The sequence below is a fragment of the Mobula hypostoma genome, chromosome 10 (assembly GCF_963921235.1).
Source record: "Mobula hypostoma chromosome 10, sMobHyp1.1, whole genome shotgun sequence".
Classification (NCBI taxonomy): Eukaryota; Metazoa; Chordata; class Chondrichthyes; order Myliobatiformes; family Myliobatidae; genus Mobula; species Mobula hypostoma.
Window position 1 is genome coordinate 4,372,559 of NC_086106.1, and position 263,011 is coordinate 4,635,569.

General features: G+C 48.0%; 1 protein-coding gene across 1 annotated transcript; it reads right to left on the reverse strand.

The window, feature by feature from the left end:
• Positions 1-54,174: 54,174 nt before the first annotated feature.
• Positions 54,175-212,728, reverse strand: prkd2 (protein kinase D2). Its single transcript, XM_063059919.1, has 18 exons — positions 212,227-212,728; positions 129,145-129,283; positions 103,667-103,798; positions 100,052-100,212; positions 95,668-95,875; positions 93,579-93,656; positions 91,780-91,945; positions 91,379-91,502; positions 88,732-88,809; positions 84,408-84,684; positions 79,582-79,634; positions 78,610-78,682; positions 72,211-72,317; positions 71,394-71,555; positions 66,733-66,831; positions 63,705-63,972; positions 62,803-62,888; positions 54,175-59,367 (listed from the first exon to the last, which is right to left on the reverse strand). The coding sequence occupies exons 1-18, from the start codon at positions 212,428-212,430 to the stop codon at positions 59,158-59,160; spliced, it is 2,625 nt and encodes an 874-aa protein (XP_062915989.1). The 5' UTR covers positions 212,431-212,728; the 3' UTR covers positions 54,175-59,157.
• Positions 212,729-263,011: the final 50,283 nt, after the last annotated feature.

A 263,011-nucleotide genomic window follows, 5' to 3' on the forward strand; every position in this document is an offset into this window, starting at 1 on the left:
CTTAATATTGCTCTACTGAGTTGGATATTGGGGTGGAGACACATGTAAGGTGCTCCTTCCCTCCGCTAGCCTGCAGGTCACCCTTGGGCAAGGTGTAGCACTTGCTTAGCCCCAGTCAGGGTCATGTGAAGTTATAGGAGCAGGTGTGGATGGTTGTATGAGCTGCTGGTGCATATCACAAGTCCTGGTTATGCGAACACTGACACCAGGCAGACAATCTCTGAAGAGTATTGATAATGGCTGGGGTCACCCGTCTTGTAAAGACACTGCCCAGGAGAAGGCGATGGCAAACCACTTCTGTAGAAAAATTTGCCAAGAACAGTCAAGGTCATGGAAAGCCCATGATCGCCCACTTCATACAACACAGCGCATAATGATGATGTCATACAACACAGCACATAATGATGATGTCATACAACACAGCACATAATGATGATGTCACATCACACAGAACACAATGATGATGACAGTGAGGGAAGACTCGAAGCTGCAGAAATGTGTTTTTTTGAGAGGAATGGTGAAAATATCGTGGAAGGACAGAGTGACAAATGAGGAAGTGTTGTGAAAAGCCGGAATGAGCGGAGAGCTGATATCACCAATCAGGAAATGGCAGCTGGAATTTCTAGAACATGTACTGAGGAAAGAGAAGCTCGAACCTCTTGCAGAGACGGGAAAAACTGATGGGAAAAAAAGTAGCGGTCAACAGCGCATTCAAGGGATAGGCAGGCAAAAGTTTTGAAGAGATTAAAACTTGTTGGATTAAAGACAGGGAAGACCATGATTGCTCACGTCATATGACTTAGCACATAATGATGATGTCATACGACATGGCACATAATGATGATGTTGGTGAAGTGAGTGGTGTGGGCCCTAATTAAGGAGTTCTATTTCAAAAATAATCTTTACTCATAAAAATACACAATCAGTGCGTATCAAAACCAATACATTCTATTGCAAAGCACAAATGCCTCTTGTGATGACGACATTCAGTATTACACTCACAGAATCAGATTTGCAGTACGGTGCAAAAGTCTTAGGCCTCAGGCTTTTACACAGTTCTGTATTTGTTAACGTAGAGCAGAGAGCGAGTTTGTAAATCTGGCGGGAGCCAAGGGTATTGGGAATGGTGAGGGTGGAGCGCCATGGGAGGGGGGGTGGGACAGGTGGCAGAGAAGGAGTGCCAGGAACAGGAGGTGGTGTGGGTGCAGACACACCCAGACCTGAGACACCAGGCAAGGCCATTAGATTCCAAACAATTGGTTTATTGATCATTACAGAACGTCTCTCTGGTGCTTCCCTCTCCCTTCCCCTTTTCCCAACCATGATTCCCCTCTCCCTGTCCCCTTCCCACTCTCAGTCCACAATAGAGACCCAGATCAGAATCAGATTTACCATCACTCACATCTGTCATGAAATTTGTTTTCTTTTGCAGCAGCTACACAATGCAATACATAAACGTACTACAGTACTGAGCAGAAGTCTCAGGCACCCTGGCGATGTACAGTGTATGTGCCTCAGACTTCTGCCCAGCACTGCATCATCACTGACTTATCCGAGTGAAATCTGTTGTTCTGCAGTGGCAGTATGATACAAAGAAGTAAAATTACTGTAAATTATAAAAAGTATGTAATTAGCACAAAATGAAAGGAAATCTCTGTCATATCCAGGACATCTTCAAGGAGCGATGCCTCGAAAAGGCAGCATCCATCATTAAGGACCCCCACCACCCAGGACATGGCCTCTTCTCATTGCTACCATCAGGGAGGAGGTACAGAAGCCTGAAGGCACTCACTCAACGATTCAGGAACAGCTTCTTCCCCTCCGCCATCCGATTTCTGAACGGACACTGAACCCATGAACACTACCTCACCACATTTTAATTTCTATTTTTGCACTACTTATTTAATTTAACTACTTAATATAAATATACTGACTGTAATTCGCAGCATTTTCCCTCTATTATTCTGTGCTGCATTGCACTGCTGCCGCAAAGACAACGAGCTTCACGACACACGCCGGGGATATTAAACCCGATTCTGAAGAAGGAGGTGGCGTTCGTGGGTTCATGGACAGTTCAGTAACCTGACAGCAGAAGGGAAGAAACTGTTTTGGAATCATTGTGTGCGTGGTGTCTTCAGAGAGCATGCCCCCTCCCTGGTGGTAGCATTGAGAAGAGAACAATGTCAACGTCAAGTTTACTGTCATATCTACAAGTAGATATATGAACAGGTGTAATGGAAAACTTGCAGCAGGTGTCACAGGCATTTTTATTTACTTTGAGGCGCGGCACAGTTACAGGGCCCTTCTGGTTCACCGAGCTGCACAATGGCTCCATGTGACCAATGAACCTACTTTGGAAGGTGGGAGGAAACTGGAGCACTAGATGTCACGAACCCTGGGGCCCTGTGCACTTGTATTTGTTAATTGTTGACTTATCTAGAGTCATTAAGCCCTTGTGTTTTCTTGTCAAGTTTATTGTGACTGGCATGGGTTTTCACCCTACTGTGATTATTTGAAGTGGACTCCCAATCAGCACTTATGGCGGGGTCCGCGTGAGTGTATTTTGACTCACGGTATCGCTTGGTGAAGCCACCAAGGTTCAGCTGGAGTTCCGATGAATAAACTCTTGTTTCTGCCTCAACGTGGCAGCCTGTCGTTCCTCTGCACCTGGGTTTCAGTCGTCTGTCAGCACACACCGTGACAACTGGACAAGACCCACGTGGTCGTGGGGAGAACGTCCAACCTCCTTACAGACAGTGGTGGGCATTGAACCGGGGTGGCTGGCACTGTGCCAGCCAAGAGCGTAGCATCATATAAGCAACATTCACTGTAAAAACATAAACTACACAAAAATAACACATGATTATACGAAAAATAACACAATTACAACCAAATATGTTCATTGTAGTGCAAAATGGTCAAAGTTATATGAGTTGAGAATGATATGGTAAGGACCAGTTTATTCCACGATAATGACAGTCTGTGCTGTGTATATGGTAAGGGCCAGTTTATTCTATGATAACGACAGTCTGTGCCGTGTCTGAGGAACTCAGGAGTGGGGGACGTACAGCACTGTCCAGAAGTCTCAGGCATACGTAAACTGAAATTCTATAAAGCAAAGGTGCTTTCAAAAATAATGAAATGAAAAGTTTCTAAATATCAAAATTTTACTATAAAGAGCAGTAAACGGTAAAAAATATAAAATCAGGTCAATATTTGGTGTGACCAGCCTTGGCCTTTAAAACTGCATCAGTTCTCTTAGGTACACTGTCGTGTAGTTTTATAAGATAATTGGCTGGTAGGTTGTTCCAAGCATCTTGGAGAACTTGCCACAGCCCTTCTGCAGACTTTGGCTGTCTGGTTTGTTTCCGTCTCTCCAGACAGTCTCAATGATGTTGAGATCAGGTCTCTCTGGGGGTCATACCATCCGAAACCGTATAAATCCAGGGTTCTGTGACTTTTGCACAGGACTGTCTCATTATCCAACCGTGGGCGGAACATAACTGTTCACTTCATTCTCTGGGCCTGAAGCCTGACTGGATTCCTACAGTCCTGATCAAGAAGCTTCAAAACCTGGGCCTCTGTACCCCCCTCTGCAACACACCGAAAGACCACAATCTGTGGTCAAGGCATAACTCACCGAAAGACCACAATCTGCGCAGATCGGAAATAACATCTCCTCCCCGCTGACAATCAACGTTGGCGCACCTCAGGGATTTGTGCTTAGCCGACTGCTAGAGACTCACTCTCTCAGACATCCCACCTCTCCCGGAAGTTCCGGGAGTCTCCCGCATATTAATAGTGGCTCCCTGATGCCTGCAAATTATATACAATATCCCGGAAACCAATTTTTTTGAGAGCGAGCGAGCGAGAGGAAGCAAGAGAGAGCGCGAGATTGACCACCAGAGAGAGCGAGAGCGCGCTTGCGAGAGAGCAAGAGAGCAAGCAAACGAGAGCATGAGAGAGCGTGCAAGCGACCATGAGAGAGAGAGAGGGAGAGAGAGTGCGCCATAGGAGAGTGTTCCAAAAAAAGAAAATATAAAACGTACATCACCCCAGACTACACTAAAGTGTACCCCTGCCTAATAGGGGTCAAAAATAATGACAGTGTTGCTCGCTGCACTGTTTGCAACAGTGACTTTTCTATTGCCCATGGTGGGTTAAGACTGTAAAAGACATGTTGAGGTGAGTTTAACAGGTGTTATTCGTTCATTAGCATAGCTAACGTTATTTAAACTAGCTGGCCAGCTGCTAAGGAGCTACTCTATTGCAGACATCCCACCTCTCCCGGAAGTACGACTACAGAGCTGATTGTGGACTTCGGAAAAGGTAAGACAAGGGAACACACAACAGTCCTCATAGAGGGATCAGAAGTGGAGAGAGTGAGCAGATTCAAGTTCCTGGGTGTCAAGATCTCTGAGGATCTAACCTGGGCCAACATATCGATGTAGTTATAAAGAAGGCAAGACAGTGGCTACGTTTCTTCAGGAGTTTGAGGAGATTTGGTACGTCACCAAAGAGACTCACAAATTTCTCCAAATGTACGGTGGAGAGCATTCTGGCTGGCTGCATCATATGGGGGGGGCGGGGGCGCGGTGATGATGAGGTTGGCTACAGCACAGGAATGGGGTAAGCGATAGAGCACTGTAAACTCAGTCAGTCTATCGCGGGCTCTAACCTCCCCAGTATCCAGGACATCCTCAAGGAACGATGCTTCAAAAAAGTTGTATCCATCATTAAGGACCCCCACCACCCAGGACATGCCCTCTTCTCATTGCTACCATCAGGAAGGAGATACAGGAGCCTGAAGACACACACTCAATGATTCAGGAACAACTTCTTCCCCTCCGCCATCTGATTTCTGAATGGACATTGAGCCCATGAACACCAGCTCATTACTTTTTTTTCTCTTTTTGCACGATTTATTTAACTTAACTTTTAAAATCAAGTCAAGTCAAGTCACTTTTTATTGTCATTTCGACCATAACTGCTGGTACAGTACACAGTAAAAACGAGACAATGTTTTTCAGGACCATGGTGCTACATGAAACAATACAAAAACTACACTGAACTACGTAAAACAACACAAAAACTACACTAGACTACAGACCTACCTGGGACTGCATAAAGTGCACAAAACAGAGCAGGCATTACACAAATAATAAACAAGACAATAGACAGCGGAGGGCAGCAGGTTGGTAGTCCGATGGCTAATATACTTCTTACTGTAATTACCGTTTTTATTATTATGCATTTAACTCCACTGCTGCCACAAAAAAACACAGATTTCATGACAGATGTGAGTGATGATAAACCTGATTCTGATCTGGGTCTCTATTGTGGACCGAGAGTGGGAAGGGGACAGGGAGAGGGGAATCATGGTTGGGAAAAGGGGAAGGGAGAGGGGAGGGAGCGGGAAGCACCAGAAAGACATTCTGTAATGATCAATAAACCAATTGTTTGGAATCAAATGACTTTGCCTGGTGTCTCAGGGCTGGGTGTGTCTGCACCCACGACACCCCCCACCCCTGGCACTTCTTCTCTGCCGCCCATCCCTCACCCCTCACCATTCCCAACATCCTTTACTCCTGCCAGATTTTATAACTCACTCTCCACTCCACGTTGACAAACACAGTTCTGCGCAAAAGTCTCAGGCATCCGAGCTACAGTGCCTATAGAAAGTATTCACACCGCCCCCCCCCCCCGGAAGTTTTCATGTTTTATTGTTTTACAACATTGAATCAGGGTGGATTTAATTTGGCTTTTTTGACACTGATCAACAGAAAAAGAGTAGTTCGCGTCAAAGTGAAAACAGATCTCTACAAAGTGATCTAAATTAATTACACATATAAAACACAAAATAATTGATTGCTAAATAAATAAATAATTCAGCCCCTTTAATATGACACACCAAATCATCACTGGTGCAGCCAATTGGTTTTAGAAGTCACATTATTAGTTAAATGGAGATCACCTGTGTACAGTCAAGGTGTTTCAATTCATTGTTTTAAAAATACACCTGTAGCAGGAAGGCCCAACTGCTGGTGATTTGGTATCCTGGCAAAAGCTACACCAGGAAGACAAAAGAACACTCCAAGCAACTCCGCAAAGAGGTTATTGAAAAGCACAAGTCAGGAGATGGATACAAGAAAATTTCCATGTCACTGAATATCCCTTGGAGTCCAGTTCAGTCAATCATCAAGAAATGGGAAGACTATGGCACAACTGTAAATCTGCCGAGAGCTGGCTGTCCTCAAAAACTGAGTGACCGTGCAAGATGGGGACTAGTGAGGGAGGCCACCAAGAGACCTGTGACAACTCTGGCAGAATTACCAGCCTCAGTGGCTGAGATGGGAGAGACTGTGCACACAACAACTGTTGCCCAGGTGCTTCACCAGCCCCAGCTTTATGGGAGAGTGGCAAAGAGAAAGCCACTGTTGGAAAAAACTCCATGAAATCTCAGCTAGAGTTTGCCAGAAGGCATGTGAGACACTCTGAAGTCAGCTGGAAGAAGGTTCTATGGTCTGATGAAACCAAAATTGAGCTTTTTGGCCATCAGACTAAACGTACGCATAACACCGCACGTCATCAAAAACACACTCTCTACCATGAAGCATGGTGGGGGCTGCATCGTGCTGTGGGGATGCTTCACTGTAGCAGGCCCTGGAAGGTGTGTGAAGGTAGAGGGTAAAATGAATGCAGCAAAATACAGGGAAATCCTGGAGGAAAACCTGATGCAGTCTGCAAGAGAACTGCGACTTGGGAGAAGATTTGTTTTCCAGCAAGACAATGACCCCGAGCAGAAAATCAAAGCTACAAAGAAATATCCTAAAAACAACAAAGTTAATGTCCTGGAGTGGCCAAGTCAGAGTCCAGACCTCAATCCTAATGAGAATTTGTGTCTGGACTTGAAAAGGGCTGTTCACTCATGATCCCCATGCAATCTGACAGAGCTTGAGCAGTTTTGTAAAGAAGAATGAGGAAAAATTACAGTGCCCAGATGTGCAAAGCTGATTCAGACCTATCCACACAGACTCGAGGCTGTAATTGCTACCAAAGGGGCATCTACTAAATACCGACTTGAAGGAGGTGAGTAATTATGCAATCAAATATTTTGTGTTTTATGTTTGTAATTAATTTAGATCACTTTGTAGAGATCTGTTTACACTTTGACATGAAAGTGTCTTTATCTGTTGATCAGTGCCGCAATAGCCCAAGTAAATTCTTGGTGATCCTCTGTTGTAAAACAGTATCAATAAACTTCTGGGTGGGGGGGTGGGGGTGTGTGACTACTTTTTACAGGCAAAGTATCTATGTGTGCGTAAGATTTTGCACAGGATTGGGGCTCTAGAATGTTTGAGGATCTATCTGGCTGGATACTCAGATTTGCGTCACCAAAGGGTTACGACATTTAACCAGCTTTTAAACACGGATCAGTCATCAGCCATTGTAATGACCAGAGGGTGTATGATAGCCATCAATGGGTATTAAATAGACCTTGGAGGCAGACCGTCCCTGGAGAGAGGGAGCTGAGCTTTACAAAGTGGACTCACTTAGTGAAACCGATCTGGGGTAACTCGACCCCACCCTAATGCGATGCTCCTTCGCAGTGCAGAGTTACCGACGGGCGAGAGGAGTGAGAACGTTAGGGAACCAGCTGGTCGAGCAGTGTGCCTGAGTCTGCAAGCAGAGCTCATTCCAGAGAGTGGGTCGGGACGGTCCGGAAATAGCACAGGAAGGCACAAGGGGTACAGAAATGTTATAGTGATGGTCATATAACATAGATCCAATGTAGGGAGGAGAGAGGTGTACGTCAGTGTCACAGTGAGGGGTGTGAGGTGTGTCGGTGTCACAGTGAGGGTGTGGGGTGTGTCAGTGTCACAGTGTGGGGTGTGGGCTGTGTCAGTGTCACAGTGAGGGGTGTGGAATGTGTCAGTGTCACAGTGAGGGGTGTGGGGTGTGTCAGTGTCACAGTGAGGGGTGTGGGGTGTGTCGGTGTTACAGTGAGGGGTGTGGGATGTGTCAGTGTCACAGTGAGGGGTGTGGGGTGTGTCAGTGTCACGGTGAGGGGTGTGTCAGTGTCACAGTGAGGGGTGTGGGGTGTGTCAGTGTCACAGTGAGGGGTGTGGGGTGTGTCGGTGTTACAGTGAAGGGTGTGGGGTGTGTCAGTGTCACAGTGAGGGGTGTGGAATGTGTCAGTGTTACAGTGAGGGGGGTGTGGAGTGTGTCAGTGTTACAGTGAGGGGTGTGTGGAGTGTGTCAGTGTTACAGTGAGGGGTGTGTCAGTGTCACAGTGTGGGGTGTGTCAGTGTTACAGTGAGGGGTGTGGGGTGTGTCAGTGTTACAGTGAGGGGTGAGGGGTGTGTCAGTGTCACAGTGTGGGGTGTGGGATGTGTCAGTGTCACAGTGAGGGGTGTGGGGTGTGTCGGTGTCACAGTGAGGGGTGAGGGGTGTGTCAGTGTCACAGTGTGGGGTGTGGGATGTGTCAGTGTCACAGTGAGGGGTGTGGGGTGTGTCAGTGTCACAGTGAGGGGTGTGGAGTGTGTCAGTGTTACAGTGAGGGGTGTGTGGAGTGTGTCAGTGTTACAGTGAGGGGTGTGTCAGTGTCACAGTGTGGGGTGTGTCAGTGTCACAGTGAGGGGTGTAGGGTGTGTCGGTGTCACAGTGAGGGGTGTGGGGTGTGTCAGTGTCACAGTGTGGGGTGTGAGGTGTGTCGGTGTCACAGTGAGGGGTGTGGGGTGTGTCAGTGTCACAGTGAGGGGTGTGGGGTGTGTCAGTGTCACAGTGAGGGGTGTAGGGTGTGTCGGTGTCACAGTGAGGGGTGTGAGGTGTGTCAGTGTCACAGTGAGGGGTGTGGGGTGTGTCAGTGTCACAGTGAGGGGTGTGAGGTGTGTCGGTGTCACAGTGTGGGGTGTGAGGTGTATCAGTGTCACAGTGTGGGGTGTGAGGTGTGTTGGTGTCACAGTGAGGGGTGTGGGGTGTGACAGTGTCACAGTGAGGGGTGTGGGGTGTATCAGTGTCACAGTGTGGGGTGTGAGGTGTGTTGGTGTCACAGTGAGGGGTGTGGGATGTGTCAGTGTTACAGTGAGGGGTGTGGAGTGTGACAGTGTCACAGTGAGGGGTGTGGGGTGTGTCGATGTCAGAGTGAGGGGTGAGGGGTGTGTCAGTGACACAGTGAGGGGTGAGGGGTGTGTCAGTGTCACAGTGTGGGGTGTGGGGTGTGACAGTGTCACAGTGTGGGGTGTGAGGTGTGTTGGTGTTACAGTGAGGGGTGTGGTGTGTGTCAGTGTCACAGTGAGGGGTGTGGGGTGTGTCAGTGTCACAGTGAGGGGTGTAGGGTGTGTCGGTGTCACAGTGAGGGGTGTGGGGTGTGTTGGTGTTACAGTGTGGGGTGTGAGGTGTGTCGGTGTCACAGTGAGGGGTGTAGGGTGTGTCGGTGTCACAGTGAGGGGTGTGAGGTGTGTCGGTGTCACAGTGAGGGGTGAGGGGTGTGACAGTGTCACAGTGAGGGGTGTGGGGTGTGTCAGTGTCACAGTGGCTATCGGTTATGTTGATTTCAGTTAGCAGTGAGACCTGTGGCATATTCGAGTATTCTCTGACCCCGACTGCAGGCTGTGGGAGCTGTATGGCCAGGAGAGTGACTCGGTCCCTCTTTGCTGTCTTTACACACTGTCGTGGGGGTTGTGGGGCACTGAAACTTTGAGGGGAATTGATGTTCTCCGCGGGTAGGCATTCCGTTTCTGAAGCCCACACTGTCCCTGGGGAGGGAGACCACTTGGTTCAGGAGGTAATCTATGAATCAAGGTCAGCAGGATGAAAACTGACACTGCATCTTTAATCTGCGTGCAGATCAGAGCAGCCCCTGGGTGATCGGACGGAGAGCTTGCCTTTCAGCAGGAAACGCTGTCGCCCCCAAATATTGGGTTTCATTGTCAGCTGCTGTGGGGACTGTCCAGGCATAAATCTCCCATCCAACTCTCAGGCAGGACATTAAACAACAATCTCCCCCACCCCCCGCTCTCCCTAGTAGATATAAAAGAAACCTTGGCTGACATTTAAAGCAATATAGAGAATCTTGTGCCATCACTGTTTGTGGGATTTTACAAAGTGAAAATTAGAGTCATTGACTTGCAGAGCTGGGAATCAGGACCCAACCAGGACATGCTTTCATCTCACTGCTGCTATCAGGAAGGAGATTCAGGAGCCTCAGGACCCACACCACCAGGTTCAGGGACAGTTATTACCCCTCAGCCATCAAGGAGAATGTACAGGAGCCTCAGGACCCACACCACCAGGTTCAGGGACAGTTATTACCCCTCAGCCATCAGGGAGAAGGTACAGGAGCCTCAGGACCCACACCACCAGGTTCAGGAACGGTTATTACCCATCAACCATCAGGCTCCTGAACCAGCAGGGATAATTTCACTCAACTATACTCGCCCCATCACTGAACTGTTCCCACAACCTACAGACTCACTTTCAAGGACTCTACAGAATCAGAATCAGGTTTAACATCATCGGTGTATGTTGTGAAATTTGTCAACTTTGCGGCAGCTGTACATTGCAATGCGTAATAAATGTAGAAAAAAAACTGAATTACAGTAAATATGTATACATAGCATTATATTACAGTATATGCATTTCAAATCGTTAAATTAAATAAGTAGCACAAAAACTGAAATTTAAAAAATAGTAAGATAGTGTTCATGGATTTAATGTCTATTCAGAGATTGGATGGCAGAGGGGAAGAAGCTGTTCAAATCATTTTCTCAATATTTCTCTCTTTCCCTCTCACAATAACTCCCTGCCTGTTCTCCATCTTCCTCTGGTGCTCCCCTCCCTCTTTCTTTCTTCCAAGGCCTCCCGTCCCGTCTCCCTTCTCCAGCCTTGTATTGCTTTTGCCAATCAACTTCCCAGCTCTTAGCTCCATCCCTCCCACTTTCAAATCTCTTACTATCTTTGTTCCGTTATTCCTGACGAAGGGTCTCGACCCGAAACGTTGACTGTACTTCTACCTGTAGATGCTGCCTGGCCTGCTGCGTTCCACCAGCATTTTGCGTGTGTTGCTTGAATTTCCAGCATCTGCAGATTTTCTCTTGTTTCTGTTCTCAATATTTGTTGTTTATTTATTATAATTATTATTTATTTTTCCTCTTTCTGATTTATTATTTGTATTTGCAGGGTTTGTTGTTTTTTTTTGTATGTTGGTTATTTTTCCGTCCCGTCGGATGCAGTCTTTAGTTGATTCTATTGTGTTTCTTGTACTTACTGCGAATGCCTTCAAGAAAATGAATCCCAGGGTTGTATACGGTGATGCATATGTTCTTTGATAATAAATTTAGCTTGAACTTTGAAATCTGCAACCCAGCTGGTCCATGTCCGCCAGGGGTCACAACCCAAGTCTCTCCCAATGGTAGAGGTGTCTGACACTGGAGGGGTCAGCATCAAAATGAGAAACAAGTGCTTTGCAGGGCTTTTGAGGAAAATATTTTTCATCCAGAGGTTAAAGAAAGAAAGTTTAGCTTTATTTGTGGGCAATATCTATGTAAATCTCCAAAAAGCCACAATACTAAATAGTCTGAAAGGTCTGAGCAATTTAGAAATGAGTGTGCTTGGCTATACCCGTAGTTTAACCAGCTTGAGCTGAGAGAAAAATAAGCATACAACATTAATAATAACTTTATTTATATTGCACCTTTCATTCATCAAGATGCAGCCTCAAAGTGCTTTACAAAGATTGTAAAGATAAATCAATGTAGTCATAAAAATACAAGACAAAATTAGAAATCATGAGAGAAGAGAAACATTATATAGAATAAAATGTAATTGAATATACCAAATTGCAGAGATATAATCAATATTGACAGGCATCAAGTAATCCTATAAGTAGGCTAAATTAGGGGAAAAAAAGGGTTTTGGGAAGTGTTTTGAAATTTTCCGCAATACTAGCCTGGCGTAGCTCAGTTGGTAGAGTATTCCAGATTTTTGGTGCGTAGGAGGAAGAGGCCGTATTACCAATTCTTATCAGCTTGTCTCTAAGCTAAGCAAACCAATATTCACGATCTAAGATCATGACTATAGTCGGGTGGGGGGAGTCTATGACCAGAGTGCACAGCCTCGGAATAGAGGGGCATCCCTTTCGAATTGAGAGAGGAGGAATTTCCTTAGCCGGTGGGTGGTGAATCTGTGGAATTCATTGCCACAGAGGGCTGTGGAGGCCAGGTCATCGGATATATTGAAAGCAGAGGTTGACGGGTTCTTGGTCAGTAAAGGTGTCAAAGGTTACAGAGAGAAGGCAGGAGGATGGAGTTGAGAGGGAACATAAATCAGCCATGATGGAATGGTCTTCCGAGAGGACCGCAGCCTTGCCGTTGGGTTTGGAGGCTTGTGTGACTCAATGACCCGGAGAGCTGTGTTGGCTGGAGTCAGGGCTTCATGCTTCGGCTCTTGGTCGGGTCACCCATGCCAAACAGGTCAAAGGGTAGAGGTCAGACTGAGAGTGGTCCACCGGTCCTCCAGGTTTGGGGGGTTCAGCTCAGGGCCAACAACCCTGACTAGTCAAACAAAACTGTTATGGAGACAGAAATGAAGAATCCTTCTACATCTGAGTGTGATGGTATTCCTGAGTCTCCACTCGGGACTTGCATGACTGACTGGAGTGAAAACCGAGAGGAAGCTACTGACATGAAGCCCTGAACTCAGCCAGAGATGGAGGATCTTCATTGCTGCCCGAAACGCCAGCAGCGTGACACCAATGTAACACTCTCCAAGGAGTAATTTAAAATAACGCTAAGACTTCAGAGGAGATTAATATCTGCCGCAGGTGGCTGGAGGCAGATGATTATCAATTTTTCCGGTAGCAACAGGGAGGAAATTATTCCATGTTTATGTGGTTTTAATAATAAAATTTTTTTCAGAGGCTAATTTGAATAGAGTTATGAAACCACAGAGCATGACAGCACAGAAACAGGCCCTTTGGCCCATCTAGTCCATGCTGTACTATTATTATGCCTAATCCCATCCACACATACCTGGATCTCCACACCCTTCTACATGTACTCCTACATCCTTCTGCATCTGAGTGTGACGGTATTCCTGAGGCTCCACCCGGGACTTGCGTGACTGACAGCGGTGGAAACCGAGAGGAAGCTACTGACATGATGAAGGAAGCCCTGAACACCAGCAGCGTAACGGGCAAGAGAGCGAGAGATAGATGCAATGGTGGAAGAGCTAAATGGCCTAATTCTGCCCCTATGTCCAATGGTCTTTACGACCTGCTCGTATGCAAAGACTGCGATGCACATAGGCGTCTCTCGACAAACGGTGTCCAGTTTCAAACACCTTTTCCTCCCCAACCCCCTCCTCCCCGGCCCTCAAGGTCCTGATTGTTAATGTCGAAGAGTGCAAGGGCCAATCAATACGAGCCTCCGTCTCACAGCCTGGCGAGCTGCTCATTCAATAACCCAGGAGGACGGTCATACAATCACTCTTTTGTGGTGAAACATGTTATCATTTATGCACTTAACCTGATCAATAAGGGTTTAAATGCTTGCATTCAGAATAAAGCGCGTAAGGACAATTTTATTTCGGAAACATGAGAGAGCCTTTTGTCAGTCCGAGGCCTGTGTTACTCATGTTAAACAGCGGCGGTGAGGGCTCACGGAGAATTGGATAGGCCGCAGACAACGATTCGATCCAGGTCCCAAATTAAGGGCTTTATTGAAAACTCTCCAAAGGGACGAGATTAATAGAGCCCCTGGGATTGGATATTACATGAATCCGGCTATGCATTATCAACGGAGAGTTGCAATTATATAGCCCCCATGCCAATGTCAGCTCCAGGAGGGCTCCGACCTCAAAGTTCAAAGTATATTTATTATCAAAGAATGTATACATTATACAACTTTGATATTCATCTCCTAACAGGCAGCCAGGAAACAAGAAAACCCAAAAGAACCCATGGAAAAAAGGAGACCCCCCAAAAAAACCCCAAATCATGTAAACAATAAACGTGAGCAAATAGCGTTCTGAACTGAAGTCCACAAAGAGTCCGTCTACAGACCCTCAATTCAACACAGAAAGGAGCACTGAGCTGAACCGGCCCGCCCCTCACCTCGGGCCCGGACACCCCGACCTTTTCAACTTGGCCCGCTGCCTAAGCCGTCGTCCAAATGTCGGGTTCAGTTGCTTCGATACACCCCGGGGCCCGGACCACGCCACCTCGATTCGACCGGTACGCGACCTTTTCCGATTCGGCCCTGCGTTTCGATCGATCGAACCTCGGGCCTTCCTCGCCACGGGCCTGCCCGCCCTGCCCCATCGAACTGCTTCGAAGGGAAGTTACAAGCTATTCATTGTTTACCAGAGAAAGAGTGATGAACAAAGCATTTCATTGTTTCCCTTCTTTTGTCAGCCACCAGCCAGAAGGCGCTGTAATTCACCAGCGCCACCTGGTGGTTTGGTGGTTGGAGGTTTGCGTGCCGCGATGATTTGGAGAGCGATGTTGGCTGGGGTCAAGGCTTTATGGATTGGCTCTTGGTCGGGTCACCCATGCCAAACAGGTCAAAGGGTAGAGGCCAGACTAAGAGTGGCCCACTGGTCCTCCAGGTTCGGGGGTTCAGCTCAGGGCCAACAACACTGACTGGTCAAGCAAAACTGTTACGGAGACAGCAATGAAGAATCCTTCTGCATCAGAGTATTCCTGAGTCTCCACCCGGGACTTGCACAACTGGCAGTAGCGAAAACCGAGAGGAAGCTTCTGACATGATGAAGGAAGCCCTGAACTCAGCCAGAGATGGAGGACCTTCATTGCTGCCCTGAAGGCCAGCAGCGTGACATCAATGTAAAACTCTCCAAGGAGTAATTTAAAATAACGCTAAGACTTCAGAGGAGATTAATATCTGCCGCGGGTGGCCAGAGACAGATGATTATCAATTTTTCCGGTAGCAACAGGTTGGAAATTATTCCATGTTTATGTGGTTTTAATAATTAAATTTTTTTTTCAGAGGCTAATTTGAATAGAGTTATGGAACCATAGAGCATGACAGCACAGAAACAGGCCCTTTGACCCATCTAGTCCATGATGTACTATGCCTAATCCCCACCCAAATTTCTCTTAAATGTTGAAATCAAACTCACATTCTCCACTTGTGCTAGCAGCTCGTTCCACAATTCCACCACTCTGAGTGAAAAAGTTCCCCCTCATGTTCTCCTTAAACATTTCACCTTTCACCCTTAACCCATGACCTCAAGTCTCATCTCACCCAACCTCAGTGGAAAAAGTCTGTTTGCATTCAGCCAATCTATACTTTGCATCAAATCTCCCCTCATTCATTTTCGCTCCAGGGAGTAAAAGTCCTAACCTATTCAAGCTTTCCCTATAAACTCAGGTCCTCAAGTCCCAGTAACATCCTTGTAAAATTTCACTGTACTCTTCCAATCTTCGTTAAATCGTGCAGTGATACAAATGTCGTACAGAGACGCAGTGGAAAAGAATTTCCATGGACCCCTTTCTTGATGGTCCATGGCATCAAAATGATTGGGAACCATTGGCCAAGATCAGAATCTCAATCAGAATCAGGTTTACTATCACCGGCATGTAACGTGAAATTTGTTAACTTAGCAGCAGCAGTTCAACACAATACATAATATAGAAAAAGAGGGGAAAAAATAAAATAATAATAAATCAATCAATTACAGTATACATGTATTGAATAGATTAAAAATCGTGCAAAAGACAGAAATAATAGATGGTGAGGTAGTGTTCAAGGATTCAAGCCCATTCAGGAATTGGATGGCAGAGGGGAAGAAGCTGTTCCTGAATCGCTGAGTGTGTGCCTTCAGGCTTCTGTATCTCCTGCCTGATGGTAGCAGTGAGAAAAGGGCATGCCCTGGGTGCTGGAGGTCCTTAATAATGGACGCTGCTTTTCTGAGACACCGCTCCCTGAAGATGTCCTGGGTACTTTGTAGGCTAGTACCTAGGATGGAGCTGACTAGATTTACAGCCCTTTGCAGCTACTTTTGGTCCTGTGCAGTAGCCCCTCCATACCCGACAGTGATGCAGCCTGTCAGAATGCTCTCCACGGGACAACTATAGAAGTTTTTAAGTATATTTGTTGACATACCAAATCTCTTCACACTCCTAATAAAGTATAGTCACTGTCTTGCCTTCTTTATGACTACATCGATATATAGAGATCAGGTTAGATCCTCAGAGATCTTGACACCCAGGAACTTGAAACTGCTCACTCTCCACGTCTGATCCCTTTATGATGATTGGTATGTGTTCCTTTGTCTTGCCCTTCCTGAAGTCCACAATCAGCTGTTTCGTCTTATTGATGTTGAGTGCCAGGTTGTTGCTGTGGCACCACTCCAGTAGTTGGCATATCTCACTCCTGTACACCCTCTCATCACCACCTCAGATTCTGCCAACAGTGCAGTAGATGGGGCCGACTCAGATAGTGGGTGTGGGAAAGATGTTTCCGTTAGTGGGAGAGTCTGGGACCAGAGGGCACAGCCTCAGAATCGAAGGACGTCCCTTTACAACAGAGATGACGAGGAATTGCTTTAGCCAGAGGGTGGTGAGTCTGTGGAATTTGTTGCTTCAGACAGCTGTTTAAGTCAAGTCATTGAGTAGAGTTAAAGCAGAGCTTGATAGGTTTTTGATTAGTCAGGGCGCCAAAGGTTACGGGGTGAATGGAGTTGAGAGGGAAAATAAATCAGCCTTGACTGATGCAGAGTCAGAGCTGGCAGAGCAATGGCAGAGCAGAGTCAATGGGCTGAATGGCCTAGTTTTGCTTCAGTGGTTCCATTTAATACTAGAGAGTGTATACAACCTGTAATTCTTACTCTTCACAGACATCCACGAAGCAGGAGAAAAACACCCAACAGAAGAACGTTAGAACCCCAAAGCCCCCCACCCCCTGTCATGCACAAGCAGCAGTAAAGCATCAACCCTCCCCTCACTTGGTCCAGCAAAAGCATCAACCCCCCCCCCCCACCAACCATGCCCCACAGACTGTGATCTAGAGTCCATCAAAAAACCTACTGTCCATCCCAACACTTGGACATCTCAGACAGGCTCTCCCTCTCATTAATGAGGGAGAGAAAGAGATATTGCTCCTGCAGCAGCCAGAGGGGAGGCCAGTGGCTTGCTGTTTCGATGCTTCAATGTCTCAGGGCCGCTGGCTCTCAGAAATGGGGAGACGGGTACGAACCTGACCCAGGTCTGTGTGGAGGCCTGTATGTTCTCCCAGTGACCAGGAAGGCTTCCTCTGGGTGGTTTGCCTCCTCCCATGTCCGCAGACGTGCAGATCGGAGGGTTAACTAGTTACTGTAAATTGCCCCTAGTGTGGAGATGATGAGATTGAGGAGAGAGTAAGGAAAGAGTAGGGGGTTAGTAGAGTTCCATCGTCCCCTGAACATCCTGGTGTAATTCTACACGGCCATCTTAGAGAGCGTCCTCGCATCACCCCTCACTGTATGGTTTATGAGGAAAAACTTCTTCACACAGAGAGTGGTGAATCTGTGGAATTCTCTGCCACAGGAAACAGTTGAGGCCAGTTCATTGGCTATATTTAAGAGGGAGTTAGATATGGCCCTTGTGGCTAAAGGGGTCAGGGGGTATGGAGGGAAGGCTGGTATAGGGTTCTGAGTTGGATGATCAGCCATGATCATACTGAACGGCGTTGCAGGCTCGAAGGGCCGAATGGCCTACTCCTGCACCTATTTTCTATGTTTCTATGTTCTGGTACAGCGTCCTATCACAAGAAAACCGAAACTACAAGAAGCTGTCAGGGTAGCGGAAAAGGTCGCCGGCTGCGTTCCGCCATCCGAGGAACGTCGTCTTCTCGTGGTGGAGAGGCTTCAGATCCCGAGAGCTGGAGTTCTTAGCCCCTGCTGGGGTCAACCATGGCGGCACGATCATGGGGGAGGTTCCAGAGGAACAGCGATCCAACCAAGACATCGTCAGCGGAGCTGGCGGAGGATGGAGGGAGGCTGCAGCAGTGAAGGGTCCCCAGTCGTCTTGCGCTCCATGCCACTGGACCGACCCTGATCTGTCAGCGACCGTGTGGTGGCAGTCCCTGCACCAGCCTCTCCCCCCGTTAAACAAAGTCCATTGGGTGATGGGGTGAAGATGTGCCCCTACTAAAGGAGGTGTAAAGTGGTCCTTCCCTCCCTTAACCCTGGGCGAGGTGTAGCACCTGCTTAGCCCCCGATCAGGGTCACGTGAAGCCATGGGGGCAGGTGGTGGATGGTCGTACGAGCAGCCGGTGCAGATCACAAGTCCTGGTTATGTGACCACTGACACCAGGCAGACAACACACATCAAAGTCGCTGGTGAACGCAGCAGGCCAGGCAGCATCTCTAGGAAGAGGTACAGTCGACGTTTCAGGCCGAGACCCTTCGTCAGGACCAACTGAAGGAAGAGTGAGTAAGGGATTTGAAAGTGGGAGGGGGAGGGGGAGATCCGAAATGATAGGAGAAGACAGGAGGGGGAGGGATGGAGCCAAGAGCTGGACAGGTGATTGGCAAAAGGGATATGAGAAGATCATGGGACAGGAGGCCCAGGGAGAAGGAAAAGGGGGAGGGGGGGAAAAACCCAGAGGATGGGCAAGGGGAATAGTGAGAGGGACAGAGGGAGAAAAAGGAGAGAGAGAGAAAGAATGTGTGTATATAAATAAGTAACAGATGGTGTACAAGGGGGAGGTGGGGCATTAGCGGAAGTTAGAGAAGTCAATGCTCATGCCATCAGATTGGAGGCTACCCAGACGGAATATAAGGTGTTGTTCCTCCAACCTGAGTGTGGCTTCATCTTGACAGTAGAGGAGGCCGTGGATAGACATATCAGAATGGGACAATCTCTGAAGAGTATTGATAATGGCTGAGGGTCACCCGTCTTGTAAAGACACTGCCCAGAAGAAGGCAAAGGCAAACCCCTTCCATAGAAAAATTTGCCAAGAATGAACATGGTAATGAGATCATTATCGCCCCCAGCGCAGAACGAATGAACACACGAACTCTAACATCCTGGTTATGTGGGACCCAGATCGGTCTCCACAGGCACCTGAGGATCCAGCGCTTAGGAGAACATCACACTCGACTCGCCTGATGGTAGTACTGCTACCATCACTGCAGGATAGAGAACCGGACACTGCCCACTCTGAAAACTGCCTTTTCCAACTCCCTTCTGGAAAGCACCATGGGTCTATTAAAACAAAAACTTCACACCATCTTAGAAGTTCCTTCCCAAGGCAGATAATCTGATCAACCATTCCAGCTAGCACCCCACCCTCCTCTATCTATGACTTCAGTCACTGCTCTGTAAACACTTTAAACCACTGTTTATAAAGCTGTTTACGTTTATAAGTACAAGCTGGTATTTATGTATTTATGCACATTTTATTCCATATCTGTACTTCTAACTTTATTTTACATAATTCTTTTTTTTATCATCGTTGAATATTGCTTTGTGTTACATGTCACGCTAACACACCGCAGTAAATTCCCAAAACATGTAAATGTTATGGTGTATGAAGCTGATCCTTGATCTTTGCTGGTTGGTGGTTGGTGTGGATTCAAAGGGCTGAAGGGCCTGTTTGTGTGCTGTGTGACTTCAGGGCTCTCCTTCTCTCATTGTCTCGAAAATGAGGACATGAGAACATGAAAAACAGGGGCAGGAGTCCGCCATCTGACGCATTGAACTTGCTGCGCCATTCAATAAGATCGTGGCTGATCCGGACCTCATCTTCACCTACCTTGTCTTTTCTCCAGAACCCTTAATGTACACCTACTTGTAACACTGGACAACACATTTTTTCTAAAATGTTACTTCCTCAGAATTTTTTGTAATGATGCCACCAATATGACTGAACAACAAGGGAGAATGTTGACTCAGACCAGGAGAGGCCTGCGTCGGGCATTTTCATGCCTTACAAGGCGCAGATTGGAAGTCTGTGTGGGACGCCACTCCTCACACAGACACTAGAGCAATGAGTGGTTAAGTGCCTTACTCAAGGACACAAACACACTGCCACAGCTGAAGCTCGAACTAACAACCTTCAGATCACTAGACAAACACCTTAACCACTTGGCCATGTGCCCAACACAACAAAGTTGCCAAGAAAATTCTTCTTTGAATGCCTTGATAACTTTTTTGATTTGTGGACCAAAAAAATCTTCCTTAATCTTGGTATCAGTTACTCTGACTTGAATTATGAATTGAAATAACAAATATAGGCGATTTTAAAAAAATGGTGCATAATAGAGAAATTTCATGGCGATTTTCCTGATCAGCAGCCCAAAATCTATTAAGATACACCCCAATGTATTCAGGAAGCAAAATCTTTGTTTAATGTAATTTTAAAATTGACTTGGAGTTAAAAAGTCTTCTCCAACCCGAGCTTGAACCTGTTCTCCGTGAATCACAGGGTCCTTCCTAACTTCCTGTGGCATTGTTTCACAGCGATCAGAAACGAGAGGGCTTGGCGAAATAATTTGTCAGGATCAAAGCCTGAGCTCGTCCTCTGGGTGTAACCAGTCACTTAGAGCCTAATCCTCAACAGGGGAAGATAATGAGCAGGGTTAAGCAGACGGGTTAAAGAGGATCATTCTTCAGTTCCGTAAGCTGACAGCTCCATCCAGCAACCCTCCCCACCATCACTAAGGACCTTCACCAGCTGGGACTACCATCAGGGTGGGGCCTGATGATGAACATTCAGCAATTCAGGAACATCATCGTCTCTCACGCCATCAGATTTTTGAGTCCATAAGCAGCCATTCTCGATTCCCCTTTTCCGCTCCAGGCTTTGTGTCTAAGGACTCACTTTCATTCTAAATGCTATTTTCCTACTTTTCTTGTCTGCATGATTTGGCTTTTTCCCTCTCTCTCTGCACACTGGGTGTTTGTCGATTTTTTTTAAAAAAAAGGGCTCCTTCGGGTGTCTTGTTCTGTGGCTCCCTGTGAGCAAACAACTCTCAAGGTTGTAAAATTTATACAAACTTTTGATAATGAATGTACTTCTTTATTATTGTAACTTATGGTTTACAGTCAATGATTCACCTCAATGCTGAACTGATCCACAAACTATAGACCCACTTTCAAGGACTCTACAACTCAGCATTACTTGTCAATGTCTTGCATAATTTCTATCCTTTTATACATTAGTTGCTGGTCTGTCTTTGTTATTTATAGTTTTTTTTTTCAATCAATTCTATTGTATCTCCTTATTTTCCTGTCAATGCCTGCAGGAAAGTGAAGCTCAGGGTAGTAATATGTTGACATCTACTTTGGTAGTGAATTTTGAACTTTATAAGGCAATAAGACCGTAAGACACAAGTTAAAAAAAAAAAAAAGGCCATTCGGCCCATCGAGTCTGCTCTGCCATCCTATCACGGCTGATTTATTATCCCTTTCAATCCCATTCTCCTGCCTTCTCCCCATAACCTTTGACCACCTTACTAATCAAGAACCTATCAACCTCTGCCTTAAATAAACCCAATGTATCGCCTCCACAGCCGCCTGTGGCAAAGAATTCCACAGATTCACCACCCTCTGGCTAAAGAAATTCCTCCTCATCTCTGTTTTAAAGGGGTATTCTATTCTGAGGCTGTGCCCTTTGATCCTAGACTTCCCCGTTACAGGAAACATCCTCTCCACGCCCGCTCCTTCCAGGCCTTTCAATATTTGGCAGGTTTCAGTGAGATCCCTCCACATTCTTTTAAACTCCAGTGAGCACAGCACTAGAACAATCAAATGCTCCTCGTGCATTAACCCTTTCATCACTGGGATCATTTTCACTTTCCTGGCTGCGTAGGGTCAGAGGTAGCTACAGCTCTGTAAAAAGTCTTAGGCAAACATATATAGCTAGGGTGCCTTAAGGCTTCACTGTATTTGTCAGTGTGGAGCGGAGAGTGAGTTTGTGAATCTGGTGCAAGCAAAAGATGTTGGGAATGGCGAGGGTAGAGTGCTGTGGGACGGGTGGCAGAGAAGGAGTGCCGGGGTGGGGGGAGTTGGCACAGGTGCAGACACACCCAGCCCTGAGACACCAGGCAAAGTCATCTGATTCCAAACAATTTGTTTATTAACCATTACAGAATGTCTCTCTGGTGCTTCCCGCTCCCTCCCCTCTCCCTTCCCCTTTTCCCAACCACGATTCCCCTCTCCCTGCCCCCTTCCCACTCCCAGTCCACAATAGAGACCCAGATCAGAATCACTCACATATGTCATGAAATTTGTTTTCTTTTTGTGACAGCAGTACAGTGCAGTACATAAAATTACTACAGTACAGTGCAAAAGTCTTAGGCTAAGGCTTTTGCTCAGTACTGTAGACCAGTGCGAGGAGACGACTAGTTTAAACCAGTGTCATAAGCAGCAGGGACATTGAAGGCCCTGTTCCTCTGCAGCACTGTTCTAAGCTCCAGAATCTCGAATCCTATCAGGAAATGACAGAAAAAGATGTATTTTTTTAAAAAAGTATTCCTCCCATAATCTGCTTGCTTGGGGGGATCTCACTGAAACTTGTTTAATACTGAAAGGCCTTGGAGCCACTGGTTGAGGTGCTGTGGTTTGATGAGAGAACAAAGGACTGTGGATGAGAGCTGGGTTTAAATAGGTTGCAGGTGATATGTTGGAAACGAGTGGCAGGTGACTCATAGAACCATAGAAAAACTACAGCACAATACAGGCCCTTCAGCCCACAATGCTGTGCCGAGCATGTACTTACTTTAGAACTTAACTAGGGTTGCCCATAGCCCTCTATTATTCTAAGCTCCATGTACCTATCCAGGAGCCTCTTAGAAGACCCTATTGTACATGGAGCTTAGAAAAAATAGAGGGCTATAGGTAAGTCTAGGTAGTTCTAAGGTAAGTACATGTTCAGCACAGCTTTGTGGGCCAAAGGGCCTGTATTGTGCTGTAGGTTTTCTATATGTTTCCATGTATCCTCCTCCACCAGCAGCCCATTCCACACACTCACCACCCTCTGCGTTTTTAAAAAAAAAAATTACCCCTGACATCCTCTCTGTACCTACTTCCAAGCACCTTAAAACTATGCCTTCTCATGTTAACCATTTCAGCCCTGGGGAAAAAGCCTCTGACCATCCACACAATCAATGCCTCTTATCATCTTATTTATGACTCCTGTTGGCTGGGTGGATGTGGAGGGAATGCTTCCTATTGTTACGTACCCCGTAACTGGGTTGCCAAACCAGCAGAAATGGATCACTCAGTTGGAGTCTGGAGTACTAGAACTAAGAAAGTTTTATTAAAGAAACAAGCAACACAGTAATCGAAAGGATAATAAATGCAACAATTCAACAATGATAACCACACATGTGCACAGAATTAAGATAACAGCATCAATCAAGCTCTATCGTTGTCTAGGGGTAAATGACCAATTTCAAAATGACTCAAAGTTCAGTCCAGTTTAGTAGTTCAGTTCGCAGTAATCGTTGCCATGGCGGTGGACAACGTAGGGGAAGAGAGAGATAGAATAGGAACAACTCATCATTCAGCACAGCTTCACTCACAGACCAGCGAGATGGCTCACAAACAGCTTTTGGGCGGGTCCTTGGTGATGTCACCTGAGGTCACCGACTGTGACCCCTCCTCCAGATGCGGTCGATCCTCTGCAGTGAACCCGGCACCCAGGCAAGGGCGGACACACACCGGGTTCCCGCTGATCGTACCTTTCCACCCTTGTCGTTGTCCGGTACTTCTCACCCACTCGTGAGAAGCGCACCGCTTCCAGGGTCTCGTTACCTCGGGTGGCGTGTGTGTCTGTCTTAGCGAACCTGTCCCTTTTTATCCCCCTGCTGGGGTATCGCCTGTCCATCACTTCAAACAGTTCAGGGTTCAAAGGGGGGAGCCGCTCCAGACAGCTCTTCCTCCCACATCCCTTCATTACACATCTCCAGACGCTGCTCCATTGTTCCTTATCTCTCCTTCCCCTGAGGGCAGGTGGCAGACCAACTGCTGATGCCACTGATGCTAGCCCAGGCCAGCAAACATCTTAATTTTATGTGTATTCTCGTAACACTTCCCCCCTTTAAGGATTTTTACCGGGAGGTAAAAATTACAAACATGACTACATTATCTGATACATACACAATATACATCTTTAACAGTTATTTAGCTAATACAGAGAATTTGAAGCTGTCAACACCTTGACAGACAGTCATCACATTTTCTGTTCCTTTTACACGTGTTATTAATAATCCCTTAGACCAGGCTCCAACTCAGCAAACTTCATAGTGGCCAAAAACACTGATGAATTGCGACCAATGTAACCTCTCATTTGGTTTTGTCCCGGACCACAATAACAAGGGTCGTCCCATTCCGACTCAATTTTCTCTCGCAAGGGCTTAGTAGGAGGGGGACGGGTATTGACCGCAGAGTTATTGCAAAACTTCCTGCAGTACCCCACCATCTCCAAAAGCCTTCTGAGGGCCCTCTTGTCTGTCGGGGTTGGGAGGTCAGCGATAGCCTGCACTGTAGCTTGCATCACTGCCAGCTGCCCCTGTGTCACCACAATTCCCAGGTAAGTGACGCTCGTGTGGCCGAATTCATTTTTTTCAAGGTTCACTATCAAACTGGCTTCAGACAGCCGTGTTAAATTGCCAATACACACCTCTGTGTTCATCAGCCCTTTAGTCACTGAATTACTCGAAAAATATGGGTGTTGTTTACTTGGCCGCCCTATTGTAACAGACATAACCCAACGTCCCAGTTCTTTGCATTTCCTCGGGACAATCAAACACATGGGTGCGAGTCGTTTAATTACTCCTTCGGGGATTAAGGGAGAGACCTTATCAGTAGACCTGGCCAAAACAATAGCCTTCTCCCATCTGACCGATCCCATCCTAATCTTTTCAAAATGGTTTTTTCCTCTTATCAAGGGGCCCCTAGCATCATTGATTTCCACGCTAACACCGACTAGGTTTGTTAGCATATCAAAAGCCGGTGACCGTCTCAGTTCGCGTCGGTCATGATCAATAACATTCTTCCCCCTGGGCAGCCGGTAAATCTCTTTCATGATTCCACCAACTGTTTCCTCCAGCACCGCAAAATGTCCACCGGGGGGTACCTCGTGGGCCATGTTAAAAACCTCATCCCCATAACTCTTTTGCACCACCCCCCATTCCTCATCTGCGGATGCTGTACTTGATTTCCCTTTCTTCCTTAGCACTTCCTCCTCCGCACAATAGCTTGTCAAGGCTGTGTCAGAGAGAGCGGTCTCGGCAAAAACCATCAGCCCCTCGTCTCGCTCCTGCGTCTGCACAAATTCTTTCCTGGCTACTGCTACGTCCGTCCCAGCTCCCTCACTACCTCTTATCTCACTACACCCTGTCTCATACAAGGTTGGCAGAAATGTGTCAGCCAAATTCACCATCGCGGGCGGGGCCTCCATGCTGGCAGGCTGACCCGTCAATCCCACGACTGGGAACACGATTCCTCCGGCGATGTCATTACCGAGCAAGACTTCCACGTCTTTCATCGGTAATTCGGACCTCACCCCGATCGTGACTAGTCCAGAGACCAGGTTGCTCTGTAAATGTATCTGGTGCAAAGGGACTGACTCTGTCCCTTCCCCAACACCTTTGACCTCTACCTCCCCAGTCTGGGTCTCTGAGCTAAACTCTAATACACTCTTCAGTATTAGTGACTGACACGCTCCCGTGTCTCTCCAGATCCGCACTGGAACTGGTTTTAACCTCTCCTTCACTGACACCAGTCCGGCCGAGATAAACCTCTCGCGCCCTTCCTGGACTTTTTCAGACCTGTCCTTCCCTAGCGGTTCGCTTAACAGCTCAATACAGCCATTCAAAATTTCCGCTTTTCCTTTCCCCGTCTCCTTCCTTGGGGCAAAGCACCTGGACGCAAAGTGTCCGACTTTCCCACAATTATAACAGACGACTCCAGGAGACTTCCTACCAGACTGCTCCCGGTCTACCTTATCCTTTTCACTAGTACCCGGCTTACTTTCTGACTTTTCCGGTGGACTCTCCCCGCCGTCCTGACTACCCTTCTGGTAGCCTTTACTCGGGGCAACCTTCATTTTATGCGTCAACGCATACTCATCCGCTAACTTAGCAGTTGCGGCTAACGTGGCTGCCTCTTTCTCATCGAGGTAGGGTCTCATACCCTCAGGGACACAACCTTTAAACTGCTCAATCAGGATCAGCTGTAGCAGTCTGTCATAATCCCCCCTACCCCTTTCGAGGCGCACCAACGCTCACAATATGTTTGCATCTCACGAGCAAACTCCAAATACGTGCGGTCCCACCGCTTCCTCGCATTCCGGAACCTCTGCCGGTATGCCTCCGGGACCAACTCATAAATCCTGAGGATGGCCTCTTTCACCACCTCATACCTCTGGGCATCTTCCGCGGATAAAGCGGAGTAAGCTTGTTGGGCTTTCCCTTTCAGTACACTCTGAAGTAAAACAACCCACTTATCCCTCGGCCAGTCCTGACTTATAGCTACTTTTTCGAAGTGGAGAAAGTACCGATCCACATCGGTATCGTCAAATGGGGGAACCAGCCTAACCTCCTGGGTCGCCCGGAACCCTCCACATTGGTTCGGCACGAGCCCCTGCTCGGCCCTTATCTTTAACTTCTCCAGCTCAAATTCCCTTTCCCTCTGTTTCTCCTCTCTCTCCAACTGTCTGTCCCTCTCTCTCTCTTCTCTCTCCAACTGTCTTTCTCTCTCTTGCTTCTCTTCGTGTTCTAACTGCCGTACCCGGAACTCGTGCTCGAGTCTCAGTTTTTCAAGCTGTACCTGTACCGCGTCTCCAGCAGGTTTTTCAATAGACACCTCCCCCAGCTCACCTTGGGGAAACACACCTTTAGATACATAGTGCTCTACAATAGCTCTGTGTATCTCCTCTCTCCTCATTGTCGACTTCACCTTAGCAAGATTCACCCGTTTTGCCACAGCTATCAATTCCGATTTCCTGGCATCCTCTAATGCCTCCAAGGTCGGCGCCTTTATAAATTCCTCAACCTCCATTTCTGCTGTTTGTCTTTTCTTTCTTTCGGGAATTTTAACCCAATCAATTTACTCCGTCCCAAATTTAGCGTTCAAAATCGCGGACGATAACCCCACTTATGTTACGTACCCCGTAACTGGGTTGCCAAACCAGCAGAAATGGATCACTCAGTTGGAGTCTGGAGTACTAGAACTAAGAAAGTTTTATTAAAGAAACAAGCAACACAGTAATCGAAAGGATAATAAATGCAACAATTCAACAATGATAACCACACATGTGCACAGAATTAAGATAACAGCATCAATCAAGCTCTATCGTTGTCTAGGGGTAAATGACCAATTTCAAAATGACTCAAAGTTCAGTCCAGTTTAGTAGTTCAGTTCGCAGTAATCGTTGCCATGGCGGTGGACAATGTGGGGGAAGAGAGAGATAGAATAGGAACAACTCATCATTCAGCACAGCTTCACTCACAGACCAGCGAGATGGCTCACAAACAGCTTTTGGGCGGGTCCTTGGTGATGTCACCTGAGGTCACCGACTGTGACCCCTCCTCCAGATGCGGTCGATCCTCTGCAGTGAACCCGGCACCCAGGCAAGGGCGGACACACACCGGGTTCCCGCTGATCGTACCTTTCCACCCACTCGTGAGAAGCGTACCGCTTCCAGGGTCTCGTTACCTCGGGTGGCGTGTGTGTCTGTCTTAGCGAACCTGTCCCTTTTTATCCCCCTGCTGGGGTATCGCCTGTCCATCACTTCAAACAGTTCAGGGTTCAAAGGGGGGAGCCGCTCCAGACAGCTCTCCCTCCCACATCCCTTCATTACACATCTCCAGACGCTGCTCCATTGTTCCTTATCTCTCCTTCCCCTGAGGGCAGGTGGCAGACCAACTGCTGATGCCACTGATGCTAGCCCAGGCCAGCAAAGATCTTAATTTTATGTGTATTCTCGTAACACTATAGTGGGGAAGTTCAGGATCAGTGTGCATCTCAGAATAAATAGAAATTCATTCAGAACAGAGACGAGGAGGAACTTCTTAGCCCGAGGGTGGTGAATACCTGGAATTCACTGCCCGTGGATCTCTGTGGAGGCTAGTCAATGGGTACATCTAATTTGGAGGTTGATAGGTTCTTGAGTAGTAAGGACATCAAAAATTATGGGGGGAAGGCGGGAGAATGGAATGGAAAGGGAAAATAAATCAGCCATGATTTGCAGTGTAGACTTGATGGACTGAATGGCCTAATTCTGCTCCTATGTCTTATGGTCTTGTGGTGCCCCCTTGACTCTTAGGACTGTAAACAGAGTTACAGTGGGTGGGAGAAGTTCCAGGAGTGGAAGCATGGAGCCTGCGTCATTTCACTCAGACCGTCACTGATTAGCAAAGCTGCCAGCACTTTGGAAAGTCTGTATAATTTATGACATTGACAGCTCTGGCTGTGTGGGATCAGTTAACGCAGTGGATTCTTTCCGCATTGTTCCGCGGGACACTCGATGAGGCACCAGATTTGTGCAATGTGCAAGATAGATTTCACATGCAGGCGGGCTGATGACAGTGCAGGTTTTATCAGTGATACTGTCAGTAGTAAGATGCTGAAGTGTCTCACAACAGGTTGCACTGAGACGACAGTGATTGACAGCGCTGCAGGGCGAGTGGCGAGTTCCAAGTATTTGCAGAGGAGATTTTTTTTATATAGATTAAACCCTCAGGTCAAGCCTGCCATTTCAACACATTAACAAAAAAGAAATTGTATCTTATCTTAAACTGATTCCTGTTGAAGTGGCTCTTGGTAAAGGGAGGGGTTGCATTTATATGTCCCAAAGTTTAGTTAATGTAAATCTCATTCAAAGTAGATTTATTATCAAAGTTTGTATGCAGTATACCACCCTGAAATTCATCTTCCCCACTGACAGCCGCGAAACAAAGAATCACCGTGGAGCCTGTTCAAAGAAAAATATCAAACACCCAACGAGCGAAAAAAATTCTCGCAAACGGCAAAAAGCGAGCGAATAACAGACAGAATAGTAAAGCTCGAACCGCAGAGTCCTTGAAACTATCCAGGACTGCTCAGTTCAGTTCAGTTCGAGTTAGCTGCAGGCTGCAGAGCCAGTTTGCCCTGATCAAAGTCGCATAAAATAGCGATTTTAAAAAAAGGAGTAACCAGAAACCAGAAACACATCACAACATGAACTGCAGAGTTGTCGAAAAGCGACTCCAATCCACAAACCGTGCTGATCAAACCTTCCCTAAGACCCAAGATCTTGGTAGATTTCGCCGGCAGCAGCGAGCCAGAGGGAGCGGGAGACCGGGCAGAGGCACGTGGATGGCGCCAAACACTCACTCGCCTTCCACTCTTGTCCTCGTTGCTTTTAATCTTGCTCGATGCTTTAATCAGCCAGTTGGTCGAGAATTGGAGCTGCGAATTGGGTTCATGCTCTACCACTAGGCCACACTCTATTTTCAACCATTCCGAATCCCCTTAAAGACAGCAAAAGCACTAGATCGCTCAGCTGTCCCCAAAACACATTATCAAAATGTAAATTACAGGTTCCAATCACATATATTTCATTTTGTCCTGAGCTAGATCCCAGAAATGGGAATACAGGAGGAGACCTTGATGGCTCTGAGCCTGTATTCACTGGAGTTCAGAAGAATGAGGGGGGATTTTATTGAAACCCTACTGAAGATTGAAAGGCCTAGATAGATTGGACAAAGAGAGGATATTTCCTTTAATGGGGAGTCTATGACCAGATGGCACAGCCTCAGAATAGAAGGATGTCTCTTTAGAATAGAAATGAGGAGAATTTATTTAGCCAGAGGGTGGTGAATCTGTGGAATTCATTGCCACAGGTGGCTGAGGATGTCAGGTCATTGGGTATATCTGAAACAGAGGTTGTTAGGTTCTTGATTAGTAAGTGGGTCAAAGGTTATGGGAGGAAAGCAGGAAAATGGGGTTGAGAGGGTTAATAAGTCCCCATTATCAGTGCATTAGGGATGCAGAATCAAAAAGTGTAGCAAATACGGTACTCCAAGTGTTGTATCTCAATGTGTGGAATATCTGAAATAAGGTGGATGATCTTGTTGCACTATTATAGTTTGTTAGGCATGATGGTGTGACCGTCACTGAACCGTGGCTGAAGGATGGTTGTAGTTGGGAGTTGAATGTCCAAGGTTACAAAGTGTATCTGAGAGTTGGGAAGGTGGATAGAGGGGTTGGTGAGGCTCTGCTGGTAAAGAATGGCGTCAAATCGGTAGAAAGATGTGACATAGGATCGGAAGATGTTGAACTCTCGTGGGTTGAGTTAAGAAACTGCAAAGGTAAAAGGACCCTGATGGCAGTTATATACAAGGCTCCCAGCAGTAGCTGGGAGGTGGACCACAGATTACAATGGGAAATAGAAAAGGCAAGCCAAAAGGGCGATGTTATGATAGTCATGGGAGATTTTAACGTGCAGGTCAATTGGGAAAATCAGGTTGGAAGTGGATTTCAAGAGAGTGAGTTTGTTGAAAGCCTACAAGATGGCTTCTTAGAGCAGTTTGTCATTGAGCCTGTCAGGGGATCAGCTATACTGGATTGATTAAAGATTAAAATCTGTCACGAGGCTTGTGGCCCATCAGGCCGGTGCTTATGCCGGTTTCCGTGGCGTGAAGCGACTGAGAGTACGAGACTCCCCCCCCCGGATAGGACGCCAGTCTACCGCGAGGTTAACCCCCAGCATTTTTTTGCCAGTACCCATTCTCAGCTGGGTAGACTGGAGCATTGTGTGGTTAAGTGCCTTGCTCAAGGACACACACGCTACCCCAGCTGAGGCTCGAACCCACGACCTTCAGATCACTAGTCCAACGCCCTAACCACTTGGCCATGTGCCACTACACTGGATTGGGTGTTACGTAATTAAGTGGGGGTGATTCAGGAGCTTAAGGTAAAAGAACCCTAAGGAGGCAGTGATCACAATACGACTGAGTTCAACTTGAAATTTGATAGGGAGAAAGTAAAGTCTGACGTAGTAGTATTTCAGTGGAGTGAAGGAAATTACAGTGGTATGAGAAAGGAGTTGGCCAAAATAAACTGGAAGGAGATGCTGGCAGGGATGTCAGCAGAGCAGCAATGGCGTGAGTTTCAGGGAAAAATGAGGAAGGTGCAGGACAGATACATTCCAAAAATGAAGAAATACTCAAATAGCAAAATAGAACAATTGTGGCTGACAAGGGAAGTCGGAGCTCTAATGTAAAAGCAAAAATGAGCAGGAAGATAGAGGATTGGGAAACTTTTAAAAACCCACAGAGAGCAACTAAAAGAATGGTTAGGAGGGAAAGATGAAATATGAAAGCAAACTAGCAAACAATATCAAAGTGGATAGAAAAAGCATTTTCAAGTATGTTAAAAAAAATAAAAGAGAGATGAGAGTAAACCATTAGAAAGTGAGGCCAGAAAAATAATAACGGGGGCAAAGGGATGGCAGATGAACTAAATAAGTATTTTGCATCAGTCTTCACTATGGGAGACACCAGCAGTGTGTCAGATGTTGAAGGGTGTGAGGGAAGAGAAGAGGGTGCAGTTACTATTACAAAGGAGAAGATGCTCAAAAAGATGAAAGACCCAAAGATACATAAGTCACCCGGACCAGATGAACTGCAGTCTAGGGTTCTGAAAAAGGTAGCTTTAGAGATTGTGCTGGCATTAGAAATGATCTTTCAAAAATCATTGGGCTCGAGCATGGTGCCAGAGGACTGGAAAATTGCAACTGTCACTCCACTCTCTAAGAAAGGAGAAAGGCAGCAGAAAGGAAATTATAGACCAGACCTCAGTGGTTGGGAAGATGTTGGAGTCAATTGTTAAGGATGAGGTTATGGAGTAGTAGGTGACACAGGACAAGATAAGACAAAGTCAGTGTAGTTTTCTTAAGGGAAAATCTTGCCTGACGGACCTGTTGGAATTCTTTGAGAAGATTACAAGTAAGATAGAGAAAGGGGATGCAGTGGATGTTGTATATTTAGACTTTCAGAAGGCCGTTGACAATGTGCTACATGTGAGGCTGCTTACCAAATTAGGAGCCTATGGTATTACGGGAAAGTTACTAACATGTTTAGAGCATTGGCTGACTGATAGGAGACAGTGAGTGGGAATAAAAGGATCCTTTTCTGGTTGGCTGCCAGTGACTGGTGGAGTTCCGCAGGGGTGTTTTTATGTTGTATATCAATGATTTAGATGATGGAATAAATGGCTTTGTTGCCAGGTTTGCAGATGATATGAAGATTGGTGGAGGCGCAGTGGTGTTGAGGAAACAGGAAGGCTGCAGAAGGACTGAGACAGATTAGGAGAATGGCCAAGAAAGTGGCAAATGAGATACAACGTTGGAAAATGCAGTTTGGTAGTAGAAATAAACGTGCGGACTATTTACTAAACGGGGAGAAAATCCAGGAATCTGAGATGCAGAGGGACTTGGGAGTCCTTGTGCAGAACACCCTAAATGTTAACTTGCAGGTTGAGTCAGTGGTGAGGAAGGCAAATGCAATGTTAGCATTCATTTCAAGAGGTTTAGAATATAAGAGCAGGGATGTGATGCTGAGGCTTTATAAGGCACTGGTGAGGCCTCACCTTGAGTATTGTCAACAGTTTCGGGCTCCTCATCCTAGAAAAGATGTGCTGGCATTGGAGAGGGTTTCAGAGGTTCACAAGGATGATTCCAGGAATGAAAGGGTTATCATACGAGGAATGTTTGATGGCTCTGGGTCTGTACTCACTGGAACTTGGAAGGATGAGGGGGGGATCTCATTGAAACCTTTTGAATGTTGAAAGGCCTAGACAGAGTAGATGTGGATATGACGTTTCTCATGATAGGTGAGTCTAGGACAAGAGGGCACAGCCTCAGAATAAAAGAGTGTCCATTCAAAACAGAGATGTGGAGAAACTTCTTTAGCCAGAGGGTGGTGAATTTGTGGAAATTATTACCACAGGCAGCTGTGGAGGCCAGGTCGTTGGGTGTATTTAAGGCAAAGTTTAATAGATTCTTGACTGGACACAGCATCAAACATTATGGGGCGAAGGCCGGGAGTGGGGCTGAGGAGGGGAAGGAAAGGATCAGCCATGATGAAATGGCGGAGCAGACTCGATGGGCCAAATGGCCTAATTCTGCTCCTACGTCTAATGTTCTAGCATTGTTATATAAGTGACAAATTGTCTTTTTTGAAAAAACATGCACTAGTCCCCTTAGGAAGAGTAAATATTTTTTATAACTGAGCTGATAGCTCTACTGTAACATCTCTCCTGGAAGACTGCTCCTTGGACAGGGCAGCACTCCTGCCGTATCCCGGCAACGGCGCCAGCCTTAGTGATCCCCAGCGGGACTCGAACACAGGACCTTCAGACGCTGAGGGGATGGGAGATCACCACGATCCAGGGCGCAGAGTACCCGGAACCAGTCTCCCGACAGACTGCGGCGGGGGCGGGGGGAAAGAGAGGAGAGGAGGGCGAGAAAGGAGAGAGAGAGAGAGAGAGGAGAGCTAGGGCTTTACTCTTTGGAGAGAAGGAGGGTGAGAGGAGACATGATAGAGGTGTACAAGATATTAAGAGGAATAGATAGAGTGGATAGCCAGCGCCTCTTCCCCAGGGCACCACTGCTCAATACAAGAGGACATGGCTTTAAGGTAAGGGGTGGGAAGTCAAGGGGGATATTAGAGGAAGGTTTTTTACTCAGAGAGTGGTTGGTGCGTGGAATGCACTGCCTGAGTCAGTGGTGGAGGCAGATACACTAGTGAAGTTTAAGAGACTACTAGACAGGTAAATGGAGGAATTTAAGGTGGGGGTTATATGGGAGGCAGGGTTTGAGGGTGGGCACAACATTGTGGGCCAAAGGGCCTGTACTGTGCTGTACTCTTCTATGTTCTATGAGAGAGGGAGAGGAGGAGAGAGGAGAGAGAGAGGAAAGAGAGGAGACAGATGGGAGAGACGGGGGAGAGGAGAAAGGGAGAGAGGATACAGAAGAGGGAGAGGGGAGAGAGCCACACCATGATCAATTACTACCACTCATCTACCAGGCTCTTGAGCCAAAGGGGATAACTTCACTCAACTTCATTCGTCCCGTCACTGAACTGTCCCCACAACCTGTACACTCAGTCCCAAGGATTCTTCATCTCATGTTGTCAATATTTGTTGCCTATTTATTGTTATTATTTTGCTTTTGCATTTGCAGCGTTTGTTGCTTTTCACACACTGGTTGTATGTCGGTCTTGTGTCAGATCCTTCATTGATTCTATTGTGCTTCTTCGTACTTACTGTGAATGCCTGCAAGAAAAAGAACCTCAGGGTTGCATATGGGTGACATATCCGCACTTTGATAATCAACTGACTTTGAGCTTTGAACTTTGAACATGATAAATTAGTTCCTGCTTCGAGAGCCCACTGGATATAAATTTATCAAAAGTTCCTGCTGCTGCCAAGGGCTGGCCAGGTGTGAAGATTTAATTCCTCATTATAAAGGTGTCTCTCTTTATCTCTTGTTCTGCCAGTGTTTGATTACCTGCTGCAGGTAGATCTTGTGTCTTTACCGTGTCTAGGTGCTTGAAAGGAAGAGCTGTAACCTTATTACGCACACTGAATGTCAGTGCTGAGTTACTCTGAGCGGTTTGTCACTCCACATCTGCCCTTAACCCCGCCCGTGAATTCCACCCCCTCCCTTCACATGTTGTTTCCTGTGCTTCTATTGGGAAGGCTCGGTTGACATTTTTAACGAAAATCTGAGCAGAAAAATGGAAGTGTTTTATGGATCTTAAATTTCTGCAGACCTACGGAGGGGAGCATTCTAACAGGCTGCATCACCGTCTGGTACGGGGAGGGGGGGCACTGCTCAGGATCGAAGCAAGCTGCAGAGAGTTGTAAACTCTGTCAGCTCCATCACGGGCACCAGCCTCCGTAGTACCCAGGACATCTTCAAGGAGCGATGCCTCAAATCCATCATTAAGGAGCCCCATCACCCAGGACATGTCCTCTTCTCATTGCTACCGTCAGGGAGGAGGTACAGGAGCCTGAAGACACACACTCAATGATTCAGGAACAGCTTCTTCCCCTCTGCCATCCGATTTCTGAATGGACATTGAACCCATGAAGACTACCTCACAAAATGCTGGGGGAACTCAACAGGTCAGGCAGCATCTATGGGAACGAATAGATAGTCGATGGTTCGGGGTGAGATTCTTCTTCGGGACAGAGGAAGGAGGAAGCTGCCGGAATAAAAAGGTGGGGAGAGGGGAAGGAGGAGAGCTGGAAGGCGATGGGTGAAGCTGGGTGGGTGGGAAACGGCTGGAGAGGAAGGAATCGGAGAGGAGAGTGGACCAGAGGAGATGGGGAGGGAGGTGAGGGGGGCAATAGGCAGGTGAGGAGAGAAGAGGCCAGAGAGGACTAGAAGAAAAGGGGAGATTTGTTCACCAGAAGGAGAAATCGATGTCATGCCATCAGGTTGGAGGCTACCCAGATGGAATACGAGGTGTTGTTCCTCCAGCCTGAGAGAGGCCTCATCTTGGCACAAGAGGCCATGGGCCGACACGTCAGAATAGAAATGGGAATCAGAATGACAACGCTTGGCCACGGGGGATTCCCGCTTGTGACAGGTGGAGTGGGTGTGCTGGACAAAGCAGTCCCCCGATCTACAACAAGTCTCGCTGATGTGGAGGAGGCTGCATCGGGAGCACCGGACCCCGGCGGGTTTGCAGGTGAGGTGTTGCCTCACCCGGAAGGGCTGGGTGGGGCCCTGAATGGAGGGCCTTTGGTTGATCGTCTGTCTGCACGTCACGCTCCCCCTCTCACACCATACCCCTGATGCCTTTTGTCCTAAAGTTCACAGTAAATTTATTATCAAAGTACGCGTACGTCTCCATGTACAAACCTGAGATTCATTTCCTTGTGGGCATTCACAGTGGAACAAAGAGGTACAAGAGAATCAATGAAAAACTACTCACGAAGACTGACGAACAATCGACATGCAAAATGAAACAAACCCTGCAAATAAAAACATAAATAAATAACTAAATAATACTGAGAACATGAGTTGTGGAGGGCTTGAAAGTGAGTCTGTAGGTTGTGGAATCAGTTCAGAGTTGGGGTGAGTGAAGTTATCCACACTGGTTCAGGAGTCTGATGTGTTGAATCAGTTCAGAGTTGGGGTGAGTGAAGTTATCCACTCTGGTTCAGGAGCCTGATGATTGAGGGGTAATAACTGTTCCTGAACCTGGCGGTGTGGGTCCTGGGGCTCCTGTCCCTCGTCCTCGATGGCAGCAGTGAGAAGAGAGCACGTCCTGGGTGGTGGGGTTGTTGGATGACGGATGCTGTTTTCTTGTAGGAGTGCTCCTTGCAGATATGTTCAATGCTGGGGAAGGCTTTGCCTCTGATGAACTGGGCCTGTGTCCATTATTTCTTGTAGGCTTCTCCATTCCTGGCATTGTGATCAGAAACCTATCTAATCAGTAAATAAGCACCTCCCTCTGTACTATTCCTACCTTCCTGCTCTAATTCCATATTTTGCCTGAAGTTCCATATTCCTCATTTACCCAGTCATTCAGGAAACCACTCAGATGCCTCTTAAGTGATGATACTGTTCCTCTTTCCTCTCTCTGGCTCAATCCAGATGTTAATTACCTTTGAAAAATTTACCTCTCGTATCTCCATTCCATCTCATCTCTGCCTGATGTCAGGGAGGAGTCTGACCTGATTTGAGGGGCAAGTCCTTTCACACAGAGAGTGGAGGGTGCCTGGGGTGGTGGAGGAGGCAGGGAGATTGTGAACTTTTAAGAGACGCTCGGATGGGCAGATGAACGTGAGGAAAATGGAAGTACTGTATATGGACGTTGTGTAGACAGAGGAGATTAATTTACTTGGCCGTTTGATTACTAATTAGCCCACAGGAGCAGGCTCTTTGACCCACAATGTTGTGCCTGACCAGTTAAAATGGTAATTAAGTGGCTAATTGGAAGATTGTAAATGTCACTCCACTCATCAAGAAGGGAGCGAGGCAGAAGAAAGGAAACTATACTTGGTTTACTTGTCCATTTGATTACTAATTAGCCCACACTAGTGTGGGCACGTGGCCAGGTGGTTAAGGCATTGGACTAGCTATCTGGAGGTCGTGAGTTCGAGCCCCAGCCGAGGCAGCGTGTTGTGTCCTTGAGCAAGGCACTTAACCACACATTGCTCTGCGACGACACTGGTGCCAAGCTGTATGGGTCCTAATGCCCTTCCCTTGGACAACATCGGTGTCGTGGAGAGGGGAGACTTGCAGCATGGGCAACTGCTGGTCTTCCATACAACTTTGCCCAGGCCTGCGCCCTGGAGAGTGAAGACTTTGCAGGCGCAGATCCATGGTCTCGCAAGACTAACAGATGCCTTTACGTGATTACTAATTTAAGACCATAGAACTTGGAGCAGGATTAGGTCATTTGACCCAAGTATTCTACACAACGCTGATTCATTTCTCTCTCCTGCCTTCTCCTTGTATCCCTTCATGCCCTGACTAATCAAGAATCTATCAACCTCTGCATCCACAGACCCCTGAGGAACACCACTAGTCACTGGCTGCCAACTAGAAAAGGCTCCTTTTATTCCCACTCACTGCCTCCTGCCAGTCAGCCACCGATGTATCCAATGCTAGAATCTTTCCTGTGATACCGTGGGCTTGAATTTTGTTAAGCAGCCTCCTGTGTGGCACCTTGTCAAAGGCCGTCTGAAAATCCAAAGTACACAACATTCACCGATTCTCCTTCGTCTATGCTGCTTGTTATTTCTTCAAGAATTTCAGCAGATTTATCACAGAAACTGCCGGAGGAACTCAGCGGGCCAGGCAGCACCTGTGGAAAAGAATGCAGCTGGTGTTTCGGGCCGAGACCCTTTGGCAGGCCTCGGCCCAAATTGTCAACTGTCCACAGATGTTCCCCGGCCTGCTGAGTTCCTCCAACATTTTCTGTGCGTTGCTCGGATTCCCAGCATCTGTAGATTTTCTCTTGTTTGCCAGCAGATTTGACAGGCAAGATTTTCCCTTGAGGAAACCATGCTGCCTAAGGCCTATTTTATCCTGTGCCTCCAGGTACCCTGAGAACTCATCCTTAACAATTGACTCCCAACATCTTCCCAACCACTGAGTTCAGGCTGACTGGCCTATAGTTTCCTTTCTTCTGCCTCTCTCCCTTCCTGAAGAGTGGAGTGACATTTACAATCTTCCAATCAGCCACTTAATTACCATTCTAACTGGTCAGGCACAACATTGTGGGTCAAAGAGCCTGTTCTTGTGGTGGGTCCTCACCCTATTGCCTCCAGTTTTAGATACCTCAGCCATGGCTACTTTTTACCCAAGTATACTGGCTTGGCTTCCACAGTGTTCTGTGGTAGAGGATTCCACAAGCCAGCCTCTCCTTAGGCCGCAGGTGTTCCCAGCCCGGGGTCTACCGACCATCTGGTTCACGGTAAGGCTCCCTGGCATTGAAAGCGCTTGGGAACCCCTGCTCTAGGGTGAAGGAATTCCTCTCCATCTCGGTCCCCGATGTCCTGCACCCGATCCCAAAAACGGTGACCATTTATTCTGGATTCCGCAGCCCAGATCTTCCCTTCATCCTGCCCGTCATTATTTTGTACATTTCAAAAAATCTCCCCTCCTTTTTCCAAACTGCAGTCACGTCGGTGAGCCCATACCCGGAATACCGTGCAGAGTTAAAGTGTGCCTGTCACAGAGAAAAACATTATTAAGACGGAAGGAGTGTAGTGGAGATTTATGAGAGATCGCCAGGGCTTGAGGGCCTGGGTTATTGCGAGATGCTTTTGACAGGGTAGTACTCTGTTCAGCAGAGCGCTGGAGACTGAGGGGAGATGGCAAAAAACAGAGAAATGGTGACTGCACCGGCATTTTTCCAGGGAAAGGGGATTAAAATGTGTTACCTGTCCCGTGAGTATCTTGTGAATATGATGTAATGGTCTCAGGTTATTGGAATGATGTAATGGTCTTGTGATAGTGGGGCGATGATGGCATGATCTAACTGGTATAGAAGGGGAGACTGCAGTTGTTGTGTAGTTCGTATTGGTGGGAACTCATCGTTACGCCATCGGAGAAGAAGAGTGAGTGAGAGTGAAGAATCCGAACGCACCCCAGAGGGATTGGGGGTTAACCGGCGGCTTTCGGCGCATTACGGGTGTGACTGACATTTGGAACCGTCCGTACGTGGCACGCACGTTTTGTTAACCCTTACACGGTTTGGGTTGTGCGAGGACCACTTCTGTCAGAAAGGTCCGTTACTTTGAGAACTCGTATTCTGCGTCATAACTTCGGAAAGGTATTTCTCAGCTGGAACCGGCGTCCGCAGTTTCGACTTTTCTTCATCGTGAGGTTCAGGAAGTCGCTCCTCTCAATTATTTCATAAATCATATGGACTTATTAACTACTACTACTACGTCGACTCAGTCCTGGGGGGCCGGCGTCGGGCACGATGACGGACTCTCCACTTCTCCCTCTCCCTCATCAGTGTGTTCAGTTCATCTACATTAGCGGCGTCGCTGTCTTCTAGGAGCGTGTTGACCATAGTCTTGGGAGGGCGCCCAGGGTTCATCCTCCCGTGCTTGGGCTCCCATATGACGACTGGGCTGGCAGGTAGCTCGGGGTGGCGTAGACAGTGCCCCGCTAGTTGCGGTCTTCTCACCTCGATTTTAGTGGTGAGCATCGGTAGGTCGTTATAGAGGTCGACGTTAAAACTACCACCTTAAGACTGTGCTTAAATGGGATCTGTTGAGAATTGTCTTTAAGTTCAATCGTTTGATAACTGTGGAAGCATAACGCTGTTAACATCCGTTTCAGTTAAACGACCCGTTTACTGTTCCATGTTAATTTGAGTAGAAGTTAATAAATATCATTGTTTGTTTATATAACCTGACTCATTTTCATATCCATTGTTGCTGGACACGTAACAAATGATAGGGCACAGGTTTTAGGTGAGAGGGGAAAGATTTCATAGGAATCTGAGGGGCAAAATTTTCACCCAGAGTGGTCAGTGTATGGAGTGAAATGGCAGACGAAGCAGCTTACCTCTTCCCTTGGAAACCTATCGAATATTGAAAAACCTAGGGAAGGAGTGGACATGGAGAGGATGTCTCCAATACTGGGGGAGGCTCGGACCAGAGGGCACAGCCTCAGGATACAAGGATGTCTTTAGAGCAGAGATTAGGAGGAATTTCTCTAGCTAGAGGGTAGTGAATCTGTGGCATTCATTGCCACAGATAGCTGTGGAGGCCAAGTCATTGGGTATACTTAAAGCAGAGATTGATAGGTTCTTGTCGCAAAAACCGAGGAGCTAGTTGTCGACTACAGGAGGAATGGAGACAGGCCAACCCGGATTGAAAGGCTTTTCATATGAGGAGTGTTTGATGGCTCTGGGCCTGTACTCACCGGAGTTCGGGAGAATGAGGGGTGACCTCATTGAAACCTATCGAACGGTGAAAGGCCTCGATAGAGTGGATGTGGAGAAGATGTTGCCTATGGTGGGGGAATCTAAGACCAGAGAACACAGCCTCAGAATAGAGGGGCGTCCTTTTAGAATGGAGGTGAGGAGGAATTTCTTTAGCCAGAGAGTGGTGAATCTGTGGAATTCTTTGCCACAGACAGCTGTGGAGGCCAAGTCTTTATGTATGTTTAAGGCAGAGGTTGATTGATTCTTGATTGATCAGGGCATGAGGGGATAGGGGGACAAGGCAGGAGACTGGGGCTGAGAGGGAAAATGGATCAGCGATGGTGAAATGGCGGAGCAGACTTGATGGGCCAAATGGCCTAATTCTGCTCCTATATCTTATGGTCTTACAGACAGTTGCCCTGCTTCTGTCTGAGAACAGACAGTCTGACTCAAAACTCATCCCTCATGAGTTAGAATCAGATTTGTTATCACTGATATACACTCCGAGGTACCCGGTCTGGTCTTCTGCTGCTGTGGCCCGTCCATTGCAAGGTTTGACATGTTGTGCTCTTCTGCACACCGCTGTTGTCGTAACGTGTAGTTATTTCAGTTACTGTCGCCTTCCTGTCAGCTTGAACCAGTCTGGCCATTCTCCTCTCACCTCTCTCAGTAACAAGGCATTTTTGCTCACATAACTGCTGCTCACTTTTTGTTTCTCACACCATCCTCTGTAAACTCTAGGGACTGTTGTGCGTGAACAACAGGAGATCAGCAGTTTCTGAGATACTCAAACCACCCCATCTGGCGCCAACAATCATTCCACTGTCAAAGTCACTTGGATCACATTTCTTCCCCCATTCTGATGTTCATTCTGAACAACAACTGAACCTCTTGACCGTGTCTGCATGCCTTTATGCATTGAGTTGCTGCCACATGATTGGCAGATTAGATATTTGCATTAACAAGGTGTTCCTAATAAAGTGGCCACTGAGTGTAAGCTGTGAAATTTGTTGTTTTGCGGCAGCAGTGCAGGTAGTATCTAATAATAATTAAAAAAAACTGTAAATCACAATAAGAATATGTGAAATAGATAGTGCAAAAAGAAGGCAAAAGCATTCATGAGTTCAGAAATCGGATGGCAGAGGGGAAGAAGCTGTTCCGAAATCACTGAGCGTGTGCCTTCAGGCTCCTGCACCTCCTCCCTGATGGTAGCGATGAGCAAGTGTGTCTGACTGTGTGTGAGTGTACAAAAATGAGGGTGTGAGCGAATGTGAGTGTGTGTGCACAAGCTGGAGACAACACAAGCCTGATGGGTCCTGAAATGTCAACTGTTGACAAACTTTGACAAACTTCTACAGATGTGTGGTGGAGAGTGTATTTACTGGCTGCATCACAGCCTGGTATGGGAACACCAATGCCCTTGAATGGAAAATTCTACAAAAGTTTCTGGATGTGGCCCAGTCCATCATGGGTAAAGACCTTCCAACCATTGAGTGCATCTACATGAAACATTGCCATAGGAAAGCAGCGTCCACCATCAGAGATCCTCACCACCCAGGCCGCGCTCTCTTCTCGTTGCTGCCATCAGGTAGAAGGTACAAGGGCCTCAGGACTCGCACCACCAGCTTCGAGAGCAGTCAGTACACCTCAACCGTCAGGCTCTAGAACAAAAGAGGGTAAGTACACTCATCACAAACAAGAGAAAAACTGCAGATGCTGGAAATCCAAGCGACACACACAAAACATTGGAGGAACTCAGCAGGCCAGGTAGCATCCGTGGAAAAGAGTTCTCTGGTCCTGCTGAAGGGTCTTGGCCTGAAGTGTTGACTGTTTACTCTTTTCCATTGATGCTGCCTGGCCTGCTGAGTTCCTGCAGCATTTTCTAACTACACTCATCTATTGAGATGTTCCCACAATTAGTGAAAGCATTCTCTATCTCTTTATCTCATGTTCTCGTTATATATTGCTATTTATTTATATTTGCATTTGCACAGTTTGTTGTCTTCTGCACTCTGGTTGATCTTTCACTGATCCTGTTACAGTTACTATTCTATAGATTTGCTGAGTGTGCCCGCAGGGAAATGAATCCCAGGGTTGTGTATGCTGACATGTACATACTCTGATAATAGAATTTACTTTGAACTTTGACTACTCGTTTCTATAGATGCTGCCTGACCTGCTGAGTTCCTCTTGCATTTGTGTGTTGCGTAGCTTGTGATTTCCAGCGTCCGCAGGATCCCTTGTGCCCCGGCAGCGCCCACCCGTGGGGCTCCTTGCAGAGGCACTGGGTAAGCTCCCTCGGCCGGGCCCCCTCTGGCAGGGCAAAGCCTCTCCCTGTGCCACGGTGCCCTTGGATCACCTCTGGCTGGAGACCGACTGCGGGCTACGTTCCAGCGGCAGCGTGGCCGCGCACCAAGAGATCATCTCCGGCCCTGTCATTCACACCTAGAAAAAGGCAGAGGCGTAAACAAACTGAAAGAGGATCCGTGCGGGGAAGTGTGACCCGATCGATATGTTGCCGAGGTCCTCTCTGGTTTGGGTAGGAGAGGACGAGATAGCACAAACTATTGACATGCAGCTGCCAATTACTGACTTGTCCCTGTGTCCCCTGCAGTCCTTTATCTGCCTCTTATCTATTAGTCATATCAGTGGCTTCCTGTAAATCTTGACAAGTGAGAACATTGTGGGCAAGGAAATACAACACCCACATCCTTGAAATTCTAACACCTTGCTTTCCACGTTTACTGATTAACCAATTTCTGATTAACCCATTATCTGCCAGATCACCCGAGGCTTGACAGATTTACCCGCCGGGCCGAATTGGAACAGTTGGGTACGGCCAAATCGATTCGGCAGGGGATCTGGGCCAAGAGCAAGGAACAGCTTGCTCTTGGACAATTGAACTGCCAGGCAGGTTGAAAAGGACTGGAGGAGAGGAACACTCAATTCAATTCAAGTTTAAATGTCATTCAACCATACATGAATACCCATGAATACAGCTAAACAAGATAGTGTTACTCCGGGGTCAAGGTACAAAACGCAGAACCAACAGTCACACACAGCACAGAGCACACATAGCACATACAAGATAGAAAGATACAGCTACTCAATAAAAGAGACCAAACTCAAGCCATTCAACGCTGCCGAAATCTGCAGACGGTCACAACAGAGCTTGTCTTCTACCAAGCGAACACTAGGGGGCAGCACCGACTCCAGCCTGGGCGCTGTGCCACACTGCCCCCTGGTGGAGCACACCAGTTCCAACGCCTGTCTCGCATCAGCTGTAAACAGGCGACACCGCGGCTTGAGGCCCATGTCCTCGCATGTACAAGGTGGCAAGACGTTCAGGGTTCAGCCCGCTGCTCCACGGTTCTTACTCAGCTCTGCACTGAACTGAGACTGCGGCCTGCTCCTGAAGCGGCTGCAGTGATGACTGGCTTCGTGGCCGTGGGCTCACTTCTGTGAAATTCAGCTCTGAATACCAATTGCTTACTTTTGCTGTTTACAGGATTTGTTTCTTTTTCTGCACACTGGGTGCTTGATGATCTTTTTTTAATGGGCTCTACTGGGTTTCGTTGCTTTACGGCTGCCTGCGAGGAAACGAATCTCGAGGTTATATACAGTATACATACATCGATAATAAACGTACTTTGAACGTTGGACTTCTTCACTCCCTTCCCTACCCCAGTCCCTCACCTAAGGTCAGAGTCAAACAGAAGGGAAGCAGGCCGTTCAGCCCATCAAGTCCATACTGACCACCATCCACAAACCCTGTTTTATTCTCCCGATGCTTGGATTCTATTTGAAACGTATTTATCGCACGTAGATCAAAATGTATTTTGCAATGTGCGAATAGCCAGCATACTTAAAGGCGTGCTGGGGGCAGCCTGCAAGTGTGGACACGCATCCTGGCGCCAACACGTCACATCCACGATATTCAGCAAAGCAACACCGAGCAACAAACCAGCAGCAAAACAACCTCCTTTCCCACCCTCTCACAGGTCTCCAACCCCGGGACAGACCGCCTCCGGGTCTTCAGTTCCTGGGCCAGTCTCACCAACTCGCAGTCACTGGGCCCCCGATCTTCAGTGCCTGGCCTGGACACGCAGACTCTCAGTCACTGGGCCTCAGATCTCCAGTCGCTGGCCTGGACTCGCAGACTTGCAGTCATCGGGCCCCTGATCTTCACTTCCTGGCCCAGACACCTGCACTCACAGTCATCGGGCCCCTGACCTCCAGTCCCTGGCCTGCACTCCCCAACCCACAGTCACTGGGCCCCCAGTCTCCAGTCATCTGGCCCGGACTCACAGACTCACAATTACTGGGTCTCAGACCTCCAGTCCCTGGCCCAGACTCACAATTATTGGGCTCCCGATCGTCAGTGCCTGGCCTGGACTCACAGACTTTCGGTCATCAGGCCTCCAATCTCCATTCTCTGCCCTGGATTCACAGACCTACAATTACCAGGCCTCAAACCTCCAGTCCCTGGCCTGGACTTGCAGACTTTCAGTCCTTGGGCCCCAGATCTTCAGTCTCTGGCCCAGACTCACAGTCACTGGGCCTCATTTGAGTCCCTGGCCTGGACTCACAGACCCACAGTCATCGGGCCTCACTCCAATCCCTGGCCTGACTCATAGACTTGACCGTTATTAATCCTCCACCTCCTGCCTCGCTGAATTTGGTCCTCATTCTAGCTCTGGACTCGCCTGCTCTGGAACTCGACCTCCCACTTTGCCCTCCAGACTTCACCGATCTCTGGGTATCGAACGCAGGGGACTCTCGGATCACAACTACCCCCAAATTCTGCTCTACTCCAGCACACGAGGGGGGAGTTTACAGCATCGCACCAGCCTGTGCATTTGAGTGATGTGGGAGGTGTCAGGGGAACGCTGTGCACTGTAGAATAACACGCACAGGGCCAGGCTCTTCAGCTCACGGTGTCTGAGCCAAACACAAGATCAGGATACAGATCAGCCATGATGAAATGGCAGAGCAAAATCAGGCCATTTGGCCCATCGAGTCTGCTCCGCCATTTCATCATGGCGGATCCATTTTTTTCTTTCTCCATATGCGTGCCTAAGACAGTACTGTCAATAAAAAACTAAAAACCAACAAAGTTCATGACTTATATAAAGCAGGTTCTGATTCTTATCACCCCCTGCCAGAACAGATTCAGCTGGGTCTGCTCTGGTATGTATATGTAAGGGGGGGTTCGTCTCTTATGTTACTGTGTCGGCTCATTAAAATGGCTTCTTTGTTATGTTATACTTGGGAATACTTCTTTGTTATGTTAAACGCTGAGAAAGTTCTTCTGCGAGTAGCTTGTTTTTGTTTAGAGTGTGATAAGAATATGTTATAAACCAATTGGGATAGTTGTTATGTTTTTGGTGTATTTGAAGATACTGTATGCGTGGGGTTTTGGGGGGAGAGGACGGGAGAGAGAGACAGAGGATGGACCAGGTGCTGTGATGTCCGCTAACAGGGTCAGACCCCGAGGAGGGCGTTCAGCGAGGAGAGGAGACGGAGATAGACTCGTGTGGAGCGTCTGGTCGACCACTGTTGTTGGTCCCAGGCGGCTGGTCGAGGTGGTCCGAGGGGTCGCAGGGTGAAGGAGGGTCCTGAGCTCCAACCGTTTGTGCATGAAGAGATTGAACCTTGATAAGTGTGGCGCCTTTTATTTTCCTTTTATATTTTATTCTCTATTAATTATATACTTCTAGTAATATCTATAAACTGTAAATCATTTAATCGTATCTGGTGTATTGTCTGTTATTTGGGTGGGGTGGGGTACATCACACAGCATCCACACAAACTAATTACCTAGTTTGGCAGGGCCGAGGCTGTTTCCCTAGACAACAGCGAGCCGAGCGACCCTGAGGTTGGCCGGGGGGGGGGGGGGGCTACATATATAACTACACAATTTAGGCAGGGTTAAAATATGTTAAGGATGTCTGTAAATAGGGTTTGTCTGGCTGTTAACACTTCAGTGGTTTAAGAAGAAAGCAGGCCAGCAACACTGCCTCCTCAGTAGTTTGTGAACATTTGGCTTGGGTCTAAAACTCTGACAAACTTCTATAGTTGTGTGGTGGAGAGTGCATTGACTGGCTTCATCACAGCCTGGTGTGGAAACACCAATAAGCTTGAATACAAGATCCTACAATAACTAGTGGATTCAGCCCCCAGTCCATCACAGGCAAAGCCCTCCCCACCATTGAGCACATCTTCATGAAACACTGTCGCAGGAAAGCAGCGTCCATCATCAGAGATCCCCACCACCCAGGACACGGTTTCTTCTCTCTGCTGACATCAGGTAGAAGGTACAAGAGCCTCTGGACTCGCACCACCAGGTTCAAGAACAGTTGCCACCCCTCAACCATCAGGCTCTTGAACAAAAAGGGGTAACTTCACTCACGTGCCCATCCGTTGAGATGTTCCCACAACTAATGATCTCACCCTAGGGACTCTTTATCTCGTTATGTCATGTTCTCTTATTTATTGGTATACATGTTCTCATATATATGAGATATAATATCTCATATTTATTGCTATTTATTTAAAGGTTCAAAAGGTTCATTTATTATCAAAGCATGTATCCATATACAACTCTGAAACTGGTCTTCTCTAGATAGCCATGAAACAAAGAACATGATAGTTGTTCAGAGAGAAACATCAAACCCACCCCCGCACAAAAAGAACAGCATTCCGATCATCAGTTCCTCCCGACAAACCCTCTACCCACACAAAACAGAAGAATATCAACCCCCAAACCCCCCTCTCCCCACACAAAATGGAACAAGAACATTGATGCTCAAAACCCCCTCTCCCCACACAGAATGGAACGAGAACATCGACCCGCAAATAAAAAAAACTAACAGAACATCAACCCCCAAACTCCCTCCCCTCACACATCAAAGCCAAAAAAGGAACAGGCAATAAAAAATGCAGAATATGGAAACTGTAAGTCTGAAAAAGTCCACAGCCCACTAACACAATCGTCCAATCCGTGAACGCAGAACCATGGGAACAATCTCCGACATCATCGAAGGAGAGGGACACCACACAAGGCAGAGGCCTAACCTGCGAGCTACACGGCGACAGGCCGCTCACAGACTCCTTCCCGTCAGTGATCAACAGGAGGGGCAATCGGTGCTGAAGTCTCCCTCGCCTTCCACATTCACAATCTTCTCAATCTTCCTCGACGCCTTAACCAGTGAAATGGAGTTGAACATCAACTCACACCCCATCTCAAAACCTCTTTGCATCGCGGCCGTCTGGGTACGCGCTCGTTTCCCGGAGGCAGCAAATGCTCTAGATCACCCAATCGATCTCCAAACTGTAAATCGCAGTCTCTAACCGTCCCAGAGACACAGTTAGGGTGAAAAACAGACGTAAAAGAAGTAAAACAGATATTTTCGTGGGCTACCTGGAAGATGTCGACCAAGGGAACGTTGCACGCTGGCGCCATCTTACCCGCCATTTTTTGACCGACTTATATTTGCACTTGCAGAGTTTGTTATTTTCTGCACTCTGGTTGATCTTTCATTGATCCTGTTATAGTTACTGTTCTATAGATTTGCTGTGTCTGCCCGCAGGCTTGTATTCGGTGACATAGAAACCATAGAAAACATAGAAAAACTACAGCACAGAAACAGGTCTTTTGGCCCTTCTTGGCTGTGCTGAACCATCTTCTGCCAAGTCCCACTGACCTGCATAGAAACCATAGAAAAAGAGACATGCATGCACTCTGATAATAAAATTTACTTTGAACTTTGAATTAGTTTTCTTCTTATAGCGGAAAAGCAAACCATGGTCCTGATGAAGGGTCTTGGTCCAAATCGTCGACTGTTTATACTCCTCTCTGTAGATTTTCTCTGACCTGCAGATTTCCTCCTGCAGTTGGTGTGTGTGTTTCCAGAATCCGACCACCAATTCTGTAGAATCTCCTGTGCTAATGGAGTAAACTGTGTCCCTCAGGTAATGAATGAAACAAGCTCCTTGCTGCCCTCTGGTGTTCAAGCTCAGTAAATTCACCGCTGATCCTTCCAAGATGTTAACATCAGCTTTGTATGAGACAATGCAGGTCGAAACATCAAAACATTCAGTGAAATGTGCCATTCAGTGTCAATTACCAGCACAGTCCAGAGATGTGCTGGGGGCAGCCCCCAAGTGTCGCCATGCTTCCAGTGCCAACGTAACAATCCCACAGGTTAATAACCCTAACCCGCACTCCTGAGGGCACACGCTCACCATTTTAGGGGTGGCTACTTCCCAACCGTCATCAGAGCTCTGAATGGATAATAAACCCATGAACACTGTTTTCTCTAAGCTGCACGGGCGTGCACATAGCCTTTGTTACTGTGCACCTGGAATAAAGACAGACGTGAAAAAGTTTTTGAAACGTGTGTACCTCTCAGGTCCGACTGGCGGTGTTAGTCTGGGGAAGACCATCTCCAGCCCTGCCAAACGTGTGAAATCTGAGGTGCAAAACCTCCTGTTTGTGAGCTGCTGCGTGATGTGATTCCCTGTTACAAATCAGTACCACGAAATAACAGATAGTACACCCTATGCAATTAAACGGTTTAGCTTTATAATTCTTAATTTGACTAAAGGGTTAGTAAAGTAAAACAAGAAGAAAAGGGCCCATTTTAATGAAACAGTCTAATGTGCACAAGTTGGAGCTCACAGTTTCCCTTCCGCTGGTCCTCCATCGATTCCCCCGGGCTTCGTCAACTCATGGCCCCACTCCAAGTCCAGTCCTTCCTGGTGTATGCGACCTCTCCTTTCTGGCATCTTCTCTCTTCATCCCACTCCCATTCTGAGATGTCTATCCACATCCCATTCCCATTCTGAAATGTCTATCCACGGCCTCCTCTACTGTCAAGATGTAGCCACATTCAGGTTGGAGGAACACCACCTTATATTCCATCTGGGTAGCCTCCAACCTGATGGCATGAATATTGACTTCTCAAACTTCCGTTAATGCCCCACCTCCCCTTCGTACTCCATCCGTTCTCTATTTATTTATTATTTTTTCTTTCTCCTTTTTCTCCCTCTGTCCCTCTCACTATACTCCTTGCCCATCCTCTGGGCTTCCCCCCTCCCCCTTTTCCTTCTCCCTGGCCTCCTGTCCCATGATCCTCTCATATCCCTTTTGCCAATCACCTGTCCAGCTCTTGGCTCCATCCCTCCCCCTTCTGTCTTCTCCTATCATTTTGGATCTCCCCCTCCCCCTCCCACTTTCAAATCTCTTACTCGCTCTTCTTTCAGTTAGTCCTGACGAAGAGTCTCGGCCTGAAACGTCGACTGTACCTCTTCCTAGAGATGCTGCCTGGCCTGCTGCGTTCACCAGCAACTTTGATGTGTGTTGCTTCTCTCTTCATCTTCTGCTGAACAAAAGACACAGATCACCTCGTTCTCAGGCACCCAACAAGAATAAACACTCCCCTCATTGGACGACGCACATTCCGAAGCCCCCGTTATCGCTAGCCATAACCCAAGCACTGCTGCTACAGAAAAACCACTACATTAGCAGTGAAACTTTTCCCAGGGCGTTACATGTGAAAGATTTTCTTTGGTGCATGGCAGTTCATTATCCCCTTCAATTAATACATGAAATCAAAAGTATGATTTGATACTTTTCATTTTACATTCTAAATATTCATTGTATGCATATTAACAAAAAACATTTAAAATGCTGCACAGTTTTCAGGCCGTGTACAAATTTCCTATCAGAGCAGTGGTTGGTCCGCACGGCTGTAAAACAGATGAGAGGGAACATTGCACATCTCTTCACTGTGTTTGCATGACTTAATTTTTAAATATATATATTTCGTATTGTAATTTGTGGTATATTTTTTGTATTGCACTGTTCTGCAGCATCAAAATGACAAATTTCATGTAGGTGAATGATAATAAGCCTGATTTTGATTCTGACTTTTGAAATGTGGGAGGAAACTAGATTAGACCATAAGATATAGAAGCAGAATTAGGCCATTTGGCCCATCGAGTCTGCTCTGCTATTTCATCATGGCTAATCCATTTTCCCTCTCAGCCCCAATCCCCTGCCTTCTCCCCGTATCCCTTCATAGCCTGATTGACCAAGAATCTATCAACCTCTGCCTTAATTATAGATTGATACTTTATTGATCCCAAAGGAGATGACGGTGTCACAGTAGCATTACAAGTGCACATATTAGAAGTAAGAAAGAATAAAAAATAAGTTACCTCAAACAACCTAAAAGGAGGGGGACAGATTCTGGAAAGGTGTAATAATAACAGGGTTGTCGTGGTGGGATATTTTTATTTCCCAAAAATAGATTGGCACATCCCTACAGCGAAGGGTTTAGATGGGGTGGAGTTTGTTAGGTGTGTTCAGGAAGGTTTCTTGACACAATATGTAGATAAGCCTACAAGAGGAGAGGCTGTACTTGATCTGGTATTTGGAAATGAACCTGGTCAGGTGTCAGATCTCTCAGTGGTAGAGCATTTTGGAGATAGTGATCACAATTCTATCTCCTTTACCATAGCATTGGAGAGGGATAGGAACAGACAAGTTAGGAAAGCATTTAATTGGAGTAAGGGGAAATATGAGGCTATCAGGCAGGAACTTGGAAGCATAAATTGGAAACAGATGTTCTCAGGGAAATGTATGGAAGAAATGTGGCAAATGTTCAGGGGTTATTTGCGTGGGGTTCTGTATAGGTACATTCCATTGAGACAAGGAAAGGATGGTAAGGTACAGGAACCGTGGTGTACAAAAGCTGTTGTAAATCTAGTCAAGAAGAAAAGAAAAGCTTACGAAAGGTTCAAAAAACTAGGTAATGATAGAGATCTAGAAGATTATAAGGCTAACAGGAAGGAGTTTAAGAATGAAATTAGGAGAGCCAGAAGGGGCCATGAGAAGGCCTTGGCAGAGAGGATTAAGGAAAACCCCAAGGCATTCTACAAGTATGTGAAGAGCAAGAAGATAAGACGTGAGAGAATAGGACCAATCAAGTGTGACAGTGGGAAAGTGTGTATGGAACCGGAGGAAATAGCAGAGGTACTTGATGAATAGCAACACACATCAAAGTTGCTGGTGGAATGCAGCAGGCCAGGCAGCATCTCTAGGAAGAGGTACAGTCGACGTTTCAGGCCGAGACCCTTCGTCAGGACTAACTGAAGGAAGAGCTAGTAAGAGATTTGAAAGTCTTAATGAATACTTTACTTCAGTATTCACTATGGAAAAGGACCTGGGCGATTGTAGGGATGACTTTCAGCAGACTGAAAAGCTTGAGCATGTAGATATTAAGAAAGAGGATGTGCTGGAGCTTTTGGAAAGCATCAAGTTGGATAGATCACCGGGACCAGATGAGATGTACCACAGGCTACTGTGGGAGGCGAGGGAGGAGATTGCTGAGCCTCTGGCGATGATCTTTGCATCATCAATGAGGACGGGAGAGGTTCCGGAGGATTGGAGGGTTACAGATGTTGTTCCTTTATTCAAGAAAGGGAGTAGAGATAGCCCAGGAAATTATAGACCAGTGAGTCTTACTTCAGTGGTTGGTAAGTTGATGGAGAAGATCCTGAGAGGCAGGATTGATGAACATTTGGAGAGGCATAACATGATTAGGAATAGACAGCATGGCTTTGTCAAAGGCAAGTCGTGCCTTACGAGCCTGATTGAGGTTTTTGAGGATGTGACTAAACACATTGATGAAGCTAGAGCCGTAGGTGCATCAGACCACGCGTGAAGGACATTCAGGAAGAGAGGCGTCGCTGTCGTCGAGGCGCGGGGTGGACTTGTAGTCCGTTATGGGTTGAATGTCTGGCGTCTCCGCTGTCGCAGAAGTTACTGTGAGTTTTCTGTGAATAATCCTGTTTTTGCCTGCCTGGGGGGGGGGGGGTGGGAAATCGCAGCCCCTGCTGGCCCAAGAGTAGTCTCGCTCGCTGAGCTGAAGACAGCGTTCCGATCTCTGAGCTCGGAGATCTGCTGTTAACCACGGCCCCTGAGATGCGTTTAAGAACAGTAGCCCCTGCAGCAAAAAGGTTAACGTCTGAGGAGCATCTTAATGGGTCCGGATCTGTATTTGCTGGAGTTTGGAATAATGGGGGGCGGGGAGGATCTATCTCATTGAAACCTGTCAAGTATTGAAATATATGGATATAGAGTGGACCTGGAGAGGTTGTATCCTTTAGTGGGGGAGTCTAGAACCAGAGGGCACAAACTCAGAATAAAAGGACGTCCCTTTAGAACAGAGATGGGAGATATTTCTTCAGCTAGAGGGTGGTGAACCTTTGGAATTCACTGCCACAGACAGCTGTGGAGGCCAGGTCATTGGGTAGATTTAAGGTAGAAGTTGATAGGTTCTTGATTAATAAGGGTGAAAGAGGTCATGAGGAGAAGGCGGGAGAAGGAAAATAAATCGGCCATGATGGAATGGTGGAGCAGACTTGATGGGCCAAATGGCCTATCGTGTCAAGACTACAGCCATCTGAACCGCTGCAGTAACACACACACACACACACACAATGCCGGAGGAACTCAGTGGGTCAGGCGGCATCTATGGACAGGAATAATACAGTTGTCAGTTTGGGTTGAGATCCTTCCTCAGAACCCACCTTCTGCGGCGCAGTCAGAGATCTTTAAGACCATCTGAAAACCATAACTCTGGTTCGGAGTGATATCCATCTGTGTCTCTCGGAACTTTGTCCCTTTAACCCGCGCCCCCCCCCCCAACATGACATCTCATAGGGCCCCGTGGTCCATCAACCACGGCAGCACAGTCTCTGGAGCTGTGCACAGCAAGACTCCACAAACAACCATTGGCTGGAGGGACAGCCAATGAGCACATCAGGAGTGAGCTTTGGTTGCATTAACAAGAATACAAGCGATGTCAATGACGAACAGGGAGTGAACTGCAGATCTCCCTGCAGCAAAAACCTTGCACTCAGCATCAGTAAGACCCAAGAGCTGACTGTGGACTTCAGAAAGGGAAAGACGAGAGCTCGCCCACCCAGTCCTCATCAAGGGATGGAATGTGGAGAGAGAGAGCAATTTCAAGCTCCCGGGTGTCAATATCTCTGAGGACCTAACCTGGCCCCAACATATCGATGCAGCTATAATGAAAGTAAGACCATCATTATATGACATTGGCGATTCGATATGTCACCGAAAACAATCACAAATTTCTACAGATGTACCAGGGAAAGCATTCTAACCGGCTGCATCACGGTCTCGTCTGGTGGTGGTGGGGCGGCTACTGCCATTATTAACTGGAAGAGAGTTGTAACCGTAGTCAGTTCCATCATGGAAACTAGCCTCCATAGTATCCAGGACATCTTCAGGAAGCAGTGCCTCAGAAAGATGGCGTCAGTCACCCAGGTCCTGCCCTCTTCTCATTGTTAGTGTCCGGGAGGAGGTACAGGAGCCTGAAGACACACACTCAACGATTCAGGATCAGCTTCTTCCCCTCTGCCATCCGATTTCTGAATGGACATTGAACCCATGGACACTACCCCTCAATACTTTTTAGCTCCCACTTTTGCACTACTTTTTAAATTTAACTATTTAATATATTTACTTACTGTGACTCACAGTTTTTAATAGGCATTGTGATCTTATATATTGCATTGATCTGCTGCTGCGAAGTTAACAAATTTCACGACACCCGCCGGTGACCTTAAACCTGGTTCTGAGGAGCTACAGCCAGAATCCTTCAGCTGATGGAAACACGGGACAGCCGCCACCGGAGCACGACAGAAAATCTGACAATCGAGCATGGATGTGTTGAAAATCATCTTTATTGAACAGGTCAAAGTACGTTTTCTACAAATAAAACAAAGCTGAACGATATCCGGAGACTCAGCAGACAGAAACTGAGATACAGAGGCTGGAATGGGCAAATCTTCACACACACACACACACTCACACACACACACACACTCATTTACACAGTCACACCCACACACACTCACACATTCGCCCATAGAAATATTCACTCCCAAACACACACACTTGCTCACAGATACACACATCGACGCATTTGTTCACAGACACAGACAGACAGAGACACGCACACACACGCCAGTAACGAGTCTACGACTGAAGGAGCCGCCAGCAGGTTTTTGCCAACCTTACCCTGACAACCTTTTGGAGTGGATTGTGGAAAATCACCCGGGATCCCCCCCCCCCCCCGTCCCCGCTCTCCAATGATCCTTTTCCCAAACCAATCTCGGCCGAGATGAACTGCGACGCCTTCCGCAGTCAAGTGGCCCACTGAGGCTGGCTCCCCGGACACAGCCCCTTGGGAGCCATCCGGCTTGGCAGCTCACGCCGCTGTGCCTGGGGAGGAAGGGGAGCGTGGGGTGTACGCGTGTCCTTGTGCTCTCACACTCTCTGGTAACCTGGTGCCTGACAATCTTACAGACGCCCCTGTCAAACCACTCGATATGGTAGTACTGAAATGGATGTCATCAAAAGCACATGACGCTGGTAGGAATGGTGGAGGGAGCGAAAGAAAGCTTGCTCCATCCTCTGATAGTATGTTCATTCAGCGGCCACTTTATTAGGTACCCCTGCTCGTTAGTGCAAATATCCAATCAGCCAATCACGTGGCAGCAACTCAAAGCATAAAAGCATGCGGACACGGTCAAGAGGTTCAGTTGTTGTTCAGGCCAAACGTCAGAATGTGATCAAAGTGGCTTTGGCCGTGGAATGATTGTTGGTGCCAGATGGGGTGGTTTGAGTATCTCAGAAACTGCTCATCTCCTGGGATTTTCACGCACAACAGTCTCTGGAACAGGGGTTCCCAACCTATTTTTATGCGGCGGACCCCTACCATTAAATGAGGGGTCCGTGGACCCCGGCTGGGAACTCCTGCTTTAGAGTTTGCAGAGAACAATGGTGTGGAAAAATAAGAAACATCCAGTGAGCAGCAGTTCTGTGGGTGAAAACACCCAGAGAGGTCAGAGGAGAATGGCCAGACTGGTTCAAGCTGACAGGAACGTGACAGTAACTCAGATAACCACACGTTACAACAGTGGTGTGCAGAAGAGCGTCTCTGAATGCACGATTCATTTTCCTTGAAGTCGACGGGCCAGAGCAGCAGAAGACCATGAACATACACTCAGTGGCCACTTTATTAGGTACAGGAGGTCCTCATAAAGGGGCTACTGAGTGTCTGCGGACCACTAACTTTAATAATATTGTGGGAGATTGTTTGGAAGTACAGGTGAGCATCAGAAGCTGGGGAGAGCCTGCACTGGGAAACTCTGTTGACCCATCAGGGGTGCCACGGTAGCATAGTGGTTAGCACAACCACTTTATGGCACCAGCGATGACAGATCCAGGGTTCGATTCCCGCTGCTTGTGCATTCTCGCTGCGGCCAAGTAGGTTTCCTCCGGGTGCTCTGGTTTCCTCCCACATTCCAAAGACCTGCTGGTCAGTAGGCTGATTGGTCATTGTAAATTGTCCTGTGATTCGGCTAGGGTAAAATTAGACCATAAGATATAGGAGCTGAAGTAGGCCATTCGGCCCATCGAGTCTGCTCCGTAAAATTGGTGGGTTGCTGGGTGGTGCGGTGTGTTGGGTATCTCCCGATTAAAACAAAAAGACCCATGTTTGATAGCAGTTAGCAAAATTTGCGTTTGCTCACCTGGCTTGCTGCCCATCACCGACACAAAAGCAAACGTTACAGAGTAGTCACTTGCGTTGGGAACGCAGCAGCCAATCTCCCGCGAGCAACTAATGAAATGACGAGCTGCTGGTTGAGGTTTCAGAGTGGTGGGGATGATCCTATTGCCCTTTCTTCACAGTGTTTACGCTGGGACCTTATCTGCCCACCTCAGAGAATGCAGGTCCTTTACACAGAGAGTGGCCGGCGTGTAGAACGCCCTGCCAGGGGCGGCGGCCGACGCAGATACAGATACACTGGGGGCGGGGGCATTTAAATTGGCAGCAATGTGGGAGGGGAGGGTTGGATTGATTTCAGAGTAGATTGAAATGTGGGCATCACATTGTGGGCCGAAGGGCCTGTACTCTGCTGGACTGTTCTGGGTTCTGGGATTCAGAGTAAACTTAAGCTAGGTGGGCCAGGCCGCAGCTGAGGGGAGGTCAGGGCCCCACCTCAGGACAGAAAGAGGCTTGGTTTAATGTCCAATGTAAAAGATGGGTTCTCTGACCAAGTAGGTCTTCCCTAATATTCTTGTGGGTTTTTAATTAATTGATTAATTTATTGGTGGAATTGACCCTTCACGCTCTTTGAGCTGCGCCGCCCAGCTTTTCCTGATTTAACCCTAGCCTAATCATGGGACAACTTACAACCTACCAACCGGTACGTCTTTGGACTGTGGGAGGAAACCAGAGCACCCGGAGGAAACCCATGCGGTCATGGGGAGAATGTCCAAACTCCTTACAGGCAGCGGCGGGAATTGAACCCGGGTCGCTGGACTGTAAGGAGAGATACAACAACGAAACAGGCTCTTCGGCCCAACAAGTATCACCTGCCCATTCGTAGTAATCTCCTCCTATACTTCCCACCTTCTCATCTACCCCCACCCCCAGAGTTTTCAACGCCCACTCCAGGAGTGACTTACAGTGCCCAGCTGACCCACCCACCCCCAGGCCTCTGGGACGCGGGAGGACCGCAGGGCTTACGTGCAAACTCCGCACAGACATCGCCGGAGGTCAGAATCGGACCCGGGTCTCTGGTGCGAAGAGGCAGCGTCTCTACCCGCTGCGCCGCCGTGCTGGGGAACCATTAGAGTCCCCATCGGTTGGCCTGGAGAGCAAAAGATGAGGCTCACTGCAGCCTCTCTTCACGTGTTCCTGGCGACGTGTGGGGACCGACTGGCGGTCACGACGTGCCCCCCCGAGCCGGTGGTAGGCATTGGGGAATCGTTCTGGGTCAGCTCCTGAAGGACAGTGACTTGCCAGAGCATGGTTTCAAGCCCTTGTACCTTCTGCCTGATGGGAGGGCGGAGAAGAGAGGACACCTCAGTTATAATACCACTTGCCCGCATTCATCCCATTGCTCGAGAATCTTGGACCTTGGATGTCAGAGGTGGTTTTTCACTGAACAGAAAGAGCTGGGTGAGTGCAACGCACTGGCAGCGGTGATGGTACAGGCAGATACATTAGGGGCATTTGGGGACCTTTGCTATGGCTTGCATGGTGGGAGGGGGTTTGAAAGTGCTTCTGCTGGTGAGTGGTGGGAGGGGGAAGAGGAGGGTCCTGTTTCTGTTCCTGCTTGTGCCTGGGGGGGGGGTGGTTACTGACGTTACTGTCATTCATTCTCTAGGGTGTCTTGTTGCTTGGTTGTCTGTGAAGAGTAACAATTTCAGGTTGTATACATTCTCCGATAGTAAATCGAACCACTTGAAAAGAGACTCTTAGATTGGCACATGGATAATGTCAAAATGGAGGGCTATGCCGGAGGGAAGGGTTAGATTGACCTCAGAGATTACAGCACATCACTGTGGGCCGAAGGGCCTGTACTGCACTGTAATCTCTCTCCAGGCCTCCTCTGTCCACGTACATCCAAAACGCCATTGTACCTGCCTCTAACCGTCTCCTCTAGCGCATACACAGTGTCTGCACAACGGTCGTGCAGCCCAGGTACCAGCCATCCCCGTCACAAATAAATTAAAAAAAAAACATGAAGAAATTTCCCCCAGGGTGGGGTCCCACTTCCCATCACAGGCCATTAACCACCAAATCCTACTGGCAGCAACGAAAATCTCAGTTTGCTTTCATGTCTCAGGTTTGTACAATGTGATATAAATATAGAAATCTATCAGGAAACATGGCAGATATACAGTGCGAAAGCACTTCCTTTGTGGTTGTGGAGTTCCTAAGGCAGCTGGGGTCTACATGTGTCTTGTACTGTAGGATCTACCGTTTACTAAGAACTTCCCTCCCTCACGACCTCTCAATCCCATTCCAATCAGTTCTTGGGAGGTTGTACGTGACCAGGGAACTCTGCCTTTCCTCTACACGCCGCCCAGAAAAGTACCCTTCCTTCCCTCGAGCACGGTAAGGCTCCACGCCACATCAAAGGCCGGCGCGAGTTTGGGTCAAGATGGGGGCTGCATCCCAACTTCACCGTCAACCGAGCTTTCCGATAGAACGGGAAAGGAGGGGAGAAGAACGCGGGGTACAAGAGAGGAAGTAACATCGTACAAGTTCTCCCTCCCGCCCCTCACAACCGCTGCGGCCCTCCGAACCCCGCTGAGGGAGTGAGCTATGAGCAGGCATTGGGCTGAAACTCGGTGGCGGTGCAGAGTATCCCCCCGAGGAGCACTGTTTGGATCGAGGCTCGTGTTGGCGAGGAGTTACGGTGCGGGGAACAAGGAAGGAGGGGTTCTTGCTTGTACTAACCATAATTTACGTAAAAATACAACAAAAACCAAATAGCTTATGGCCACTCTCTGAGAAGGCATCGTTCTGTAACAGATCTCCCGGGAGAGGTCTTGTCCGCATAAGATGGGAGGCAAGAGAAGGTCAGATTTCCACAGGCCTGCTTCAGGAATCTTGTGTTTGTGTCCATACATCCACCATGATACAATCTCGCCTACTTGGGAACAGACAGATTCGCTCAAAGTTACGGCAAGGACTTTGTCTAGGTCCAAGAGCTGCCTCGTCAGGAGGGAGGTATTTTGATCGTCGAGCCTCGATGCCGTCTCCGATCTGCGGCCGATTTCTCAGGTGCGGAGCGGAGGGTGGAGGGGGCGGGATGAGGGGACATTTCGCAGGTGGCCAAGCGGTCATTACAGTCCTACAGGATGCTGACTCTCTCACTGAGCCCCTGTCCGTCCTCTTCCCTCCAGCTGGCGGCGGGCGGCAGGCGGCTGGCCTTGTGGGGCTGGTACTGCAGCGAGCGGCTGAGGGCGAACGTCTCCCAGCGCAAGTCGTCGCTCTCGTGGGTCAGGTACCTCTCCCCCATTTTGCACTCCAGCTCTCGCAGATCCAGCCAGGTTTGGTGGTCCTGGGTTGGGAGAGAGAGAGAGAGAGAGAGAGAGAGGAGGGGGTTGTCAGAGATCAGAAAAGGTGGCCAGTTACCGGGGAGATTCTGTAAGTGGTTTACTATCGTTACGTGTACCAAGATACATGGAAACCGAGAGTCGGGCAGCATGGCAGCGTAGCGTCGTGTGTGTAGTGACGAGTTATAACTCGTTTCAATGTCACCACAGTATTTGAGCAGAAAACAACCTCTCCCTCAATGTCGCAAAAACAAAGGAGCTGGTTGTGGATTACAGGAGGAATGGAAACGGGCTAACCCCTATTGACATCAATAGATCTGGGGTTGAGAGGGTGAACAGCTTTAAGTTCCTCGGCATCCACATCACCGAGGATCTCACATGGTCTGTACACACCAGTTGTGTGGTGAAAAAGGCACAACAGCGCCTCTTTCACCTCAGATGGTTGAGGAAGTTTGGTATGGGCCCCCAAATCCTAAGAACTTTCTATGGGGGCACAATTGAGAGCATCCTGACTGGCTGCATCACTGCCTGGTATGCGAACTGTACTTCCCCCAATCGCAGGACTCTGCAGAGAATGGTGCGGACAGCCCAGCGCATCTGTAGATGTGAACTTCCCACTATTCTGGACATCTACAAAGACAGGTGCGTAAAAAGGGCCCGAAGGATCATTGGGGACCCGAGTCATCCCAACCACAAACTGTTCCAGCAGCTACTGTCTGGGAAATGGTACCACAGCATAAAAGCCAGGACCAACAGGCTCCGGGACAGCTTCTTCCACCAGGCCATCAGACTGATTAACTCACACTGATACAATTGTATTTCTATGTTATACTGACTGTCCTGTTGTACATACTATTCATTACTAATTACTATAAATTGCACATTTAGATGGAGACGAAAGGTAAAGATTTTTACTCCTTGTGTATGTGAAGGATGTAAGTAATAAAGTCAATTCAATTCAATCCCAACTGGTCCATCAGCACAGTAACCATACTGGAGTCACCATTATACAAAAACCTACCCCTGACATCTCCTCTGTTCCTACTTTCAGGGGTAAATTTTTTACGGAAAGTGGTGAGTGCGTGGAATGGGCTTTCCGCAGCGGTGGTGGAAGTGGATACGATAGGGTCTTTTAAGAGACTCCTGGATAGGTACATGGAGCTTAGAAAAATAGAGGGCTGTGGGTAAGCCTAGGTAGTTCTAAAGTAAGTACATGTTCGGCACAGCTTTGTGGGCCAAAGGGCCTGTATTGTGCTGTAGGGTTTCAATGTTTCTATGTGTCAAAAGGTCTCAGGGGACACACAGGGAGCAAGGACAGAAAGGGGTTGCTAATACACAGATTCATACAACTGGAAACACACAAACACACACCATGCCCAACTGTTGTCGCGAAAAGACTAGTGAGGACCAATAACTAGCAACCAGGGATGTGGATTGTGCTAATGTGGTAACAGGGAATTGCAAAGAGTCACAGAGTGCAGAAGTGACACACCAAAGCTACAGGAACTTCACTAATGATGTTGTAGTTAGTCAGCACCCACAGTTGTAACCGAAAATTGGATTGATTGATTTATTTACAGAGCAGAATAGGCTTCTGGCCCTTGGAGCCACATCGCCCAGCCAACCCCCAATTTAATCTGACCCTTTCATGGGACATTAACCAACTAACCTACTAGTCAGTGTCGGTGGTGAAGAGGGCAAATGCAATGTTGGCATTCATTTCTAGAGGAATAGAGTATATGAGCAGGAATGTGATGTTGAGGCTCTATAAGGCGCTGGTAAGGCCTCACTTGGAGTACTGTGGACAGTTTTGGTCTCCTTATTTAGGAAAGGATGTGCTGACATTGGAGAGGGTACAGAGAAGATTCACTAGAGTGATTCCGGGAATGAGAAGGTTAACCTATGAGGAATGTTTGTCCGCTCTTGGACTGTATTCCTTGGAATTTAGAAGAATGAGGGGAGACCTCATAGAAACATTTCGAATGTTAAAAGGCATGGACAGAGTGGATGTGGCAAAGTTGTTTCCCATGATGGGGGAGTCTAGTACGAGAGGGCATGACTTAAGGATTGAAGGGTGCCCATTCAGAACAGAAATGCGAAGAAATTCTTTTAGCCAGAGGGTGGTGAATCTATGGAATTTGTTGCCACAGGCGGCAGTGGAGGCCAAGTCATTGGGTGTATTTGATGGAGAATGGATGTGAAATCACAGAGGAACATCTGGAGAAATTTCTGAAACGCCTGTCCGCTGCTGTCGTTACTTCGTGGTCGGGAATCTTTCGGAGGGTAGGCCTCAAAATTCCCAGCCTTGCCTGCTTTTGGCGACCGAGAAGGAGGTCGAATGGTTCGGACAGAGATGGCGCTCAGTACTCGGCGTCGGAGAGCTGATCAGAGCTCGAAGTTTTCGGATGACTCAGAGTCGGATTGTGGTCGGGCATGGCAGGGAGAGTTTTTCTTCCTTCTCCCCTCTGCGTGAGATGTGGGACATTTGAGAGACTTTGAACTTTACTGTGCTCATGGACTTTATCATCAAGTTATGGTATTGTTGCACTGTTGTAACTATATGTTATAATTATGTGGTTTTGTCAGTTTTTTCAGTCTTGGTCTGTCCTGTGTTTTTGTGATATCACACCGGAGGAATATTGTATCATTTCTTAATGCATGCATTACTAACTGACAATAAAAGAACATTATGTGTCTTCATAATCATATTTAAGGCAGAGATTGATAGGTATCTGAGTAGCCAGGGCATCAAAGGTTATGGTGAGAAGGCAGGGGAGTGGAACTAAATGGGAGAATGGATCAGCTCATGATAAAATGGCGGAGCAGACTCGATGGGCCAAATGGCCGACTTCTGCTCCTTTGTCTTATGGTCTTATGGTCAGTACGCCTTTGGACTGTGGGAGGAAACCAGAGCACCCGGAGGAAACCCACGCGGTCATGGGGAGAAGGCAGAAACTCCATACAGACAGGTAACTCCTTACTTTTGATAGCCTTAGAACAGTGGGGTAGAAGCTGTCCTTTGAGTCCAGTAGCACGTCCTTTCAGGTTTCTACATCTCCTACCTGACAGAAAGCCCCATCTGAGATCGTCCCATTTTGGCCACGTCTCTCCAAGCCTTTCTGATCCATGCACCTGTCCAAAGCTCTCTCTACCACCTCTGCTAAGAATGTAGTGTCGACAGGCTCTGTCAGCCAAGAGCTGTAATGTCAGTTCAGGACCGGTGACAGGATCGCCCCCACCCAGGTTACACCAGCATTGACCAGAAGGTGGATGGGAGGTGGGAGGGGGAGGTTCCAGGTGTGCTTGACCGCAAAGTCACACACCCGGGGCAGCGGAGGCGATGGGCCCAGGCCTGGCAGGGTGGCGTTGAACCCAGAACGTCTGGGCTCGGCGTTACCACTGGCCTGACGGCTTCTCAACCAACACGTCCAGGACGTTACCTGCAGGAAAGGGTGGCTTAAGGACTTGTCCACACTGTATCGCTTCCTCATCTTCACTTGCAGCATATTGTTGATCAGGTCGATGCCTGAAGGACAGAACAGATCACGACAGGTCAGAAAACTGCAGAAAGTCTGAAGAGGTGCCGGGAATGTCCCAGGACAGGAACGGTTGTGTTTGGTACAGTACTGAGCAAAACTCTTAGGCATAAACTGTATATAGAATCCTAAGACTTTTGCACAGTACTGTAGTAATTTTATGTATTGCATTGTACTGCTGCCACAAATAAACAAATTTCATGACATTGTGAGTGATGATAAACCTAATTCTGATCTGGGTCTCTATTGTGGACTGAGAGTGGGAAGGGGGCAGGGAGAGGGGAATCATGGTTGGGAAAAGGGGAAGGGAGAGGGGAGGAAGCAGGAAGCACCAGAGAGACATTCTGTAATGATCAATAAACCAATTGTTTGGAATCGAGTGGGCTTGCCTGGTGTCTCAGGGCTGGGTGAGTCTGCACCTGTACCACCCCCCTCCCCCTGGCACTCCTTCTCTGCCACCTGTCCCACACCCCTCCCGCGGTGCTCCACCCTCACCATTCCCAACATCTTTTGCTCCTGCCAGATTTACAAACTCACTCTCCACTCCACGTTGACAAATACAGTACTGTGCAAAAGTCTTAGGCACCCGAGCTGTATATATGTGCCTAAGGGCTTTGCACAGTGCTGTACGAGGGTAAATTCTCCTTCGTACTGTCTCATCACCCCTCCTAAAGCACAGACAGCATGGGTTAGATACTCCTTTCCACCGCTGCTGCCTGACCTGCTGAGCTCCTGCAGCACTGACCGTGTGTTGCTCAGGGAAACAGCGGGGGTGGTTCGGGTCCGATACGGAGACGGTAACGTACCTTCATGTGAGATCTCCCTCCAGGGGTTGGGGGGATACATGAAGGCAGCGTTCTGGATCTGGTCATTGATGTCTTCGTCCTCGTTGAAGGGGAACGTGCCGCTGAGGCTGACGTACATGATCACCCCGACTGACCACATGTCCAGCGAGCGGTTGTAGCCTTTGTTCAGCAGCACCTCGGGCGCGAGGTAGGCCGGCGTCCCCACCACCGACCGACGGAACGACTTCTCCCCGATGATGCGCGCAAAGCCAAAGTCGCAGAGCTTCACCTGAGAGCCGGGAGTCATGCCAAGGTGGTGTGGGTGGGGGGGGGTATTGTGGGGAGGGGGAGGGGGGGAGAGAGAGAGAGAGAGGGGGGGAGAGGGGGGAGAGAGAGGGGGAGAGGGGGAGAGAGAGGGGGAGAGAGGAGAGGGGGAGGGGGGACAGAGAGGGGGGAGAGGGGGAGAGTGAGAGGGGAGAGAGAGGGGGAGAGAGAGGGGGAGAGAGAGGGGGAGAGAGAGGGGGAGAGAGAGGGGGAGAGAGGGGGAGAGAGGGGGAGAGAGGGGAGAGAAGGGGAGAGGGGGGAGAGGGGGAGAGGGGGGAGAGGGGGGAGAGAGGGGGAGAGAGGGGGAGAGAGGGGGAGAGAGGGGGGAGAGGGGGGAGGGGGGAGAGGGGGGGAGAGGGGGAGAGGGGGGAGAGGGGGAGAGGGGGAGAGGGGGGAGAGGGGGAGAGGGGGGAGAGAGGGGGAGAGAGGGGAGGGGGGAGAGGGGGAGAGAGGGGAGGGGGAGAGGGGGGAGAAGGGGGAGGGGGGAGAGAGGGGAGGGGGAGGGGGAAGGGGGGAGAGAGAGCATAGACAGAAGGGAGAGGGAAGAAAGGAGAGAGCAGGAGGAGGTGAGAGGGAAGGAGAGAGAGCAGGGGTGAGGAGACATTAGAAAGGAGTGAGGGTGGGTGGCAAAGAGAGAGAGCAAGTCAGTATGTGTGAGTGTGTGTTTGTGCGAGGGAGAGAACGAGTGTGAAATACACGGAGATTAACAGACACCCTAGTTTGTAATCACCTGAGATTACAGTGACAGCTACAAACATAGAACAGCTGATAAGATTCGATCACTGAAAATACCCTGTCCCAGTTTTAAACGGGGCCATTATCTCCTGCAAGGTTTTAATTCCAGGATTCTATTTGTAGTTGCGTTTTCTCTAATCAGGCTTCAACACCCAAGTGAACCAGGCAGAGAGAATCTGCACACCTTTCGAGTTCCTGACCCACTTCTGAAACTGGGGGCCACAGATTCTAGTCATTTCCAATAAAGAGGGTCCCAACAGGAATCTTCTCCCAGCCCTGCTCTGGGGTACAACTGGGGAGTGAGGTGAGCTTGGCTAAGATCCAATTGCTTCACTCTCCTCTTGTGTCTGGGACACTCAGTGGCCAGGATCCCTACGCCATTGGAGAACCTTTCTGACCCTGGGGCTGCAGAGGATCGCCACTGTCCGCGGTAGTTTCTCCCAGGGGCAGGACCCATCTAAGAGACAGTTAGGTTTCTGTAAAGAAAAGGAGTGACAGGTATGTGGAGTTGAGATTACAATCAGGTCCATCACCTTAGCAGGGGTGGAGAACCTGTGGCACTGGTGCCCAGAATGGCACGCACAAGAATTCTGTTGGCGTGCTGCGTGCAGTGCCGCCCCTCAACTCTTTAAACCCCGCCCACGATAAAATGATACACTACGATTATTTTTACGCCCAAATGAAGCAGCGAGTGGCTTTTTACAACCCAAAAAGCAGTGAGACGTTTCCATTGGAAACACCTCACTCCGTCTTGAGCCAGTGAGATGATTCTGAGAACTTGTGACGTTGGCTGATACTTTTTGAAGAGGTGGCAGACCTGGTGTACACATCAGTATTTGGGTAGTAAATGGTTATAGTAACAACACAGTTTATAAATGCAATTGTATTTTAAAAGATTAGTAATTTTTGAAGAGATTTTTCAGGATATTCCATTTACGTCAGTGTCTCTGTTACACTTTTATTCGTACCCAGACAATGAATACACATTTGATGTTGTGGTGTTCACCGAGCTCGGCAATTCACTTGCAGATGCTTCATCACCAGTCGATGAGACTTCCTCAGTGCACAGTTGTTGGTGTTCCTCTCTGGGGAGTGCTCGTGCTCTTTATAGCTCTACAACACCCCCACCCCCCCGCGTTTGCTTGCCTTGGTCCTGATTGGCTACCCCATCAGCTGACCTTTGAATTCCATTGGACATTTCTTTGGCTCTTTGGGACTCGTAGATGGCATCTATTTTGATATGTTTGCTTTCTCTCCTGATAACTCTGTAAAGAGATCGAAATAGGTGCCATCTATGAACCCCTAAAAGCCAAAGAAACACCAGCCAATAGAATTCAAAGGTCAATTGAAGGGGTAGCCAATCAGGACAGAGGTAAGCAAACAGGGGCCTGTATAAACGTGAGCACTCCTAGAGAGAAACTCCAACAACTACCTGGGCGACCAATATTCACCATCATCCTCATAAATACACAAAAATAAGAAACAGGGCAACCATTTTCCATAAAAATGTCCATAACTATTGTTACTCATTCATTAAGCAGTAATAACCTCTGCTCAAAATTACAGGAGAAAGATTAGTTCTTTTAGAAGATTATTATTGCGTACATTCTCAATGAGTTTCGCCACACCCGCCTTATGGAATGGTGCAGGTTGCTGGTTCACTCCAGTTATAAACTGGTATCACGAGTTTCAACAGCCCTACCGTTTAGCCTGGGCGTTACCCTGGCTACCTCACCCAACCGGGCTTCAGACTCCATTTCTCCCCTGGGCCTCCCGACGGTTATTCAACTCACAGAGGGAGTTCATCTAGCACCCACTGATTCTTCTACAGCCAAACACCCGGCCGACAAATACTCCGAGGGCCATTCGACTCCGGTATTGAGTGGATAGAGTGCCCGGTTTTTGGGTGGGAGGATTGGAACCAAACCAGTCTGAGGAACCCAAGATGGAGCAGTGATAAGCCGCCATCTTGGTCACCGCGGCTACCCACCTGGGGAAAGGGATCGGCTGATGCCAGAAGCACATTCTCCGGCTTGAGGTCGCAGTGAACGATGTTCTTGAAGTGCAGGTGGCGGAGAGCAACCAAGATCTGTGGGAGTGAGAGGTACCGCCTTGTTAAGGAGCTGCCTCAAGGAGGAGTCGAGGTATAACGGGGAGAGGGGGAGAGAGGGAGAGAGAGAGAGAGAGGGGGGAGAGAGAGAGAGAGAGAGAGAGAGAGAGAGAGAGAGAGAGAGAGAGAGAGAGAGGGGGAAAGAGAGAGAGAGATAGATAGAGATATAGAGATAGAGATAGAGAGGGGGAAAGAGAGAGAGAGATAGAGAGACCGAGAGAGAGAGAGAGAGAGAGAATGGGATTTAATGTGGAAATACAAAACCCTGGGAGCGACCAGATCAAACATCCTGCTTCCCAGCTCACAGGCAAAAAGATGCTGGAGGAACTCAGCAAGTAGCACTGGTGACCTTAAGATGTAGGAGTAGAATTAGGCCATTCAGCTCATCGAGTCTGCTGCACCATTCCATCATGGCTGATTTATTTTCCCTCTCAGCCCCAATCTCCTGCCTTCTCCCTGATAAAAATCTGGCACCCTGACTAATCAAGAACCTATCAATCTCTAAATATACCCAATGATTTGGCCGCCATCGCCATCTGTGGCAATAAGTTCCACAGATTCACTACCCTCTGGCCAAGCAAATTCCTCATCTCTTTTCTTTTGTTTTCTGAGGCCGTGCACTGCCACTATTGGGAGGAGGGAGGGAAGGAATTGTGTCACCATTGGATGAAAGAAACTGTCAGTGTTTTGGGTTGAAAAGCTGCATCAAGGTTGAGAGAGGAGAGGCAAGATGGCCAGCAGAGAGGAGGAGGAGGAGGGGAATGGTGAGAAAGGATTCTGAGGTGACTGGGATCTGAGATGACAGGAGGGCAGTGCCAGGTTTGGGAAATGGGTGGAGCAGGAGATTAAGATGGTGGCATCTTTGGTCAAAGGTTACTAAACCTCTACATAGGCATCTCTTCGGGGCTTGCTTCCGCCCCAGAGTTTCGGGTTTGGGGGTGGTGGGGGGGGGGAGCGAGATTCCACAGAGGCCGCTTCCGTCGCAGGTGAGGCAGGGTGAGGAGGCGCGTAGAGCAAGAGTCGGCGCTCTCTGATAATCGAGTGCTTCTTCGTCCACTTTCAATATCTTGGCCAGGAGGCTGCGGAGTTAACGCACTCTCTCAGAGAGACTTAGGGAACATCCTCTGATCTTTCCATTGCCCACCAGCTCAGGATGGAGTCTGCTTCCAGTGTCTGATATAGAGCATACGAACAACAGAATTGGCCCAATGTAACCAAGAATAAGCAGAGGAGAGGTGGGGCGGAATCTACTGAATATTGAAAGGCCTAGATAGAGGACACAGTCCAGCAGAGGCACAAACCCATGATCCCCTGGGATTGATGGCTGCCCTCTACTAGATAGAGTGGGTATGGAAAGAATGTTTCCTATAGTGTGAAAGTCTGGGATCAGAGGCCACAGCCTTAGAATAGAAGTGTGCAGAACAGAGGTGAGGAGGAATTTCTTTAGCCAGAGGATAAAGGTCAAGAGGCCAAGTATACTTAAAGGGGAAGGTTGATAGGTTCTTGATTAGTCAGGGTGTCAAAGGTTACCGGGAGAATGGGGTTGAGAGAGATAATAAATCAGCCATGATGGAACGGTGGAGCAGACTTGATGGGCTGAATGGCCTTGTCTAATGCTCTTGTACAATGTGTTGATGTTGGCTTGTGAGAGGGCAATAACGTTGCTTTGCTTCCCTGCCGGATCTTTGAAGGATTGCGTGAAATCTGAATTGGTGACATCTCATAATCCGCTTTTTGCAGCAGTTCAGCACAGGACATAAAAATGATTGTAAATTAAACAAATATCTACACAAATATAGCAAAAGAGGACCAAGGACGAAGTGTCCGTGGCTTCATGGACCTTCTGAAGTATGATGGAGGAGGAGAAGAAACCTGCTCCTAAAGCTTTCAAAGTGCATTTATTATCAACGCAAACACGAGGGAATCTGAAGATGCTGGAATTTCGAGCAACGCACATCAAAGTTGCTGGTGAACGCAGCAGGCCAGGCAGCATCTCCAGGAAGAGGTACAGTCGACGTTTCAGGCCGAGACCCTTCGTCAGTCCGGAAACGTCGACTGTACCTCTTCCTAGAGATGCTGCCTGGCCTGCTGCGTTCACCAGCAACTTTTGTGTGTGTTGCTTTTATTATCAAAGTATGTCGACTGTATGCAGCCTTCAGATTTGTCTCCTCGCTGGCAGACACAAAACAAAGAAACCCAAAAGAACCCCGTTATAAAAAAGACCAACAAGCACCCAATGCCCAGAGAAAGAGAGAGGAGGGAGAAATGCGCCTCGATTTGGTGCTTGTTGTGTTTGGTTTGCTAGCATTTGGTGTTGTCTTCCGAACAATGTAGGCATGCTATGTGGACAGTAGAAAGTGTAGCTACCCCCCCAGCACATCCCCGAGTGTGTCGGCTGGTTGTTAACACAAACGATACAGTTCACTGTACGTTTCGACGTGCAAGTGCGAGGCATTGCAGTTCAGTAGGACCAACCACGGTGAGTCTTACACAGAGAATAATAGGGTAGAACAAAGGGATACAGGTACATAATTCACTGAAAGTGGTGTCACAGGTAGATAGGGTCATAAAAAAAGCTTTCAGCACATTGGCCTTCATAAATCAAGGAACTGAGTACGGGAGTTGCGATGTTATATTGAAGTTGTGCAAGACACTGGTGAGGCATAATTTGGAGTACTGTGTGCAGTTTTGGTCACCTACCGACAGGAAAGATGTCAGTAAGGTTGAAAGAGTTCAGAGAAAATTTGCAAGGATGTTGCCAGGTCTGGAGGAAAAATTCAATAGGTTAGGACTTTATTCCTTGGAACGTAGAAGACTGAGAGGAGATTTTACGGAGGTATGCAAAATTATGTGGGGCATAGACAGGGTAAATGCAAGTAGGTTTTTTCTACTGAGGTTGGTTGGGACTACAACTGGAGTTCATGGGTTGAGGGTGAAAGGTGAAAAGTTTAAGAGGAACATGGGGGAAACTTCTTCACTCAGAAGGTGATGAGAGTGTGGAACCAGCTGCCAGCACAAGTGGTGCATGCAAGCTCGATTTCAATGTTTAAGAGGAGTTTGGAAGGGAGGAGTAGAGGGCTATGGTCCTGGTGCAGGTCGATGGGAGTAGACACGCTATAAGCGGTTCGGCATGGACTTGATGGGCTGAAGGGCCTGTTTCTGCACTTTTCTATGACTCTAGGAGACAAGACTGAATCAGGCTCCTGCACCTCCTCCTTGATGGCTCTAATGAGAAGAGGGAATGTCCTGGATGGTTAGGATCCTTCATTGTAGATGCCAAGAGTTTTGAAGTTCCTGCTTTGATTAACAAGTTTTGGGAGTACTTAACAGAGACGGGGCAGTGTAGAGTAGACCTCAGACTGTGCAGGCAGAACGAAGATGATGCTAACAGTGAGTAGGCAAATTCATGGCAGATGCAATTTAATGTGGATAAATGTGAGGTTATCCACTTTGGTGGCGAGAACAGGAAAACAGATTATTATCTGAATGGTGGCTGATTAGGAAAAGGGGAGGTGCAACGAGACCTGGGTGTCATTGTACACCAGTCATTGAAAGTGGGCATGCAGGTACAGCAAGTGAAAAAGGCGAATGGTATGCTGGCATTCATAGCAAGAGGATTCGAGTACAGGAGCAGGGAGGTACTACTGCAGTTGTACAAGGCCTTGGTGAGACCACACCTGGAGTATTGTGTGCAGTTTTGGTCCCCTAATCTGAGCAAAGACATCCTTGCCATAGAGGGAGTACAAAGAAGGTTCACCAGATTGATTCCTGGGATGGCAGGACTTTCATATGATGAAAGACTGGATCGGCTAGGCTTATACTCACTGGAATTTAGAAGATTGAGGGGGGATCTTATTGAACTGTATAAAATCCTAAAGGGATTGGACAGGCTAGATGCAGGAAGATTGTTCCCGATGTTGGGGAAGTCCAGAACAACGGGTCACACTTTGAGGATAAAGGGGAAGCCTTTTAGGACCGAGATGAGGAAAAACTTCTTCACACAGAGAGTGGTGAATCTGTGTAATTCTCTGCCACAGGAAACAGTTGAGGCCAGTTCATTGGCTATATTTAAGAGGGAGTTAGATATGGCCCTTGTGGCTAGAGGAATCGGGGGTATAGGGGGAAGGCAGGTACAGGGTTCTGAGTTGGATGATCAGCCATGATCATACTGAATGGCGGTGCAGGCTCGAAGGGCCAAATGGCCTACTCCTGCACCTATTTTCTATGTTTCTATGTTTATCACCGTTGTCTGTATTTTGCCCCTGAGATAGTGAGGCAGAATCATGGCAGTGGTGAGTGTAACATATTATGGAACCAGTGGCTGGGGTTCATTTCCTGCCACTGTCTGCGAGGAGTTTGTACGCTCTCCCCGTGACCGCACTGGTTTCCCCGGGTGCTCCAGTTTCCTCCCACAGTCCAAAGACGTACCAGTTGGCAGGCGAATTGGTCAGGTGACGTAATTGGGCGACATGGGCTCGTTGGGGCGGAAGGGCCTTAAACCGTGCTGACTCCCTCGACAACTGAGAGGAAGGGCCAATTACCTGTGTGATCATGAACTTGGTGATCCTCTCTGGCAGTCGCCCCTTCTCACTGGACAGGATCATCTCCAGCATGTCTCCGTGCAGCTTCTCCATGACGACAAAGACCTTCTCGGGCGTCTCGAACATGCATTCCAGGTTGACCACTCCAGAGTGACACAGGCCCTGCAGGAGGAGGAGGAGAAAGGCATTGGTCAGACCACACTTGGGAGTACTATGAGCAGTTTTGGGCCCCTTACCTAATGAGCTTCACGAGAAGGTCTCGGCAACAAAAGGGTTACTGTATGAGGAGTGTTTGATGGCTCTGGGCCTGTACTCACAGGAGTTTAGAAGAACAAGGTGGGGGATCTCATTGCAACCCATCGAATATTGCAAGACTTAGATAGGATGGATGTGGAGAGGATGTTTCCTATGGTGGGGGAGTCTAGCACCACAGAGCATGATCTCAGAATACTAGACCCTTTAGAAAAGCGATGAGGAGGAATTTCTTCAGCCAGAGAGTGGTGAATCTGTGGAAATCTTTGCCACAAATGGCTGTGAAGGCCATTGGGTATGTTTAAAGCAGAGGTTTATTTCTTGATTAGCAAGGGCATCAAAGGTAACGGGGATAAGGCTGGAGAATGGAGTTGGGAAGGTTAATAAATCAGCCATGATAGAACAGTGCAGAAGACTCGATGGGCCGAATTCCCTAATTCTGCTCTGATACCTTGTGGCCTCACGTATAGTGCAGACACCCTACCCCCCCGTCAACACGCCACCGCCCATCTCGATGAGGGAGGGTTTACGGCGGGACCGGGCAACCTGCTCGCGCTCAGCTGACCTGGAGGATGGCCACCTCGTTGCGGAGCTGGCTCTCCTGTTTCGTCGGGAATCGCAGCTTGTCGATCACCTTGATGGCCACATCCCGGCTGGACTCTCGGTGCTTGCCTGGAAATGAAGAGCAAAGGCATCGACCTGAGAAGGGAGGCCACTCAGCCCATCGGGCCCTGTGCTAGCTGTTTGCAAGACTCATCCAATGTACTGGAGTCCCATCACCATAACAGACCGTGTCCTGTTGACAATTTATGTTCTGTCCATATATTAATACCACCTCCTTGCTCATTCTCCTAAGCGGGTGCTCGATTCAAAATTCAAGTTCATTTATCAAACATATATCAAAACATACGGTACTGTGCAAACTTCTAAGGCGCATGTCTGTAGCAAGGGTGGCTAAAACTTTTGCACGGTACTGTAGCAATTTTATGAATTGCACTGTACTGCTACCACAAAAAAAAACAAATTTCATGATGTGTGAGTGATGATAAACCTGATTCTGATCTGGGTCTCTATTGTGGACTGAGAGTGGGAAGGGGACAGGGAGAGGGGAATCATGGTTGGGAAAAGGGGAAGGGAGAGGGGAGGGAGCGGGAAGCACCAGAGAGACATTCTGTAATGATCAATAAACTAGTTGTTTGGAATCAAATTGCCTTGCCTGCTGTCTCAGGGCTGGGTGTGTCTGCAAACGCACCTGCCCCTGCCCCTGGCACTCCTCCTCTGCCACCTGTCCCACACCCCTCCCGTGGCGCTCCACCCTCACCATTCCCAACATCCTCTGCTCCCGCTAGATTTACAAACTTGCTTTCCACTCCACATTGACAAATACAGCACTGTGCAAAAGTCTTAACACATCTATATAATCAGGGTGCCTAAGACTTTTGGGCGGGACTGCAGTGAAATGCATCATTAGCGTTAACGAGCAAGACACCCAAGGCAGTGCTGGGAGCAGCCCACAAGTGTCACCAACATCGTGTACCCACAATGCTCAGCAGGACAACTCAGAACATAACGGCAGCAGAACAAGCCCCATTCCTCCCTCCCACTCACGCGCACACACCCTCCTTTAATCCCAGCCAACTCAGATTCATGTCTTCAGGCACTGGGCTTCAACTCGCACAGACTCGATTCCAGACAACGGACCTCGACCTCTGGACTTCTGTTTCGACCTTTGGGCCTCGATCCCAGGACGGTCTGCATAGACTCAATGGGCCAAATGGCCAGTTTCCATGAATCTATGACTTTTCCCTTCAATTACTTATCCAATTCCCTCTCGAAAAGAAACCACAAATCGTATCCCCTCCCTCCTTCAACTCAAGAGATCTCTGAGCTATCTTTGACAGAGGACATCTGAAAAGATGTCCAGACACTATATTGGAAACACACAGGAACTCTCAGGTACGAAAACACGAGGAAATCTGCAGATGCTGGAATTTCAAGCAACACACATCAAAGTTGCTGGTGAACGCAGCAGGCCAGGCAGCATCTCTAGGAAGAGGTACAGTCGACGTTTCGGGCCGAGACCCTTCGTCAGGACTAACTGAAGGAAGAGCTAGTAAGAGATTTGGAAGTGGGAGGGGGAGGGGGAGATCCAAAATGATAGGAGAAGACAGGAGGGGGAGGGATGGAGCCAAGAGCTGGACAGGTGATAGACAAAGGGGATATGAGAGGATCATGGGACAGGAGGCCCAGGGAGAAAGAAAAGGGGGAGGGGGAAAGCCCAGAGGATGGGCAAGGAGTATAGTGAGAGGGACAGAGGGAGAAAAAGGAGAGAGAGAGAGAAAGAATGTGTGTATATAAATAAATAAATAATGGATGGGATACGAGGGGTAGGTGGGGCATTAGCGGAAGTTTGAGAAGTCAATGTTCATGCCATCAGGTTGGAGGCTCAGGTCTTTTGGCCTCAGTACCAGTGGTGCTGGAGTGGGATCACCAATACCTTTGAACAGAAAATCCTACAAAAGGTAGTGGATTCAGCCCAGCACATCATGGATAAATCCCTCCCAACCATCGAACACATCTACAAGAAATACTGTTGCAGGAGAACAGCATCTGTCATCAGAGATTCCCACCACCCAGGCCATGCTCTTTTCTCGCTGCTGCCATCAGGTAGAAGGTACTGGAGCCTCAGGACCCACACCATCAGATTCAAGAACAGTTACTACCCCCTCAGTGATCAGGCTCTTGAACAAAAGGGGATAACTACACTCACTTGCCCATCCACTGAGATGTTCCCACAGTGAATGATCTCACTTTAAGGACTCTTTATCTCATGTTCTCGTTATTTATTGCTATTTATTTATATTTGCACTTGCACAGTTTGTTGTCTTCTGCACTCTTGTTGGTCTTTCATAGATCCTGTTTACAGTTACTATTCTATAGGTTTGTTGAGTATGCCCAGAGGAAATGTATGTCAGGGTTGTATGTGGTGATATGTATACACTTCTGATGATAAAATTTCCTTTGAGCTTTGGTGCTGCACCAACTCCTGGACCCACGCCAGCTTTCATCTCGATGGGGCAACAGTAGGAGGTGGTGGAAGAGCTGGGTGAGGTTCTGGTCACATTTCAGCAGAGTCCTGCAAGAAGAATGCTCAGGCCACGTCGGACTCCCATAGGGATGAGCTTAATTGGTCGCACAAACGTTGAAACATACCCGGAAAGGTGCTGGTTTGTGTCAGTGACCAACACTGTCTGAGGATACGTTGGGGTCAGCCCAGAGGTGCCACCATGCTTCCAGTGCCAACGTACATAGAGTCATAGAGAAGTTCAGCACAGAAACAGGCCTTTTGGCCCATCTAGTCCATGCTGAACCATTTAAACTGCCTACACCCATCGACCTGCACCAGCCCTCCATACCCCTACCATCCATGTAATATCCAAACTTCTCTTAAACATTGAAATCGAGCTCACGTGCACCACTTGTGCTGGCAGCTCATTCCACACTCTCGCCACCCTCTGAGTGAAGTTTCCCCTCATGTTCCCCTTAAACTTTTCACCTTTCACCCTTAACCCAAGCTTCCAGGGAGCATACAGAGGAATCACTGAGGGCTGTTCCTCCTCCTGCTCGTGGATTGGGCAGCATCCGGGTGGGCAATTGTCTTTGTGGAGCCATTAACTCTGGGCTTTTATTGGATTCTTCCCTCCCTGCCTTGGAATAATCCTCCGTATTCCCTTTCTGGATATCAGGGTATAGGAGCCTTCCCTTCCTCGGCAGGGGATGGTGCTCGGAGAGGCTGTGTCGGAGGGGCTGGTCGGAGGCTCGAAGTTTTCGGACGGACTCAGAGTCCGCTGCGGCCAGGTGCTTCCAATACATCGGCAAGTTGGCGGCGCTTGGAGGTTCATGGCGGGGAGAGTTTCTCCCTTCTGCCGCCTGCGTGAGATGATGAGTCAATCGGGACTTTGAGACTTTTTTTTACCGTGCTCATGGTCTGCTCTTTATCAAATTACGCTATTGCTTTGCACTGTTGTAACTATATGTTATAATTATGTGGTTTTGTCAGTTTTAGTCTTGGTTTGTCCTGTGTTTTCTTGTGTTATCATTCTGGAGGAACGTTATATCATGTTTTAATGCATGCATTTCTAAATGACAATAAACGAGGACTGAGTGTCCTCTTAATCTAATCTAAACTAAATCTAACCCATAGTTAGTCAGTGGAAAAAGCCTGTCTATACTCCTCATAATTTTGTATACCTTTATCAAATCTCTTCTCAGTCTTCTACATTTCTGAGGAATAAAGTCCTAACCTTTTCAATCTTTCCCTATAACTCAGATGCCGAGGATGTTCTGCGAGTCTGTGGTGGCCAGTGCGATCATGTTTGCTGTTGTGTGCTGGGGCAGCAGGCTGAGGGTGGCAGACACCAACAGAATCAACAAACTCATTCGTAAGGCCAGTGATGTTGTGGGGATGGAACTGGACTCTCTGAGGGTGGTGTCTGAAAAGAGGATGCTGTCCAAGTTGCATGCCATCTTGGACAATGTCTCCCATCCACTACATAATGTACTGGTTGGACACAGGAGTACATTCAGCCAGAGACTCATTCCACCGAGATGCAGCACAGAGCGTCATAGGAAGTCATTCCTGCCTGTGACCATCAAACTTTACAACTCCTCCCTTGGAGGGTCAGACACCCTGAGCCAATAGGCTGGTCCTGGATTTATTTCATAATTTACTGGCATAATTTACATATTACTATTTAACTATTTATGGTTCTATTGCTATTTAATTATTTATGGAGCAACTGTAATGAAAACCAATTTCCCCCGGGATCAATAAAGTATGACTGACTATGACTGGATCCTCCAGACCTGGCGACATCCTTGTAAATTTTTTCTGTACAATACAGTGCCCACTGAAGGTTAGTAAATCTTTAGCATGTGGGGGGAAACCCAAGCACCCAAACACAATCCAGTCGGTCACTCAGGGGAGGATGTGTAAACTCCTATAGACAGAGACAAGAATCAAACCCATCTGGTGATCACAGGCACAGTAAAGTGGTCGTGCTAACTGCTATGCTAATATTCAGCCTTACTCATTGATCACAGCCCTGCTTCCAAGGAAACCATTTCAAACAAGTTCACCTCCAAACTGCTGTGGAATTGAACGCGGGTTGGTGGCACTGTAATGGTGTTCTACGAACGCCAAGTCCCATGCTCCCATACTGTTCGTACAGATCAAACCGTCGCACAGTAGAACACTAACAATTTCATTCGGAGCTCAAGGAGATTTGGTATGTCACCAAATCTCTCCTCGGAAATTTCTGCAGATGCAACGTGGAGAGCGTTCTAACTGGCTGCATCACCCTCTGGTATGGGAGGGTGAGCAGGAAGGCCACTGCACAGCATCAAAATAAGCTGCAGAGAGTTGTAAACTCAGTCAGCTTCATCGTGCGTACTCGCCTCCGTAGTATCCAGGATATCTGCAAGGAGTGATACCTCTAAAAGGCAGCATCCATCATTACGGACCCCCATCACCCAAGATCACTGCTACCATCAGGGAGGAGGTACAGGAGCCTGAAGGGTCAGAGCCGTCTCTATTTCCTGAGGAGACTGAGGTCCTTTAACATCTGCCGGACGATGCTGAGGATGTTCTACGAGTCTGTGGTGGCCAGTGCGATCATGTTTGCTGTTGTGTGCTGGGGCAGCAGGCTGAGGGTAGCAGACACCAACAGAATCAACAAACTCATTCGTAAGGCCAGTGATGTTGTGGGGATGGAACTGGACTCTCTGACGGTGGTGTCTGAAAAGAGGATGCTGTCTAAGTTGCATGCCATCTTGGACAATGTCTCCCATCCACTACATAATGTACTGGGTGGGCACAGGAGTACATTCAGCCAGAGACTCATTCCACCGAGATGCAGCACAGAGCGTCATAGGAAGTCATTCCTGCCTGTGGCCATCAAACTTTACAACTCTTCCCTTGGAGGGTCAGACACCCTGAGCCAATCGGCTGGTCCTGGACTTACTTCCTGGCTTAATTTACATATTACTATTTAACTATTTATGGTTTTATTACTATTTAATTATTTATGGTGCAACTGTAACAAAAACCAATTTCCTCCAGGATCAATAAATTATGACTATGACTATGACTATGATTCAGGAACAGTTTCTTCCCCTCTGCCATCCAATTTCTGAGTGGACATTGAATCCATGAACACTACCTCACTACTTTTTTATTCCTATTTTTGCACTGCTTACTTAATTTTACTTTAAAAAATATATATACACTTCTTACTGTAATTTTTATTACTATGTTTTGCAAAGTATTGCTGCCACATAACAACAAGTTTCACAAGATACGTCAGAGATATTAAACCTGATTTTGATTCTGAATAAAGTGCAGAAGTCAGAGCAAAATAGCAGTGCAGGTAAGCAATTAATAACTTTATTTATATTGTACCTTTCCTACTTTAAGGTGCAGGCTCATAGATGGCAAGGACACGTAAATCAGGTTGGGTTGAGTTGTTCTCCGATCTTGGCAATTTGCTTGCAGACGTTTCATTACCATACGGGGAGACGTCGTCAGTGCACAATTAACAGCGCACTGACAATGTCTCCTGCAGGGTGACAAAATGTTTGCAAGCAAATTGGGAAGATCAGAGAACAACTCAACCCAACCATCGACCACCTGAGCTAAAATAACCTTCCAAATTATTTCCAAGGTGTATCAATAAAGTCATAAAAATATAACACAAATTCAAACAATTTTACATAATTAAACGTAAACAAAGACAACATTATATAAAATGAAATGTAATGCAATAAAGCAAATTATATAATCAGCATCAACAGGCATTAAATTAAGTGCAAGACCATAAGCTGAGCAGATAACACCAGGCTGATGGGCCCCAGCTGAGCCTCTGTACTTCTGCCCTGTTATACTGTAAGCTGAAAGTTTACCCACCTCCATAAACTATACCAAACTGTCCAGATCCAAGAACATCATCTGCAAAGATCTGGTAGACGGTGGCAATGTCCTAGTGAGAGAGAAACAGAGAGAGTGACCTGAGATACATGACAGATCAGATTGAGACGAGGCTGAGAGGTACCTGTGTACAGATATTGCCCCAGTCTGGAGGGCACTGAAGAGGCCAAAGGTCTGGGTATGGGTGGCACCCGGTCAATGGAACAGGGACAGCACGGGTTAGACACAGAGTGAAGCTCCCTCTACACCATCCCATCACACACTCCCAGGGCAGGGAAAGGAGGGGTTAGGTACAGAGTGAAGCTTCCTCTGCACTATCCCATCACACACTCCCAGGACAGGGACAGCATGGGTTAGATACAGAGTGAAGCTCCCTCTACACCGTCCCATCACACACTCCCAGGACAGGGACAGCACGGGTTAGATACAGAGTGAAGCTCCCTCTACACTGTCCCATCACACACTCCCAGGGCAGGGAAAGGAGGGGTTAGATACAGAGTGAAGCTTCCTCTGCACTGTCCCATCACACTCCCAGGGCAGGGACAGTACGGGTTAGATACAGCACGGGTTAGATACAGAGTGAAGCTTCCTCTGCACTATCCCATCACACACTCTCAGGGCAGGGACAGTACGGGTTAGATACAGCACGGGTTAGATACAGAGTGAAGCTCCCTCTACACTGTCCCATCACACACTCCCAGGACAGGGAAAGGAGGGGTTAGATACAGAGTGAAGCTTCCTCTGCACTATCCCATCACACTCTGCATTGGTTAACTATAGGGTGATGCTCCTCCTAAACATCCCCCTCCTGTACCTTCAGTGAAATTGACAGGCCTCTGCAGAACGAGCGAGGCACTGCTTCTCCCCCTCTCCCTCCTACCGACGTTGGACTATTAGTTGAGGATGAAGGGTGTGACCTGGAGCTGAATTTGTATCGCTGACTTCACTCACCACGTTCTCCTGGATCTGGCTGTTGGCCATGGAGAATGTGACAGAAGCTTGTCCTGCAGACCAAAAAAATAGGAGTCAGAAAAAACACACACACACACAACTTCGTGGATATAGGAGCAGAAATGGATTATTCGCTTCATCAAGTCTGCTCCACCATTCAATCATGGCTGAAGTTTACAATCCCATCTCCCTGTAGCCTGAATCCCTTTAACCAAACATGTACCAACCGTCTCCACCCATCCCCCTCTAAACCAGGGATTCCACTCCCTTCTTTTATGCCATGGACCCCTACCATTACCCGAGGGGACAGTGGACCCCAATTTAGGATCCCCTGCTCTAAGCTCTTTGCATCCATATACTTGTTCACGTACTCCCAGCAGTTACTTTACCGTGCATCTCCTGTCCCTAATGAAGTGGTCACTGAGTGTATGTTCCTGGTCTTCTGCTGCTGTAGCCCGTTACATCAAGGTTCAATATGTTGTGCGTTCAGAGACACTGTTCTGCACACCACTGTTGTAACATGTGGTTATTTGAGTTACTGTTGCCTTCAACCAGACTGACCATTCTCCTCTGATCTCTCCCATTAACAAAGCTTTTTCACCCATGGAACTGTCACTCAGCGGGTTTTTTTTTGTTTTTCACACTAACTCTAGAAACCTTTGTGTGTGAAAATCCCAGGAGGTCAGCAGTTTCCGAGATACTCAAACCACCCCATCTGGCACCAACGATCATTCCATGGTCAAAGTCACTTAGATCACATTTCTTTCCCATTCTGATGTTTGGTGTGAACAGCAACTGAACCTCTTGACCGTGCCTGCGTGCTTTTATGCTTTGAGCTGCTGCCACATGATTGGCTGATTAGATATTTGCATTAATGAGCAGGTGTACAGGTGTATCTAACAGTGTGGCCGTTGAGTGTACTTCATAAATGTATCTAACACATCTGCCTCAACTAACTCCATCGCTCTCATGTGGCAAAATAATCAAAGGGTTAATAATTAATAATTGGAGTGGGTGGGTAATGCATGAGGAGCTGTGGGATTGATAGGTAACTGTGCTAGTAGCTAGTAACGAGCTGACAGGCTGAGTGTGTCACAAATGTTCTGGCACTGAGGGAGCAATTCCCTTGTGCTTCCAGTAGGTGGTGCCACCACGCTACTCTTCCAAAGCAGAAAATGAAGGTACTTAACGTACGTGGGTCCCGTACCTCATCCTCGTTTTGCTAACAGGAATTTGCCCGGGTAGAGTTAACAGATCACCACCCTTGCCTCCCATCCCGAGACGTCGGCTGTTTATTCCTCTCCACAGATGCTGCCTGACCCAAAATGTGTTGCTCGGATTTCCAGCATCTGCAGACTTTCTCTTGTTTGCTGCCTGACCTGCTGAGTTCCTCCAGCATTTTGTGTGTGTTGCTCTGGATTTCCAGCCTCTGCAGAATCTCTTGTGTTTTCAGTAGAGGGGATCTGTCCCTGTTGGTCGATGGTGCAGTAATAAGGGGAGGAAGTTTTTCTCTACAGTTACCGCGACGCTTTGACAGCTCGGGGAATTCCAGTGTTTGGAGTTCAACTCTGGCACCGTTTTGTAAGGAGTCTCTGTCTGTGCTCCCCATGGAGTCTCCTCCCACAATCTAAAGATGTCCTGGGTAGGTTAACTGGTCATTGTAAATTGTGCCACGGTCAGGTTAGGGTTAATTGAGGTTGTGGGGTCGCTGGGGTGACGTGGCTCGAAGGGGCCTACTCTGCACTGTATCGCTAAATAATTAACGAAACGGAGCAGGAGGGAAGATTTCTCATCCAAAAGTCATTGGTGTCTGGAACACTCTGCCAAGAGGTATGGCGGGAGCCGGTTTCAATAATAACACAAGAGAGCAGACGCTGGAATCCGGAGCAACACACAAAAAGGCCGAGGAAATCAGGCGGCACGGTAGTGTAGTGGTTAGCACAACGGTTTACAGTACAGGCAACCCGGGTTCAAGTCCCGCCACTGCCTGTAAGGAGTCTGTATGTTTTCCCCGTGACCATGTGGGTTTCCTCCCACTGTCCAAAGTTGGTAGGTTGATTGTAAATTGTCCCAGATTAGGCTGGGATTAAGTCGGGGTATTGCTGGGTGCCATGGCTCACAGGGTGGGAAGGGCCTATTCTGCACTGTATCCCAGCAGAAAAGAAACACTCACAGGTCAGGCAGCACATGTGGTGGGATGGTTGGGGGTGGGGGAGGAATGAACAGTCAACGTTTGGAGCTGAGACCCCTCAGCTGGACTCAAACTGAGCTGTTGCTGCCCATTTCTACACTTTGCCAAAAGGAACTAGACTAAGGTTTTGGCAACAGAGATCTGCTTGAGTATAACATCAAAACCTGCCCTACCCCAACAATAGCCGATGCATGTTTCTCTCATACCTGCTCCTGACCTTTGGATGCATTGGAGGACCCCACTCATTAACCTGTCTTTATTTATGCAGCACTGGGCTTTGGCGCTTTATCTCCGTGCCACACAGGGTCCATTCTGACCCAGCTTGGAGGACATTTTAGTTATGATTCCCAGCAAGGAGTCAAACTCCAATGGATCCCTGGAAAGTGAAACTAGGATAGAACTGGGATGTCAAAATGGCAACGTGCTAAGTTGCTGTAGCCTTTCCGGGTCCAACATATGTTGTAAGTATTTGTCTTAAGTGTTTTTCTTATGATTGCAAGCCTCTGTTGGACATCAACAGAAAATACTGTAAATCCAGTTCTTACATAAAAATGCACCTCGCTCTTTATGTCAACCTGTCAAGCTTCAGGCCATCAGCAGGTCAGCAATCTATGGAAAAGAGCACACAGTCGAAGTTGTGGGCCGAGACCCTCCCTCGTTATAGAGAGGGGTCCTCGAACCATGTCCAATCCTGATGAAGGGTCTTGGCCCGAAACGGCAACTGTTTACACTTTTCCACAGGCGCTGCCTGGCCTGCTGAGTTCCTCCAGCATTTTGTGTGTGTGTGTGTGTGTGTGTGTGTGTGTGTGTGTGTGTGTCTGTGTGTCTCTGTGTGTGTGTGTGAGAGTGCATGTGTGTATGTGTGTGTCTGTGTGAGTGTATGTGTGTGTGTGTGTGTGTGTGTGTCTGTCTGTATGTGCGTGCGTGTGTGTGTGTGTGTGTGTGAGTGTATGTGTGTGTGAATGTGTCTGTGTATGAGTCTGAGTGTGAGTGTTGCTCTGGACTTGCAGCGTCTGCCGATTTTCTCTTGCTTCTGACCTTCGGGCCGTGACACTCAGGGACTTGTGACTAATCGTATTTTGTGACCGTACGTGCTGGACCGTAATGATATGCGCTGTGTGTGATATATGCATTGTGCTCCACCCCTCGGCCCCAGAGGGACAATGTTTCATTTAGCCGTATTCTTGTATGGTTGAATGACAACAACCTTGAACTTGAATTTTCACAGTGGCACCTTAGGGAGCATTGTAGGACAGGGGGACATACAGTACTACGCAAAAGTCCTAGGCACGTAGATATCTGGGGTGCCTAAGACCTTTGCACAGTATTGTAGTAATTTTATGTATTGCACTCTACTGTTCCATGATGCACGTGAGCGATGATAAACCTGATTCTGATCTGGGTCTCTATTGTGGACTGAGAGTGGGAAGGGAGCAGGGAGAGGGGAATCATGGTTGGGGAAAAGGGGAAGGGAGAGGGGAGGGAGTGGGAAGCACCAGAGAGACATTCTGTAATGATCAATAAACCAATTGCTTGGAATCAATTGACCTTGCCTGGTGTCTCAGGGCTGGGTGTGTCCGTCCTTCCTGATTGGTTAGTCATCAACCAATCAAGTTTTTGCTGTTCCACCTAGTTTACAATCGAATTCCTGTTCTTACTTAGAGCGAGACCTTCATCTTTGTTAACATTCTTTTCCTCTAGTTTTATTTCAATGGCTTCCTTCACCAGGAGATCCCAAAAGCCATTGGCGCAGCACAGTAGCTTTGTGCTGTCAAAGCCAATCCTATGGCCATTGCGAATGCGTGTTCTCTTCCTGCCAATTTCTCCGGGTAACCAAATGGCACACCTCCTGTGCTCCCTGATTCGGGTTTCCACCCTGCGTTATACGGAGAAATTCGCAGTAGCAGAACATCCATTCACAATGGCCATAGGATTGACTCTGACAGCACAAAGCTACTGTGCCGCGCCAATGACTTTTGGGATCTCCTGGTGAAGGAAGCCATTGAAATAAAACTAGGGGAAAAGAATTTTAACAAAGATGAAGGTCTCGCTCTAAGTAAGAACTGCAATTTGAATGTACACGAGGTGGGACAGTGGAAACTTGATTGGGTGAGGACTAACCAATCAGGAGGGATGGACGACGGGGGTATAAACACCACCGGACTAGGCACGCCCAGATCATCATCCCTGATGAAGGTGGCAGAGTTTGTCATTGAAACGTCGGTTAAATTCCATACCTGTACCCGGCTGGAAGTCCGAGAAGAGGTTGTTGTGTTACTGTGCTTTACACCCTGGCTCGGAGAAACATTGTCTAGTTTGATGGTGTACATCTATATAGTTAAATGACTATAAACTTGACTTAGGAAAGGTTTAGAGGGATTTGGGCTAAATGCAGGTAACTGGGACCAGATGAGATGGGCATCTTGGTTGGCATGAATGAGGTAGGTCTGTTTCTGTGTGGTATGATTCTGCGGGTCTAAGAATAGGGTTGGGAACTTGGCTGCACCTTCAGTAACCTGGTTCTGTAGGATTGAACATCTTGATGTTTGGTGAAACTTGGTGCAGGGGGGTGGGGTTGAGACTCAGTGAGAGGGTAGCGCTTGAGACAGAAGAGTAGGCCAGGAGGGGTACATACTGCGTGGTGCGTGTCCCGGGGCATTGGCCGTATCCTGGAAGATGACCGGCTTCAAGGCCTGCCGAATGGCATTCTCCCAGGCCTTGGCCTCCTCGAGAGCTGCTGCCGGGCCGCTCTGGCTCCCGGAGTTTGGCTGTGGGAAGGGAGAGGCTCTCTCGCCGACGAAGTAGATGACACTGCTGGTCCGGATCTCGAAGCAGGGTGGGTTCCCTCCGTGGGCAACGGAGCCGACGCTGTCTGTGGATTCCACGGAGAGCACCTCGGAGAGTGGGATCTCCTGAGTGGACAGGGGCGATGGATGGAAAGCCATTAGGTATAAAGTGCCTGGGTTTCCCTCACCCCTCAGTTAACTAAAGCCAGCACCTGCCCTACCAAACGCCCAGGGGGTGCAGAGTGAAGTTCCCTCACGCACTTGGCACGATCTTCCTAACCCTCGGCAACTTTTACTGAAGGCATTTTCTACCTGCACGGCTTGGTACGGCCATTGCTCCGCCCATGAACACAGCAAACTGCAGAGAGTTATGGACAGAGCTCAGCTTATCACAGAAACCAACCTCCCCTCCATGGACTCTGCCCGCACTCGCTTCTGCCAGCCAGCATCGCCAAAGACCCCTCCCGCACCTCACTTCCTCTTTTCTTTCTCCTCCTATTGGGCAGAAGGTACAAAAACCTGAAAATATCTACCACCAGGGCTCAGGCTCAGCTTCCACCCTGCCGTTATAGGGTCTGGTGAGACGCTCTTTTAACCTCATAACCTACCTCACTATATTCTTGCACCTGTCGTCCACCTGCATTGCACTTTCCCTGTACCTGTTACCCTTTATTCTGCGTTCTGCTATTGTTTCAGCTTGTTCTACCTCAATGCTCTGTGCAATGGTCTGATCAGTAGGAACAGAATGGAAGACAAGCTTTTCACTGTATCTTGGAACATCTGACAATAATAATCCAGTCCTTTCTATCGTCTCTTCCTCCCGCCTGAAATTCTGCCGTTATCCACTCGCTACGCCTCCATCTCGTTCCATGGACTCGGCCTACACTTCCTGCTGCCTCGGGAACGCAGCCGGCATAATCAAAGATCTCACCCCCCCCGCCAACAGACTTTCTCTCTTCTCCCTGCCACCCCACCCCCCCAGCTCCCATCAGTTGGAAGAGACAAAAGTCTGTACGCAGGTACCAGCAGGCTTCCACCTCGCAGCTGAAAGACCATGACATCACTCCCTCGTGCGCCAATTTCTTTTTTCAAAGCAAGGGTTATTGTCAGAGAACAATTTATGTCAGCTGTAGCGATTACTTTAAAGCAAACCAAAACCCCCCCAGAGACAAAGAATAGGGGCCAGGAAGGGGGGGGGGGGGTTGACAATGTACGACATGCTCCAAAGAAACAAAATTCATCCAAGAAACTTTGTTCAATCCTTTACTAAGAAACCAGCAAAGACGAACAATTTTGTAACGTTAAAAACTAATGAAACTAAAACTAATGAAATAAGCGATCTAAGGATATTCAAACATACTTAAGTGTTAGCAATCTTAGCTTATTTGAACGTATTAAGTCCAACGTAACTAAACGTCCTTAAACGGTCAATATCAGAGTATCATTCCCCCGGCCTAACCCCTGCTCTAACCTGACTAAAACAGAACTAACGACCGAGCACGAAAGGTTACCGTAACCGTACTCTGCACAAGTTACCCATAATAAACATGCAACGTTAAATGCAATAGATACACTTTATACTTTATTGTCACCAAACTGTTGATACTAGAGCGTACAATCATCACAGCAATATTTGATTCTGCGCTTCCTGCTCCCTGGAGTACAAATCGATAGTAAATATTAAAAATTTAAATTATAAATCATAAATAGAAAGTAGAAAAGGGCAAGTAAGGTAGTGCAAAAAGAAACCGAGAGGCAGGTCCGGATATTTGGAGGGTACGGCCCAGGTTTCATTCGTAAGGCCGGTGACGTTGTGGGGATGGAACTGGACTCTCTGATGGTGGTGTCTGAAAAGAGGATGCTGTCCAAGTTGCATGCCATCTTGGACAATGTCTCCCATCCACTACATAATGTACTGGTTGGACACAGGAGTACATTCAGCCAGAGACTCATTCCACTGAGATGCAGCACAGAGCGTCATAGGAAGTCATTCCTGCCTGTGGCCATCAAACTTTACAACTCCTCCCTTGGAGGGTCAGACACCCTGAGCCAATAGGCTGGTCCTGGACTTATTTCCTGGCACAATTTACATATTACTATTTAACTATTTATGGTTTTAGTACTATTTAATTATTTATGGTGCAACTGTAACGAAAACCAATTTCCCCCGGGATCAATAAAGTATGACTATGACTAGATCCAGGTCCTGCATCACAATATTCTACCTTGAGATTCATTTATGTTACTAGTCCTCACAATTTACCTGGTTATGATCCTGCACCCTTATCATTTACCTGCACTGCACCTTATCTGTAGCTGTTACACTTTATTCTGCGTTTGTTACTGTATTTTGTGTGCGAGAGAGGCGTTTTGTGGGTTTGAAGCTATTGTGGCTGTTTCTTTGCGAGGGAGGGGGGTTAGAGGTTTATGGTACTCCAGCTGTCGCTTTCCACGTGAAGATCTGGCAGTTATACGTACGAGGGAAGGGGTTCGGGGGTTTGGGGTTTGATGTTTTAGCTTCCAATTTCCGGATGAGCAATCGGTTAGCTTTTGTGTGAGAGAGGGGGTCAGGGGTTAGGGGTTTGGTGGTCCAGCTGTTGTTTTCCAGGTGGGCGGCCTGTTTGTTTTTAGTGTAAGGGAGGGGTTTGTGGGTTTGGGGGTCTGGTGTTCCAGCTGTCGTCTTCTGGGTGGAGCGATCTGCTAATTTTTTTTTGTGCGAAGGAGGGGAATGGGGGTTTGGGGTTTAGTGTTCCAGTTGCTGGTTTCTGGGTGAGCGGTCTGTTAATTTTATATGTGAGGGAGGGGGTGGGGCTTGGGGTACGCGAGTTTCATTTCTTTTTCTTTTTCATGTGTGGGGGGGGGTGGTTGATGTCTTTTCTTTCAACAGCCCTCATGTTTTTTTTCTGCATTTCATGGCTATCTGGAGAAGACGAATATCAGAGTTGTATTGCACATACACACGTTGACAATAAAATGAATCTTTGAACCTTGTTCTACCCCATTGCACTCAGTAGCGAACTGAACTTTTCACTGTAATTTGGTACATGTGACCATAAGATATAGGAGCAGAATTAGGCTATTCCATCATGACAGATTTATAATCCCTCTCAATCCTATTCTCCCACCTTCTCCCCATTGCCTTTGATGCCCTTTCTAATCAAGAACTTATCAACCTCTGCTTTAAATATACCCAATGACTTGGATTCCACAGCCGCCTGTTGTGATGAATTCCACAGATTCATCACCCTCTGGCTAAAGAAATTCCTCCTCATCTCCGTTCAAAAGGCTCGCCCTTCTATTCCAAGACTGTGCCTTCTAGCCCTAGACTCTCCCGCTATAGAAAACATCCTCTCCATGCCCACTTCATCGAGGCCTTTCGACATTCGATAGGTTTCAATCACAATTCTTCTAAGCTTCAGTGGGTGCAGGCCCAGGGCCATCAAACGCTCCTCACACAGTAAGGACCCTGGAGTTTTTATATTGGTTCCAGAGGGTACGGCCTACACAGAGCCCTGATCTCAACCTCATCAAGGCGGTCTGGGATTACCTGGAGAGACAGGAGCAAGCAAGACAGCCAAAGTCTGCTGAAGAACTGTGGCAAGTTCTCCAAGATGGTTGGAACAAACTACCAGCCGATTTTCCTTATAGAACTGCACGACAGTCAATTGGTGCAGTTTTAAACGCAAAGGGTGGTCAAACCAAATATTGATTTGATTTACTTTTTTACTGTTTACTGCTCTTTATAGATGCAACACTGAGCGTCATAGGAAGTCATTCCTGCCTGTGGCCATCAAACTTTACAACTCCTCCCTTGGAGGGTCAGACACCCTGAGCCAATAGGCTGGTCCTGGACTCATTTCCTGGCATAATTTACATATTATTATGTAATTATTTATGGTTTTATATTGCTATACTTATACTCTATTCTTGGTTGGTGCAACTGTAACGAAACTAAATTTCCCTCGGGATCAATAAAGTATATCTATCTATCTATCTATCTAACTATAGTAACTTTCTGATACTTCGAAACTTTTCATTTCATTATTTTGAAAGCACCTTCACTTTACAGAATTTTTTTTTACGTGTCGAAGACTTTACATAGTACTGAACCTCCTCTGACCCCTCTCACCTTGACAATAATAAACCAATTCAATTCCAGTGAGGACGCGGTACCTTATAATACTTGTTGCCCGTGTCGTTGTGGAAGAGCGTGATGCATTTCCAGTCCAGCCTCCAAAAGTGCCTCTTCCTCTGGAAGGGAAGATTTTGAGGATCAGCGGCAGAACGGGGGAGAAAGAGTCATTCTGAGATTCAAAGCAAGGTACGGTCAAAGATCAAGCCACGATTCAGATTCAGAGCAAGTCTCCATAGTATCCAGGTCACATTCAAGGAGCGATGCCTCAAAAAGGCGGCGTCCATCATTAAGGACCCCCACCACCCATGCCCTCTCCTCACTGCTACCGTCAGGGAGGACGTACAGGAGTTTGAAGACACACAGTCAACAATTCAGGAACAGCTTCTTCCCCTCTGCCATCCGATTTCTGAGTGGACACGGAACCCATGAACCTCACTACTTTTTAATTTCTATTTTTTGCACTAGTTATTTAACTATTTAATATACATACTTACTGTAATTCACAGTTTTTTCTATAATTATGTATTGCATTGCACTGCTGCCACAAAGACAATGATTTTCACAACATATGTCGGAGATATTAAACCTGATTCTGATTCAAGACCATAAGATATAGGAGTAGAATTAGGCTATTTGGCCCATCGAGTCTACTCCACCAATTCATATGCAAATCTATGGAATTCCAACTACCAGCAGGGTAAAGGGAGCCAATAGTAGAAACTCATCTGATGGGAGTAACTCACAATGCATGGATCCTAGGGAATTGCAACATGGTATGAATGCGAAAGGGTGGGTCAGTAGGAATTCCCCCGATGGGTAAGAGAGCTTTGGAAGCACTGGGGAACTGTCCAACCGGCCAGGGTGAGACGGGAGATTCTCTGCAACTCCATTACGCTGGTTTGAATGAAAAGAGAGAACTGCTTCCAACGTGAAGAAATGGAGGGGAGGTAGATGCACTGAGTTTCCTCCATGAAGGGGCACCGGCCAGCGTAACCCTGCCTTTGGAATGCGGGCAGGAAACGGGAGCTCCCAAAGCAAACACACGAGGTCACGAGAAGATCCAAACCCCTTACGGACAACGGCAGCGACCTCAGTGGAATTCCCACAGATTGTAAGTTCTCCCCGCGATCGCAGGGGCCCCGGTTTCCTCCCACATTCCAAATATGTTCGGGTTAGTCGGTTAATTGGCCACATGGTGAAAACCGGGGGCGGGGGGGTCTTGTTGTGCCAGAAGGGCTAAAGTAACTAAAAAATAAACGGGGCACATTTACAAAGACAGGTGTGTGAAAAGGGCCTGAAGGATCATTGGGGACCCGAGTCATTCGAACCACAATCTATTCCAGCTGCCACCATCCAGGAAACGGTACAGCAGTATAAAAGCCAGGACCAACAGGCTCCGGGACAGCTTCTTCCACCAGGCCATCAGACTGATTAATTCATGCTGACACAACTGTATTTCTATGTTATACTGACTGTCCTGTTGTACATACTATTCATTACTAATTACTATAAATTGCACATTTAGACGGAGACATAACGTAAAGATTTTTACTCCTCATGTATAGGAAGGACGTAAGTAATAAAGTCAATTCAATTCAGTGCGTTAAGACTTGGCCCAGTTAGAGATACGTTGACGTGTTAAATGGGACCGAGTGAACCAGCGTACGGTTGCAACCTATGAAATGGACCGAGAAGCAGCGGGTGACGCGTTGGCGCAGTGGCCAGCCCCACTGCCTCACAACTCCAAGGTCGTGGGTTCAATTCCGACGTCGGGTGCTGTCCGCGTGGAATTTGGGAGTTCCGTCTGAGACCGTGTGGGCTTCACCCCGGGAACTCTAGTCTTCTCCCACATGGTAGGCCTACTGTGAACTGCCTCTCAATGTCGGTGAGTGGAGCGAGATGTGAGAGGGAATGAGTTAGATGACCCTACGGTGAAAGGAGGCCTTGCTCTATCACAGCTGGGTTATCTTCTGAAACAACAGAGGTTAGAGGTCACCACACACTGACAAACCCACTGACAGTAAAGATGGTCTCATGCAGGGATCACATTCTCCACAAACAGTCCAGGATTATCAGTTGCAAGAAAGAACATTTTTAAAACGTAAAAGACAAGATCTAGAGGGTGATGGGAGGCGGGGTGGTGTGCGGCTGACAGAGAGGCAAACTGCGTAACATACAGTACTGTGCAAAAGTCTTGGGTACAGGACTGTATTTGTCAACGTGGAGCGGAGAGTGAGTTTGTAAATCTGGCGGGAATAAAGGAAGCTGGGAATGGTGAGGGTGGGGTGCCTGGAGAGGGGTGTGGGACAGGTGGCAGAGAAGGAGTGTCAGGGACGGGTGCAGCCACACTCAGTCCTGAGACACCAGGCAAGGTCATTTGATTCCAAACAATTGGTTTATTGATCATTACAGAATGCCCTCTCCCTCCCCTTTTCCCAACCATGATTCCCCTCTCCCTGTCCCCTTCCCACTCTCAGTCCACAATAGAGATCCAGATCAGAATCAGGTTTATCGTCACTCACACACATCATGAAATTTGCTTTTTCTCCTGTGGCAGCAGTACAGTGCAATACGTAAGATTACTGCAGTACTGTGCACAAGTCTTAGGTGTCCTGGCTATATATATGTGCCGAAGACTTTTGCACAGTACTGAAAGATCCAAGAGCTGAGCCTCGTCTTCTTTACCAGAGCATCCCTGTTACTGTAGTGAACCAGCCAGCCCTCCTTCACCGTCATGCTAGACTTCCGCTTGGTCTGTTTCACGGACTGCACCACCCTCATCAGAGGAATGTTGGAGGCCATGGGGTCACTGACAAGAGAGAGAGAGAAGGAGAGGAGTGAGTCATGATGCTATACGGAAAGACTGAACAGGTTAGGGCTTTTCTGCAACTCCAAATAAACCTACAGCCACCACCCTCTGAGTGAAGTAGATCCCGCCTCAGGTTCCTCTTGAATATTTCACCTGTCACCCTTAACCCATGACCTCTAGTTCAGGTCTGATCCAAACTCAAAGCGAGCTCATGTGAAGTGCAGAGCGAGCGTAACCTCCCCTCATCCTTTCCACCCCCCCGCCCCTCGCCGCGCACCTCAGCATCCTACTGGGGCCGTCCTCTCCCTGGAAACCGTTTTCTGTGCTGCCGGAGCTGGTGGTCGCCTCGTCAGAGTCGTCGGCCGTGACGGACTTGTCTCCGTCTGGGTACTCGCTCACGTCCTCCATATTGACGTCCATGTCGGCCCCTGGGCTGAGGAGGTCTGCAAGGCGAGAGGGGTTCAGGCGTCACACATTCCCGAAGCAAGGCGGAGACGGAAAGAACCGTACGTGGGGGGGGGGGACATGAAGGGAGAGCCACAACCGTGTGTGCAGTTCTGGTCACCTACGTTCCTACAGGACAGATAGAGTGCAGAGAAAAACTACATGGATGTGGCCTGGGCTTGAGCACCTGAGTTGTAAGGAAAGTTTAAATAGGTTAAGACTTTATACCCTGAGGCGTAGGAGAACGAGAGGAGATTTGATAGAGGGATACCAATTTATGAGGGATATAGATAAGGTAAATGCAAGCACATCTCATCCTTCCGAGCTCCAGTGAGTATCGGCCTACAGACATCATCGACATCCTCATCACGTGCCACTCCGTACGACAAGGGCATTCAGGGTCTTTGTTCTCGGAAAATTTTTCTACAGAACTGGTTTGCCATTGAATTACTCTGAGCAGTGTCTTTACAAGACGGGTGACACGGCACATAATGATGATGTCATATGACATGGCACATAATGATGATGTGTCATGTTAAATGACGCAGGTGACTGATTGTTTCTAGCAAACTTTTCTACAGAAGTGCTTTGCCATCGTCTTCTTCTGGTCAGTGTCTTTACAAGACGGGTGACCCCAGCTGTTATCAATACTCTTCAGAGATTGTCTGCCTGGCGTCAGTGGTCGCATAACCAGGACTTGTGATGTGCACCAGCTGCTCATACGACCATCCACCACCTGCCCCCATGGCTTCACGTGACCCTGATCAGGGGCTAAGCAGGTGCTACACCTTGACCAAGGGTGACCTGCAGGGTAGCAGAGGGAAGGAGCGCCTTACACCTCCTTTCCACTCTGGGTTATAGGTAGGGTAAATGCAAGTAGGTTTCATCCCTCAACGTCATTGAGTAGAGGCCCAGAGACGTCATCATTATCTGCCATGTTTTATGACGTCATCATTATGTGCCGTGTTGTATGACGTGGGCGATCATGGTCAATGACAGTGATTGTTCTTGGCAAAGTTTTCCACAGAAGTGGTTTGCCATTGCCTTCTTCTGGGCAGTGTCTTCACAAGACAAGTGACCCCTCCCTGCCCCCAGCCATTATCAATACTCTTCAGGGATTGTCTGCCTGGTGTCAGTGGTCGCATAACCAGGACTCGTGATCTGCACCGGCTGCTCATACGACCATCCCCTTTGGTGGAGACATATCTCCACCCCGCCACCCACCAGAGACATCAAATGCTCTTGAGAAAATCACTTGGACCCCAATACGCAGTTCAGATAGCCAATATATACGTTAGGAGGACTGCGGGTCCCCAGAGTTTCTTATGGTGTCAACCTCCCTGGGTATATTCACCATCTTCAGTGGTTGAAGAAGGAAGCTCAGCACCCACCACCACCTCCTCAAGGGCAACTATGTGTTGGCTCAGCCTGGTGAACCCGCCACTGCAGCTCCGAGTCGGAAAATGTATCACCAGTCCTTCGTTATGACCGTGTCTAAACCCTCTGCGGGAGCACCTTCCCCACGTGGAATGCAGTGGGTCGAGCAGGAGGCTCAGTCCCGCCTTCAAAGGATGGACAATAAATGCAGGTGCCCCAGGAGTAAAAAGAAACGAGTGCTTAGTCACGCCTCACCTCCATTAATGCTGGATTCTCCCAAGCAATCATTGGGTACTCTCTCCACACATCTCCTGTGGCAGTTGAACTTGCAGTCTGGTAAAACCAAAAGACCATGAGATACAAGAGCAGGATTAGGCCATTTGTCCCATTAAGTCTGCTCCACCATTTCGTCACCCCTCTCAGACTGGATCTTCTAGCTTCACCCCACATCCCTTCGTGGCCTGACTAATCAAGAATCTATCAACCTCTGCCTTAAATACACTGAATGACTTGACCTCCACAGCTGCCTGTGGCAACGAATTCCACAGATTCACCACTCTCTGGCTAAAGAAATTCCTTCTCATCTCCATTCTAACATTGTGAGGCTGCGTTCTCTGCTATTAGACTCCCCCACCATAGGAAACATCCTCACCAAATGCACTCTATCAAGGCCTTTCAATATTCGATAGGTTTCAATGAGGTCACCCCTCATTCTTCTGAATTCCAGTGAGCACAGTCCCAGAGCCATCAAACGCTCCTCATATGATCAGCTTTTCAGTGTCTGAAACATTTTCTAAGATTAGGGGCCCAAAACTGCTCACAATACTCCAAGTGAGACCTCACCAGCACTTTATAAAGCCTGAACATCACATCCTTCTTTTTCATAATCTGGTCATCTCGAAATGAATGCCAAATCATATTTGTCTTCCTCGCCACCGACTCAAACTGCAAATGAACCTTTACGGAATCCTGCGTGAGGACTCCCAAATCCCTTTGCAACCCAGATTTCTGAATATTATCTCCACTTAGAAATAGCCAACCCTTTCATTTCTCCCACCAAAGAGCATGACACTTCCCAACACTGTATTCCATCTGCCACTTCTCTGCCCATCCTCCTAATCTGTCTAAATTCTTCTTCAGCCTCTCTACTTCCTCAAAACTACCTGTCCCTCCACCTACCTTCATATGGCCATTTTGTGAGTGAGGTAGTGTTCTTGGGTTTAATGTCCAATTGGGAATCGGACGGCAGAGGGGAAGAAACGGTTTCTGAACCATTCAGTGTGCGCCTTTGGGCTTCTGCACCTCCTGGGCTAGGATTACAGCGGCGTGTCTCGAAGAGCTGGACAGGCCCGCTCCACGTTACATCTCCGTAAGTAAGTAAATAAATAACTAACCGGATTCTATGTGCCTGTGATGTTCCTGCAAGTAAGTTTTTCAGTGCAGCCGTGTACAGTACTGTGCAAAAATCTTTAGCACATACATACAGCTAGAGTGCCTAAGACGTTTGCACAGTACTGTAGCAATTTTATGTATTGCACTGTACTGCGGCAACAAAAACAAATTTCATGACACATGTGAGTGATGATAAACCTGATTCTGATCTGGGTCTCAATTGTGGACTGAGAGTGGGAAGGGGACAGGAAGAGGGGAATTGTGGTTGCGAAAAGGGGAAGGGAGAGGGGAGGGAGCGGGAAGCATCAGAGAGACATTCTGTAATGATCAATAAACCAATTGTTTGGAATCAAATGACCTTCCCTGGTGTCTCAGGGCTGGGTGTGTCAACACCCACAACCCCCACCCCTGACACTCCTTCTCTGCCACTTGTCCCGCACCTCTCCCGTGGCATCCATCCTCTCCATTCCCAACACCTTTTGCTCCCACCAGATTTACAAACTCGCTCTCCGCTCCACGTTGACAAGTACAGTCCTGTGCTAACGTCTCAGGCACCCGAGCTGTATATTTGTGTCTAAGAGTTTTGCACAGGACTGTATCAAGCTGCTCCGCCTCGTTTCTCACACCCACCTCGCGCCTTACGCCACCCTCCCCCACCTCAATCTTCCTCCTTCTTCATCACACACACACACGGAGAGGATTCCCCCAATGTGTCTGCCTCTACCACCAGTAGTGACAGGGCGTGTCACACACCCACCACTCTGTGTAAGTAACCTACCTCTGACATCCCCCCCAGACTTTCCTCCAATCACCGTAAAATTATGCCCCCTCGTATTAGCCACTTCAGTCCAAATGAAGTAGGGCACGGAAGGTCAAACCCTTGTGTAGGTAGACTCTAGACTAGCTCAAGACCAAAGATCAAAGTTCAAAGTTCCAGGGGTCTCACACTGACCTTTGCACTGTAGTCCCTGCCGGAAGAGGCCTTTGAGTAGCTTCTTGCAGTACTGGCAGACCGTGGGTCTGGTGTACGAGTGCACAGCAAACGTGTGAGGCACCTTGACCTTGGTCAGGAAGATCTTGTCCAGCTCAATCGGTCGCCCCACGTGGGTGCACAGGTTCTGACGTTTCTCCTTCAGCGACAGCATTTCCGCCAGGTTCTTCTGCACTTGGAACAGCCGGGGGAGACGGACAGGAGGGGTGGAGGGAGAGGTGGTAAGAGACAAAAGGCAAATGCTTTATTACATAGGACATAGACTCATTGGCCACTTTATTAGGTACACCTGCTCGTTAATGCAAATATCTAATCAGCCAATCATGTGGCAGCAACTCAATGCATAAAAGCACGCAGACATGGTCAAGAGGTTCAGTTGTTCAGACCCAACATCAGCATGGGGGAGGAAATGTGATCTCAGTGACTTTGACCGTGGAATGATTGTTGGTGCCAGATGGGGTGGTTTGAGTATCTCAGAAGCTGCTGATCTCCTGGGATTTTCATGCACAACAGTCTCTAGAGTTTACAGAGAATGGAGGGAAGGACAAAAAACACCCAGCGAGCAGCAGTTCTGTGGGCGAAAACACCTTGTTAATGAGGGAGGGCAGAGGAGAATGGGCAGACTGGTTCAAGCTGACAGGAAGGTGACAGTAACTCAAATAACCACCCGTTACAACAGTGGTGTGCAGAGGAGCATCTCTGAATGCACAACACATTGAACCTTGAAGTGGACGGGCTACAGCAGCAGAGGACAACGAACACACACTCAGTGTCCTCTTCATTTGGTACAGGAGGTATCTAATAAAGTGGCCACAGTACAGAACAGTGTAGTAAAGTACTGGCCCTTCGGCCCATTATGTTGTGCTGACCTTTTAACCAATTCTAAGATCAATCTAATTCTTTGCTTCTCTTAACCCTCCGTTCGCTGACCCAAACCCGTGTGTCTTTGGACTGTGGGAGGACATCGGAGCCCCCGAAAGAAACTCATGCAGTCTCCTTACAGCCTGCATCTGGTGCTGTAAACAGCTGCTGTGGTATGCTTTCACATTGGCCTTACCGATCCACCTGCTGAAGAACGATGCTTGCCTCAGCTGGAGCCTTGGGCAACAGGAGCTCACTTGGAAAGGCTGCATGGTGCCAGAGCGGACTCACGGCTCCAAAGATGAGGGTTCAGTCCTGACTCTGTGTGGAGTTACAACATTCACTGTTCGGGGTCATGAGTCTGAGAGCCCGGGGCCAAGGACTGGAGGCCCTGAGGTAGCCTGTCCAGGGGGTAGAGGCCTTTACGTGTGTGTGTGTGTGTGTGTGTGTGTGTGTGTGTGTGTGTGTGTGTGTGTGTGTGTATGTATGTGTGTGTGTTGGACTGTGCGAAAGGGGTTATTTTGTTGTTGTGTCTTGTTTTGCTGTTGTTTGTGTTGTTCTGAGTTGGGTGTTGTGCTCTTGCTGTGTTGAACACGATGGGCACACTACGTGGTCAGGCTGGTCCCATTTGTCAGCGTTTGACCAATACCTCCCCAAACCGGGGGTCCACGGACCCCCTCAGTTAATGGTATTGGTCCACGGCATAAGAAAGGTTGGGAACCCGTGGACTCTTAGCCTTTCCTGTCAAATGTTGCTCATGTACTTTTTTGGACTGTGGGAGGAAGCCAGAGCACCCGGAGGAAACCCACACAGTCACAGGGAGAATGTACAAACTCCTTACAGACAGCGGCGGGAATTGAACCCCCATTTTACAACCACCGCCGTAAAATATTCCTCCAAGAGGACCCCAACCTCGCTGTGGTTAGGGGGTTTGCGTGCTTCAATGACCTGGAGGGCTATGCTGGCTGGAGATGGAGCTTTATGCTTTGGCTCTTGGTCGGGTCACCCATGCCAAATGGGTCAAAGGGCAGAGGTCAAACTAAGAGTGGTCCACCAGTCCTCCAGGTTCGGGGGTTCAGCTCAGGGCTAACAACCCTGACTGGTCAAACAAAACTGTTATGGAAACAGCAATGAAGAATCTTTCTATATCTGAGTGTGACGGTATTCCTGAGTCTTTCATGACTGACAGTAATGAAAACTGAACTAGTAACACAAAGCCCTGAACGCCACCAGAGATGGAGGACCTTCATTGCTGCCCTAAACACCAGCAGTGAAACGGGTAGTAGAGAGCGAGCTGTAAAATATTACGCTAACCGTTATGCTACTGTGCCATTCCTGTTATAAACACAGCAATCTTGAGAAAAACATCATTAACATGTTGATCACTCCAGCGCCCCAAAGGAGAGTTACTGCTCAGAGTGGGTCCTTCACCCTCCCGCCTGTATTCAGAAATTGCTCCCTCTCTCCGATCGCAGTCCCCACAACACCAGAAGATCTTCTGTTTCACATAGGTAGGGTTCCATCACAGTCAGCTGCAGAAAGTTGTAAACTCAGCCAGCTCCACCATGGGCAATGGTCTTCCCAGCGTCCAGGGCACCTTCAAGGAGCAATGCCCCAAAAAGGACCTATCATTAAGGACCCCCATCACCCAGGACATACCCTCTTCTCATTGCTACCATCAGGGAGGAGGTACAGCAGCCTGAAGACACACACTCAACCATTCAGGAACAGCTTCTTCCCCTCTGCCGCCCAATTTCTGAATGGGCACTGAACTCATGAACACTACCTCACTACTTTTTAAAAAAAATGCTGGTGAACGCAGCAGGCCAGGCAGCATCTATGGGAAGAGGTACAGTCGACGTTTCAGGCCGGGACCCTTCGTCGGGACTCTCCCACCCTCACCGAGTCCTGACGAAGACGCTGCCTGGCCTGCTGCGTTCACCAGCACTTTTGATGTGTGTTGCTTGAATTTCCAGCATCTGCAGATTTCCTCGTGCTCACTACTTTTTCTTCTCTTTATCATTATTTATTTATTTATCGAGTTACCATGCGATGTGTGGGCACGTGGCCAAGTGGTTAAGGCATTGGACTAGCGACCTGAAGGTCGTGAGTTCGAGCCCCAGCCGAGGGAATGTGTTGTGTCCTTGAGCAAGGCACTTAATCACACATTGCTCTGTGACGACACCGGTGCCAAGCTGTATGGGTCCTAATGCCCTTCCCTTGGACAACATTGGTGTCGTGGAGAGGGGAGACTTGCAGCATGGGCAACTGCCGGTCTTCCATACAACCTTGCCCAGGCCTGCGCCCTGGAGAGTGAAGACTTTCCAGGCGCAGATCCATGGTCTCGCAAGACTAACGGATGCCTTAAAAATACCATGCGAAATAGACCCTTCAAGCCCTGTCACCCAGTAATCCCCCTGTTTAATCCCAGACTAATCATTTGACAATTTACAATGACCAATTAACCTACTAACCAATGTGTCTTTGGACTGTGGGAAGAAACCAGAGGAAACCCACACGGTGACAGGGAGAATGTACGAACTCTTTACGGGCAGTCACACACAAAATGCTGGCCAGGCAGCACCTACAGTTGCCATTTTGGGCCAGGCCCCTACAGGCAGAGATGGGAATTGAACCCGGGTCTCCTGTACTGTAAACCGTTGTGCTAACCACTAGACCACCATACTATATATTTATGCCCTGTACTATATACTTATTACCAAAATTTAAAGTTTTTCATTATTATGTACTGCAGTGTACTACTTGTGAAAAACAACAAATTTCACAGCACGTGCCGGTGATATTTGACCAGATTCTAATCCTCTCTCTCGTTTTCACACTCTGTCTGACCCAACATTCACACTCTACATGAACCAAACACTTTCCGCTTCCTGACCTGCAAGAAGAGTCAGCACAAAAAGATTCTTTTAAGATCATAAGAGTATAAGACACAGGAATAGAATGAGGCCAATCAGCCCATCGGTAAGCTCCACCATTTCATCATGGCTGATCCAGAATCCCATTCAACCCCACACACCTGGCCTCTCACCATATACAAGACCATGAGACATAGGAGCAGAACTAGGCCATTCAGCCCATCGAGTCCGCTCTGCTATTTTCATTAATAGCATGGGTAAAGAACTCCAGGGATACTGGAACTCCGAAAACAGTAGGGTAGCGGTTAGCGCGATGCCATGACAGCTTGCGGAATTGGAGTTCAATTCCAGCGCCCGCTGGAAGGAGTTTGTACGTTCTCCCCACGTCTGCGTGGAATTTCCTCTGGGGGCTCTGGTTTCCTCCCACACAGTCCAAAGACGTACCGGGTTAGTAGCCGAATCGGTCACTGTAAGTTGCCCCATGATCAGGCTAATATTAAACAGGTCGGTATCTCTAAATCGATAGGAAATCCTCCATCTTCTGGTCATCGCCAGAGAGCAGGACGTGTGGTTTAAGGAGAACAGGATCAATACAGTAGGTCCTTTACCGAGTGTCCGTCAATGGGGGACATCAGCAGAGTCTCTGTAGTGGACAGCCGGGATGTTATGGACCCGGAGAGCGAGGTGTTGGATAGTCTTCTCTTCCGGGCTCCACTGCAGTTGTTAGGAATACTGAAGGCACACCTCTTGTGATAGTTCAATCCACACCCTGTTTTCAAGATCGGTGAAAAGAAAAGTGTATTAATAATGGATTCAAGATGAACAACGCGCACGCACACGCAAAATGCTGGAGGAACTCAGCAGGCCAGACAGCATCTATGGAAAATATGAAGTAGTCAACGTTTAGGTCCGAGACCCTTCATCAGGACTCTTGACATCAGTCCAGTAGAAGGGTCTTGGCCCAAAACGTCAACAGTTTATTCCTCTCCCTAGACGCTGCCCGACCTGCAGAGTTCTTCCAGCATTTTGTGTGTGTGTGTGTGTGTGTGTGTGTGTGTGTGTGTGTGTGTGTGTGTTGCTCAGGGTTCCCAGCATCTGCAGAATGTCTTGCGTCTATGTTAACATTGGCTTCGTAGCAATATCCGAGCTGTGCGAGACGGTACAGAAGATGGGGCAGGAAGCTCGTGATGGAAGTTTAAGTTTAAGAATTAGGGGTAGGCCATTTAGAACGGAGTTGAGGAAAAACTTTTTCACCCAGAGAGTGGTGGATGTATGGAATGCTCTGCCCCAGAAGGCTGTGGAGGCCAAGTCTCTGGATGCTTTCAAGAAAGAGATGGATAGAGCTCTTAAAGATAGCGGAATCAAAGGTTATGGGGATAAGGCAGGAACTGGATACTGATAGTGGATGATCAGCCATGATCACAGTGAATGGCGGTGCTGGCTCGAAGGGCCGAATGGCCTACTCCTGCACCTATTGTCTATTGAAAGTAATCATAGAGTTTATCTCAAACACGAGAAAGTCTGCAGAAGGTGGAAACCCAGAGCAGTACACACAAAATTCTGGAGGAACTCGGCAGGCCAGGCAGCATCCAGGGAAATGGATGAACAGTCGACGCTTTGGGCCGAGACCCTTCTTCAGGACTGGGAGGGAGATGCCTGACTATGAAGGTGGGGAGGAGGGGAAGGGGGCTAGCTGGAATGTGATAGGTGAAGCCAGGTGGGCGGGAGAGGTCAAGGGCTGGAGAAGAAGGAATCTGATGGGAGAGGAGAGTGGACAATCAAAGGGAAGGAGGAGGGGACCCGGGGGAAGTGATAGGCAGGTGAGAAGTGAGAGGTCGGAGTGGGAAATAGGGGAGGGAGGGGGGCAATTTTTGTTCACCGGGAGAAATCAATATCCACGCCTTCAGGCTGGAGGCTACCCTGACAGAATATAATCCTCCAATCTGGCCCCATCATGGCACAAGAGGAGCTGTGGACTGGCGTGTGGGAATGGGAATTAAAATGTTTGGCCTCTGAGAAGCTCCGGTTTTGTTAGCAGTTCAGAGCTGCTCGATGAAGCAGCCCCCCCCCAATTTCTGATGGGTCAAGTTTATTTACTAGTTCTAATGTTGTTCAGGTGCAGTGACCTCACTATTTTTACATTATTGTTGAATTTTAAAAATATTTCTTATTGAAGCTTATAATTTTTTAAATGTATAACACTGTACTGGTCCCACAAAACAGCAGAAACCATGACGTACAGCGGCTTGTGAAAGTATTCAGCCCCAACCCTTTGTTCACATAAATGAGTATTACAGCCAGGGATTTTCATCAGGTTAACTGAGAATTTTTATTTGTGAATCATGTGCTCTTTTTTCCACAGTAGAGGCCCCCCCCCAAAAAAAAACAGGGAAAATTGTAAACTGAAAATTGTGAAGCATGAAAATCTAAAAGTTCGAAAACAGAAATGTTTGTACCTTCTTCAATATTATTCGCTAGTTTACTTTCACATTTCATTGTTTTTCTGCTTATGGTTATCTAGTTGTCTTCTGTTGGTTTTGAAAGGCTTCCCAATCCTCTAATTTTTGCTATATTATATGCCCCCTCTTTTGCTTTTATGCTGCCTTTGACTTCTCTTGTCAGCCACGGATGTCTCATTCGCCCTTTATAATACTTCTTCATCTTTGTCACTTCCGAACCGCCCCCAGAAACTCCAGCCATTGCTGTTCTGGTGTCATCCATGCTAGTGTTCCCTTCCAATTTGGCCAGATCCTCTCTCGTGCCTCTGTAACTCCCTTTATCCCTCTGTAATACTTTATCTGACGTTATCTGCTCCCTTTTAAACTGCAGGGTAAAATCTATCATATTATGATCACTACCTCCGAAGAGTTCCCTTACCTTAAGCTCCTAATGAAATCTGGTTCATTACACAACACACACTCTAGAATTGCCTTTTCCCTGGTGGGATCAACCACAAGCTGCTTGAAAAAGCTCTCTTGTAGGCATTCTACAAATTCTCTTTCTTGGGATCCAGCACCAACCTGATTTTCCCAAACTACCTGCATATTGAAATTCCCTGTGACTACAATAACATTGCCTTTGTTGCATCCTTCTTCTATATCCTGTTGTAATTTATATTCCACATTCTATCTACTGTTCAGAGCTTGAAGGTACTCCCATTGGGGTCTTTTTACCATTGTAGTTTCTAAACTCTACCCACAAAGATTCTACTTATTCTGATCCTATGTCACCTCTTTCTAAGGATTTGATTTAATTTTTATCTAATACTATCTTCCTGCGATTCTGCTGCAAGTAAATTTTTCATTCCACTTGTGCACAGAAGTACTCTCGCATATCACAATAAACTTGATTCGAATTTTGGAAAAGATGGTTCTGTTCTGCAGTATCGCAGTTGGCCAGCAGATGGTGCCAGTGCCCACACCACCCAACACAGTATTCAGTGACTTTCTGCCTTCACAGTGACTGGGAGACAGGAAGATGAGGGAAAGGGGCACAGTGCGCAAACCAGAGCAACAGACAGATCAAAACGTGGACACGGTGTTTGCTGCGTAAGAAAAGGACAGCACAGCTAACCTACAGAGTGAAGCTCCCTGTACACTGTCCCATCACACACTCCCAGGGCAGGGACAGCACGGGTTAGATACAGAGTGAAGCTCCCTCTACACCGTCCCGTCACACACTCCCAGGACAGGGACAGGACAGGTTAGATACAGAATGAAGCTCCCTCTACACTGTCCCATCACACACTCCCAGGACAGGGACAGCACGGGTTAGATACAGAGTGAAGCTCCCTCTACACTGTCCCATCACACACTCCCAGGACAGGGACAGCACGGGTTAGATACAGAGTGAAGCTCCCTCTACACTGTCCCATCACACACTCCCAGGGCAGAGACAGCACGGGTTAGATACAGAGTGAAGCTCCCTCTACACTGTCCCATCACACACTCCTAGGATAATGTAGAGGGAGATTTCCCCTTTGCCCAACCGATACTATTCCTTGCTCTGGGTTGGGAAAAATCTTGCAGGGCCCCCTATCACTGTTCACAGTCCTATTGACGATTGAATTCTTCGGCCTTCGCAGGGGATGGAGCCCCACATTCTGCCAGCCCATTCCCTCCTCACTGGCTGAGGTCCAGCCAGCAGCCCCATGCAAGGAAGCAAGCCGTCTGAGGGACCGAGAGGAGACGGCGGCCGGGAGAAAATCAGAAGCATATCCTTACCATCGCACTTTAGGCCCTGTCTCACCAGGCCGAAGAGCATCTCGCCGCAGTGGTCGCAGAACGCTGGGGCACGGTAGGAGTGTACGTTCAAGGCGTGCGGCCGAATCTGAAAATCCTCAAAGGTGGCGGCACCTACGGGTAGAGAGATGAAGACGGTTAACGTGGTTACGCACTGAGAGCATGTTGAGAGAGAGAGCAGACACAACTGTCTGGGGTTTATAGGTCACTGAGCTCGCCCAAGGGTGTCCAGCAGGCTAGCAGAGGGGAGGAACACCTTATACCTATACGCTCCTTCAGGGAGCGGTGTCTCAGAAAGGCAGCGTTCCATTATTAAGGACCTCCAGCACCCAGGACATGCCCTTTTCTCACTGCTACCATCAGGCAGGAGGTACAGAAGCCTGAAGGCACACACTCAGTGATTCAGGAATAGCCTCTGCCGTCCGATTCCTAAATGGACATTGAACCCGTGAACACTACCTCTCTTTTTAAAAATATATTATTTCTGGTTTTTTTGCACGATTTTTTATCCAATATACGCATACTGTAATCGATTATTTATTTATTTTCTCTCTACTGTATTATGTACTGCATTGAACTGCTGCTGCTAAGTTAACAAATAAATAAAATCACGACACCTGCCAGTGATAATAAACCTGATTCTGATTCTGGTAGAGACGTTATCTCCACCCCGTCACCCCACACACTGCACCGCGAACGCAAAACAGCAAGTCCCACTCACCTCAACTCTGAGCTGGTTCCACAGCTTGTGGACTCACTTCTGAGGACTCTATAACTCGTGTTCTCAGTTTTATTTATATATTTATTTATTTATTATTGACATTGCACAGTTTCTTTTCTTTTGCCCATTGTTTGTCAGAATCAGAATCGGGTTTATTGTGACGGCGTTCGTTGTGAGTTTTGTTACAATGCCACAGCAGTACAATGCAATACATAATATAGCCAAAAATCACAGTTAAGTATATAATAGTTAAATCATATACTAGTTATATGAATAAATGGTGTCCTAGTTTTTAAAAATATAGATAGTTATATTAAATAGTTAAAGTAAAAGAAGCTATAAAAAGTTTGTAAAATTAGCTAGCTCCATCATGGGCACTAGTCTCTATCGTATCCAGGACATCTTCAAGGAGCAGTGACTCAAAAAGGCAGCGTCCATCATTAAAAACCCCCCAGGACATGCCCTGTTCTCATTACTACCATCAGGGAGGAGGTACAGGAGCCTGAAGACACACACTCAACGATTCAGGAACAGCTTCTTCCCCTCTGTCATCCGATTCCCAAATGGACATTGAACCCGTGAACACTACCTCACTGTTATTATTTTTGTTTTTGCAATATTTTAAATTTTACTCATTTACTGTATTTGATTTACTTATTTTTTTCTATATTTATTACGCATTGCGATGTACTGCTGCCACAAATCTAACAGATTTCACAACATATGCCGATGATATTAAACCTGATTCTGACAGTGGTGCAAACAGAAATAATAAAAAGAATTGAGGCAGAGTCCGTGGGTGAAATGTCCCATCAAGTGAACATCTTTTGCTACCAGTGCACAAGGTATTTGTGTACGATACTGAAGCTGGTGTCACCTGCGTGTATCGCCTCGGTGCAGAAGTTGCCGGAGGATTTGTAAGTGGGAGGAAGTGGAGTGATATTTGGAAACTTGACTTCTTACAGCTTCATTCAGGAAGCGAATCACATGCGGACAGTGGGCAAAACTCTGGCGAGCACATCCTCCATCGCCCGCTACAGGCCAGCTACGTGTGTTCTGTGAGAGTGCAGATGAACGGGAATGAAAATGGAGAGGGGGGGAGAGGGAGGAGAGGAGGAAGAGGGAGAGGGAAAGGGGAGGGGAAGGGGGAGGGGGAGGGGGGAGAGGGGGAGAGGGGGAGAGGGGGAGAAGGGGAGAAGGGGAGAGGGAGAGGGGGAGAAGGGGAGAAGGGGAGAGGGGGAGGGGGGAGAAGGGGAGAGGGAGAGGGGGAGAAGGGGAGAGGGAGAGGGGAGAGGGGAGAGGGGAGAGGGGAGGGGAGGGGGAGGGGAGAGGGGGAGGGGGAGGGGGAGAGGGGGAGGGGAGAGGAGAGGGGGAGAGGAGAGGGGGAGAGGGGAGAGGGGGGAGGGGAGGGGGAGGGAGAGAGAGAGAGGGGGAGGAGGAGGGGTGGGGCAGGGAGAGGAAAAAAAATACATCCTGTACCTCTTCTCTGATGGTAACAATGACCTGGGTGATGAGGCCCTTAATAATGGACACGGCCTTTTCGAGGCATCATTTAAGAAACACGTGAAAACTAGGAGCGACATAGATACGGTGGATGGCAAGAGACTTTTCCCCAGAGTAAGGGAGTCCAAATCTAGGCGGCACAGGTTTATGGTCAGTGGGGAGGGATTTGAAAGACTTTCACACAGAGGGTGATGAACGAGCTGCCAGAGGAAGTGGTTCCGGTAGAAAATATATCAGAAGCAGTTGACCAGAGGTATATGGATGGGCAAGGCTTGGAGGCACTTGGGCCAAACACAGGAAGTTGGGACTAGCTGGGTGGTCAGAATGACCTGGTTGGGCCGAATGGCCTGTATCTGTGCTGTATTGCTCAATGACTCTGTATGTCAGTGATAAAAACTGGATTCTGACTCTACTGTGAATAAAAGGAAACAGAAAAACTCTTACCGATCTACTTGCAGCCCAGGTACATTGATATATTTTCTCCAAACATTAAAGCTCAAAGGTCAAAGTAAATTTTATTATCAGAGTACATATATGTCACCGTACACAACCCTGAGATTCATTTTCCTGTGGGCATACTCAGTAAATCTATAGGAAGTAACTGTAACAGATTTATATAACCTGATCAATAAGTTACAGAACCTGGGCCCCTGTAACTCCCTCTGCAATTGGATCCTCGACTTCCTAACCGGAAGACCACAGTCTGTGTGGATTGGTGATAACATATCCTCCTCGCTGACGATCAACACTGGCGCACCTCAGGGGTGTGTGATTAGTCTATACCCATGACTGTGTGGCTAGGCATAGCTCAAATACCATCTATAAATTTGCTGACTACACAGCCATTGTTGGTAGAATCTCAGGTGGTGATGAGAGGGTGTACAGGAGTGAGATATGCCAACTAGTGGAGCGGTGCCACAGCAACAACCTGGCACTCAACGTCAGTAAGATGAAAGAGCTGATTGTGGACTTCAGGAAGGGTAAGACGAAGGAACACATACCAATCCTCATAAAGGGATCAAAAGTAGAGAGAGTGAGCAGCTTCAAGTTCCTGGGTGTCAAGATCTCTGAGGATCTGAACCTGGTCCCAACATACTGATGTAGTTATAAAGAAGGCAAGACAGCCGCTATATTTCATTAGGAGTTTGAGGAGATTTGGTTTGTCAACTAAAACACCCGAAAACGTCCATAGTTGTACTGTGGAGAGCATTCTGACTGGCTGCATCACTGTCTGGTATGGGGTGGGGGCGGGGGAGCGGGGTACATCACAGGATTGAAAGAAGCTACAGGAAGTTGTAAAATTAGTCAGCTCCATCTTGGGTACCAGCCTCCGTAGTATCAAAGACTTCTTCAAGGAACCACGCCTCAGAAAGGCAGCGACCATCATTAACGACCTCCATCACCCAGGACATGCTCTCTTCTCACTGTTACCATCAGGCAGGAGGTACAGGAGCCTGAAGACACACACTCAACAATTCAGGAACAGTTTCTTCCCCTCTGCCAGTGAACCCTACCTCATTTTTTCTATATTATTCCTGTTTTCGCACTGGTTTTTAATTTAACTATTTAACATAAATATACATATTGACTGTAATTGATTGGTTGATCAACTTATTTATTCAGTTGCTATGTTATCATTTGTTTCATTGAACTGCTGCTGCTAAGTTAACAAATTTCACGACACATGCCGGTGATAATAAACCTGATTCTGATTCTGATCAATGAAAGATCAACCAGAGTGCAGAAGACAACAAACTGTGAAAGTGCAAATGTAAATAAATAGCAATAAATAACGAGAACGTAGATAAAGAGTCCTTGCGTGGTGGGCCTAGGACAGGCCTTGAAATAGTCACACCTAGGAACTTAAAGTTACTAACCCTCTCCATCTCTGATCCAGTGATGAGGACTGCCTCACAGACCTCTGGTTTTCCTCTCCTGAAGTCTATAATCAGCTTTAGCTTTACTTGTCACAGGTTGCATGTAAGGTGCTCCTTCCCTCTGCTAGCCTGCAGGTCACCCTTGGACAAGGTGTAGCACCTGTTTACACCCCGACCAGGGTCACGTGAAGCCACGGGGGCAGGTGGTGGATGGTCGTACGAGCAGCCGGTGCAGATCACAAGTCCTGGTTATGTGACCACCGACGCCAGGCAGACAATCTCTGAAGAGTATTGATAATGGCTGGGGTCACCCGTCTTGTAAAGACACTGCCCAGAAGGTGGCAATGGCAAACCACTTCTGTAGAAAAATTTGCCAAGAACAATCACGGTCATGGAAAGACCCTGATTGCCCATGTCATACAACATGATTCATAATGATGATGTCATACGATGCGGCACATTATGATGATGTCACATGACACGACTCATAATGATGACGGTGATGGCCATACATCGAAACAAATTGAGCCGTTTGTGTCCGAGGATGCGCTGGGGGCAGCCTGCAAGAATCACCATGCTTCCGCCAACATAACGTGCTCACAACTCACCCATAGATCCTCAGACTGTGTGGGGAGAGAAAACCAGGGGCGCCTGAAGGAAACCACCACGGTCACGTGGAGAAAAGTAGAAACTGCTTACAACAGCGGCAGGAATTGAACCCGGGACGCTGGTGCTGTAATAACGCTGCCCTAACCACTACGTCACCGTGAGATTCAGACTCAAATTCACCTATCGCATGTACGTGGCCACACGCAGTAAAATGCGTCGTTGGCGTTAACAACCAGCGCAGCCGAGGATGCGCTGGGGGGCAGCCGGCAAGCGTCACCACACCATCCAACAAGGTGCATCCCTGGCACCCTCGACCCAAAACGCAACCGCCATTACGGTCAGCCACAGCACAGAGCAGGAGGAACTGCGACACTCCAGGCATTCAAGCCTGCGAGTAAAGAGGCCCCCAGTCGATGCAACCACTCTGAGCACGGGAGATTTACGGACGGAAAGAGAGAGGTTTTTAAACCATCTGGCACTAGTCCAAGTCAGAACCCTTCTCAGACAGACCACATACAACCACGTGGCAGCTGCCTCCTGTCACAGCTGGATGGAGTTTAGAAGAATGAGGAAGGATCCCATTGAAACCAGGAGTATTGTAAGTCCTGGACATGGAGAAGGTGTGTCCTATCGTGGGGGAGTCTAGGAACAGAGGGCACAGCCTCAGAATACAAGGGCATCCATCTGGAATGGAGATGAGGAGGAATTTCTTTAGCCAGAGGGTGGTGAATCTGTGGAATTCATTGCCACAGAAGGCTGTGGAGGTCAGGTTGTTGGGTATACTTAATGGGAGGTTGACAGATTCTTGATTAGTCAGGGCATCAAACATTACTGGGAGAAGGCAGGAGGATGGGATTGAGGGGGATAGTAAATCAGCCATGATGGAATGGTGGAGCAGACTTGGGCTGAATGGCCTAATTCTGCTCCTTTGCCTTCCAGCCTTATGGAAAGATTTGTTCTCAAGACAAGCAACCTTTGTCCAGGGGAGCTGATTAACGAGCAGAGACGCCAGTGAGGAATACATAGACTTGATACAGAGTAAAGCTACCTCGACTTTGTCAGATTAAAGGGGTTTGCCCAGCAGGTCTGGCCAGAGCAAGGGTGTTCTTAACAGGGTATGAGTTACCCTGCCTGACCCACCCGCTGCCTGCAAGGAGTTTGTACGTTCTCCCCGTGACTGCGTGGGTTTCCTCCGGGTGCTCCAGTTTCCTCCCACAGTCCAAAGGCGTACCGGCTGGCAGGTTAATTGGTCATTGTAAGTTGTCTGTCACTGTCTGAGCAGCACGGTTCGAACAGCCTGTTCCATGCTGTATCTCAATAGAGTAAACGAAAATTTTAAAAGTTTGATAGGCGGAACAGGCTGCAATATACTCGACCCGCTTGAGAGTATGAAACCAGTCAACCAGCTACTAGACTGGGTGTTATTCTTAAAACAGCACATCCCAACCCGGCCGTGCTCCACCGGTCAAACTCACTGTCCCTTCAAACGTTCTTACTCACCTGAACTGCCAGCCTATCAAAATTCACAAAGTACATACATGTCATTTCCTTGTGGGCATTCACAGTCGAACAAAGAAACACAACAGAGTCAACGAAAAACTAGACACGAAGACGGACAAACAGCCAATATGCAAGAGAAGACAAACTATGCAAATACAAACATTAGCAAATAATTGTAAATAGACAGACAATACTGAGTACATTCACGCATACGGAGGGACCAGGGCCAACCATTTTCAATCTCCAGCCCCGCTCCGACCCACCTGGCTGCGGCCATCTCTACTGTCACAACAAGGTTGAATACAAGATTAAGGACCACCACCTCATCTTCCACCGGGGCATCCTGCAGACTTCTCAACTCTATTCCAATTCGTTAACTTTAGACCATAAGACACTGGAGCAGAATGAGGCCATTCAGCCCATTGCGTCTGCTCCGCCATTCCGTCATGGCCAATTTATTTTCCTCCTCAACCCCATTCTCCCCCTTGATGCCCTTCCTAATCCAGAAACTATCAACCTCTGCTCTAAATATAAACCCAACAACTTGGCCTCCACAGCCGTCCCTGGCGATGAATTCCATAGATTAACAATGCTCATGTTAAAGAAATTCTTCCTCATCTCTGCTCTAAAGGGACATCCTTGTATTTTGAGGTTGTGTCCCCCACTGTAGGAAACATCCCCTCCATGTCCACTCTGTTTAGGCCTTTCAACATTTAATTGGTTTCAATGAGATTCCCCTCATTCTTCTAAACTCCAGAGAGTACAGACCCAGAACCTTCAAACACTCCTCATACATTGACCCAGAATAATTCTGGTGAACCTCCTCTGGACCCTCTCCAATGCCAGCACATCCTTTCTTAGATTAAGGCCCAAAACTGCTGACAATACTCCAAGCGCAGTCTGGCCACTGCCTTATAAAGCCTCAGCATCACTTTCTTGATTTTATATTCTAGTTCTCTCAGAATGAATGCTACCATTGCAATTGCCTTTCTCACCACTGACTCAACCTGCAAGTTAACCTTTCGGGAGCCTTGCACGAGCAGTCCCGAGTCTCCTTGCACCTTTGAGTCTTGAATTTTCTACCCGGTTAGAAAACTAGTTCACGTCCTCATTCCTTCACACAAAAAATACCGAACACTTCCCGACACCGTATTCCATTTGCCACTTCTTTGACCTGTCTCCTAATCAGTCCTTCAGTACTTCCTCAACACTCTCTACCTCTCCCCCTATCTCTGCATCGGCCACAAAGCTATCAATTCTGTCATCCAAATTTTTTGCCATATATTGTGAAAGAAAGCTTTAACCAATTCCTTTTCTGTGTCTGTATCAGATCCAGTCATTTCTAATGGGAGTTCTGTGCTGTTACCCAGTTTTCCTTGGTCCATATAACACCAGCAAAGAAACATGATCACCCTCCAACTGCCCAGTTAGCTCGTCTGATCTGGTCTCACCCTGTCACGGACGTTTCACTTGGTCTCACCCGATAACTCCTCGTGCACGCTTCCCAAAAGGTTAATTTGCGGGCTGAGTTGGTGGTGAGGAAGGCATATGCGATGTTAGCGTTTATTTGAAGAGGACTAGAATATAACAGCAAGGATGTAATGTTGAGACCATCTAAAGCACTGGTGAGGCCTCACCTTGAATAGTGCGAGCAGTTTTGGGCTCCTGATCCAAGAAAGGATGTGTTGACATTGGAGAGGGTTCAAAGGAAGTTCACGAAAATGATTCTGGTGTTGAAAGGTTTGTCATATAAAGAGCGTTTGATGGCTCTGGGCCTGTACTCACTGGAATTCAATAGGATGAGGGGTAACCTTAAAGAAACCTATCAGATGTTGAAAGTAGATGTGGAGAGGATATTTCCTGTGGTGGGAAAGTCTAAGACTAGAGGGCACGGCATCAGAATAGAGGGGCGTCCTTTTACAACAGAGATGGGGAGGAATTTCTTCAGCCAGAGGGTGGAGAATCTGTGGAATTCGTTGCCACAGGCGGCTGTGGAGGCTGTCACCAGGCATATTTAAGGCAGATGTTGACAGATTCTTGATTAGTCAGGGCATGAAGGGATACGGGGAGAAGGCAGGAGATTGGGGCTGAGGGGGAAAATGGATCAGCCATGATGAAGGGGTGGAGCAGACTCGATGGGCCAAATGGCCTAATTCTGCTCCCATATATAGTCTGGCCTTATCGCAGATGGTTCACCTGGTCTCACCCTATCACAGGTACTTCACCTGGTCTCACCTGTCACAGATACTTCACCTGGTCTCACCTGTCACAGGGAGTTCACCTGGTCTCACCTGTGACAGGGAGTTCACCTGGTCTCACCTGTCACAGGGAGTTCACCTGCCTCTCCGTCCCTCCCGCCACTTCCGCTGCAATTTCAAGTTACTTCCTCTACTTTTTCCAGTTGATGCTTCTATCGATCAGGGTCGACCGTGGCTGTTATACCGGGAGTGGTAACGGAGACAAGCTCCCACTTCCTATTAAATGCTCCCAATGCGCCTCAAATAGCCTCTGACAACCAAGTCCAGCTCCCGGCCTTCCTGTGGAGCTTTGCTACTAAGCCTGGTGGAACCGTTCCTACTGACAGGAGAAGGGTCAAAGGCAGATTACTGGCACCTGAAAACTACTCACTTTGGGGAGATGGGCCTCGTCAGCCGTGGCTGGCAGCTCATCTTGGAAAGAAGGAAAACTCTGATCGCAAGTCACCGCTGCCTTGCAGCTATACTCACCCATGGGGAAGGCTTCGGAGTAAACTCCGAGGGAAAAGTCCAAAGCTGGAGTCCCTAAGGCCGTCCAAGTTGAGTTCAGCGCTGACTGGCAACTCCTGTGACATCTCTGGTGTCAAACTGTATCGGTCTCGGCCGTTCCTATGGGTTCATCAGATGCGTTTGGAGGGGGAGCTTGCTACAAGGGCAACAGCTTCCTCTCCGTATCGTACTGCCCAGGCTCGTGTATCTAGAAAACTAGGATGCAGCATCGGGGGTCGACCCTGACCAGTGGAGGCCTCTACAACTTTGCCCAGGTCCGATGAAAGGTCTCAGACCAGAACTTGAGTTTTTGCTCCTCTCTCTGCAGACGCTGCCCGGCCTGACAAGACTTTCAATATTTTCAAATTTTCAGCATCCGTGTTTTATCTCTGATTTCCATTTTGAGCCTTGCGCCAAAAGAACATCGATTTCCATTGGTGTTTGTGGGATCTTGCTAAGCACAAATTACAGCTGAGTGTCATTTCTACATTGTAAGGCAAGTTCCCTAGGAGGCCCAAGGTATAAACAGGCACTATATAAATGTAAAATTACATTGTTTTGGGTCTTAGCATTCCAATAATTGTGTCTCCACTAATATTTCCCATACTTCAAAAGCCTCTGGCTCACATCCCACCCCAGAGTCCGGAACCATAATCCAATTAATCAGCTACTCGGTACCAAAGGAGACACCTCCCAGACGTGACATTGAACCAAGACCCTGTCTGCTCTTTCTATGGTGTTTGTGGGATCTTGTGGAACGCAAGATGGCTGCCGTGTTTCCGACATCCTCTTCGCTTAGATTCACACAGCACCAGAACAGGCCCTTTGGCCCATCCAGTCCATGCTGACCTGGTCTTCAGCCTTGTTCCATCCACTGCCCCTGGACCATCGCCCACCAAACCTCTCCCGTCCACGTATCTGTCCAATCGACTGCCAAACCCTTTGAGGTACCTCAAGATGGTGGACGGTGCTCCATCCCTTGCACGACTTGCATCTGTGCACCGCGTACCCAGTCAACCCGGAAGCAGCCGTGGGGGGGTGCAGTGCTCATTCCCGAAACCCAGCCCCAGCCCCAGCCCCGAAGAGACTGAAGCTTGCAGAGAGCACCGAGCAGACTGCAAGGCAGAGGAAGCAGAGACTTCCTGCTGCAGGCGAGAGATTCGCCCCCACCCACAGTCAGAACGGCTTAGAAAACCCAGCAGCAAGATGAGAAAGACCGCGCACGGCGGAACAATCACTCCTACGTTACTCCGCTGTAGGATGAAGGGATGTGGGAGAGAGATAAGCCTGAGAGAGGGTGGAGGGAGAGGGAGAGGTGATGGGGAGAAAGAGAGAGGTGAGCGAGAAAAAGGAAGGGGGGTGAGGGAGAGAGAGGGGATGAGGGGGAGTGAGGGAGAAAGAGAGGAGATGAGGGAGAGAGAGGGATGAGGGAGAGAGAGGGGATGAGGGAGAGAGAAGGATTAGGGAGAGAGAGGGATTAGGGAGAGAGAGGGATTAGGGAGAGAGATGGGATGAGGGAGAGAGAGAGAGGGGATGAGGGAGAGAGAGGGGATGAGGGGGAGTGAGGGAGAAAGAGAGGGGATGAGGGAGAGAGAGGGACGAGGGAGAGAAAGGGGATGAGGGAGAGAGAGGGATGAGGGAGAGAGAAGGATTAGGGAGAGAGAGGGATTAGGGAGAGAGATGGGATGAGGGAGAGAGAGAGGGGATGAGGGAGAGAGAGGGATGAGGGAGAGAGAGGGATGAGGGAGAGAGAAGGATTAGGGAGAGAGAGGGATTAGGGACAGAGATGGGATGAGGGAGAGAGAGAGAGGGGATGAGGGAGAGAGGGGATGAGGGGAAGTGAGGGATAAAGAGAGGGGATGAGGGAGAGAGAGGGGGATGAGGGGGAGTGTGGGGATGAGGGAGAAAGAGAGGGGATGAGGGAGAAAGAGAGGGGATGAGGGAGAAAGAGAGGGGATGAGGGGGAGAGAGAGGGGGATGAGAGGGAGTGTGGGGATGAGGGAGAGAGAGAGGGGATGGGGAGAGAGAGAGGGGATGAGGGAGAGAGAGGGATGAGGGAGAGAGAGCGGATGAGGGGGAGTGAGGGAGAGAGAGAGGGGATGAGGGAGAGAGAGGGATGAGGGAGAGAGAGGGGATGAGGGGGAGAGAGGGGATGAGGGGGAGAGAGCGGATGAGGGGGAGAGAGAGGGGATGAGGGGGAGAGAGAGGGGATGAGGGGGAGAGAGAGAGGGGATGAGGGAGAAAGAGGGGATGGGGAGAGAGAGGGGATGATGGTGAGTGAGGGAGAAAGAGAGGGGATGAGGTAGAGAGAGGGGATGAGGGAGAGAGAGGGGAGGAGGGAGAGAGAGGGGAGGAGGGAGAGAGAGGGGAGGAGGGAGAGAGAGAGGGGATGATGGAGAAAGAGAGGGGATGAGGGAGAAAGAGAGGGAATGAGGGAGAGAGAGAGGGGATGAGGTAGAGAGAGGATGAGGGAGAGAGAGGGGATGAGGGAGAGAGAGAGGGGATGAGGGAGAGAGAGGGGATGACGGAGAGAGAGAGGGGATGAGGGAGAGAGAGGGGGATGAGGGAGAGAGAGGGGAATGAGGGAGAGAGAGGGGAATGAGGGAGAAAGAGAGGGGATGAGGGAGAGAGGGGGGATGAGTGAGGGAGAGGGGATGAGGGAGAGATAGGGATGAGGGAGAGAGAGGGGATGAGGGAGAGAGAGGGGATGAGGTAGAGAGAGGGGATGAGGTAGAGAGAGGGGATGAGGAAGAGAGAGGGGATGAGGGAGAGAAATTGGGGATGAGGGTGAGTGAGGGAGAAAGAGGGGATGAGGGAGAGAGAGGGGATGAGGGAGAGAGAGGGGATGAGGGGGAGAGAGGGGGGATGAGTGAGAGAGAGGGATGAGGGAGAGATAGGGATGAGGGAGAGATAGGGATGAGGGAGAGATAGGGATGAGGGAGAGAGAGGGGATGAGGGAGATAGAGGGGATGAGGGAGAGAGAGGGGATGAGGGAGAGAGAGGGGATGAGGGAGAGAGAGGGGATGAGGGAGAGAGGGGGGATGAGGGTGAGTGAGGGAGAAAGAGAGGGGATGAGGGAGAGAGAGAGAGGATGAGGTAGAGAGAGAGGGATGAGGGAGAGAGAGAGGGATGAGGGAGAGAGGGGATGAGGGAGAGAGAGGGGATGAGGGAGAGAGAGGGGATGAGGTAGAGAGAGAGGGATGAGGGAGAGAGAGTGGGATGAGGGAGAGAGAGGGGATGAGGGAGAGAGAGGGGATGAGGGAGAGAGAGAGGGAATGAGGGAGAAAGGGGATGAGGGAGAGAGAGGGGATGAGGGAGAGATAGGGATGAGGGAGAGAGAGGGGATGAGGGAGAGAGAGGGATGAGGGTGAGAGAGGGATGAGGGAGAGAGAGGGGATGAGGGTGAGTGAGGGAGAAAGAGAGGGGATGAGGGAGAGAGAGGGGATGAGGTGCAGAGAGAGAGGGGGTGAGGGAGAGAGAGGGGATGAGGTGGAGAGAGAGAGAGGGGGTGAGGGAGAGAGAGGGGATGAGGGAGAGGGGGGGTGAGGTAGAGAGAGGGGATGAGGGAGAGAGAGGGGATGAGGGAGAGAGAGGGGATGAGGTAGAGAGAGGGGATGAGGTAGAGAGAGAGGGATGAGGTAGAGAGAGGGGATGAGGTAGAGAGAGAGGGATGAGGTAGAGAGAGGGGATGAGGTAGAGAGGGAGGGGATGAGGTAGAGAGAGAGGGATGAGGGAAAGAGAGGGGATGAGGGAAAGAGAGGGGATGAGGGAGAGAGAGGGGATGAGGTGGAGAGAGAGGGGATGAGGGAGAGAGAGGGGATGAGGGAGATAGAGGGGATGAGGGAGATAGAGGGGATGAGGGAGAGAGAGGGGATGAGGGAGAGAGGGGGATGAGGGAGAGAGGGGGATGAGGGAGAGAGGGGGGAGGGAGAGGATGGGGATGAGAGAGAGAGAGGGAGAAAGAGAGGGGATGAGGGAGAGAGAGGGGATGAGGGAGAGAGAGGGAGAGAGAGAGGATGAGGGAGAGAGAGGGAGAAAGAGAGGGGATGAGGTAGAGAGAGGGGATGAGGGAGAGAGAGGGGATGAGGTAGTGAGAGAGGGATGAGATAGAGAGAGGGGATGAGGTAGAGAGAGGGGATGAGGGAGAGAGAGGGGATGAGGGAGAGAGAGGGGATGAGGGAGAGAGAGGGGATGTGGGAGAGAGAGGAATGAGGGGGAGAGAGAGGAATGAGGGAGAAAGAGAGGGAATGAGGGAGAGAGAGAGGGGATGAGGGAGAGAGAGAGGGGATGAGGGAGTGAGAGGAATGAGGGAGAAAGAGGGGATGAGGGAGAAAGAGGGGATGAGGGAGAAAGAGGGGATGAGGGAGAAAGAGGGGATGAGAGAGAGAGGAGATGAGGGAGAGAGAGGGGATGAGGGAGAAAAAGAGGGGGAGGGAAAGAGAGGGGATGAGGGAGAGAGAGAGGGGATGAGGGAGAGAGAGGGGATGAGGGAGAGAGAGAGGGGATGAGGTAGAGAGAGGGGATGAGGGAGAGAGAGGGGATGAGGGAGAAAGAGAGGGCATGAGGGAAAGAGAGGGGATGAGGTAGAGAGAGGGGATGAGGTAGAGAGAGGGGGAGGGAGAGAGACAGGATGAGGGAGAGAGAGGGGATGAGGGAGAGAGGGGATGAGGGAGAGAGAGGGGATGAGGTAGAGAGAGGGGGAGGGAGAGAGACGGGATGAGGGAGAGAGAGAGGGGATGAGGGAGAGAGAGAGGGGATGAGGGAGAGAGAGAGGGGATGAGGGAGAGAGAGGGGATGAGGGAGAGACATGGATGAGGGAGAGAGACAGAGGATGAGGGAAAGAGAGGGGATGAGGGAGAGAGAGGGGATGAGGGAGAGAGAGGGGATGAGGGAGAGAGAGGGATGAGGGAGAGAGAGGGATGAGGGAGAGAGATGGGATGAGGGTGAGAGATGGGATGAGGGTGAGAGATGGGATGAGGGTGAGTGAGGGAGAGAGAGAGGGGATGAGGTGGAGAGAGAGAGGGGGTGAGGGAGAGTGATGGGATGAGGGAGAGAGAGAGGGTGTGAGGGAGAGAGAGGGGATGAGGGAGAGGGGATGAGGTAGAGAGAGGGGATGAGGGTGAGTGAGGGAGAGAGAGAGGGGATGAGGTGGAGAGAGAGAGGGGATGAGGTAGAGAGAGGGGATGAGGTAGAGAGTGGGGATGAGGGAGAGAGAGGGATGAGGTAGAGAGTGGGGATGAGGGAGAGAGAGGGGATGAGGTAGAGAGAGAGAGGGGATGAGGTAGAGAGAGAGGATGAGGGAGAGAGAGGGATGAGGGAGAGAGAGGGATGAGGTAGAGAGTGGGGATGAGGGAGAGAGAGGGGATGAGGTAGAGAGAGGGATGAGGGAGAGAGAGAAATGAGGGAGAGAGATGGGATGAGGGTGAGAGATGGGATGAGGGTGAGTGAGGGAGAGAGAGAGGGGATGAGGTGGAGAGAGAGAGGGGGTGAGGGAGTGAGAGGGGATGAGGGTGAGCGAGGGAGAAAGAGAGGGGATGAGGGAGAGAGAGGGGATGAGGTAGAGAGAGGGGATGAGGGAGAGAGAGGGGATGAGGGAGAGAGAGGGGGAGGGAGAGAGAGGGGATGAGGGAGAGAGAGAGGGGATGAGGGAGAGAGAGAGGGGATGAGGGAGAGAGAGGGGATGAGGGAGAGAGAGGGGATGAGGGAGAGAGAGGGGATGAGGGAGAGAGAGGGATGAGGGTGAGAGAGGGATGAGGGAGAGAGAGGGATGAGGGAGAGAGATGGGATGAGGGTGAGAGATGGGATGAGGGTGAGTGAGGGAGAGAGAGAGGGGATGAGGTGGAGAGAGAGAGGGGGTGAGGGAGAGAGAGGGGATGAGGGAGAGAGAGGGGATGAGGTAGAGAGAGGGGATGAGGGAGAGAGAGGGGATGAGGGAGAGAGAGGGGATGAGGTAGAGAGAGGGGATGAGGTAGAGAGAGGGGATGAGGGAGAGAGAGGGGATGAGGGAGAGAGAGAGGGGATGAGGGAGAGAGAGAGAGGATGAGGGAGAGAGAGAGAGGATGAGGGAAAGAGAGGGGATGAGGGAGAGAGAGGGGATGAGGGAAAGAGAGGGGATGAGGGAGAGAGAGGGATGAGGGAGAGAGATGGGATGAGGGTGAGAGATGGGATGAGGGTGAGTGAGGGAGAGAGAGAGGGGATGAGGTGGAGAGAGAGAGGGGGTGAGGGAGAGAGAGGACGAGGTGGAGAGAGAGAGGGGGTGAGGGAGAGAGAGAGGGTGTGAGGGAGAGAGAGGGGATGAGAGAGAGAGAAGGGATGAGGTAGAGAGAAGGGATGAGGTAGAGAGAGAGGGGATGAGGTAGAGAGAGGGGATGAGGGAGAGAGAGGGATGAGGGAGAGAGAGGGATGAGGGGGAGAGAGAGGAATGAGGGAGAAAGAGGGAATGAGGGAGAAAGAGGGGATGAGGGAGAAAGAGGGGATGAGGGAGAAAGAGGGGATGAGGGAGAAAGAGGGGATGAGAGAAGGAGGAGATGAGGGAGAGGGGATGAGGGAGAAAAAGAGGGGGAGGGAAAGAGAGGGGATGAGGGAGAGAGAGGGATGAGGGAGAGAGAGGGATGAGGGAGAGAGATGGGATGAGGGAGAGAGAGGGGATGAGGGAGAGAGAGGGGATGAGGGAGAGAGAGGGATGAGGGAGAGAGATGGGATGAGGGTGAGAGATGGGATGAGGGTGAGTGAGGGAGAGAGAGAGGGGATGAGGTGGAGAGAGAGAGGGGGTGAGGGAGAGAGATGGGATGAGGGAGAGAGAGGAGATGAGGGAGAAGAGAGAGGGGGTGAGGGAGAGAGAGGGGATGAGGGAGAAAGAGGGGATGAGGTACAGAGGGGATGAGGTAGAGAGAGGGGATGAGGTAGAGAGAGGGGATGAGGTAGAGAGAGGGGATGAGGTAGAGAGGGGATGAGGGAGAGAGAGGGGATGAGGGAGAGAGAGGGATGAGGGAGAGAGAGGGGATGAGGGAGAGAGAGGAATGAGGGAGAAAGAGAGGGAATGAGGGAGAAAGAGGGGATGAGGGAGAAAGAGGGGATGAGAGAAGGAGGAGATGAGGGAGAGAGTGGGAAGAGGGAGAAAAAGAGGGGGAGGGAAAGAGGGGGGATGAGGGAGAGAGAGGGGATGAGGGAGAGAGAGAGGGGATGAGGTAGAGAGAGGGGATGAGGTAGAGAGAGGGGATGAGGGAGAGAGAGGGGATGAGGGAGAGAGAGGGATGAGGGAGAGAGAGGGATGAGGGAGAGAGAGGGATGAGGGAGAGAGAGGGATGAGGGAGAGAGGGGGATGAGGGAGAGAGGGGATGAGGGAGAGAGAGGTGATGAGGGAGAGAGAGGGGATGAGGGAGAAAGAGAGGGGATGAGGGAGAGAGAGAGGGGATGAGGTAGAGAGAGGGGATGAGGTAGAGAGAGGGGATGAGGGAGAGAGAGGGGATAAGGGAGAGAGAGGGGATGAGTGAGAGAGGGGATGAGGGAGAGAGAGGTGATGAGGGAGAGAGAGGGGATGAGGGAGAGAGAGGGGATGAGTGAGAGAGGGGATGAGGGAGAGAGAGGTGATGAGGGAGAGAGAGGGGATGAGGGAGAAAGAGAGGGGATGAGGGAGAGAGAGAGGGGATGAGGTAGAGAGAGGGGATGAGGTAGAGAGTGGGGATGAGGGAGAGAGAGGGATGAGGGAGAGAGAGAAATGAGGGAGAGAGATGGGATGAGGGTGAGAGATGGGATGAGGGTGAGTGAGGGAGAGAGAGAGAGGGGATGAGGTGGAGAGAGAGAGGGGGTGAGGGAGTGAGAGGGGATGAGGGAGAGAAAGGGGATGAGGGTGAGCGAGGGAGAAAGAGAGGGGATGAGGTAGAGAGAGGGGGTGAGGGAGAGAGAGGAGATGAGGTGGAGAGAGAGAGGGGGTGAGGGAGAGAGATGGGATGAGGGAGAGAGAGGAGATGAGGGAGAAGAGAGAGGGGGTGAGGGAGAGAGAGGGGATGAGGGAGAAAGAGGGGATGAGGTACAGAGGGGATGAGGTAGAGAGAGGGGATGAGGTAGAGAGAGGGGATGAGGTAGAGAGAGGGGATGAGGTAGAGAGAGGGGATGAGGGAGAGAGAGGGGATGAGGGAGAGAGAGAGGGGATGAGGGAGAGAGAGAGGGGATGAGGGAGTGAGAGGAATGAGGGAGAAAGAGGGGATGAGGGAGAAAGAGGGGATGAGGGAGAAAGAGGGGATGAGGGAGAAAGAGGGGATGAGAGAGAGAGGAGATGAGGGAGAGAGAGGGGATGAGGGAGAAAAAGAGGGGGAGGGAAAGAGAGGGGTTGAGGGAGAGAGAGAGGGGATGAGGGAGAGAGAGGGGATGAGGGAGAGAGAGAGGGGATGAGGTAGAGAGAGGGGATGAGGGAGAGAGAGGGGATGAGGGAGAAAGAGAGGGCATGAGGGAAAGAGAGGGGATGAGGTAGAGAGAGGGGATGAGGTAGAGAGAGGGGGAGGGAGAGAGACAGGATGAGGGAGAGAGAGGGGATGAGGGAGAGAGGGGATGAGGGAGAGAGAGGGGATGAGGTAGAGAGAGGGGGAGGGAGAGAGACGGGATGAGGGAGAGAGAGAGGGGATGAGGGAGAGAGAGAGGGGATGAGGGAGAGAGAGAGGGGATGAGGGAGAGAGAGGGGATGAGGGAGAGACAATGGATGAGGGAGAGAGAGAGAGGATGAGGGAAAGAGAGGGGATGAGGGAGAGAGAGGGGATGAGGGAGAGAGAGGGGATGAGGGAGAGAGAGGGATGAGGGAGAGAGAGGGATGAGGGAGAGAGAGGGATGAGGGAGAGAGATGGGATGAGGGTGAGAGATGGGATGAGGGTGAGAGATGGGATGAGGGTGAGTGAGGGAGAGAGAGAGGGGATGAGGTGGAGAGAGAGAGGGGGTGAGGGAGAGTGATGGGATGAGGGAGAGAGAGAGGGTGTGAGGGAGAGAGAGGGGATGAGGGAGAGGGGATGAGGTAGAGAGAGGGGATGAGGGTGAGTGAGGGAGAGAGAGAGGGGATGAGGTGGAGAGAGAGAGGGGATGAGGTAGAGAGAGGGGATGAGGTAGAGAGAGGGGATGAGGTAGAGAGTGGGGATGAGGGAGAGAGAGGGATGAGGGAGAGAGAGAGGGGATGAGGTAGAGAGAGAGGGATGAGGGAGAGAGAGGGATGAGGGAGAGAGAGAAATGAGGGAGAGAGATGGGATGAGGGTGAGAGATGGGATGAGGGTGAGTGAGGGAGAGAGAGAGGGGATGAGGTGGAGAGAGAGAGGGGGTGAGGGAGTGAGAGGGGATGAGGATGAGCGAGGGAGAAAGAGAGGGGATGAGGTAGAGAGAGGGGATGAGGGAGAGAGAGGGATGAGGGAGAGAGAGGGGGAGGGAGAGAGAGGGGATGAGGGAGAGAGAGAGGGGATGAGGGAGAGAGAGAGGGGATGAGGGAGAGAGAGAGGGGATGAGGGAGAGAGAGGGGATGAGGGAGAGAGAGAGAGGATGAGGGAGAGAGAGAGAGGATGAGGGAAAGAGAGGGGATGAGGGAGAGAGAGGGGATGAGGGAAAGAGAGGGGATGAGGGAGAGAGAGGGGATGAGGGAGAGAGAGGGATGAGGGAGAGAGAGGGATGAGGGAGAGAGATGGGATGAGGGTGAGAGATGGGATGAGGGTGAGTGAGGGAGAGAGAGAGGGGATGAGGGAGAGAGAGGGGATGAGAGAGAGAGAAGGGATGAGGTAGAGAGAAGGGATGAGGTAGAGAGAGAGGGGATGAGGTAGAGAGAGGGGATGAGGTAGAGAGGGGATGAGGGAGAGAGAGGGGATGAGGGAGAGAGAGGGATGAGGGAGAGAGAGGGGATGAGGGAGAGAGAGGAATGAGGGGGAGAGAGAGGAATGAGGGAGAAAGAGAGGGAATGAGGGAGAAAGAGGGAATGAGGGAGAAAGAGGGGATGAGGGAGAAAGAGGGGATGAGGGAGAAAGAGGGGATGAGGGAGAAAGAGGGGATGAGGGAGAAAGAGGGGATGAGGGAGAAAGAGGGGATGAGGGAGAGGGGATGAGGGAGAAAAAGAGGGGGAGGGAAAGAGAGGGGATGAGGGAGAGAGAGGGATGAGGGAGAGAGAGGGATGAGGGAGAGAGATGGGATGAGGGTGAGAGATGGGATGAGGGTGAGTGAGGGAGAGAGAGAGGGGATGAGGTGGAGAGAGAGAGGGGGTGAGGGAGAGAGAGAGGACGAGGTGGAGAGAGAGAGGGGGATGAGGGAGAGAGAGGGGTTGAGGGAGAGAGAGGGGATGAGGGAGAAAGAGGGGATGAGGTACAGAGGGGATGAGGTAGAGAGAGGGGATGAGGTAGAGAGAGGGGATGAGGTAGAGAGAGGGGATGAGGTAGAGAGAGGGGATGAGGGAGAGAGAGGGGAGGATGAGGGAGAGAGAGGGATGAGGGAGAGAGAGGGATGAGGGAGAGAGAGGGATGAGGGAGAGAGAGGGGATGAGGGAGAGAGAGGAATGAGGGAGAAAGAGAGGGAATGAGGGAGAAAGAGGGGATGAGGGAGAAAGAGGGGATGAGGGAGAAAGAGGGGATGAGAGAAGGAGGAGATGAGGGAGAGGGGATGAGGGAGAAAAAGAGGGGGAGGGAAAGAGAGGGGATGAGGGAGAGAGAGGGATGAGGGAGAGAGAGGGATGAGGGAGAGAGATGGGATGAGGGTGAGAGAGGGATGAGGGAGAGAGAGGGATGAGGGAGAGAGATGGGATGAGGGTGAGAGATGGGATGAGGGTGAGTGAGGGAGAGAGAGAGGGGATGAGGTGGAGAGAGAGAGGGGGTGAGGGAGAGAGATGGGATGAGGGAGAGAGAGGAGATGAGGGAGAAGAGAGAGGGGGTGAGGGAGAGAGAGGGGATGAGGGAGAAAGAGGGGATGAGGTACAGAGGGGATGAGGTAGAGAGAGGGGATGAGGTAGAGAGAGGGGATGAGGTAGAGAGAGGGGATGAGGTAGAGAGGGGATGAGGGAGAGAGAGGGGATGAGGGAGAGAGAGGGATGAGGGAGAGAGAGGGGATGAGGGAGAGAGAGGAATGAGGGAGAAAGAGAGGGAATGAGGGAGAAAGAGGGGATGAGGGAGAAAGAGGGGATGAGGGAGAAAGAGGGGATGAGAGAAGGAGGAGATGAGGGAGAGAGTGGGAAGAGGGAGAAAAAGAGGGGGAGGGAAAGAGGGGGAGGGAAAGAGGGGGGATGAGGGAGAGAGAGGGGATGAGGGAGAGAGAGAGGGGATGAGGTAGAGAGAGGGGATGAGGTAGAGAGAGGGGATGAGGGAGAGAGAGGGGATGAGGGAGAGAGAGGGATGAGGGAGAGAGAGGGATGAGGGAGAGAGAGGGATGAGGGAGAGAGGGGGATGAGGGAGAAAGAGAGGGCATGAGGGAAAGAGAGGGGATGAGGGAGAGAGAGGGGATAAGGGAGAGAGAGGGGATGAGTGAGAGAGGGGATGAGGGAGAGAGAGGTGATGAGGGAGAGAGAGGGGATGAGGGAGAAAGAGAGGGGATGAGGGAGAGAGAGGGGATGAGGTAGAGAGAGGGGATGAGGTAGAGAGAGGGGATGAGGGAGAGAGAGGGATGAGGGAGAGAGAGAAATGAGGGAGAGAGATGGGATGAGGGTGAGAGATGGGATGAGGGTGAGTGAGGGAGAGAGAGAGAGGGGATGAGGTAGAGAGAGGGGATGAGGTAGAGAGAGGGGATGAGGTAGAGAGAGGGGATGAGGTAGAGAGGGGATGAGGGAGAGAGAGGGGATGAGGGAGAGAGAGGGATGAGGGAGAGAGAGGGGATGAGGGAGAGAGAGGAATGAGGGAGAAAGAGAGGGAATGAGGGAGAAAGAGGGGATGAGGGAGAAAGAGGGGATGAGAGAAGGAGGAGATGAGGGAGAGAGTGGGAAGAGGGAGAAAAAGAGGGGGAGGGAAAGAGGGGGGATGAGGGAGAGAGAGGGGATGAGGGAGAGAGAGAGGGGATGAGGTAGAGAGAGGGGATGAGGGAGAGAGAGGGGATGAGGGAGAGAGAGGGATGAGGGAGAGAGAGGGATGAGGGAGAGAGAGGGATGAGGGAGAGAGGGGGATGAGGGAGAAAGAGAGGGCATGAGGGAAAGAGAGGGGATGAGGGAGAGAGAGGGGATAAGGGAGAGAGAGGGGATGAGTGAGAGAGGGGATGAGGGAGAGAGAGGTGATGAGGGAGAGAGAGGGGATGAGGGAGAAAGAGTGGGGATGAGGGAGAGAGAGAGGGGATGAGGTAGAGAGAGGGGATGAGGTAGAGAGAGGGGATGAGGGAGAGAGAGGGATGAGGTAGAGAGTGGGGATGAGGGAGAGAGAGGGATGAGGGAGAGAGAGAAATGAGGGAGAGAGATGGGATGAGGGTGAGAGATGGGATGAGGGTGAGTGAGGGAGAGAGAGAGGGGATGAGGGAGTGAGAGGGGATGAGGGAGAGAAAGGGGATGAGGGTGAGCGAGGGAGAAAGAGAGGGGATGAGGTAGAGAGAGGGGATGAGGGAGAGAGAGGGATGAGGGAGAGAGAGGGGATGAGGGAGAGAGAGGGATGAGGGAGAGAGAGGGATGAGGGAGAGAGGGGGAGGGAGAGAGACGGGATGAGGGAGAGAGAGGGGATGAGGGAGAGAGACGGGATGAGGGAGAGAGAGAGGGATGAGGGAGAGAGAGGGGATGAGGGAGAGAGAGGGGGAGGGAGAGAGACGGGATGAGGGAGAAAGAGGGGATGAGGGAGAGAGAGAGAGGATGAGGGAGAGAGAGGGGATGAGGGAGAGAGAGGGGATGAGGGAAAGAGAGGGGATGAGGGAGAGAGAGGGGATGAGGGAGAGAGAGGGATGAGGGAGAGAGATGGGATGAGGGAGAGAGAGAGGGGATGAGGGAGAGAGAGGGATGAGGGAGAGAGAGGGATGAGGGAGAGAGATGGGATGAGGGAGAGAGAGAGGGGATGAGGGAGAGAGATGGGATGAGGGTGAGTGAGGGAGAGAGAGAGGGGATGAGGTGGAGAGAGAGAGGGGGTGAGGGAGAGAGAGGGATGAGGGAGAGAGATGGGATGAGGGAGAGAGAGAGGGGATGAGGGAGAGAGAGGGATGAGGGAGAGAGATGGGATGAGGGAGAGAGAGGGGATGAGGGAGAGAGAGGGGATGAGGGTGAGAGATGGGATGAGGGAGAGAGATGGGATGAGGGTGAGTGAGGGAGAGAGAGAGGGGATGAGGTGGAGAGAGAGAGGGGGTGAGGGAGAGAGAGGGGATGAGGGTGAGAGATGGGATGAGGGTGAGTGAGGGAGAGAGAGAGGGGATGAGGTGGAGAGAGAGAGGGGGTGAGGGAGAGAGAGGGGATGAGGGAGAGAGAGGAGATGAGGGAGAGAGAGAGGGGGTGAGGGAGAGAGAGGGGATGAGGGAGAAAGAGGGGATGAGGGAGAGAGAGGGGATGAGGGAGAGAGAGGGATGAGGGAGAGAGATGGGATGAGGGAGAGAGAGAGGGGATGAGGGAGAGAGAGGGATGAGGGAGAGAGATGGGATGAGGGAGAGAGAGAGGGGATGAGGGAGAGAGATGGGATGAGGGTGAGTGAGGGAGAGAGAGAGGGGATGAGGTGGAGAGAGAGAGGGGGTGAGGGAGAGAGAGGGGATGAGGGAGAGAGATGGGATGAGGGTGAGTGAGGGAGAGAGAGAGGGGATGAGGTGGAGAGAGAGAGGGGGTGAGGGAGAGAGAGGGGATGAGGGTGAGAGATGGGATGAGGGTGAGTGAGGGAGAGAGAGAGGGGATGAGGTGGAGAGAGAGAGGGGGTGAGGGAGAGAGAGGGGATGAGGGTGAGAGATGGGATGAGGGTGAGTGAGGGAGAGAGAGAGGGGATGAGGTGGAGAGAGAGAGGGGGTGAGGGAGAGAGAGGGGATGAGGGAGAGAGAGGAGATGAGGGAGAGAGAGAGGGGGTGAGGGAGAGAGAGGGGATGAGGGAGAAAGAGGGGATGAGGGAGAGAGAGGGGATGAGGGAGAAAGAGGGGATGAGAGAAGGAGGAGATGAGGGAAAGAGAGGGGATGAGGGAGAAAGAGGGGATGAGGGAGAAAGAGGGGATGAGAGAAGGAGGAGATGAGGGAAAGAGAGGGGATGAGGGAGAGAGAGGGGATGAGGGAAAGAGAGGGGATGAGGGAGAGAGAGGGATGAGGGAGAGAGAGGGATGAGGGAGAGAGATGGGATGAGGGTGAGAGATGGGATGAGGGTGAGAGAGAGGGGATGAGGTAGAGAGAGGGGATGAGGTAGAGAGAGGGGATGAGGGAGAGAGAGGGGATGAGGGAGAGAGAGGGATGAGGGAGAGAGAGGGATGAGGGAGAGAGGGGGATGAGGGAGAAAGAGAGGGCATGAGGGAAAGAGAGGGGATGAGGGAGAGAGAGGGGATAAGGGAGAGAGAGGGGATGAGTGAGAGAAGGGATGAGGGAGAGAGAGGTGATGAGGGAGAGAGAGGGGATGAGGGAGAAAGAGAGGGGATGAGGGAAAGAGAGGGGATGAGGGAGAGAGAGAGGGGATGAGGTAGAGAGAGGGGATGAGGTAGAGAGTGGGGATGAGGGAGAGAGAGGGATGAGGGAGAGAGAGGGATGAGGGAGAGAGAGGGATGAGGGAGAGAGAGAAATGAGGGAGAGAGATGGGATGAGGGTGAGAGATGGGATGAGGGTGAGTGAGGGAGAGAGAGAGGAGATGAGGGAGAGAGAGGAGATGAGGGAGAGAGAGGAGATGAGGGAGAGAGAGGGGATGAGGGAGAAATAGAGGGGATGAGGGAGAAATAGAGGGGATGAGGGAGAAATAGAGGCGATGAGGGAGAAATAGAGGGGATGAGTGAGAGAGAGGGAGAAAGAGAGGGGATGAGGGAGAGAGAGGGAGAAAGAGAGGGGATGAGGGAGAAAGAGAGGGGATGAGGGAGAGAGAGGGATGAGGTAGAGAGAGAGGGGATGAGGTAGAGTGAGAGGATGAGGGAGAGAGAGGGGATGAGGGAGAGAGAGGAGATGAGGGAGAGAGAGGGGATGAGGTAGAGAGAGAGGGGATGAGGTAGAGAGAGGGGATGAGGGAGAGAGAGAGGGGATGAGGGAGAGAGAGAGGGGATGAGGGAGAGAGAGAGGGGATGAGGGAGAGAGAGAGGGGACGAGGGAGAGAGAGGAGATGAGGTAGAGAGAGGGGATGAGGGAGAGAGAGGGATGAGGTAGAGAGAGGGGATGAGGGAGAGAGAGGGATGAGGTAGAGAGAGGGGATGAGGGAGAGAGAGGGATGAGGTAGAGAGAGGGGATGAGGGAGAGAGAGGGATCAGGTAGAGAGAGGGGATGGGGGATGAGGGAGAGAGAGGGGATGAGGGAGAGAGAGGGGATGAGGGAGAGTGAGAGGGGATGAGGTAGAGAGAGAGGGGATGAGGTAGAGAGAGGGGATGAGGGAGAGAGAGAGGGGATGAGGGAGAGAGAGAGGGGATGAGGGAGAGAGAGAGGGGATGAGGGAGAGAGAGAGGGGACGAGGGAGAGAGAGGAGATGAGGTAGAGAGAGGGGATGAGGGAGAGAGAGGGATGAGGTAGAGAGAGGGGATGAGGGAGAGAGAGGGATGAGGTAGAGAGAGGGGATGAGGGAGAGAGAGGGATGAGGTAGAGAGAGGGGATGAGGGAGAGAGAGGGATCAGGTAGAGAGAGGGGATGGGGGATGAGGGAGAGAGAGGGGATGAGGGAGAGAGAGGGGATGAGGGAGAGTGAGAGGGGATGAGGGAGAGTGAGAGGATGAGGGAGAGAGAGAGGGGATGAGGGAGAGAGAGAGGGGATGAGGGAGAGAGAGAGGGGACAAGGGAGAGAGAGGGGACAAGGGAGAGAGAGGAGATGAGGTAGAGAGAGGGGATGAGGTAGAGAGAGGGGATGAGGTAGAGAGAGAGGATGAGGGAGAGAGAGAGGGGATGAGGTAGAGAGAGAGGATGAGGGAGAGAGAGAGGATGAGGGAGAGAGAGAGGATGAGGGAGAGAGAGGGAGAAAGAGAGGGGATGAGGGAGAGAGAGAGGATGAGGGAGAGAGAGAGGATGAGGGAGAGAGAGAGGATGAGGGAGAGAGAGGGAGGGAGAGAGAGGGAGAAAGAGAGGGGATGAGGGAGAGATAGAGGATGAGGGAGAGAGAGAGGATGAGGGAGAGAGGATGAGGGAGAGAGCGCGGGGAGAGAGCGCGGGGAGAGAGCGCGGGGAGAGAGCGCGGGGAGAGAGAAAGGTTGAGATGAGAGAAAACAAGAGAAAGGAATGAGAGTGAAAGAGGGGTGAGAGAGAGGGTGAGAGTGAAAGAGTGAGTAAGAGAGCAGCGGAAAGTGGTGGAAAGTGAGAGCAAGAAAGAAGAAATGAGAAGTAAGTTTGCAGAGGAGTCCCCAGCAGCGGTAGGCCGACAGCCGGTGAGACGCTCAGGGAGACGCTGGGGCCGGATGTGAGACACGAAGATGATGGCAGCAGAAAGAGAGAATCGAAGACGAAGCAGCGATCAGCACTGACCTGACAAGACGACCTCGATGAGGTCACCTTCCTGGATATCGCTCTCCGATTTCATCAGCTCGAGGATGTTGTCGCAGTTCACGTTGTGTCTGAACAGGAGGATGTTGTCGTAGAGCCCGTAGAAGCCACATTCTGGGAACTGAGGGGAGACCGAGGCACAAAGCATTAGGACGGCTGCACAGAGCCTGGAGTCTTTACACAGAACAGTCCCATCGCGTGCCACAGTCCAGGGGACTGACACCCACCTGTGCCGTACCCCGGTGTTATTATAGAGCGACAGACCCGTCCCCACCGGTACCGTACCCCGGTGTTACACAGTGACAGACCCGTCCCCACCGGTACTGTACCCCAGTGTTATACAGTGACAGACCCGTCCCCACCGGTACCGTACCCCGGTGTTACACACTGACAGACCCGTCCCCACTGGTACCGTATCCCGGTGTTATTATAGAGTGACAGACCCGTCCCCACCGGTACCGTACCCCGGTGTTACACACTGACAGACCCGTCCCCACTGGTACCGTATCCCGGTGTTATTATAGAGTGACAGACCCGTCTGCACAGTGACAGACCCGTCCCCACTGGTACCGTACCCCGGTGTTATACAGTGACAGACCCGTCCCCACCGGTACTGTACCACAGTGACAGACCTGTCCGCACCGGTACCGTACCCCGGTGTTACACAGTGACAGACCCATCCCCACCGGTACCGTACCCCGGTGTGACACACTGACGGACCCGTCCCCACCAGTACTGTACCCCGGTGTTACACAGTGACAGACCCGTCCCCACCGGTACCGTACCCCGGTGTTACACAGTGACAGACCCGTCCCCACCGGTACCGTACCACGGTGTTATACACTGACAGACCCGTCCCCACCGGTACCGTACCCCGGTGTTACACACTGACAGACCCGTCCCCACCGGTACCGTACCCCGGTGTGACACACTGACAGACCCGTCCCCACCAGTACCATACCCCGGTGTTACACAGTGACAGACCCATCCCCACCGGAACCGTACCCCGGTGTGACACACTGACAGACCCGTCCCCACCGGTACCGTACCCCGGTGTTACACAGTGACAGGCCCGTCCCCACCGGTACCGTACCCCGGTGTTATACAGTGACAGACCCGTCCCCACCGGTACTGTACCCCGGTGTGACACACTGACAGACCCATCCCCACCAGTACTGTACCCCGGTGTGACACACTGACAGACCCGTCCCCACCAGTACCATACCCCGGTGTTAGACACTGACAGACCCGTCCCCACCAGTACCATACCCCGGTGTTACACAGTGACAGACCCGTCCCCACCGGTACCGTACCCCGGTGTTACACACTGACAGACCCGTCCCCACCAGTACCGTACCCCGGTGTTATACAGTGACAGACCCGTCCCCACCGGTACCAAACCCCGGTGTTACACAGTGACAGACCCGTCCCCACCGGTACTGTACCCTATCTCTCTCTCACACACAGTAAATTAGACCAGTGAGTTTACTATGACAGAAACACAAAGGCAAATGTTTTGAGCCCAGCCAATATTCTACAGTGTTTACGAGAGATGGAAGCAGTGGGCAGATTTGGTTTCTTGGTGTTATCAGTGGAGGAATTGTATGGAATTTTAAAAAGAAGACCTTCTTGATCCACAGGGAGCTTGCATCCCCGAGAAGAAAATCACGGCCCATTTCCCAGACGACAAGTCACATCTTAGAAAAACTTGCCGCATTGCACATTGAGTCTGAAGCTGAACAGGACCATTGCCATGGCTGAAAAATCTTCCTGCCTTCAACGCCTCTCTCTTCAAATACTAAAAACTGTGAAGCTGCATCTCTGACGAACTCCAGGCACGAAGAAGGGTCTCGGTCCAAAATGCTGACTCTTTATTCCTCTCCATAGATGCTGCCTGGCCTGTTGAGTTCTCTGTGTTGCTCTGGATTTGCAGCGTCTGCAGAATCTCTTGTGTTTAGGAAGCTGCATTTCTTGGTTTAATGACTCACCTGTAATCGCAGACAGCCTCGATGACGTTGAGATCAGGGCTCTGTGGAGGCTGTACCATCTGTGGCAGAAATCTTTGTTCTTCTTTTCGCTGAAGATAGTTCTTTATGACCTTGGCCGTGTGTCTAGGGTCATTCTTCTGCTGCAGAATGAAGCTGGGACCAATTAGACGCCTCCTTGATGGTATAGTGTGATGGATGAGAACCTGCTTGTATTTCTCAGCATTGAGGATTCCATTAATTCTGACCAGATCACTGAATCCACTTGCGGAAATGCAGCTGCAAATCTGCAGGGAACCTCTGCTGAGCTTCACTGTTTGAGACAAAAATGTCTAATTTGACTCATCGGTCCAGAGCACCTTTTTGCCATCCTTCAGAACCCCAGTCCTTGTGGTTTTGTGCGCAGGCAAGGTTCCTGGCTTTGTTTCCAGTTTGGACAAACGGCTTTTTAGCAGCAACGCTTGCATGAAGACCACTTCCGACATGGACATTTTTGGCTTAAGCAGAAGACAGTTAGTCCGCTGAAGAGCTGGAGAGTTCTACATGGTTAAGTGTCTGCAGCCAATAGTGAAGCTCGGCGGAGGTTCCTGGAAGGTTTGGGGCCGCATTTCTGCAAATCGAGTTGGTGATCCGGTCAGAATTAATGGAATCCTCAAGGACAAGAAGATTATCATCCATCACCGAATACCATCAGGGAGGTGTCTGATTGATCTTAACTTGCAGAAGAACTGTGGCAAGTTCTCCAAGATACTTACAACAACCTACCAGCTGATTTTCTCATAAAACTGCAGAACAGTGCACCGAAGAGAATTGATGCAGATTTAAAGGCAAAAGGGGTAGTCACACCAAATATTGATTTGATTTACAAACTCAAAATGCTGGAGGAACTCAGCAGGTCAGGCAGCATCTATGGAAAGAGTATAGTCGACGTTTCGGGCCGAAACCCTTCGGCAGGACCGGAGAAAAAAAGCTGAGGAGTAGATTCGAAAGGTATGGGGGAGGGGATTTCTCAAACTTCCAGTAATGCCTCCACCCCCCCTTCACCATTTCTCACTCTCTTGCCCCTCTCTCATGTCATCGCCCCCCCCTCTGGTGCTCCTCCCCTTTCTTCCATGGTCTTCTGTCGCTTTCACCAATCAAATTCCTAGCTTTTTGCTTCATCCCTCCCCACCCCCCCCAAATTTCACCTATCGCCTGACATTTCTCTCTCCCCTTCCCCTCACCTTTCAAATCTACTCCTCAGCTTTTTCTCTCCAGTCCTGCCAAAGGGTTTTGGCCGAAAACGTCGACTGTTCACTCTTTTCCATAGATGCTGCTTGTACGGCACGTGGCCAAGTGGTTAAGGCGTTGGACTAGCGATCTGAAGGTTGTGAGTTCGAACTCCAGCCAAGGCAGCGTGTTGTGTCTTTAATCACACACTGCTGCAGTCCACCCAACTGAAAACAGGTACCGACAAAATGCTAGGGGCTAACCTCATGATAGACTGGCGTCCCTATCCGGGGGAGGGGGGAGTCTCGTTGCTTCACGCCACGGAAACTGGCATAAGCACCGGCCTGATGAGCCTATAAGGCTCAGGACAGACTTTAACTTTAACTTTAAAGACGCTGCCTGGCCTGCTGAGTTCCTCCAGCATTTTGTGTGTGGTTGTTCGGATTACCAGATCTGCAGATTTTTGCTTGTTTGTTGATTTGATTTAGTTTTTTACTGTTTACTGCTCTTTGTAGTGATTCCTTTTGATACTTAGAAACTTTTCATTTCATTATTTTTGAAAGCATCTTTGCTTTACAGAATTTGTTTTTTCATGTGTGCCTAAGACTTTTGCCCAGAACTGTATGAAGGTGCACAGGGGCGTGGAGTTTGAACCCACAAACTTATGATTTAGACTTTTACCCACTGAGTCACAACTCGCATCGATTTATGCAGAGAAATGGTGAGTGGGTAGAGAGAAGTCAGCTAAAGGTGAGGCAAATACCTCGACTGAAATAAAATATAAAAAAAACACAAAGCATTAACCCAGCGTCGAGACAAGTCATTCCTTTCACGTTCCTCTCTTGGCAGCGTTCTCAAAGGTTGGAGAATCCGTCACTAAGCTCGTCAACAGATACGGGGTGCTATTCAACACTGCTGCACTGCTGACTGTAACACACAAGAGTTGTGCAACACCATTTAAGACCACAGATGCACTTTGATAATATTGCAAAGATGTAACATTGCAGAAGGTTCTCATGACATTGCCAGGACTGGAGACTGGTTACGCTGAGATTACTTTCTTCGAAATTGAAGGCAGAATTTTGATTAATCATTCTGTGGAAATGGTGGAAGCAAAACCTCTCACACTTAAAAGTTCAAAGTACATTTATTATCGAAGTGTGTGTACTTTATACAACCTTCAGATTCGTCTCTTAACAGGCAGCCACGAAACAAAGAAACCCGAAGAAACCCATATAAAAGAAGGGTGTCAAACACCCAAGGATAACAGAAATCATGCAAACAATGAACAATAAACGCAAGCGAAAAGCATTTTGAACTGAAGTCCACGAAGAGGCTGTCCACGGTCCCTTAGTTCAGTGCAGAGTGGAGCAGCGAGCTGAACCGGGCCATCCCTCACCTCGCACCCCGACGCCCTGACCTTTCCGGTCTGGTCCAGTGCCTAAATCATCCTCCAAACTTCGGGTTCAGTCGTTTGATATGCTCTGTGGCCTGGACCTTACCACCTCAAATCAGCCTAGTGCTTAAATCATTTTCCAAACTTCGGGTTCAGTAGTTTCATATGCTTTGGGCCCTGGACCCTGCCACCTTGATTCGGCCTAGCACTTAAAATCGTCGTCCAAAGATCGGGTTCTGTTGCTTTGATACGCTTTGGGGCCTGGACCCTGCCACCTTGATTCGGCCTAGCGCTTAAAATCGTCGTCCAAAGATCGGGTTCTGTTGTTTCGATACACTTTGGCCTGTACCTGACTTTTCCAATTCGGCCCGGCGCTTAAATCGATCGAACCTCGGGTCTTTCTTGCTCTTGGCAATGGGCCCGCTGTCTCGCCTCGCCTCAGTTCTGCCAGAATTGCCTCCAAGTCCAAAGGGAAGTTGCAGAGTATTGTTTGCGTAGACGAGCACTTGAGTTATCAAGGTATTGAAGCCGATAGGGCGAGCGCTGGAAAGTGGGATGAGGGTTGACAGGTTGCTAGCTAACCCAGATGGGTTGCTAGGTAACCCAGATGGGTTGACTTGTTGTCTTTTCATTTTCGAGATTGAGGGGAGATTGACTGTCGGTGAGTAAATCTATAAAGGAGGTCTGGACATAACAAATCTTCCTGACACTTATTGTTTGTTTATTTATTATTATTATTTCACTTTTTTCTTTCTTTTTGCTTTTGTAGATTTTGTTGTCTTTTGAACTGTTGGAACAGGCAGGGGAGATGGAATCTTAATTGCAATACATTTATTGCAAATGGTCAAGAATTTAAGAAATATTTCAGAACTTAAGGAAAATCCTCAGCTGTTATGGTTGTAGCCCAGGGTAAATGTGCAGAACTCCAACAACAAATAGAAGTACCCAACAAGAACAACGGTGAGTTGGAAAGAGATTGGAAAATGGAGGAAATTATTACAAGGATACAAAAGGAAAAGGAATTTGTTGCAAAGTGAATTAACTACATTCAGATTATAAAATGAAAACAGGGAAGCAAATGAAGAAGAACTCCGAGGTCTCAGTAAACAACTGCAGGCTATGATCCAAGAAAAGGAAAACCTAAAAAACAGTGGATAGACTTGGAAGAACAGCAATTTTAAAAGTATAACGTGCGATAATTACTATTCTTTAACAAGACGATTTTAGCCTTACAAGTGATGTAGATGAAATCAATGTAATTGAGGTAATGCAACTATACGAAAACATGTGACAAAATTAGGGAAGAACGGCGGTTTGCGGCATATCTAATGAGCGCATTAAGCATTCACGAGGAATTACAACTACAGAGTGAAGATAATAGAGAACTGCAGGCTGAACTAGATTGTCTAAAGTAGAGAACTCCAGGACATATTTGGTTGGCACACCACAAGTCTAGCAGGTGGCGGTAACACACTGAAAACTGGTTGCCAACCGCCATTAAACAAAAAAGGAAAAGAAGAAGTTGTCTTTTGCACACCGGTTGTCTCCCTGTTGGTGCAGTCTTTCATTGATTTGATTGCGGTTAGTGGATTTATTGACTATGCCCAGAAGAAAATAAATCTCAGACGCCCAATATATCGACGCAGCTACAAAAAAGGCAAGACAGCAGCTATATTTCATCAGGAGCTTGAGGAGATTTGGTGTGTCACCAAAAACACTCGTAAATTTCTACAGATGTACTAGAGAGCATCCTGACTGGCTGCATTACTGTCTGGTACTGGGGGGTGGAGGGGGGGGGTTGACTTGGGGAAGATCGAAGCAAGTTACAGAGAGTTGTAAACTCAGTCAGCTCCATCACGGGCACCAGCCTCTGCAGTATCCAGGACATCTTCAAGGAGCGATGACTCAGAAAGGCAGCATCCATCATTAAGGACCCCCATCACCCAGGACATGCCCTCTTCTCATTTCTACCGTCAGGGAGGAGGTACAGAAGCCTGAAGACACACACTCAGTGATTCAGGAACAGCTTCTTCCCCTCTGCCATCCGTTTTCTAAATGGACATTGAACCCGTGAACACTACCTCACTACATTTTTTTATTTCTGGTTTTTTTTTTCCACTGCTTATTTAATTTAACTATTTGATATATATACTTACTGTAATTCACGGTTTTTTCTCTATTATTATGTATCGCATTGTACTGCGACCACAAAGTCAAAAGATTTCACGTCATATGCTGCTGATATTAAACCTGATTCTGATTCGGTGACCTTTATGTACTTTGATAATAATTTACTTTGAACTTGGAAAAAGGAAGAAGCTATTTCCAATTTAAAGATGTACACATGATAAATAACTCATGAACTTTGAAGATTCTTCAGTCAGTAGAAATATCATAGAAAATAGGTGCAGGAATAGGCCATTCGGCCCTTCGAGCCTGCACCGCCATTCAGTATGATCATGGCTGATCATCCAACTCAGAACCCTGCCCCAGCCTTCCCTCCATACCCCCTGATCCCTTTAGCCACAAGGGCCATATCTAACTCCCTCTTAAATATAGCCAATGAACTGGCCTCAACTGTTTCCTGTGGCAGAGAATTTCACAGATTCACCACTCTCTGTGTGAAGAAGTTTTTCCTCATCTCGGTCCTAAAAGGCTTCCCCTTTATCCTCAAAGTGTGACCCCTCGTTCTGGACTTCCCCAACATCGGGAACAATCTTCCTGCATCTAGCCTGTCCAATCCCTTCAGGATTTTATATGTTTCAATCAGATCCCTCCTCAATCTTCTAAATTCCAACGAGTATAAGCCTAGTTCATCCAGTCTTTCATCATATGAAAGTCCTGCCAACCCAGGAATCAATCTGGTGAACCTTCTTTGTACTCCCTCTATGGCAAGGATGTCTTTCCTCAGATTAGGGGACCAAAACTGCACACAATACTCCAGGTGTGGTCTCACCAAGGCCTTGTACAACTGCAGTAGTACCTCCCTGCTCCTGTACTCGAATCCTCTCGCTATAAATGCCAGCATACCATTCGCCTTTTTCACCGCCTGCTGTACCTGCATGCCCACTTTCAATGACTGGTGTATAATGACACCCAGGTCTTGTTGCACCTCCTCTTTTCCTAATCGGCCGCCATTCAGATAATAATCTGTTTTCCTGTTTTTGCCATCAAAGTGGATAACTTCACATTTATCCACATTAAATTGCATCTGCCATGAATTTGCCCACTCACCTAACCTATCCAAGTCACCCTGCATCCTCTTAGCATCCTCCTCACAGCTAACACTGCCGCCCAGCTTCGTGTCATCCGCAAACTTGGAGATGCTGCATTTAATTCCCTCATCCAAGTCATTAATATATATTGTAAACAACTGGGGTCCCAGCACTGAGCCTTGCGGTACTCTACTAGTCACTGCCTGCCATTCTGAAAAGGTCCCGTTTATTCCCACTCTTTGCTTCCTGTCTGCCAACCAATTCTCTATCCACATCAATACCTTACCTCCAATACCGTGTGCTTTAAGTTTGCACACTAATCTCCTGTGTGGGACCTTGTCAAAAGCCTTTTGAAAATCCAAATATACCACATCCACTGGTTCTCCCCTATCCACTCTACTAGTTACATCCTCAAAAAATTCTATGAGATTCGTCAGACATGATTTTCCTTTCACAAATCCATGCTGACTTGGTCCAATGATTTCACCGCTTTCCAAATGTGCTGTTATCACATCTTTGATAACTGACTCTAGCAGTTTCCCCACCACCGATGTTAGGCTAACCGGTCTATAATTCCCTGGTTTCTCTCTCCCTCCTTTTTCAAAAAGTGGGGTTACATTAGCCACCCTCCAATCCTCAGGAACTTGTCCAGAATCTAACAAGTTTTGAAAGATTATCACTAATGCATCCACTATTTCTTGGGCTACTTCCTTAAGTACTCTGGGATGCAGACCATCTGGCCCTGGGGATTTATCTGCCTTCAATCCCTTCAATTTACCTAAGGGTACATTTACATGAGGGTAATCCCCAAAGATTGCCCTCATGCCTCAAGAGACTGGGTTCGTCGCTGGGAATCTGGCCCCAAACTTTAGTCACCAAGTTTGAGACTAGAATGTCTAGTTATGGTCAAAACTGTGCTTTCATACTGGATATGAGATACTCAAGTCAAGTTTATTGTTACTTAACTATATACATGTATATAATGTACATATATAATCATATAATTTATGTAGAAATGAAACGTTGTTTCTCCGAACCAGGGTGTGCACATAACACAATAACTTAGGAAAGTAAGAATTAAATCTACGCATGAATTACACAAAGATAAACAAAGTAAAGTGCATAAATTAAATATTGTAGGGTAAAATACAAATTATCCAGTGATGCTTCGAATGTGATACAGCAGGGAGTTCAGAAGCCTGATGACCTGAGGGAAGAAAGTATTCCCCATTCTGACCGTTCTTGTCTTTATGCATCGGAGTCTCCTGCCTGAGGGTAGAAAGTCAAAGAGGATGCTGGATGGATGGGTGGGGTCCTTGATAATACTAAGGGCCCTGCGTACGCAGCGCTCCTGATAGATGTCCCCGATGGATGGCAGGGAGACCCCTGTGATCCTCTCGGCCATTCTCACAGTCCCTAGTAGGGACTTTGGTTCCGATGCTTATCAACATTAAGCACATGGTTCACAGCTTTCTGTGCCTTGGTGGATCACGTGCTTGTCGAGATACATTACAACTGCCGTGAGTCTCAGCCTGTACCACGCCCTCAGAAGCATTAAACAAGTTCTCTTAGTTTCTATTCAACGCCTGCTGATTAGTCATGAAAATATTTGAGAAATTTAGATTAGCTTCATTAGACTTGTTTACTTCCAAACATGAGCTGCTTTGCATCAACAACCAGCGCAGTCCAAGAACTGTGCTGGGAGCAGCCCGCAAGTGTTGCCGCGCTTCCGGCTACCCGACATGGAAACTACCTGCAACTCATGAGGGCTCGCAAAATCGTGATAGGGCGCATCCCACCTCAGTAATCACCTCGGCTACACACACATGTACACTCACACTCACATACGTGTGCGTGCACACACACACACACATATATATATATATATATACACATACATACACACACATTCACTCACACACGCTCACATACGCATACAGATACATAGACACACAAACACTCACACACACACACACACTCACACACATGCGCGCTCACACACACACTCACACACACGCACATACACGTACATACACACACAGATACACACACACACATACAGATATACACACACACACAATGCTGGAGGACCGGAATGGACGGGTGAAGACGGCAGAATAAAAAGCTGGGGGTCGGGGAAGGAGGATAACTGGAAGCTGAGAGGTGAAGCCAGGTGGGTGGGAAAGGTCAAGGGCTGGAGAAGAGGGAATCTGACAGGAGAGAAGAGTGGACCAGAGGAGAAAGGGAAGGAGGAGGGGACCCAGGGGGAGGTGACAGGCAGGTGAGAAGAGGTAAGGGACCAGAGTGGGGGATAGAAGAAGAGACGAGGGGGAGGGAAATTATCAGAAGGAGAAGGAGAAGGAGAAATCACTAGTTTAATCTTCTACCATCCGCCAGGAGAAACAGAAACATCTCTGCATGGACATCCGGACTGGAAAACAGCTTTATCCCCAGGGCTGTCGTGCAACTGAACAACGCCCCATTTTACGAGTTGTTTGTTTTTAATGCAGTTGCAACTTGAAGTCATTCCAAATAACTCAGATGCTATTTTAAATTTAGCCATTGTGTTTTTAGTAATTAAATTGCCAGTCTGCTGTTCAGCACGGAGTGGAGTGACACTGCAATCTTGTTGTCCTCAGCAAAGACAATAAACTTCTAACTACCTAATTAACTAAATGACATAGCGCGTCCAAAGCAACACACACAGAATGCTGGAGGAACTCAGCAGGTCAGGCCGCATCTATGGAAATGAATAAAGAGTCGATGTTTCAGGCGGAGGCCCTTCCTCAGGACTGGAGAGGAAGGGGAGAAGTCAGGGTAAAGAAAGTGGGTGGAGTGGAGGATGTCCACAACTCCCTCGCCCTACCCCGTACGTCTCTGGAACGTGGGAGGAAAGTGAATCACCCACGTGCTCACGGGGAGATCGAATAAACTATTCCTTAATTTTATTCAGATTCAGCCTTCGAGCTGCGCTGCCCAGCAATCCCCTGACTTAACCCCAGCCTAATCACGGGACAGTTTACAATGACTAATTAACCTACGTAGATCGAGAAATTGCACTCGAACAGGCTGGCTTCAGGAGTGGACGAGGCACCAGGGACCAGCTCTTCAACATGCGCCTAATAATGGAGAAAACGAGAGCGATCAATACCCCCTGTACATCTGCTTCATAGACCACTCAAAGGCATTTGACTGTATCCAATACACCAAAGTGTGGACGACAATGATTCAACTGGGCGTGGCACCACACCTAGTGGCTCTTCTAGAAACACTGTATGCCACGCAATGCTCCAGCCTTCGGACCACATCTGGAGAGACGGAATCGTCCTGCAACGGGAAACGAGTCCACCAGGGCTGCGTCCTTTCTCCACACCTGTTTTAACGTCTACACTGAGATGATTGTGAGACTGGCAATTCCAGACAACACTGGCATTAAAATAGGAGGAAGAACCACCAGTAACTTGAGAAACGTAGGTGGCACAGCCCTGCTAGCCACAACAGAAGAAGACCTACTCAATAATATTGCAAAAGGCTCTGCTGAATTTGGATTGCTGATAAATGGCAAATAAGACCAAAGTTAAGGTGATAAGCAAAACTGCAATTCAAGCTGACATCTACATCGGAAACGATAAGATCGAATAAGTATCCTCCTTTATATACCTTGGTGCAGAACTAAATGACACAAACGAATGCACCAAGGAAATAAGGGGAAGGCTAGCAATGGCACGCACAAGCACTACCAAGCTCAGAACAGAAATGCGCAGAAATTTTTTTAGCCAGAGGGTGGTGAATCTATGGAATTTGTTGCTACGGGCAGCAGTGGAGGCCAAGTCATTGGGTGTATTTAAGGCAGAGATTGATAGGTATCTGAGTAGCCAGGGCATCAATGGTTATGGTGAGAAGGCGGGTGAGTGGGACTAAATGGGAGAATGGATCAGCTCATGATAAAATGGCGGAGCAGACTCGATGGGCCGAATGGCCGACTTCTGCTCCTTTGTCTTATGGTCTTAACATCTGGAAAGATAGATCTGTGAGCACTGACACCAAGATACACCTCCTCAAGAGTCTTGTCTGGCCAGTAACCCTATATGGCTGTGAAACATGGACCCTAAAAGCAGCTGATGAAAAGAAGTCGCCAGCATTTGAGATGTGGGCATACCGAAGGATCCTCAGGGTATCATACATTGAAAGGAGATCCAAGAATTTCATCCTAGGAAAGATTGGCACGAAACCAATACTTCTGGAAACGGTTATCCAAAGGAAACTTCGCTATTTTGGACACATCTCAACAACTGATGACACACTGGAACGCACTGTGTGCTTGAAGGCAGAGCAGAAGGAAGCCGCTCCCAGGGCAGACAGAGGACAACTTGGATCGACAACATCAAGAAGTGGACCAGTCTCCCCGCCGGAGATGCAAGAGGTTTGACTGCCGACAGATCACACTGGAAGAAAGTGGTCACTGAGGCTCTGGCAGAGTATGGCACACGATGATGATGATGAATTAACCCATCAACTGATACGCTTCCGGACTTTGGGAGGAAACCAGAGCACCCGGAGGAAACCCACGCGGTCTCGGGGAGAGCGTACAAACTCTGTACAGGCAGTGACAGGAAATGAACCCAGGTCACCAGTACTGTAAAGCATTGTGCTAACCTCTACACTATGGACTGACATGTTGAAACGGGAATGGGAATTAGAACGTTTGGCCTCTGGGAAGTTCTGCTTTTGGTGGATGGAGCAGGGGTACCACCAATGCAACACCGACTTGGTGGTGTGAAACCTGTTGGCCATCCATCCACCTACTGCTGGAGAACAAAAGAATGGAACTCCGCTCCGCTACACCCTCCACTACGCCACGTTTCACTCAGCAGCTCATGGATGTACTTTGGTTTGGAGAGGTTTAACGTTCACACATCAAAAATAGCAGAGATGACCTTTTAAGTTAGACACAGCCAGGATCTCCTGGTGGCCACATCATCTCAATTTGGCTTAACCTGTACAGACCTGTTGGTCCATCCGACTTTCTGCACCAGTGTCTACTCGTCTCCAGGCTCCAAGGTGCAGGATTGAGAGAGGCTGTAGAGAGTTGTAAGCTCAGCCAGATCCATCACAGGGACAACACTCCCCTCCATCGAGGACACCCTCAAAAGGTGGCTCTCAAGACGGCAGCACCCATCATTAAGGCCCCTCATCACCCTCTTCCCATCGGGGGAGGAGGTACAGGATCCTGAGGACGCTACTCAGGGCACAGCTTCCTCTATACCATCCCATTTCTGAATGATCAGTGAACCCATGAACATAACCCCACACTTGCCCTTTCGCTCTGCTGTCCCGGTGAGGCCAAACTCCGGCTGGAGGAGCAACACTTCATATGTCTGCGTCGCCTCCAACATGAAACCACAAACATCGATGTAAGAACATAGGAATCCACAGCACATTACAGGCCCTTCGGCCCACAATGTTGTGCTGACCATGTAACCTACTCTGCAGACTGCCTAGAATTACCCTACTGCATAGCCCTCTATTTTTCTAAGCTCCATCTACCTATCTAAGAGTCTCTTAAAAGACCCTATCATATCCGCTTCCACCACCGCCACCGGCAGTACGTTCCATGCACTCACCACTCTCTGTGTGAAAAACTTACCCCCGACATCCCTCTTGGTACCTATTTCCAAGCACCTTAAAATTAAGCCTCCTCGTGTTAGCCGTTTCAGCCCTGGGAAGAAGCCTCTGGCTATTCACAGGATCAATGCCTCTCATCATCTCGTACACCTCTATCAGGTCACCCCTCATCCTCCGTCGCTCCAAGGAGAAAAGGCCAAGTTCACTCAACCTATTCTCATAAGGCACGCTCCCCAATCCAGGCAACATCCTTGTAAATCTCCTCTGCACTCTCTCTATAGTATCCACATCCTTCCTGTAGTGAGGCGACCAGAACTGAACACAGTACTCCAAGTGGGGTCTGACCAAGATCTTACATAGCTGCAACATTACCTCTCGGCTCTTGAACTCAATCCCACAGTTGATGAATGCCAACACACCATACGTCATCTTAACAACACAGTCAACCTGCGCAGCTGCTTTGAGTGTCCGATCAACACGGACCCCAAGATCTCTCAGATCCTCCACACTCCCAAGAGTCTTACCATTAATATTATATTCTGTCTTCAAATTTGACCTACCAAAATGAACCACTTCACAATTGTCTGGGTTGAAGTCCACCTGCCACTTCTCAGCCCAGTTCTGCATCCTATTGATGTCCCGCTGTAACCTCTGACAACCCTCCAGACTATCCACAACACCTCAACCTTTGTGTCATCAGCAAACTTACTAACTCACACTTCTACTTACTCATCCAGGTCAATTATAAAAATCACAAAGAGGAGAGAGGTCCCAGAACAGATTCCTGTGGAATACCACTGGTCATCGACCTCCATGTAAAACATGAATCATCTACAACCACCCTTTGCCTTACGTGGAAAAGCCAGTTCTGGTTCCACAAAGCAAGGTCTCCTTGGATCTCATGCTTCCTTACTTTCTGAAGGAGCCTTGCATGGGAACCTTGTCAAATGCCTTACTGAAATCCATATACACTACATCCATTGCCCTACCTTCATCAATGTGCTTTGTTACGTCCTCAAGGAATTCAGTCAGGCTCATAAGGCATGATCTGCCCTTGACAAAGCCACGCTGACTATCCCTAATCAGATTATGTCTCTCCAAATGCTCATAAATCCTGCCTCTCAGGATCTTCTCCATCAACTTTCCCACCACTGAAGTATGACTCACTGGTCTATAATTTCCTGGGCTATCTCTACTCCTTTTCTTGAACAAGGGAACAACACTTGCAATCCTCCAGTCCTCTGGTATTTCTCCCATTCCCATTGATGATGCAAAGATATTAGCAAGAGGCTCAGCAATCTCCTCCCTCACTTCCCACAGTAGCCTAGGGTATATCTCATTCAGTCCCAGTGACTTATCTAACTTAATGTTTTTCAAAAGCTCCAGCACATCCTCTTTCTTAATTTCTATATTCTCAAGTGTTTCAGTCCATTGTACGTCATCCCCACAATTGCTAAGGTCTTTTTCCCTGGTGAATACTGAAGCAAAGTTTTCATTAAGTACCTCAGCTACCTCCTCCAGTTCCATGCACACGTTTCCACTGTCACACTTGATTGGCCCTATTCTCACACGGCTCATCCTCTTGCTCTTCACATACTTGCAGAATGTCTTGGGGTTTTTCTTAATGCTGCTCACCAAGGCCTTCTCATGGCCCCTTCTGGCTCTCCTAATTCCATTCTTAAACTTCTTCCTAGCACCCTTGTATTTTTCTAAAGCTTTAACAGTACCTAGTTTCTTGAACCCTTTCGTAAGCTTTTCTTTTCTTCTTATCTTAGATTTTCTACATACTTTGTACACCATGGTCCTTTAACCATCCTTTCCCTGCCTCAATGGAACATACCTATGCAGAACACCATGTAAATATGCCCAGAACATTTATCACATTTCTGCCGTGCATTTCCCTGAGAACATCTGCTCCCAAGTTCCTGCCTAATCATAGTCATACTTTATTGATCCCAAGGGAAATTGATTTTTGTTACAGTTGCACTATAAATAATTAAATAGTAATATGTAATTATGCCAGGAAATAAGTCCAGGACCAGCCTATTGGCTCAGGGTGTCTGACCCTCCAAGGGAGGAGTTGTAAAGTTTGATGGCCACAGGCAGGAATGACTTCCTATGACTATGACTTCCTATTCCTATAAATAGCATCATATTTCCCCCTACCCCAATTAAATGTTTTCCCAAATTGCCCTCTCCAGCGCTATGGTAAAAGAGATAGAGTTCTCCAACGTCAACAAATTTCTTTCTCTTCCCTCCTCTTTTTTTTCCATTTCTCAATCTAATTACTCTCATACACTCCCTCCCTTTCTCCCACATACAACTGTCCTCCCCTATCAGATTCCTTCTTCTTCAGCCCTTTACCTCGTCCACCTATCACCTCCCAGCTTCTTACTTCATTCCCCGTCCCCCCCCACCACCTACCTCTCCCTCACCTGCCATCTTGTACTCCTTCCCCTCCTTCCACCTTCTCAATCGGGCTTCTGCCCCATTCCTCTCCAGTCCTGACGAAGGGTCTCAGCCCTACACGTTGACTGTTCACTTCCCTCTGTACATGCTGACCGACTTGCTGAGTTCCTCTAGCGTTTTGCGTGTGTTGTTACAGATTACGACTGCTTTAATCCCTGCACAGCATTTGACTACCTAATCCTAACTGGCACCTTGGCACAGTTACCATATTGTTGGAGGCCCCATCATTCAAGAAAGACACGAAAGCAGGATCCTGTGTGGGTTAGGATGGACAATTCTACACTATGGTGGGAATGTAAGCTATAATAGCACCAGTCACCCCGGTTCAATTCCCACCGCTGCCCGTAAGCGGTTGTATGTGGACAGATTTCCTCCGGGTGCTCTGGTTTCCTCCTTTATACCAGAGACATATGAACATAAGAAATAGGAGCAGGAGTCGGCCATCTGGCCTATCGAGCCCATTCCGCCATTCAATAAGATCATGGCTGATCTGGCCATGGACTCATCTCCACTGAACAACACAGATCAAAGTTGCTGGTGAACGCAGCAGGCCAGGCAGCATCTCTAGGAAGAGGTACAGTTGACGTTTCGGGCTGAGACCCTTCGTCAGGACTAACTGAAGGAAGAGTGAGTAAGGGATTTGAAAGTTGGAGAGGGAGGGGGAGATCCAAAATGATAGGAGAAGACAGGAGGGGGAGGGATGGAGCCAAGAGCTGGACAGGTGATTGGCAAAAGGGATGTGAGAGGATCATGGGACAGGAGGCCCAGGGAGAAGGAAAAGGCGGGGGGGGAAACCCAGAGGATGGGCAAGGGGAATAGTGAGAGGGACAGAGGGAGAAAAAGGAGAGAGAGAGAGAAAGAATGTGTGTATATAAATAAATAACGGTTGGGGTATGAGGGAGAGGTGGGGGCATTAGCGGAAGTTTGAGAAGTCATCTCCACCTACCTGCCTTTTCCCCATAACCCTTAATTCCCCTACTACTCAAAAATTTATCCAGCCTTGTCTTGAATATATTTACTGAGGTAACCTTCTCTGCTTCATTGGGCAGAGAATTCCACAGATTCACCACTCTCTGGGAAAAGCAGTTCCTCCTCATCTCCGTCCTAAATCTACTCCCCTGAATCTTGAGGCTACGTCCCCTAGTTCTAGTCTCACCTACCAGTGGAAACAACTTTCCTGCCTCTAGCTTATCTATCCCCTTCATGATTTTATATGTTTCTATGAGATCTCCTCTCATTTTCTGAATTCCAGAGAGTCCAGTCCCAGGCGACTCAATCTCTCCCCATAGTCTGGCTCCACACAGGTGAGTTCGATAATTGGTCCATGGGTGTACCTGGGTGTTGCGGGCTCGTTGGACAATAAGGACCTTTTACTGTGCTGTATCTCTAAATAAGTAAATAGATGTGGGTGTGCAGCTGGTCACGGGTTAGCGTTCTGGAAGTGATGGAGCCGACAGTAACCAGACAACAGCCGGAATTGAAGATCAGAGCTCAGTTCCCACCACCGTCTGCAAAGAGTTTGCACACTCTCCCTGTGACCGCGTGGGTTTTGTCCCAGCGCTCTGGTCTCCTCCCAAATTCCCAAAGACGAACGGGCGAGGGCTGTGAGTTGAGGGCATGCTATGCTGGCGACAGAAACACGGTGACATCGCTGGGTTCCCCCAACACGTCCTCGTACTGTAACAGTCAGTATCCACCCTCTGAGTGAGACATCAGGTGGACTCAAGAGGTTCCTTGCCATCACCTCGCAGAAGGGCAGGCGGGTCTCCATAGTGCTCCAAGTCAAAATTTACCCTAGCCTAGGTGTTCTTGTACATCAGTCACTGAAAGCAAGCATGCAAGTACAGCAAGCAGTGAAGAAAGCTAATGGCATGCTGGCCTTCATAACAAGGGGAACTGAGTATAAGAGCAAAGAGGTCCTTCTGCAGCTGTACAGGGCCCTGGTGAGACCACACCTGGAGTACTGTGTGCAGTTTTGGTCTCCAAATTTGAGGACGGACACTCTTGCTATTGAGGGAATGCAGCGTAGGTTCACAAGGTTAATTCCCAGGATGACGGGACTGTCATATGTCGAAAGATTGGAGCGACTGGGCTTGTATACTCTGGAATTTAGAAGGCTGAGAGGGGATCTTATTGAAACATATAAGATTATTAAGGGGTTGGACATGCTGGAGGCAGGAAGCATGTTCCCGCTAATGGGTGAGTCCAGAACCAGAGGCCACAGTTTAAGAATAAGGGGTAGGCCATTTAGAACAGAGTTGAGGAAAATCTTTTTCATCCAGAGAGTGGTGAATATATGGGATGCTCTGCCCCAGAAGGCTGTGGAGGCCAAGTCTCTGGATGCTTTCAAGAAAGAGATGGATAGATCTCTTAAAGATAGTGGAATCAAAGGTTATGGGGATAAGGCAGGAACTGGATACTGATTGTGGATGATCAGCCATGATCACAGTGAATGGCGGTGCTGGCTTGAAGGGCCGAATGGCCTACTCCTGCACCTATTGTCTATTGATGCAAGCACAACCAATATCTGACTGTCTGCATCAACCCTAACGCGCCAGGATTGAAAGAGTTGTAGACTGTGCCAACCCCAACACCGGCACAACCTTCCCCACCATCAAGGCGATTCCTCGAAAAGACAGCAGCCAACATTAAGGACCCTCAGTATCTGGGACATGCCCTCTTCTCATTACTATCATCAAGGAGGAGATACAGAAACCTGAGGGTACCCACTCAATGTTTCAGGAACAGCTTCTTCCCCTCTGCCATCCGATTTCTGAATGAACATTGAACCCATGAACTCTACCACACCACTGTTTCTATTTTTTTTGCAATACTCATTTAATTTAACTAATTAATAAATATTGTTGTTCCTTCTTGCGCCTTGCGGTGCATTTTTGCCGCTTCCGTAGCATTTTGTCTGTTTTTTTTTTACGAGGCTGAGTTGTTAGCTCGACGCTCAACCTGGCACGGAGGGAAAGCGCGCAAGGAGCCGGCCAGATTTGAACCCGGGACCACTCGTCTCGAAGCCCGGTGCCAACGGCACGACACCACTGGCCAGCTATTTCAGTATACTTCCTCTTTCAATATTTTTATTAGTTTCTACATAGAAGAATACAGAGTACAAGAAAGTATATATAAAGGTGAAAAAAAAACTATTACATTATGTCTATTATCTGCAGCTTAATGTGGAAAAGGCTAAGGAGCTGGTGGTAGACCTGAGGAGAGCTAAGGTACCGGTGACCCCTGTTTCCATCCAGGGGGTCAGTGTGGACATGGTGGAGGATTACAAATACCTGGGGATACGAATTGACAATAAACTGGACTGGTCAAAGAACACTGAGGCTGTCATCAAGAAGGGTCAGAGCCGTCTCTATTTCCTGAGGAGACTGAGGTCCTTTAACATCTGTCGGATGATGCTGAGGATGTTCTACGAGTCTGTGGTGGCCAGTGCGATCATGTTTGCTGTTGTGTGCTGGGGCAGCAGGCTGAGGGTAGCAGACACCAACAGAATCAACAAACTCATTCGTAAGGCCAGTGATGTTGTGGGGATGGAACTGGACTCTCTGACGGTGGTGTCTGAAAAGAGGATGCTGTCCAAGTTGCATGCCATCTTGGTCAATGTCTCCCATCCACTACATAATGTACTGGTTGGGCACAGGAGTACATTCAGCCAGAGACTCATTCCACCGAGATGCAGCACAGAGCGTCATAGGAAGTCATTCCTGCCTGTGGCCATCAAACTTTACAACTCCTCCCTTGGAGGGTCAGACACCCTGAGCCAATAGGCTGGTCCTGGACTTACTTCCTGGCATAATTTACATATTACTATTTAACTATTTATGGTTCTATTACTATTTATTATTTATGGTGCAACTGTAACAGAAACCAATTTCCCCCGGGATCAATAAAGTATGACTATGACTAATAACAATCTCATTACCCCGTATTCATGTAGGTTAGTCAAAGTTACCTTGAAATACTTACTGAAATTCACAGATTTTTTTTCTATATTTATCACGTATTACATTGTACTGCTGCCGCAAAGTGAACAAACTTCACAACGTCTGCCCGCGATGTTAAATCTAATACTGATTGTCCTCTTTGGGCTAACTACTTACTTAATTTTGTAATTTATCACAAACATTTTATATTTTGCCCTGTTCTGCTGCCACAAATTTCATGACCTGTGTCAGTGATAGCAAATCTGATTGTGATGATCTCATTGCAGTGTGTGGAACCTTGCTGTGTACATGCTGGCTGGTCCAACTCCAGTACCACAACATACCACAACGCTTAATACCAGAAAGACCAAGGAACAGACAGTAGACTTCAGCAGAGGGAAACCAGAGGTCTATGAGCCGGTCCTCATTGGAAGATCGCAAGACCATAAGGCTATCTGGCTCATCGAGTCTGTTCCACCATTCAAACATGCCTGATCCTTTTTTTTTCCATCTCCTCCTCAACCCCAGTTCCTGGCCTTCTCCCCGTAACTTTTGCCGACAATGCCACATTGACTGACTTTCCTACTTCTATCTTACCTATCCCTTTCAAAATTTTGTATGTTTCTATAAGATCCCCTCTCATTCTTCTGAATTCCAGAGAGTATAGTCCCAGGCGACTCAATCTCTCCTCATAGGTTAACCTTTCATCCCTGGAATCAACCTGGTGAACCTCCTCTGCATAGCTTCCAAAGCCAGTATATCCTTCCTCAAGTATGGAGAGCAGAACTGCACACAGTACTCCAGGTGCAGCCTCACCAGTACCCTGCGTAGTTGCAGCATGACCTCCCTGCTCTTGAATTCAATCCCTCTAGCAATGAAGGCCAACATTCCGTTTGCCTTCTTAATATCCTGTTGTACCTTCAAGCCAACTTTTTGCGATTCATGCACAAGCACTCCTAAGTCCCTCTGCACAACAGTATGCTGCAATCTTTCACCATTTAAATAATTATATGCTCTTCTATTACTCCTTCCAAAGTGGATGATCTCGCATTTACCAACATTGTATTCCATCTGCCAGACCTTGGCCCACTTACTTAACCTACCTATATCCCTCTGCAGACTCTCCACATCCTCTGTACAATTTGCTTTTCCATCAAGTTTAGTGTCATCAGCAAATTTTGCGACACTACACTCAGTCCCCTCTTCCAAATCATCAATGTAAATGGTAAACAGCTGCAGGCCCAGCACCGACCCCTGCGGCACCCCACTCACCACTGACTGCCAACTGGAGAAACACCCATTTATACCAACTCTCTGCCTTCTATCGGTTAACCAATCCACTATCCATGCCAATACACTTCCTCCGACTCCATGCATCCGTATCTTATAATTTATAAGTCTCTCGTGTGGCACCTTATCGAACGCCTTCTGGAAATCCAAGTATATGACATCCACCTGTTCCCCTCTATCCACTGCACTCATTATGTTCTCAAAGAACTCCAGTAAGTTTGTCAAACAGGACCCGCCCTTTCTGAATCCATGCTGCGTCTGTCTATTGAAACCACTCCTTTCTAAATGTTTTGCTATTTCTTCCTTAATGACAGCTTCAAGCATTTTCCCGACTACAGATGTTAAGCTAACTGGCCTATAGTTGCCCGTCTTTTGCCTACGTCCTTTTAAAAAAAGTGGCGTGACATTTGCCATCTTCCAAACCGCCCAGAGTCTAGAGAGTTTTGATAAATGATTACCAACACGTCTACAATAACCTCCGCCAATTCCTTCAGCACCCTGGGATGCATCCCATCAGGACCAGGGGACTTATCTACCTTCAGGCCCTCTAGTTTGCTCATCCCTATCTCTGGTTGTGGATTATAGGAGGAATGGAGACAAACTAACCCCTATTGACATCAATGGATCTGGGGTTGAGAGGGTAAACAGCTTTAAGTTCCTCGGCATTACATCACCGAGGACCTCACGTGGTCTGTACACACCAGCTGCATGGTGAAAAAGGCACAACGTCGCCTCTTTCACCTCAGATAGTTGAGGAAATTTGGTATGGGCCCCCAAATCCTAAGAAATTTCTACAGGAGCACAAATGAGAGCATCCTGACTGGCTGCATCACTGCCTGATATGGGAACTGTACCTCCTTTAATCGCAGGACTCTGCAGAGAGTGGTGCGGACAGCCTAGCGCATCTGTAGATGTGAACTTCCCATGATTCAGGACATTTACAAAGACAGGTGTGTAAAAGGGACCCATAGGATCACTGGGGACCTGAGTCACCCCAAACAACAATCTATTCTAGCTGCTACCATCCGGGAAACAGACCTGCAGCATAAAAGCCAGGACCAACAGGCTCCGGGACAGCTTCTTCCACCAGGCCATCAGACTGATGAACTCACGCTGATACAACTGTATTTCTATGTTACATTGACTGTTCTATTGATTATAAATTATTATGAATTACTGTGATTGCACATTGCACATTTAGATAGACGTAACGTAAAAATTTTTACTCCTCATGTATGTGAAGGATGTAAGTAATTAAGTCACGTCAATTCAACTCAGTGATGCAATGTCCAATCAAGAACCAATCAATCTCAGCCTTAAAAACACCCAACGATCTGCCCTCCACAGCTGCATGGGGCAACATACTCCACAAATTCACCACCCTTTAGCTAAAGAAATTTCTTCACATCTCTGTTTTGAAAGGGCACCCCTCTATCCTGAGGCTGTGCCCTCTTGTCCTAGACTCTCCCACCATGGGAAACATCATTTCCACATCTAGAGCTGGAAAGGGTTGGTAACTTTAAATTCCTGGGTGTGACTATCTCAGAGGACTTGTCCTGGACCCATCGTATAAATATAATTCCAAAGAAAGCACAACAGCACCTCTACTTCCTCAGGAGTCTGCGGAGATTCTGCACGTCATCAAAAACCTTGGCAAATCTCTATAGATGTGAGGTGGAAAGTGTGCTGACTGCATTATGGCCTGGTATGGAAACACCAATACCTTTGAGCGGAAAATCCTACAAAAGGTAGTGGATTTGTCCCAGTACATCACGGGTAACACCCTCCCAACCATTAAGCATATCTACACGAAACATTGCCATAGAAAAGCAGCATCCATCATCACAGATTGTCACCACCCAGGCCGTGCTCTTTTCTCACTGCTGCCATCAGGTAGAAGGTACAGGAGCCTCTGGACTCACACCACCAAGTTCAAGAACAGTTACTACCCCTCAGCCATCAAGCTCTTGAACAAAAGGGGATAGCTACACTCATTTAAGGACTCTTATCTTGTTATTTCATATTTGCTATTTATTCATATCTGCATTTTCAGTTTGTTGTCCATTGTTTACAGTCAGCGTTCTATAGATTTGCTGAGTATGCCTGCAGAAAAAGAATCTCAGGGTTGTATGGGGTGACGTGTATGTACTCTGATAATAAATTTTACCTTGAACTTTGAATGACTGCATGATAGTAGTGGTAAAACTCTCCAAGATACCCTGGAGGGGGGCCGGGGGGTGGGGGGGGGAGAATGAATGACTCAAAGCAAAACGCTCGTCTCAAACTTACAGCAGCTTTGATTGAGGACTTCCCAAAGGATCACCCGTCCCTTGGCGTGACACGCACCGAACACCCCCTGGCATGACACACACTGAATGACCCCTGGCGTGACACGCACCAACTGCCCCCTGGCATGACGCCCCCCCCCCGGCGTGACACGCACCAACTGCCTCCTGGCGTGACACGCACCGACCGCCCCCTGGCATGACGCACCCCCCCCCGGCGTGACGCACCCCCCCCCCCGGCGTGACACGCACCAACTGCCCCCTGGCGTGACACGCACCAACTGCCCCCTGGCGTGACACGCACCGACCGCCCCCTGGCGTGACACACACTGAATGACCCCTGGCATGACATGCACCAACTGCCCCCTGGCATGACGCGCACCGACCGTCCCCCCCGGCGTGACGCGCACCGACCGTCCCCGGCGTGACGCGCACGGAATGTGGGAAGACCTCAGCAAGTCGGGCAGCATCGACGAAGCAGAATAACTCATTAACCCAGCCCACCACCACTACTTTACCATTTCCTGCCACTCACCTTATGTCGACTCTCCTGTACTCAGCATCACTCAATGTATATACAAATCAGTATATACTGTACATATATATGTATAAATACTATGTATCTATATGCATTGTGTTTACTTATTTCTTGAGATACAGCATGGAACAGGCCCTTCTGGGCCTTCGAGCCGTGCTGCCCAGCAACCCTGCGTTAATCCTAGCCTCATTTACAACGACCAATTAACCTACCAATTGATATCTCTTTGATCTGTTGGATGAAACCGGACAAGATCCGGAAGGAACCCACACGGTCACAGACACAGGCAGGAATTGAACCCGGGCCACTGGTACTTGAAGCATTTGCTAACCACTGTGCTACAGCACCAACCTTTACTGTGTTCCTTAAACTTCCGTGTTTGTTCTTTGTGCTGCACTGGATCAGGATTAACAATCATTTTATCCCCCTGTACACTTGTGTACTGAGAAAAGCCAATAAGTAATCTCGAATTGAATTAAACTGTATTCAAGTGTATTCAATGTTTCTCAGAAAACCTTCCTCAGGACTGGAAGGGAAGGGGGCAAATGTCAGAATAAGAAGGTGGGGGGGGGAGGAGGGCAAGTTGGGAGGTGACAGGTGAGACCAGGTGAGGGGGAAGGAGTCTGGGTCAGGAATGACGTGTGAAGCTGGGAGGTGACAGGTGAGAGCAGGTGAGGGAGAAAGAGTCTGGGTAAGGAAGGGGGACTGATGTGTGAAGCTGGGAGGTGACAGGTGAGACCAGGTGAGGGGGAAGGAGGCTGGGTCAGGAATGACGTGTGAAGCTGGGAGGTGACAGGTGAGACCAGGTGAGGGGGAAGGAGGCTGGGTCAGGAATGACGTGTGAAGCTGGGAGGTGACAGGTGAGACCAGGTGAGGGGGAAGGAGTCTGGGTAAGGAAGGGGGACTGATGTGTGAAGTTGGAAGGTAACAGGTGAGACCAGGTGAGGGGGAAGGAGGCTGGGTCAGGAATGATGTGTGAAGCTGGGAGGTGACAGGTGAGACCAGGTGAGGGGGAAAGAGTCTGGGTAAGGAAGGGGGACTGATGTGTGAAGTTGGGAAGTAACAGGTGAGACCAGGTGAGGGGGAAGGAGGCTGTGTCAGGAATGATGTGTGAAGCTGGGAGGTGACAGGTGAGACCAGGTGAGGGGGAAGGAGGCTGGGTAAGGAAGGGGGAATGATGTGTGAAGCTGGGAGGTGACAGGTGAGGGGAAAAGAGGCTGGGTAAGGAAGGGGGAATGATGTGTGAAGCTGGGAGGTGACAGGTGAGGGGGAAGGAGGCTGGGTAAGGAAGGGGGAATGATGTGTGAAGCTGGGAGGTGACAGGTGAGGGGGAAAGAGGCTGGGTAAGGAAGGGGGAATGATGTGTGAAGCTGGGAGGTGACAGGTGAGGGGGAAGGAGGCTGGGTAAGGAAGGGGGAATGATGTGTGAAGCTGGGAGGTGACAGGTGAGGGGGAAGGAGGCTGGGTCAGGAATGACGTGTGAAGTTGGGAGGTGACAGGTGAGACCAGGTGAGGGGGAAGGAGGCTGGGTAAGGAAGGGGGAATGATGTGTGAAGCTGGGAGGTGACAGGTGAGGGGGAAGGAGGCTGGGTCAGGAATGACGTGTGAAACTGGGAGGCAATGGATGGAAATGGTGAAGGGTTGAAGAAGAGGAGAGGAGAGGATAGTGGACAATGGGAGAAAGGTAAGGTCGGGAGGTGATAGGCAGGTGAGGAAAAGAGGCGTAAGAAGGGAGCCAGAATGGGAAAGGGGCCGGGGAGGAGTAATTACCAGAAGTTAGAGAATATACTGAGAAACTCTGAATATATTCTGGATTCCTGCCTCTCTATCTGAAATACCACAGGCCGTGACGGCAGCAGTAACACAAGACACACCGCCAGTGACCTGTGGAAGCTGCCAGCTTCCAGCACACCCAGAAATACCTTTACTTTTCACAAACAGCTCATCAACAAAGCACACCTTTGACAATGGCGTTTCAGTAGGAGGTTGGTGTTCAGTGACTGAGCCTCGAACACCATTGTCCCTTCAACGTTTGTCCAGAAAGCGAAAGAAAAGTTGATCTTCAGCCAGATGGCTTTAATGCCATGACCCAGTTCAGTTACAATGCAAATCAGAATCTGAATTATTATCATTGACGTACTGTATATCATCAAATTAGCTGTTTTGCAGCTGCAGTACAATTGCCTAAGGTTGTTATAGCCGGGGGTGGTAATGGGGACAAGCTCCCACTGCCTATTAAATGCTCCCAATGACGTGTGTCTCAAATAGCCTCTGACAACCAAGTCCAGCTCCTGGCCTTCATGGGTGGCTTAGCTACTAAGCCCAGCGGAACTGACAGGAGAAGGGGCAAAGACAGGTTACTGGCGCCTTAAAGCCAGTCGTTTCTGGCAGATGGAGTTCCACAGCCGTGGCTGGCAGCTCATCTCGGACCAGGAACTCTCTGATCTCAAACCTCCACTGCCTTGTGGTTATACCCACTCATGGGGAAGGCTTCGGGAGTGAACCCCGAGGGAAAAATCCGTAGCTGGAGTCCGTAAGGCAGTCCTACGCTGACTGGCAACTCCTGCGATACTGCTGGTGCCAACCTGTATCGGTCTCTGCCGCTTGATTGGGCAACAGCTTGCTCTCCATTTTGTACTGCCCAAACTTGCGTATAGTCATCGTCATAGTCACACTTTATTGATCCCGGGGGAAATTGGTTTCCATTACAGTTGCACCATAAATAATTAAATAGTAATGAAACCATAAATAGTTAAATAGTAATATGCAAATTAAGCCAGGAAGTAAGTCCAGGACCAGCTATTGGCTCAGGGTGTCTGACCCTCCAAGGGAGGAGTTGTAAAGTTTGATGGCCACAGGCAGGAATGACTTCCTATGACGCTCTGTGCTGCATCTCGGTGGAATGAGTCTCTGGCTGAATGTACTCCTGTGCCCAACCAGTACATTATGTAGTGGATGGGAGACATTGTCCAAGATGGCATGCAACTTGGACAGCATCCTCTTTTCAGACACCACCGTCAGAGAGTCCAGTTCCATCCCCACAACATCACTGGCCTTACAAATGAGTTTGTTGATTCTGTTGGTGTCTGCTACCCTCAGCCTGCTGCCCCAGCACACAACAGCAAACACGATCGCACTGGCCACTTGGCCACCACAGACTCGTAGAACATCCTCAGCATCGTCCGGCAGATGTTAAAGGACCTCAGTCTCCTCAGGAAATACAGACGGCTCTGACCCTTCTTGTAGACAGCCTCAGTGTTCTTTGACCAGTCCAGTTTATCTAGACAGCCAGGATGCAACATCCACGGTCGACCCTGACCGACTGAGTCCTTACCTCACAGTACAATTGTTTGTTATGTGCCCTGGGCGATCATGGTCTTTCCATGACCATGATGGTTCTTGGCAAATTTTCCCACAGAAGTGGTTTGCCATTGCCTTCTTCTGGGCAGTGTCTTTACAAGACGGGTGACCCCCAGCCATTATCAATACTCTTCAGAGATTGTCTGCCTGGTGTCAGTGGTCACATAATCAGGACTTGTGATCTGCACCGGCTGCTCGTACGACCATCCACCACCTGCCCCCATGGCTTCACATGACTCTGACTGGGGGCTAAGCAGATGTTACACCTTGCCCAAGGGTGACCTGCAGGCTCGCGGAGGGAAGGAGCACCTTACACCTCTCTTGGTAGAGACGCATCTCCACCCCGCCATCACTACAGTACAATACGTTGAAAGTTACTATAAGTTGCAAAAATATATAATAAATAACAGATAAATAAGCAGTGAAAGAGCAAGATGGTGAGGTCATATATAGTGCTTCAGAAAATAATGAGGTGGTGTTCAGCGATCTGATGGCAGAGAGGAAAAGCTATTCCTAAAATACTTTAATGTGAATCCTCAGGTTCCCACAGCCCTCCCTGATGGTGGTAATGAGAAGAGGGTGTTTCCTGAGTGGAGGGGGTCCTAAATGGTGAGGCATTGGCTTTTGAGGATGTCCTCGATGAGAGTTGGGTCTGTGATGGAGCTGGCCGAGTCTACCGCCCTATGAGGCCGCTTCCAATGCTGCCCCTTCAGCCCCCACACCAGGCGGTGATGTGACCGGTCAGAATGCTCTCCGTTCTGTCCCTGACCAGAGCCCTCCATACCCCTCCTATCCACGAACTTACCCAGGTTTCTCTTAAACATTGAAACTGAGCTCGCATGCACCACTTGTGCTGGCAGCTGTTCCACACTCTCGCCACCCTCTGAGTGAAGAAGTTTCCCCTCATGTTCACTTTAAACTTTTCACCTTTCACCCTTAACCCATGACCTGTAGTTCTATTCTCATCCAACCTCAATCAAAAAGGCCTGCTTGCATTTACCCTATCTACACCCTTCATAATTTTGTATACCTCAACCAAATCTCCTCTCATTCTCCTATGGTCTAGACCAGGGGTTCCCAACCTGTATGCCATAGACCAATACCGCTAAGCAAGGGATCCGTGGTCTCCAGGTTAGAAACACCTGCTCTAAGGATTAAAATCATAAAATCCTAGCATTTTCAACCCTTCCCTATAACTCAGGTCTTCAAGTCCCAGCAACATCCTCGTGAATTTTCCCTGCATATAGGAAGACAGCAGGAAAAGTTCTCCAAACAGGGCAAACAATCGTTTCTTTAACCCATGGGCATCTCTGTCAGTCAATGAAACTCCAGCAAAAATGGGCAGTGAGATCGAACTAAAACCCTTCCTGGATTCACGCCAATCTCCAGGGTACCAAATCGTCCCTTTCGCCTACTTTGGCGGATAACTCTACCGTGGACAGTCACCAGACTGGCTGCAGAAGGAGGGGAGTTGGACATGGGACGAGCAACCCCATCCCATACAAATCCAGAACTACAGTAATGCCAGCAGAAGACCTCATCCCTGGGTGAGGAAGTATACGCCAAGAAGCTTGGCTATGCCTGGGGGCAACCTTGGAGAGTGGCCCAGATCAGAGGATTCTGGCGAGCGACTGTTGGTGGTCTAAGCCCCAGTGGGTGAGAAGGGCTTTAGAAGAAGAAGAAGAACTTTGGAAGATGGACCTTGGGTGCCGTGAGAAGAGTCACAAATACATAAATTGCTTTCCAAGATAGGGGTAATTAAACCAACTGCAGATGAGCGCCGACTCGGAACCACAAGCGGGGGCTGAATAGGTAGTCACGAAACCACACTTGTTCATCAGAAACCACTAGATACGGCAAGGAAGCAAAACCAAAAGTGAGATAACAAGGGCATTGCTGCAGCAAATTGTGCAGCCTGACAAAACTGTACACCCACCCACTTCAAGTGCCAATACCTCAAGCCTCCATCCTCCTGGGATCAAGCGAAGAGAGTCCGACTCTGACCTCAACTCACTTGCCTCTAAATCGGAAGGCTAGGGGTTCAAGTCTCACAGGGGCACCTCCATTCAGTCGAAAGACAGCCATGTAGCTAAGTACACCCACTGACGGTACTGTCCTCTGGTCAGACATTGAACAGGAAGTCACATCCGACTTCTCAAGTGGTTATGGAAGATGTGATCAACACCCGATCTCCTGCCCCATATAACTGCAACGGGTCACAAACACAAGAGATTCAGCAGATGTGAGAGTAAGAGTTCGGCACGGACTAGAAGGGCCGAGATGGCCTCTTTCCGCGCTGTAATTGTTATGTGGTTATATGATGCTGGAAGTACAAAGAAGGTTCACCAGATTGATTCCTGGGACGGCAGGGCTTTCATATGATGAAAGACTGGATCGACTAGGCTTATGCTCTCTGGAATTTAGAAGATTGAGGGGGGATCTTATTGAAACGTATAAAATCCTAAAGGGACTGGACAGGCTAGATGCAGGAAGATTGTTCCCGATGTTGGGGAAGTCCAGAACGAGGGGTCACAGTTTGAGGATAAAGGGGAAGCCTTTTAGGACCGAGATGAGGAAAAACTTCACACAGCGAGTGGTGAATCTGTGGAATTCTCTGCCACAGGAAACAGTTGAGGCCAGTTCATTGGCGATATTTAAGAGGGAGTTAGATATGGCTCTTGTGGCTACGGGGATCAGGGGGTATGTAGGGAAGGCTGGTACAGGGTTCTGAGTTGGATGATCAGCCATGATCATACTGAATGGTGGTGCAGGCTCGAAGGGCCGAATGGCCTACTCCTGCACCTATTTTCTATGTTTCTATGTTTCTATGAAGTTTTGAACAACGCACACAAAATGCTGGTGAAAACTCAGCAGGTCAGGCAGCATTGATGGAGGAGAATAAACAGTCGAATGTTTTGGGCCGAGACCCTTCATCAGGACTGGAAAAGAAGGGGGAAGAAACCAGTTTAAGAAGGTGGGCGGGGTGAGGGGAAGGAACTGGCAGGTGATAGGTGGAACAAATGGGGGGGAAGGTTGTGTGGGAGTGGGGGAGTATGAAGTAAGAAGCTGGGAGGTGATAGGTGGAAAAGGTAAAGGGGTGAAGAAGAAGGAATCTGATTGGAGAGGAGAGTGGACCTTTCTTTAAAGGGAAGAAGGAGGGAAACCAGCGGGAGGTGATGGGAAGGCAAGGAGAAGAGACGAGGCGAGGGGGAAGCAGAATGGGGAATGGACAAAGAAAGAAGGGAAAAAGAGGAGGAATTAGTACAAGTTGGAGGAATCGATTTTCATGCCATCAGGTTGGAGGCCACTCAGAGAAAATACGGAGGGTTACTCCTCCAACCTGAGTTTAGCCTCACCGTAGTAGCAGAGGCCACGGGCAGGTGTATCAGAATGGGAATAGGAAGTCGAGTTGAAATGGGTGACAACTGGGAAATCCAGCCTTTTGCTCTGGGCAGAGCCAAGGTGCTTGACCAGTCAGTGCCCCCCAATCTGTGTCAAGTCTCATGACGTAAAGGAGGCTCCACCAGAGTTTCTGGGGCCACCTGAACATTGAGAGAATGGCACTCGTAAGGAGGACAACATAGGAAATGAAAGAGGTACAGGAGCCTTCGGTCCCACAACACCAGGCTCAGGAATTGTTATTAACCTTCAACCATCAGGCTCCTGAACCAGTCTGGATAACTTCACTCACCCCAACTCTGAACTGATTCAACACATCAGACTCCTGAACCAGTGTGGATAACTTCACTCACCCCAACTCTGAACTGATTCAACACATCAGGCTCTTGAACCAGTGTGGATAACTTCACTCACCCCAACTCTGAACTGATTCCACACATCAGACTCCTGAACCAGTGTGGATAACTTCACTCACCGCAACTCTGAACTGATTCCACAACCTGTAGACTCACTTTCAAGGCCTCGACAATTCATGTTCTCTATTATTTATGCATTTTGTTTACTTATGCACTTATCTACCTACAGCACTGGCAAAAGTCTTAGGCACCCTACCTATATATATGTGCTGTATTTATCAACGTGGAGCAGAGAGTGAGTTTGGGAGCAAAGGATGTTGGGAATGGCGAGGGTGGAACACCGTGGGAGGGGTGTGGGACAGGTGGCAGACAGAGTGCCAGGGTGGGGGGTGGCGTGGGTACAGACACACCCAGCCCTGAAACACCAGGCAAGGTTATTTGATGCCAAACAATTGGTTTATTAATCATTACAGAATGTCTCTCTGGTGCTTCCCGCTCCCTCCCCTCTCCCTTCCCCTTTTCCCAACCATGATTCCCCTCACCCTGTCTCCTTCCCACTCTCAGTCCACAATAGAGACCAAGATCAGAATCAGGTTTATCATCACTCACACGTCATGAAATTTGTTTTTTTTTTGCAGCAGTACAGTGTAATACATAAAATTACTACTGTACTGTGCAGAAGTCTTAGGCACCCTAACTATGTAAACAAGAGAAAATCTGCAGGTGCTGGAAAACAAAGAAACACACACAAAATGCTGGCAGAACAGGCCAGCAGCACCAAGCAGTCGACGTTTCGGGCCGAGACACTTCATCAGGACTCATGACTGATGAAGGCTCTCGGCCCGAAACGTCGACTGTTTACTCTTTTCCATAGATGCTGCCTGGCCTGCTGAGCTCCTCCAGCATTGTGTGTGTGTTACCCTCGCCATATATACAGTATGTGTCTAAGACTTTTGTACAGCACTGTCTCAATTTTTTAATTCATTAATTGACTTCAACAGTTTGGCTTTTCTTGCACTTCCGTTGTTTGTCAGCTTTTGTATAGCTTTTCATTGAATTTATTATATTTCTTTATTTACTGTGAATGCATATAAGGCGACATAAAAGTATTTGGATAAGAAATTTACTTTGAAAGTTTAACATTAAGGTGTCCTTAAGGAAATGGGAGAGGCTGTTAGGAGATCACATCTATCTTGCTTTAATTGTTGCTCAGTAGTAACTGCAGATTCTCCGGAAGAACTTCCAGCCACACAGCATCCTAACACCCCTCTCCCTACCAATCTCCTCGCCATCAAAGGAAGTGGCTGCCCGACCCAGCTTGCTAAAGACTCTTTCTCTCATGCTGACAATCAGAATTTCCTACTGCCACCTTACCAAGGCTGGTGTGACAGGGATGGGGAAGGTGGGGGCTGGCTAAAGTTTCTTCCTCTCACTCTGACAAATCAGTTTCCTGCTGACACCTTACTAAGGCTGGTGTGACAGGGATGGGGAAGGTGGGGGCTGGCTAAAGTTTCTTCCTCTCACTCTGACAAATCAGTTTCCTGCTGACATCTTAGCAACCAAGGGGAAGAAAGGGGTGTGGGTAGGCACAGTCACATGACTCTCAGCAGGAAGTTATATGTGTTATTTTGCTGATCATCAGGAACCCAGATTATGCTTGGATTGTGTTCTTTCTTGTAAAAGAATACTGTGTGCTGTGAAATGCTAAGTACTTTGTAAAATATTATGTCTTATGCATAATTTAGGTTTTCCTTGTGAGTCCGGAGCTCAAAGCCTGAGATCGGTGCGTCTGGAGGTCGAAACCTGAAAGTTAAAGCCCCTCAGTCAGTGAGATTCATTTTCCTGTGTGCTTACTGAGCAAATAAGACACAAGGCATAAGAACAGAATTAGGCCATTCAGCCCATCGAGTCTGCTCTGCCATTCCATCATGGCTGATCACAGATCCCACTCAACCCCATACACCTGCCTTCTCACCATATCCTTTGATGCCTTGAGCAAACAGGAAACTATCAATTTTTGCCTTAAGTATGCCCACGGACTTGGCCTCCACCGCAGTCTGTGGCTGCGCATTTCACAGATTCACTACTCTCTGTCTAAAAAAAAAATCCTCCTCTACTCTCAATTTTGAGGCTGTGCCCTCTAGTTCTGGATGCCCCACCATAGGAAACATCCTCTCCACATCCACCCTATCTAGGCCTTTCAACGCTCAGCAGGTTTCAATGAGATCCACCCCCCCGCGTTCTTCTAAATTCCAGTCAGTACAGGCCCATTAGCTGGCTGGCGGCATAGTGGCATCAGCGCCGGACTTCGGAGCGAAGGCTCCCGAGTTCAAATCCAGCCAGCTCCCTTGCACGCTTTCCATCCGTGCTGGGTTGAGCGTTGAGCTAGCAACTTGGCCTCGTAATAATAAGGAAGCCCGCTAAAAAAAACGCCATCCTGATGACTCCACTCGGCATTCAGGGCTTTCTTCTTCTTCACAGGCTGCTAGCTTCATTCCTGGAATCATCCTCGTGAACCTCCTCTGGACCCTGTCCAATGCCAACACATCCTTTCTGAGATATGGAGCCCAAATCTATAGAATAGTAAACTTAACAGGATCAGTGAAAGATCAACCAGAGTGCAGAAGACTATGCCAATACAAAAATAAATAAACAGCAATGGATAATGAGAACATGAGATAAAGAGTCCTTAAAGTGAGATCTTTGGTTCTTGCCTCAATGGATGGGCAAGTGAGTGAAGTTATCCCCTTTTTGCTCGAGAGCCTGATGGCTGAGGGGTAGTAACTGTTCCTGAAGCTGGTGGTGCGAGTCCTGAGGCTCCTGTACCTTCTACATGATGGCAGCAGTGAGAAACGAGCATGGCCTGGGTGGTGGGGATCTCTGATGCTGCCTTTCCACTGCATTGTGTCATGTAGATGTGCTCAATGGTGGGGAGGGATTTACCCGCGATGGACTGGGCCGTATCCACTACTTCTTTGTAGGATTTTCCATTCAAGGGCATTGGTGTTCCCATATGAGGCCGTGATGCAGCCAGTCAATACAGTCTATAGAAGTTTGTCAAAGTTTGGCAACAGACAACATTTTCAGGACTCCTCACTCATCAGTCAACGTATTCTCCACTACACATCTATAGAAGTTTGTCAAAGTTTTAGACGTCCTGCTGAACCTCTGCAAACTCCTAAGGAAGTAAAAGTGCTGCCGTATTTTCTTCATAATGGCACTTGCACGCTGGAGGGGTAATGGAGCTAAGAAATTAGGATATATTTCACTCATTTCATTTTCAATGGTCAGCTTACCATCAGCCATGATGATCAAAGCACTTACATCCCATTCCCTCCATCTCAAGATGTCAAGATACACTTGAAAGGAAAAAGGGGCTTCTCGAGAATGGTTGCTGCTGACGTATGAGGTGCTCTGATGGTTGGGATCGACCACGGATATTTCATCCTAGCCGTCTACGTGATAATGCAAGGCAAGGCAGTAGGGTATGGAGAGCAAGCTGTTGCCCGTGCAGCAGGCTCCTCTCCTCCACGCAGCTGATGAACCCAAAGGAACGGCAGAGACCGATACAGTTTGGCACAAGTACCGTTGCAGGAGTTGCCAATCAGCGTTGAACTCAACAGAACTGCCTTAGGGACTCCAGCTCCGGATTTTTCTCTCGGAATTTATAGCCGCAAGGCAGCGGAGGTGTGAGGTCAGAGTTTCCCTTCTCCTCGACGAGCTGCCAACCACGGCTGACGAGCCCCGACTACCCAAAGCGACTGGCTTTACGGTGCCAGTAATCCGCCTTTGCCCCTTCTCCTGTCAGTGGAAAGGGTTCCACCGGGCTTAGTAACTAAGCCAGACATGAAGGTCAGGAGCGGGACTTGGTTGTGAGGCTATTTGAGACACATGCCATACAGGGCATTTAATAGGTAGTGGGAGCTTATTCCCGCCACCACCCCCAGCTATAACAACCTTAATGAACCTTACTTAATGTAGAAAACTCAAGACCCACCAACATGCATCCAATCTGATCCCACTGACAGCGTAATCTGCTCTTGAGGGATGTTGAGTGGTAATCATTGGCCAGTTTACTAGGGAAGGGATAACCACTGGCCAGCTTACTAGGGAAGGTTCCCCGACTTAACCCTGACCTTTTACGTCAACCTTGGAGAACCACCATGGACCAGATGGGCCAAAGAGTCTCTTCTGTGTCGATGCAACTCTATGATAGATGAGGTCTTGGCTTAACCTCTCAATGAATGCCAGTACAGCATTCCATAAGACACAAGAGATAGGAGCAGAATTAGGCCATTTGATCCATCAAATAGAACATAGAACATAGAACACAGCACAGTACAGGCCTTTCGGCCCACAATGTTGTGCCGACCCTTAAACCTTGCCTCCCATATAACCCCCAACCTTAAATTCCTCCATATGCCTGTCTAGTAGTAGCTTCTTCCCCTCCACCGTCAGACTTCTGAATGGTCTCACTATTCAGCCTTCACATAATTTTTCTCTAACTTACAGTAATTATTTCACAACACGTGTCAGTGACGATAAATCCAATTCCGATTTCCTCAGCAGAGCACAGGGAAAGAGAACTATTCCATAACAGGTCAGATGTAACATTACTCTGGTGTTAATACTCGTTACCATTTAAGGATTGTTTTCGGTGGAGAAAGCTCTGGTAAGAACATTTGTTGGCATGATAACTTCTCTCAGCAAAAAAGCATCCTTCAGAATCAGTCAAACTACCAACTATTTCCCATAACTTTGAGAATGAAGGATGGAGATACAGCAACATATTAGACATTGCATGTCCAGTGGGACTGGAACCCAGAACTTTCCAACTTGGACTGGTACATACTGATTCACAACAGGCTACTAAATCCCAACAGAGTGTAGATTCATATCAGATTCATTTATTTATCACATATACAGTGACGTATGTCATATGCATTAACAACCAACACACCGAAGGATGTGCTGGGTCGAAGGCGAACGAGGACAAGGGCAGAGGATGGGTGGGTGTTCAGCGCTGTTGGCCTCCATCTTACCGGTTTTCTGCGCACTCCTTCACTGGCTGATGTCAGAGGAAAGTGTTGTGACCAGACTCGGGCCCCTTATCTGGGAAAGGATGTGTTGACATTGGAGAGGGTGCCAAAGGAGGTTCGCGAGAATGATTCTGGGTTGGAAAGACTCATCGTATGACGAAAGTCTGACGGCTTCGGGCCTGTACTCACTGGAATTCATCACGATGAGGGGTGACCTCGTTGAAACCAGTTGAATGTTGAATGGCCTCGTTAAGAGTGGATGTGGAGAGGATGTTCCCTGTAGTGGGAGAGTCTAAAACCAGAGGATACAGCCTCAGAATAAAGGGACGTCCATTTAGAACAGAGATGAGGAGGAATTTCTTTAGCCAGAGAGTGGTGAATCTGTGGAATTCTTTGCTACAGGCAGCTGTGGAGACCAAGTCATTGGGTATGTTTAAGGCAGAGGTTGATAGATTCTTGATTAGTCAGGGCATGAAAGGAGACAGGGAAGAAGGAATAAGATGGGAGCTGAGAGGGAAAATTGGATCAGGCATGATGAAATTGTGAAGCAGACCCGATAGGTGAAATGGCTTAATTCTGCTCCTATACCTTATGGTCTTAAGGAAAGTGCTGGAGTCTTGGGATCCACGTTGCAAGGACTGATCATGGGTTCCATAGTTTTCCTTGTTTCGTGACTGCCCATGAGGCCTAGATTCTGGATGTCCTTCGACCGACGTCCACCTCGCTGGCCTTTGAGTGGAGCAGAGGCCTAGACTCCCGGCGTTCTTTGTCACCCGTCCATGTCGCTGGCCTTCGAGTGGAGCGGAGGCCTAGACTCCCAGTGTCCTTCATCATCCTTCCCTATTGCAGGCCTTCAAGTGGAGCAGAGGCCTAGGCCTCCTAAAGGGCAAAGAGATCCAGGTACCCTTTCTCCAGGACACAAAGATCCATTGCCCTTCACCCAGGTTTCAAGAACAGCAAATCAAAGCTAAAAGTTGGAGCCAGTCTTTATTGCTTGGCCAATTTTAAAAAAAAATTATTATTCGTGCAAATCAAAACTATTTTCTAAAACTACATCCCTCAATGTGCCAGGGTAGATCTCTGGGAATGTTCTCCCTGCTGTTACTGAACAGTATGATGAACTTATTAGGAAATTGAATGAAGCAGTGATTGTGAAACAGCCAGGAGTCGGCTCAGAGCCTTCACAAAAATCAAAACATTCCCAAAGGACGCTGTTTCTTTGTATATAAATCAAATGTCAGAAAAGGCATTAAGGGCCAAGGGAGGGGATTCCAGAGCTTTGGACCTGCTAATGGAAAACATTCTGACTGGCCGCAGCACAGCCTGGGATGGGAACCCCAAAGCGCAGGGATGCAAGGCAGGGGGAAACAGGGAGTGTCGGATTCAGCCAGAAGCATCATGGGAATTGAGGTCCTCTACAAGAGGTGATGTCTCGCGAAGGCAACATCCACCATTAAGGACCCCCACCAATAGGGCCATGCCCTCTTCTCATAGCTTTCGTCAGGCAGGCACAGGAACCAGCAGATGCCACACCTCAAATTCAACAACAGCTTCTTCCCCACTTCCACCAACCAGGTTCTTAAAGCAGCCTGAAAACCCCTAATTCTACCACAGACTATGTTTCTCACACCCCGCATCAACGTTGTTATGCATAGTTGTGCTCATTTTGTCATATGTCATGCATAATCTACATAGGTATCCGTTAGTCTCGTGAGACCATGGAAGGTTTCCAGGGCGCAGGACTGGGCAAGGTGGTATGGAAGACCAGCAGTTGCCCATGCTGCAAGTCTCCCCTCTCCACGCCACCGATGTTGTCCAAAGGAAGGGCACTAGGACCCATACAGCTACTATGCTAATTTATATATAATTGATCTCAGTCCATGGCCTCGTCTTGTGTCAAGACAAGACCAACCTCATGATGGAGAGGCAACACCTTACATTCCATCTGGATAGCCCCAATCTGATGGCATGAACATAGATTTCTCCTTCCAGTAAAAAATTTCCTCCCCTACCTCTCTTCTTCTGTTCCCCACTCTATCCTCTTACCCCTTCTCACCGCTCCCCGCGGGTCTTCTCATCTCTCTCTTTCTCCTATGTTCCACTCCCCTCTCCTGCCAGATTCCTTCCTCTCCAGCTCTTAACCTTTCCCACACACCTGGCTTCACCTATCACCTTCTAGCCAGCCTCCTTCCCTATCCCCCTCCCATCTTTTTATTCTGGCGTCTTCCTCCTCCCTTTCCAGTTCTGAGGAAGGGTCTCAGCCCGAAATGTCGACTGTTTATTCTTCTCCACAGATGCTGCCTGACCTGCTGAGCTCCTCCAGCACTTTGTGTGTGTCGCTCTGGATTTCCAGCACTTGCAGAATCTGTATTCGTGTTGAATTTATCCATCATGAAGAAATCATAGAGTCATAGAGCATTACAGCTGCGAAACAAACCCTTTTCTACACTTACCTTCTCAAAAGTAATGTGAAGCCTCCTGTTGGAAATGTGGATGTCCATGTCCTATTAAATCCGCCGAGACACGCGTGTTCTATTAACCCTGCAGAGACACGCGTGTTCTATTAACCCTGCAGAGACACACGTGTTCTATTAACCCTGCAGAGACACACGTGTTCTATTAACCCTGCAGAGACATGCGTGTTCTATTAACCCTGCAGAGACATGCGTGTTCTATTAACCCTACCAAGACACGTGTCCTATTAACCCCGTCGAGACATGTGTGTTCTATTAACCCCGCTGAGACACGACTGTCCGTGCCCTATTAACCACGCTGAGATTTCTATTTGGTTTCTGATTGCTGTTGGTCAAAGAGGAATTTCTCTTGTTTATGTCAATTTAAGCTCAGGTTCTGTAATGATGCTGAGAGACTTCCTAGGATGTGTTGGGACACATCATCAGTGATGTAACAACGTCAACATCAGACACCCTCGGCCAGCGGCCCAGACAATGTGGTTCAGGCTTCGGCCTGTGCACCAGCAGCATTGGTCCACGAGTCGTGCCTCTCGCTCCATAGCCATCCGGCAGCCCCTGCGACGGCCCCAACGGCTCTTTTCTCTGCAGCCCCCGGAACGCCGCGGGGAGTGTAGGCTCTGTGCGGCGAGCAAGCCAGGCTCTACACCTCACATCGTGCCCTCCGGCCCTGTTTCTGCAACTGCTCTACCAGCTCCTGGTATTTGATCTTCTTACACTCAGTCCGGTCTTCCCAAGGGATTGTCAATTCCACCATGACCACCTGCTCCAAGGCTTCTGTGACGATGACCATGTCAGGCCTTAGTGACGATGATGTGACAAAGTCAGGGTTAAATCTGTCATGCCAGCAGAAAGCTGATTTCCACAGCATTTTTACCCTGAGGCGCGCGTGCCCATGACAGTAAATTTGAACTTGAAAGCAGCGGCTGCACAACCCGTCGGAAGATTTAGCACCTACCAGCCAGTTGCAGAAATGCTGCAGCTGCCTCAGGTAAGACAGAAATAATTCTGCCCAACCAGTGAAAAACCCCGTCAAGACTTCCCCACCCACACCTCATAAAATTATAAAACAGCCGCATTTACAAACAGAACATAGAACAGTAAAGCTCAGATCCAGGCCACTCGGCCCACAAGTTCTGTGCTGAGCATGATCACAAACCCTCCAGTCCCTGTATATTCATGTGTCTAACAGCCTCTTGGGGTGGCAAGGTGGGGTTACGTCTCTACCAAAGGAGGTGTAAGGTGCTCCTTCCCTCCGCTAGCCTGCAGGTCACCCTTGGGCAAGGTGTAGCACCTGCTTAGCCCCCTGATCAGGGTCAGGTGAAGCTATGGGGACAGGTGCTGGATGGTCGTACGAGCAGCCCGTGCAGATCACAAGTCCTGGTTATGTGACCACTGACGCCAGGCAGACAATCTCTGAAGAGTATTGATAATGGCTGGGGGTCACCCGTCTTGTAAAGACACTGCCCAGAAGAAGACAATGGCAAACCACTTCTGTAGAAAAGTTTGCCAGGAACAATCATGGTTACCATGACTGCCTATGTCATATGACACAGCACATAATGATGATGTCACACGACATTGCAGATAATGATGATGTCATACGACAAGCAGCCTCTTAAAGCCCACCATTGTATCTGCTTCCACCACTACCCGGCAGCCCCTTGCAGGCAGTAGAAACATAGAAACATAGAAAATAGATGCAGGAGTAGGCCTTTCGGCCCTTCGAGCCTGCACCGCCATTCATTAAGATCATGGCTGATCATCCAACTCAGAACCCTATACCTGCCTTCTCTCCATACCCCCAGATCCCTTTAGCCACAAGGGCCTTATCTAACTCCCTCTTAGATATAGCCAATGAACTGGCCTCAACTGTTTCCTGTGGCAGAGAATTCCACAGATTCACCACTCTCTGTGTGAAGAAGTTTTTCCTCATTTCGGTCCTAAAAGGCTTCCCCTTTATCCTCAAACTGTGACCCCTTGTTCTGGACTTCCCCAACGTCGGGAACAATCTTCCTGCATCTAGCCTGCCCATCCCTTTAGGGTTTTATACGTTTCAATCAGATCCCCCCTCAATCTTCTAAATTCCAGAGAGTATAAGCCTAGTCGATCCAGCCTTGTCAATCCAGCCTTTCATCATATAAAGTCCTGCCATCCCAGGAATCAATCTGGTGAACCTTCTTTGTACCCCCTCTATGGCAAGAGAGTCTTACCTCAGATTAGGGGACCAAAACTGCACACAATACTCCAGGTGTGGTCTCACCAAGGCCTTGTACAACTGCAGTAGAACCTCCCTGCTCCTGTACTCGAATCCTCTCGCTATAAATGCCAGCATACCATTCGCCTTTTTCACCACCTGCTGTACTTGCATGCCCACTTTCAATGACTGGTGTATAATGACACCCACGTCTCGTTGCACCTCCCCTTTTCCTAATCGGCCACCATTCAGATAATAATCTGTTTTCCTGTTCTTGCCACCAAAGTGGATAACCTCACATTTATCCACATTAAATTGCATCTGCCATGAATTTGCCCACTCACCCAACCTATCCAAGTCACCCTGCATCCTCTTAGCATCCTCCTCACAGCTAACACTGCCACCCAGCTTCGTGTCATCCACAAACTTGGAGATGCTGCATTTAATTCCCTCGTCTAAGTCATTAATATATATTGTAAACAACTGGGGTCCCAGCACTGAGCCTTGCGGTACCCCACTAGTCACCGCCTGCCATTCTGAAAAGGTCCTGTTTATTCCCACTCTTTGCTTCCTGTCTGCTAACCAATTCTCCACCCACACCAATACCTTACCCCCAATACCGTGTGCTTTAAGTTTGCACACTAATCTCCAGTGTGGGACCTTGTCAAATGCCAGTAAAATTATCCAAACTCAGAATCACTGCATACCCGCGCCTGGCTTGAAGCCAGGGAAGAGTTTATTCGGCTCATACGCCGGGAAAACACTAGGTTCTTTACTACTGGCATATGTCGTGAAATTTGTTATTTTGCACCAGCAGTAAATTGAAATACATAAAACTACTATAGATTACAATAAGAAATATTTATATTAAAATTTAAATTCAATAGGTAGTGCACAATACAGAGCAATGATACTGAGTTCATGGGTTCACTGTCCATTCAGAGATCTGATGGCGAAGGGGAAGAACCTGTTCCTGAAATGTTGAGTGCGCGCCTTCAGGCATGACATCTGAAACTTTTATAGATGTGTAGTAGAGGGTACATTGACTGGCTGCGTCACAGCCTGGTATGGGAAACACGAATAACCTTGGATGGAAAATCCTACAAAAGGCCCAGTCCATCACTGGCAAAGCCCTCCCAACCACTGAGCACATCTACATGAAACACAGTTTGTAGGAAAGCAGCAACCATCATCAGAGAACCCCACCACCCAGGCCACGCTCTCTTCTCACTGCTGCCATCAGGAAGAAGCTACAGGAGCCTCCAGACTCACACAACCAGGTTCAGGAACAGTTACTGCCCCTCAATCACCAGGCTCTTGAACCAAAGGAGATAACTTCACTCAACTTCATTTGCCCCGTCATTGAAATGTTCCCACAGCCAATAGGTCCATTTTCATCATCTCACGTCTTCAATATTTATTGCTTGGGGTGGACTTTTGTTGATTCTACTATAGTTATTATTCTATTATGGATTTACTGATCATGCCTTCAAGAAAATGAATCTCAGGGTTGTATATGGTGACATACATCTACTTGGTGTTACGTACCCCGTAACTGGGTTGCCAAACCAGCAGAAATGGATCACTCAGTTGGAGTCTGGATTACTAGAACTAAGAAAGTTTTATTAAAGAAACAAGCAACACAGTAATCGAAAGGATAATAAATGCAACAGTTCAGCAATGATAAACACACATGTGCACAGAATTAAGATAACAGCTTCAATCAAGCTCTATCGTTGTCTAGGGGTAAATGATCAAATTTCAAAGTGACACAAAAGTTCAGTCCAATTTAGTTCAGTTCGCAGTAATCGTTGCCATGGCGATGGACAACGTGGGGGGGAGAGAGAGAGAGAGAGAACGGGAACGACTGATCATTCAGAAACGGTTTCCACTCACAGACCGGCGATAATTGCTCACAAGCAGCTTTTGGGCGGGTCCTTGGTGATGTCACCTGAGGTCACCGACTGTGACCCCTCCTCTAAATGCGGTCGATCCTCTGCAGTTAACCCGGCACCCAAGCAAGGGCGGACACACACCGGGTTCCCGCTGATCGTACCTTTCCACCCTGTGCGTTGTCTGATACTTCCCACCGACTCGTGAGAGGCGCACCGCTTCCAGGGTCTCGTTACCTCGGGTGTCGTGTGTGTCCTGCCTTAGCGAACCTGTCCCTTTTTATCCCCCTGCTGGGGTATCGCCTGTCCATCACTTCAAACAGTTCAGGGTTCAAAGGGGGAGCCGCTCCAGACAGCTCTCTCTCTCCCATCCCTTCATTACACATCTCCAGATGCTGTTTCAATTGTGTTCCTTTTCTCTCTCTTGAAGACAGGTGGCAGACCAACTGCTGATCACACAAGACAGCTAACATCTTATCTATGTGTATTCTCGTCACATTGGTTAATAAAATTTACTTTAAACTTTGAACCTGTCTCTGACGGTAGTAATAACAGAGCATGTCCTGGGTGGTGGGGGCCCTCAATGATGGATGCTGCTCTCCTGAGGTGCCACCCTTTCGATGGTGCCCTCAACGCTGGGGACGCCACCCCCTCTCTGATGGCAGAGAGCACGTCCTTTTGTCTGAGAAGAGAGTACCCCACGCACGACCTTTAAACGGGTCCCCACTCACCTTAGCTGCAAGTTCTTTACTATTTGACATTGGCGCGGCAAAGGTGGCGTGGTCGTTTCCACAACGCTCTACGGTACAGTCGAACCGGGTTCAACTCCCACCGCTGGTGGTAAGGAATTTGTACTTTCTCCCCAGGTGCTCTGGTTTCCTCACACATACTGCTTGGTGGGTTAATCGGTCATTATAAACAATCCCGTGATTAGGCTAGGATTATATGGGGGGGAATGCTGGCCGGTGTGGTTCAAAGGGTTGTTCTGCACTGTATCCCAATAAATAAATAAAACTTCTACTCTAGGAGAAAGATTCTTGTTCTTTTTAAATCTATTTAATTAAATTTTCAAAATTATAAACACAGTAACAATGTTGATACAAAGAGATTGGAATAATCTTAATAAACGTATACAAAAAAGATTTTAAGTGACATAGGTATAATAGACTTCCAAACTCATAATGAAATTAGTCATATAAAAAAAGAAATAAAAAGAAAACAAATATAAACAAAAAAAAACTCCAAAAGAAAAAGAAAAAAAAGCTGAATACTAAACCCCCCAAAAAAAGGAACAAAATAGGGCTAGACCAATATCTTGAATCAGGCACGTTCAGTAATGTCGTCACCTCTGCTCCTCTATCCATATAATTCAAGTTCATAAAAAAGATTCGGAAAGGTCAAATTACATCATATGAAAATGTGGCATAAAAGGTTTCCAAGTTTCTTCAAATTTAACCGAAGGATCAAAAATATCACTTCTAATTTTTTTCTAAATTTAAACTTAATATAGTTTGAGAAAACCATTGGAATGTAGTAGGTGGATTGATTTCCTTCCAGTTCTACGAGAGAGATTCTGACTGACCAGAGTTGACAGACCCATCAGTTAACGGTAGGGGTCCATGGCGTAAAGTAAAAGATTGGGAACCCCTGGTCTACTCTATCGGACACCCAAGTTTTTTCAACCTCTCGTTATAGCACACGCTCTCTAATCCAGGCAGCATCCTGGTAAACCTTTTCTGCACGCTTTCCAAAGCCTCTGCATCCTTCCTGCAATGGGGCGATTAGAAATGCACACAAGACAGGCCCAACGTTCCCACGCGCACACATCCTTTGCTACTAGCGCATAAAGGAATTTTAAACTGCGCACAAAAGGTTGTCACTCTCTACCTCAATTTCACAATCGTATACAATCACATTTCCTTTTCCAGTTTCTGATGCTGAAGGTGTTGACAACGTGGAGTTTGCGAATGATTTGTCTGCAGATTTTAGAACTGGCTTATTTATACTGTATTCATTGAAGAAATTATACAGTGCACGCACGTTGCTGTCACCGGGCAAAACATTGCACAGCACAAGATTATTGTGCACACTGGCCTTTACAAATTGGAGGGAACATTTATTCCAAAGCTTTACACAGCTACAACACGACTTCCTCGCTTTGAAACTTAGTACCCCAGCCAATGAAAATAAGCATGCTGAACCCGGTGCAGAGTAGTGGATTCCGCACAGTACATCCCACGTTCATCCTTCCCCACCATCGCTAGTATCCATAGGAGGTGCTTCTCTGAAAATGAAACATCTAACATCCTGTATCTCCGTGCCATCCCCTCACAGTTCGCGTGGGGCAGGAGGTACAGAAGCCTGAAGTCCCACACAACCAGGTTCAGGAACAGCTTTTTCCCTTCAACCATTTCAGTTCCTGAAGCTGTGGCAAAGCTCTAATCTCCTTAGTTTAACCACACTATTCTCGGCCTGAAATGTCAGTTGCTTACTCTTTTCCACAGAAGCTGCCTGACTGGCTGAGTTCCTCCAGCATTTTGCATGTGTTAGACCATAAGACACAGGAGCAGAATTAGGCCCTCTAGCCCATCGATTCTGCTCCGCCACTGAATCATGGCTGGTCCTTTTTTTTTTTAAAAATCTCCTCCTCAACCCCAGTTCCCGGCCTTCTTCCCGTGACCCTCGATGCCATGTCCAATCAAGAACCTATCGATCTCTGCCTTAAGTACACCCAATGATCTGGCCTCCACAGCTACATGTGGCAACAAATTCCACAATTCACCATCAGAATCAGGTTTATTATCACCGACATGGGACGTGAAATTTGTTAACTTAGCAGCAGCAGGTCAATGTAATAGATAATCTAACAGAGGAAAAAAAACAATAAAGTAAAAAATAACAATAATAAACAAGTAAATCAATTACTTATATTGAATAGATTTTTAAAAACGTGCAAAAACAGAAATACTGTGTATTAAAAAAGTGAGGTAGTGTCCAAAGCTTCAATGTCCATTTAGGAATCGGATGGCAGAGGGGAAGAAGCTGTTCCTGAATCGCTGAGTGTGTGTCTTCAGGCTTCTGTACCTCCTCCCTGATGGTAACAGTGAGAAAAGGGCATGCCCTGGGTGCTGGGGGTCCTTAATAATGACGCTGCCTTTCTGAGACACCGCTCCTTGAAGATGTCCTGGGTACTTTGTAGGCTCGTACCCAAGATGGAGCTGACTAAATTTACAACCTTCTGCAGCTTCTTTGTTGCTTTGGATTTCTAGGATCTGTAGATTTTCTCAGGTTTGTTAACAACACTATGAACACTTTACACTAAAATTGACATTATTTTTTCACTTTGAGATACAGTGTGGAGGAAGCTACGCTGCCCTGCAACCCCCACCCCCCGATCTAACCCGAGCCTAATCACGGGACAATTCACAATGACCAATTAACCTACTAACTGATATGTCTTTGTACTCTGGGAAGAAACCAGAGCACCCAAGGGAAATCCACACGGCCACGGGGAGAACGTACAAACTCCTTACAGGCAGCAGTGAGAAGTGAACACCGATCTCTGATACTGTAAAGCAGTGGTCCCCAACCTCCGGGCCGCGAAGCATGCAGGGGTGCAGCGGTAGCCGGAACGCACCCAGCACATCTTTAAGGAAAAAGCCGAAATAGCTAATTAGTTAGGTGCCGCCCGGCACGTAAATGTCAGCCCAGATCAGAGGCGATTGCCGATTGCGGCACCTCTGATCTGGGCTGACATTTACGTGCCGGGCTGGGCGACATTTGCGTGCCCAGGGTCACGTTGCAGTTCTATGGTAGGCTACACTCAGGGTATTCTGTGCAGTCTGGTTGTTACAGGAAGGACGCGGAGGCTTTGGAGAGTTTTTAAGAGGAGGGTTACCCAGGATGTTGTTTAGATTTGAGGGTATGAGGACAGGTTGGACGGCATGTTTTCTCTGGAATGGAGGCTGAATGAGATAGAAGAGATAGGCTAGGCAAATCTTTTTCCTAGAATGGCCTGTTCCTCTGCTGTTCTGTGCCAAGCGTGTCTTTAGCCATGTTGCCCTTGGTCAGAATGGCACAGTCCGACACCGTACCAGATCATCTAAATGACCTTTCACCAGCAATGTGCTTGGGCATCATGCAAAGTGGCAACAGGTAAGTTGATTAGGCAAGGGTGGCACAGCAGCATGGCGGACAGCGTAGAGCTTTACAACGCCAGCGAATGGGGTCCAATTCCTGCCGCTGTCCGTAACGAGTTTGTGCAGTACGTTCTCCTTGTGACCGTGTGGGTTTCCTCTGGGTGCTCTGGTTTCCTCCCACATCCCAAAGACATATGGGGTCAGTGAGTTGTGGGCCCGGTACAGAACTGTGCAAAAGTCTGAGACACATACAGATTGCCAGGGTACCCCAGGCTTCTGCATGGTACTGTATTTGTCAACGTGCAGCAGAGAGTTTGTCAATCTGGCGGGAGCAAAGGATGTTGGGAATGGCGAGGGTGGAGTGCCACAGGAGGGGTGTGGGACAGGTGGCAGAGGAGGAGTGCCAGGGACCGGGATGGTGCGGGTGCGGACATACCCAACCCTGAGACACCAAGCAGGGTCACTCGATTGGCTTATTGATCATTACAGACTGTCTCTCTGGTGCTTCCCGCTCCCTCCCCTCTCCCTTCCCCTTTCCCCAACCATGATTCCCCTCTCCCTGTCCCCTTCCCACTCTCAGTCCACAATAGAGACTCCAGATCAGAATCAGGTTTATCATCACTCAGACGTCATGAAATTTGTTTTTTTATGTGGCAGCAGTACAGTGCAAAATCACTACCGTACTGTGCAAAAGTCTTAGGCACCCTGGCTAAATATATATATGTACCGATGATTTTTGTGCAGGACAGTATTTTCTATGATCTATGTTCTATGTTACCACCAGTTTAGGCATGTCAGTGATAATGAGCTGATTTTGATTCTGCAATGGGCGGTCGACATTTCACATCGAGACACTCCAAACAGACGGGATAAAGCGTCCAGATGAAGGGATCTCGGCCCAAAACATCATCGGCCCACTTCCCTCAACAGATGCCACCTCAGGAAATCCAGCATCTTGTCGTCGTTGTTCAAAAGGGAGCCTGTCTTGGCGTTTTGTTTCTTCTGGGATTTACATATTATAAACAGAGCTTGAACATTGCAAGGGCCTTGGTTTCAGACTTGCTGTCGGGAGGCCACACCAAATACGAAAACTTAACCTTAAGAGTTCTTTGTGAACCTTGTCAGTGTGATAAAGTTTAAGGGAATGGGGGATTCTCAGATCCCTGTAAACACTGAATTAAGTACTATGTCTGTGACTGCAGTGTGTTTGAATAATGTCTCACAGCTGCCTTCTTTGGAGCAAGATGATTAAAGTTCACCCAGATCTACATAGGTGTCTCTGGGCTTTTCACACCTTTTGATTTTGACAAAAAGCAGTACGTGATGGAAATTAGACAGAACATTCCTTTCTTAATTAAAGCATAAATTTGATGGATGTTCTTATCTTTGTAATTAAGTTGTGGCTCCAGCAAACCAGGTAGAACATTCTTTTCTTTAATTAAGTTGGCTGAAGTGTCTAACAAATTGATTGTACTTTGTATCAATAGTCCATTGACTTGACCGGAATAGTTATCAAACTGATTGTTCTCTGTATCAATAGTCCATTGACTTGGCTGCAATGGTTACCAAACTGGTTGTTCTTTTGTATCGGTAGCCTTATAACTTCTGACATTGGGCAGTGAACTTGTAGAACCGCCGGGGGAGATGAGAAAGGTTCTCTCCCTGATGTCGGGTCCAAGTTCACTCGCCAGCTGAGCTCGAAGAAATTAAACGGGTGAAAAGATAAGTAGCGATCTTTTTGTGCCGTCATTATTTGATCCAGCAAAGTTACGTTTACAAGTGAACATTACAAATCGTTATTCAAACAGAGAAGAAATCATGGTTGGACTTCCTGTCAGATCGCGGGCAGGTGGTAAGAGTGGACTCCCTCACCTCCACCCCTCTGACCCTCAACACAGGAGCCCCTCAGGGCTGTGTACTGAGCATTTTGTGTGTGCGACATCACGGTAACAACTTTGCTGGAAAGAGTTGCTTGCCAGTGCCTGGCAGGGGAGTTACTGAGCATTAAAAAAAAATGTAGAACAACAAGAGCTTGGATTTCAAAACCTCCTCATGCTGCAGTCAGACTGCTGCCACTCCTTGTAAAGGGTTCCTTGTCTCGACCGTGAACAGCTTGCCTGTCTAGAGTTAACAGCCGGCAGTAAAACTCTCCCGTCTGGGTGGTGGAATGAGGAACATAAACACAATGTGGCTATGGTGACTTCCACAGACACATCGTCCACTTCCCTCTTCACACTGGGGCAGCATTGACAGCAGAAACCAGCACGCATTACTCAACCTTACCAATTATGGTTTAAGCCAGGCACCATCTCCCTGTATCCCCCCTGCAATGATGCACGCTGCTCACAGGTCTGTCAGGAATAAAGTTAAGACCCAACCGAATGATGGACAACTTGTCCCCAGACTTTTTTCTCCCCAGACCCAGCTCGCTTGCAAGTTCAAGGGAGTGAAATTAGTTCAAGCCCAATGTTTCAAAAGATGATGCAACAAACAACAAAACACATGGCCATAATGCATTTACAGCTCAGGACAAGGCCATTTGGCCCATTGTGTCTGTGCTGATCGACAAAGAACTATCCAGTCTAGTCCCACCTCCCAGCAATGGGTGCATAGGAAGCGAGATTCCAATTGAAATTTACTGGAAAAAAATCAATTAACCCATCCGTCCATCCATCTATCCCTCCAAACTACAGGTATCCATACATCCAAACTACTGGCACCTGTCCGTCCAAACTACAGGCACCTGTCCGTCCGCCCATTCGTCCAAACTACAGGCACCTGTCCAACTGCCTGTCCGTCCAAACTGCAGGTACCTGTCCGTCTGCCCAGCCAAACCATAGGTATCTGTCTATCCATTTTGCAATCATCCATGTGCTTATCTACGAGTTTCTTACGTGCCCCCAATGTCCCTATTATATCTGCTTCTACCACCAGCCCGGCAAGATGTTCCACAATCTCACTGCTCCTTGTGTTAAGAACTTAGCCCAGACATCCCCCTTATACTTTCCTCCAATCACCTTAAAATTATGCCCCTTGCATTAGACATTTCTGCTCTGGGAAAAAGTCTCGGCTTATCCAATCTATATATTTTATCATCATGTACACCTTTATTAAGCCACTTCTCATCCTCCTACCCTCCAAAAAGTCCTAGTTTGCTCAACCTGTCCTCATATGAAATGCCCTATACTCCAGGATGTATCCTGGTACATCTCCTCTGAACCGTCTCTAAAGCTCCTACATCGTTCCTTTAATGAGGTGACCAGAACCGAACGCAGTATTCTAAGTGCGGTCTAACCAGGCTTTTAATCGAGCTGCAACATCACCTCATGTCTCATGAGCTCAATCCCCAGCACATGCCTTCTTAACAAAGCCATCCATTTCCATAGCAACTCTGATGGATCCACGGACACGGACCCAAAGATCTCCATGCTCCTCGACACTGCCAAGAATCCTGCTATTAACTCTGTATTCTGTCTTTGACCTTCCAAAATGAATCACTTCACACTTTTCTGAGTTGAACTCCAACTGCAATGTCCATTTGTAACCTACAACACTCCATACTATCCACAACTGCACCTATCTGTCTGTCAGCTGCAAACTCACAAGCCCACCCTTCCACTCCTCATCCGAGGTATTATAAAAATTACAAAGAGCCGGGGTCCCAGAACTGTGGACCACCACGGGTCGCTGACCTCCAGGCAGAGTACAGTCCATCTTCTACTACCCTCTGTCTCCTAGAAACATAATTGGATATATTGCTTTGTCGATGCCTACCAGATATTTAAGAAAATACTTTGCCATCTGAAGACCTGCTAATTATCCACACTCAGCCTCCTGCTTCTCAACCAGTTCCCTGATGAGTCAATTCCTTCCACTTCACCAGCTTCAAATTTTGCTAAAGAATGCATTGGCAGCATTTCAACAGACTGTTTCCAGAACTGCATGTACAAGAGATCCATAAATCTTTCCCTTCCCACTATCTTGTCTACAGGTCTGGAACTGTTCTGACACCACTTCAAAACAAAAGCACGACCAAACTTTTCTGGATCCATTCTAATTTGTTAATAAATGTACTTTGTGGTACAGTCCTCAGCAATAAAGCAAATTTTGTTTTTTATATGCAGTCTGAGCAATTATCTGAAGTGCCCTCTGGCACTAACCCACATTAAAAGCCAAGTGACCCACAGATATGGTGATGTATTGGTTACTAAAACAAACCAGCAGACAGCCTTTTGAACCACTCATCCAGTGTTGTATCTCACTCTGACATCGAGAAATTTCAAATGCAACTCAAATAAAAACATTAGTCTCAGTAACAAATTTCACAACAGTGAGAAATATGTTCCGGCGGGAGGAGAAGATGGCAGCTCGACGCAGTGCGCGCAGCTCTCCAGTGAAATGATATCGTATCTGTTAAATAGAGGCCGTGGGCAATTCTGATTTGATGGGAGACAGACGCAAAAGCACAGAGGAACATCTGGAGAAACTTCTGAAATGCTCGGTTTGCTGCCGTTGCTACTGTGCGATTGAGAATCTCCGGAGGGAAGGCCCACAAATCCCCAGCTTTGCCTGCTGCTGGAGACCGAGGCTGAGGTCGAAGTGTTCGGATAGAGATGGCGCTCGGTACTCAGTGTCGGAGGGCTGATCAGAGCTCGAAGTTTTCGGACGACTCAAAGTCGGACTGTGGTCGGGCATGGCAGGGAGAGTTTTCTTCCTTCTCCCGTCTGCGTGAGATGTGGGACTTTCAAGAGGCTGAACTTTTTACTGTGCCATGGACTGTTCTTCATCAAGTTATGGTATTGTTGCACTGTTGTAACTAGATGTTATAATTATGTGGTTTTTGTCAGTTTTTCAGTCTTGGTCTGTCCTGTGTTTCTGTGATATCACACCGGAGGAATATTGTTTCATTTCTTAATGCATGCATTACTAAATGACAATAAAAGAGGACTGCGTGTCCTCATAATCTAATCTAATATGCCCAATTCTGATTCAATATCATGATGGTTGCAAAAAAATTAATCTGGTTCATTGAATCCTACCAAATATTGAAAGGCCTCAAGAGAGCAGACTTGTACATGATGCTTCCTAGAATGGGAGAGCCTAGGACCAGAGGGCACAGCCTCAGGACAGGACAGAGATGAGGAGGAATTTCTTTAGCCCGAGGGTGGTGAATCTGTGGAATTCATTACCACAGACTGTTGCGGAGGCCAAGTCATTGGGCACGTTTAAAGCGAAAGTTGATGGTTTCTTGATTAGTAAGCACGTCAAAGGATGCAGGGCGAAGGCAAGAGAATGGGGTTGAGAGGGAGAATAAGTCAGCAATGGAGGAATGGCAGAGCAGGAGCAGACTTAATGAGCCAATGGCTTCTGCTCCTGTCTTGTGATTTTACGATCTAATATCCTTCAGGGAAAGAAAGCTGTCATCTTATCAGCCTGGCCTTCATGTGACTCCATCATCATCACATAATGATGATGATCATACAATACGGCACATAATGATGATGTCATATGACACGGCACATAATGATGTCATACGACACGCACATCATGATGATGATGATGTGTCGTGTTGTATGACGCAGGTGGCTGTGATTGTTTCTGGCAATTTCTTCTGCAGAAGTGGTTTGCCATGGCCTTCTTCTGGGCAGTGTCTTCACAAGACAGGTGACCCCAGCCATTATCAATACCCTTCAGAGATTGTCTGCCTGGTGTCAGTGGTCGCATAACCAGGACTTGTGATCTGCACCGGCTGCTCATACGACCGTCCGCCTCCTGCCCCCATGGCTTCACATGACCCTGATCGGGGGCTAAGCAGGTGCTACACCTTGCCCAAGGATGACCTGTAGGCTAGCGGAGGGAAGGAGTGCCTTACACCTCCTTTGGTAGAGACGCATCTCCAACCCGCCACCCCCTCGTTGACTCCAGCCCCACGAAATGATCCTTCACAATCCCAGCAAAAGCAACCAGGAACGGGTAATAAATGCCAGTGGTATTTGCCCTCCACAGTAAACCATGAGAGGATACAAAGAGGGTTCTGACCAAGTCAAACTGCCTTTTAGATGGACGGGGTCACTGCATCAGGTGCTCTGAACTCTCCGTGAACACTGCCTCACTATTTTTGCCCTTGAAAGACTATCTTATGCCTGCACTGTACTGCTGCCACAAAACAGAACATTTCACAACGCACATCCGTCACAATAAACCTGATTCTCATTCTTCTGGTGTTGGTAGGCGTGGACCAAGTGGGACTTGGACCTGATCAGTACAGGTCCTACCCGAGTTAGAAATTCAAAACTTCTGGACAGCTTCAAATTTGCCTGCTGCCGCAGGACTGTAGGCAACTTCTGCCACGTGGGAACTTGGTCTGTAGTAACATCATTACATCCTGCAGTGAAATTTGAAATATTGATTTCAGTGCCCCGGTTTCACTGCGTTTTGTCCTTGTGTTTTATTTAAATATATTACCAGGAAGTCACATTTCCAACTTGAAAAGTGTTTGGGTGACTAAAGTTCTCGGGGACAGAACCTTGGTGTAACCGGGAATGGGCATGCAATTTTGGGTGCAGGAACAACCCCCTAATAGGTCATAAGCTTCTCAGAGGGAGCAGGAGTTAGTCAGAACCTATACAACTCATTTCCAAACCTCTCAGTATGAAAATTGAGCAGATCTAGACCAAGAGCGGTCTCTGGAAAGAAACATTCATCATCAAGGACCCCCGCCAACCCAGTCAGGCTCTCTTCTCGCTGCTGCCATTGGGAAGGAGATACAGGAGCCTCAGGACCCACACCATCAGGTTCAGGAACAGTTATTACCCCTCAGCCATCAGGAAGAAGTTACAGGAGCCTCAGGGCTCACACCACCAGGTTCAGGAACAGTTATTACCCCTCAGCCATCAGGCTCCTGAACCAGAGTGGATAACTTCACTCAACTTTCTCACCCCATCACTGAACTGTTCCCATAAGCTTTGGACTCGTTTTCAAGGACTCTTCATCTCATGTTCTTGATATTTATTGCTTATTTATTTATTGTTATTATTTCATCTTTTTCTTTAGTATTTGCCACTTGTTGTCTTTTGCACACTGATTGTTCATCCCATGGGGAGCAGACTTTCATTGATTCTATTGCGTTTCTTGTATTTACTGTGAATGCCCGCAAGAAAATGAACCTTGATATTAAATTTAGAGTCGTAGAAAAGTACAGCACACAAACAGGCTCTTCGGCCCATCTGGTCCCTACCAAACCATGTACACTGCCTACTTCCCATGACCTGCACAGGGACAGCAACCCGCCATACCCGCACCATCCACGTACCTATCCGAACTTTGCTTAAACATTGAAATCAAGCTCGCTTGCACCACTTGCGCGGGTAGCTCGTTCCACACTCTGAGTGAAGAGGTGTCCCCTCATGTTCCCCTTAACCTTTTCACCTTTCACCCTTAACCCGTGACCTCTGGTTGTGGTCCAACCCAACCTCAGTGGAAAAAGCCTGCTTGCATTTACCCTGTCTATACCGTTCACCTTTGAACTTTGAACTGGAACTTTCCTGTCGTTATGTTTGTGGTATTTTAACTCTCACCACTTACAGCTGTCCTCACACGATCTGAAAAGGCCCCACCCCACGCCCAAGAGTTTCAACTTCATCCTTGCTATTAACCAACCTATCTAATCGCACAGTTTCACAAAGATGTTCACACAATCACATGTTGCTGCCTCTCGTGGACTCTTGCTGTCTCAGACCAGCTTCAGAGTTTCAGAGATCACAGCAGCGTCTAGTGTCTGTTTTGGGGACCGCGGTTACGCAAATTCCAAAGGGCGCAAGGGTTATTACACATTGCTTTCAACTCCTCAGATTTAGAGGCCGCACAGATTTCCTCCGGGTGCTCCGGTTTCCTCCCAGCTTCCAAAAAGATGTACGAGTTAGAGTTGGCAAGCTATAGGCAGGCTATATTGGCACTGGAAGCATGGCATCACTTGCGGGCACGTTCACGACTCAGATGACACATTTCAACACACACGTGACCAATGAAGCTAACCTTTAGAGAGATAAGATGGGAATATGTTTTTTTTTAAATCAAAAGCAACTAATTCTGATTCTTGCTCCACAGTTCGAAACCGAGAGGCTTTCCTACACAAGTAGATGTGTAAGTCGCAAAGGGCCTAATTTTGGGCTATATTGAACTAGTGATTGTAAGCCAGTGGATCTTAGTCACTTTGGGGCCGTCCCCGTTCGATTGCTTCCCATAGATTCATTGCCTGTGCCAATGACATCAAATAGTCATAGAGCACTACAGCACAGGGACAGGCCCTTCAGCCCATCTAGACCATGCCAGACCATTAATCTGCCTCGTCCCATCGACCTGCACCTGGATACCTTCCATACCCCTCACTTATCCAGACTTCCCTTAAATGTTGAAATCAACCCCATACCTAATTCTTGTACTGGCAGCTTGTTCCAGCCTCTCACCATCCTCTGCGTGAAGAAGTTTCCCCTCATGTTCCCCTTAAACTTCTCACCTTTCACCCTTAACCCATGACCTCTGGTTGTAGATCAGAAAGAGGCTGCTTGCATTCACCCAATCTATCGTCATCATTACGTGCTGTGTGGTCTGACATGGGCGGTCAGTGTCTTGACCATGATTGTTCCTGGCAATATTTTCCGACAGGAGTGGTTTGCCATTGCCTTCTTCTGGGCAGTGTCTTTACAAGATGGGTGACCTCAGCCATTATCAATACTCTTCAGAGATTGTCCGCCTGGCATCAGTGGTCACATAACCAGGACTTGTGATCTGCACCAGCTGCTCACAGTTTCTATACCCATCATAATTTTGTATACCTCTACTGAATCTCCCCTCATTCTCCTACACTCTAGGAAATAAAGTCCCAACGTATTCAACCTTTCCCTGCAACCCAGGTCCTCAATGACTCAGCAACGTCCTTGCAAATTTTCTCTTTCAATCTTATTGTAGGTAGGGGTCCAAAACTGCACACGGGACTCCAAATTAGGCTTCACTGACATCTTGTACAACTTCAACAGAACATCTGCTGTACTCAATACTTTGACTTACGAAGGCCAATGTGGCAAAAATAAGCAAAAGAGAAATAGTCACTGTTGCAGAACGCCCCACACCTGCACGCATTATGTGCATATGAAACCTAGTGGGGCATCTAGATCTTATCTTATATTTACAGTTTCGTAAAACACAACTTCAGCTCTCAGCCCAAGCCTATCAATCCTATTCCACTTACTCCCCCATCACCAACTGTCCCTCGTGCCTATTAACTTCAGATTCAGATTGATTTGTCACCCGAACGTCAAAACGCACGGCGAAATGCTTTAGCAACCAAGACACCCGAGGACGTGCTGGGCCCAGCTCGTAGGGGTCGCCACAGATTCCGGCGCCAACGTTGCAGGCCCACAACGCACGACATAACGCAGGACAACACAACTGGTAGCAGCAACAGCAGAACAAGTCCCTCTCCCAACACATGAAGGCCCTCAAGCCCTGGACGGGATGCCTCCAGGCCTTCAGTCCTTGGCCCCAGACTCTCAAACTTACAGATATCGTACCTTCAACCTCCAGTCTCTGACCCAGACTCCCAGACATCAGGTCTCCTCTCCAGCCTCCGGTCTCTGGCCTGGTCTCCTAGGCTTGCAGACATCTGGCCTCCAGTCTCTGACCCAGACTCACAGACCAGTGACACCAGGCCGCCGACCACCAGCCTCCGGCCTGGACTCCCAGACCGGCGACAGCAGGCCTCCGACCACCGGCCTCCGGCCTGGACTCCCAGACCGGCGACAGCAGGCCTCCGACCACCGGTCTTCAGCCTGGACTCCCAGACCAGCGACAGCAGGCCTCCAACCACCGGTCTCCAGCCTGGACTCCCAGACTGGTGACACCAGGCCTCCAGCCACCAGTCTGTAGCCTGGACTCCCAAACTTGTACACATTGGGCCTCCAATCTCTTGCCTGGGCTCCCAAACTTGCGGATATTGGGCCTCCAATCTCTGGCACAGACCCTCAGACTTACATTCTGATTTTCTTGCCACCCACCTACACCAGCAGTAATTTCCACCAGCCCAACTAACCTACAAAGGGAGCATGCAAACTCCACCCCATCAGCGTCAGAGGTCGGGTTGAACCCGGTTCCTACCAGCCGCGCCACTGCGCCACCCCCTTCCCAGGAGGCGCACAGGCGAGGAAAGGAAACTTCAGAGCTCAAATTGAAAAAGGTATGGGGTGATGCAGAGGAAAGTGTAAAACAAAATGTGTTTTTGCTTCCAGAGCTGTGGGTTAAACATTAAGCAAGTTAAGTACTACCTGTACCTGAAGTTAAACACACAGTCCTTATTATTGCCTGTGTGCTCAAAGGAACATAAACCTCATACAAACAGACCAAATACAGATACATTAAATAAGGCCCAACTGCTTCCAGAATCGTCAACACCAACAAGCTGCTCCAAGTGACGGTTCACACACAGTTAGCCAGCATGCACAGCCGCAGCTAAATTCATTATCAAACTATGAATATGTTACCAGACACTACCTTGAGATTCATTTTCTTGCAGGAATTCACAGGAGAGTAAAGAAAGACAATAAAATTTATGAAAAACCATGAAGGCCGACAGCCAATGTGCAAAAGAAGACAACTTGTGTGTGAGACAAGGACAGAAAGACGAGTTATGAAGACTCCTAAAGAGTGAGTCTGTCGGTTCTGGAATCAGTTTAAAGTTGTGATGAGTGAAATTATCTTCGCTGCTTTGATGTGCTCTTCAACCACTTAAAACGAGACTAAGATCGGGTGGGGAGAAGCTTGGTAAAACTGTAAAGTTTTGGGGGAAGACTAGAAGAGGGGGTTAAAAAGGTTTGGGAAGATAAGTCCAGAGTTCTGGGCCTTGCCAACTGAAACATAGCCGGCAATGACCGAGTGATCGCGGAAGTCAGGACAAGGCGAAAAACAATGTTCTCTTGAGCTGCAGGTGATAGAGGGATTTGCAAATATGGGTGGGAATCTAAAAATCAAGGCACTCCTGAATGAGGAACTCTTATGTTCTGTAGCACCAAAACATTAAACTAGTTCAAAAGACGGCAACAGATTCTCAAAACGCGTGTCCAACTTCGAGTTTACTTGAAGTGGGGAATACCCATACCATGTGGTAACATGATCTCAGATTTTTTACATGTAAACCCTATTAAATTTAAGTGAATAAGAATGTTTAATCAAACTATATAATTATACACACACACATACACAAGATTACTCAAATATTACTGAAACACTACACAAAAGGAAGGATCACAGGTAGGTGAACAGACAGGTGATGGCGATGAGGCACCACACAAGTTTCCAATGACCTCATGTGTACAGAATTAACTCTGCCCAGAAATGGAGCAGGATAGCAGGAAAGGCATTCCTGAACAATGGCCAGGATTCGCTGAGCGGGATCTGGGCAAGGCCAGCAGTTGGAACTCGTCCCCAAACTGCCCTTGAGCGGGTGAAAGTGATGTCACCGACATGAACTGCTTCAGTCCCTCTGGCAAAGAAGCCCAGGACGTGCCCTCTTACCATCCACAGGGAGGAGGTACAGGAGCCTGAGGCACACACACACACACACACACACACACACACATCAGGAACAGCTTCTTCCCCTCTGCCAACAGGTTTCTGAACGGTCCATGAACCCTCCAACACAAAGTATTCTGCAGATGCTGGGGTCAAAGCAACGCTCACAACACGCTGGAGGAACTCAGCAGGTCGGGCAGCATCCGTGGAAACGAACAGTCAACGTTTCGGTCCTGACGAAAGGGTTCGGCCCGAAACGTTGACTGTTCGTTTCCACGGATGCTGCCCGATCTGCTGAGTTCCTCCAGCGTTTTGTGCGTGTTACCTCACTATTCCTTTTTCCTGGATTATTTATTTACCTGTAATTTATAGTATCTTATTGTCATATTTCGATTATAGTAATTCTTAGTTTTTATCCTGCTGCTGTAGAAAGCAACACGTTTAATAATAAACCTGATTCTCACTCTGACCGTATTATTTATTTGTTTTTATTTATCTATGGATACAGCACGGTAACAGGTCCTTCCAGCCCAACAAGCCCCAGCACCCCCACTCCAGTTACATCCGTGTTTCCAATCCGCCCAGCAACCAGTACGTTCAGAATCGGGGAGGAAACCGCGGCACCCAGAGGAAACCCATGCGGTCGCGGGGAGAACGTACAAACTCCTTACAGACTGCAGCGGGAATTGAACCCGGGTTGTCAGCGCTGTAATACACCACGCTAGTCACTATGCCTACCATTGGGAAAAATGTTCCAGGGACGTTCTTGAGCCTTGGAACCCACACAAGCAGACAGCATTCTGACTTGTGCCTTTGGGCTGGTAGGCAGGCTATAAAAGTGTCTGAAAAAAATCGTTAACACGAGGAATTCTGCAGATGCTGGAAATTCAAGCAACACACATCAAAGTCGCTGGTGAACGCAGCAGGCCAGGCAGCATCTCTAGGAAGAGGCACAGTCGACGTTTCAGGCCGAGACCCTTCGTCAGGACTAACTGAAGGAAGAGTGAGTAAGGGATTTGAAAGCTGGAGGGGGAGGGGGAGATGCAAAATGATAGGAGAAGACAGGAGGGGGAGGGATGGAGCCAAGAGCTGGACGGGTGATAGGCAAAAGGGATATGAGAGGATCATGGGGCAGGAGGCCCAGGGAGAAAGACAAGGTGGGGGGAAAGCCCAGAGGATGGGCAAGGGGTATAGTGAGAGGGACAGAGGGAGAAAAAGGAGAGGGAGAGAAAGAATGTGTGTATATAAATAAATAACGGATGGGGTACGAGGGGGAGGTGGGGCATTAGCGGAAGTTAGCGAACTCGATGTTCATACCATCAGGTTGGAGGCTAGCCAGACGGAATATAAGGTGTTGTTCCTCCAACCTGAGTGTGGCTTCATCTTTACAGTAGAGGAGGCCGTGGATAGACATATCAGAATGGGAATAGGACATGGAATTAAAATGCGTGGCCACTGGGTGATCCTGCTTTCTCTGCGTCCGGTGCTCCCGATGCGGCCTTCTATATATTGGGCGAGACCCGACGCAGACTGGGAGATCGTTTCGCTGAACACTTACGCTCTGTCCGCCGTTATACTAAACGGTAGTGCAGCCAAATAGAACGCCCTCCACGGTACGTCTGTAGAAATCTGCGAGTGTTTTCGGTGACAAACCAAATCTTCTCAGACTCGGAATGAAGCACAGCCTCGGTCGTGCCTTCGTTTGGTGCCCTTGCTGCTGTTACGTTTGCGCGGGGCAAGAGCGTCAACGGAGCAACAGGGTTAAATGAGGCACATTAGTCACGGGACACGCCGGGCAACTTACAGGGGCGACGAACCGGGCCCACCGAGACGAAAAGAAAAGCCTGCAGGAAAAAGAGAGAGGCCTTCCATGTGTAGGGGGGTCAATCGGCTTACTGCGCAATCAATTAGCCACACGCACTTGCCAGATTGTCACAGCCCACCCAGCCTTCGATCAACTGGCCGCTTGCATATTTGCGACATTCTCACAATCAATTCAGCACGCGATCAATCGGCCCCGTGCACAATGGCCACATTCTCACAATTGATCCAATAGGGTTCAGCTACACCTGCCGCTGATCAACCAATTCGATCAGCCCAGGGAGAGCTGCGGCTGCTGATCAGGGAGAGGACTTCCCTGGCCGCGTTTCAGCTGGTGCAGAGGGAGTCCCGCGCTAAAGCTGGAAAAACTCACAGAGTCCTTGCTCCCGCCTCTAAATCTGCTGTAACAGGACACGCCCAAAGATGGGGATAGCGGAGTCTGGTGTGCTGCAAATCCCACTACAGCAGATGGTGAATTTCAATTTGGAGAGTTTAAACATTTCAGATTTACTTAAGGTACAGTAACAGCAACAGAGCAGAATTATTGCAACCACCCATCAGATTCAAAGTTCAAAGTAAATCACAGTCCAAAGTTGAACTTAGAATCAGAATATGGATCTTTTAAGAGACATTGAGCTCAGAAAAATAGAGGGCTATGCGGTAGGGAAATTCTACAAGACCATAAGACATAGGAGCAGAATTAGGCCATTTGGCCCATCGAGTCTGCTCTGCTATTCAATCATGGCTGATCCTTTTTTCTATCTCCTCCTCAATTCTAGGCAGTTTCTAGAGTAGGTTACATGGTCAGCACAACATTGTGGGCCGAAGGGCCTGTATGTACTGTAGATTTCTACATTCTGTGTTCTGTGTCACCATGTACTACCCTGAGATTCATTTTCTTGCAGGTGTTCACAGTGGAACAAAGAACTACAATAGAATCAATGAAAAACTACAAAGACTGACAAACAAGCAGTGTGAAAAAAAAGACAAACAGGGCAAATACAAAAAAATTTAAATAGATGAAGTAAATAACACTGAGAACACAAGTTGTAGACAGTTGTGGAATCAGTTCAGTGTTGGGGTGAGTGAAGTTATCCACACTGGTTCAGGAGTCTGATGTGTTGAATCAGTTCAGAGTTGGGGTGAGTGAAGTTATCCACACTGGTTCAGGAGTCTGATGTGTTGAATCAGTTCAGAGTTGGGGTGAGTGAAGTTATCCACACTGGTTCAGGAGCCTGATGGCTGGGGGGTAATAACTGCTCCTGAACCTGGTGGTGTGGGACCTGAGACTCCTGTACCACCTTCTTGACGATAGCAGTGAGAAGAGAGCACGGCCAGAATGGTGGGGGCCCTTGCTGATGGACGCTGCTTTCCTGTGGCAGCGTTCCTTGTGGACGTGCTCAATGGTGGGGAGGGCTTTGTATTCACTGAGGAGGTCCCTGTTCTTACTCGGTCTGGGCCATATGTGACTACACAGCAATCTGATTGACCTTCACTGCCTTAATTTCACACACAAGATGCTGGAGGAACTCAGCGGATCAGGCAGCATCGATGGAAATGAACAAAGAGTTGACTTTTTGGGCCCAAAACTGTTTATACATTTGCATACATGCTGCCTGACTGGCTGAGTTCCTCCAGCATTTTGTGTGTGCTGTTCTAGATTTCCAGTATCTACCGAATCTCTTATGTTTACGATTTGCCTTAATTTCAGAATAACTGATTGATAGACATTAAATGCGGGTACAGCCAGTGACATTCTCATACCGTGAAGAAATATAGCATGAAAAGTAACTCAGAACTTGGCCGAAATTGGAAGGGAGGGAGCCAGGACAGCTCCATCAAAAGGGAGAGGCCTTTCACTTCTAGAAATACCACTTTGTCACAGGGAGAACGTATAAACTCCTCACAGGCGGAGGTGGGAATCGAACCTGTGTCGCTGGTACTGTATAGCATTGTGCTTACCACTATGCTACCGTGCTGGGGGCAGCCCACAAGTGTTGCCGGGCTTCCAGCACCAACGTAGCATGCCCAGGACACAGCAGCCCTAGCCTGGACTGTGGGAGGATACCAGAGCACCCGGAGGAAACCCACGCGGTCACGGGGAGGACGTACAAATTCCTTACAGGCGGCGGCGGGAATCGAACCGCCCGATCGGTGATCAGTTATAGCTGTAAAGTGCTGTGCTGACCACTATGCTACTGTGCCACTTTGTATTACAAACCGTGAGGGCCCTTAGGCCATCCAAAGTTCAAAGTAAATTTTATTATTGAAGTACAGATATGTCACCATATACAACCCTGAGGTCCATTTTCTTGTGGGCATACTCAATAAGTCTTTAAAATGATGAAAGATCACACATTTTGGGTGTTCAACCAGAGTACAAAAGACAACATTTACTGTGCAAATGCAAAAAAAACTAACTAATAATAAATAAGTAAGCAATAAATATCAAAAGCATGAGACAAAGAGTCTTTGAAAGTGCGTCCATTGGTTGTGGGATCATTTCAATGGTGGGTTGAGTGAAGTTATCCCCTGTGATTCAAGAGCCTGATAGTTGAGGGGTAATAACTGTGCCTGAACCTGGTGGTGTGGGTCCTGAGGCTCCTGTACCTTCTTCCTGATGGCTGGGGGGTAATAACTGTTCCTGAACCTGGTGGTGTGGTTCCTGAGGCTCCCGTACCTTCTTCCTGATGGCTGGGGGGGGGGGTAATAACTGTTCCTGAAGCTGGTGGTGTGGGTCCTGAGGCTCCTGTATCACCTTCCTGATAGTTGAGGGGTAATAACTGTTCCTGAAGCTGGTGGTGTGGGTCCTGAGGCTCCTGTATCACCTTCCTGATGGCTGGGGGGTAATAACTGTTCCTGAACCTGGTGGTGTGAGTCCTGAGGCTCCTGTACTTCCTTCCTGATGGCTGAGGGGTAATAACTGTTCCTGAAGCTGGTGGTGTGGGTCCTGAGGCTCCTGTATCACCTTCCTGATGGCAGCAGTGTGAAGAGAGCATGTCCTGGGTGGTGGGGGTCCCTGATGATGAATGCTGCTTTCCTACAACAGTTGAGTCGGTTGGGGCCAGGAAATTGGAGGATGAGAGGTGACCTGACAGAGGTGTATAAGATGATGAGAGGCATTGATTGTGTGGATAGTCAGAGGCTTTTCCCCAGGGCTGGAATGGTTGCCACAAGAGGACACAGGTTTAAGGTGCTGGGGAGTAGGTACAGAGGAGATGTCAGGGGTAAGTTTTTTTACACAGAGAGTGGTGAGTGCGTGGAATGGGCTGCCAGCAACGGTGGTGGAGGCAGATACGATCGGGTCTTTTAAGAGACTTTTGGATAGGTACATGGAGCTTAGTAAAATAGAGGGCTATAGGTAAGCCTAGTAATTTCTAAGGTAGGGACATGTTCGGCACAGCTTTGTGGGCCGAAGGGCCAGTATTGTGCTGTAGGGTTTCTATGTTTCATGTAGATGTGCTCAATGGTGGGGATGGCTTTAGCCATGATGGACTGGACTGCGTCCACTACTTTTCATAGGATTTTTCCATTCAAGGGCTTTGCTGTTTCCACGCCAGGGAGTCAAAATATTCTCCACTATAGAAGTTTGTCAAAGTTTAGATGTCGTGCCGAATCTCCGCCAACTCCTGAAGAAGTGGAGGTGCTGTCCTGCTTTCATCATAATTGTACTCGAGAGTTGGACCCAGGACAGGTTCTTCAATATAATAACGTGAAGACATTTAAAGTTGCTGACCTCCCTCCACCTCTGATCCTCCAATGAGGACTGGCTCAAAGACCCCTCGCTTCTTTCTCCTGAAGAACATACAGAGAGCGGAGGGAATCGAACCCCCGACCGGTGATCAGCACCAGCTGATGTTGACAGCCGCTGTGCTAGCCACTACATCACGGTGCCCCTCCATATTACGAAGCGCGAAGGCCCTTACAACATCCCGATGTGGGAAGGAGGACAGATGGAAGGTGAGTTGGTTGGGGGCCAGGAAATTGGAGGGGGGGGTAGGCTTCAAAGGGTCATCAAGATTGGGAAGGGCCTAGACAAGGGTCTTGGCAGGAAGCAAGGGGTTTGGTGGGGCAAGACTATGCTACCATGCCACCCAGTTAGTCAACCCAGATGAATTTTCTGTCCCTTTAAGCACTGATGTCCTGGATTTAATGCCTAATTCTCTTTCATCCAAATGCTATTTACAATTCCTACATGATCTGCGGTTGCTAGGGGCAACACCTAGTCAAGCCGATCAATTAAAAGAAAATGCTCCCCGCACCCCACTGCAGGAAATAAAATTTGATGTTGGCCTTGAAAGGTGCTTGACCAGTTACCAGTAGTTACACACGAGCCACCTCAAGCTCCAAACTCCATGTCAGATTTGCACAAATACACACGCTCAGCGGCCATCTTATTGGGTGCACCTGCTGATTAATCCAAATACCTAATCAGCCAATCGTGCGGCAGCATCTCTCTGCGTAGAAAAGCGTGCAGACATGGTCAAAAGGTTCAGCAACACACACAAAATGCTGGAGGAACCCAGCAGCACCTATGGAAAAGAGTACAGTTGACGTTTCGGGCTGAGACCCTTCAGCAAGAGGTTCAGCTGTCGTTCAGTCCAAACATCAGAATGGGGAAGAAATGTGATCTAAGTGACTTTGACTGTGGAATGATTGTTGGTGCCAGACAGGGTGGTTTGAGGATCTCAGAAACTGCAGGGATTTTCACAAACAACAGTCTCTAGAGTTTAGAGAATGGGGAAATAAAAACACACAAAAAAATATATAAATCCAGTTCAGCAGTTCTGTGGACAAATATATGTAAATGAGAGAGGTCAGAGGAGAATGGCCAGACTGGTTCAGGCTGACAGGAAGGCGACAGTAACTCAAATAACCACACGTTACAACAGTGGTGTGCAGTAAAGCATCTCTGAACGCACATGTCAAACCTTGAAGTGGATGGGCTACATCAGCAGAAGATAACACCAATTTCCACTTCTGTACCTAATAAAGTTAAAAATTCTAAATCAGTTACCAAGATAAAAACCACCTAAGTGGGGAGAAGTATAGATTCGGAGCTGACCTGCCATCGTTCCGAGAATCCGGAACATTATGGTACAGAAGGACCATCGGGAATATCTGTCTCCAGGACAATGAAGCAGGCAGGAAAAGTCATTGCGACATGACCCACCCTGCAAGCTGCCTTTTTCAAAAGCTCCCTTATGAAAAGTGCTGTTTAAACAAAAACAATGCCATCTTTAAAGTTCCTTCCCCAAGGCAGATAATCTGATCAACCATTCTTGTTAGCCACCCCCCACCCCCCTCTATTTATTACCTCAGTTACTGCGCAATAAACCGATTTGTCCTTCCAGTTAAAAAAAAATTCCCTCTCCTTCTATTTCCCACTCTGGCCTCTTACCTCTTCTCTCCTGCCTATCACGCCCCTCCTCTTTCCCTTCCTCCGTGACCCATGCTCCTCTATCAGATTCCTTCCTCGACAGCCCTTGACCTTTCCCACCCCCCTGGCTTCACTCATCACCTTCCAGTCGGCCTCCTTCCCCTCCTCCCCACATTTTTATTCTGGCATCTTCCCCCCTCCCTTCTCAGTCCTGCAGAAGGGTCTCAGACTGAAGCGTCGACTTATTCATTTCCACAGAAGCTGCCTGACCTGCTGAATTCATCCAGCATTCAAACTTCTTTGTGTTTATCACTTTTTATAATCTTGTTTACACTGTAAATACAATATGGCATTTATGTACATTTTATTCCATATCCCTACTTCTAACTTTATTTTTGTACAATTTTTTATAATTGTTGAATCTTGTTGTCTTTGTTCCAAGTTGTGCCTGACCAATACATCACAGCAAATTCCTAACGCACGTAGACACATCTGGCAAATCAAGATTATGCTATTCCTTTGTAGTGCAATCCTTGCTATCCTATCCTTCTCATTCCCTGGAGTTCTGCTGATCTTTTATCCAATTTGTCTTTGAACGCCGCTATATTCTCAACAAAGTCGTAACCAGTAACATTGGAGGCTCCTCAAGTCAACCCTAGATACTTCATGAACATGTGCTCTTCGAACTCTCCAATAATGTCTTCGAACTTTCCAATAATGGGAATGGATTTTCCTCATTTTTACCCCACCTCAACTTGTCAAAGTTTAGTACACTTAGTCAAACCACCTCACTATCAACATCAGCTCTGGGTCTCCAGCCTCCGTTGGAGTCACGGACTTGCAGACATCAGAGTTCCCCAATGGACTCAGAGGCTTGAAAATCCAAGGCTGCGGCCATCCGGACTTCCCGACTCATCAAATTTGGTCTTCCACCTCCGGGCTCCATTCTTCGGTACTGATCCCAGGACAAGATGATGGGACCACGAACTCCAGGCCTCAAACTTTGGACGCCGACGACAGGACCTGGGAATCCAGGCCTTGAACTCTGGACTCTCCTGCCCATACAGACCTCCGATCCTGGTATCCGCTGACCTGGGCAACCTATGACCTGCAGGGAAAGTGGGGACGGGGCGGAGAGCACTTGCCCTTATCCTGGCTGGGCTGTATCCTCAACACTAGAGAGCCACAGAGAAATCTCTTCAGCCAAAGGGTGGTGAACTTGTGGAGTTTGTTGCCACATGCAGCTGTGGAGGCCAGGTCACTGGGTGTATTTGACGCAGAGATTGGTAGGTTCTTGATTGGACACGGCATCAAAGGTTACGGGGAGAAGGTTGGGAACCAGGGTTGAGGAGGAGATAGAAAAAATGGTTCAGCTATGCTTGAATGGCGGAGCAAACTCCATGGGCATTCTGGTCCTATGTCTTTTATCACACATCCATATTGCTGGGCTTCGAACTGGGCGGGCAACTGAGACTGACTCAGGTTGGCATCTAGGTTGGCACAGAAATAGAATGGCCACTTTCCATGCTGTATAACTATGACTCTATGAGAGTATATTTTTGAAACTAAAGGGAAACACTTTCACTCTGTTTCTGTTCTGAGGTAGCTGATGAGGCCTAGGTGGGAACCACAGACTCTTCCACAAGTGGAGCAGGAGACACCTGCATGTGGATAGTGAGACGGAGCTCCTGATGCCTGGCCTCGAGGATCTCAACATCTCCTCCACCTGGATGGTCATGGGTCAGAGGTATACAGGGGTCAACGGGGATTTTGCTTTTCTTTCGGCAGCTTGCAGTCCTTTCCTAACGACACTACAGATTTCATGGTGGCATAATGGTTAGAAAATAAAACATATTATACATATTACCCCACAGTACAGGCCCTATGGCGCAAAATATTGTGCTAACCTCTTAACCTACCCTAAGTTCAATCTAACCCTTCCCTCCCACAGAGCCCTCCATTTTCCTATCAACCCATGAGCCTCTCTAAGAGTTTCTTAAATGCCCCTAATATATCTGCCTCTACCACCACCCCTCATTGTGTAAAAAAAACCTGCCTGACATCCCCCCCCCAATACCTTCCACCAATCACCTTAAAATTGCGCCCCCCCTCGCACCAATGTTAACGGTTTACAGCGTCAGTGACCCGGGTTCAGTTGCTGCCGTTCTCTGAAAAGGAACTTGTACATCTTCCCCGTGACCGCGTAGATTTCCTCCGGGTGCTCCGGTTTCCTCCCACGTCCCAAAGACGTGTGGGTTTGCCTTAGTTAAGTTGTGGACACGGGCTACGCTGGCGCCAGAAGTGTGGCGAGGCTGGTGGGCTGTCCAGTACTCAGACTGTGTTGGTTGTTGAAGCAAGCAAAGAATTTCTCTGTAAGTTTTGATTGCTCCGTGTACATGTGACAAACAAATGTGACTTAATTTTTATCCTTACTTCCAGAGCAGTTTATTGGCCATTCAACACTTTCGGACATTGTGAAGTTCTCAAAAAGTACTGCTCTCTTTTCTGCGATGACCAGATTAAACACTAGACCTGCTCTGTCTTTTTGAAGCCACGTGGCTTGCTTCTGTTGAAAATGCCTTGCATACACTCTCACACGACATGGAAACATGCATGTTTACTCAGCAAACACATACAGAGCAATAACCAGGGCACACGTCAATCAATTGCACTCTCTCCCTCTCAGCCCAGCGTCTGTACGAACACGGGAGGTTAAAGTTCACATGCAGACATCTCCCCAATACGACTCCAAGAAACAAGAAAACATGGCCCTCCAGAGGAGGACATTTGGCCCCTTGTCTCTGTGCTAGCTCTTGCTGAAATTTTACAAATTTGCTAAGAATTCAGGATTGTTTAATATCATTTCCAGCACACAGCCGTAAAGGAGAACAAAACAATTGTTCCTCCGGATCCCAAGCAGATAAAGAACACAATAATATATTAAAAAAACAACAAATATAAATAAAGATGTAAATAAGGTTGAAAGAGTACAGAGAAAATTTACAAGGATGTTGCCAGGTCTGGAGGACCTGAGTTATAAGGAAAGATTGAATAGGTTAGGACTTTATTCCTTGGAACGTAGAAGATTAAGAGGAGATTTGATAAAGGTATACAACATTATAGAAACATTGAAAACCTACAGCACAATACAGGCCCTTTGGCCCACAATGCTGCACTGAACATGTACTTACTTTAGAAATTACCCAGTCTTACCCATCTATTTTTCTAAGCTCCATGCACCATATAGGGGTATAGATAGGGTAAATGCAAGCAGGCTTTTTCCACTGAGGTTGGGACTGCAACTAAAGGTCATCGGTTAAGGGTGAAAGTATTTAAAGGGAACACGAGGGGAAACTTCTTCACTCAAAGGTTCATGAGGGTGTGGAATGAGCTGCCAGCACAAAGTGGTGCTTGTGAGCTCTATTTCAATGTTTAAGTGAAGTTTGGGGATAGGTACCTGGATGGTAGGGGTATGGAGGACTATGGTCCCAGTGCAGGCTGTAGGCAGTTTAAATGGTTTAGCACAGACTAGACAGGCTGAAGGGCCCGTTTCTGTGATGTACTTTTCTATGACTCTATGACACTATAAGATAGCTTATTTACGTAGATGGATTTTAATTTCACTATAAAGTGGTACAAGAATTACACCCGACCATTGATCACATCTACATGAAACACTGTCACAGGAGAGCAGTATCCATCATCAGAGACCCCCACCACCCAGGACATGCTCTCTTCTCACCGTTACCATCAGGAAGAAGGTACGGGAGCCTCAGCACTCACACCACCAGGTTCATGAGCAGTTATTACCCCTCAACCTTTGAACCAGTGGGGACAACTTCACTTTCCCAATCACTAAACTGTTCCCACAACCTATAGACTCACTTTCAAGGACTCTTCATCTCATGTTCTCAATATTTATTGCTTGCTTATTTATTTATTCTTTCTTTTTGTATTTGTACGGTTTGTTGCCTTTTGCACACTGGTTGTCCACCCTGTTGGTGCGGTCCATCATGGATTCTATTGTGGTTATTGGACTTATTGAGTATGCCCGCAAGAAAATGAATCTCAGGGTTGTACATCCTGACATATATGGTACTTTGATAATAAGTTTACTCTGAACTTTTGAAGATCCCTTACATGAACTGAAAATGGGCTCATGAAAATGAAGAACTAATTCATTTCTTGAGGAGAGGTAAGGTACCGGTGACCCCTGTTTCCATCCAGGGGGTCAGTGTGGACTTGGTGGAGGATTACAAATACCTGGGGATACGAATTGACAATAAACTGGACTGGTCAAAGAACACTGAGGCTGTCTACAAGAAGGGTCAGAGCCGTCTCTATTTCCTGAGGAGACTGAGGTCCTTCAACATCTGCCGGACGATGCTGAGGATGTTCTACGAGTCTGTGGTGGCCAGAGTGATCATGTTTGCTGTTGTGTGCTGGGGCAGCAGGCTGAGGGTGGCAGACACCAACAGAATCAACAAACTCATTCGTGAGGCCAGTGATGTTGTGGGGATGGAACTGGACTCTCTGACGGTGGTGTCTGAAAAGAGGATGCTGTCCAAGTTGCATGCCATCTTGGACAATGTCTCCCATCCACTACATAATGTACTGGGTGGGCACAGGAGTACATTCAGCCAGAGACTCATTCCACCGAGATGCAACACAGAGCGTCATAGGAAGTCATTCCTGCCTGTGGCCATCAAACTTTACAACTCCTCCCTTGGAGGATCAGACATCTTGAGCAAATAGGCTGGTCCTGGACTTATTTCCTGGCATAATCTACATATTACTATTTAACTATTTATGGTTCTATTACTATTTATTATTTATGGTGCAACTGTAATGAAAACCAATTTCCCCAGGGATCAATGAAGTATGACTATGACTAATTTGGTTTCGCTTCACGTCCCACAGGTGGTGCCTGACCTGCTGAGTGTTTCCAGCTTTTTCAGTTTTTAATTTCAGGACCAACACGGAGCTTTTTTCCCCTCTAACTCTGGAAGGGGACCCGGTGGGTCTCCCCCTACAAGTTCAAGTTTTTGTCATTCAGCCGTCTGCATGCAAACGAGACAACATTCCTCCAGACCGAGGTGCACAACGCAGTACATACAACTCACACGCAATACATAAAGTATTATCACCACAAATAAATGAACATATTATAAAATATTCCAGAAGATTCTATAGAAGAAGGGATCAATAAAACCCTCAATTCCAAAGCAACACAGGGTCATAGCTGGAGAAACAGCAGTTCAGGCATCATCTCCCCCAGGGGTTCCCAACCTTTTTTATGCCATGGGCCAATACCATTAAACAGGGGTCCGTGGACCCCAGACCTATGCAGGAAAATGAGCAGCTGAAGTTTTATCAGTCCTGATGAAGGGTCTCAGCCCGAAATGTGGCCTGTTCGTCTCCCTGCATAGGAGCTGCTTAGCCTGCTGAGTTCCTGTGTTGCTCCAAAGTTTCCATCATTGACAGAGTCTCATGTCTTAATTTCAAAGCAAGATGAGTCTTCAGCTGACAGGATTCAGAGATGAAATCTGGATTGCAGGAGAGAGCATGGCACACTCAGAGAGGACACAAGTGTGAGAGACAATTTCTGAAACATACCATAATGATTTTACACCGCATTTGGAGTTTCGTGAGCAGTTTTGGGCCCCCTATCTAAAGGCTGATTTATACTTGTGCGTCAACTCGACGCTGTAGGTACGGTGTCACCGCGAACCCTACGCAGAGCCTACGCAGATCCCTATGCCGTAGCCTGACGCTGTCATAGTCCGGTCCATGAAGTCCATATTCCGGTTCACGGTCCAGTCCATCGACCCTTGCTCCAGGTTTTCCTATCTACCCGTTTCTGTCCTTGTTGAGCTAATTGAGGCAGCTGATGCTCGTTGGGGCTGGCTGCATAAATACCTCCAGAGACCAGGGCGTGGTCGCTGGACTGTTCTTGTCCTTACTCCTTGCCATCGCCCTGTATCCTAGTCCTGTCCCTAGTACTTCAGTGTCTGTGTCTTGCACTTGGGTCCGTTCCCAGCCACCACCTTATGGCAGACGCGCACCTCTCCCAAAATGTAACCGTGCGTTGCAGCAACGCAGCCCGCAACAGCTGTGATTGGTCCGCTTGGTGGCATCACATTTCCTCCTACGCTGCAATAGCTTCCCATTGGGCGACTGAAGGGCAGGGAAAGAACTCTGGCTGCAATGCTTTCCGTAAAGCTTTACATACCTCCGAAATTATGGAGGACACATTTTGCTTTTACGAAAAAAGATGCTCGCTTTAAACTTGCTTACCCCGAGAAAGACTACCATGACCATGAAGCCTTGCGCGGGCAGGTGTGTGCGCATGCACGATGTGCCTGAATTGCAGAGCGACGCAGACACACCAACGCACAAGTATAAATGCTCCCAACGCACATAGGCCACTTGTGTAGGTTACGGCGTCCATTTGACGCACAAGTATAAATCAGCCTTAAGAAAGAATACGTTGGCATTGGAGGAGGTTCGTGACAATGAAAGGGTTAACATCTGAGGAGTGTTTGATGGCTCTGTGCCTGTATTCGCTGGAGCTTAGAAGAATGAAGAGGGGGTGAATCTCATTACAACTTATCGAATTTTGAAAGGCCTAGATAGAGTGGATGAGGACAGGACATTTCCTATAGTGGGGGGGAGTTTAAAACCAGAGGGCAAAACCTCAAAATAGACGGACGTCCACCTAGAATGGAGATTTGGAGGAATTTCTTTAGCCAGAGGGTGATGAATCTGTGGAATTCATTGCCACAGACGGCTGTTCAGGCCAAGTCACTGGGTGTATTTAAGACAGAGGTCGAGAGGTTCTTGACTAATCAGGCCATCAAAGGTTACAAGGAGAAGGCGGTGAATAGGGTTGAGAGAGAAAATAAATCTGCCTTGATGGAATGGTAGAGAGATTCGATGGGCCGAATGGCCTAATTCTGCACCTATAATTTTCACCTACTTTCACATTTGATCCTGGAATGGGAAAAAATACAATCTTACACTAGATTACACTCTAATTTATATTATAAATAAATTATATCAATCTTAAATTGAGCAGGAACCAAAACAGACCCAACTCCACCTGAGTTCTGATCAGTTCAAACATCACACCCAGGGCAATGACCAGTAAATATTTGCTTGTTTGTTCATTATGTGCCGTATCATATGGTGTGGACGATTATGGTCTTTCCATGATTGTTCTTGACAAATTTTTCTACAGAAGTGGTTTGCCATCGCCGTCTTCTGGGCAGTGTCTTTACAAGACGGGTGACCCCAGCCATTATCAATACTCTTCAGAGATGGTCTGCCTGGTGTCACTGGTCGCATAACCAGGACTTGTGATCTGCACCGGCTGCTCGTACGACCATCCACCACCTGCCCCCATGGCTTCACGTGACCCTGATCAGGGGGCTCAGCAGGTGCTACACCTTGCCCGAGGGTGACCTGCAGGCTAGCGGAGGGAAGGAGTGCCTTACACCCCCTTTGGTAGAGACGTATCTCCACCCCACCACCCCATTTCTACCAGAGCTGGAAGCGAGGAAACTTCATCCATAGAAAAGTGAGCGCCAGTGCTGAGACTAGACAAAGGAACTTGTTCTCAAAATTCTTCTGAGTCGGATGGAGTATGCTGGATTTAACTCCTGCCATTTACAACAGACATAGTTAAAATCCACTCCAGAGATTTGTAAGCAAATTCAACGGAGTGATGCACCAGAGATCTCCGTTTAGAGTCGTAGAAAAGTAGAGCACAAAAACAGGCACTTCGGCCCATCTACTCCATGCTGAACCATTTAAACTGCCTACTCCCATTGACCTGCACCGGGACCATAGCCCTCCATACCCCTCCCACCCATGTACCTATCCAAACTTCTCTTAAACGTTAAAATCGAGCTCACGTGTGCCACTTCCACCGGCAGCTCGTTCCACGCTCTCACCACCCTCTGAGTGAAGAAGCTTCCCCTCACATTCCCCTTAAACCTTTCATCTTTCACCCTTAACCCGTGACCTCTGGTTGTAGGCCCGACCAACACGAGTGAAGAAAGCCTGCTTGCATTTACCCTATCTGTGCCCCTCACAATTTCATATACCACTATCAAATCTCCCCTTAGTCTTCTCTGTTCCAAGGAATGAATTCTAAACTTTCCTTATAACTCAAGTCCTCCAGGCACAGCAACATCCTTGTAAATTTTCTCTATATTCTTTCAAGCTTACTTATGGATTTTAAACCTTATATTCCCTATCCCTTGTAGAGCTAGTTTAGAGAGAAGCAGGGGAGCTCCCTCGGTATAACGCACACAGGATGCCAGAGGTTCCAACAGACCAGACAGCATCTACAGAGAGTCAACGTTTTGGGCAGAGACCCTTCATCAGGACTGATGAGTGACCAGTACTGATAAAGGCTCTCAGCCCAAAACATGGACTGTTTATTCCTCTCCATAGGTGCTGCCCTGACCTGTTGAGCTCCTCTAGCGTGGTGTGTGCGTGCGTAAGCGTGTGTTGTGTTGCTCTGGATTTCCAGCAACTGCAGAATTGCCTGCGTTTATGAATTGAAGCTCCCCCAGTATTGTCGCCAACGTTTGACTCTCAACAGGCCAACCCCAAAATAGATTACGTTGTCTTTAATTTTTTTTCCATTACCGTTTTCAGAAACAGGATGGGTCTTGCAGATGTTGGAACTGGCATAAATAAATGCGAGAGTACATTTCTCTCATGGGCATCTCTTTCAAATGAGTCGTTCAACAGAAATTCACATCAGCAAGGATAAAGGAGTTCTTCGGTTACCACAGCCAACACCTTCCCTTCGAATAACAATCCCAAACAGGGGCACTTACTCCACAGTTATCTAAAAGAAGCAAAGGCAAAGTCCCACCCACGTTGGGACTCCGAAATGAGGAAACCTGAAATCATGTTCCTGATTTGAAATGATCATGGTTCCTCTTTCCACATTTACTGCCTTTCCTGCTGACTGGGCAAGGTGTAGCACCTGCTTAGCCCCGGATCAGGGTCAGGTGAAACCATGGGAACAGGTGGTGGGTGGTCGTATGAGCAGCCGATGCAGATCACAAATCCTGGTTATGCGACCACTGATGCCAGGCAGGCAATCTCTGAAGAGTATTGATAATGGCTGTAAAGACACTGCCCAGAAGGCAATGGCAAACCACTTCAGTTTGCCAAGGACAATTATGGTCATGAGACCATGATTGCCCACGTCATTTGACACGGCGCACAACGATGACAATGATGAACACAGTGGATTCTAGTTATTGGGAAACATCGGGACCGGTCCATTTTGGCCCAATTAAGCAACTGTGCCAATTAGCCGAATCTTTAAAAAAATACAGACTAACAAATTATGAATTTAAATGAAATACAGAACAAATTAGATCATTACCAATACCAAGACAGTACTATAAAACTATTAGTTCCTAATAGTTATCGACTGAGGAATTCATCTACTTTATGCTGCCGTGTTCTTTTGATTGACTGTAAGTGAACAAAATCAGTGCAGATAAGTTACTGCCTTCATTGCTTTCCCGAATGAAGCAGTGTTGTAATCCAACAATATATTTCCTGGCAATCTGTGTTGTCACTACCCCAAGTTCAGATGTGTCATCTTCATCACTTTCCTTGTCTTCTCATCTCCAACCTTGGTGTTTCGATACAGTGCTTTTCACGATTGCATCCTCCAAATCTTCATTTTCATTATAACATTAAAAATCATTGCCAATACCTTTCAAATTCTTCGTGGTTCCGAACTTGTTTAAGTTCGAGTTGATTGCCACAGCATGCCCATACAGGGTACAAATGCCATGAAATTTCGATTTCAGCAGTGGCAGCACAGTACATTGCAGGAATGATAAATGTAGTTTGAATCAGAATCAGGTTTAATATCACTGGCATACATTGTGAAATTTGTTAACTTTGCAGAAGTACAACGCAACATATAATAGAGCATTGTTCCTTTCTGCGCATTAGGCAACAGCGTTGCCGTCTCTTTAGCGTTTTGTCTTTTTTTAAAAAAAAAAAACGAGGCCAAGTTGCTTGTTCAACATTCATCTCAGCATGGATAGAAAACATGCAAGGAGCTAGCTGGATTTGAACCTGGGACAACTCACCGCAAAGTTCAGCGCTGATGCCACTACACCACCAGCCAACTATATACATAATAGTAGAAATAAAACACACTAAATTACAGTTAATAATATATAAACAGTTAAATTAAACAAGTGTGTTGGTGTGGCCAAGTGGTTAAGGTGTTCGTCTAGTGATCTGAAGGTCGCTAGTCCGAGCCTTGGCAGAGGCAGCGTGTTGTGTCCTTGAGCAAGGCACTTAACCACACATTGCTCTGCGACGACACCGGTGCCAAGCTGTATGGGTCCTAATGCCCTTCCCTTGGACAACATCGGTGTTGTGGAGAGGGGAGACTTGCAGCATGGGCAACTGCCGGTCTTCCATACAACCTTGCCCAGGCCTGCGCCCTGGAAACCTTTCAAGGCACAAATCCATGGTCCCACGAGACTAATGGATGCCTATAAAGAAAAATTAGTAGTGCAAAAACAGAAATAAAAAAGTAGTGAGGTAATGTTCGTGGGTTCAATGTTCAGAAATCAGATGGTAGAGGGGAAGAAGCTGTTCCTGAATCGTTGAGTGTGTGCCTTCAGGCTCTTGTACCTCCTCCCTGATGGTAGCAATGAGAAAAAGGCATGTCCTACGTAATGGGAGGTCCTTAATGATGGACGCTGCCTTTTTGACACACGGCTCCTTGAAGATGTACTAGATACGACAGAGGCTGGTGCCTATGCTGCTTCTGAGCTGCTTCTCGATTCCTCAGGTGGAATGCACACACTTGAGTTTTTGATGGATTTGGGTTCAGAGACCATTTTTCATAATACTGCTTCATTGCTTCGAGGACTGCTGCAAGTCGTACTTCAACCGCTTTGACAGACAGGTTAAACTAGGTGAGAGTGGTCTCATACCTCGGTGAGATAGGGACACGTGTCCCAGCATGTGAAGTCAGCTCTAGTGGACTGGGCAGACGAGATCTATAGTGAGATCCAACGGCCAGGAAGGTGGTTCTGCAATGTTCCGTGGAGAGCGAAGGGCATGACGAGGCACAGAAGACGTCATGGTCATCCACTGCAACCAGGGAAGACCCCAGTTTGTGACGCTTGTTCGTACCACTGGACCAAAACTTCTGAGCTCGAGGAAAGTGGAACTGTCCCAGTGCAGAGGCTTTTCCAAATTTAAAAAATCTCCCGCACAGGTTTCTTGTCATCGTCAGACATGGTGGACAACCATCACCAGCACTATGTAAGTGAGTAGGGTTAGATTGATCTTAGAGTAGGTTAAAAGGATGGCACAACATTGTGGGCTGAAGGGTCTGTACTATGCCCTCGTGTTCTATGTTCTATGTTATTAAAGCATTAAGCATAATGACAGTAGTGCAAGTTGAGGAGGGAAGAATAAGGAACATAGCCCGAGGTAGTGTTAGGGGTTTTACAGGTCAAAGTTTAAAGTAAACTTATCATGAAAGTACATATACATCACGATATACAACCCTGAGATTTATTTTCTGGTGGCCATTCACAGTAAATACAAGAAACACAAAAGAATTAATGAAATACTGTACCCAACAGGTCAGACAAACAACCAACGTGCAAAAGTTTAGAAGTACAACTAGAAGTTTTGTAAGCTGCCCGCAACACATCACCACAGTTCACCAACACAATCTCAGACTCTCTAGGTCGGTTCAAGGATCTGATAGCAGTGGGGAAGAAGCTGTTGTTAAACTTTGTGGTGAGAATGGTAAAAATCTGTGTTGGCGTAGAGAACCTGTGAGACAGTAAAACCAATTCTCATCATTATAGTTCTCAGCATCAACAACTTTTAAAGCAACTGCCAGGTGCTACAATGCCATACATAGATGTGTCTTAAAGGAGAAAGCACAAAAAAAGCAAGGGAAAGGTACTTTTAAAAATGTAGTACAAGATAAAATCATTTTTCTTAATTAAAACATACACAATGCTAGAGGAACATCCATGGATGGCTACTGCACACGATCGAAAGAAGCTGCAGAAAGTTGCAAATTCAGACAGCTCTATCATAGGCACTATCTTCCAAAGTATCTAGGACATTTTCGAGGAGCGATGCCTCAAAAAGGCGGCGTCCATCATTAAGGACCCCCATCACCCAGGACATGCCCTCTTCTCATTGCTATCGTCGGGGAGGAGGTACAGGAGCCTGAAGGCACAGACTCAATGCTTCAGGAACAGCTTCTTCCCCTCTGCCATCAGATTTCTGAATGGATACTGAACCCATGGACGTGACCTCACTATCATTTGCACTACACGTGCACACACACACGCTCACAGTATTCATACTCATTCTGTATCGCAATACACTGCTGCCACAAAACAACAAATTTCACAACACATACCAGTGATAGAGACAAGTACAGCGCAGAAACAGGCTCTTCGGCCCATCTAGTCCATGCCACACCATTTCAACTGCCCTCTCCCATCATCCTACACTGGGACCTCTGCCCTTCTTACCCCTACCGTACCTATCCAAACTTCTCTTAAATGTTGAAATCGAGCTCGCATACACCATTTGTGCTGGCAGCTCGTTCCACACTCTCACTACCCTCTGAGTGAAGATGTTTCCCCTCATGTTCCCCTTAAACTTCTCACCTTTCACCCTTAACCCATGACCTCTGGTTGTAGTCCCACCCACCCGTGGTGGGAAAAGTCTGCTTGCATTAACCCTATCTATATCACTCATAATTTTGTAACTTCTATCAAATCTCCCTTCAATCTTCTACATACTACAGAATACAGTCACAGCCTATTCAATCTTTCCTTATAACTCAGGTCCTCTGACTTGGCAATATCCTCGTCAATTTTCTCTGTATTCTTTCAAACTAGTTTACATCTTTCCTGTAGGTAAGTGACCAAAACTGCACGCAATACTCCAAATTAAGCCTCACCAGTGTCTTATACAACTTCAACATAACATCCCATCTCCTGTACTCAACACTTTGATTTATGAAGGCCAAGGTGCCAAATGCTTTCTTTACGACCCTATCTACCTGTGATGCCACTTTCAATGAATTATGGACCTGTATTCCCAGATCCCCTTGTTCCACTGCCCTTAGTGCCCGACTGTTCACTGTGTAAGATTAAGACCTACCCTGTTTAGTCCTACTGAAGTGCAAAATTTTGCGCATGTCTGCATTAAATTCCATCTGCCATTCCTTAGTCCACTGTAAGATCCCTCTGCAAGCCATGATAGCCTTCCTCGCTGTTCACTACACCCTCAATATTGGTGTCATCTGCAAATTTACTAATCGAGTTAACACTGTTATCATATAAATGACAATGAGGGGACCCAGCACCGATCCCTGCGGCACTCCACTAGTCCCAGGCCTCCAGTCAGAGAGGCAACCCTCTACTACCACTCTCTGGCTTCTTCCACAAAGCCAACGTCTAATCCAATTTACTACCTCACCCCGAATGCTGAGCAACAGAACCTTCTTGACCAGCCTCCTACGTGGGACCTTGTCAAATGCCTTACTGAAGTCTGTGCAGACAATACCCACTGCCTTGCCCTCATCCACTTTCCTGGTAACTTCCTCGAAACTCTATAAGATTGGTTAGACATGACCTACCATGCACAAAGCCATGCTGACTATCCTTAATCAGTCCGTGTCTATTCAAGTACTCATGTATCTGGTCCCTTAGAATACCTTCCAGTTACTTTCTGTCTACTGCTGTCAGGCTCACTGGCCTATAATTACCTGGTTTACGTTTAGAGTCTTTTTTAAACAGCGGAACATTGGCTATTCTCCAATCACTGGTACCTCTCCTGTGATTTAAATATCTCTGCTAGGGCCTCGGCAGTATCTGCACTTGCCTCCCGTAGGGTCTGAGGGAACACCTCGACAGGGCCCTGGGAATTCATCCACTCTGATTTGCCTTAAGACGGCAAACACCTCCTCCTCTGTGACCTGTACAGGGTCCATGGAGTTGATGCCACTTTGCCTCACTTCTAAAGACTCTATATCCAGCTCCTGAGTAAATACAGATGAAAAGAATTCATTTGAAGATCTCCCCCATCTGTTTGGCTCCACACATGGATTGCCATTCTGTTCTTCCAGAGGTCCGATTCTGTCCCTTACAATCCTTTTGCTATTAACATATACTAAGCATTCTCCTTTACATAGAAACATAGAAAATAGGTGCAGGAATAGGCCATTCGGCCCTTCGAGCCTGCACCGCCATTCAGTACGATCATGGCTGATCATCCAACTCAGAACCCTGTACCTGCCTTCTCTCCATACCCCCGATCCCTTTAGCCACAAGGGCCATATCTAACTCCCTCTTAAATATAGCCAATGAACTGGCCTCAACTGTTTCCTGTGGCAGAGAATTCCACAGATTCACCACTCTCTGTGTGAAGAAGTTTTCCTCATCTCGGTCCTAAAAGGCTTCCCCTCTATCCTCAAACTGTGACCCCTCATTCTGGACTTTCCCAACATCGGGAACAATCTTCCTGCATCTAGCCTGTCCAATCCCTTTAGGATTTTATACGGTTCAATAAGATCCCCCCTCAATCTTCTAAATTCCAACGAGGTCGAATCGTTCGGACAGGGATGGCGCTCAGTACTCGGTGTCGGAGAGCTGATCAGAGCTCGAAGTTTTCGGATGACTCAGAGTCGGATTGTGGTCGGGCATGGCAGGGAGAGTTTTTCTTCCTTCTCCCGTCTGCGTGAGACGTGGGACATTTGAGAAACTTTGAACTTTACTGTGCTCACGGACTTTCTTCATCAAGTTATGGTATTGTGCACTGTTGTAACTATACGTTATAATTATGTGGTTTTGTCAGTTTTTTCAGTCTTGGTCTGTCCTGTGTTTTGTGATATCACACCAGAGGAAATAATGTATCATTCCTTAATGCATGCATTACTAAATGACAATAAAAGAGGACTGAGTGTCTTCATAATTATACGATACTTCTTGCAGTGAAATACACGCAGCTCAAGACTCTAGTCACACCATGCTCATCCTTTTGATTCCTGACTTTGTCTGAGGTCTTACCAACATCTGCCTCCACAACCTCTCCGCTAATCGTTCTGGCCCCCTGCAACTCTAATTTAAACCCCACCGTGCAGCATTAACAAACCTTCCTGCTAGGATATTAGTCCCCCTCCAGTTCTGGTGCAAACTATCCCACCTTCCCCAGAAGAGAGCCCAATGTTCCAAAAATCTTATGCCCTCCCCTACACCAACTCCCTAGCCATGTATTAAACTGTATAATCTTCCTAGTTCTGGCCTCACTAGCATGTGGCGTGGGGAACAACTCTGCGATCACAACCCTGGAGGTCCTGCCCTTTAACTTAGCACCTGAATCCCTGAACTCCCTCTGCAGAACCTCATCACTCGTCCTACTTATGTCACTGGTGCCTACATGATGGACCACGACCTCTGGCTCTTCACCCTCGCACTTGAGAACGCTGAGGATTTGATTTGAGATGTCCCAGATCATGGCACCTGAGAGGCAACATACCATCCGGGAACCTCGTCCTCGACCACAGGATCTCCTGTCCGTTCCCCTAACTAACAAATCCGCTGCCACCACAGTGTGCGTCTTCTCTCCCCTTCCCTTCTCTTCTGAGGCATAGAGGCAGACTCAGTGCCAGAGACCCCACCACTGTGACCTTCCTCTGTAAGGTCATCCTACCCCCGACAGTATCCACAGGGATACCCTGCACTGGTTCCTTAACCCCGTTCCCCTTCCCGACTGTCACCCAGTCTCCTGTGTCCTGCACCTTGGGTGCAACTACCGTTTTACATGTCCTATCTATCACCCCCTCGGCCTCCCGGATGACCCGGAGTTCGTCCAGGTCCAACTCCCACTCCTTAGTGCGGTTTGTTAGAAGCTGCAGCTGGATGCATTTCTCGCCCTTGCAGTCGTCACGGACACTGGAGGTCTCCCCCGCCTTCCCGCATCCCACAAGAGGGTCTCTCGACCGTCCCACCTGGCATCTCCACTGTCCTAGCTGAGCAGATGTTGAACCTGATTCTGGTGAAGTTCCGGGCGGACACCTTGCATGGTCAGGCCACATCGACTCTTCATTCCTCTCCACAGATGCTGCCCGACTCGCTGAGTTCCTCCAGCATTTCGTGTGTGTGTGTGCCGCCCCGGATTTCCAGCGTCTCTTGCCTGTGTTAGTTTTAAGTTAAAACGATCTGCGTGTACTCTTTGGAAGATCTGATGGAACTTGTTACTATTATGAGCTTGACGTTATCTTCTGAGTTTTTTTATTTATTTAGTAGGCCCTTCCCGCCCACCAATTCTCCGAATTAACCAAACAGGGAACAATGGCAACTTAACCTACTCGGTACGTCTTTGGGCTGTGGAGGAAACCGGAGATCCCGGGGGGAAACCCACGCACTGGAGGCCAGGACAGCGCCGGGCCTCAACTCCGACGCCCCCCACCCCCAGCTGTAATAGCGTCGCGCTACCCGGGCGCCCGACATTCCCTTTCTGAAGTTACTGTTCCATCTGCTCCTGTCACCCCTTTGCAGGCACCGTATTTCAGAACATAACAAAGCTTCAATTGATTTTCTGTTTTTTTAAAACAAAAACAGCAAGAAGGGTTCCAATCTGCAGCCCAAAACTCACGCGGAATGGGCGCCCACGTAACTATTCACCTCACGGACCCACATTCTGGGTTTTAATTGATTCCGTCTCCAACTTCCCGTCCCACTCAGGATTAACCCTTGCTCTGACCGAAAATGCAACCTCGCAATTTGCACCACCAGTCCACAGAAGAGCGCGAAAAGCTCACCGACGTTGAAATGTACTTCCAAGCAGATTTCAAGCAAAGATACTTTTTTTAAAAAGAAAGTGGATTATACAAGAGAGCATCAAGATCCCTGATTCCTCGGCGTTGATGGAGCGAAATCTTTCCCGAGTAACACGCTCGAAGAGCTGGGGGGAACTCAGCAGGTCAGGCAGCATCTCCGGGGAGGAATCACCAGCCGAGACCCTTCATCAGGACTGGCTGGTGTGCCGACCGCTCCGAATCCTAAACGAGCTGAATTTAACGTAACCGCACACAAATAGCCGAACATGGAAAATCTGATTGTAACTAACACACACACACACACACACACACACACAGTGGTTACATCGTCCATTGTGTTACCGAGTGACAGGAACGGATTGAAATTAGATGTCAAATCAAACCTTCCGTAACAAGCTAATGAGCGCAGACCGCGTTCAAACAACCCACCAGGGCAAAACAAGATCCCAAGACACTTTTTTTTGGTGAATTACACAAACCAGAAACTTTTCTGAAAGTCACATACAAACTTTCGTCTATCCCGACAAATCCCTGCATTTCAATTCAACGTCCGGTTTAGACGCACCCAGCTTCACTGTCAAGGCTAAGGCAATACGGGTGATCTTACCTTCTGGTCCACGATGGAGCAAGCCAGTTCTTTGACTCTCGCCAAACTGTTGTCCGTACTGATTGGGAGCAGCACAGATTCCCTGGTGAGCCCTAACTGGATTGTGAACGAGGTGCCCCCGCAGTTTGAAGGACAGGGGCTGTTCAGCCCTGATCCCGAACAAGGAGAGGGGCTGGCGGGGCAGGCAACAGGTACGGAGCTCATCACCTGGAGACCACCCCCTCCAGTGCAGGGGACTGTAGAGAGAGAGAGAGAGGGGGGAACAAAGAGAAACAGGAACTGGAAAGCCAGTGGGAGCTCCCCTCGCTGCCAGAACCAGCTTCAAACTACATCAGAACAAACTTTTCTTTGCAAACACTCTCACCGCTGCTAGCAAATTCACTCTGTGTTGATGATTTAAGCAACAAAATGGCGTCAAATATAAAAACAGGAAACACCCTGTCAGTCACCCTACCCTCCTCTGAGTTCTACATTAATTTATGACCTCATTGAGCAGGATGGGGGCAGAGGATGCCTTTGACTGCCGTGGCTTCAGCGAATCAGAGGTCGGCCTCTCAGGCGTAGCGGCGAATCAGCGACTGGTGGGGGCGGGACTTGGGGTTAACGCTCTCTCACTTGGTTTGTTTGGGACATCTTAATCCGGCGAGGATCTCCGGCATCGCGTCAAGGAGAATTCACCGCGGCTGCCTTTCACTATGGGGCTGGGCTGAGATCACCGATAAAACCACTGTCTTTGCTAACAAGTTTGAGTTCCAGTATTTGTGATTTTAAAATATAACCCGCATTCAAGTTATTCGCGTGCAGTGCTCTCTCTCTGCCCTATTGTCCACCCTTCTCCTGAAGGAGCCCATTCTCCGATACCCCACCTGATCTTTGATTGCCAAGTTTCTCAAGATGGCGTGGTGCGGATCTATAATAGAACTTCTCTCCATGGATGCTGCCTGACCTGCCGAGTTCCTCCAGCATCTTTGTGCCAACTCTCTTGCAGTAACGCGAACAGAAGTTGCCATGCCGAGTTACCATGCATCGGGATAGAATGCATCGGTATCAGAGGTTTGCATGGCAACTTCCTCCCCCCCCCCCACCCCCGAGGTAGTAGAGGCCCTGGCGAGCTTTCTTGGTTGTGGCTTCAGTGTGCTTGGGCCGGGACAGGATGGTGGGGGTCCATGGGAGATGATGCCTCCTGTAGAGAGCATGGAGGGTTGGGGGTTGGGGGTGGATGTGTCCTTGGTGTGTCTGGCTGCGTCCATTACTCTCTGCTCATTGGAACCTCCGTCTCGAACCAGGATGCAACCAGTCAGGCTGCTTTCAACAGTTCATCTGTCGAGGTTTGTGAGGACCACTTGTTGGCAACACATAAGGTTGTCATAGCCTGGAGATGGAGTGGGGATAAGCTCCTGTTGAATGCTCCCAATGGCGTGCACCTCAAGTAGACTCGGACAACCAAGTCCAGCTCCCGGCCTTCATGTGTGGCTTAGCTACTAAACCCGGCGGAACCGTTTCTACTGACAGGAGAAGGGGCAAAAGCAGGTTACTGGCGCCTTAAAACCAGTCGCTTCAGGCAGGTGGGGCTCATCAACTGTGGTTGGCAGCTCATTAAGGAGAAGGAAAACTCTGATCTCAACCCTCTGCTGCCTTGCAGCTATACTCACTCATGGGGAAGGCTTGGGGAGTAAACCCCGAGGGAGAAATCCAGAGCTGGAGTCTCTAAGGTAGTCCTACGTTGAGTTCAACGCTGACTGGCAACTCCTGCGACGCCACTGGTGCCAAACTGTATCGGTCTCTGTCGTTGCTTTGGGTTCATCAGATGCGTGGAGAGGGGGAGCCTGTTACGTGGGCAACAGCTTGCTCTCTGTATCGTACTGCCCAGGCCTGTGTATTACATAGACAGCTGAGGAAGAAGCTGGTCCTGAATCGCTGAGTGTGCGTCTTCAGGCTCCTGTACCTCCTCCCTGACGGTAGCAATGAGAACCAGGCATGTCCTGGATAGTGAAAGTCCTTCGTGATGGTCATTCGAAGATGTCCTGGATGCTGGGGAGGGCTGGTGCCCACGATGGAGCTGACTGAGGTTATAACCCTCTGCAGCTTATTTAGGTCCTGTGCCGTGCCCCTCCCCCCACATACCAGGCGGTGATCTAACCAATCAGAATGCTCTCCACTGTACATCCATGGAAATTTTTTGGAGCCTTTGGTGACATACCAAATCTCCTCAAACTCCTAATGAAATGCAGCCACAGCTGTACCTCCTTGGTAACTGCATCAACTTTGTTGGCCCAGGATAGATCTTTTCAGATATCAAGTCACTGTGTGCGCTGACAGACGGCTGAACCCAGGTGCAGAGGAATGACAGGCTCCCGTCTGAGAGACAGAAACAGGAACTTATTCATAGGAATTCCTACAGAACATTAGTTGTTTGGCGGAGCGACCCCATGAGACAAATTATTCTCCATGCACAAGGATCCCGTGATAAGCACTGTTCGAGAGTCTGCTTTAAGTAATCACTGCGCAGAAAACCCGTGCCAGTCACAATAATCTTGACCAGATTAAACAGAAAGCACAAGGGCTTAACGACTAGGTAACAAATACAGTGCACAGGTCATGACACATTGGTACCCAGGAACTTGAAGCTGCTCATCCTTTCCACTGTCGACCCCTCAGTGAGGACTGTTGTGTGTTCTCCCAACTTCCCTTTCCTGAAGTCCACAACTTGTAAGATTAAGAAGAGCACTGATGGAGTAGACAGCAGGTATCTTCAAAGGTTCATTTATTTTCAAAGTATGCAACTTTGAAATTCTTCCTCTCCAGACAGCCACAAAACCAAGACAGAAAGGAACAGCTGCACAATCATCAACCCCCAACCCCCCCCCACCTTCTCACACAAAAAAACAAACAAAAATGGAACAGGCACATCGACTTCCAAATCATCCTCCCCCACACACAAAAATAATGAGAAAGTTCAGGCAAAGAACACAATCTAAAAAAGCTATAAGACTTAAAAGAAATCTATAGTCCAAGTCCACATCCAACACGCAGAAAACCTGGGTAACATTCTCCAGGCACACCAGCAAGCCTTTCTCTCTCTGGCAGTGAGCGATCCCACCAGCAATCAAAAGGCAATCTCCTTTGGAAGCTTTAATTCTCACTAACTCCCACTCATCCCTGCCCTTAAACCCTAACCTGACCCCTGCTCCTCATGATGTCCCGAAAACCATCACTCTGAACCTAAAAAAAAATTCAGTCTGAGCCCCAACCTTAATGGACAGCATAGCTTGGCGCCATCTTGAACTGGCAGCTTTAATCGGTGAAATGGAGTCGAACATCAGCCCGCGCCCTGTCCCGTGGCTTTCTCCATGAGGATCGAGCTTGCTGCCTCTGTCTCCCAGAATCCTCTTGGAGATGGCCGAACGCTGAAAACCCCAAACGATCTCCAAACTGCAAATCACAGGCTCTAACAGTTCTAGAATCACATTCAAGGCGAAAACATCGAAGACAGTGACAGTGGCTGTCGGAGGGCTCTGCACTCAGCAATCGATCTCTCTCTCAATGCTGAGGGAGAGTTTGCTGCCGATTCTCGAGTCAGAGAACTTGAACTAAAAAGCAAAGTTTCAGACTGACTGTAATGTTGAAATAGCGACTGTTGTCTCCCCGTTGCTGTAGAAGGAGTGATATCTATCTCTCCCTTGTTAGTGAGAGAGAAAGAGAGCCTGTGGGATGTGGGAAATGTTGGAGTGAACAGTTAGTTTTTGATGGACTGTAGACTGTGGTATCTCTTTGGGGGCTTTGCTGTTGCTGGCATGGTGGGTGGTGGGGGTGCTGATACTTTATGCTGGAATAAATGAGGGGAGAGTTGATGCTGCTAGCTCTTGCTTGTGTGTTGGGGGGTGCAGGGAGAGCTTTAGATTTCTTTTGTTTTTTCTGCCATTCATTTTTGTTTTTTTTTCTGTTTCGAGGATGTCTGTGAAGAGTAAGAATTTCAGGTTGTATATTGTATACATTCTCTGATATTAAATAGAACTCTTGAACTATGAGGTCATCTGATGATAGGTGATTCTTCCCAAAGGTGAGGAATGATGTGCCCATGATTTATTGGGCTGAATCCATTACTCTCTGTATCTTCTCATTCTCTGGTACATTTGAACTTCCGTACCAGACTGTCATGAAACCAAGTTACAGGGATATTGGAGAGGATTCAAAGGAGGTTCACGGAAATGGTTCTGGCATTGAAAGGCTTATTGTATGAGGAGTGTTTGATGGCTCTGGGCCTGTACTCACTGGAATTCAGAAGAATGAGGGGTGACCTCATTGAAACCTATCGAATGTTGAGAGGCCTTGAGAGAGTGGATGTGGGGAGGATGTTTCCTGCGTGAGGGAGTCTAAGACCAGAATAGAGCGACATCCATTTAGAACGGAGATGAGGAGGAGTTTCTATAACCAGAGGATGGTGAGTCTGTGGAATTCGTTGTCACAGACGGCTGTGGAGGCCAAATCATTGGGTGTGTTTAAAGCTGAGGTTGATAGATTCTTGATTATCAAGTTTATTATCACCGGCATGTGATGTGAAATTTGTTAACTTAGCAGCAGCAGTTCAATGCAATACGTAATATAGAAGAAGAAGAAAATAATAATAATAATAAATAAGTAAATCAATTACAGTATACGTATATTGAATAGACTAAAATCATGCAAAAAACCAGAAATAATATATATTGAAATATATTTAAAAAGTGAGGTAGTGTTCACTGGTTCAATGTCCATTTAGAAATGAGATAGCAGAGGGGAAGAAGCTGTTCCTGAATCACTGAGTGTGTGCCTTCAGGCTTCTGTATCTCCTCCCTGATGGTAACAGTGAGAAAAGGGCATGCCCTGGGTGCTGGGGGTCCTTAATAATGGACGCTGCCTTTCTGAGACACCACTCCCTGAAGATGTCCTGGGTACTTTGTAGGCTAGTACCCAAGATGGAGCTGACTAGATTTACAACCTTCTTCAGTCCTGTGCAGTAGTGCCTTCCCCCCACCCCCCAAACCATACCAGACGGTGATGCAGTCTGTCAGAATGTTCTCCACGGTACATCTATAGAAGTTTTTGACATACCAAATCTCTTCAAACTCCTAAGTATACTCGTCGTCTTGCCTTCTTTATAACCGCATCGCGGCTGACAAGAGAAATTAGGGATAGTATCAATTCCAAAGAAGTAGCATACAAATTAGCCAGAGAAAGTGGCTCACCTGAGGACTGGGAGAAATTCAGAGTTCAGCAGAGGAGGACAAAGGGCTTAATTAGGAAGGGGAAAAAAGATTATGAGAGAAAACTGGCAGAGAACATAAAAACGGACTGTAAAAGCTTTTATAGATATGTAAAAAGGAAAAGACTGATAAAGACAAATGTAGGTCCCCTGCAAACAGAAACAGGTGAATTGATTATGGGGAGCAAGGACATGGCAGACCAATTGAATAATTACTTTGGTTCTGTCTTCACTAAGGAGGACATAAATAATCTTCCAGAAATAGTAAGGGACAGAGGGTCCAGTGAGATGGAGGAACTGAGCGAAATACATGTTAGTAGGGAAGTGGTGTTAGGTAAATTGAAGGGATTGAAGGCAGATAAATCCCCAGGGCCAGATGGTCTGCATCCCAGAGTGCTTAAGGAAGTGGCCCAAGAAATAGTGGATGCATTAGTGATAATTTTTCAAAACTCGTTAGATTCTGGACTAGTTCCTGAGGATTGGAGGGTGGCTAATGTAACCCCACTTTTTAAAAAAGGAGGGAGAGAGAAACCAGGGAATTATAGGCCGGTTAGCCTAACGTCGGTGGTGGGGAAACTGCTGGAGTCAGTTATCAAGGATGTGATAACAGCACATTTGGAAAGCGGTGAAATGATCGGACAAAGTCAGCATGGATTTGTGAAAGGAAAATCATGTCTGACGAATCTCATAGAATTTTTTGAGGATGTAACTAGTAGAGTGGATAGGGGAGAACCAGTGGATGTGGTATATTTGGATTTTCAAAAGGCTTTTGACAAGGTCCCACATAGGAGATTAGTGTGCAAACTTAAAGCACACGGTATTGGGGGTAAGGTATTGGTGTGGGTGGAGAATTGGTTAGCAGACAGGAAGCAAAGAGTGGGAATAAACGGGACCTTTTCAGAATGGCAGGCGGTGACTAGTGGGGTACCGCAAGGCTCAGTGCTGGGACCCCAGTTGTTTACAATATATATTAATGACTTGGATGAGGGAATTAAATGCAGCATCTCCAAGTTTGCGGATGACACGAAGCTGGGTGGCAGTGTTAGCAGTGAGGAGGATGCTAAGAGGATGCAGGGTGACTTGGATAGGTTGGGTGAGTGGGCAAACTCATGGCAGATGCAATTTAATGTGGATAAATGTGAAGTTATCCACTTTGGTGGCAAAAATAGGAAAACAGATTATTATCTGAATGGTGGCCGATTAGGAAAAGGGGAGGAGCAACGAGACCTGGGTGTCATTATACACCAGTCATTGAAAGTGGGCATGCAGGTACAGCAGGCGGTGAAAAAGGCGAACGGTATGCTGGCATTTATAGCAAGAGGATTCGAGTACAGGAGCAGGGAGGTACTACTGCAGTTGTACAAGGCCTTGGTGAGACCACACCTGGAGTATTGTGTGCAGTTTTGGTCCCCTAATCTGAGGAAAGACATCTTTGCCATAGAGGGAGTACAAAGAAGGTTCACCAGATTGATTCCTGGGATGGCAGGTCTTTCATATGAAGAAAGACTGGATGAACTGGGCTTGTACTCGTTGGAATTTAGAAGATTGAGGGGGGATCTGATTGAAACGTATAAGATCCTAAAGGGATTGGACAGGCTAGATGCGGGAAGATTGTTCCCGATGTTGGGGAGGTCTAGAACGAGGGGTCACAGTTTGAGGATAGAGGGGAAGCCTTTTAGGACCGAGGTTAGGAAAAACTTCTTCACACAGAGAGTGGTGAATCTGTGGAATTCTCTGCCACAGCAAACTGTTGAGGCCAGTTCATTAGCTATGTTTAAAAGGAAGTTAGATATGGCCCTTGTGGCTACAGGGGTCAGGGGGTATGGAGGGAAGGCTGGGTTCTGAGTTGGATGATCAGCCATGATCATAATAAATGGCGGTGCAGGCTCGAAGGGCCGAATGGCCTACTCCTGCACCTATTTTCTATGTTTCTATATTTCTATGATATCTTGGCACCAGGTTAGGACCTGCGGGCCATGAAGGGATACGGGGAGAAGGCAGGAGAATGGGACATGAAATTTGTCTTTTTTGTGGCAGCAGCACAGTGTAATACATAAAATTACCACAGTACTTTGCAAAAGCCTTAAGCACTCTAACTATATACGTGTGCCTGAGATTTTTGCACAGTACTCTGTGCACAGGAGCAATGAAAATCTTACTTGCAGCAGCATCACAGAAAGACATAAATTAATCATAAACTCTAAACGTTTTAAGAAAAAACACTGAACAAAACAAAAGTGGTGTATTTTAGTGCAAGGTGGTCAAAGTGGTTGTTAAGTCAAGGGTTAATCCACAGTAAAATTTATTATCGAAGTACGTACTATCCAGATTAAGTTCTTGTGTAGCTAACTTTGCTTTTTTTTTTAGGTACATGGAGGGATAGGGATCAAATGCAAGAAACTGGGACCTGCTGGGGGGACGATATACTCAGCATGGTTTCAACGGGGTAAGAGCCTGTTTTTTCCGCTTCTTTCCCCGCCTTGATTGGTGCTCTGGGCTACAACCTCGCCATTTCTTTAGCGCTTGTCTGTTTTTCATGAGGCCAAGTTGCTAGCTCAACGCTCAACCCAGCATGGATGGAAAGCGTGCAGGGAGCTGGACGGGTTCGAACCCGGGACCCCTCACCCTGAAGCCCTAGCTGCCTAGATACGCAAGCCTGGGCAGTACGATACAGAGAGCTCCCCTGTCCACACATCTGATGAACCCAAATGAACTGCAGAGACCGATACAGACTGGCACCAGCAGTGTGGCAGGAGCTGCCAGTCGCTGCTGAACTCAATGTAGGACTCCAGCTCCGGATTTTACCCTCGGGGCTTACTCCCAAAGCCTTTCCCATGAGTTCAGGGGCAGATGAGATGCCTAAAGGGAGTCTCTGGAAGGCATTAGGTCCATACGGTGTGATAAATGTTGTGAGCCGCTGTGATTCAGGAGCTCGACAGATCTGCCAGAACCCCGAGCTTGCATCCAGTTTGGTGAAGAACTTTGCTCTACCCAGCATACCCAATCTGTGCTGAACAGCGGGCAGAATAACTTTCTCCCGCCTGACTGCATTATTCAATTTTGCTAGATCAACACAGGTCCTCACCATGCCACCTGGCTTGGGAACAGGAACGATGCCCGAACACCAGTCAGTTGGTCCATTCATTCTAGTTACGATGTCCAGTGCCTCCATTCTCTCAAGTTCAGCTTTGACTTTGTTCATCAATGGGACTGGTCTATGCTTCACTGTGGTCAGAGAGTAAAGCGTCCCTGTTTCATTTTCTCCAGGGCAGCTTCACTCTTTTCTCATGCTCCTCACTTGAGCCTCCGAAGATCAGTATATCATCCATGTGGCAGACTACTCCTTCCAGTCCCTCCAAAACTTGGCTCATCCTCATCTGAAAGTGTTCAGGGGCTGAGGAGATGCCAAGGGAGAGTCTCCTTGAGGGTGTAAACCCACCGGGAAAGTTCATTTCAGATTTGGTGGAGAAAACAAAGCCACAACGTGACCTCCTCTCTCAGGGAAACGTTTGGACCAGAGACGCACCACAGGAGAAGTCATTCTCATCACTTAAAACAGAGCTTGTCTCTCCACCAACATTGGCATTCTTTGATCCGAGCAAAGCACCCAAGGTCTCCCTTTGGCCTTGGGGGAGTGCTCATGGAATACTGCATTGATGTATTGAAACTGGTAGCATATGCATCAAGAGCACTGACTCCTACTGAATAGAATTACGCCCAAATTGAAAAGGAGACACTGGCTGTCATGTGGGCTTGTGAACACTTCAGCTACTACTTGATAGGCACTAAATTCACACCCCTCACCTCAAAACACTTGAATGACATACCTCCCCGTCTGCAAAGATTCAGAATGAGGCTCATGTGATACTTCTATGACATTGAACACATCCCCTGCAAATCTTCCACAACACCAGACATTCTGTCAAGGATGCCATACAAAAGTGAGTGGACGGAAGCTCATTCTGCCCTCTTGGAAGATGCCAGCATCTACTTGCCTCAGATACGTGAAAGTTTTCCTGGATTACAGAGTAAACTGGATGAAATTCATGCAGAATTGAAATCCAGAAGGTCAAACGTTAAATTTCTCCTAGACACATGAGGCCATTCTGCCCACTGCTGCTGTCCGGCCACTGTTGTTGGGTCGGGTTGAATGGTGCCACGTCGGCAAAATCAAAGAACTGATTATCGACTATTATTGAGCCAGACCTGGTGGTCAGAGGCTATTTTGAGATGCACGCCATTAGGAACATTTAAAAGATACTGAGAGCTTTTCCACGCTACCACACTCCGGGTATAACAAACTTAACTGGGAGGGAGTTAAAGTGAATGTGGGGAGAATAGATGATGAGGAAGATTGTTGGGGAATGAGATTGATCTGTGAGGCAGCATGAACAATGGGCCAAGGTGACCTCTTTCCATGACAGAAAGAAAAACAATCAGTTAAAGTATCCAGAAGTGGCAATGCAGTGAACGATAGTCCAAAATTTTGAAACACAAAGCAAGAAATGGGCTCTGCTTTAAGCCAAGAACTGGCTGGTCCAGTTTCCTAGACAGACGTACTTACTTTGTCTGCAAATGGAAATCAACGATGTCGGTGAAAGAAAGAGAGACGATACGGGAATATTCAGCAGGTCAGGCAACATATGTGGAAAGTGAAACAGAGGCATATTAATTGACATTAACTTGAACTGGTTTGCTCAGCCCTATAACAAATGCTCTAAATGTGTAGAGTTCTTAGAATTCTTTGTTCATTATCTGCCGTGTTGAATGACGTGGGTGATTGTGCTCTTTCCATGACCATGGTTGTTCTTGGAAAATTTTTCTACAGAAGAGTTTTGCCATTGCCTTCTTCTGGGCAGTGTCTTTACAATTCGGGTGACCCCCAGCCATTATCAATACCCTTCAGAGATTGTCTGCCTGGTGTCAGTGGTCACATAACCTGGACTTGTGATAGGCACCAGCTGCTTGTACAACCATCCACCACCTGCTCCCATGGGTTCACGTGACCCTGATCAGGGGGTTAAGTAGGTGCTACACCTTGCCCGAGGGTGACCTGCAGGCTAGCGGAGGGAAGGAGCACCTTACACCGCCTTTGGTAGAGACGCATCTCCACCCCGCCACACCCATTCATGGAATATAGAGCAGAAAAGCCCCAGCAGTAGAAGCCAAGTTTTGCTCTGCCCACATTTATGATTCTGGCATCGAAGGAATGCGGAAGATGGAAGTTAAATTTCTTAGCGATGCCCGAGGCCATTCTGCCCATTGTGGCTGTTCAGCCAGCGTTGCCGGGTCTGGTTGAACGGTGCCACGACGATCAACTCTCCCTCTCAACATCAGCAAAACTAAAGAGCTGACTATCAAGAGGAACAAGCCGGAGGTCCGTGAGCCAGTCCTCGTGTGAAGAACGGAGGTGGAAAGGATCAGTAGTTTTAGACAGGTATGTGGAGGAATCTAAGGTGGGGGCTTATATGGGAGGCAGGGTTTGAGGGTTGGCACAACATTGTGGGCCGAAGGGCCTGTACTGTGCTGTACGATTCTATGTTCTATGTTCTAAATTACTTGGTGTTAGCGTGTGAAAGGATCTGCCCTGGGGCCAACGTGTAAGTGTCTTGACGAAGAAGGCCAACAATGCTTCCACTTACTTAAAGTTCAGCACGTCACCAAAAACTTTGATAAACTTCTGTAGTTGCATGAAGGAGAGTATCCGAACTGGTCGTATCACAATCTGGTACGGAAAACCAATGCCCAGCAATAGGAAAGGCTACAGAAAGTGGTGGATTAGGTTAGATTATGAGGACACTCAGTCCTCGTTTATTGTCATTTAGAAATGCATGCATTAAAAAATTATACAATGTTCCTCTGGTATGATTACAGAAACACAAGACAGACCAAGACTAAAACTGACAAAAACCACATAATTATAACATATAGTTACAACAGTGCAAAGCAATACCATAATTTGATAAGAGCAGACCATGGGCACGGTAAAAAAAAGTCTCAAAGTCCCGATAGCCCCAACATCTCACGCAGATGGTAGAAGGGAGAAACTCTCCCTGCCATGAGCTTCCAGCGCCGCAAACTTGCCGGTGCAGCACCATTGGAAGCACCCGACCGCAGTCCGACTCTGAGTCCATCCGAAAACTTCGAGCCTCCGACCAGCCCTTCGACACCGAGCACCATCTCTGCCGAGCGCTTTGACCCCGCCCCGGCCGCCGAGCAACAGGCAAAGCCGAGGACTTGGGGGCTTCCCCTCGGAGATTCCGGATCACACAGTAGCAGCGGTAGCAAAGCAGGCATTTCAGAAGTTTCTCCAGATGTTCCTCTGTGCTCTCACGTCTGCCTCCATCAAATCAGAGGTGTGCACAGCCCCCTACTTCCCAGATAACAGATATTCATCACCGGAGAGGCCGCACGCACCACCATCTTCTCCTCCTCCTCCCGTATTCAGCCCAGTCCATCACAGGCAAAGCCCTCTCCACCATTAAGTATACTGACAAGTGTCTGTGTTGAAGCTGACTGATATCACAATCTCTGCTGCATCTTGCAGTCCATGCATTGGAGTCTCCATGCCAGGCTGTGATGCTCTATACAAATTTGTATAAGAGTCTTTGGTGACGTACGTAACCTCCTCCGACTCCTAATGACGTGGAGCCACTGGTGCGGCTCCTTCAAGGCTGCGTCGGTCTTTTGGGTCCAGGATAGACCCTCTGAGATGTGGACGCCCATGAACTTGAATCTGGTCCCCCCTCTCCACCGCTGACCCCTCGCTGAGGACGAGTGTGTGTTCCCTCGACTTCTCCTTCCTGAAGTCCGCAATCAACTCCTTGGTCTTGCTGACGTGGAGTGCAAGGTTGCCGTGGCGACACCACTCAGCCAGCTGACCTATCTCACTCTGGCAGGTCCTCTTGCCACCGTGTGAATGTGACCAATGAGCAGAACACGCGGACAGTGGAAAAGGCAAGAGGGAAGCAAAGTATGGGTGGGTCTGCAATAGGTCGTTAGCTTCTGGTCTACATTAACCACAAGATTTCCTATCAGGTGTGGAGGGTACTTTTGCAATCTAAAAGTACCTAAAGTTGCCACATCCTTGAGCAGCATGAGGTTGTCATCTCTGAGTTTAAACCTCACTAGTTCAACAACACCTGCATCTTCTTAAGTATGGCGATGTATTGAACTGACTCTTCAGTAAGGAAACAAAAAGTCAGAGCTGAGAATGTTTTGTGTGATGTGACTGAGAAACTGACGGAATTGATAACCGAGAATCAGCTTTTTTTAAATCGTTGACATCTGTCATGATTTCTTTTTTCGCTTTGTGCATCAGTACAAAACAAAATAGAGTCATAGAAAGGTAAAGCTCAGAAACAGACCCTTTGGCCCATCTAGTCCATGCTGAACCATTTAAACTGCTTAGTCCCTTCGATCTGCACTGGAGCCATAGACCCCCATATCCCTGCCATCTGTGTACCTCTCCAAACTTCTCTTAAACATTGAAATCGAGCTACTACTTGAACTGGCAGCTCGTTCCACGCTCTCAGGACCCTCTGAGTGAAGAAGTTTCCCTTCATGTTCCCCTTAAACTTTTCACCTTTCACCCTTAACCCATGACCTCTGGTTCTAGTCCCACCCAACCTCAGTGGGAAAAGCCTGCCTGCATTTACCCTGTCATAATTTTGTGCAGCTCATCAAATCTCCCCTCAGTTTTCTACATTCGAAGGAATAAAGTCCTAACCTAATTAAACTTTCCTCATAACTCTGGTCCTCCACAGCCGGCAGCATCCTTGTAAATTTTCTCTGTACTTTTTCAACCTTATTTACATCTTTCTTGTAGGTAGGTGTAAATAAGGTTGAAAGAGTACAGAAGATACTATAAGTTACAATAAAAATGTAAATAGGGTGAAGGGATAGAAGATGTTGCTAAAACATCGAGAGTAGGTCTTCAGCTACTTGTACCTGCTCCCTGGTGGTAGTAATGAGAAGAGGGCGTGTCCCGGGTGGTCTTTAATGATGGGCGCCATTTTCTTGAGGTGTCACCTTTTGAAGATGTCCTGGAAGGTGGGGAGGCTTTTGCCTGAGTTGGATCTGGCTAGGTCTATAATCCTTAGCAGCCCCTTTCGATCCTGTGCATTGGCGTTTCCATACCAGGCTCTGATGCAATCAGGCAGAATGTTCCCCAAAGTTCAAAGTAAATTTATATTCAAATATGTTCTATATATATATATGTAAATTTATTACATAGATCTCACCATATACAACCCTGAGATTCATTTTCTTGCAGGCATATTCAATAAATCTACAAAATAATAACAATAACAGAATCAATGAAAGACCACCCAACTTAGACATTCAACCAGAGTGCAGAAAACATCAAGCTGTGCAAATATAAAAAGAAAGAAATAATAATAATAATAATAAATAAATAAGCAATCAATGTTGAGACCATGAGTTGAAGGGTGCTTGAAAGTAGGTCCATTGATCGTGGGAACAGTTCAGTGATTGGGCAAGTGAAGTTGAGCGAGGTTATCCCAACTTCAGGCTCAGGAAGCCTGAGGACTGAAGGGTAATAATTCTTCTTAAACCTGGTGCTGTGAGCCCTGAGGCTCCTGTACCTTCTACCTGATGGCAGCAGCGAGAGCATGTCCTGTGTGGGGGGGGGCACCCGACGATGGACGCCGCTTTCCTGCGACAACGCTCCATGTGGGTGTGCTCCGTGTTGGGGGAGGGCTTCACTTGTGATGGACTGGGCCGTGACCATTACTTTACGTAGAACTTCCTGTCCAAGGGCATTGAGTTTCCACACCAGTCTCTGATGCAGCCAGTCAATATACTCTCCACCACACATCTATAGAAGTTTGTCAAAGTTATCGAAGTCTAACATTTGTTTATGCACCATTAGTTGTTTCAGTGGTTAATCACAGGGTGAAGGCAGAGGCTGTATGTATGATACAACAGTTAGTACTGCTGCCTCACCCCTTCAATGGTCTCAATTTAATACCACAGCATGTATACAGTACACAACCTGAAATCCCTACTCTTTGCAGACATCCGCAAAACAGGAAAAAAACCTCAAGGAATGAAGTACCAGCCCTTGGTGCAGGAGTGTAAAGACAGGGGATGGCAGGCATGGTTGTTCCCCGTGGAGATCGGCTGCAGAGGTTTCCCAGCCAAATCAGCATGGCGGCTGTTGTCAGCTCTGGGCCTGGACGAAAGCAGCAGAAAACAAGCAGCTCGTAGGATGGGGGAAGAGGCAGAACGAGCCTCTTGTTGGATTTGGAGTAGGCGAGAGGAGGGGAGCTGGAAGCCAGGTGCAGATGGGCAGCGATTTGGCCACCGCTGCTGGCCCACCAACTGGAGGGTGTTGTGGTTAAGGGTCGAGACACTCGGTGAAGGTTGGGAACCACCTGATGACATCTGCTCCTGGATGAAGGCTACGGTTACCTTATAAGGCAACTGGTGAATGCACCCAGACAGGTGTATGTAGCAAGGAACAAGACAGAAAATGTTGGAATCCTTAACCCCCCCCCCCACGCACAAGCAGCGGCAAAAACATCAACCCTCCCCTCCACTTTCTCCAGCAAAAACATCAACCCTCCCCCACCACTATGCAAGCGAGAGCAAAGCCCCCAAAGAGACCGTGATCTAGAGGCCATCAAAAACCTACTGTCCATTCCAACACTTCGACGTCTCAGACAGGCTCTCCCTCTCTCTCAGCAATGAGGGAGAGACATCGCTCCTGCCACAGCGGGAGGGGAGAGCAACAGCTCCCAGTTCAATGTTACAGACCGCCGCGTTGCTTGTCCGAGTTCCCCGACTCGAGGACCACCAGACTCTCACTCTCCATTGAGAAAGAGAGAGAGAGAGAGAGAGAGGAGATCGTTTGACTGCAAGGACTTTCCAACAGCAACGCTCACTGCCCGCTGTCTCGATGTTCCGCTGTCATGTGGCGCATCAGTTAGCAACATTGACGAGGAACCGGGTCGTCCGCCAGGCCGCACCCCGAAGGCCCACAACTTCCAGGCCGCACGGTGATCCGAGAACGAGAGCCCACCGCCCTTGGAGAACCGCAGTCCGAGCTGCAGCTTAAACACCCAAGTTCAATATCAGCCTCTGATGGTGCAGAACTTGCAAGTTCTTCCCATGCAAAGAGTATTCCGGAAGGTTTACTGTTTTACGTAAATTAACCCTGGTGTTGGACGGCAATGGTAAAAGTAATGAAAGGACATATAATGAGCATATGTAAGAGGCCTTACAAGGACTAACAAGACTGCTTCTCTGGGAGACAGCATGGTTCTGATGGGCTGACTGGCCTCAGCAGTCCAGATGAAAGATCTCGTCAACTTCACACTTCCCTCCATAGATGCTGCCTGACCCACTGAGTTCCTCCCACGGCCTCCGCACGTGCCAGATGAGGCCACCCTCAGGGTGGAGGAGCAACACCTTTTGTCTGGGCCACCTCCAACCCGATGGCATGAATATCAATTTCTCCTTCCGGTAAAAGAAAATTCCCTCCCCTTCCCTCTTCTTCTATTCCCCGCGCTGGCCTCTTACCTCTTCTCACCTGCCTATCACCTCCTCCTGAGTCCCCGCCTCCCTCGCTTTCTCCCACGGTCCTCTCTCCTCTCCGATCAGGTTCCTTCCTCTCCAGCCCTTTACCGTTCCCACCCAACTGGCTTCACCCCTCACCTTCCAGCCAGCCTCCTTCCCCCTCCCCTCCCTCAACCTTTTTATTCTGCCGTCTTCCCACTTCCTTCTCAGTCCCAAAGAAGGGTCTTGGCCTGAAACGACAACTATGTGCTCATTTCCATAACTGCTGCCTGACCTGCTGAGTTCCTCCAGCATTGTGTGTGTGTGTGTGTGTGTGTGTGTTGCTTTGCGGTTCCTCCAGCACTTTGTGTGCTGCACCAGATTAATTCTAGCTTCTGCAATGTGTGTGTGTTCAGAGCATGAGAAAACAAGATAAAGAGCCCTTAAAGTGAGATCATTGGTTGTGGGAACATCTCAATGGATGGGCAAGTGAGTGTAGTTATCCCCTTTTGTTTAAGGACCTGATGGTTGAGGGGTAGTAACTGTTCCTGAACATGGTGGTGCGAGTCCCGAGGGTCTTGTACCTTCTACCTGATGGCAGCAGCGAGAAGAGAGCATGGCCTGGGTGGTGAGGATCTCTGACGACGGATGCTGCTTTCCTACGGAAGTGTTTCATGTCGATGTGCTCGATGGCTGGGAGGGCTTTACCCGAGATGTGCTGGGCCGAATCCACTACTTTTTGTAAGATTTTCCATTCAAGGGCGTTGGTGTTCCCACACCAGGCTGTGACGCAGCCAGTCAGTACACTCTTCACCATACATCTATAGAAGTTTGTATGTGGGGGTGGAGGGATTTATAAGATAAATTGAACGATGCAAGGAAAGAGGTATAAATAAATCTTCGCTTTATTTGCCACACGTACATCAAAACATGGAACTTACTTCCTTGCTGCCTGTTACGCTGCTGGTGTGTAGAACAGCAGTGAAGGTCCTCCACCTCTGGTGGTGTTCCCGGCTTCCTTCATCATGCCAGTAGCTTCCTCTCGGTTTTCACTCCCGTCAGTCGTGCCAGTCCCGGGTGGAAACTCAGGAATACCGTCACACTCAGATGTAGAAGGATTCTTCGTTGCTGTTTTTTGTTTGACCAGTCAGGGTTGTTGGCCCTGAGCTGAACCCCCAAACCTGGAGGACCGGTGGACCACTCTTAGTCTGACCTCTACCCTTTGACCTGTTTGTCATGGGTGACCCTACCAAGAGCCAAAGCATGAAGCCCCGACTCCAGCCAGCATAGCTCTCCGGGTCATTGAGACACTGAAGCCTCCAAACCCGGCAACAAGGTTGTGGTGGTCTTAGAGGAAGACATGGAAACATAATGTGAAATGCATTGCTTGTGTCATCCTTTGTGATGCGCTGGGGGCAGCCCACATGTTTTGCCACGCTCCCTTCGCCGACGTGGCAGACTTTGAACTCACTAACTCTACGTTCTTTGGACCGTGGGAGGAAACCTGAGCACCCGGGGGAAACCCACGCGGTCACGGGGAGAACGTACGAACTCCTTAGAGGCAGTGGCAGGAATTAAACCCCGATCGGCGACCAGTGACAATGTAAGGCCAGCTGTGCTACCCGCTCAGCCAACCATAGAATGGACTTTGACAGCAGATCGCACCTTAGACAAATCCAAGCCATTTGGAGTGCAGGGCACAGTCAGTGTTGTTGCAATCAGCAGGCATCAGAGACTGAGGTGACCATATAGAGATGTATAAAATTGAGGCCTTTTCCCCAAGGAAGTGGAATCAAAAATTAGAGGAGACGTGGTTTAAGGCAAGAGGGAAAAACTTGAAAGGGACGTGAGGGGTGGTGGATAGGGGGTAGATGGAACAAGCTATGGAAACAGGAAGCAGAACCAGAACTCTGTCGGCTGGAAACGAAATCAGGCAACTTCCTTTTCAGTATCAGGATGAAAAACCTTGAATGCTGTTCCTCTCCAGTTCTGCCTGTGAAGGCATTTTCTTTCAACTTGGGTCAGATTAGTTTACCGCCATAACAATGGTGGCCGATTAGGAAAAGGGGAGGTGCGACGAGACCTGGGTGTCATTGTACACCAGTCATTGAAAGTGGGCATGCAGGTACAGCAGGCGGTGAAAAAGGCGAATGGCATGCTGGCATTTATAGCGAGAGGATTCGAGTACAGGAGTAGGGAGATACTACTGCAGTTGTACAAGGCCTTGGTGAGACCACACCTGGAGTACTACGTGCAGTTTTGGTCCCCTGATCTGAGGAAAGACATCCTTGCCATAGAGGGAGTACAAAGAAGGTTCACCAGATTGATTCCTGGGATGGCAGGACTCTCATATGATGAAAGACTGGATCGACTAGGCTTATACTCTCTGGAATTTAGAAGATTGAGGGGGTATCTTATTGAAACGTATAAAATCCTAAAGGGATTGGACAGGCTAGATGCAGGAAGATTGTTCCTGATGTTAGGGAAGTCCAGAACGAGTGGTCACAGTTTGAGGATAAAGGGGAAGCCTTTTAGGATCGAGATTAGGAAAAATTTCTTCACACAGAGAGTAGTGAATCTGTGGAATTCTCTGCCACAGGAAACAGTTGAGGCCAGTTCATTGGCTATATTTAAGAGGGAGTTAGATATGGCCCTTGTGGCTAAAGGGATCAGGGGGTATGGAGGGAAGGCTGGGGCGGGGCTCTGAGTTGGATGATCAGCCATGATCATAATAAATGGCAGTGCAGGCTCGAAGGGCTGAATGGCCTACTCCTGCACCTCTTTTCTATGTTTCTATGTTTCTACACCAGGGATATGGTAATGACGTTCTCATTCAGGCGAAGCTTCCAGAGGACACGGTCTGTACTTTGATAACAAGCGCAAACCCGGCAGAATGGTGCAGATTGTATTCCATCCGGGCAAGAAAGAACGCTGAAGAGTAACTGCAAGTGCCCGAGAACGTGGCAGTGCCACCAGGAAGGGGACGTGAGAGAGGTGATCGCTTCAGAAGTCTGACAACCAGTAGGGAAGAACTTGTTCTTAAGAAAATTGAAAAATAGAACAGCTGTTTTTGAACCTGGTGGTGTGGGACTTCAGGCTTCTGTACCTCCTGCCCGATGGAAGCTGTGAGAAGATGGCGCGGCCCAGGTGGCGAGGGTTGTTAGAGCATAGAACAATGAATTGTACAGCAGCAGTACGGGCCCTTTGGCCCCCGATGTTGTGCCGACCTTTCATTTATTATTATTATTATTTATTTTTTCTCAGCTCAAGCTGGTAAAACCTGAGGTATGGGTATAGCCAAGCACAGTCATTTCTCAATCGCTAGGAACTTCCGGACTATTCACGTGGTGTTTAGTGCCAGAGATTTATATAAATATTGTTTAATGCTTTAGTGTAGTGCTTTTGGGATGATACGAATTGTATTTACTACTGTTGGGATAATGTATACCCTGTTCATGTTCCATAGTCTTTCAATTTCCTCTTTCTGGTGTTTTTCACTTATTGATTTCTGTTATGTGTGTTTGGAATGGCTACATCTATTAAGTAAGTTGTTCTTGTTTCTTTATCCTGTATTATTATATCTGGATTGTTATTGTTATTCCTATCAGTAATAACATAATTTAATTTGTGGCATTCTGACTCTAAAATTGGATCAGGCTTGTATTTATAGTAAGGTGTTATTTCATTTATGAGTTTATATTTCAAAGCAAGATTTTGTTGAATAATGTTTGCCACTTGATTGTGCCTGTGTGAGTAATCAGATTGAGTTAAACTTCTACAGGATCCTGTAATGTGCTGGATTGTTTCTGGCCGAGATTCTTCAGTCCCAGTGAAGGGTCTTGGCCCTAAATATCGACTGTTTACTTTTTTCCCTAGATGGTGCCTGACCTGCTGAGTTCCTCCAGAATTTTGTGTGTGTCACCTGTACAGTAAAGCATTGTGCTAATCACTACACTACTGTGCCACCCCCAGATCAATCTAAGGTCTAATAACCGCAAGATCTATTAACCTACTCTAAGATCAATCTGACCCTTCATTCCTACATTGCCCTCCATTCTACTATCATCCATGTGCCTATCTAAGAGTTTCTAAATTGCCCCTAAAGTATTTGCCTTTACCACCACTCCTGATAGAATGTTCCACGCTCCCACCGCAATCTGTGTAAAAAGCTTACCTCTGACATCTCTTCCAATCACCTTAAATTATGACTCCATTTCCTCCCTGAGCAAAGGGTTTTGGCTGTCCATGTATCTTATCCTCTATCAAGTGCCCTGGCATCCGCCTTTGCTCCGAACAAAAAAGCCCCAACTCACGCAATCTATCTTCATAGCTCATGCCTTCTAGTTCAGGCAGCATCCTGGTAAATCTTTTCTTCCAGTCTGGACCTTCAAAGTTCAAAGTTCAAAATACAGTACATCTATGTCACCGTCTACACCTCTGAGATTCATTTTCCTGTGGGCATACTCAGCAAATCTATAGAATAGTAACAATAATAATAATAGGCGTCCGTTAGTCTCGTGAGACCATGGATTTGCACCTTGGAAGGTTTCCAGGGTGCAGGCCTGGACAAGGTTGTATGGAAGACCAGCAGTTGCCCATGCTGCAAGTCTCCCCTCTCCACGCCACCGATGTTGTCCAAGGGAAGGGCATTAGGACCCATACAGCTTGGCACCAGTGTCGTCGCAGAGCAATGTGTGGTTAAGTGCCTTGCTCAAGGACACAACACGCTGCCTCAGCTGTGGCTCGAACTCGCGACCTTCAGATCACTAGACCGACGCCTTAACCACTTGGCCATGCGCCAACGCTATATAGTAACTATAACAGGATCAATGAAAGATCAACCAGAGTGCAGAAGACAACAAACTGTAAAAATGCAGATATAAATAAATAGCAATAAATAACGAGAACATGAGACAAAGAGTCCTTAAAGTGAGATCATTGATTGTGGGAACACCTCAATGGTGGGGCAAGTCAAGTTGAGTGGAATTATTGCATTTTATTTAAGAGCAGGATGGTTATGGGGTAGTAACTGTTCTTGAACCTGGCGGTGAGTGCATTGTCTAGAGATGTGTAGTATTATTAGCAGAGCGGTGCAGCATCCCCTGAAGTACAACACTTCCTCTGGATTTCATTGCACAAACACCCATGATTTTGAACGGGGCGGAGTTTGCTTTCTGCTCGCTGCACTCTGAAATACCACTCAACCATCTCAGCCCACAACTGTCCGACTCACTGAGGAGAGGGTTACCCACGGACACTTCCCAGCAGACAACAAATGAGTAAAATCTTGCGATAAACCTCAGGAACGTCTGTGGACTATAAATTGTCCTTAATTATGTTCAGTGTTGCCGTGTGTAAAACGAGGTATGAATTGCCACAATCGCTGCCCAAGCGTAGAAATGGAACAAATTGGTAAGTAAATAAAAGTCAGGCTTGGGTGTTATTCACAGTGGTCAGATATTGCAGACTGTGTTGGTGAATCAGTCTTCCTTTCTGATACATTCTCCCACTGAATTAGCACTTTCATTTGTTTTATGTTAGAAGACAGTTCCAGCAGAGCAAGACACGTATGAGACAGAAAGCAGCTAATTCAAGTGAAAAAAAGACATATTTCGTTCATACTTTATATGAAGAACATGGTGATAGCAAACAATGCCACCAAAGGCCACGTGCTTCAGACAGCTCACAAAAATACTTCTTTTACTCTTTCTTCTTTCAAATAGAATTTTGTTACTATTGGAACCTGTGATTTACTTTTTGATCAACACACATCAAAGTTGCTGGTGAATGCAGCAGGCCAGGCAGCATCTCTAGGAAGAGGTACAGTCGACGTTTCAGGCCGAGACCCTTCGTCAGGACTAACTGAAAGAAGAGCTAGTAAGAGATTTGAAAGTGGGGTGCCTGGCCTACTGCGTTCACCAGCAACTTTGATGTGTGTTGCTTGAATTTCCAGCATCTGCAGAATTCCTCGTGTTTACGTTTTTAAATTTACTTTTTGGTGCTGTGTTTTCAAGTCAATTGAGCGATCTGGTGCTTTGCTGTCTCTGAGGGAGTTTGGTGAGGCTCTGAGCAGAGTTTGTGGCCTGGAGGCGGGAAGCGAGCCCATGAGTGACTCCAATTCTTACCAATTACAGCGTTGAGCAAGATTGAAATCAACGAGGATGAGGGTGAAAAGCAAGTGGGTGTTCGGTGCCGTGTACCCGTGACCATTCTCCCTCTCGCTCACTGCTGTCGGAGGAAGGTGCCTGCATTTGAGTTGTCTCTCTCTTCCTTTCACTTGATGCTGACAGAGGATAGTGCCAAAGTCTTGGGTCTTGGGCAAGGTTTAATCGACACATTTAGTGGATTGGACTCTGTGGTTCATGTTATATGTGTTCCTGGTTTCTGGTTACTCCTTTTTTTAATCGCTATTTTGTGCAACGTTGATCGGGGCGAATGGGCCCTGCGGCCTGCAGTCAATGAATGACTCCGCGCTTAATTGAACTGAACTGAACTAAACGTTCCTAGACTGCTTCAAGGACTCTGCGGTTTGATGTTTTATATTCTGTGTTTTGCCACTATGTAGGAAATTGGTCTAGATCTGCCCTTAATCTTTCCGGGCACCCACTTGTTATCACTTCTGCAGTCCCTGGCCAGGACTGCTCGTCCAGGAGTGAAACATCGAACCTCCTTGTTTGAGGAGCCTTCAATTTGTCTCAGCAGGACATACTCCTTCTGAGACTGGGTTTGAGGAGATCCAAGCACGAAGGCAAGGGACGACCCAGGAACAGCATAGCTGGTGAGTTGTTGGGTTGTGGAGTGTGCCGTACAATAATAAGCCTATTGCAGTGAGGAAGTCTGTGAGTGTTTATGGTGAGAAACATTTTGGACTCGTCTTCCATCTCCATCCATAGGTAGGCCTTAGCTAAGTCCTCTTTGCTGCAGTGTTTTTCTCCAGAAAGGTTTACAAAGGTATCCTCTATTCTGGGAAGAGGGTATTGATATACTTTTAGTCCTGGGTTGCTGGTGACTTCAAAATCACTACCGATCCTAACCATTCTTCTTAGCTACTGGGACCATTGTCATTGCCTATGAGTTTCACTCAACCTTGGGAAGAACTCCTTCAGCCTTTATGTGATCTAGCTCACTGGATCCTTTGTTACGGATGGTACAAGGAACAAGACGGGCTTTCAAAAACTTGGGTGTAGCATCTTCATTTAACATTATTTTACCCTTGATATGTTTGAGTTTTCCAATGCCATCCTTGATCACTGCTGTGGCATCGTCCAGTACCTTTCTTAATTCGCTTTCAGTTGACTCTTTTGCATGGGATATGGCATGCAAATGGTGGATGGATCTCCAATCAAGATGTAGTAGTCCCAGTTACTCACAGTCCACAATGCTGGCCCTCCTGTTTTCACTACGTACAGTACAAACCCAGTGTGGCTTGTTGGTTGTCGTATTTCACTTTTATGAATGTCATTCCCGCAGGAGTTAGCTTTTCTCCTGTATAAGTTCTCAGTTGGATATCTGCAAGCTTCAATTCAGTATCTATGAAATGCTGTTCAAACTCAATATATGGAATTCCTGAAACAGCTAAGCAGGAGCCCAATTCCATTTTAATTAATTTGCCGGTCTCTTCTGGTATAAACCATATTAATTTTCTCTTGTTAGTTTCCATATTGTAAATATCAAGGCTACCTAGACCTGCGTCATTCTCATCTTTATCAGATTTTTTTTATCAAAAGCACGCAGATTAGTGCTACTTTAGAAACTGCAACTTGACTTGTCAACTTTTCTTCTTCCCTGCGCAGTCCATTTTTTGTTTGTCTGTCCAACATGCTCTTTATATGTGTCCTACTTTGTTGCATTTTCTGCAAGCTTCACCTTAAAACCAACATTCGTCTGGTGTATGTGAGCCCCTGCCATATCAGTGGCACAATTTGTTTGGCCAGGCCAATTTCTGTTTAGATGTTGCAATTTTCTTCAGGCTCACTTTTATTCCAGACTGCAACTCACTTCTCCTCCCGCGGGAGGAGAAGATGGCAGTGCGCCTGCGCGTGCGCAGCCCTCCGGTGAAAAATGATATCGTATCTGTAAAATAGGGGCCGTGGACAATTCTGATTTGATGGAGAATGGACGTGAAAGCACAGAGGAACATCTGGAGAAATTTCTGAAACGTTCGTCCGCTGCTGTCGTTACTGCGTGGTCGGGAATCTTTCGGAGGGTAGGCCTCAAAATCCCCGGCTTTGCCTGCTGTTGGCGACCGAGAAGGAGGTCGGATCGTTCGGATAGAGATGCCTCTCAGTACTCGGTGTCGGAGAGCTGATCAGAGCTCGAAGTTTTCGGATGACTCAGAGTCGGATTGTGGTCAGCATGGCAGGGAGAGTTTTTCTTCCTTCTCCCGTCTGCGTGAGATGTGAGACATTTGAGAGACTTTGAACTTTACTGTGCTCATGGACTTCTTCATCAGGTTATGGTACTGTTGCACTGTTGTAACTATATGTTATAATTATGTGGTTTTGTCAGTTTTTTCAGTCTTGGTCTGTCCTGAGTTTTGTGATATCACACCAGAGGAATATTGTATCATTTCTTAATGCATGCATTACTAAATGACAATAAAAGAGGACTACATGTCTTCATAATCTAAAAAAAACTCACTTGCGTTTCTGGATGTTGTTTCCATTGATACAGTGATTTCAACTGCTGTTTTAAATGTGAGTTGTGCTTCAGTTAGAAGCCATTTTTGAATGCTTCCCTGAAAGATTCCACAAACTAAATGATCTCTCAGTGCATCATTAAGCTCATAACCAAACTGGCAATGCTTGGACAATCTCCTCAATTCAGCCACGTAAGCTGAAATGGACTCCCCTTCCTTTTGATTCCACTTATGAACGTGTTCTGCAGTCAAAAATGGCTTCAGTTCTAAATTATCCTGCATTATGTTAATAATATTAGTAAAGCTCATTTCAGTTGGTTTGGTTGGAGCAGTTAAATTTCTAAGCTTTTCCATCTGTTGCACCCAGTAATACTGGCACTCACTTTTCACTGGCTAATAAATATGCTTCAAAATACTTTTCAATTTGTTCAGCATATATCATCCAGTTATCAGTTTTGCAATCGAACGCGTTTCATTTTTCCAATGTAGCCAGCCATTCCTGCTATTTATTTATTTATTATTATTACCCAGTATTCACAGTTTATGAACCCAGGAATTTTGTCCATTTTCTTCCTTTTTTTAAAAAAATCTCTCTCTCTCTCTCTCTCTCCCTCCTTCCCTCCCTCCTTTCAAGGAAACGTGCTGCGCTTTGCTACCATGGTGCTGTATTTATTAATATTCAGCGATCTGTTCAATTGCAGCAGCTTCTACGGGGTCAACCAAATGTGCTGTTGTCCTTTTTAGACGTATTTTTTACAATCGCAAGACCCTGCTGAACTTGAAGAACTTAAAGTACTGCAGGTCTACCCCATCAATAAATTGCTCGTTGACGGAGAAACTGAAGGAGCTGGACGCGATGCAGATTGTGCTGCCGCCTACATCAGTGTGCAGAAGTGGTGTGCAGTCTAACGGTGAGCAATCGCCTTAGAGACTTATTTTTGTGATCGCAAGACCATGTTGGACATTGTTAAAGGGGAATGCTACAAGCCTGATTCACTACCTTGTTGGCGGTTCGCAGGGGAGCTGCGTGGCCTCGGGCATAGCGGTGTCACCTACCTACAGCCGCCAAAGAGAGAGGCGTCGAAGTCTTTGCGCTCCACCTGAGGTGGCGTGACGCAGTGTCCAAGCTGGAGTCGGTGCTGCTCTCTAGTGTTCGCTTGGCAGAAGACAGACTGTATTGTGTTCAACTGCAGACTGCCGCAACATTTATGGATTCAGGATCTTGGACCGTATTTTTTGTGTGAGTGACTGTATTTTACTGATATCTTATATGTTTTATGTGTGCCTTATGCTGTGCTGTGTTGTGTTTTGTACCTTGACCCTGGAGTAACACTGTCATGTTTGGCTGTATTCATGGGTATGGTTGAACTGAACTGGAGCTTGTTGATTGCAGAACATACGTTGGCTAGAATACCCAGTCTTCTCTTCTGCAAAAGAGTGCTGTTGGTGCTTTACATCAATCCTGAGAGAGCAGAAACTACCTCGGTTTAACTTCTGAGCTACAAGAGATTGCAGATACTGGAATCAGGAGCAAAGAAACAGCCCGCTGGATTGAGCATTATCTGTGGTGAGGAAGGGATGGTCGGCTGTTACATTGAAAATCTCAAGGCTACCCAGTGCTTTCTCACTGTCGTCATTATCAGATTTTTCATCAGCACTATGCAGATTAGTGTTCTTTCTGAAACTGCAACTTGACTTTTTATCTTTTTCTCTTCCCTGTGCAGTCAATTTACTTTTGTCTGCCTGAATGTGTCCTATTTTATTGCATATTCTGCAAGTTTCACCTTTAAACCTGCATTGGCCTTTTTTATGTGACCCCCTGCCACAACGGTAGCATAAATTGTTCGGCCAGGCCAGCTTTTGTTCAAGTACTGCAATTTTGTCAATACTCACTTTCATTCCTGACTGCAACTCACTTGCGCCTCAGGCAGCTGTTTCCATTGATACAGTGATTTCAACTGCAACTTTAAATGTGAGTCGTACTTCAGTCTGGAGCCATTTTTGAATGCTTTCTTGAAAGATTCTACAATCTAAATGATCTCTCAGTGCATCATTAACCACATTATCGAACTGACAATGCTCAGACAATCTCTTCATTTCAGTGGGTGAGTGTGGGACAGAATCAAATGCTGCTTGGTAGTCAATATAACAACATGAACGATTTCTGCTTTTATTATTATTAATGCTAAAAATATGCTAAAAGCAGTTATGAAAAATAGCCATAACTGGTAATGTACTGATGGTAATAATATTCATAATACTGGTATAAAAACGTACTTGCCTTCATCTGTACCTATGAATGCATATCAAGAATTTTCTTAAAATAATTTTTTTCTTAAAAATTTTTAACAGTGACCAAATTATTTACAGAAGGTAAAACATATCTCCTAACTAAAGGAGAAATTGCAAATTACCCATCAAAATATCGTCCTATCGCTGGTTTACAAGCCATATGTATAAAATTGTAACATCATGCATCTCGCAACTAATCACCACTCACTGAGATAACCACAATATACTGACAGAAGAGCAGAAAGGAGGCCGTAAGGGTATGAAAGGGTGTAAAGAACAACTGATAACAGATTCTGTCATTCTAAATCAATTTGGAGCCCAGTGCTCTGTGGCTTGTTGTACAGGCCTAAAGGACTCATGACAGAATACGAATACGTTAGGGACGTTTAAGAGATTCTGCAATAGGCAGATGAATGAATGGGAAGTGGGGGACAATATGGGGAAGGTTAGGTTGATCTTGGAGTGGGTTCAAGGTCAGCACAACATAAAGAGTCTATTTTCTATGTTCAATGTTCTGTGAGATGGTTATTTTTATTAAACCACAGCAAATCTCCCTGATAAAGCAGGATTACATCTGCAGTGGGTGAGAGATGGTCGATTAGTTTAAATCAAACATCTAAAACCGCTTCAGATTATGACGGAGGAGGATTTTGATATGATTGGTAGGAGATTTACTCATCTCTGTGGTGGAATGATTATACTACGTAGCTATTTATCTGTTTATCGAGATATAGCGTTGGAATAGGCCCTTCCGGCCCTTCGAGCCACAGCGCCCAGCAATTCCCCGATTTAAACCTAGCCTAACCACAGGGCAATTTACAATGACTAATTAACCTACCAACCGGTACGTCTTTGGACTGTGGGAGGAAACCGGAGCACCCGGAGGAAACCCACGCGGTCACAGGGAGAACATACAAATTTCTTACAGGCAGTGGCAGGAATCGAACCCAGCGTGTAGTATTATAAAACATTGTGCCAACCACTATGCTCTTGAGTCATTGAGTGAGTCATAGACAGTTATAGCATGGAAACAGGTCCTTCGGCCCATCATGTCTGTCCTGACCACCAAGCATCTATCTTTACTCTATTCTACCCATTATACTCTCACTACATTCCCTGGATTTTACCCTTCCCCTACACACAAGGGGCAATTGACAATGACAAATTAACCATACGTTTATGGGGGATGTGGGAGGAAACTAAAGCATCCAGACAAAAGTCACAGAGACACAGGGAGAGCATGCAAACTCCACTCGGACAGCGCCAAAGGTCAAAAGCTGTGAGTCAGTGGTAGAGACAGAAACCAGAGTTTATTCATAGGAATTCCAACAGTACATCAGTGGCTCAACCCAGTGACACCGTGAGACCAATCATTCTCCAAACAAGGATCCCGTGGTAACTGCTAGCCACTGCGCCAGCGTGCAGTCCCGTCCCAGATCTTAATGGAGAAAGGGATCACCTTGGGAAGAACTGATTCCAAAACAGTAGATTTAAGAGTTTCTTCCCTTGACATCCACAGCTAGACAGAGCCTCATTGCCCCAGTAGGTGTGGGGGGTGGGGGGTTCTTTGTTTCATAGCTGCCGGTAAGGAGACGAATCCCAAGGTTGTATAATGTATCCATTGATAATAAATGTACTTTGAACTGCTTCCACAACCTACAGACTTGACGCCAGACTGACTCAGGGCAATTGGCAGCCTCCCAGCGGCTACCTTGGACCAAGACCACTTGCTTGAAGAATTGACCAACCACACAGCAGCGTAGTGATAGACCAGCAGGGGAAGTTGCATGTGTTGATTGTAAATTTAGATGTGGGAACTCTGCAAAAGGTCAAAAACCACACGGAAAGGAAATATTAAGGTAACATGGCCAAGAAATTATGCTTAACTCCTTCCTGTTCATATCCAGTCTCAGCCTCTGTTGTCTCCGCTATGACACATGTCTGCGTCTTCTTACAATTCCGTCCCATCCACTTACTCTGAGTAGCCTCCAGTCTGAAGGCATGAACAGTGATTCGTCCACCCTTCTCTCCATTCTAGCTCCCTTCTTACCCCTTCCCTTCTCCTCACCTGCCCATCACCTCCCTTTGGGGACCCTCCTCTTTCCCTTTCTTCCATGGTCCACTCTCCTCTCCTATCCGATTCCTTCTTCAACCATAAGACACCGGAGCAGAATTAGTCCATTCAGTTCACGGAGGCTGCTCTGCTATTTCATCATGGCTGATCCATTTTCCTCTCAACCCCAGTCTCCTACCTTCTCCCCGCGATCTTTTACACCCTGACGAATCGGGAACCCATCGACCTCCACCTTAAATTTACCCACTGACCTGTCCTCCACAGCTGCCTGTGGAAATGAATTCCACAGGTTCTCCACTCTCTGGCTAAAGAAATTCCTCCTCACCTCCATTCTGGATGGACGTCTCTCCATTTTGAGGCTGTGCCCTCTGGTCCTAGGCTCCCCCACCAAAGGAAGCATCCTCTCCACATCCACTCTCTCCGAGCCCTTCAACATCCGATAGGTTTCAATGAGACTCCCCCTCATTCTTCTAAATTCTGTTCTCCTTCAACCTTTTACCTCTTCCACCTGTCAGCTCCCAACTTCTCACTTCATCCCCCACCCGCCCCCAACCTCCCTTCTTCCCTCTCATCTGGTCTCACCCATCACCCGCCAGCTTGAACTTCTCTCCCTATCCCCACTTTCTTATTCAGGCTTCCTGCCCCGTTCCTTCCCAGTCCTGATGGAGGGTCTCGGTAGAAACACCGACGGTTCATTCCCCTCCACAGATGCTGCCTGACCTGCTGAGTTTTGTACACGTTGCTCTGGATTTCCAACATCGGCAGGTTCAAAGTGCATTTATTATTGAAGTATACAACCCTGAGATTCATCTTCATCACGGACAGACGGGAGATGGAGGAACATCACGAAACCCGCTCCAGAAAACTTCAAGCACCCAATGTGTTAATAAAAGAAACAATTGCCCGAACGGCAAAAAGCAAGCGAATAACACATAGAATATCAAACTTTAAACCAGGAGTCCGGTGGTATTTGGTTTGTTCAGTCCTGCGCCACACTACAGGCCACAGGAACGTTCTTCACACAGCGCTCCAAACAGCACCGACTCCCTCAGAGACAGCAAAGCGCCAGATTGCTCAGTCGACTCGAAAGCACACCATCAAAATGTAAATCGCAGGCTCCAATTGCACGCAGCTTAGTGGTAGAATCACATTTGAAGGAAGAAGAAGAAGAAGTTAGAGTAGTAGTTTTGTAAACTGTCTGCAGGACGTCGCCATTGGTCGTGTTGTTCCCTGGCGCCACCCTGCAGGATCTCTCGTGTTCCTGAATCCCTTCCCATTTCCTCTCTTAGCCCCCACACTTCCCTCCTCTTCTGTGCACCCTGGAATTCCAATTCCCTGTCCTCTCATAGGACTCAGAGCAGGACAGGAAAAGGCCATTCGGCCCACAACATCTCTGCTGTAAATGATGCCAAACTGAGCTGAATGCCTTCTGTCTGCACGTGATCCACTTCTCTCCACTGAGGCCTCTGTTGGTCAGGGTCAACCGTAGATGTTGCATCCTGTCCTGGAGTTGGAGGATTGTCCTCGTGAGGGTGTGGGTGGGAGGGGTGGGGCACGGAAATGGTGGAAAGTGCCTAATTTTGCTGTTGTTGCTATTGGTGCTTTTGTTGCTTGTTGTGTTCTCGGTTGTTCTGTTGAGCAAGATTGTTCATTTGTTGTGCGCCATGTCCTATGACATCATCATTGTATGCCGTGTCGTATGACATCATCATTGTGTGCCGTGTTGTATGACATCATTATGTGCGGTGTCATATGACGTGGGCAACCATTGGTCTCTCCATGACCAAGATTGTTCTTGGCAAAGTTTTCCACTGAAGTGATTTGCCATCGCCTTCTTCCGGGCAGTGCCTTTACAAGAGATAAATGCCAAATATTACAGGACATGCACTTGAGGTGAGAGGGGGAAAGTTTATGTGCGGGGTAAATTTCTTTGACACAGCGAGTGGAGAGGGCCTGGAAGGAGCATGCTACGTTGACACCGGATGTGTGGTGACTCCTGGGGGCTGCCCCCAGCACATCTGTGGGTTGTGTTGGTTGTTGATGCAAACGATGCATTTCAGTGTATGTTAACATCCATGAGATAAATAAATCTGAATCTGGACCTGCCTTTCAAAGCCAGTATTTCTTTGAGTGCTCTGAACTTCTTCCCTCCCCGGCTTCACGTTGTTACTCTGGTCAGTCTCGGGAATCTTCGCACTGTAACAAGTTGTGGTCATGCAGCCCTTCATAATCAGAACCCGGTTTAATATCAAAGTTCAAAGTTTAAAGTCAATTTATTGAAGTACATATGTGTCACCATATACAACTGAGATTAATTTTCTTGTGGGCATACTCAATGAATCTAGAGAAAGAATCATTAAAAGATCGTCCAACTTGGGCCTTCAACCAGAGGGCAGACTGGACAAATTATTTCATAATTTGGATTTATTTCATAATTTACTGGCATAATTTACATACTACTATTTAACTATTTATGGTTCTATTATTATTTATGGTGCAACTGTAACGAAAACCAATTTCCCCCGGGATCAATAAAGTATGACTATGACTATGACTAAATACAAAAAAAAACCCAAAATAATAATAATAAATAATTAAGCAATAAATATCCCACCAATGCCTGTAAGGAGTTTGTACATTCTCCCTGTGAATGCTTGGGTTTCCTCCGGGTGTTCCAGTTTCCTCCCACATTCCAAAGATGTACCAGTTGGAAGATCAATACATAAATAAATATTGAGAACATGAGACAAAAAGTCCTTGAAAGTGAGTCCATAGGTTGTGGAGACCATTTCAATGATGGAGCAAGTGAAGTTGAGTGAAGTTATCCCCTTTGGTTTAAGAGCCTGATGGCTGGGGGGTAATAACTGTTCCTGAACCTGGTGGTGTGAGTCCTGAGGCTCCTGTACCTCCTTCCTGATGGCTGAGGGGTTATAACTATTCCTGAACCCAGTTGTGTGGGTCCTGAGGCTCCTGTATCTCCTTCCTGATGGCAGCAGTGAGAGGAGAGCATGGCCTGGTTGGTGGGAGTCCCTGATGATGGACGCTGCTCTCCTGCAACAATGCTCCATGTAGATGTGCTTGATGATGGATTGAACCATCCAACGCTGGCATATGTTGTGAAATTTGTTGTTTTGCAGCAGCAGTACAATGCAATACATAATAATAAAACTATAAATTAGAATAAGAAGTATATATTGAAAAGAAAATTAAATTAAAAGAGAGGGGAAAATATTGAGTCCATTGGTTGTTCATGGGCTCATTGTCCACTATGCCCTCTTCTCACGGCATCCATCAGGGAGGAGGTACAGGAGCCTGAAGGCACACACTCAATGATTCAGGAACAGCTTCTTCCCCTCTGCTGTCAGATTTCTGAATGGACTAAGGTTAAGTACGTGGTGGAAAAAGGGAAAAAGTAGTGAGGTGGTGTTCATGGGTTCAATGTCCATTCAGACGGCGGCTGCAGTTTTGGTCCCCCAGTCTGAGGAAAGACATCCTTGCCATAGAGGGAGTACAAAGAAAGTTCACCAGATTGATTCCTGGGATGGCAGGACTTTCATACGATGAAAGACTGGATCAACTAGGCTTATACTCGTTGGAATTTAGAAGATTGAGGGGGGATCTGATTGAAATGTATAAAATTCTAAAGGGATTGGACAGGCTAGATGCAGGAAGATTATTCCCGATGTTGGGGAAGTCCAGAACGAGGGGTCATAGTTTGAGGATAAAGGGGAAGCCTTTTAGGACCGAGATTAGGAAAAACTTTTTCACACAGAGAGTGGTGAATCTGTGGAATTCTCTGCCACAGGAAACAGTTGAGGCCAGTTCATTGGCTATATTTAAGAGGGAGTTAGATAAGGCCCTTGTGGCTAAAGGGATCAGGGGGTATGGAGGGAAGGCAGGTACAGGGTTCTGAGTTGGATGATCAGCCATGATCGTACTGAATGGCGGTGCAGGCTCGAAGGGCCGAATGGCCTACTCCTGCACCTATTTTCTGTTTCTATGTTTCTATGTCACCTTTTTCAGGCATTGCCTTTTGAAGGTGTCCTAGACGCTGGCCAGGCCAGTGCCCGTGACTGAGCTGGCCGAGTTTACAACCGCCTGCAGCGTTTTTCCAGTCCCGTGCAGTGCCTCCCCCCATACCAGATGGTGATGTAACCGGTTAGAATGCTCTCCACAGTGCATCGTTGTCTCTGTTGACTTCACTGCCGTATACACTGCTAACTCAGTGTCTGTTATTACTTTCAACTCCTCCTTGGGTGAACTAATAAAGAACAGACTTCCTGTTCTGTATGATTTTATTAAACACCCTTCCTGACTCAGGAACACGCCCAACGTAACCGTAACTTCCAAAACCATATGAGAGAAAAACAACACAGTGAAGAGCTGGTTATTACAGAGCAGTGGTGATAGTTGGGTGGCAGGATGTAGGTATGTCTCTACCAAAGGAAGTGTAGGCTGCCAGCCTGCAAGTCACCCTTGGGCAAGGTGTAGCACCCACTTAGCCCCCCCCCCCGCCGATCAGGGTCACGTGAAGCCATGGGATGGTCGTATGAGCAGCCGGTGAATCTCAGAAGGGTATTGATCATAGCTGGGGTCACTCGTCTTTTAAAGACACTGCCCAGAAGAAGGCAATGGCAAACCACTTCCGTAGAAAAAATTGCCAAGAACAATCGTGGTCATGAGACCTTCATCGCCCACATCAAACTACATGGCACGTAGTGATGATGTCACATGAACCCGGCACATAATGATGATCACGACCCAGGAAGGATTGCGAAAGGATAGCTTTATTTGTCACGCGTGCATCAAAACACGCAGTGAAAAGTGAAGTTGGTACCAACGACCAGCACAGTCCGAGCACGTACTGGGGGCAGCCCGCAAGTGGTCGCTGTGCTTCCGGCACCAACAGAGCATGCCCCCCAACTTATAACCCTAACCGTAGCCACGTCTTTGGAATGAGGGAGGAACCCAGAGCACCCGGTAACAGGGAGAACGTACAAACTCCTTACAGTCAGCAAAGGGAATCCCAGATCACTGGCATTGTAAAGCATTAATCTAACTGCTATGCAAATATGGCACCCATGAGTGGGTACTGTTTTATGACAGTGTAATCAAACCCCACAAGGCCAGCAACGGAGTAAAAGTATCCAAGTATGTATACATTATAGAACCTCGAGATTCGTCTCCACGAAACAAACAAACCCAATAGAACCCTTTAAAAAAAGACCGTCAAACATCCAACGAGCAGAGAGAGAAACAAAAAGCAAATCGTGCAAACAATAAAGGTAAGCAAGCCGCCCAGTGAGTCCACAGGCACGAAGCCCAGAACAGCCGGAGCAGGCCGCAGCCTCTGCCTCAGCTCAGCGCAGAGCTGAGTAAACGTCGCGAAGCCCTCAGACGCGGAAACCCAGAGCAGGCCGCAGCCTCTGCCTCAGCTCAGCGCAGAGCTGAGTAAACGTCGCGAAGCCCTCAGACGTGGAAACCCAGAGCAGGCCGCAGCCTCTGCCTCAGCTCAGCGCAGAGCCGAGTAAACGTCGCCAAGCCCTCAGACGCGGAAACCCAGAGCAGCCAGAGCCTCCGCTGCCTCAGCTCAGCGCAGAGCAAAGCTGGATAAGCAACCTTTTTCACTTGGCAGTGGCTTGTTGATTTCAACTGGAATCTTGCATGATCTTATCCTGTCGGACCAGTCGGGCAACTTAAAGCTGCTTTTCACATTAAAAATGAAAAAAGGAATGCCGAAGTATAGAAACATAATCGGGTCTGTCGAAATCGATCTGAATACTCCTGTTCCGTGGGCAGTCGGCCAGGGTTAAAGATGTTTTGTTTCCTCTCCAGTCCTGTCAGATACCTGTGTGTGTATTCTTGAAAGGTGGGGTTTCTGTGGCACACAAAGCTACCACATCATCTTCAGAATCAGGTTTAATATCTCTGGCACATGTCATGAAACGTGTTGTCTTTGTGGCAGTAGTACAATGCAATACATAACAACAGGAAAAACTGTAAATTACAGCAAGTATTTAGCTACCTTGGTTGGTAGGCATCCATCTGCTTTGAAGGACAATGGGTGATAATAATCATCATCACATATACATATATCTATCTAGATACTAAAAAGTGAAATTAAAGAAGAAGTGCAAAAATAGAAATAAAAAAGTAGTGAGTTAATGTTCATGGGTTTAATGTCCATTCAGAAATCGGACGGCAGAGGGGAAGAAGCTGTTCCTGAATCGTTGTGTGCCTTCAGGCTCCTGTACCTTCTTCCCAAAGGTAAGAATGAGAAATCATGACCTGGGTGATGGGGGTCCTTAATGATGGAAGCCTCCTTTTCGAGTAGCAACCCCCCCCCCCGTGCCCCATACCAGACTATGATGCAGCCAGTTAGACTGCTCTCCACAGTACATCTGTAGAAATCTATCAGTGTCCTTGGTGACAAGCCAAATCTGCTAAAACTCCTAATGAAATATAGCTGCTGCCGTAAACACGAGGAAATCTGCAGATGCTGGAATTTCAAGCAACACACATCAAAGTTGCTGGTGAACGCAGCAGGCCAGGCAGCATCTCTAGGAAGAGGTACAGTTGACGTTTCGGGCCGAGACCCTTTGTCAGGACTAACTGAAGGAAGAGCTAGTAAGAGATTTGAAAGTGGGAAGGGGAGGGGGAGATCCGAAATGATAGGAGAAGACAGGAGGGGGAGGGATGGAGCCAAGAGCTGGACAGGTGATTGGCAAAAGGGATAGGAGAGGATCATGGAACAGGAGGCCCAGGGAGAAGGAAAAGGTGGGGGGGGGGAAACCCAAAGGATGGGCAAGGGGTATAGTCAGAGGGACAGAGGGAGAAAAAGGACAGAGAGAAAAAGAATGTGTGTCTATAAATAAATAAATAACAAATGGGGTACGAGGGGGAGGTGGGGCATTAACAGAAGTTAGAGAAGTCAATGTTCACGCCATCAGGTTGGAGGCTACCCAGACGGAATATAAGGTGTTGTTTCTCCAACCTGAGTGTGGCTTCATCTTCACAGTAGAGGAGGCCGTGGATAGACATATCAGAATAAGAGTGGGACGTAGAATTAAAATGTGTGGCCACTGGGAGATCCTGCTTTCTCTGGCGGACAGAGCGTTCCGTGCCTTCTTTGTAAGTGCATCAATATGATAGTCTTGGGGACACAAGAGATTGCAGATGCTGGAAATCTGGAGCAACACACAAAACGCTGGGGGGGGGGTGGGGGGAAGCTCAGTGGGTCGGAGCCAACCTAGTTAAAGGGTCTTGACCTGAAACATCGACTGTCCATTTCTCTCTATAGCCGTTGACTGTCCTGTGGAGTTCTTTCAGAATCTCCTGTGTTATAGTACTGTGCATAAGTCTTAGGCACATGTATATAGCTGGGGTGCCTGAGTACTGTAGTAATTTTATATATTTCATGTATGAACGACTCTCTAGTGCTCCCAGCTCCCTCCCCTTTCCCTTCCCCTTTTCACAACCACGATTCTCCTCTCCCTGTCCCCTTCCCACTCTTAGTCCACAACAGAGACCCAGATCAGAATCAGGTTTATCATCACTCACATGTCATGAAATTTTGTCCTTGTGTGGCAGCAGTACAGTGCAATACATAAAATTACTACAGTGCCGTGCAAACGTCTTCGGCACCCCAGCTATCTGTATGTGCTTCAGACTTTTGCACAGTACTGTAGTAACTTTTGACAGAATCTTCACAGAGGCAGTTCTTGCTCCAGTGGGAAGGAAGTCCAAGATGATCGGAGACCAGGCTTACCTGCACAGAGTTAACAGAGATCAAGGACGCATGCTTTGAGTGCTACACCTCAAGAAATGAAGATGCAGCACTCAATCCATGAGCAAAATGAAAGGAGGCCAGTCAGCCCGTTGAGTTTGTGTTGGAGGTCAGAGCAATTCCATTCCCCACGTTCTGTAACATGCTCTTTCACGTGCCTATCAATTTCCCCCCTTCACTTACATTTATGGACACAGATACACAATTCATACTTAACCTCTGACTGTTTTATCCTTCCTCAAGTTTCCGTTGCAGAAAACAGATGAAGCAATTTGTTAACTGGAATGCAGTCGAATAGTAAATAATATAGGAGGGAACCACAAAACCAATACTTCAATTGGTTTCAGTTTGATATCTTTGTTAACTGGTTCACCCTGAAAGGTTCTGTTTTCTACATAGTAATGCATTGTTTCAAGTATTAGTATCTCATGCTGAGTTTTTTTTTGCCTTACTGACTATAGATCAGAGATGAATCAAATATCTTCCAAGACTGCACAAATTGCACTGCACAACAATTGTTTGTTGCTTCCTCAGAATTTTTCTTTTGTTTATGACAGACCACTTGAAGCTGAACACAAATATAATTTCAGACTACTTGTATCATGTAGGAATTTAGAGAAACAAGAAATTATTTTTTATTGAATATACTGCATTTGATTGTGTAATGGGTGCAGACGCTCTGCAGAAAAGTTCAACTAAGCTAGAAATGTTTTGTTGATGGTTTTTGTTTGTAGTCAGTGTCTGAGGCTTCTCGCTTTAGTGTCCAATAATAATCAGGCAGTGTTGATGAATTCCGGTTGCCCTGATGCTGTTTCTCCATGCCCTGGCGAAACCTTTCACCATGCTTGTCCCTGACCATAGGACCATAAGACATAGGAACAGAAATAGGCCATTCAGCCCATTGAGTCTGCTCTGCCATTCCATCATGGCTTATCCCAGATTCCACTCAACCCCATACACCTACCTTCTCGCCATATCCTTTGATGCCCTGACCGATCAGGTAACTATCAATTTCTGCCTTAAATATATACCCACGGACTTGGCCTCCACTGCAGTCTGTGACAGAGCATTCCACAGATTTACTCCTCTCGGGCTGAAAAGATTTCCTCCTTACCTCCATTCTAAAAGGTCGCCCCTCAATTTTGAGGCTGTGCCCTCTAGTTCTGGATACCCCCACCATGGGAAACATTCTCTCCACATCCACCTTATCTAGTCCTATTGACATTCGGTAGGTTTAAATGAGATCCCCACGCATTCTTCTAAATTCTAGTGAGTACAGGCCCAGAGATGCCAAACACTCCTCATATATTAACCCCTTCGTTCCCAGAATCATCCTCATGAACCTCCTCTAGATTCTCTCCAATGGCAACACATCCTTTCTGAGATAAGGGGCTGAAAACCGTTGACAATACCCCAAGTGTGGCCTGACTAGTGTCTTATAAAGGCTCAGTATTATCACCTTGCTTTTATATTCTATTGCCCTTGAAATAAATCAAGATTTGAATAGCTCAGATTCAGCAGAAAGCAGCTGATTGGGCAATCGAGGTCAGGTGACCAAGCAGTTTGAACAGCTCAAACAGATAAATAGAGGGGCAGCTCAAGCGGAGCGGCCAGTGAGTGAGTGGGCCAGTGAAGGAGTGGAGCTTTGAGGCTTTCACTCGAGAGGCTTCGACGAGAAGAGGCGGAGGACAAGCTTGCTCCCAGTTAGTCTTTACAATGCCTCCTGAGACAGTGATGTGCCTCTCATGTGAGGTGTGGCAGTCTTGGGGGAACGCCCCTCTCCTGCTGAGTCACATCTGCCAGAAGTGCATGTGGCTGGGCGATCTGGAAGACCGTGTAAGGAATCTGGAGCAGCAGCTGGATGACCTTCGACTCATAAGGGAGAATGAGGCAGTCATAGATGAGAGCTACAGGGAGGTAGTCACACTTAGGCTGTCGGAAGCAAGTCGTTGGGTGACAGTCAGAGGGAGGAAAGCGAAGGTGAGCAGACTGGTAGTGCAGAGCACCCCTGCAGCCATTCCCCTGAATAATAAGTTTACGGTCCTGGATACTGTTGGTGGGGATGACCGACCAGGTGTGAGCCACGGTGGCAGGGCCTCCGGCACTGAGTCTGACCCTGTGGTGCAGAAGGGCGGGATGGAGAAGAGGAGAGCTGTCATCTTTGGAGACTCTATAGTCAGGGGAGCAGACAGGAGATTTTGTGGACGTGAGAAGGACACCCACATGGTTTGTTGCCTTCCGGGTGCCAGGGTCCGGGATGTCTCTGACCGGGTGCACGACATCCTGGTACGAGAGGGAAAGCAACCAGAAGTCGTGATACATGTTGGTACCAACGACATAGGCAGGAAGAGGGATGAGGTCCTGAAGAGTGAGTTTCCGGAACTAGGCAGAAGGCTGAAGAACAGGAGCTCAAGGGTGGCATTCTCAGGATTGTTGCCAGTGCCACGTGACAGTGATGGTAAGAATTGGAGGAGATGGCAGTTGAATGCATGGCTGAGGAGTTGGTGCAGGGAGCAGGGTTTTAGATTTTTGGATCATTGGGATCTCGTCTGGGGAAGGTGGGACCTGTACAGATTGGGTGGGTTGCACCTGAACTCGAGGGGGAGCAATATCCTTGCAGGTAGGTTTGCTAGCATGGTTCAGGAGGGTTTAAACTAATTTGCGAGGGGGATGGGACTGGGAGCGATAGAGCAGTGAAAGAAGTGCATGGAGTAAAGCCAGATCTAACATACAGAGAGGCTTTGAGGAAAGAGAAGCAGAATAAACGGTGTAAAGACAGTAAGGTAGAAGGGCTGAAATGTGTGTACCTCAATGCAAGAAGCATCAGGAACAAAGGTGATGAACTGAGAGCTTGGATACATACATGGAATTATGATGTAGTGGCCATTACAGAGACTTGGCTGGCACCAGGGCAGGAATGGATTCTCAATATTCCTGGATTTCAGTGCTTTAAAAGGGATAGAGGTGGGGGGACATCACTGGTCAGGGATACTATTACAGCTACAGAAAGAGTGGGTAATGTAGCAGGATCCTCTTCTGAGTTAGTATGGGTGGAAGTCAGGAATAGGAAGGGAGCAGTTACTCTACTGGGGGTATTCTATAGGCCCCCCGGTAGCAGCAGATATACCGAGGAGCAGATTGGGAGGCAGATTTTGGAAAGGTGCAAAAATAACAGGGTTGTTATCATGGGTGACTGTAACTTCCCTAATATTGATTGGCACCTGATTATACTTTATACTTTATTGTTGCCAATAATTGATACTAGAACGTATAATCATCATAGCGATATTTGATTCTGCGCTTCCCGCTCCCTGGATTACAAATCGATAGTAAATATTAAAAATTTAAATTAAATTATAAATCATAAATAGAAAATAGAAAAATGGAAAGTAAGGAAGTGCAAAAAAACCGAGAGGCAGGTCCGGATACTTGGAGGGTACGGCCCAGATTCGGGTCAGGATCCGTTCAGCAGTCTTATCACAGTTGGAAAGAAGCTGTTCCCAAATCTGGCCGTACGAGTCTTCAAGCTCCTGAGCCTTCTCCCAGAGGGAAGAGGGATGAAAAGTGTGTTGGCTGGGTGGGTCGTGTCCTTGATTATCCTGGCAGCACTGCTCCGACAGCGTGCGGTGTAAAGTGAGTCCAAGGACGGAAGATTGGTTTGTGTGATGCGCTGTGCCTTGGGTGGACCAAGTCAGGTCATTTGTGATATTGACCTCAAGGAACTTAAAGCTTTTGACCTGTTCCACTTGCACACCACTGATGTAAATTGGGTCATGCGGTCCGCTACTCTTTCTGAAGTCAGCAACCAATTCCCTCGTCTTGCTGACGTTGAGGGACAGGTTATTGTCTTCGCACCATGCCACCAGGTTCTTAATTTCCTCTCAGTACTCAAACTCATCATTACCCGAGATACGGCCTACAATTGTTGTGTCATCAGCAAACTTATATATTGAGTTCGATGGAAACTTGGCTACACAATCATGGGTGTACAGTGAGTACAGCAGGGGGCTGAGTACACAGCCTTGTGGGGCACTGGTGCTCAGAGTGATTGTAGAGGAGAGCTTGTCCCCTATTTTTACAGCCTGGGTCCTGTTAGTGAGGAAGTTGAAGATCCAGCTGCAGATCTGAGTGCTAAGGCCCAGGTTCTGGAGCTTAGGAATCAGTTTATTTGGAATGATGGTATTAAAGGCAGAGCTGTAGTCAATGAAAAGGAGCCTTACGTATGCATCTTTATTCTCCAGGTGTTCTAAGAAGGAATGTAGGGCCAGAGAGATGGCATCTGCTGTTCACCTGTTGCTCCGGTAGGCAAATTGCAAAGCGTCGAGGTTGACCGGTAGGCTGTGGTTGATGTGTGCCATAACCAATCTCTCGAAGCACTTCACAGTAATTGATGTCAGAGCCACAGGTCGATAGTCATTCAGGCATGCCACCTTGCTCTTCTTCGGCACTGGGATTATCGTTGCCTTCTTAAAACACGAGGGCATCTTAGACTGAAGCAAGGAGCAGTTGAAGATGTCAGCAAACACTCCAGCTAGCTCGCTTGCACAAGCCCGGAGAACCCGTCCTGGGACGCCATCTGGGCCCATCGCCTTCCTTGGATTTATCTTCTGGAAGGCCCCTCTAACGTCCTCCTCAGTGACGATGAATCTCGATGCCACCAGGTCCGGTTCATCCGGAGGGAGCAGGACGCTCCTCTTCTGTTCAAATCTGATTAGTTCCGATGGTTTGGACGGGGCAGAGTTCAAGTGTGTCCAGGATGGATTCCTGTCACAGTATGTGGACAGGCCGACTAGCAGGAATGCCATACTAGATCTAGTATTAGGTAACGAACCGGGTCAGGTCACAGATCTCTCAGTGGGTGAGCACCTGGGGGACAGTGACCACCACTCCCTGGCCTTTAGCATTATCATGGAAAAGGATAGAATCAGAAAGGACAGGAAAATTTTTAATTGGGGAAGGGCAAATTATGAGGCTATAAGGCTAGAACTTGCGGGTGTGAATTGGGATGATGATTTTGCAGGGAAATGTACTATGGACATGTGGTCAATGGCATTCTTCAATTATGTGAGGAACAAAAGGATGACAGGAGTGGAGGCTGTGGAAGTGAGCGAGGTCCTCAGTGAATACTTCTCTTCAGTATTCACCAATGAGAGGGAACTTGATGACGGTGAGGACAATATGAGTGAGGCTGATGTTCTGGAGCATGTTGATATTAAGGGAGAAAAGGAGAGGAGTTGTTGGAGTTGTTAAAATACATTAGGATGGATAAGTCCCTGGGGCCTGACAGAATATTCCCCAGGCTGCTCCACGAGGCGAGGGAAGAGATTGCTGAGCCTCTGGCTAGGATCTTTATGTCCTCGTTGTCTACAGGAATGGTATTGGAGGATTGGAGGGAGGCGAATGTTGTCCCCTTGTTCAAAAAAGGTAGTAGGGATAGTCCAGGTAATTACAGACCAGTGAGCCTTACGTCTGTGGTGGGAAAGCTGTTGGAAAAGATTCTTAGAGATAGGATCTATAGGTATTTAGAGAATCATGGTCTGATCAGGGACAGTCAGCATGGCTTTGTGAAGGGCAGATCGTATCTAACAAGCCTGATAGAGTTCTTTGAGGAGGTGACCAGGCATATAGATGAGGGTAGTGTAGTGGATGTGATCTATATGGATTCTAGTAAGGCATTTGACAAGGTTCCACACAGTAGGCTTATTCAGAAAGTCAGAAGGCATGGGATCCAGGGATGTTTGGCCAGGTGGATTCAGAATTGGCTTGCCTGCAGAAGGCAGAGGGTCATGGTGGAGGGAGTACATTAGGATTGGGGGGCTGTGACTGGTGGGGTCCCACAAGGATCAGTTCTGGGACCTCTACTTTTCGTGATTTTTATTAACGACCTAGATGTGGGGGTAGAAGGGTGGGTTGGAAAGTTTGCAGACAACACAAAGGTTGGTGGTGTTGGAGATAGTGTAGAGGATTGTCAAAGATTGCAGAGAGACATTGATAGGATGCAGAAGTGGGCTGAGAAGTGGCAGATGGAGTTCAACCCGGAGAAGTGTGAGGTGGTACACTTTGGAAGGACAAACTCCAAGGCAGAGTACAAAGTAAATGGCAGGATACTTGGTAGTGTGGAGGAGCAGAGGGATCTGGGGGTACATGTCCATAGATCCCTGAAAGTTGCCTCACAGGTAGATGGGGTAGTTAAGAAAGCTTATGGGGTGTTAGCTTTTACAAGTCGAGGGATAGAGTTTAAGAGTCGCGGGTAATGATGCAGCTCTATAACACTCTGGTTAGGCCACACTTGGAGTACTGTGTCCAGTTCTGGTCACCTCACTATGGGAAGGATGTGTAAGCATTGGAAAGGGTACAGAGGAGATTTACCAGGATGCTGCCTGGTTTAGAAAGTATGCATTATGATCAGAGATTAAGGGAGCTAGGGCTTTACTCTTTGGAGAGAAGGAGGATGAGAGGAGACATGATAGAGGTGTACAAGATAATAAGAGGAACAGATAGAGTGGATAGCCAGCGCCTCTTCCCCAGGGCACCACTGCTCAATACAAGAGGACATGGCTTTAAGGTAAGGGGTGGGAAGTTCAAGGGGGATATTAGAGGAAGGTTTTTTGCTCAGAGAGTGGTTGGTGCGTGGAATGCACTGCCTGAGTCAGTGGTGGAGGCAGATACACTCGTGAAGTTTAAGAGACTACTAGACAGGTATATGGAGGAATTTAAGGTGGGGGGTTATATGGGAGGCAGGGTTTGAGGGTCAGCACAACATTGTGGGCCGAAGGGCCTGTACTGTACTGTACTATTCTATGTTCTATAAATGTCAATATTGCAATTGCCTTCTTTACTATAGACTCAACATTTAAATTAATCTTCTGGGAGCTTTGCATGAGGACACCTAAGTCCCTCTGTGCCTCTGACGTTTAAACCTTCTCCCCATTTAGATAATAGTCTGCACTATTCTTCCTTTTACCATGCATTTCCCAACACTGTATTCCATCTGCAATTTTTTTCACCTATTCTTCCAATTTGTCTAAGTCCTGCTGCAATTGCATTGCTTCCTCAGCGCTATCTACCCCTCCGTTTATTTTTGTATCATCCACAAATTTTGCCACAAAGCCATCAATTCCATTATCCAAATCATTGACAAACAATGTGACAAATAGCCGTCCCAATACTTATCCCTGAGGAACACCACCAGTCACTGGCAGCCAACCAGAAAAGGTCCCCTTCATTCCCACTCACTGCCTCCTGCCTGTCAGCCTAGGCATATGGATACTATGCATGCCAGTATCTTCCCTGTAACGCCACAGAATTTTGTCTCATTAAGCAGCCTCATGTGTGGCACCTTATCAAACACCATCTGAAAATCCAAGTTAATGACATCCACTGCCTCGCCTTTGTCCATCCTGTTTGTTACTTCCTTGAAAAACACTAGCAGATTTGTCAGGCAAGATTTCCCTTTACAAAAACCATGCTGACTTTGACTTACTTTGACTTACTTTATCATTAGTCTCCAAGTATCCCAAAACCTCATCCTTAATAATAGACTCCAACACTTTCCAAACCACTGAGGTTAGGCTAACTGGCTTATAATTTCCTTTCTTTTGCTTTCCTCCCTTCTTAAAGAGTGGAGTGACATTTACAATCTTCCAGTCCTCCAGGACCATGCCAGAATCAAGTGATTCTTGAAAGATCATGACCAATGCATCCGTTATCTCTTCAGCAACTTCTCTCAGGACTCTGGGACATAGTCCACCTTGTCCAGGTCTCTTATCCACCTTAGAACTTTTGAGTTTGCCCCACACTTTCTCCTTTGTAATAGCAATAGCATCCACTCCTACTCCCCGACACTCAGGACCTCTGGCACACTGAAGACTGATGCAAAGTACCCATTAAGTTCACCTGCCATTTCTTTGTCCCCCATAGCTACCTTACCAGTATCATTTCCCAATGGTCCAATATCAACTCTCACCTCCCTTTTACACTTTATATAACTGAAAAAAACTTTTGGCATCCTGCTTTATATTATTGGCTAGTCTGCCATCATATTTATTTTTCCCCTTATAGCTTTCTTAGTTGTCTTTTGTTGAATTTTAAAAGCTTCCCAATCATCCAACTTCCCATTCACTTTTGCTACCTTATATGCCTTTTCCTTGGCTTTTATGCAGTGTTTAACTTCCTTTGTTGACCGAAGTTGCCTACTTCTGCCATCTGAGAACTTCTTCCTCTGTGGGACATATCTATCCGGCACCTTGTGAACTATTCCCAGAAATTTCAGCCATCTCTGCTTTGCCATCATCCCAAATGGTATCCTCCTCCAGTCCACCTGGGCAATCTCCTCTCTCATGCCTCTGTAATTCCCTTTTTTCCACTGCGATGCTGATACATGTGACTTATGTTTCTCCCTCTCAAACTGCTGTATGAATTCAATCATATCATGATCACTGCCTCCGAAGGATTCCTTTACATTAAACTCCCTAATAAGATCTGTGTTATTACACAACACTCAATCTATGATAGTCTTTCCCCGAGTAGGCTCAAGCACAAACTGCTCTAAAAAGCCATCCCATAGGTATTCAACGAATTCCCTTTCTTGTGATCCGACAGCAACCTTATTTTCCCAATCCCCTGGCATATTGAAGTCCATTACAATTGTGTCATTACCCTTATTACAGACAAGAGAAAATCTGGAGCTGGAGTCCCTAAGGCAGTCCCGTGTTAGTTTCAGCACTGGCAACTCCTGCGATGCCACTGGTGCCAAACTATATCGGTCCCTGCCGTTCCTTTGGATTCATCAGATGGGTGGAGTGGGGTGGGAGGGGGGGTGTCTGCTACATGGGCAACAGCTTGCTCTCCACATCACGCTGCCCATGCTCGTGTCTCACATAGGCAGCTGGGACACATTATCCGCGGTTGACCCGGGCCAGCAGAGGGCCTCATTACAGTCCAGTCACCTGAGAGCAGGGTTCAATTCCCAGTCACAGATCACTGTAGGGAGGCCGTACATTCTCCCCGTGGGCTTCCTCCGGGTGCTTCTATTTCCTCCCACTTTCAAAAGGTGTACAGCTCAGGGAGTTGTTGGCATGCTGGACTGACAGCCGGTGCATAATGAGAGTTACTGGCTTCCCGCAGCTCATATTTAGATGCATTTCACTGGCTGCTTTGGAGTCTGAGGTCCTCCGCTGGGCGGTGTTGACCATGGATACTGTGCCCTGACTGTCCACGTGATACGCAAGCCAGGGCAGTACGATGTGGAGAGCGAACTGTTGCCCAAGTAGCAGGCTCCCCCTCTCCACGTGGCTGATGAATCCAAAGGAACAGCAGAGACGGATACAATTTGTCACCAGCAGTGTCGCAGGAGTTGCCAGTCAGCGTCGAACTCAACATAGGAGTTGCCTTAGGGACTCCTGCTCCGAATTTTTTCCTCGCGGTTTACTCTTGAAGCCTTCCCCATGAGCGGTTATAGCCACAAGGCAGCGGAGGTTTGAGATCAGAGTTTTCCTACTCCTGGAAAACAGCTCAGGATGTGTGTAACAAAATGCTGAAGGAACTCAGCAGGCCAGGCAGCATCTATGGAAAAAAGTACATTTGATGTCTCGGGCTGAAATGTTGACTGTACTTTTTTTCCACAGATGCTGCCTGGCCTGCTGAGTTCCTCCAGCATTTCGTGTGTGTTGCTCAGATTTCCAGCCTCTAAAGACTTTCTCTTGTTCGGGATGTGTGTGCACTGAGGACTCGGCTCTGACATCCTGGTTCAATGCCTAACCTCCAGCAGCCCAAAGCTGCTTCAACTTTTCTTTTGCATTCTGGACAAACGTCGAAAGGGCAATGGCATTCGTAGGCTCAGTCACTTGAACACCAGCCTCCTACTGAAACGCCATTGTCAAGGCGTGTTTAGTTGAATCAGCTGTTTGTGAAAGTAAAGGTATTTCTGGGTGTGCTGGGAGCTGGCAGCTCCCACAGGTCACTGGCAGTGCGTCTTGTGTTACTGCTGCTGTCACGGCTCTCATGGCATTTCAGATAGAAAGGTTATCAGTTAGATAGGAATCCAGAACATTTTCAGGGTTTCTCAGTGCTAGGCGAAGGAAGGTCGGGACCTTTGGGAAGTCCTAATTCAAAACTTCTCAATGTCACTTTAAGGAAAGTGGACCCAGCTTTGAGCAACACACACACAAAATGCTGGAACTCAGTGCTCAGACAGCATCTACGGAGGGAACTAAACAGCTGCCTTTATCAGTGCGGCCCTTCGTCAGGTCTCGAAGAAGTCCTGATCAGCCCCGGTGAGGCTTCTTGGCCCAAAATGACGACTATTTATTTCCTTCCGTTGACTCTACCCGATCCACAGTATTCCGCACGGTAGCGCAGTGGTTAGCACGAGGCTTTATAGCGCCAACGCCCAGGATCATTTCCCGCCGCTGCCTGCACATCCTCCCCATGACTGCATGGGTTTCCCCTGTGTGCTCCGGTGTCCAAGGACATACGGGTTAGCAGGTTAATCGGTCATTGTAAATTGTCCCGTGATTAGGCTCAGACTAAAATGGGGGTTTGCAGGGCTGCACGGCTCGAAGGGCCAATTCCGCGCTGTACGTCGATAAATAATTTTCCAGGCTCCGCAGAATCACTTGCGGACCCAGGCTTGGTCCTGTGGAGACTCCCTAAGCAATGTCTGCAGCTCTTTAGCCACTGTAGAAATCAACAAGCATCAAGTCTGGTAGTGTCAGGAATCCTCACAGTCAGGTCTTGCCTGTATAGATATCTCCAACGCATGTCACCCTCAGGATGGCTACATCTTTCCAGGCTATGGATTTGCAAAGAGGACATGGAGAATAATGGAATGGTCCACACCCCAGTGACTGCATTATGGAGGGCTCCGATTTCCGGGCTGTTCTCGGGGACACACAGAGACAGAAGTCGTATGAAATGTAATCAACTCGGTGAAAGGCCCCCTTTAGTCTGCCCAAACCCTGTGGCGTTGCAGCACGGCGAAACGACTGCAACAGTCCAGGCTGCAAGTGTACTGAGAGCAAGGTTTGATCAAACTAAGCATCAGGCCGCTTTGGAAAGGATGCACACAGGCTGTGGCTGTGGGGTCCAGGCCCAGAGCACTCCGACAGGGCCCGGGGTCCTAGTGTGAGGAAGAACCTGACGTTTCGAACATTTAAACACCGGGCCAGATGGATTGAACAGGCAGGCTGTCGAGCCGAAAGGCGTGGGTCAGGCAACCGGCTCGCTGCTCTGCACCATTTACTCAGCTCTGTGCTGAACTGAGGCTGAGGCTGTGGCCTGCTCCGGGGTTCATGTCTGTGGACTCATTTTTGATTTGAATGCTGTTTGTTTACTTTTATTGTTTGCATGATTCATTTCTTTTTCTCTCTCTCTCTGCACATTGAGCGTTTGATGTTCTTTTTAAAAAAAACGGGTTCTTTGCCTTGTAGCCGCCTGTAAGGAGATGAACCTCAAGGTTGCACAATGAATATATTATTTTGATAATAACTGTACCTTGAGAGATGTACTGAAACTCAGTGCAGCCAATGCAAAGGCTCCTTCTGCTACTGCACTTGGAGGGCCAGAGTTGGGTGGGGAAGCCCCTCTGACACCGGGCATGTGCATCACCCCATCTGAGTAGCATTGTGTCAGAGTCACAGTGCTCTGTAGCACAGAAACAGGCCCTTCAGCCCATTTAGTCCATGACAACCTGCCTAGTCCCACTGACCTACACCTGGCCCATATCTCTCCCATCCATGTACCTACTGAACCTTCTCTTAAATCTTGCAATCAAATCCTCATCCACCACTTCTGTTTGCGGCTCATTGCACACTCAACACCTCTGAGTGAAAAAAGATCCCTCCCTCAGCTTCCCCTTTCTGTGACTTCCCATTTTCATCCATCGTCAGAGATCCCCACCACCCAGGCCATGCTCTTTTCTCGCTGCTGCCATCAAGTAGAAGGTAGAAGCCTCAGGACTCGCACCACCAGTTACTACCCCTCAATCACCAGGCTCTTGAGAAAAAAAGGGGATAACTACACTCACATGCCCATCCATTGAGATATTCCCACAACCAATGATCTCACTTTAAAGACTCTTTATCTCATGTTCTCGTTATTTATTTATATTTGGATTGCATAGTTTGTTGTCTTCTGCACTCTGGTTGATCTTTCATTGATCCTGTTATAGCTACTATTTTAGATTTACTGAGTATGCCCGCAGGAAAATATATCTCGGAGTTGTATGTGGTGACATATATGTACTCTGATAATAAAATTTACATTGAACTTTTCATCACCCACCTCTTCTCCTTGTTCCATTCACCTTTTACCCACACATTTCATTCTTCCTCCTCTCCCGGTTCCAGCCCTCCTTCACCCCTCCCATAACGGATGCCATTCCAAATGGAATGCCAGTGCTCGGCAAATAGGTCAGCTCATTTATGCTTGGCCTTGCCGATGTACAGGAGACCCCATGGGAAGCACGTGAAGCTTTGTCTCACTCAGAGGGCTATTTAGCCCTCTGGATAGTGGTGAGGGAGGTCGAAGAATAAGTGTTACAGGAGAAAGTGCCCTGGGTCAGGGAGGGGTGAGTGACGAGGGGTAACGGACCCCTGCCATGAAGGGACTGGTCCCTGGGGAAGGCAGAAAGGGGTCGGGAGATTTCCCTCTTCACCCCTAGTCCACACACAGGATTTCAACGTGAAATGGGGACAATCACTCTCCAGCACAGACGACCATATGGCAGGGTTTGGGATGGTGGTGAATATTAGCTCGGGTTGAGGCATTTGATATCGTGGTGTTCATCACCAGTCGAGGTGATACCTCCAGTGCATAGTTGTTGGTGCTTCTCTCTGGGAGTGTTCGTGTTTAAATCGGCCCTCCTTCGCCGCAGACGTCCTGACGCAAACATGCAGCAGGCACAAGAATTTTTAGAAGCGTGGTTCTCCTCTGATAACTCCACCAACAAGCATACCAAATTAGACACCATCTACGAACCCCTAAGAGCCAAAGAAACGCGAGCCAATGGAATTCAAAGGACCGAGGCAAGCAGACGGGGCTTATATAAATGTGAGCACTCAATACAGCAAAACTCCAACAAACTGATATCATCTCTTCACAAATCCATCTGGTTCACACATTTTCCCCTTGCTATTCTCAAACTCACTGATCCCTGGTTCTTGAGCTCACATGAAATCCACAGGAAGCTCTTCTGGGCTGGGCTCACTAAAGACGTAACAGAGTTACGATAAATTTTCTAAAGTGACTTGCAAGTATGCTGGGATACTAATACCATCCAACAATTCAGATTATTGTAACACAGTTTGTTTTGTTATTCGAACTACTTGTGTCATGAGTCAATGGTGTGAATCATAGCTTTCCTTGTCAATTCTAAAGAGTTGCTCGATCACTGAACCCTTAATAAACACTCACGCTTATTTGCAAGTGCCTTTCAAAAATTGCCTAAAGCTATAGGGACTAAAGGTTTAGGGAGAAGTTCTGGTGTGTATGGTCTGTGCACATGGCTATCAGTTAAGGAACAATGGAAATTTATTTATTTATTGAGATACAGCATGGAGTAGGTCCTTCCATACAATCCCCCACTTTTACAGTGACCAATTAACTTAGCAACCGGTACATGACTCAGGTTCATTCTCTTGCAGACACGCTCAGTAAATCCAAGGACCATAACAGAACTAATGAAACACAGAAACATAGAAAATAGGTGCAGGAGTAGGCCATTCGGCCCTTCGAGCCTGCACCGCCATTCAGTATGATCATGGCTGATCATCCAACTCAGAACCCTGTACCTGCCTTCCCTCCATACCCCCGATCCCTTTAGCCACAAGGGCCATATCTAACTCCCTCTTAAATATAGCCAATGAACTGGCCTCAACTGTTTCCTGTGGCAAAGACCGCATCTAACAGGGCAGACCACCAGTGTACAAAAGACAACAAACTGCAAATACAAGAGAGAAGAGTGACTTAAACAGAAGGGTGATTCAGTATCAGAGATTTCCCATAGTTCAAATGTAAGAAATAAATACAATGGCATGAATTAGGCTATTGGCAAACAAGTTTCGACGAACTTTATTTACAGTATGAAGGATGTAAGTGGCTTCAATCAAGATACAGTCAGCTAAGCTCTTGTCAGTGTCAGGGACTAGTTTTTGATTGGACAAATGGGTGTGGAGAGAGACACACACCCATGGCCCTCTGCAAATTGTATTCCGGAAACTTTCACATCCCTTT

Coding starts and splice junctions, on each gene's coding strand:
- prkd2 (XM_063059919.1), bottom strand. CDS start 212,430: ATGAGCTCCGTACCTGTTGCCTGCCCCGCCAGCCCCTCTCCTTGTTCG. Junction 91,503..91,779: donor GGCCCCAGTAGGATGCTGAG/GTGCGCGGCGAG, acceptor CTCTCTTGTCAG/TGACCCCATGGCCTCCAACA. Junction 63,973..66,732: donor CAGCCGATCCCTTTCCCCAG/GTGGGTAGCCGC, acceptor CCCGGCTCTCAG/GTGAAGCTCTGCGACTTTGG.